The 266,397-nt window shown below is 41.6% G+C and overlaps 15 protein-coding genes, 1 long non-coding RNA gene and 1 pseudogene across 19 annotated transcripts; 4 read left to right on the top strand and 13 right to left on the bottom strand.

Annotated features, from left to right (window-relative positions):
* Positions 1 to 5,864: 5,864 nt before the first annotated feature.
* Positions 5,865 to 7,897, bottom strand: creld1a (cysteine-rich with EGF-like domains 1a; the record flags this gene model as incomplete). Its single annotated transcript, XM_084542389.1, has 5 exons — positions 7,565 to 7,897; positions 7,358 to 7,441; positions 6,422 to 6,517; positions 6,196 to 6,336; positions 5,865 to 6,085 (listed from the first exon to the last, which is right to left on the bottom strand). Exons 1-5 carry the CDS (start codon positions 7,755 to 7,757, stop codon positions 5,865 to 5,867), a joined length of 735 nt encoding a protein of 244 aa, XP_084398515.1. The 5' UTR covers positions 7,758 to 7,897.
* A 155-nt stretch (positions 7,898 to 8,052) lies between these two features.
* il17rc (interleukin 17 receptor C) lies at positions 8,053 to 14,226 on the bottom strand. 2 transcript variants are annotated; one of them, XM_084542344.1, is made up of 15 exons: positions 14,170 to 14,226; positions 13,564 to 13,907; positions 13,007 to 13,238; positions 12,253 to 12,356; positions 12,060 to 12,174; positions 11,918 to 11,959; positions 11,696 to 11,814; positions 11,522 to 11,578; positions 11,373 to 11,433; positions 11,067 to 11,284; positions 10,795 to 10,848; positions 10,650 to 10,701; positions 10,431 to 10,526; positions 10,079 to 10,117; positions 8,053 to 9,988 (listed from the first exon to the last, which is right to left on the bottom strand). In XM_084542344.1, the coding sequence occupies exons 2-15, from the start codon at positions 13,654 to 13,656 to the stop codon at positions 9,378 to 9,380; spliced, it is 1,893 nt and encodes a 630-aa protein (XP_084398470.1). In that variant the 5' UTR covers positions 13,657 to 13,907; positions 14,170 to 14,226; the 3' UTR covers positions 8,053 to 9,377. The 2 variants fall into 2 exon arrangements, with proteins under 2 accessions (XP_084398470.1, XP_084398471.1); XM_084542345.1 differs by lacking the exon at positions 14,170 to 14,226 and having other exon boundaries at positions 13,564 to 14,099.
* Positions 14,227 to 15,814: 1,588 nt separating this feature from the next.
* LOC311486899 (inter-alpha-trypsin inhibitor heavy chain H3-like) lies at positions 15,815 to 27,720 on the bottom strand (the record flags this gene model as incomplete). The annotated part of the gene is made up of 18 exons (XM_084542922.1): positions 15,815 to 15,929; positions 16,045 to 16,129; positions 16,251 to 16,399; positions 17,074 to 17,242; positions 17,444 to 17,600; positions 21,852 to 22,089; positions 23,405 to 23,523; positions 23,627 to 23,806; positions 23,907 to 24,088; positions 24,203 to 24,313; positions 24,402 to 24,570; positions 24,691 to 24,807; positions 25,441 to 25,569; positions 25,685 to 25,795; positions 25,884 to 26,046; positions 26,184 to 26,288; positions 26,430 to 26,590; positions 27,649 to 27,720. The coding sequence occupies 18 exons, from the start codon at positions 27,718 to 27,720 to the stop codon at positions 15,815 to 15,817; spliced, it is 2,532 nt and encodes an 843-aa protein (XP_084399048.1).
* An 11,563-nt stretch (positions 27,721 to 39,283) lies between these two features.
* Positions 39,284 to 46,390, bottom strand: LOC311487036 (inter-alpha-trypsin inhibitor heavy chain H3-like). Its single transcript, XM_084543130.1, has 13 exons — positions 46,112 to 46,390; positions 44,834 to 44,994; positions 43,129 to 43,233; positions 42,709 to 42,871; positions 42,512 to 42,622; positions 42,213 to 42,341; positions 41,442 to 41,558; positions 41,153 to 41,321; positions 40,957 to 41,067; positions 40,660 to 40,841; positions 40,380 to 40,559; positions 40,158 to 40,276; positions 39,284 to 39,583 (listed from the first exon to the last, which is right to left on the bottom strand). Exons 1-13 carry the CDS (start codon positions 46,181 to 46,183, stop codon positions 39,307 to 39,309), a joined length of 1,896 nt encoding a protein of 631 aa, XP_084399256.1. The 5' UTR covers positions 46,184 to 46,390; the 3' UTR covers positions 39,284 to 39,306.
* A 1-nt stretch (position 46,391) lies between these two features.
* On the bottom strand, positions 46,392 to 66,657 carry LOC311486898 (inter-alpha-trypsin inhibitor heavy chain H3-like). The gene is made up of 18 exons (XM_084542921.1): positions 66,375 to 66,657; positions 65,109 to 65,269; positions 64,853 to 64,957; positions 64,555 to 64,717; positions 64,356 to 64,466; positions 64,112 to 64,240; positions 63,327 to 63,443; positions 63,034 to 63,202; positions 62,835 to 62,945; positions 62,537 to 62,718; positions 62,257 to 62,436; positions 62,035 to 62,153; positions 60,524 to 60,757; positions 49,504 to 49,739; positions 49,124 to 49,292; positions 47,204 to 47,352; positions 47,003 to 47,087; positions 46,392 to 46,876 (listed from the first exon to the last, which is right to left on the bottom strand). Exons 1-18 carry the CDS (start codon positions 66,528 to 66,530, stop codon positions 46,762 to 46,764), a joined length of 2,691 nt encoding a protein of 896 aa, XP_084399047.1. The 5' UTR covers positions 66,531 to 66,657; the 3' UTR covers positions 46,392 to 46,761.
* Positions 66,658 to 70,736: 4,079 nt separating this feature from the next.
* LOC311487037 (inter-alpha-trypsin inhibitor heavy chain H3-like) lies at positions 70,737 to 81,273 on the bottom strand. Its single transcript, XM_084543131.1, has 13 exons — positions 81,051 to 81,273; positions 74,930 to 75,090; positions 74,690 to 74,794; positions 74,266 to 74,428; positions 74,066 to 74,176; positions 73,821 to 73,949; positions 73,221 to 73,337; positions 72,930 to 73,098; positions 72,734 to 72,844; positions 72,438 to 72,619; positions 72,158 to 72,337; positions 71,936 to 72,054; positions 70,737 to 71,095 (listed from the first exon to the last, which is right to left on the bottom strand). The coding sequence occupies exons 1-13, from the start codon at positions 81,120 to 81,122 to the stop codon at positions 70,819 to 70,821; spliced, it is 1,896 nt and encodes a 631-aa protein (XP_084399257.1). The 5' UTR covers positions 81,123 to 81,273; the 3' UTR covers positions 70,737 to 70,818.
* Positions 81,274 to 81,355: 82 nt separating this feature from the next.
* Positions 81,356 to 93,601, bottom strand: LOC311486896 (inter-alpha-trypsin inhibitor heavy chain H3-like; annotated as a pseudogene). Its single transcript, XR_014699924.1, has 20 exons — positions 93,530 to 93,601; positions 92,275 to 92,435; positions 92,019 to 92,123; positions 91,600 to 91,762; positions 91,401 to 91,511; positions 91,103 to 91,231; positions 90,535 to 90,651; positions 90,246 to 90,414; positions 90,052 to 90,162; positions 89,756 to 89,937; positions 89,476 to 89,655; positions 89,254 to 89,372; positions 87,734 to 87,985; positions 85,228 to 85,241; positions 85,071 to 85,145; positions 83,646 to 83,753; positions 83,268 to 83,436; positions 82,167 to 82,315; positions 81,966 to 82,050; positions 81,356 to 81,839 (listed from the first exon to the last, which is right to left on the bottom strand). The product of XR_014699924.1 is annotated as an inter-alpha-trypsin inhibitor heavy chain H3-like (transcript).
* A 157-nt stretch (positions 93,602 to 93,758) lies between these two features.
* LOC311486895 (inter-alpha-trypsin inhibitor heavy chain H3-like) lies at positions 93,759 to 110,826 on the bottom strand. The gene is made up of 19 exons (XM_084542912.1): positions 110,446 to 110,826; positions 109,174 to 109,334; positions 108,940 to 109,044; positions 108,521 to 108,683; positions 108,321 to 108,431; positions 108,022 to 108,150; positions 107,440 to 107,556; positions 107,149 to 107,317; positions 106,955 to 107,065; positions 106,674 to 106,855; positions 106,394 to 106,573; positions 106,172 to 106,290; positions 105,411 to 105,654; positions 100,325 to 100,357; positions 97,166 to 97,337; positions 96,786 to 96,954; positions 94,555 to 94,703; positions 94,351 to 94,435; positions 93,759 to 94,226 (listed from the first exon to the last, which is right to left on the bottom strand). Exons 1-19 carry the CDS (start codon positions 110,515 to 110,517, stop codon positions 94,112 to 94,114), a joined length of 2,586 nt encoding a protein of 861 aa, XP_084399038.1. The 5' UTR covers positions 110,518 to 110,826; the 3' UTR covers positions 93,759 to 94,111.
* A 106-nt stretch (positions 110,827 to 110,932) lies between these two features.
* LOC311486894 (inter-alpha-trypsin inhibitor heavy chain H3-like) lies at positions 110,933 to 135,248 on the bottom strand. The gene is made up of 18 exons (XM_084542911.1): positions 134,892 to 135,248; positions 130,426 to 130,586; positions 130,199 to 130,303; positions 129,780 to 129,942; positions 129,580 to 129,690; positions 129,347 to 129,475; positions 128,753 to 128,869; positions 128,464 to 128,632; positions 128,265 to 128,375; positions 127,969 to 128,150; positions 127,689 to 127,868; positions 127,467 to 127,585; positions 124,356 to 124,543; positions 114,971 to 115,147; positions 114,588 to 114,756; positions 111,488 to 111,636; positions 111,296 to 111,374; positions 110,933 to 111,171 (listed from the first exon to the last, which is right to left on the bottom strand). Exons 1-18 carry the CDS (start codon positions 134,961 to 134,963, stop codon positions 111,057 to 111,059), a joined length of 2,496 nt encoding a protein of 831 aa, XP_084399037.1. The 5' UTR covers positions 134,964 to 135,248; the 3' UTR covers positions 110,933 to 111,056.
* A 163-nt stretch (positions 135,249 to 135,411) lies between these two features.
* On the bottom strand, positions 135,412 to 159,273 carry wnk2 (WNK lysine deficient protein kinase 2). Its single transcript, XM_084542538.1, has 29 exons — positions 157,461 to 159,273; positions 153,219 to 153,391; positions 152,522 to 152,742; positions 151,715 to 151,872; positions 150,681 to 150,769; positions 150,250 to 150,469; positions 149,187 to 149,457; positions 148,365 to 148,672; positions 146,804 to 146,926; positions 146,279 to 146,311; positions 145,986 to 146,102; positions 145,390 to 145,812; positions 144,492 to 145,202; positions 144,170 to 144,219; positions 143,930 to 144,092; positions 143,721 to 143,837; positions 143,468 to 143,638; positions 143,266 to 143,308; positions 143,000 to 143,155; positions 141,630 to 142,501; positions 141,406 to 141,463; positions 141,204 to 141,268; positions 140,536 to 141,125; positions 140,188 to 140,420; positions 139,853 to 140,089; positions 139,580 to 139,678; positions 138,671 to 138,715; positions 138,224 to 138,549; positions 135,412 to 137,930 (listed from the first exon to the last, which is right to left on the bottom strand). The coding sequence occupies exons 1-29, from the start codon at positions 158,130 to 158,132 to the stop codon at positions 137,628 to 137,630; spliced, it is 7,047 nt and encodes a 2,348-aa protein (XP_084398664.1). The 5' UTR covers positions 158,133 to 159,273; the 3' UTR covers positions 135,412 to 137,627.
* A 3,321-nt stretch (positions 159,274 to 162,594) lies between these two features.
* LOC311486717 (ninjurin-1-like) lies at positions 162,595 to 169,908 on the top strand. Its single transcript, XM_084542679.1, has 3 exons — positions 162,595 to 162,730; positions 167,868 to 168,105; positions 169,734 to 169,908. The coding sequence occupies exons 1-3, from the start codon at positions 162,674 to 162,676 to the stop codon at positions 169,892 to 169,894; spliced, it is 456 nt and encodes a 151-aa protein (XP_084398805.1). The 5' UTR covers positions 162,595 to 162,673; the 3' UTR covers positions 169,895 to 169,908.
* Positions 169,909 to 169,912: 4 nt separating this feature from the next.
* Positions 169,913 to 175,219, bottom strand: card19 (caspase recruitment domain family, member 19). Its single transcript, XM_084542678.1, has 6 exons — positions 175,057 to 175,219; positions 174,462 to 174,601; positions 173,221 to 173,377; positions 173,063 to 173,125; positions 172,821 to 172,886; positions 169,913 to 172,677 (listed from the first exon to the last, which is right to left on the bottom strand). Exons 1-6 carry the CDS (start codon positions 175,061 to 175,063, stop codon positions 172,568 to 172,570), a joined length of 543 nt encoding a protein of 180 aa, XP_084398804.1. The 5' UTR covers positions 175,064 to 175,219; the 3' UTR covers positions 169,913 to 172,567.
* Positions 175,220 to 176,899: 1,680 nt separating this feature from the next.
* Positions 176,900 to 186,426, bottom strand: LOC311486715 (protein bicaudal D homolog 2-like). Its single transcript, XM_084542677.1, has 8 exons — positions 185,832 to 186,426; positions 182,545 to 182,757; positions 181,751 to 181,903; positions 180,944 to 181,405; positions 179,867 to 180,844; positions 179,516 to 179,667; positions 178,915 to 179,146; positions 176,900 to 178,308 (listed from the first exon to the last, which is right to left on the bottom strand). The coding sequence occupies exons 1-8, from the start codon at positions 186,069 to 186,071 to the stop codon at positions 178,306 to 178,308; spliced, it is 2,433 nt and encodes an 810-aa protein (XP_084398803.1). The 5' UTR covers positions 186,072 to 186,426; the 3' UTR covers positions 176,900 to 178,305.
* Positions 186,427 to 186,433: 7 nt separating this feature from the next.
* Positions 186,434 to 188,422, top strand: LOC311486718. Of its 2 annotated transcripts, XR_014699007.1 has the most exons (6): positions 186,434 to 186,515; positions 187,291 to 187,539; positions 187,652 to 187,702; positions 187,789 to 187,851; positions 187,941 to 188,016; positions 188,136 to 188,422. It is a non-coding gene; the product is annotated as an uncharacterized lncRNA (long non-coding RNA). The 2 variants fall into 2 exon arrangements; XR_014699008.1 differs by lacking the exon at positions 186,434 to 186,515 and having other exon boundaries at positions 186,851 to 187,362.
* Positions 188,423 to 189,103: 681 nt separating this feature from the next.
* LOC311487507 (uncharacterized protein) lies at positions 189,104 to 191,632 on the top strand. Its single transcript, XM_084543805.1, has 7 exons — positions 189,104 to 189,995; positions 190,127 to 190,164; positions 190,263 to 190,334; positions 190,479 to 190,547; positions 190,714 to 190,764; positions 191,138 to 191,213; positions 191,316 to 191,632. Exons 2-7 carry the CDS (start codon positions 190,131 to 190,133, stop codon positions 191,347 to 191,349), a joined length of 336 nt encoding a protein of 111 aa, XP_084399931.1. The 5' UTR covers positions 189,104 to 189,995; positions 190,127 to 190,130; the 3' UTR covers positions 191,350 to 191,632.
* A 964-nt stretch (positions 191,633 to 192,596) lies between these two features.
* On the bottom strand, positions 192,597 to 199,662 carry LOC311486257 (transketolase-like; the record flags this gene model as incomplete). The annotated part of the gene is made up of 14 exons (XM_084542049.1): positions 192,597 to 192,784; positions 193,382 to 193,504; positions 193,880 to 193,973; positions 194,081 to 194,164; positions 194,262 to 194,392; positions 194,864 to 195,020; positions 195,992 to 196,156; positions 196,287 to 196,483; positions 196,586 to 196,704; positions 196,845 to 197,036; positions 197,651 to 197,748; positions 197,861 to 197,974; positions 198,109 to 198,226; positions 199,556 to 199,662. The coding sequence occupies 14 exons, from the start codon at positions 199,660 to 199,662 to the stop codon at positions 192,597 to 192,599; spliced, it is 1,887 nt and encodes a 628-aa protein (XP_084398175.1).
* Positions 199,663 to 210,696: 11,034 nt separating this feature from the next.
* Positions 210,697 to 264,394, top strand: cacna1da (calcium channel, voltage-dependent, L type, alpha 1D subunit, a; the record flags this gene model as incomplete). Its single annotated transcript, XM_084543231.1, has 47 exons — positions 210,697 to 211,001; positions 212,518 to 212,623; positions 226,023 to 226,162; positions 229,301 to 229,473; positions 230,581 to 230,733; positions 231,289 to 231,485; positions 231,842 to 231,945; positions 233,232 to 233,401; positions 235,237 to 235,311; positions 236,462 to 236,549; positions 236,871 to 236,897; positions 237,366 to 237,526; positions 238,036 to 238,261; positions 238,360 to 238,567; positions 239,587 to 239,707; positions 240,232 to 240,319; positions 240,427 to 240,457; positions 240,556 to 240,713; positions 240,809 to 240,938; positions 243,449 to 243,508; positions 243,587 to 243,646; positions 244,993 to 245,099; positions 245,614 to 245,701; positions 245,793 to 245,900; positions 246,012 to 246,064; positions 246,156 to 246,302; positions 246,474 to 246,675; positions 246,899 to 247,057; positions 248,095 to 248,205; positions 250,020 to 250,103; positions 254,553 to 254,585; positions 255,498 to 255,626; positions 255,722 to 255,787; positions 255,865 to 256,206; positions 256,452 to 256,579; positions 256,688 to 256,784; positions 256,902 to 257,004; positions 257,139 to 257,240; positions 258,768 to 258,901; positions 259,753 to 259,869; positions 260,271 to 260,659; positions 261,723 to 261,749; positions 262,392 to 262,520; positions 262,693 to 262,832; positions 263,053 to 263,159; positions 263,420 to 263,737; positions 263,889 to 264,394. 47 exons carry the CDS (start codon positions 210,697 to 210,699, stop codon positions 264,192 to 264,194), a joined length of 6,507 nt encoding a protein of 2,168 aa, XP_084399357.1. The 3' UTR covers positions 264,195 to 264,394.
* Between the last annotated feature and the right edge of the window lie 2,003 nt (positions 264,395 to 266,397).

The raw sequence follows: 266,397 nt of genomic DNA, 5'->3' as shown, positions 1-266,397 counted from the left end.
AGAATAAACATTTATTACCTCCACTCAATCAGTACTCAGCAATGGGACCTTTGATTTTTGTTGTTTTTCGGGAAGGAGGGAGGGAGGGAGGGAGGGAGGAGGGGCCACTCAGGTGTGCAGGTCACGCATGGAGACTGACAGCTAAGCAGGTAATTTCACCTAGTGCAATGAGTAACACCGCACAAAAAGAGATTATGAAGTGATCTGAAGCTTACTGTCTTCTTCTTCGTTTTCCGCTAAAGGTGATGTGGGACCTCTTCTTTGTATGAGCTGGAAAAGACGATCCTCCGCTCCCTTCACACACGCGATTTACAGACACTGAAGTGGCAGAACAGAGACAGATGTTGATGTCGATGGAGAGACACATGTTCCGTGTGTGTTAAATGGTTCCTATTGGACAGACCTGTGATCAACACTTCAGCCCTGTGTCAGAGGTCTCATAGAGGTCACCTCACCTGTCCGTCACCTGCTGAAAGTCAGGCCACCCTGTCAGGCCAACGACGCCCTCTTGAGCCGAGTATTTGTTTTTTCCTCCTCCGTACTCCCTCCTTTGACTGGTTCAAGATCATGGTTGTCGTGCTGTCTGCTTCACCTTCCCGACTGACTCCCCCGGCTCGGGTTGGCTCTTCTGCCTGACTCTGTCACGGTTTTCTCGATCCTCACTGCCCTTCTGACCCACTTGGTGACGTCTGACCCCTCTGCCTGGCTGTCACAACCCTGCACGAATCATTTTTTTCAAATCATCGGATTGTGTTGATGATCTGCTGTATCTCTACTCCTTGTGGCACACAGTGACCTCTTATTCTTTGCCTAAATTCTCCGCCCCCTCCATCCATTCCTAGAGAGTGTCATGTTCGGCATTTTCAAACATGCTGTTGTGTCCCTTTACTAGCATGTTCGACGCGCGCACAAAAGTTTTAGGTTTTCTGTCGTCATCTCTGGTTGGCAAAAGGAAGAGCTTCGAGCTGACGGATAGTACACCTTCAGCCTTGTCTGCAGCATCGGGGGTTTCCATGGCTGCATGAGCAGGGCCCTCCAGTTCTTGGGCTTGTTAGAGGCTGTGGCTGCCATCGATGTTTCTCTTCATGTTACCTCATTTTGATCAGAAGTAGTAAAGAAAAAAAAAGAGAAAAGAATCAATCTATGCAGATGTCAACATAGTGTGAATGCATTTTTATTTTTATTTTACACCCTTACTTCGATCAGACTGTAACTAAACCATCCAATCAGAGCGGCCAAGAGAGTGGTCAGAAAATATTCATCAGATTATTTCGATTTTCTGAGACTATGCGCCTATGCACCCCCTCTGTGTTGCAGGAATTTCTACTAATGGTGCTTCTGCTGGTGCTCAAACTAAACGGTGTCAGAAGACTTGGTCAAGAGCATCTTTTAGTCCTTTTACAGTAGAGGGACTTGATCCCACAATGGGCTTCATAAACAACTGTAAAAGACTACTTTGTACATACGGTTTGACAATGGGGGCTTTGTGAGCAGTGGCCTACACACAGAGGCGATTTCCCTCAAGAAATACTGCGACTATACGCATCATCATAGACTATGAAGTGAAGGCAATGGCCGATAGATGTTTTCCCTGCAGGTCTATCTATTTGTACCACTGACACTCTAGTTCTCTGACCTACAGTATGCCCCTGGTCCCCTCTTCCTTGTACTCTTCCAGCAGTAGTCTGTGTAACCCCCCCCTCCCCTCTTTCCTCCCCAAACATAGTGACTTGTTTTCTCCTTCTCAACAAGGTGGCCTGTGCCTCGTAAAAAAAAAAAACTGTACACATATGATAGATATGCATATATTATACATATAGAGAGAAATCTATAGAGTGTGTCTATACGTGGTCAGAAAATCGTTTCAAACTGACAAGATACTATATGTTTTTTTTCTTCATGGTTATTTTTCTAACTGGCTGGAGGTCAGAGAGATGTCTTATATAAGAGCGTTGAGCGGTGTGATTTTCCTCTGATTTGTGAGAAAACCCCTCAGCAGCGAGCTAACATTCCCTGTCTGAAAATACAGGACAGCCCAAAAGAGAAACAAAATAAGAGCTTTAGAGCGGTTTACGGGAAATACAGAAGTGTATCCAAATCTATCTAGGCGTCTAGAAAAGATGACATTACTACATTCCTTTCTTAAATGTGAAAGCAACTCAGTTGAAGACCACTCGGCCTGTGGTGACAACTATTTATTTATTTTTAGATTTTTGCAGCTCACACAGGTGGCAATGAGATTATGTCTGCTGCACTCGGCGGTTCAGAAACTTGCACTTGTGAGTGAGGACTATCACGGTTAACATCCGAGTGGAGGCTTGGGCGACTCTGTCTGGATGCATTTCTTTCGCGTGTTTGTTGTCGTCTTGTGAACAGAAGTGGTGACGTACGTGACTGCTGTGATGGCGGATTTAAGTCAAAAACAGAACCAAAAAAAAAAATAAATAAATATGACAAAAAAAAAACACACATTTTGTTACAGTATAGCGTGGAAAAATGAAGTAGACTGTTACTATCTCCACTTCCTCCCCTCATGGTGCCTGTGTGTCTCCCTTTCAAGGCCAAGTGTTAGTTGCTGTATATAAATGTCTTTCCATCTGCCCATCTTTCACGAGATGATCCATGCGTCATCTTTTCACATGTCCGTTTCCCCACGCGAACCTTCACAGCTTCCGTCTCTGTCCAAGAATCAACAGATTGCGCGAGACTCCGGTGTTTGTGTTTACAAATGTTATGGCAAAGGTCCTGCTTTTAGAGTGAATGAAACGGAAGACAATGCAGACAGACAGAGTAGCAAAAATCCTCTCACTTCACCATCAGGGGGATGGAGTACGAATCCTCCATTTTCAGGTCCTTATCTGCTGAATACTTGAAGTAGGGAGTTCTCCTACCATGAGATAGCATATATGATTTACGTGGTAGACAACATGGAACATTTCAATCGTGCCCATGCATGCTGATTTTTACATATTGTGCCAACTGCAAGCGGTGATGTAAGGATAATCTCCTGTTCTCTATGCAGAGCGTCCTCTCTACTGTTGTGTCAAAAAAGGTTTAGGAGACACCGACGCTTAGAGGCTGGGGCTGGTTTCCTGGGCTTAGACTACAGACTAATCCCGGCCGTGAAGGACTGACATATTGCGCTCAGTCGAGAAGGCAAGGCTTCATCTGTGCCTAGAAGCAGCAGCTGTGTAGGAAGACTTGAAAAAGCCTGTAGATTCACCAGTAATTTATGAAAGGCCTTCAAAAAAAGAAAAGAAAAAAAAAGTATGAAAAGCCTAGCATACATTTTCACTTTATTGCAGGTTGTTTTTCTTTTACTGTATGTCGCTGAAAACTTTGGATTAAACAGATCACTGTGACCAATGCCAGAAACATTGTTTGACAGAACAAATGTTGAGTTTACTTTTTTATTATTATTCTTATTCATTTTTGTATTTAAGTTAGCTTTATTTTTTCTATCGTTTCAGCTTATTGAATATGCCAGTTTGAGACTGTACTATTTGTATAAGTAAATGTTTTGAGCTGTACAGTAAAGACCTAGGAACAAATTAAATGTGCGTCCAGCATGCTGAATGATTATCTGTGTGTGAACGTGAGCTAATCTCCCATGAAGCGTCATACCTCATACATTAATTGCATCTGCATCGTGCATTGTGACGGTGTGATGTTGTGTTTGAGAGTGATGTGTGTGTCTCACTTACTGTGTCCCCTTAGTAGACAGCCTGTGCAGTTTTGTGAGAGTGCAGCATGTTTTAGGGGTTGCTGGTGTAAATGTATTCAAAAAAAGAGAGAGATGTGCGTGCGTGTGTGTGTGTGTGCAACTGCAATTTATTGTTTAAGAGTGAGTGACTGTGTATGTGTGTGTGTGTTATGAATGCACAAGAGAAAAATCTATTTAAAAAAAAAAAACAAAACTTTATCAGAGAAAGTCCCCAGAGAGAAAATAAAAAAGTGAGACTGAGTTTCAAATGAAGCATGGATACTGTGTGGTTTTTTGTTTTTTAAACTATAGGAGGCTGTCCTCAGTGCCCCAGTTTGCTATTGTATGTGCTGTATCAGAATATTACTATTGAGTGTTGGCCAGCTTGTTTATATCCATCAAATAAAGGTGACTTTCTTTCTGTCTTTGTTTGTGATTTTCTGCTCAGTGTTGCTGTCGGTGCAAACTGTGTAGCTTTCTATGAATGCAAACTAAATACTTATAATGTATAGTATAGTATAGTATAGTATAGTACAATATAGTATAGTATAGTATAGTATAGTACAGTATAGCATAGTATAGTATAGTGTAGTACAGTTCAATACAGTATAGTACTGTATAGTATCGTATAGTATAGTACAGTACAATATAGTATAGTACAGTACAGTATAGTATAGCATAGTATAGTATAGAACAGTATAGTATAGTATAGTATAGTACAGTACAATATGGAACAGTTCAGTATAGCATAGTGTAGTATAGTTCAGTACAATATAGTATAGTATAGTATAATATCATAAAGTATAGTATTGTATAGTGTTTATAGTGTAACCCTGATTTCCTGTTTGAAAGCATTCTCCACACTTCCTAAGCTGCGGTTAATCTGCTCTCAGCACACGGGGAGACTGTGACACTCTCACTTGTCCCACAGTAAACAATGACGGGTAGGAACCAAAATCTGGTTCCTACCTGACAGACATAAGCAGTAGGTAGTAGTAGGTAGTAGATGTGCATATGAAGTAATGTATCAATAATGAAGTATGAAGGATGCTAAACACAAAACAAAGGTATTTATTTCAGCATTTAAACTTTGAAAATGTGAACATTGAGAAGAGTGTCGGTGTAATACAGAGTGATTGTTAATGTGTATGAAGCCAATACTATAGTACATGGTTTATAAGATAAATTAATACATCCCACAGTGGGATATAGGCATCAATTTGTTATTGTTATTAAATCTACAGCTTGACCCATTTCTAACACAGTGCACACACATAACAATGGCATATGTGACAAAAGGGATACCACAACCAGATTATTATATAATCTCCATTCCTTCTTTGTATGTGCTAAACTACGTTTGTTCTGCGGAGTGAGCCAAACGACACTGTGTCATGATGTCTCCTGTTGCTTTCATGAGTAGAAATCTGCTTGAGACCCTGAAAGCTGTTTTTGACCTAGAGCTCATGGCAAGAATTTTTAATTCTTACATTTGACCAATTAAGACCACAATGTGCACGATCAAGATATCAGCCGGAGGAAACAGATGAAAGAAACAAACATTGTTATAATAACCCCTCAATTCTACTGTATGCTCTTACAACCTTTAAATTTCTATTAAACATCCGTATTAAAAAATAATAACTAAAATCACCTTATACTTGTATAAATTATGACATAACAGAGAAACTGACCTTTGACCCTTTGGATATAAAATACTATCACCTTATCATTTCATCCTGTTAGGCGCTTGTGTGAAATGAATGAAGAATTTCTCTTCAGTGCATTCATGAGATATCAGGTTCACAATACTGGCACGGACTGACAGACGGCCTGAAACATAACGCCACCGGCCACGGCTGTCATAAGTGGGAAGGCATAAAAGCTGACCTCGCAGCTGGGGATGGCCCGTCAACTGCACGCATCTCTTTTGTGATGGGAAAAGCGCTTTATGGGACACTGAAGATTTTTTCTACAGTTATACAACAAGTGACCACTGGCTTCAAGAAGGAAAGGTGCTAATACAGAAGCACAGGAAAGGCAAACATGGGCAAAGGTTTTTCAGTGCAGACTTAATTAAACCATTTCACCGCACGAAATGGAGTGCATTTTTAAATGCAGCATCCATTTCCAAGGACGTACTTATTGTTGTTTTGCAGCTTTAACGTCCCTTAAGGAAGCTGTCCAGCAAACGGTCCCCTCTATCAGAAAGCCAGTAGCCCGCCATGGCTGCCAGGGCTCCCATGAACACAGATGTGTAGACCAAATCTCCCTTGGCTGCAAGTGTGGCCAGAGCACAAAGCACGACGACAAAAAACATCTGCTTCAACACCTCCACCTCCTCATCCTGGATATCATCAAACAGACCTTTTTCATGAACACCTGCCGGAGGAAACAGACGAGAGAAACAAAGCAGTGAGTTTTCTTTTCTCCGAGTAAGTTTGGTTGCTCATGTAAATAAGCAAACAGGATCAACATGAGGTGGCACGCACCGGGTAGCTGCTTCTTTATGCAAACACTGTTCTTGCGAATGAACCCTTCAGCACAGTCGCAGCGAAAAGAGCCTTCTGTGTTGGTGCAAATCTCATCCAGACCTTGACAGGCGAGTACCCGGTCACTACATTCATCTATATCTATATATAGCAGGAGAAAGACACGAGATTAAATCTCTTCTGCAGATTATTGCTGCACATAACGCCACAATGAATTAGTGATTACCCAAACATTTGGACCCTGTCAGTCTGAAGCCAGAAGCACATTTCCTGCAGCGAGCTGGTCCACTGCCCATACAGCCCACACAGGCCACATCACAGCCTGAGGAAAGAAGGACCATTGACAGATTGCACTGTATTCTCATACATGAATAAACAGGATAAAGATAAAGTGACCAAATTCATCATCTGCAAGTGACATCTGTTTAAGGTGTGCAGCTGCAAGCATGATTTCACCACAACTAGTATCCTCATCTAACTTATAAAGTGCCATGAGTAAATATATAATCTACATGAGATATACAATAAGAATGAATTCATTTTTCAGTTGCAGCATCCTGTGTTAAGCACGTAGACCTTTGAAATATTTGCATGATTCAATTTTTTTTATTTATTTGCAACAAGTGAGGAGGCATAGACACATATTGTTATTCAAAGCAGATTCTTTTATTTGATCTTCAAAGAGCTTAGAGCTGATCTTTAAGTCCACCGGTTGCTCTGCTTAGCCGTGCACAGTGCAGAAGGTGTAGATCTCCGTATGGATCCCAAAAGATTGTCCTTTATTGTGATATGTTCAACATTTTACGTACACGTGTGTTTTTTTTAATCTCACACAAATCTTAAAATCAAGAGTAAGGGGAAACACAAGAGTTAAAAAAGTAAAATGAATCATTTAACAACTCTTTTTTTGTTTTACAAAACTGGAAAGACATTTCTCAGTTAGCTAATTACAATCTTCCAAAAAGAGTATTTATTTGTATAGTCATACATATTTTTGTCTTGTCTGATAACAATTTACCGTTCTTTGTCTATATCCCGGATTATAATGAAACTATAAGTCAGTGGTTACAAAATTAATCGGAGGCAGTCATATTGAGTATTTATTTACTTCGTTTCTCGTGGCACAATATTAGCCAGCATCAGCAAAACCTAAAGCACTGACCTCTGCACTCATAGGATCCTTCTGTATTAAAGCAGTAACTGTTGCCCAAACAGTTCCCCAGCTCAGTGCCACACTCATCAATGTCTGAAACAGATAAAAACACACACGTATGCATTTACTGTTTTATATCATACACACCTTATATATATATATATATATATTAAGTGATGTCTTCCAGGCTGATGAACAAAGCTTTGTATACACTACCTACACAGGTGTTATTATGGAGTGTCCATCCAGTTTTGCATTCCTCGCACTTGTCGTTTGCTGGCCCTAAACACTTGCTGCAGCTGTCGGGACAGCTGTGCACCTGAACGGCCAACAGACTCCACAGCCAAGCGGCCTGCAGCAGGTGTCTGTGAAGCGTCTTGGCGCCCATCTGGCCGGATGATAAAGCCATCTATCTCCTCCAAAATATCCCACCGCTGTTAGATGATGCTTGGAAGTTGGGTTCAGTATGAACTACAAACTGATGCCAAAACAACTGAATACATGATGGATTTAAAAGAATAAATGTTGTATAGTTTAGCAAACATCATCCCATAGTATCATAGTGTATTTGAGAAAACAGCTGATTACTGTGAACTTAATTAGTGCTATTTCAACATAGGAAGCCATTAAACATCCAACTCCACTGGTTAATAATAGTTTAACAGTTTAATAATAACATGCATTGATAAATTTGCATCTTTAGAGATTATATTAGAAGATAATACTATCAAAAAATACAGTATATATACATGGTTAAAATTCTGCATATTACAGTATTCAAAATTTTTCATAGTGTATTTTTTATCACTATTTTTAAGAAAATTTAAGTAACTTATAGGCTTAAAAAGGTCAATTTTGATAATAATACTATCTCACATTTTTAAATTGTTGCACCTTTTACTTGATACACTAATATATATATAAGAAAATATAAAATCTCGACCGACCGGAGTTTTAACCTGCTGCTACTCTCGGTCTTTCTGTGTGGTTGTCACACGAGCGTTCAGATTTCACACTGAAAAAATATCAGCTCAGAGTTAAACCACGAGTAAACCAACATCAAATAAAATCTAGAAATTAATTTTGATTACCCTTTACCTCCGCGTTGTTTGACCGCAAACTGTCTCGTCTTTCGTAAAGTTTAAACGCAGTTTGGATTCAACCGAGACGCACCTCAAGCGTTTCCAGACTCCGTGTTTGTTTGATTAAAGTCACCCAAACATCCCGAGCGAGTGGGGAGCGTGTGCATGTCCGAGCACCGCCCCTCCGGAGTGCACTTACACATTTCACAGGCGCTCCAGTGTGTCCTTAAACTGACGCTAGACCGCACCAATAATATCCACCTCCTTCCATTGACACACGGCCAATCACAAGGCGACATCCACCGTGTAAGTACAAATGTATTTATAGACTGCCGTGAAAAGACTTACAGCGCATGGGCACAATGTGTCAATATATTCTAAGTGTTGCTGCTTAAATCATATATTATCTATATATTTTCTGGTAAACAAATCCCATGAAAATACCAAAATAAGTAATGAATGATTCCCGTAGTTGCTGCCATAGACTTCCATTATTGTTTAAACTTCCATTGTTGTTTCTTCATTGCAATTATTCACTTCCCTGCTGCCGTGTAATTAATATTCAGCAACGGAAGACAGGAATATTAAAAGCCTGTGTACTCCTGGTCAGTGATGTTTGCTAAAACTACAATTCCCAGCAGCTTCAGGAAGTGATTTAACACCTGTTATACAGAAATAAAAGGGCTGGAAAGTATTGAGAGCTGGGACATTACTGATTTAGATCTGTTTACGAAGTGTATCCACTCTAACAATATTAATATATTACAATATATTATTATTGGGAGACTTGTCCTTCATACTGTCTCATCTTCATCACGTTCCAGTGAGCATGTTCCTCCTGAGTTTATTAGTCCATTTATTGGTGATTCAGTCTTTGTTCCCAAGTTTTTTCTTCCGACTCCAAGATATTCACATGATGATATCAGAGTCTAATAGTCTATAATAGTCTATACTCTCCATGCGTTGGCGGTCCCCCACCTCCACCCTGTCCATGTCTTTTTTATATCCGATCCGCTCTCTGTCTCTGTGACAGTCAGTTCAGTGAGGAGAGATTGAGTCTGAGAGGGAAGCCGGAAAAGAGGCAGCCCCCGAACGAGCTCTGGTAGACTCCTGTCACTGCTCTGAGTCTGTGTTGGGTGGGAGTCAAATTTCACCAGGAGAAAACGCTCACCAGCTCTGCCCATCTGCTTCTCCCCTAGAATTAATAACAGGGAGGCTGTGAACATGTCAGAGTAAGGGGACCGGATCTGTGTTTGAGGCCTGTCTTCCCCCGTCCTCATGATAAGGTCTTTGTTGCAGTGGGACCATTCCTCTATTCTCGACAGTGCGTCGTGGGTCAAGACGAGCAAAACTCGGCCGCCCATGCTGTTTATCTTCAGCAGCTGCGAGTGGAGCCACGGCAGAGGCCCCAAATTGCACTGCTCCGTCCTGCTCCACTGGTCAACACAAACGCTGAAGCCCTGGCTGCAGAGGAGTGACCCGAGCTGACATATCGACTGTGAAACAAGAACATCCACATCCGGGGGGCTCAGCAGCACCACGTGACCCTTTCTGCCAACTTTAGAGAGGGGAAAAAAAAAAAATTGTCAAGGATGTCTTGTGTCATTGTGATTTTATGCACTTTTCAGGAAAAGTGGCAACAACTCACCTTTCACGAATCCGCCGTGGTTCCAGCTCCACACCCATTCTACAAAAGCCCAAAAATTCACAAGTAAATATACTTGAAGGCTTAACAGATTCACCACAGGGATAGTTTCTGTCCCACAAATAATTGATTCCTCAAACTGCATGACGCAAATGAATCAGTTTCTACATAGCAAACAAGACGTGGTCTTTGGGAGGAATGAAAGGAGCCTTTGTGGGAAGTAGCTGAGGAGATTCTTCCAAGTGGACAATGCATATTTCATCATGAACTGGATACAAATTAGACGCTGCTCTGTGTTTCCTGCATTTTCATGCACATAGATTGCAGGGAAAGAAAAAAAAGAAGTAAAACTTACTCTTGACAAAGTCGCGAAGGAGGCAAAAGATAAGCACAGTCAAGCAGACCAGCAGCATGAAAAAGACAAGTAGGAGACTCCAGCGCCACCTGCCAGCTGCAAGTAGCACAAAACAAAACCCCTTTTACAAAAAATTCAAGTAACGTAATTTAGCAAAATGTGTCTCGTCCTAACCAGCATCAGTTTCTGTAGTTGCTATGTGAACTGTGGCAGACTTACGCCCATCAGTGCAGAATGGACCCAGCTTCTGCTTCATTCCCTTGACTTGCACCTGCACACATGTACAAAAATAAATGAGTTATTCGTCTTCAGTAATGGCTGCGTATGTGTATATATGACATGAGATTAGTGGTGAATCATTTACCATCACACATGGTGGGAGCTTTAGAGTGATGTTTTCAAACACCCCTGTTGTCTCCTATTGGGGACACAATTATGAATCACATTACATTTGCAACTTTTGCAAAAAATAACAAATATCTCAATAAAATGTGTATAAAATGATGAAACAAGACACTTTCTATTTAATATCACGACAGCTATATGGAAAATACAGATATTCCACTTAGCATCTGGCTGTATCATAATACATATACATATCTATTCTAAAAGGCTGAAAATGTATGCTGTTATTACCCAGAGTCCCTGATGGTTTTGCCTCCATGTTCCGTTTGCCAGCTGCTGCCTAAAAGTAATTATCTCCTTGCACATGATCTCATTTTGACAGAGACGAACTTCACCCTCCAGCCTGCAGGGGGCAGTCAGGTTCCACGACAGCATTGCGCCGTTGTTGTTCATCACACCATGGCGCACAGACACTGACACATTTTCCCATATGTTGTTTTGCAGAAGATCTGGAACAGACACAAAGGGTGTCATGGCGTTGGAACATCGTGGGAAAACCAACCATCCCGAAACCTTGTGCTTTTAAATTGAGCTCACTTTCATTTCTGAAGGGGCAGTTTTTAGAGCGTCTAGACCTCTGGCCATCCTCATGCCACACCTATAGCACATATAATCACACAGACGTGGTCATATAAGTCTGGATAACAAACAGGGCCATTGCCAAAATGACTCGTGAGTGATGTTACCTGTAGACATGTGCAGGGCGTCACAGAATACAGTGGGATGGTCGTCTTGTTCCAGAGCTATAAAGCAAAAATTACACCACACCTTTAAGTTAAAATATTATTCCTTCCAGCGTGGCTCTCGGCACATATGACAAACGTCAACTGCCATCAAATTAAAGCCCTGATAGCACTGACCTGACAAAGTCCATTCTCCTCATATTGGACACACACAGAGGGGCGGGACTTATTGCCGGCCTTAAACTTCAGTTCAACCTGGTTCATTTTTGGGTTTATCACACCACTGACTGTGGGCACTGAAAGGAGGAAAAGAATATTATGTTTAGTTCCTTAAAGACGCATACCGATGTCAAATAGGACAATGGGGAAAAACGAAGTTTTTTTTGTTTTGTTTTTTACCTTGACATTGTGGTATGTATTCTTTCAGCTTCCCGGAACACACTGTGTACAAACAGGGTCATGTGTCACTATTGATACATACAGGTGGTAACTTGTTGAATAGAAGATTTGTCATCCAAACAAAAAAATAAACAAACTTTACCTTTAACAAGAGAAGGAGCAACAACTGTTTGCCTTAAGTGTGATTGAGAACAGGGATAAACGAGCATTTGACTGTTGAAGGGAAACCCATTGGGCTCGGTAATCACCATGGAGATCTAGAGAAATCACACAGAGTTTAAGAGACAAGGTGTCTGGAAGTGAGCACAGTGCAGAGTATGTGTAATCTACTGTACCTTTGCCTGGTTTTGATGAGTAAGAGCTTTGCGATTAACTGTAAACTCCACCTTCTTGCATTCGGGCATGAAAGGTGTAGTGCTGTAACACACCGCCACTGACGCTGTTGCAACAGAGAAAGCACAACAGAGGAGAAGCTAAGAATGGACTGAAAAAGTCAACCTTTTTCAAGTTTCTCTGTAGCATAGCAAACATTATAACTGTGGCTATCCGAGTTCTTAACAGCCTCTGATTTTCTTTGCATGAGTGTATTTATAAGTATTCATATCTGAGCTCACCAAGTTCACTAATTAAAGCCAAATATCTAATTTCCACCGTGGCCTGTGAGTTTCATTGTTCTTTGTGCTTTTAGCCAAATGTTGACACTGGAAGTAAAGCAATCATTTACACTGTCAGCTTCACTTTATCCTCTTCGCAAGGTCCGTGTTTGCTTATTCACTGTTCCAGCATTGATTTCCAACAATCCTAAAACACGCTTGTCACCAGCCAGCTTTCAAAACTGTCCCTGCAGCTCGCAACCACACAGCAGTGTGTACCGAGGGAAGAAGAGTTCTTGTTTGCCCTGTCGTGGTTTGCCTGAGTGCAAGTTTCGTCCATTTCCGTATCCAGAATGTCGACTTTTCACGCGTTACTGAAATTTAATTAAACAAGTGGCTGCTCAGATGACACGGGACGGCCGTTTTCCTTGGGAGACAGTCCATTGTAATGCAAAGACTAATGAATGGATTGATTTTTTTTTTAAATTTAATTTACCTTTGGAATTGTTGGTGCCCTCGCTGTAATCCTCCTCATCAGACCCAGAGTTATCTTCTTCCTCCATGTCTTTATGTGGATGGATGTCGAGCTCTATGTCCACCGCCAGGCATAATGTACATGTTGTGCTGTCCTCTCTGCAGTACTTGAACTCTGACTTTAGCTTCTTAATCTTCAGGTGGTTCTCTTCTCCTATGGGTACCTCATCAGTCACGGTGCATTCAGAGAGACCCTTGAAAGAGACAAAATTTAAGAAGGAAAACTACATTACATTTTTTTTCTTTCACTCAGCATGTGTAAATATTTGTTGTTCTGTAGGCCTCACATTAATAATGTACACACGACACTCTGTGCAGTGACAAGCTGACAGGTGGCTATAACCCACCATCTTTTTTTCCTTATTTGTTTGAGAATAACACATTGCATAAATGAGACAGGAAATTAAAATGTCACGGCGGGCCGCGGCAACACTGAGAGCAAATTAAAAGTGTACTTCATCCATAACATTGCACCGCAGCACAGGAAACGTCTGCTTCAGTGTATCCAAGCTACCGTACCTGTGAGCAAGTGACTTCAGATGTCTCCAGATCACAAGCCGCCGCGCACAGGGTCAGTAAAACGCACCAGCAGGGCCATCCAGAGGGAAACATGGTGCTTCGGAGCAAAGTCTGAGTCCTACACCATTTCTCTACACGTATTTCTTCTCCAGGGGCGCCATGAAAACCTTGTTAAGCGAGTCAGCAGTCTTCCTCCAGATCGTTGTCATCAACATAGCTCTGCTTGGAGATTAAGTTGACTTTATCCTGACTGAAACTCTATGCTGTCATGGAAGTCGCTGAACTGAAACCAACCGTGACAGCTCTGCCGTGAACGTTACCTGGGCTTCACCTTTATTTGTGGCCTGTTGAGGAAGAAATACATTTTTTTTTTATTTGCCTTGAATAAAATTTAGCCGATCAGATTGAAAGACTAACTTTGTTCACAAATCGTAGGCCCTTCGCAGGCATACGCTGTTAACTGGCAACTAGGTAGTTCTTTCTATAACCTATTCAGTCATTAAACAGGCAAACAGTGCTATGACATGAGATAAGATAAGAAGTATGATCAAGTAACATTAGGAATTGTATCAAATTAGACAGAGAAATCTCAAGTAGGTTACTTACTGTGAGCAGTTTAAGGTCTCTTTCCACTGGACTTTGTTAAAGGAGACAACAAGTGCCTGAATCATGTGAAAGTTGCACCACACACACACACACGTCACTGGTCTGACTCAGGAGACGTCCCTCCCTCCCTCTCTCTCCCTCCCTCTCTCTATCTCCGTCTCTCTCTATCTCTTTTAGTGTGCCTGTCTCTGATTGAGTCTCCACAAATGCACAAAATCCTATAACTTCCCGCCCCGAATTGCTCATTACTGTGTAACCAACCTGAGCTACAAGGGCCAAAGTCCACAACAACTACTTATAATCGAAGCAAGTCCCCATGTTGAACACCTGATTCGAGTACTTCTACACAGTGGCCCGCATACAACAGCAGGTTCATCATTAATTCGTTACAACTGGTTTGCGGGCAAACAATTTGTCTGTCAGCGTGCTGATTTGTCTCCACCCCTTGCAGTTCGCAGTAAGCTGCGCCTTGAAAAACAAGTTTACTGCCGCTGATCGTAAGAATGCACATACCTTTGACCCACGCTAATAACGCAATCACCGGGTTTGGGAGCTCCAAGAAGTAACACAATGACACCCGCCTCGCAGCAGCTCAACAGGTTTGACAACATAATGAACTGAACACAAAGCCCTGGGAGCCTCTCCAGAAATGTGTCGAGACGAAGAACAAAAACTCCTCTTGTGTGCTTTACCAATTGGTGTGACAGAATCATTTCAAGGTGAATAGTATGTTTACTTAATCCATGCCTGCTCTGTAAATGAGGCACTGGCACTGAAGTTTTAGATAAGGCCTCATAATTTAATTCACTCTAATAAACTTTACTGCGCACAACATTTAACCTGTTGGTGTAAATTCCAGATTCAGATAAGATCTTGCATTTGTTTAAACAGCCTGCAAATAAACAGCAAGTGAAGCAGAACTTGCACCACCTATTTAATCGAGCCCCGCTGCTTACTCGCCATGCAAATTTCACCTAAATGTAAAAATTTGAACACAAGGCCGCTTTTATTTTTTTTTTACCTACACTGTGACACAACCAGTAAATAATTTGAATGGCCCTGTTTATTCCTCAGAAACTGGCCGTACGCATGCCATTAATCAGGCTGAAGATGTCAACAGAACAAAACCTTCAAAGCATGTCTGTACAAACATTACATTGTGTAAACAGTGGAGAAACGTCCTGTTGCTTTCGATTTTGTCCGTCGGTGTGTACAACTGATGAAAGTTAAAGGTTAATTTTGATGCATTCTTCAGCTAGAGGTGTATGACGCTATTCCACAGAAATCCAGGCAAGATAAAGAAAAGACTGTAGGAGTCCAAATAATGATCCCATCTTTAAGGCCAAAGGGTGATGTGATGATTCACCATGAGTTGATGTTATTTTATGCGGTGGTTAATCAGCAAGCATCGTACAGTACATACAGTAGATTGGTCTCTTTTAGGTAAATCAGGGAGCAATGTATTCCACCTGAAATTCCTGATTTATTATTTCCTTTAAACAAAAAATGAATGAATAATCTTAACAAACTCTGACAATCAAAGATCTGTGATTTTTTTTTATTTGTTCATCTTCATAATAAATGGAAAGAGTTTTCCATAATGTCTAATCATTTGCCTTGTTTTTCATTGAGGTGACATCTTGAGTTAAAGACGCTGAACTAAGAAATCATCCAGTCTTTTCTGCAGGACAGACTCAGAAGACATGAGCCAGCAGTCCAGTGTCACGGGCACAGTAATGCTATAGTCAGCAGCCGTGGTTCTACAAAAGGAGGACAAACAGGGTCACACAGCTTATCCTTGTATGTTGCAGTACTAGCCACACTCTCATTTTTATGCTAATAACAAAAACATGAATACAAAAGAATAAAATGTACCTCTTAGCGTCATACTCCTGGCCTTTGAATACCAGTTTTGTGCCGGAAACGTCCCGTTTCTCCGCATAAACTGCTGGGTCTAGAGCTGGACACATAATAACAATAAAAAAAACATGATGCTAAAATGTTGGCTCTTACAAACAATTGATGCAATTTTTTATTTAATGCAGAGGTATATGCACAGACACACTCTGCCCTCCACCCACCTAGAATTCCTTCTGTGTCGATGGCCGATGGCCTCTGTCTTATGACCGGCCAAAGGAATTCTTTTCCATCCTTGTGATGAAGCAAGATGACTATGCGCATGTCTCCAGCTGTAACATCTGTTTCCTTGTCCCGTCTGATCACTGTCATACTAGAAAAAAAAAAATAATTTCACAAACACTACATACATGTGTGTATGACCTAAGCTTAGTCTATAGTCCCTTCTCTTCTGTCAGGAGGGATATTTTCAGTTTTATCTGGAGCATCAGAAACAGTTCTCTTTTGTTTCTGACCAGTGAAAATATATTCAGAAAGGTATAAATTGTACTTTAATACAATCCTAACATTCTCAGACTGACAAGACATTTTATCAATCCAGACTGATTTAAATAAGTTAAATTGGTTGTACCTTCAGTGTGCAGGACCTTAAATGTAATCGTCAAAACAAATTTCACATTATAAATCCTTCACATTTCATTCATTAGTTTATTTTCTTTTATTTGTGCCTTAACTGGATACTTCAATACTTCATCTGTGGTCTAAGGAAGGCAAAGGTCCAATAATGTAGAAAATACATGATGTTGATTTCTTATACCACTGATTGATAGAAGCAGGTACAAAAATATAACCTGCAACCACATACTTTAGTTTAACATAAAGAGTGGAAACAAGACAGCTAGTCTGGGTTGATGTCCCAAATGATTTCTGCATGTTGAGCTAAGTTGAAAGAAAATAAATACCAATATGTTAAGCTATTCCTTTAGGAGTTGCTCTCATGTGAGTCACTGCTGAGAGTGCCTCCTGAGCATTACACTGCAAAGTTACCTTCCAGCTGTGATGGGATCTTGTCCAGTGTGGTGTGTCACTGTCTGTCCCAGTGTAACAGAGACTCCGCTGGGGTAAACTTCAACATGGTGATCGGTTTTGAAGTGAATGACAATCCTTCTGAAGCCTCCATTTTGTATCGACTCAAGCTGGCCGTTCACGTACAGCTCTGGTGCAAAAGAAACCAAATGCAATTCAACACAACACGGCAAACTGGGGAATAGACATGGATAAGATGGATAACAAAGAAGAAAGATCTTGGGGGGAAAAAAGTACATAATAGAGTTTAAGACAGCTAAACCATGATATTATACTTCTTTTTTTTCCCCAAGATCTTTTTTGTAAGAATGAAAATAGGAACATTACTGACCGCTGCTGGGAAGGTGATATAGTTTAAGGGACAGATTTCCATCTAAGTCATAGCACAGTGGAATCGACTGACTCTCAGTTTTTAGCAAAAACCTGTGGACAGGAGGAGCTGAAGACACAGACATGCACTGAGTTACCAGCAGATGGAAACATGTCAACTGAAACAAACAAAGCTTTTATGGTGATGACAGTCCCATCCCGTCTCAACTTCCATGCTGTGCTGGGGAGATCAGTAGATACGTACATCATCAAACTGTGTATTAGCTGTAGATTTACATTTGCAACACGCCTGCGTGGACCATCTTATACAGTAGATGTCTTTGTTGAGGTGTGCGTCACGTCCCTCTGCACCCCCCACTGGCCGTGCTGTGGCAGTACAAGTGTCTTTGGTTCAAGGGCTTGAGTGTAATAAGTGTGGATAAAAGGGTATGGATGGAAAGGCGGAAAGAAGACGTCTCACTTTGGCTGCAGAAGCTCAAAAACTGTCACCCAAGGCGTTTTTGTCCTTTTTTTTTATGTAGTTTGTTAAAATAAATATATCTTGTAAGCCTGTCTGTCTCCACTTTATGTTCCAGCCCTCAAGCCAGGTTGTAACATGTAGGAAAGGTTTGTGATACGACAGAAAAAATCTTGATGGGACATTTAAACAAAATATTGTTTCGACCCAATTTGCTGTAATTAATAAGACTTACTAAGTGTAACTTACTACGTAAAGGAGCTGGCTTTTTTTAAGATGAATACAGCATCTTGTTATGCTTCATCAGATTATAATGTAGTGAAGATGTATGCAAATGACATACCAGGAGGGACAACCCACTCACCAGTAGCAGCAGTAAAGGAGGATCAAATTAAATTAAAAAAAACAGTATTTATAACAAATAAATACTCCCGCCATGTAAAATAACCTCCGATAATGGAGGTTTGTCTTTGAGAGATGTGTCGCTGATCTGAACAAAGATCCATCTTTCGGGTTCTAAAACACTTTTTTAACACTGCTAAAAACGAGGAATAAATATGAATGGCCTAAATGTGCTTGCTGTGTCTTATAATTAATAAGTAATTAACAAACTTAACAGGAGCGGGAGAAGACAAAAGCAGCTCAGTATGTTTGTTATCTTACTGCTGGGTTTTTAAGATGAATACAGCATGGTGGTTACTCTGTGGTACCCTTTTCTGCACCACAACAAAATATGTATACCGATCAGACATAACATTATGAACACCTTCCTAATATTGTGTAGGTCTCTCTTGTGCCTCTAAAACAGTTGTGACTCATCAGAGAATGGACATGGGCCTTATGAGGGTGTCCTGTGGTGTCTGGTAATAGGATGTTGTTAGTGGGGGCCTTTGGGTCCCATGGGTTGAGGGGAGGGGCCTCTGTGGATCATCCCACAGATACTTGATCAGTTTGGGATCTAGTGTATTTGGAGGCCAGGTCAACACCTTGTGCTATTTTTCACATTTTTTGAGATGCTCCTAAACCGTTTTTGTGTGTCATATTGTTGAGGTCTACTCTATACACATAGAAGTGAAGGTAGCTGATTTTAGATTTTTTTTTTTTTTTTTTGAAAACACATTTTTATAAAACAGATACAGATTTTATGAATAAAATCTACGTTATACTCTACCAGCAGTTATTGTTGGAGCTTCGGTCCCCAGGACTCCTGATGTTGTACGATGGCTATCTGTTTAAAGAGAGAATACATTTACAATCAGATAGTCACATACATTAATATTACAAAGCATTTTCACCACCCGCTTGGACCATCTCTGTGGACTTCCTGTTTTATTTACCCTCAAACGTATTTTTATTTCAAATTTTGTTTTTAAGATGGATGTGTAAATGTTGTTTAACCTTGTTTCTATAACAACATTATCTATATTTTTGAATATGAAATGCACAGGTATGTAAATATAGACTATAACCATGGAGAAGTCAGGTTAAAGATGAGTAAAGTGAGGAAAACACATAATAAGCTATGTCAAGGAGATTAGTGAGGAAAAAGTCACCAGTAGCGCCCCCTATAGACCGTATTGCATGAAAGTTGTTGGACTTGTAAGGAGTCATCCACAGATTATCATTGTCAAATGTCAAGCAGTTTACTGTGGTGGTTTGTGAGATATAAACATGTAGTCGTTGTGGCGCCCCCTACTGCCCGAATTTCACGAAACTTGTCATTATTGTAAGCAAGCATATTATAATGACAGTTGCTAAGTTTCATAAGGGTTGGGTGAATACTTCAAAAGTTATAGGCCTTAAAGTCATATGAAATGTGTCCATGTCACCTGTAGCGCCCCCTGTACACGTAATGTCACGCAACTTGATGGGCGTCTACACAATATGTTACAGATTGTGTATGTCAAATTGCATGAAGGTATATATTGCAGTTTTTGAGATATTGAAATGTTGCTTGTATAGCGCCCCCTAGAGACCGAGGGTCACAAAATTTGGGGTGCTTGTACAGAATTATGTTATTATCAATAAAATTAAGTTTGATTAAGTTTGGGTATATACTTCACAAAATATTAGCTTTGGAGTTACACTGTGCCACGCCGTAAAAATTAATTAGCCAATAACTTGTAATCAATAACCCTGCTAAAGTTCTTTTGAGAACTTTTCATTATCTTTGTCCATAAAGGATACATGCCAAGCTTGGTGAACGTAAGGAGCTCTTAACTACTCTGCTGTACACCAGCTTTACTCATTGAGTGATTACCACACTGTTAGTGGCATGTGCTGGAAGAAGTCTGAACACAAACCACATCCACTTCAAGACTGCTTCTCACATTACTAACATCTCGATGCCAGAAATCTTAGGTCTACTTCAGGGGAGTTGCAGAGTCCATGCTTTGATAGGTGGACTAGAAGAATATTTGTGGAGGAAGTCATAATGTTATTCTTCATCAGAGTATAATGTAGTGAAGATGTGTATCCGTGACATACCAGGAATGGCAGCAGATCCCTTAAGTTTCCCTGTGAAGGAGGATAAAATTAAATTTAAATATACAGTATCTACAACAAATAAATACTCATGCTACGTAAATTAGCGTCTGATCATAAAGGTTTGTCTCTTAGAGGTTTATTTCTGATCAAACGGGATTCAATGATTGTACCTACGACATGTAATCAGAAACTCTTTGAAAGTCCTCTGTTGATGCACTGTATATGGTCAAAGGCTAAAGACACATGTGAAATTCTGTAATCTTTATATTAGAAACAACAGTAACATAAAAACAATGTTTTCAGTGCGCAAGAATACATTTCAGCATGTAGCATTAAATGGTTGGTTCGGTTTTGGTTGTTCTAGAGGACACGATTACTGATTTAACCAAATTTGGCCTTGAAGGGAGTGAAATAACACTCCTTGGATATAACATGACCTCAGGTTACATGTCTGGCATACATACGTCGATGAGTAGGTCTCCTTTGGAAAAGACGCTCTGTGAAGGAGGATAAATGTTATTTCAATATACAGTATCTATAACAAATAAATACTCATGCTACGTAAATAGCCTCTGATCACAGAGGTTTGTCTCTTAGAGGTTTATCCCTGATCTGAACAAAGATCCATCCTTCAGGTTTCTGTTAAAACACATTAAACTACAAATGTTCTTTAGCATTTAATTATGTAACTGTGTAGGATATATGTTGATACTTTTTGTTTTCTGATTTAACCAAATCTGATGGCCTTGAAGGTAGTGATATAACACTCCTTGTAATATAACATGACCTCAGGTTACTTTTCTGTCATACGTACCTAAAGGAGAGCCACTGAATGAGCCACCCCCTGTGGAGGAGGAAAAAAACGTTATTTCAATGTACAGTATCTATAACAAATAAATACTCATGCTACGTAAATTAACCTCTGATCACAGAGGTTTGTCTCTTAGAGGTTTATCCCTGATCTGAACAAAGATCCATCCTTCAGGTTTCTGTTAAAACACATTAAACTACAAATGTCCTTTAGCATTTAATTATGTAACTGTGTAGGATATATGTTGATAATTTTGGCTGTTTTTGTTATAGATATTGCAAAGATGCTCTGGATTTGTCTGTGAACACACATTAGAGAGTTTCCTCATATTTAGTGCAACATTCACTGGGACTGAGATATGAACTGATTATAATTTGGTGGTCAAATGGGATTCAATGATTGTACCTACAACATGTCATCAGAAACTCTTTGAAAGTCCTCTGTTGATGCACAGTATATGGTCAAAGGCTAAAGACACATGTGAAATTACATCTCAACATGTAAAATAAAAAAGTCCTTTAGCATATATATATATATACATATATATATATTCCATGCCCTCTCCGTAAACTAGAGATTCTTTGTGATGTTGCTTACCTGGAACAAGTCTTGTCCGTCCTGTTAAGGAAGAATGTGGATAATGAGATGCTGCACACACTTATACATTTCCATTTCCACTTGTGTTATGCATTTGTGTTGCTCACCAGCTGATCCCCCCCTTCCCCCATGTCCTGCAGATCCACCTTCTTTTGGTTTATGGAGTACATCTGTGCTCTCGCCTGGAGGCTTGGTGACCACCATAGATGTGAGTGGGGTCACAAAGCTGTACTTCAGTGACAGCTCCAAAGCCTGTGTCTTCACTTTCTCTTTCTCTGGTCCGGATAACTGCAGCCTGTGTCACAAATTGTAATTTGAACATAGCAGTTCATCTGGCAGTAAAGTACAATAGAAGTATCTACTGCTCTCCTCGGTTAAGGCTTTGAAAAACATTCCTGGGCAGATGATATTTTTGGAAACCAAACATTAAAAAAACATTTTCAACTTGTTCCCAAAGTTGCGACTCTGCCCATGTTATATCCACCTGGGTTTCAATTCAGAAGTATGGGCACAACTTGGAAAGTGGATTAAAATTCTCTTACGATCAAGTGGACAAAATACACTGATCAGCCACAATATTAAAACCTGACAGGAGAAATTAATAACATTGACCATCTTGTGACAATTCAATGTTCTGCTGGGAAATGTTTGGACCTGGCATTCATGTGGATGTAACTTAGACATGTACCACCCACCTAGACCAGACCAGCTACCCCCACCCCATAGCAATGACACTCCTTGATGGCAGCAGCCATCCCCAGCAGGATGCAGGCTGACACAGGCACACACACAAAAACAGTTTAGGAACAACTCAAAAAACATGAAGAACAGCACAATGTGTTGACCTGGCCTCCAAACTCACTAGATCCCAAACTGATCAAGTGTCTGTGGGATGATCCACAGAGGCCCATCCCCTCAACCCATAGGACTCAAAGGCCCCCACGAACAACATCCTGTTGCCAGACACCACAGGACACCATCAGAAGGCCCATGTCCATTCTCTGATGAGTCACAACTGTTTTGGAGGCACAAGGGAGACCTACACAATATTAGGAAGGTGGTCATAATGTTATGCCTGATCGGTCTATATACTGTATGTATTCGATTAAAAGAGTCTTCAGGGGGTTCTGTCCTTTGAGGTCTTTCAAACATAGCCAGATAATTGTCGTTCAGAAAAATAAAACCCCAAAGAGAAGCCTAAAGCTCGGCTTACTTTACTGTGAATTAGTACGTTTAAAGATGAAATGTGAGTGATCATATCAGCGTAAGCAAACTACCAATGACAGATAGAAACTGGACAGTCATCCTTTTTTGTAAGAAGCCAGCTATCATGTACTTCAGTGTTTAACTGAAGACCCGACACACTCTGAGTGGTAAATCTTCAGCCATTAATAGTGGAAATTACATATTCCCTGCAGAAGTTGTACAGCAAATTGAAATTGTTTGGATTTTTAACATGTTACTTTTGGCTTATGGAAAATGTGGTCATCTTTTTTCAATATTCTGACATATTTGTGTGCGATTGAACTATGAAAATATCAATGTGTGATACTCATAAATAATTAATTACACACATGAAGGAAAAACATGAAGACAGGTATCACACTCACTCTTTGTCCAGGAGCTGTTTAACTGTGAGGTAGGCCCAGACTCTCTGGATTATGCCGTCAGATGGTTCAGTGGACTCCGGGAAGGGCCTTGTATCAGAAAATGTCAAGTTTTGTCTCCTCTGTCACAATCCAGATGAAACGTAATGTCAGTACACAGGGATGCTGACAGAGACAGACAGATGTTCATACTACAGCTGATGCGCAATGTGGATTCAGCCTTACCGAAATGCCCACAACTTGTGGAATAAAGGTTTCAATGTTGTTGTCAGTGATCTGGCCGGCCACCACAATCTCAGAGCCATTATAGTACTGACTAAATTCAGTCTGGGTTAGATTGGTCCCACCAGGGTAGGTCATTGTCACATCCATCAACAGAGGAGTGGCCACTTCCTCATAGAAACCCTGTGGACAATAGAGGATGGACACCATATGAACGCTGAAACACTCTACGGCCAACAAAACCACACGGTAAACAGAGTACTGATGATGTGGAAGAAAATACCTTCAGCTGTAAATCAGCGTCGGAGTCTTCATAAATCCTTCGTGCCACACCGTTGTTCTGCAGCGACATTTTCTCAAGGAACTCAAAATTGACATCGAAACCGAAACCAAGACAGTAGAGCGGGAATTTGCTCGCAATGGCCCTTTTAACATTTGACTGTATAGTCTCAGGATTCGTCACCCCTGTGAGGACACAATACACTTAACTTCAGGAAATGTCAGACCAGTGAATAGTTCCAAACATAGCTATAATGGTCGTTTTGTGCATGTTTGTGTGCAGGTATGTTTCATTGTAACCTGAGGTTGGGTCTCCGTCTGTGAGAAGTATAAGGATAGGCGCTGAACCTTCTCTGGGATGTGCATTGAGCATTTGTGCTCCTTGCAACACTGCGTCATTAATGTTTGTGGCTGAAATGCAACAACAACAAGTTTTATTGCTACCATTATGGCCAAATGATTATATTTTATAAGAAATGGATCTTTAGAAAAGACTCACCTCCTGAACTATCAATGCGTTGTACAAAGACCTTGGCACTATCCAGGTTTTCTTTGGTGGCCTGAACAAGTTCTCGTTTCCAGTAAAAAATTCTGCTATCAAATGTGATTAGGCCAAAGTAGTCATCTTCTGACAGGTCATTCAAGATATGCAAGAGTGCTGTCCGGGTCTAGTAACAAAAACATCATTCACACACGTTATTACATTTGTTTTCTGTGTGTTTATGAATTTTCTACTCGTCTGTAACACAGGCAATTTGTGACAAGCTCACACTCTTTAAGCACTGTACCTGTTGTATTTTTCTGCCATGCATCGAGCCACTTTGATCAGCAACAAAGACAAAATTCTTTGGTATTTTGGGAAGACTAGATGGAGCAAAATGATGTACAAAGTACCCGTCTGATGTCTTATGGGGAGTGAGAAGAAAGTTAAAAGATTAGATGAGACTTAGAAAGACAAAAATTCTGAATAGTCACTGATCAGGCATAACATTATGACCATCTTCCTAATATTGTGTATTGTGTCTCCCTTGTGCTTCCAAAACAGTTGTGACTCATCAGAGAATGTGATGTCTGGCAACAGAATGTTGTTAGTGGGGGCCTTTGGGTTGAGGGGAGGGGTCTCTATGGATCATGCCACAGACACTTGATCAGTTTGGGATCTAGTGAATTTGGAAGTCAGGTCAACACCTTGTGCTGTTCTTCATGTTTTTTTGAGTTGTTTCTAAAGCTTCCTGCTGGGGATGGCTGCTGCCATCAAGGAGTGTCATTGCTATGGGGTGGGGGTGCCTGGTCTGGTCTCGGTGGGTGGTACATGTCTAAGTAACATCCACATAAATGAATACCAGATCCAAAAGTTTTCCAGGAGAACATTGTATTGTCACAAGATGGTCAGTGTTATTCACGTCTCCTGTTAGTGGTTTTAATGTTGTGGCTGATCGGTGTTAACAATATTGACCTAAATGTTTAATATATTCATGTACGTATAATGACCATATAAAGCTGCAGTTTTGATGAAATTAACTTCATTCTTCATTTACCTGGAGTTCTCCAAATGGGATGCCCCTGTCGACGTCATAAACAATCACCAGATCTCCATTCATACCCTGCTCTGAACAGCTGTCACATGTTTTCTGGTGCTCCTCTGTCGGATAGAAATGAACCCACGCCTAAAAAGACAAATCAAGACAAATTGATTAGATTTTAGATTTCAGGATTTTTTTTCTTGCCACCATTGCATTATTTCAACCGAAATAATTAAAACTGCATTTCAGCATGCCATACCTGTTTGTCTGTGTGTGTTTTGGTGATGGCATTCGCCATGGCTTTGGTGCTTAGTCCTCCTTTCACATCGATGAAACTGATGCCGGCTTTCTCATGGATGTACACATCAACCTATACACAATAAAATAAACAGTTAGAAGACACTGGGACAATTAAACTTACCGGTTGATCTCTGAGTAGATAGCAACAAGAAAGACACCTTGAAGTCTTTGACAGGCTGCATGGGTCGAGCGTGGATTTGCAGCTCGTACTTGCCATGCGTGCGTTTCATCAGTTCCTCATAGGTGAGCTCAAAGGTGACCTTTTTGTGAGCAGCCACATTTACAGAGGTCTTAAATTCCTCCAGGGTCCTCCCTACAGAACTACAACAGAGACAATAATCATTGTTTTAAATTGCGATAGGCAGCCAGATAGTGTGGACATGAGTTATGTGAGGTTTGTAAGAACCAAGAATTCAAATATAATAATAATCAGTTATATAATTATAATTCATTGATACCTTACAATTCCAGCACTTTGGCCTCGAGATACAGCCTCAGTGTACTGTTGCTGAGCTTGCTCCTTAGCTTTCACAAGACCATCATACACCTGGCCATCAATAAACCTGAAGAGGACCAAGAAAAGCTTTTGATTACACCTGTATAAGCTTGCAATTGATTTGTTAATGTAATGTGTATATATATGTATGTATATATATATATATTTATTTGCAAATATTCACAGATCATCTGTACTTCACACACACATTCTGAATCGACTGATGAAGGCATTCTTGGGAATCCGGACGTGGAATTCAATTTCCTTTGACGCGTTCATGCGATTGGCCACGCGGCTGGAGATGATGGTGGTGGCATAGCGACTGGTCACCGTGGAGTTGATGTGAAAGCTGTAGATGTCCCAGTCATCCTGAGCAAACAGAGGAGGTCACATTTCACAAGAAAATGGCTGATTTAACTCACTGGCTGACGACCAGCTGACCAAAGATTAAACGAGGTGGGTGACTTTGGTGAAATGTTATTGGTGTAACTATAGAAACACCCCCGTTCTCATGCTTTTTCAACCCATGTTTCAAGTTCACAATGGCTGTGCCCGTCCACATTGATGGCACGCACACAGAGGACATGGTGTAGACTCAGATCCACTCTCTGAAACCTTTCTCCCTGATTCGTCTTGTATCCCAAACGCATAACAAGATCAATTAAAACACATTAAATAACCCTTAACTTGAACCTTACCCCATTGTTTTAACCATAAAATGTATTGAATCAGTTATGTGTAACTATGATCACACAGAAAGGAGAAAGTGCATTACACTGACCTATAATCAGTGCCCTGAGACTCTCTCTAACCATAACCCAAACTTAAATGTAACCTACCCTAGTTTATTTTGGATAACCTACCCTAATCTTATACCAGGTCTTCAACCGTATTTGCAATTACATACATGCATTTACATCACAAATGTTCTCAGTCTCCAGGACTAGGTGTGGTCCTCACACAACCAGATGTATAAGAGCACATACACGGTCATGATCCCATTGCTCCATTTTAAATGAACCAGCATTACTACTTGGCCAAGCCTGATATTAACCTTAACTTAAACTTACATCAAATTTAAACCAAACATTGTGGTGTCCAAATAGATGAGAGTACATTGGTGTGTAAACAGATTTATGTCTCCAAAACAAGGGTAATGCACACACACACACACACAAAATAACCCTGAGGCAAGAGAGCTATGAGGTCCCTAAACCTGCTCTTTCTGATGTCTGAGGCAGAGGCAGAGTTCAGTGTGCTGCAACTGACAGAAAGCTGCACAGACAAAATGAAGAAATAAATAAACTGAGCACACATATTATGTGAAATATCTATCAAATTTAGCAGAGGTAGTAAAATTTAAATATATTCAATAAACTTTTTTCCTTGCACTGCAGTGCTCTCCCCTTCATATTTTGTGAGCTTACCTTGTCTGGTAGTGTGATAGCCAAACCCAGCAGCAGCCCAAGGAGGGTCACTTGCACCACAGCTCTCTCCATGGTGCACACCACTATTCTGCAACCCAGACAGCTGAAGCTGTCTTTTAAACTCAAACAAACAAGGACAGCACAAATGTGCACAGATTTTTTTGCTCCCTCAACAACTTTCACTTGGATACGTGACATAAACTAAACACACACCCACACACAAAGAAAACACACACTCGCCCCCATGATTTATCAGAAATTCTGCTGTTTATGTGAGCTCTACTGTTGACACTGAGAGTCCACTGAGAGTGAACTTTGTCAGGACTTGGTTTTTGGACATTTTATGCAGCGACAGGCAACGCAGGCTCAGAAGTCCTGTATGCACCGCTAATGAAAGTATGCCACTAACATTTGTGTCGAGCAAAAATGACTTTATTGTTTATGTCTTCAAGTATGTACATTTTTTTGAGAGAGTACCGATCTGACAAAGTCAGGAAAGTGCTAGGAAAACAGGTGATACAGCAGGCAAAAAGCAATCATACACCTAGCTTTCATTATAAGCATTAAAGAGATTAAAGACAGAGGTTAGGGCGTAAAGCACAAACAGAACAAACGACAAGAAAAATGTTTTTCATTGAGGTGACATCTTGACTTAAAGACGTTGAACTAAGAAATCATCCAGTCTTTTCTGCAGGACAGACTCAGAAGACATGAGCCAGCAGTCCAGTGTCACGGGCGCAGTAACGCTATAGTCAGCAGCCGTGCTTCTACAAAAGAAGGACAAACAGGGTCACACAGCTTATCCTTGTATGTTGCAGTAACAGCCGCACTCTGAAAAAGCTTTAATTTTTATGCTTATAACAAACATTTATACAAAAGAATAAAATGTACCTCTTAGCGTCATACTCCTGGCCTTTGAATACCAGTTTTGTGCTGGAATCGACCTGTTTCTCCACATAAACTGCTGGGTCTAGAGCTGGACACAATAAAAAAAAGCATGATGCTAAAATGGACACACAATAAAATAAAAAAAAAAGCATGATGCTAAAATGTTGGCTCATGCAAACAAATTATGCAATTTTTCATTTAATGCAGAGGTATGCACAGACACACTCTGCCTTCCACCGACCTAGAATTCCTTCTGCGTCGATGGCCGATGGCCTCTGTCTTATGACCGGCCAAAGGAATTCTTCTCCATCCTTGTGATGAAGCAAGATGACTATGCGCATGTCTCCAGCTGTAACATCTGTTTCCTTGTCCCGTCTGATCACTGTCATACTAGAAAAAAAAGATAATAGCTTCACAAATACTGTCAACATGTATGTATGACCTAAGCTTACAGTCTATAGTCCCTTCTCTTCTGTCAGGTAGGAGATTTTCAGTTTTATCTGCAGCATCAGAAACAGTTCTCTGTTGTTTCTGACCAGTGACAATATATTCATGGAGGCATAGTTACTTTTGTTACTCTTGTTTTTCCGCCAGAGAGTCCGCCATGCTCCTAGTCTCTGTAGGCTACTCCATCTCTCTCCATATAGTTTCTCTGGTCTTCAGCTATTGCAAACCAGTAATTGCTGGCTGACATATAACCATAGACTGTATAAAGATGGACAATGGAACAGCTCCTCAAAAGTAGAGCGAGTAAAGCAAGTAGAGCTCCCCCTGTTGGTTGGCTGCAGTATAGGTCATAAGCTCCACCCCCTCCATTTTAGTGGATGGGACTTGCGCTAAACTAAAACACTAGAATACACCTCAGATCATTTTTTTTAAGGATGGTTTACTTAATGGCGACTACCAGTTGCCATGCCAACCGCTCAAATTCGCAAGATGCCGCTGCCTGTATCCCCAGGAAAATAATGTCAGTTTGGCCAAAGCAATGAAGTGGCGACAGTCTATGATACAGATAGCTTATAATTTTCATGACCTTTCCTGTTATTTCTCTGTTTCTTCGTCAAATTTGCCAATTTAAATATAAGAAGAACAAGAAGTTTTTTATTGTCATTGTCCGGTGAAAACCAACGAAATACAGTTTGGCAGCTCTTTGGTTCGGGAGCAATAAAAATAGAATCTATAGCAGCAAACTATAGCAGCTGTACACAATAAAATACAATATATACAGTAAAAGCTCAGAGTAGCAAGGAAATTAATATAATTGGTACAATGAGGGAAAAATTTTTAAAGCATTTAAAGCAGTAAACAATATGCAAATGGTGTCCATGTTCGTGCAAATATGCCTGTTGAGGTAGGTGGCCTGGGGAATAAATATGGGGGTTATTGCACAGCAGTCTATGAAGGAGAGGTTGAAGGTGTGAGGGATATTGACAGCTTGAAGGTTACAGCTTTTATAAGCCATCAAACACGTGAGGGGAATAATGTTTTTTTTATTTTTCTTTGTAAAACAAATCTCTCTCTCTTGCTCCATTACTCTTTAAATCACTTTCAAATGCAAATAAAATCAGAAAGTCCAGAGGTTCAAACCACCATCGCACAAAAACAAACACAAGTGGCTAAGGTTGCTAGACAACAATAGCTTGTCAACCTTGTCGTACAGAGGGGATAGTAACAGAAGAACTCGTGGCACACACCTATCTGTTTGTGCAAGATGAATCTTAACAACCTAATAGGTCTAATGGATATGGTAGGAAAACACAGACACAGTGCATGTGACGACAGATTGATTTCGTTATCAGTGGCATGCAAGCATTTTATTTTGACCGCGCACAGAAGCGTGAACGCACCTGAGGGATGAGACCAGAAATATGGCACACGAGCCAAATTGATTCAGCACAGCAACCTGTTATGTGTTCTCGAGAAGTACAGCCGCACAAAGAGGTTATAGCGGCCAACTCCCAGATCTAACCGACGGGCAGCATGAGGGGAGGAAAGGGGGAATTGCATTTTTAATATGCATAGTCTGACTTGAGTTTGCCAGAGGTAACCTCGCTCTGCTGCAACTTTTGGCTTCAAGTCAGGCAGAAAACTGAGGATCAATTTTGGCATGCGGGGAAAATGATTTTAGATTTTCACGTGTTTTGAAGTCACATCCTGGGTTATAATGCTTTTTGACACTTTGTTGTGCTTGTCAATAGCTTTGCCACGGGTTTAAAATTTGGGTTTAAAGTAAGTGTGATACAGTGAAAAGAGTCTAAACTTTGTATACCGAAAACAGCAATTATCAGTTTAACTCAGTAAATCATGTGTTCTCACTCTCTTTGTCTCCTCTCCCTCTTTCGTCCCTTACAGTTCTCTTTCGGACATCTTTGGTCCGGAGTCTGTCATAAACCTTGAGTAAGTGATTTCTTTAGTATTTTGTTTGCCTAGAAAAAAGATTTTAGTTTTTTTTCTACATGCTACATCCCTTTTCATGACTGTCATTATATTACAAATTAAAACAGTTTTTTCAAGGATTGTTTCTGTCATTTTAGGTAGTTAATATAATACTGGCAAAGTATTAAATTTACTGAAAGTTAATTTGAACTATAACTTTAACTTTCCTTTAAATTCCCTTTAAAAGTCTGACACACGGTCACAGATCACTTTCATTTATCTTGCCCTGTTTAAGGAGAAGAGGAGCAAAGCTTTTCTGGCCTTCACATGAGGTTATGAGTCCATGGATCAGGTTTAAAAATGTAACTGGGCACGTGCACCTAATGTAAGAAGAGAGTCAGAAAGGTATAAATTGTACTTCAATACAATCCTAACATTCTCAGGCTGAGAAGACATTTTATCAATCCAGACTGATTTAAATATGTTGCGTGGTTGTACCTTCAGTGTGCAGGACCTTAAATATAATCGTCAAAACAAATTTCACATTATAAATCCCTCACATTTTATTCGTTAGTTTATTTTCTTTTATTTGTGCCTTAACTGGATACTTCAATACTTCATCTGTGGTCTAAGGAAGGAAAGGTCCAATAATGTAGAAAATACCTGATGTTGATTTCTTATACCACTGATTGATAGAAGCAGATACAAAAATATAACCTGCAACCACATACTTTAGCTTAACATAAAGAGTGGAAACAAGACAGCTAGTCTGGGTTGCTGTCCCAAATTATTTCTGCATGTTGAGCTAAGATGAAAGAAAATAAACACCAATATGTTAAGCTATTCCTTTAGGAGTTGCTCTCATGTGAGTCACTGCTGAGAGTGCCTCCTGAGCATTACAATGCAAAGTTACCTTCCAGCTGTGATGGGATCTTGTCCAGTGTGGTGTGTCACTGTCTGTCCCAGTGTAACAGAGACTCCACTGGGGTAAACTTCAACATGGTGATCGGTTTTGAAGTGAATGACAATCCTTCTGAAGCCTCCATTTTGTATCGACTCAAGCTGGCCGTTCACGTACAGCTCTGGTGCAAAAGAAACCAAATGCAATTCAACACAACACGGCAAACTGGAGAATAGACATGGATAAGATGGATAACAAAGAAGAAAGATCTTGGGGGAAAAAAAGAAGTATAATAATAGAGTTTAAGAGAGCTAAACCCTAATATTATACTCATGTTTTTTCCCCAAGATCTTTTTTGTGAGCTAAATTAAGAATGAAAATAGGAACATTACTGACCGCTGCTGGGGAGGTGATATAGTTTAAGGGACAGACTTCCATCTAAGTCATAGCACAGTGGAATCGACTGACTCTCAGTTTTTAGCAAAAACCTGTGGACAGGAGGAGCTGAAGACACAGACATGCACATGAGTTACCAGCAGATGGAAACATGTCAAACAAACAAAGCTTTTATGGTGATGACAGTCCCATCCCGTCTCAACTTCCATGCTGTGCTGGGGAGATCAGTAGATACGTACATCATCAAACTGTGTATTAGCTGTAGATTTACATTTGCAACACGCCTGCGTGGACCATCTTATACAGTAGATGTCTTTGTTGAGGTGTGCGTCACGTCCCTCTGCACCCCCCACTGGCCGTGCTGTGGCAGTACAAGTGTCTTTGGTTCATGGGCTTGAGTGTAATAAGTGTGGATAAAAGGGTATGGATGGAAAGGCGGAAAGAAGACGTCTCACTTTGGCTGCAGAAGCTCAAAAACTGTCACCCAAGGCGTTTTTGTCCTTTTTTTTATGTAGTTTGTTAAAATAAATATATCTTGTAAGCCTGTCTGTCTCCACTTTATGTTCCAGCCCTCAAGCCAGGTTGTAACATGTAGGAAAGGTTTGTGATACGACAGAAAAAATCTTGATGGGACATTTAAACAAAATATTGTTTCGACCCAATTTGCTGTAATTAATAAGACTTACTAAGTGTAACTTACTACGTAAAGGAGCTGGCTTTTTTTAAGATGAATACAGCATCTTGTTATGCTTCATCAGATTATAATGTAGTGAAGATGTATGCAAATGACATACCAGGAGGGACAACCCACTCACCAGTAGCAGCAGTAAAGGAGGATCAAATTAAATTAAAAAAAACAGTATTTATAACAAATAAATACTCCCGCCATGTAAAATAACCTCCGATAATGGAGGTTTGTCTTTGAGAGATGTGTCGCTGATCTGAACAAAGATCCATCTTTCGGGTTCTAAAACACTTTTTTAACACTGCTAAAAACGAGGAATAAATATGAATGGCCTAAATGTGCTTGCTGTGTCTTATAATTAATAAGTAATTAACAAACTTAACAGGAGCGGGAGAAGACAAAAGCAGCTCAGTATGTTTGTTATCTTACTGCTGGGTTTTTAAGATGAATACAGCATGGTGGTTACTCTGTGGTACCCTTTTCTGCACCACAACAAAATATGTATACCGATCAGACATAACATTATGAACACCTTCCTAATATTGTGTAGGTCTCTCTTGTGCCTCTAAAACAGTTGTGACTCATCAGAGAATGGACATGGGCCTTCTGAGGGTGTCCTGTGGTGTCTGGTAATAGGATGTTGTTAGTGGGGGCCTTTGGGTCCCATGGGTTGAGGGGAGGGGCCTCTGTGGATCATCCCACAGATACTTGATCAGTTTGGGATCTAGTGTATTTGGAGGCCAGGTCAACACCTTGTGCTATTTTTCACATTTTTTGAGATGCTCCTAAACCGTTTTTGTGTGTCATATTGTTGAGGTCTACTCTATACACATAGAAGTGAAGGTAGCTGATTTTAGATTTATTTATTTTTTTTTTGAAAACACATTTTTATAAAACAGATACAGATTTTATGAATAAAATCTACGTTATACTCTACCAGCAGTTATTGTTGGAGCTTCGGTCCCCAGGACTCCTGATGTTGTACGATGGCTATCTGTTTAAAGAGAGAATACATTTACAATCAGATAGTCACATACATTAATATTACAAAGCATTTTCACCACCCGCTTGGACTATCTCTGTGGACTTCCTGTTTTATTTACCCTCAAACGTATTTTTATTTCAAATTTTGTTTTTAAGATGGATGTGTAAATGTTGTTTAACCTTGTTTCTATAACAACATTATCTATATTTTTGAATATGAAATGCACAGGTATGTAAATATAGACTATAACCATGGAGAAGTCAGGTTAAAGATGAGTAAAGTGAGGAAAACACATAATAAGCTATGTCAAGGAGATTAGTGAGGAAAAAGTCACCAGTAGCGCCCCCTATAGACCGTATTGCATGAAAGTTGTTGGACTTGTAAGGAGTCATCCACAGATTATCATTGTCAAATGTCAAGCAGTTTACTGTGGTGGTTTGTGAGATATAAACATGTAGTCGTTGTGGCGCCCCCTACTGCCCGAATTTCACGAAACTTGTCATTATTGTAAGCAAGCATATTATAATGACAGTTGCTAAGTTTCATAAGGGTTGGGTGAATACTTCAAAAGTTATAGGCCTTAAAGTCATATGAAATGTGTCCATGTCACCTGTAGCGCCCCCTGTACACGTAATGTCACGCAACTTGATGGGCGTCTACACAATATGTTACAGATTGTGTATGTCAAATTGCATGAAGGTATATATTGCAGTTTTTGAGATATTGAAATGTTGCTTGTATAGCGCCCCCTAGAGACCGAGGGTCACAAAATTTGGGGTGCTTGTACAGAATTATGTTATTATCAATAAAATTAAGTTTGATTAAGTTTGGGTATATACTTCACAAAATATTAGCTTTGGAGTTACACTGTGCCACGCCGTAAAAATTAATTAGCCAATAACTTGTAATCAATAACCCTGCTAAAGTTCTTTTGAGAACTTTTCATTATCTTTGTCCATAAAGGATACATGCCAAGCTTGGTGAGAACTGGATGAACGGGCTAGCGCCACCTAGCAGTAGGCATGTGTATTGACACCTTGCCAAAGTGAAATGCCAGGACTTCTACCAAGTTACCAGGTTTGATGCCTTTAGCCCTTGCAGTTTGTCCTGGGCAGAAACTTTTAGCTAAGCAGAAAATTAAGGCGAAGAAGAAGAATAAAAATCGTAAGGAAAACAATACGGATCCGGCAACATTGTCGCATGGACCCCTAATAACAACGTAAGGAGCTCTTAACTACTCTGCTGTACACCAGCTTTACTCATTGAGTGATTACCACACTGTTAGTGGCATGTGCTGGAAGAAGTCTGAACACAAACCACATCCACTTCAAGACTGCTTCTCACATTACTAACATCTCGATGCCAGAAATCTTAGGTCTACTTCAGGGGAGTTGCAGAGTCCATGCTTTGATAGGTGGACTAGAAGAATATTTGTGGAGGAAGTCATAATGTTATTCTTCATCAGAGTATAATGTAGTGAAGATGTGTATCCGTGACATACCAGGAATGGGAGCAAATCCCTTAAGTTTCCCTGTGAAGGAGGATAAAATTAAATTTAAATATACAGTATCTACAACAAATAAATACTCATGCTACGTAAATTAGCGTCTGATCATAAAGGTTTGTCTCTTAGAGGTTTATTTCTGATCAAACGGGATTCAATGATTGTACCTACGACATGTAATCAGAAACTCTTTGAAAGTCCTCTGTTGATGCACTGTATATGGTCAAAGGCTAAAGACACATGTGAAATTCTGTAATCTTTATATTAGAAACAACAGTAACATAAAAACAATGTTTTCAGTGCGCAAGAATACATTTCAGCATGTAGCATTAAATGGTTGGTTCGGTTTTGGTTGTTCTAGAGGACACGATTACTGATTTAACCAAATTTGGCCTTGAAGGGAGTGAAATAACACTCCTTGGATATAACATGACCTCAGGTTACATGTCTGGCATACATACGTCGATGAGCGGGTCTCCTTTTGCCTCCACGCCCTGTGAAGGAGGATAAATTTTATTTAAATATACAGTATCTATAACAAATAAATACTCGTGCTACGTAAATTAGCCTCTGATCACAGAGGTTTGTCTCTTAGAGGTTTATCTCCGGTCTGAACAAAGATCCATCCTTCAGGTTTCTGTTAAAAGACATTAAAATACAAATGTCCTTTAGGATTTAAATTAGTAATTGCGTAGGATATATGTTGATACTTTTTGTTTTGTGATTTCACCAAATCTGATGGCCTTGCAGGTAGTGATATAACACTCCCTGTGATATAACATGACCTCAGGTTACGTTTCTGGCATACATACCTATAGGAGCGCCACTCAAATCGTGATAAGCATTCACTGTGAAGGAGAAAAAAATATTATTTCAATATACAGTATCTATAACAAATAAATACTCTTGCTACATAAATTTGCCTCTGATCACAGAGGTTTGTCTCTTAGAGGTTTATCCCTGATCTGAACAAACATCCATCCTTCAGGTTTCTGTTATAAGACATTAAAATACAAAGGTCCTTTAGGATTTAAATTAGTTATTGTGTAGGATATATGTTGATACTTTTTGTTTTCTGATTTAACCAAATCTGATGGCCTTGAAGGTAGTGATATAACACTCCTTGTGATATAACATGACCTCAGGTTACTTTTCTGGAGCTGAGCAGGTTTTTGGTAGAAGTTGGAATCTTACAAATGGACAAATCTCACAAATTTTAGATTAGGCATCTATAACTGGAATAATGCTGTGATCTGTCATGTTACTTTGCAGTTGTAAAGTAATTTTATGTAAAAAATAAATAAATAACAACACAAATAGCTCTTCACTACTCTCCTGAACACCAGCTTTACTCATTGAGTGATTACCACATTGTTAGTGGCATGTGCTGGAAGAAGCCTGATCACAAACCACATCCACTTCATGACTGCTTCTCACATCACTAACATCTCAATGCCAGAAATCTTAGGTCTACTTCAGGGGTGTTGCAGAGTCCATGCTTTGATAGATGGACTAGAAGAATATTTGTGGAGGAAGTGATAATATTATTCTTCATCAGAGTATAATGTAGTGAAGATGTGTACTAATGACATACCACCAATGTTAGAAGACCCCATGTTGACAATACTACCACCAGCCCCTGTTAAGGAGGATAAAATTAAATTTAAATATATAGTATTTATAACAAATAAATACTCATGCTACATAAATTAAACTCTAATCACAGAGGTTTGTCTCTTAGAGGTTTATCTCTGATCTGAACAAAGATCCATCCTTCAGGTTTCTGTTAAAACACATTAAACTACAAATGTTCTTTAGCATTTAAATTAGTAATTGTGTAGGATATATGCTGATACTTTTTGTTTTCTGATTTAACCAAGTCTGATGGCCTTGAAGGTAGTGATATAACACTCCTTGTGATATAACATGACCTCAGGTTACTTGTCATACATACCTAAAGGATAGCCACCGAATGGGCGACTCCCTGTGGAGGAGGAAAAAACGTTATTTCAATGTACAGTATCTATAACAAATAAATACTCATGCCTTGAACATTAACCTCTGATCACAGAGGTTTGTCTCTTAGAGGTTTATCCCTGATCTGAACAAAGATCCATCCTTCAGGTTTCTGTTAAAACACATTAAAATACAAATGTCCTTTAGGATTTAATTATGCAACTGTGTAGGATATATGTTGATAATTTTGGCTGTTTTTTTTTTTTTTATAGATATTGCAAAGATGCTCTGGAGTTGTCTGCAAACACACATTAGAGAGTTTCTTCATATTCAGTGCAAACATTCACTGGGACTCAAAGATGAACTGGTTATAATTTGATGATCAAACGGGATTCAATGATTGTACCTACGACATGTAATCAGAAACTCTTTGAAAGTCCTCTGTTGATGCACAGTATATGGTCAAAGGCTAAAGACACATGTGAAATTCTGTAATCTTTATATTACATCTCAACATGTAGCATTAAATGGTTGTTTTGGTTTTGGTTCAAGAGGAAAAGCAGCTGCTCTCCTGTTCTGGGGGACATGTTTACTGATTTCACCAAATCTGATGGCCTTGAAGGTAGTGATATAACACTCCTTGTGATATAACATGACCTCAGGTTACTTTTCTGGAGCTGAGCAGGTTTTTGGTAGAACACAATAAAAAATCACAAATTTTAGATTAGGCATCTATAACTTGAATAATGCTGTGATCTGTCATGTTACTTTTCAGTTGTATTTGACGCATCTTTGTGTATCTGACATGTCTTTGGCCAAAATATCTAGATCGGTCTGTAAGATAAAGAGTAAAAAAAATGGGAAAAAAAATAACAACAATAGGAGCTCTTCACTACTCTGTTGTACTCTGCTTTACTCATTGAGTGATGGTCACACTGTTAGTGGCATGTGCTGGAAGAAGCCTGATCACAAACCACATCTACTTCATGACTAGGTCTTCTTCAGAGTTTTTTCAGAGTTCATGCTTAGATAGGTGGACCAGAAGAATATTTGTGGGGGAAGTCATAATATTATTCTTCATCAGAGTACAATGTAGTGAAGATGTGTACCCATGACATACCACGAGGAGAGAGAGACCACCTGCTGCCACTACTACCAGCAAGACCTGTGAAGGAGGATCAAATTACATTTAAATATACAGTGTTTATAAAAAAATAAATACTCATGCCTTCAACATTAGCCTCTGATCACAGAGGTTTGTCTCTTAGAGGTTTATCCCTGATCTGAACAAAGATCCATCCTTCAGGTTTCTGTTAAAACACATTAAAATACAAAAGTCCTTTAGCATTTAATTATGTAACTGTGTATGATATATGTTGATACTTTTGTTATAGATATTACTGCAAATATGCTCTGGAGTTGTCTGTAAACCCACATTAGAGAGTTTCCTCATATTTAGTGCAAACATTCACTGGGATTCAAAGATGAACTGATTATAATTTGGTGGTAAAACGGGATTGTACCTACGACATGTAATCTGTTTATGGACAGTATATGGTCAAAGGCTAAAACCACATGTTCAATTCTGTAATCTTCATATTAGAAACAACAATAACATAAAAAAAAAAAAAATCAATTTTTACTGATGATTACCATTACCATTTTCACCAAATGTCATGGTTTTGACAGGAGTGATAGCACTCCCTAACGGGTTACTTTTGTGATATGTATAGCTGTATGATCGTTAAGTGTGAAGGATGATAAAATTAATTGTAATACAGACCATTTATAACAAATAAATATGAATAAAAAAAGACTGTGCATACATATATATATATATATATATATATATATATATATATATATATATATATATATATATATATAGATAGATATATTCCATGCCCTCTCCATAAACTTGAGATATTTGTGGTGTTGCTTACCTGGAACAAGTCTTGTCTGTCCAATTAAGGAAGAATGTGGATAATGAGATGCTGCACACACTTACACATTTCCATTTCCATTTCCACTTGTGTTATGCATTTGTGTTGCTCACCAGTTGATCCTCTCCTTCCCCCCTCTCCTACAGATCCACCTTCTTTTGGTTTATGGAGTACATCTGCGCTCTCGCCTGGAGGCTTGGTGACCACCATAGATGTGAGTGGGGTCACAAAGCTGTACTTCAGTGACAGCTCCAAAGCCTGTGTCTTCACTTTCTCTTTCTCTGGTCCGGATAACTGCAGCCTGTGTCACAAATTATAATTTGAACATAGCAGTTCACCTGGCAGTAAAGTACAATAGAAGTATCTACTGCTCTCCTCGGTTAAGGCTTAGAAAAACATTCCTGGCCAGATGGGCGACTCTACCCATGTTACATCCACCTGTGTTTCAATTCAGAAGTATGGGCACAACGTGGAAAGTGGATTAAAATTCTCTTACCATCAAGTGGACAAGATACACTGATCAGCCACAACATTAAAACCTGACAGGAGAAATTAATAACACTGACCATCTTGTGACAATTCAATGTTCTGCTGGGAAACTTTTGGACCTGGCATTCATGTGGATGTTACTTAGACATGTAACACCCACCTAGAGCAGACCAGGCACAGAAGCCAGCTATCATGTACTTCAGTGTTTAACTGAAGACCCAACACACTGTGAGTGGTAAATCTTGAACCATTAATACTGGAAATGACATATTCCCTGCAGAAGTTGCGCTGTAAATTGAAATTGTTTGCATTTTTAACATGTTATGTTACAATGTGTGATAATTAATTACACACATGAAGGAAAAACAAGAAGACAGGTATCTCACTCTTTGTCCAGGAGCTGTTTAACTGTGAGGTAGGCCCAGACTCTCTGGATTATGCCGTCAGATGGTTCATTGGACTCCAGGAAGGGCCTTGTATCAGAAAATGTCAAGTTTTGTCTCCTCTGTCACAATCCAGATGAAACGTAATGTCAGTACACAGGGATGCTGACAGAGACAGACAGATGTTCACACTACAGTTGATGCGCAATGTGGATTCAGTCTTACCGAAATGCCCACAACTTGTGGAACAAAGGTTTCAATGTTGTTGTCAGTGATCTGGCCGGCCACCACAATCTCAGAGCCATTATAGTACTGACTAAATTCAGTCTGGGTTAGATTGGTCCCACCAGGGTAGGTCATTGTCACATCTGTCAGCAGAGGAGTGGCCACTTCTTCATAGAAACCCTGTGGACAATAGAGGATGGACACCATATGAACGTTGAAACACTCTACGGCCAACAAAACCACATGGTAAACAATGTACTGATGATGTGGAAGAAAATACCTTCAGCTGTAAATCAGCGTCAGAGTCTTCATAAATCCTTCGTGCCACACCGTTGTTCTGCAGCGACATTTTCTCAAGGAACTCGAAATTGACATCAAAACCGAAACCAAGACAGTAGAGCGGGAATTTGCCCCCAATGGCCTTTTTAGCATTTGACTGTATAGTCTTGGGGTTCGTCTCCCCTGCGAGGACACAGTTACAGTTAACCTCAGGAAATGTCAGACCAGTGAATAGCTCCAAACATAGCTATGATGGTCATTTTGTGCATGTCTGTGTGCAGGTATGTTTCATTGTAACCTGAGGTTGGGTCTCCATCTGTGAGAAGTATAAGGATAGGTGCTGAACCTTCTCTGGGATGTGCATTGAGCATTTGTGCTCCTTGCAACACTGCGTCATTAATGTTTGTGCCTGAAATGCAACAACAAGTTTTATTGCTACCATTATGGCCAAATGACTATATTTTATAAGAAATGGATCTTTAGATAAGACTCACCTCCTGAACTATCAATGTCTTGTACAAAGACCTTGGCACTATCCAGGTTTTCTTTGGTGGCCTGAACAAGTTCTCTTTTCCAGTAAAAAATTCTGCTATCAAATGTGATTAGGCCAAAGTAGTCATCTTCTGACAAGTCATTCAAAATATGCAAGAGTGCTGTCCGGGTCTGGGCACAAAAACATTATTTACACACGTTATTACATTTGTTTTGTGTGTGTTTATGAATTTTCTACTTGTCTGTAACACAGGCAATGTATGACAAGCTCACACTCTTTAAGCACTGTACCTGTTGTATTTTTCTGCCATGCATCGAGCCACTTTGATCAGCAACAAAGACAAAATTCTTTGGTATTTTCGGAAGACTAGATGGAGCAAAATGATGTACAAAGTACCCGTCTGATGTCTTATAGGGAGTGAGAAGAAAGTTTAAGGATTACAAATGAGACTTAGAAAGACAGAAATTATGAATAGACACCGATCAGGCATAACATTATAACCATATTCCTAATATTGTGTACGTCTCCTTTGTGCCTCCAAAACAGTTGTGACTCATCAGAGAATGGACATGGACCTTCTAAGGGTGTCTGGCAACAGGATGTTGTTAGTGGTGGACTTTGGGTCCTATGGGTTGAGGTGAGGGTCCTCTGTGTATCATCCCACAGACACTTAATCTGTTTGGGATCTAGTTAATTTGGAGGCCAGGTCAACACCTTGTGCGGTTCTTCATGTTTTTTAAGTTGTTCCTAAAGTGTCCTGCTGGGCATGGCTGCTGCCATCAAGGAGTGTCATTGCTATGGGATGGGGGTGCCTGGTCTGGTCTAGGTGGGTGGTACATGTCTAAGTAACATCCACTCAAATGAATGCCAGATCCAAGTTTCCCAGGAGAATATTGTATTGTCAAAAGATGGTCAGTGTTATCCACTTCTCCTGCTAGCGGTTTTTATGTTGTGGCTGATCGGTGTTAATAATCTTGAACTACACAATTAATATATTCATGTACGTATAATGACCATATAAAGCTGCAGTTTTGATGAAATTAACTTCATTCTTCATTTACCTGGAGTTCTCCAAATGGGATGCCCCTGTTGACGTCATAAACAATCACCAGATCTCCATTCATACCCTGCTCTGAACAGCTGTCACACATTTTCTGGTGCTCCTCTGTTGGATAGAAATGAACCCACGCCTAGAAAGACAAATTGATTAGATTATAGATTTCAAGGTTTTTTTCTTGCCACCATTGCATTATTTCAACCCAAATAATTTGATAAGAACCGTGAATAGAATAAATCAACATGAGCCAGAATAAAAATAGCGACTGAGCTATAATTAAAACTGCATTTCAGCATGCCATACCTGTTTGTCTGTGTGTGTTTTGGTGATGGCATTCGCCATGGCTTTGGTGCTTAGTCCTCCTTTCACATCAATGAAACTGATGCCGGCTTTCTCATGGATGTACACATCAACCTATACACAATAAAAAACAGTTAGAAGACACTGGGACAATTAAACTTCCTGGTTGATCTCTGAGTAGATAGCAACAAGAAAGACACCTTGAAGTCTTTGACAGGCTGCATGGGTCGAGCGTGGATTTGCAGCTCGTACTTGCCATGCGTGCGTTTCATCAGTTCCTCATAGGTGAGCTCAAAGGTGACCTTTTTGTGAGCAGCCACATTTACAGAGGTCTTAAATTCCTCCAGGGTCCTCCCTACAGAACTACAACAGAGACAATAATCATTGTTTTAAATTGCATTACACAACCAGTTAGTGTGGACATGTGTTATGTGAGATTTTCCTACTCAGATGATTTCAGTTGCCATTGTTTTAGAGACAATGAGATACTCAAGAAGAGGACAGTATGTTGCAAAAAAGAACAAAAGAACCCATTCTGATCATCTGAAAATACACATGTATAAAGAACCAAGAAATCAAATATAATAATAATCAGTTATACAATTATAATTCATTTATACCTTACAATTCCAGCACTTTGGCCTCGAGATACAGCCTCAGTGTACTGTTGCTGAGCTTGCTCCTTAGCTTTCACAAGACCATCATACACCTGGCCATCAATAAACCTGAAGAGGACCAAGAAAAGTTTTTTTTAAAAAAAAACCTGTGTAAGCTTGCAATTGATTCGTTAATGTACTGTATACACTACCGGTCAAAAGTTTTATAACACCTCACTTTTTCCAGTTTTTTACTGAAAATTATTCAGTTTAGTGTTTCATTGCACTCTGAAATGAAAGCATAGAACAAATAAGCAATTTGAGTTGAAAAAGAAATCATGGAATCAATTTATAGACCAAAATGTATTCTAAACTATTGACTCATCAAAGTAGCCACCTTTGGCAGATATAACAGCTGAACACACTCGTGGCCTTCTTCCTACAATAGAAATCAAATATTTTTCAGAAAGTTCTTCCCAAGTCTCTTGCAGAAGATCCCATAAATGTGTGGCACTTGTAGGTTGCTTGACTTTCACTCTTCTGTCCAGTTTAAGTCTGGAGACTGTGCAGGCCACTCTATGTTTTCAAGCTTACCATCTTGTTCTTTTTTCCTTAGGGAGTTCTGGCATAGCTTGGAGTTGTATGCAAGAGCCGCATATTCTTTAAGAGGGTTGTTTTCCTCCGAGCCACCAGGGGGCAGTGAAGTGTCATGCTTGGCTGAGTGTCATGCGGCCGAAGGTGGCTACAGGTGATTTAAGTTTGTATTAATTTTGCGTTTTGTTTGCTGAAGTGGAGGAGACCAACAGTTTTTCGACTGATGACCTTTTTGTTTTTCACTATAATCAAAGGCACCGTCATAGGAAATAAAAAGGACATTTAAGTAAATAACGGAAAACGGACTATTGCTTATTATTTTATTTTAAACCAAGTACACGTCCCAACAATGCCTCAATCCACTATCAGCCTGTAGCAGCTAAATAAGGACTAGCCACTACATTGTTTTGGGTCATTATCTTGCTGTAGGATGAACCTCTGACGAACTAGGCGCATACCAGAGGGTATTGCATGGGACTGCAGAATGCTGTGGTAGCTGTTTTGGTTCAGGGTGCCTCTCACTCTGTACAAGTCACCGACCCTGGATCCAGCAAAGCAGCCTCAGATCATCACACTTCCTCCTCCATGTTTGACAGTTGATGTCACACACTGTGGAACCATCCTCGCCTACTCGAAGCCGTACAAAGATCCTCTGTGATGAATTCTTGCCATTTTTGTAGCAACACAATACTTTCTGCAGTACAATACTGTTCACCTGATGCTCAGGAGGGTCTGGTACCACAGTGTGTTCCAACACTGCTTTTATGCAGACAGAGGGGGTTGTAAGTAACCAAGAAAAGTTGAAACGCCTGTAGGAATTAGTAGCACCAGCTTTCAAGGCTGATTCAACTTTTATTGCTGCAGAACAGCTTTAAATTATTACATTTATTTTGTATAATTCTGACATGTACATTATTTTTCAGTTTTGGGTAACCAAACTTTTTTTTTAACCTCTGGCTGTTCAGTACTTACCTTTGTACCATTTCAGGATATTCACTGGACTTGCACGACATGAAGTGCAATAAATAATTGGAAAATTTAGGGTGTTCTAAAATTTTTGACCGGTAGTGTACATATACATATATGTTTTTTTTTATTTGCAAATATTCACAGATCATCTTTGCGTCACACACACATTCTGAATCGACTAATGAAGGCATTCTTGGGAATCCGGACGTGGAATTCAATTTCCTTTGACACGTTCATGCGATTGGCCACGCGGCTGGAGATGGTGGTGGTGGCATAGCGACTGGTCACCGTGGAGTTGATGTGAAAGCTGTAGATGTCCCAGTCATCCTGAGCAAACAGAGGAGGTCACATTTCACAAGAAAATGGCAGATTTAACTCACTGGCTGACGACCAGCTGACCAAAGATTAAATGAGGTGGGTGACTTTGTTGAAATGTCACTGGTGTAGCTACAGAAACACCTCCGTTCTCATGGTTTTTCAACTCATGTTTCAAGCTCACAATAGCTGTGCCCATCCACATTCATGCAAGCGCACAGAGGACATGGTGTAGACTCAGATGCACTCTCTGAAACCTTTCTCCCTGATTCGTCTTGTATCCCAACCGTAAACAAGATCATTTAAAACACATTAAATAACCCTTAACTTAAACCATAAACCTTAACCACATGAGACTTTCCATTCTTAACTTGACTCAGTTTGCCTTAACCCCCTGCAAACCTTACCACGTAGCTGTAACTATGATCACACAGAAAGGAGAAAGTGCGTTACACTGACCTATCCCTGCCCTGAGACTCTCTCTAACCATAACCTAAACTTAAATGTAACCTACCCCAGTTTATTTTGGATAAACCTACCTTAATCTTATACTAGGTCTTCAACCTTTTTTGCAATCACATACATGCATTTACATCACAAATGTCCTCAGTCTCCAGGACTAGGTGTGGTAATCACACAAACAGACATATAAGAGCATATACATGGTCATGATCCTGTACTCCATTTTAAATTATTTTCCTAAAGACTTGCTTCAACAAAGAACCACCATTACTACTTGCCCAAGCCTGATATTAACCTAAACTTAACCTTACATCACATTTAAACCAAACATTGTAGTGTCCAAATAGATGAGGGTACATCAGCGTGTAAACAGATTTATGTCTCCAAAACAAGGGTAATGCACGCACACACACAAAAGAACCCTGAGGCTAGAGAGCCATGAGGTCCTTAAACCTGCTTTTTCTGATGTCTGAGGCAGTGGCAGAGTTCAGTGTGCTGCAGCTGACAGAAAGCTGCACGGCCAAAATGAAGAAATAAATAAACCGAGCACACCTATTATGTGAAATATCTATCAAAATTAACAGAGGTGGTAAAATTTAAATACATTCAATAGACTTTTTTTTTCCTTGCGCTTCAGTGCTCTCCCCTTCATCTTTTGTGACCTTACCTTGTCTGGTAGTGTGGTCGCCAAACCCAGCAGCAGCCCAAGGAGGGTCACTTGCACCACAGCTCTCTCCATGGTGCACGCCACTATTCTGCAACCCAGACAGCTGAAGCTGTCTTTTGAACTCAGACAAACAAGGACAGTACAAATGTGCACAGACTGTTTTCTCCCTGAACAACTCTCACTTGGATACGTGACATAAACTAAATACAAACACACAAAAAACACACACTCGCCCCCATGATTTATCAGAAATTCTGCTGTTTATGTGAGCTCTACTGTTGACACTGAGAGTCCACTGAGAATGAACTTTGCCAGGACTGGGGTTCTTGACTTTTCATGCAGCAACAGGCAACGCAGGCTCGAAGGCTCAGAAGTCCTGCATGCACCGCTAATGAAAGTATGCCACTAACATTTGTGTTGAGCAAAAATGACTTTATTGTTTATGTCTTCAAGTATGTAATGTTTTTTAGAGTACCGATCTGACAATGTCAGGAAAGCGCTAGGAAATCAGGTGATACAGCAGACAAAAGGCAATCGTACACCTAGCTTTCATTACAAGCATTAAAGAGATTAAAGACAGAGGTTACGGCGTAAAGCACAAACAGAACAAGCGACAAGAAGAATGTTTTTCATTGAGGTGACACCTTGGCTTAAAGTTGTTGAACTAAGAAATCATCCAGTCCTTTCTGCAGGACAGACTCAGAAGACATGAGCCAGCAGTCCAGTGTCACGGGCGCAGTAACGCTATAGTCAGCAGCCGTGGTTCTACAAAAGGAGGACAAACAGGGTCACACAGCTTATCCTTGTATGTTGCAGTAATAGCTGCACTCTGAAAAAGCTTTAATTTGTATGCTAATAACAAAAACATGAATACAACAGAATAAAATGTACCTCTTAGCGTCATACTCCTGTTCTTTGAATACCAGTTTTGTGCCAGAATCGCCCTGTTTCTCCTCATAAACTGCTGGGTCTAGAGCTGGACACACAATAAAAAAAAGCATGATGCTAAAATGTTGGCTCTTACAAACAAATATGATAATTTTTCATTAAATCCAGAGGTATATCCATAGACACACTCTGCCTTTCACCCACTTAGAATTCCTTCTGCGTCGATGGCCGATGGCCTCTGTCTTATGACTGGCCAAAGGAATTCTTCTCCATCCTTGTGATGAAGCAAGATGACTATGCGCATGTCTCCAGCTGTAACATCTGTTTCCTTGTCCCGTCTGATCACTGTCACACTAGAAAAAAAAAGATAATAGCTTCAAAAACACTGTCAACATGTGTGTATGACCTAAGCTTACAGTCTATAGTCCATTGTCTTTTATCAGGAAGGAGATTTTCAGTTTTATCTGCAGCATCAGAAACAGTTCTCTTTTGTTTCTGACCAGTGACAATATATTCATGGAACCATAGTTACTTTTGTTACTCTTGTTTTTCCACCAGAGAGTCCGCCATGCTCCTAGTCTCTGTAGGCTACTCCATCTCTGTCCGTATATCTTCTCTGGTCTTCAGCTATTGCAAACCAGTAATTGTTGGCCGACATAAAACCATAGACTGTATAAAGATGGACGATGGAACAGCTCCTCAAAAGTAGAGCGAGCAGAGTAAGTAGAGCTCCCCCTGTTGGTTGGCTGCAGTATAGGTCATAAGCTCCACCCCCTCCATGTTAGTGGATGGGACTTGGGACAAATTCTAACACTTTTTTTTTAAGGATTGTTTCTGTCATTTTAAGTAGTTAAAATACTTATGTATACTCGAGTGTCCAATTTTCTGGCAACTTTTGTTTTAGTTCGTTATTTGATGCTATAGAAACAGGATGTGATGTCATGATGACTACAAGTTGCCATGCCAACGGCTCCACGAAGTGGACCATAGGGCCGTGATTAAAAATTAAGAATACTTATAATATATAATCCAACATTTCCTTGTAACTAGTGGAGGCAGGGCAGAGCGCAGTATTATTTTAACGAAAAAGTGAGTGAGTCTGGAGGAAGTATGTGCGGGTCATCAATAACGGGGCTCCAGACTCCGGCTCCAGACTCGCAAGATAGCGCCACCCATATCAGTGGGAAAATAGCGTCAGTTTGGCAAATGTAAGGAAGTGGGGATGCGTTGTCCATATTTATATACAGTCTATGCGTAAAAAACTGAATAGCTGGTGAGCCAGGTCCAGGACGCCTGCCTCAGACAACAGACGTAAAACACTGAAATACTGCAAGCCAGATTTAACTGCCACTAAATACCCAGTTAGTAGTGTGTTAAAAAGTTGGGGAAGGTGTTAAATTTACTGAAAGTTAATTTGAACCACAGCTTTAACTTTCCTTTAAATTCCCTTTAAAAGTCTGACACACGGTCACAGATCACTTTCATTTACCTTGCCCTGTTTAAGGAGACGAGGAGCAAAGCTTTTCTGGCCTTCACCTGAGGTTATGAGTCCATGGATCAGGTTTAAAAATGTAATGTGGGCACGTGCACCAAATGTAAAAAGACAGTCAGAAAGGTATAAATTGTACTTTAATACAATCCTAACATTCTCAGGATGAGAAGACATGTTATGAATCCAGACTGATTTAAATAAGTTGCGTGGTTGTACCTTCAGTGTGCAGGATCTTAAATGTAATTGTCGAGACAAATTTCACATTATAAATCCTACACATTTTATTCATTAGTTTATTTTCTTTTATTTGTGCCTTAACTGGATACTTTAATACTTCATCTGTGGTCTAAGGAAGGCAAAGGTCCAATAATGTAGAAAATACATGATGTTGATTTCTTATACCACTGATTGATAGAAGCAGGTACAAAAATATAACCTGCAACCACATACTTTAGTTTAACATAAAGAGTGGAAACAAGACAGCTAGTCTGGGTTGATGTCCCAAATTATTTCTGCATGTTGAGCTAAGTTGAAAGAAAATAAATACCAATACGTTAAGCTATTCCTTTAGGAGTTGCTCTCATGTGAGTCACCGCTGAGAGTGCCTCCTGAGCATTACACTGCAAAGTTACCTTCCAGCTGTGATGGGATCTTGTCCAGTGTGGTGTGTCACTGTCTGTCCCAGTGTAACAGAGACTCCGCTGGGGTAAACTTCAACATGGTGATCGGTTTTGAAGTGAATGACAATCCTTCTGAAGCCCCCATTTTCTATCGAATCAAGCTGGCTGTTCACGTACAGCTCTGGTGCAAAAGAAACCAAATGCAATTAAACACAACACTGCAAACTGGAGAATAGACATGGATAAGATGGATAATGTAGAAAAAAGATCTTGGGGGAAAAAAGTACATAATAGAGTTTAAGACAGCTAAACCCTAATATTATACTTATGTTTTTCCCCCAAGATCTTTTTTTGTGAGGTAAATTAAGAATGAAAATAGGAACATTACTGACCGCTGCTGGGGAGGTGATATAGTTTAAGGGACAGACTTCCATCTAAGTCATAGCACAGTGGAATCGACTGACTCTCCGTTTTTAGCAAAAACCTGTGGACAGGAGGAGCTGAAGACACAGATGTTAGATATGTGGGTGGGAAAGAAACAGAAAGAAATGTTCTTCTTTCTATCGTACCAGATAGGGGCTTATTTACTGCTTTGCTTCTCCTTGCACGCTTGATAAGATGCCCCACACTCGTATTTCACTTTGTACCAGTTAGGGCCGGCCTCAGCCACACATAGAAGACCACTGATACACGAAAGGGCGCACTCCTCCTATTTTACTCAGGAGGAGCCCAGATAGAATATAACCTGTGTGTACACTTAGTTCGGGGCTTCTCTTCTCCTACCCTTAAGGTGGTTAAGCTGAAGTCTCAGCGCTGACACTGTACCTATTATCTGCGTGCCAAATAAATTGTTAACTGGAGAGACGTTTTCCGGTGATCTATTCATAGTCGGACTAACCTTTCCAATAGGTATAAAGAACCTGGACAGAAGGAGAGGGATTTATTCCTCCTTCGACACACACATGCACTGAGTTACCAGCAGATGGAAACATGTAAACTGAGTCAAACAAAGCTTTTATGATGATGACAGTCCCATCCCGTCTCAACTTCCATGCTGTGCTGAGGTGATACGTACATCATCAAACTGTGTATTAGCTGTAGATTTACATTTGCAACACGCCTACGTGAACCATCTTATACAGTAGATGTCTTTGTTAAGGTGTGCGTCGTGTCCCTCTGAACCCCCCACTGACCGTTCTGTGGCAGTACGTAAGTGTCTTTGGGTGGTTCATGGTCTTAAAGGGGAACTACTGTTTTTTACAACCTGGACCTTATTTATAGCATAAAATACAATCATTTACTCATCCATATAACTTTTGTGTCATTTGCCCTCATTCAGATAATTAGATTTGCAGCATATATCCATATAGCAGGAGTGACTTGGGCACGGAGACTCAGCCTATAAATAACACATTATCTGCCGCGGTCGGCTTGTTTACCTGTAATTTGTTACTGCTACGGTTTGTCCACAACCTCAGAATCGGAAAAAATATTCAGCCATGTTGCAAAAAACTAGCAGTAGCAAATTACAGGTAAACAAGCCGACCGTCGCAGGTGCGCGTGGAGCTTTCAGAGATGACATCATCCAGGTCAGAAGACATCATCCAGGGTCTGTAGGTCAATCTACAGACCCTGGATGATGATAACAGGTAACCTTGACTCAACGGGAAATAGCACTAGCGTATCATAACAAAATATTGGCGAAATGAACGAGTTTTGAGGCAGATAACGTGTTATTAAGAGGGTGCATCTCGGTGCCCTGTCACTCCTGCTATATGCATATACACTGATCTAATTATCTCCTGAACGAGGGCAAATGACACAAAAGTTATATGGGTGAGTAAGTATTTTACGCTAGAAATAAGATTGTAAAAAACAGTAGTTCAACTTTAAGTGTAATAAGCCACACATGGCAAAGTGTGGATAAAAGGGTATGGATGGAAAGGCGGAAAGAAGACATCTCACTTTGGCTGCAGAGGCTCAACACCCAAGGATTGCTTGTCTTGTTTTTTTTTTTTTATGTTGTTTGTTAAAGTAAATACATCTTCTAACCCTGTCTGTCTCCACTTTATGTTCCAGCCCTCAAGCCAGGTTGTAACATGTCAAAAAGGTTTGGGATATGACAGAAAAAGTCTTGATGGAACATTTAAATAAAATATTGTTTTGACCCAATTTGCTTGATATGTAATTAATAAGTAATTAACAAACTTACTAAGTGTACTGACTATGTAAAGGAGCGGAACAAAAGACAAAAGCAGCATTCTGTATTTGTCTGTATTACCGGTTGTCTTACTTCTGGCTTTTTTAAGATGAATACAGCATCCTGTTATGCTTCATCAGATTATAATGTAGTGAAGATGTGTGCAAATGACATACCAGGAGGGACAACCCACTCACCCATAGCAGCAGTGAAGGAGGATCAAATTAAACGTAAATTTATAACAAATAAATACCACTGCCCCACCATGTAAAATAGCCTCTGATAACAAGGCTGAGGTTTGTCTTTGAGAGATGTGTCCCCGATCTGAACAAACATCCATCTTTCGGGTCCTTGCTAAAACATTTGAAAAAATATGAATGGCCCCAATTTTCTTGCTATGTCTTAATAAGTAATTAACAAACTTAACAAACTAAGTGTAACTGATGGAAAGGAGGCCAGGTCAACACCTTGTGCTATTTTTCATGTTTTTTTAGTTGCTCCTAAAGTTTTTGTGTGTCATATTGTTGAGGTCTACTCTATACACATGGAGGTGAAGGTAGCTGATATTTATCACCACACCTTTTTAATAAAACAGATACAGATTTTATGATTTTATTACCAGCAATCATTGTTGGAGCTTCGGTCCCCGCGACTCCTGATGCTGTAGGATGGAAATCTGTTTAAAGAGGGAATAAATTTAGATAGTCACATACATTAATATTACGAAGCATTTTCACTACCCGCTTGGACTATCACTGTGGACTTCCTATTTTATTTATCCTCAAATGTGTTTTTATTTTAAATTTTGTCTTTAAGATGCATGCGTAAATGTTGTATAAACTTGTTGGCATAATTATCTATATTTTTTAATATGAAATGCACAGGTATTTAAATATAGACTGTAATCATGGAGAAGTCAGGTTAAAGATGAGTAAAGTGAGGAAAACAATTTAGGAAAACACATTATGCGCTCTGTCAAGGAGGTTAGTGAAATTATTTTACGAGGACAGATTTAGAGGGTTTTCCAGTTGCTTATTAGTTGAACAAATATAACTCGTGCTATAATCACAGTATTAGAAGGACAGTTCAGAGATAGCACAGAAAAAGACATTTACCGTGTGGCATCAAAAATGCAACTCCTGGTTGTCCTTGGGGTCCATTTATATGATCTGGAATACAAACAGTCACATAAATAGACGTGCACAGGAATTTTGAGGGGCAGTTGCTCTGACCTGAAAAAAGGGCTATATGAAGGACTGAGAATAACAGGGTCTTTATTAAAATATATATACACAAAGCCTATTTTGCCACTCTGTCCTGATGTCATCTGGGATTGGCTCTGGCTCTGGCTCTCTGAATGCAGCTGATGCACTGGGGTCATCATCTGTCAAATTACATATTATTGTTATTGCCATTATCATTATTATTTTAATGCCCACTAGTGGTATTTATGTTCTGCTCAGGCAAGATCTTTGAAATTACTTCTAAAATAGCCTATGTTTTTATAGATTACAATTATTTAGCATGCAGCTTTTTAACCCTGTACTTTCTAGCATGGTCCTCTCATCTCATATTTGGTGATCATCACTTAGGCGTACCTGCCCTATGTGCCTCGTCCTCCTGGTGGTCCACATTTTCCTCACATAGTTGTGACTGCTCCTCATCTTAAATGTAATGTAATTCAAATCAAATCAAATCAAGTTTATTTATATGGCACTTTTCATACCTATTAAAAGCAATACAAAGTGCCTCACAGAGGCTAAAAACAGCAAAAACAGAACAAAAAATCCAACCCTCCCACCCCATAAGAACACAGAGACATGAGACACACACATACCCCCCCCCCCACACACACACACACCCCACCCCCACCCCCACCCCCAACACACATACACACACACACCCACACACACACCCCACACACACCCCGCACAAGAGAGACATGGCTAGACACCGAGACCTGGAGCAAGGAAAGAGCCACCTTTGGGGCCCAACCACACCAAGAGGGCCTCCAGCCCACGACTACAGGGAGCACTGCCATAGAGAGACAGCCCCGACCCGGGTCGACAGGAGGCCCCACACCAAGGTGCAAAGCCCTCCAGCCACCAGGGCCAGAGCCGCCCATAGGACAGCACCCCCGTGAGTAGACCAGCAGCAACTCCCAGTGTGGTCGGCCCCCATGAGGAAACACTGGGGCTAAAAGCCAAGGACTAAAACTGTAAAATAGGACAAAATGACCAATGTAGATAAAATGCTTTTCAGCTCATAAAATTAAAACATGTATTTGTAACATATAAATTAAAAATTATGAAACATTGCCATTAGTAGGCTAAAATATGAGTCTGATTAATTAATCAATTCGCCTACACAGTGTCATGTCATCTTTATCACAGTGCAAATTCTCTGTGTCTCACCTGCTGGTTGGCTTTCTCTCTCCCTCTCCTGAATCCGCCTTTTTTCGGTGGGCATCTTGGCTTTAAACAATACCAAAAGTAGTGATAGGATTTAGGCATTTAACCATTTTGAATAAAATAATTAATGTGATGCATTACTTCCATCATTCATTCTTCTTGCTAAAACGAAATGTGAGAAACTAACTATCAGACATGTAGCTTAGTTTGCCTGTGTGATAACGGGCTGCTTGTCTGCAAGCTATCTGTCTGCTAAATGTGACAAACTCAGCCTGGATTTATGAAGATTTTAATTAATTTAATAAAACTTGATGATGATGATCGTTCGTTTGTTATACATCACAAACTCACCTTCTCCGACAAGGTTGAGTCGTCTCACCCGACAACCCTATCTTTTACTGTCTATGCGACAACCTCCACGTGCTCCTACTAGAGCCGCTGCCGGTCGCGTGCAGCGCTACAGCCACGTAAACAGAGTTTGCCCCTACTGACTTTCACTTTCGGTGCCCGAATGGAAGTGAATGAGGCTTTGCGATTATTTTTTTTTTATCTAGGCCTACGTGAAATTCTGCATCCATTGTACAATTTTTTTTCCCCCTCAGAAGGGCAACGTGAGTCGAGAAGGACATGTGGGCAGTTGCCCGAGCAACCTGAGCAACCCCCCTGTGCACGTCCCTGCTTAGCAGTAGGCATGTGTATTGACACCTTGGCAAAGTGAAATGCCAGGACTTCCACCAAGTTACCAGGTTTGATGCCTTTCACCCTTGCAGTTTGTTCTGGGCAGACACTTTTAGCTAAGCAGAAGGAACAGAAACAGTACAAGAATAAAAATCGGAAGGAAAACAATAGGTATCCTGCAACGTTGTTGCATGGACCCCTAATAACAACAGAAGGAGCGCTTCACTACTCTGCTGTACAGCGGATTTATTCATTGAGTGATTACGACACTGTTAGTGGCATGTGCTGGAAGAAGTCTGAACACAAACCACATCCACTTCATTACTACACTCCTGATCAAAATTTTAAGACCAGTTGAAAAATTGCAAGAATTTACATTTTGCACTGTTGGATCTTAAGAAGGTTCTAAGTAGTGCTTCAAAATGCAAAAAGAAGAAATGGGAGTGAGACAAGAAAAAAATTTGAGTAAGCAATTTATTGCAAACAACCATTAAACTGAAATAGGCTGTTCATCAGCTGATCAAAAGTTTAAGACCACAGCCTTTAAAAGCCCAAATCTTTGCAAAAATGTGGATTCAGTGTCATTTTCTGTCAGGTACCCACACTGTCATGACCTCCTGATGGCAAAGGCAAAAAAGCTTTCTCTCTTTGAACGCGGTCGAATTGTTGAGCTGCATCAGCAAGGCCTCTCGCAGCGTGCCATTGCTGCTGAGATTGGACGCAGTAAGAGTCATTTTAAACTTCTTAAAAGATCCTGAGGGTTATGGGGGAAAAAAAGTCAAGTGGTAGACCCAAAAAAATTTCACCAGCCCTGAGCCGGAGGATCCAACTGGCTGTCCATCAAGACACGGGACGATCCTCGGCCCAAATTAAGCTTGTCACTGGTGCCAACTGCAGTCCCATAACCATTAGAAGCCATCTGTGAGAGAAGGGTTTTAAGAACAAAAAACGTCTTCAAAGACCTCGTCTCCTTCAACGGCACAAAATTGCCCGTTTGGAGTTTGCACGAGAGCACCAAACATGGGACATTGAAAGGTGGAAGAAAGTTTTATTCTCTGATGAGAAAAAATTTAACCTTGACGGTCCTGATGGCTTCCAGCGTTACTGGCATGACAAGGAGATCCCACCTGAGATGTTTTCTACACGGCACAGTGGAGGGGGCGCCATCATGATCTGGGGGGCTTTTTCCTTCAATGGAACAATGGAGCTTCAGGTTGTGCAGAGGCGTCAAACGGCAGCTGGCTATGTGGAGATGTTGCAGGGGGCATCCCTCATGACTGAAGGCCATCGTCTGTGTGGTAATGACTGGGTTTTTCAACAGGACAACGCTGCAGTTCACAATGCCCACTTGACAAAGGACTTCTTCCAGAGAAATAACATCACTCTTTTGAACCATCCTGCATGTTCCCCTGATCTAAATCCAATTGAGAACATTTGCGGTTGGATGGCAAGGGAAGTTTACAAAAATGGACACCAGTTCCAGACAGTGGATGCCCTCCGTGAAGCCATCTTCACCACTTGGAGCAACATTCCCACTAGCCTCCTGGAAACACAAGCATCAAGCATGCCGAAACGCATTTTTGAGGTGATTAACACGAATGGCACAGCTACTTATTACTGAGTCCTTGTTTTTGAAAATTCTATTTCTGTTTTAAGGGTTTTTTTTTTTTTTTTTTGAGATGTGGTCTTAAACTTTTGATCAGCTGATGAACAGCCTATTTCAGTTTAATGGTTGTTTGCAATAAATTGCTTACTCAATTTTTTTTTCTTGTCTCACTCCCATTTCTTCTTTTTGCATTTTGAAGCACTACTTAGAACCTTCTTAAGATCCAACAGTGCAAAATGTAAATTCTTGCAATTTTTCAACTGGTCTTAAAATTTTGATCAGGAATGTACTTCTCACATCTCAATGCCAGAAATCTAAGGTCTACTTCAGGGGTGTTGCAGAGTCCATGCTTTGATAGATGGACTACAGGAATATTTGTGGAGGAAGTCATAATATTATTCTTCATCAGAGTATAATGTAGTGAAGATGTGTACCCATGACATACCAAGAATGGCAGCAGATCCCTTATGAAGTTTCCCTGTGAAGGAGGATAAAATTAAGTTTAAATATACAGTATGTATAACAAATAAATACTCATGCTACGTAAATTAACCTCTGATCACAGAGGTTTGTCTCTTATAGGTTTATCCCTGATCTGAACAAAGATCCATCCTTCAGGTTTCTGTTAAAACACATTAAACTACAAATGTTCTTTAGCATTTAATTATGTAACTTTGTAGGATATATGTTGATACTTTTTGTTTTCTGATTTAACCAAATCTGATGGCCTTGAAGGTAGTGATATAACACTCCTTGTGATATAACATGACCTCAGGTTACGTTTCTGGAATACATACCTATAAGAGCGCTAGTCCAAACGTGAGAAGAAGACGCTGTTAAGGAGGATAAAATTTTGTTTAAATGTACAGTATCAGTGTCAACGGTTAAAGACACATGTGAAATTCTGTGATCTTTATATTAGAAACAACAGTAACATAAAAACAATGTTTTTAGTGAGCAAGAATACATCTCAACATGTATTAAATGGTTGGTTTGGTTTTGGTTCAAGGGGAAAAGCAGCTGCTCCCATGGGGGAAACGATTACTGATTTCACCAAATCTGATGGCCTTGAAGGTAGTGATATAACACTCCTTGTGATATAACATGACCTCAGGTTACTTTTCTGGAGCTGATCAGGTTTTTGGTAGAAGCTGTAAATTTTAGATTAGGCACTATAACTTGAATAATGCTGTAATCTGTCATGTTACTTTTCAGTTGTATTTGAAGCATCTTTATGTATCTGACACAGCTTAGGTGAAAATATCCAGATAGGTCTGTAGGATAAAGTATTTTTATGTAAAAAAAATAAATAAATAACAGCACATGGAGCTCTTCACTACTCTGCTCTACACCAGCTTTACTCATTGAGTAATTGAATGTCAGATCACATTTCTGTGCAACTGATCCATGCATACAGATCTCTGATCTGCAGGACCAAACCCACCATCAGAACCATCCAGGGTTGGACTGAGGAGGCTTCCTCAGCCTTACAGGACTGCTTTGAGCACACAGACTGGGAGTGTTCAAAGTAGACGCCAATCTAGAGGAATACACGTCATCTGTGCTGTCCTATATTAATTTCTGTACTGATGCTGTCCTACGCACAAAGACAATCATGGTCTTTCCTAACCCGAAGCCATGGGTGGACAGCACAGTGAGGCCCCTGCTAAAAGCCCAGGATGCAGCCTATAGATCAGGAGACAGGCTGGCTTACAGCAGGGCAAGGAAAGAACTGAAAAAGGGCATCCAGCAGAAGGACTGTACACCTTCCTGAGCCAGAGGTGCAACATCAGCCTCTTGTCCTGCAGCGGCACCAAGTGACCTCCACCTTGAGGAGGATTAACACCAATAAGGCTGCAGGTCCAGATAAGGTGTCGGGTTGGACCCTGATATCATGTGCTGATCAACTGGCAGAAGTTTTTCTGGACATCTTCAACCTGTCCATGCAGCTTTCCTCGGTCCCTGTCTGCCTGAAGTCCTCCATCATTGTGCCTGTGCCCAAAAAAAACACCACCACCTACCTCAATGACTACCGTCCCGTCGCTCTGACCCCAGTCATCATGAAGTGCTTCGAGAGGATCCTCCTAAAGTACATCAAGGACGCCATCCCAGCTGGACTGGACAGCCTACAGTTTGCCTACAGGGAGAACCGTTCTACGGAGGATGCTGTCTTGCTAGCACTTCACACGGCCCTGACTCACCTGCAGCATCCTAACATCTATGTTAGCATGTTATTTGTGGACTTCAGTTCAGCCTTCAACACTGTTCTCCCAGACGTGTTGGCCCTGAAGCTCCACAATCTGGGTTTGTCAGCATTGCTCTGCTCCTGGATCAGGGATTTCCTCACCAACAGACCCCAGGTGGTGAGGATGGGGGAGTCCACATCAGCCTCACTGATCCTCAACACAGGCACGCCACAAGGTTGTGTGCCTGCCCTCTTCACCCTCTTCACTCACGACTGCTCTGCCACCCACCCCACAAATATGGTTGTGAAGTTTGCGGATGACACCACCGTGGTAGGTCTCATATCCAACAACGATGAGACCCACTACAGAGGAGGGGTCCAGAATTTGACTCAGTGGTGCTCCAGGAATAATCTCATCCTGAACATCAGCGAGACCAAGGAGGTCATAGTGGACTACAGGAGGACCAGAAAGACTGAACACGCTCCTCTCTGCTTACATGCGGAGGAAGTGGAGCGTGTGGACAGGATCAAGTTCCTGGGCATCCACATTTCCTCCGACCTCTCCTGGACCGTGAACACTTCACACCTGGTGAAGAAGGCTCAGCAACGGCTCTTCTTTCTCAGGAAGTTGAAGCGGAGTGGACTGTCTTCACAGCTGCTCATTAACTTCTACAGAGCAACCATCGAAAGCATCCTGTGCCTCAGTGTGACAGTGTGGTACGGCAGCTGCACAGCACAGAACAGGAAGGACTTAGCTCGGGTGGTGAGGACAGCACGGGGGATTGTGGGCTGTCGTCTACCAGATCTGGACTCTGTGTATGCTGCCCGAGTCCAGAAGAGGGCCAGACGCATCGCAACAGACCCCACCCACCCGGGCCATGGACTGTTTGTACCTCTTCCTTCACGGAAAAGGTACAGAAACATCAAAACCACAACCAACAGACTGAGAGACAGCTTCTTCCCCAGAGCTGTGAAGTCAATCACCCCCCCCCCCCCCCCCCGCCCTGCACACACACACACTCAACCCTCCCCCCTGACCCCGCCATGGACACTTTACAATCATTGCAATGTTTGCACTGTATGTTTACAAGGTTTACTGCTAACTATTCATTCCTATGTATATGTTTGTACAGCTGTATTTTTACTTTTTTATCTTATTTTATTGTTAGAGTTAAAAAATTTTGCCTATTCCATGTCTTTTGTATTGCACTATTTAAGCCAGGAGCTGCCGCACAAAATTTCGTTATGTTCTCACATAATGATAATAAAGGATTCTTGAGTCTTGATTACCACACTGTTAGTGGCATGTGCTGGAAGAAGCCTGATCACAAACCACATCCAGAGTCCATGCTTTGATAGGTGGACTAGAAGAATATTTGTGAAGGAAGTCATAATATTATTCTTCATCAGAGTATAATGTAGTGAAGATGTGTATCCATGACATACCAAGAAGGGTAGGAGACCAGTGTTTCCCTGAGGAGGATAAAATTAAATTTAAATATACAGTATCTATAACAAATATAGTAATAATAATAATACTCATGCTACGTAAATTAACCTCTGATCACAGAGGTTTGTCTCTTAGAGGTTTATCTCTGATCTGAACAAAGATCCATCCTTCAGGTTTCTGTTAAAACACATTAAAATACAAATGACCTTTAACATTTAAATTAGTAACTGTGTAGGATATACATTGATACTTTTGGCTGTTTTTGTTATACATGTTACTGCAGAGATGCTCTGGAGTTGTCTGTAAACACACGTTAGAGAGTTTCTTCATATTTAGTGCAAACATTCACCGGGACTCAAAGATGAACTGATTATAATTTGGTGGTCAAACGGGATTCAATGATTGTACCTACGACATGTAATCTGTTTATGCACAGTATATGGTCAGAGGCTCCACCACATGTTAAACTCTGTAATCTTTATATTTAGAAACAACAGTAACATGAAAAAAAAATAATAATAATAATTACTGAGCAAGAATACATCTCAAAATTTAGCATTAAATGGTTGGTTTGGTTACTTGTGATTACCGTTTCACCAAACGTCATGGTTTTGACAGGAGTGATAGCACTCCCTACTTACTTTTGTGATATGTATAGTTGTAGGATCGTTAAGTGTGAAGGAGGATAAAATTAAATTTAATACAGACCATTTATAACAAATAAATATGAATAAAATAAGACTGTGCATACATATACATATATATATATTCCATGCCCTCTCCGTAAACTAGAGATACTTTGTGATGTTGCTTACCTTTAACAAGTCTTGTCCGTCCTGTTAAGGAAGAATGTGGATAATGAGATGCTGCACACACTTATACATTTCCATTTCCATTTCCACTTGTGTTATGCATTTGTGTTGCTCACCAGTTGATCCTCTCCTTCCCCCCTGTCCTACAGATCCACCTTCTTTTGGTTTATGGAGTACATCTGCGCTCTCGCCTGGAGGCTTGGTGACCACCATAGATGTGAGTGGGGTCACAAAGCTGTACTTCAGTGACAGCTCCAAAGCCTGTGTCTTCACTTTCTCTTTCTCTGGTCCGGATAACTGCAGCCTGTGTCACAAATTATAATTTGAACATAGCAGTTCATCTGGCAGTAAAGTACGATAGAGGTATCTACTGCTCTCCTCGGTTAAGGCTTAGAAAAAAAATTCTGGCCAGATGGCCGACTCTGACCATGTTACATCCACCTGGGTTTCAATTCAGAAGTATGGGCACAACTTGTAAAGTGGATTAAAATTCTCTTACCATCAAGTGGACAAAATACACCGATCAGCCACAACATTAAAACCTGACAGGAGAAATTAATAACATTGACCATCTTGTGACAATTCAGTGTTCTGCTGGGAAACGTTTGGACCTGGCATTCATGTGGATGTTACTTAGACATGTAACATAGCAGTTCATCTGCACATAGAATAGACCAGGCACCCCCACCCCATAGCAATGACACCACTTGATGACAGCAGCCATCCCCAGCAGGATGCAGCCTGACACAGGCACACACACCTAAAAACAGTTTAGGAACAACTAAAAAACAAACATGAAGAATAGCAGAAGGTGTTGACCTGGCCTCCAAATTCACTAGATCCCAAACTGATCAAGTATCTGTGGGATGATCCACAGAGGCCCCTCCCCTCAACCCAAAGAACCCAAAGGCCCCCACGAACAACATTCTGTTACCAGACACCACAGGACACCCTCAGAAGGCCCATGTCCATTCTCTGATGAGTCACAACTGTTTTGAAGGCACAAGGGAGACCTACACAATATTAGGAAGGTGGTCATAATGCCTGATCAGTGTATATGCAGTATGTATTCGATTAAAAGAGTCCTTTGAGGTCTTTCAAACATAGCCAGATAATTGTCTTTCAGAAAAACAAAGCCCCAAAGAGAAGCCCAAAGCTCGGCTTCCTTCACTGTGAATTAGCACGTTTAAAGCTGAAATGTTCGTGATAATATCAGCTTAAGCAAACTACCAGACAGATACTACATGACAGATAGAAAAAGGACAGTCTTTTTACAGTTTTTTGTAAGAAGCCAGCTATCATGTACTTCAGTGTTTAACTGAACACCCGACACACTCTGAGTGGTAAATCTTCAAACATTAATGCTGGAAATTAGATATTCCCTGCAGAAGTTGTGCTGCAAATTGAAATTGTCTGGATTTTTAACATGTTACCTTTGGCTTATGGAAAATGTGGTGATCTTTTTCCAATATTCTGACTTATTTGTGTGTGCTTGAACTATGAAAAAAACAAAAACAATGTGTGATAATTAATTACACACAAGAAGAAAAAACAAGAAGACAGGTATCTCATCACACTCACTCTTTGTCCAGGAGCTGTTTAACTGTGAGGTAGGCCCAGACTCTCTGGATTATGCCGTCAGATGGTTCAGTGGTCTCCAGGAAGGGCCTTGTGTCAGAAAATGTCAAGTTTTGCCTCCTCTGTCACAATCCAGATGAAACGTAATGTCAGTACACAGGGATGCTGACAGAGACAGACAGATGTTCACACTACAGCTGATGCGCAGTGTGGATTCAGCCTTACCGAAATGCCCACAACTTGTGGAATAAAGGTTTCAATGTTGTTGTCAGTGATCTGGCCGGCCACCACAATCTCAGAGCCATTATAGTACTGACTAAATTCAGTCTGGGTTAGATTGGTCCCACCAGGGTAGGTCATTGTCACATCCGTCAACAGAGGAGTGGCCACTTCCTCATAGAAACCCTGTGGACAATAGAGGATGGACACCATATGAACATTGAAACACTCTACGGCCAACAAAACCACACGGTAAACAGAGTACTGATGATGTGGAAGAAAATACCTTCAGCTGTAAATCAGCGTCGGAGTCTTCATAAATCCTTCGTGCCACACCGTTGTTCTGCAATGACATTTTCTCAAGGAACTCGAAATTGACATTGAAACCGAAGCCAAGACAGTAGAGCGGGAATTTGCCAGCAATGGCCCTTTTAACATTTGACTGTATAGTCTCGGGATTCCTCTCCCCTGCGAGGACACAATACAGTTAACCTCAGGAAATGTCAGACCACTGAATAGTTCCAAACATAGCTACAACGGGGTTATTTTATGCATGTTTGTGTGCAGGTATGTTTCATTATAACCTGTGGTTGGCTTTCCGTCTGTGAGAAGTATAAGGATAGGTGCTGAACCTTCTCTGGGATGTACATTGAGCATTTGTGCTCCTCGCAACACTGCATCGTTAATGTTTGTGCCTGAAATGCAACAACAACAAGTTTCATTGCTACCATTATGGCCAAAAGATTATATTTTATAAGAAATAGATCTTTAGAAAAGACTCACGTCCTGAACTACCAATGCCTTGTACAAAGACCTTGGCACTATCCAGGTTTTCTTTGGTGGCCTGAACAAGTTCTCGTTTCCAATAAAAAATTCTGCTATTAAATGTGATTAGGCCAAAGTAGTCATCTTCTGACAGGTCATTCAAAATATGCAAGAGTGCTGTCCGGGTCTAGGAACAAAAACATCATTCACACACATTATTACATTTGTTTTCTGTGTGTGTGTTTATGAATTTTCTACTTGTCTGTTACACAGGCAATTTGTGACAAGCTCACACTCTTTAAGCACTGTACCTGTTGTATTTTTCTGCCATGCATCGAGCCACTTCGATCAGCAACAAAGACAAAATTCTTTGGTATTTTGGGAAGACTAGATGGAGCAAAATGATGTACAAAGTACCCGTCTGATGTCTTATGGGGAGTGAGAAGAAAGTTTAAATGTTAAAAGATTACAAATGAGACTTGAACATAACAGAAATTATGAATAGACAATGATCAGGCATAACATTATCACCACCTTCCTAATATTGTGTAGGTCTCTAACCCTAACCCTAACCCTAACCCGAGAATGGACATGGGCCTTCTGAGTGGGTCCTGTGGTGTCTGGCAGCAGAATGTTATTAGTGGGGGCCTTTGGGTCCTGTGGGTTGAGGGGAGGGGCCTCTGTGGATCATCCTACAGACACTTAATCAGTTTGGGATCTAGTGAATTTGGAAGCCAGGTCAACACCTTGTGCTGTTCTTCATGTTTTTTTGAGTTGTTTCTAACGCTTCCTGCTGGGGATGGCTGCTGCCATCAAGGAGTGTCATTGCTATGGGGTGGGGGTGCCTGGTCTGGTCTGGGTGGGTGGTACATGTCTAAGTAACATCCACACAAATGAATGCCAAATCCAAAAGTTTCCCAGCTGAACACTGTATTGTCACAAGATGGTCAGTGTTATTCACATCTCCTATTAGTGGTTTTAATGTTGCGGCTGATCGGTGTTAATAATATTGAACTACATAATTAATATATTCATGTACGTATAATGACCATATAAAGCTGCAGTTTTGATGAAATTAACTTCAATCTTCATTTACCTGGAGTTCTCCAAATGGGATGCCCCTGTTGACGTCATAAACAATCACCAGATCTCCATTCATACCCTGCTCTGAACAGCTGTCACATGTTTTCTGGTGCTCCTCTGTCGGATAGAAATGAACCCACGCCTAAAAAGACAAATCGAGACAAATTGATTAGATTTTAGATTTCAGAATTTTTTTTCTTGCCACCATTGCATTATTTCAACTGAAATAATTAAAACTGCATTTCAGCATGCCATACCTGTTTGTCTGTGTGTGTTTTGGTGATGGCATTCGCCATGGCTTTGGTGCTTAGTCCTCCTTTCACATCGATGAAACTGATGCCGGCTTTCTCGTGGATGTACACATCAGCCTATACACAATAAAATAAACAGTTAGAAGACACTGGGACAATTAAACTTACCGGTTGATCTCTGAGTAGATAGCAACAAGAAAGACACCTTGAAGTCTTTGACAGGCTGCATGGGTCGAACGTGGATTTGCAGCTCGTACTTGCCATGCGTGCGTTTCATCAGTTCCTCATAGGTGAGCTCAAAGGTGACCTTTTTGTGAGCAGCCACATTTACAGAGGTCTTAAATTCCTCCAGGGTCCTCCCTACAGAACTACAACAGAGACAATAATCATTGTTTAAATTGCGATGGCAGCCAGATAGTGTGGACATGAGTTGTGTGAGGTTTGTAAGAACCAAGAATTCAAATATAATAATAATCAGTTATATAATTATAATTCATTGATACCTTACAATTCCAGCACTTTGGCCTCGAGATACAGCCTCAGTGTACTGTTGCTGAGCTTGCTCCTTAGTTTTCACAAGACCATCATACACCTGGCCATCAATTAACCTGAAGAGGACCAAGAAAAGCTTTTGATTACACCTGTATAAGCTTGCAATTGATTTGTTAATGTAATGTGTATATATATGTATGTATATATTTTATATATATATATTTTTTATTTGCAAATATTCACAGATCATCTTTGTGTCACACACACATTCTGAATCGACTGATGAAGGCATTCTTGGGAATCCGGACGTGGAATTCAATTTCCTTTGACACGTTCATGCGATTGGCCACGCGGCTGGAGATGATGGTGGTGGCATAGCGACTGGTCACTGTGGAATTGATGTGAAAGCTGTAGATGTCCCAGTCATCCTGAGCAAACAGAGGAGGTCACATTTCACAAGAAAATGCTTGATTTAACTCACTGGCTGACGACCAGCTGACCAAAGATTAAATGAGGTGGGTGACTTTGGTGAAATGTCACTGGTGTAGCTACAGAAACACCTCCGTTCTCATGGTTTTTCAACTCATGTTTCAAGTTCACATTGGCTGTGCCCATCCACATCCATGCACGCGCACAGAGGACATGGTGTAGACTCAGATCCACTCTCTGAAACCTTTCTCCCTGATTCGTCTTATATCCCAACCGTAAACAAGATCATTTAAAACACATTAAATAACCCTTAACTTAAACCATAAACCTTAACCACATGAGACTTTCCATTCTTAACTTGACTCAGTTTGCCTTAACCCCCTGCAAACCTTACCACGTAGCTGTAACTATGATCACACAGAAAGGAAAAAGTGCATTACACTGACCTATCCCTGCCCTGAGACTCTCTCTAACCATAACCCAAACTTAAATGTAACCTACCCCAGTTTATTTTCGATAAACCTACCCTAATCTTATACTAGGTCTTCAACCTTTTTTGCAATCACATACATGCATTTACATCACAAATGTCCTCAGTCTCCAGGACTAGGTGTGATACTCACATATACATGCATATACATGGTCATGATCCTGTACTCCATTTTAAAATATTTTCCTAAAGACTTGCTTTAACAAAGAACCACCATTACTACTTGCCCAAGCCTGATATTAAGCTAAAACTTAACCTTACATCACATTTAAACCAAACATTGTAGTGTCCAAATAGATGAGGGTACATTGGCGTGTAAACAGATTTATGTCGCCAAAACAAGGGTAATGCACGCACACACACAAAATAACCCTGAGGCTAGAGAGCCATGAGGTCCCTAAACCTGCTTTTTCTGATGTCTGAGGCAGAGGCAGAGTTCAGTGTGCTGCAACTGACAGAAATCTGCACATCCAAAATGAAGAAATAAATAAACCGAGCACACCTATTATGTGAAATATCTATCAAAATTAACAGAGGTGGTAAAATTTAAATACATTCAATAGATTTTTTTCCTTGCGCTGCAGTGCCCTCCCCTTTGTCTTTTGTGAGCTTACCTTGTCTGGTAGTGTGGTCGCCAAACCCAGCAGCAGCCCAAGGAGGGTCACTTGCACCACAGCTCTCTCCATGGTGCACACCACTATTCTGCAACCCAGACAGCTGAAGCTGTCTTTTAAACTCAGACAAACAAGGGCACTCTCACTTGGATACATGACATAAACTAAATACAAACACACAAAAAACACACACTCGCCCCCATGATTTATCAGAAATTCTGCTGTTTATGTGAGCTCTACTGTTGACACTGAGAGTTCACTGAGAATGAACTTTGCCAGGACTGGGGTTCTTGACTTTTCATGCAGCAACAGGCAACGCAGGCTCGAAGGCTCAGAAGTCCTGCATGCACCGCTAATGAAAGTATGCGACTAACATTTGTGTTGAGCAAAAATGACTTCATTGTTTATGTCTTCAAGTATGTATTTTTTATTTTTTTTTTAGAGTACCAATCTGACAAGGTCAGGAAAGTGCTGGGAAATCAGGTGATACAGCAGACAAAAGGCAATCATACACCTTGCTTTCACTACAAGCATTAAAGAGATTAAAGACAGAGGTTATGGCGTAAAGTACAAACAGAACAAGCGACAAGAAGAATGTTTTTCACTGAGGTGACATCTTGAGTTAAAGACGTTGAACTAAGAAATCATCCAGTCTTTTCTGCAGGACAGACTCAGAAGACATGAGCCAGCAGTCCAGTGTCACGGGTGCAATAACGCTATAGTCAGCAGCCGTGGTTCTACAACAGAAGGACAAACAAGGTCATACAGCTTATCCTTGTATGTTGCAGTAATAGCAGCACTCTGAAAAGGCTTTAATTTGTATGCTAATAACAAAAACATGAATACAAAAGAATAAAATGTACCCTTGGCCTTTGAATACCAGTTTTGTGCCGGAATCGCCCTGTTTCTCCTCATAAACTGCTGGGTCTAGAGCTGGACACACAATAAAAAAAACCATGATGCTAAAATGTTGGTTCTTACAAACAAATGATGCAATATATATATTTATATATATTTATATCTATATCTATATCTATATATATATAATAATAATAATAATGCATTTTATTTAAAGGCGCCTTTCTTGGCACTCAAGGACACTGTACATACATTCATACAGGATATATATATATATATATATATATATATATATCAAGCAGTTTACTGCGGTGGTTTGGGAAATATAAACATGTAGTCGTTGTAGCGCAAAACTTGCCTTGTAAAACTTGCCTTGATTGTATGCAAGCACATTATAATGACGGTTGCTAAGTTTCATAAGGATTGGGTGAATACGTCAAAAGTTATAGGCCTTAAAGTTATATGAAATGTGTCCGTGTCACCTGTAGCACCCCCTGTAGAAGTAATGTCACGTAACTTGATGGGCGTCTAGTCTTCATGAAGGTAGCTATTGCAGTTTTTGAGATATTGAAGTGTTGCTTTTGTAGCGCCCCCTGGAGACCAAGATTCACAGAATTTGGGGTGCCTGTACAGAATCAGGTTATTATCAATGATATGAAGTTTGATTAAGTTTGGGTATATACTTCACAAAATATTTGCTTCGGAGTTACACTGTGCCACGCTGTAAAACCTAATTAGCCATTAACTTTGTTATCAATAACACTGCTAAAGTTCTTTTGAGAACTTTTCATTATCTTTGTCCATAAATGATACATGCCAAGTTTGGTGAGAATTGAATGAATGGGCTGGCGCCACCTAGCAGTAGGCATGTGTACTGACACCTTGACAAAGTGATGCCTTTGTTGCCTTTCACCTTTGCAGTTTGTCCTGGCTAGAAGAAGCCTAATCACAAACCACATCCATTTCAAGACTGTTTCTCACATCACTTACATCTCAATGCCAGAAAACTTAGGTCTGTTGCAGAGTCCATGCTTTGATAGGTGGACTAGAAGAATATTTGTGGAGGAAGTCATAATGTTATTCTTCATCAGAGTATAATGTAGTGAAGATGTGTATCCATGACATACCAAGAATGGCAGCAGATCCCTTATGAAGTTTCCCTGTGAAGGAGGATAAAATTCAGTTTAAATATACAGTATCTATGACAAATAAATACTCATGCTACGTAAATTAGCCTCTGATCCCAGAGGTTTGTCTCCGAGAGGTTTATCTCTGATCTGAACAAAGATCCATCGTTCAGGTTTCTGTTAAAACACATTAAACTATAAATGTCCTTTAGCATTTAATTATGTAACTGTGTAGAATATATGTTGACAGTTTTTGTATTCTGATTTAACCAAATCTGATGGCCTTGAAGGTAGTGATATAACACTCCTTGTGATATAACACGACCCCAGGTTACGTTTCTGGAATACATACCTATAGGAGCAATATTCCAAACGTGAGAAGCTGTGAAGGAGGATAAAATTTTGTTTCAATACACAGTATCAGTATCAGTGTCAACGGTTAAAGACACATGTGAAATCCTGCAATCTTTATATCAGAAACAACAGTAACATAAAAACAACATTTTTAGTGAGCAAGAATACATTTTAACATGTAGCATTAAATGGTTGGTTTGGTTTTGGTTCAAGGGGAAAAGTAGCTGCTTCCCTGTTCTGGGGGGACACAATTACTGATTTCACCAAATCTGATGGCCTTGAAGGTAGTGATATAACACTCCTTGTGATATAACATGACCTCAGGTTACTTTTCTGGAGCTGAGTAGTTTTTTGGTAGAAGTTGTGATCTTACAAATGGACAAATCTCACAAATTTTAGATTAGGCATCTATAACTAGAATAATGCTGTGATCTGTCATGTTACTTTTCACTTGTATTTGAAGAATCTTTATATATCTGACACATCTTAGGTGAAAATATCCAGATAGATCTGAAATATAAAGTAATTTTATGTAAAATTTTAAATAAATAACAACACAAGGAGCTCTTCACTACTCTCCTGTACACCAGCTTTGCTCACTGAGTGATAGTGGCATGTGCTAGAAGAAGCCTGATGACAAACCACATCTACTTCATGACTAGGTCTACTTGAGGGGTCTTTCAGAGTCCATGCTTTGATAGGTGGGACAGAAGAATATTTGTGCGGAAAGTCATAATGTTATTCCTCATCAGAGTATAATGTAGTGAAGATGTGTATCCATGACATACCAAGAAGGGTAGTCATGAGACCACCTGCCACCACTAACACCAGCAAGACCTGTGAAGGAGGATCAAATAACATTTAAATATACAGTATCTATAACAAATAAATACTTGTGCTACGTAAATTAACCTCGTATCACAGAGGTTTATCTCTGATCTGAACAAAGATCCAGCCTTCAGGTTTCTGTTAAAACACATTAAAATACATGTGCAATAATGTGTAGACACAGTTGATGATTTTGGCTGTTTTTATTACAGATATTGCAAAGATGCCCTGGAGTCATCTGTTAACACACATGAGAGGATTACAAATTTAGTGCAAACATTCACTGGGACTCAAAGATGAACTGATTATAATTTGATGGTTAAACAGGATTCAATGATTGTACCTACAACATGTAATCTGTTGATGCACAGTATATGGTCAACGGTTAAAGAAACATTTGAAATACTGCAATTTTTATATCAGAAACAACAGTAACATAAATACAATGTTTTTGGTGAGCAAGAAAACATCTCAAGATGTAGCATTAAATGGTTGGTTTGGTTACTTACAATTACTGTTTTCACCAAATGTCATGGTTTTAACAGGAGTGATAGCACTCTTCAGTGGGTTACTTTTGTGATATGTATAGTTGTATAGTTGTATATTGTTATGCCCCATCTAGGGGTGTTCTAGGACACAACATGATTTAAGGCCCCCATCTTCCCCAAGTCCCAAGTAGCCACCAAAACACTACTGAATGCAATATAAAGAAAGAATTTATTTTCAGAAAATAAAACTATTTAACAGTGAGTGGATGGTATCTTCGGGGTGGACCAAGGCCAAAATAACAAACAAAACAACCCTACCTAGAAATAAATCAGATAACCTAACAAATGCAAACAAAAGACAAAACACTTACCTCCCTACCTAAATAAACAGGAGAAAATAAGGTAACAAAACTGGCAGTCCACCCGTACTACTCAAAGTAAACGAACAAACAAAACTCATGAACAACAAAGAAGCAAAAGCCGTGGCCGACTGGGAGATGAGGAGGATGAGGGAAATCCTGTTGCCGGGGCAGACCCGCCATCTTGGCCGCTTAAATACGAGGGAGCTCCGTGCTGCAGCCAATCAGGAGCCAGGACCGGGACCTTCCCACCAATCACCTCAGAGACATCACACACGCCTTCTCAACGTAAAGAAAAGCAAACAACAACAACCAATAAATACTGCGACAACAGGCGGAACAATATATATATATATATATTCCATGCCCCCAGCACGAAGATAAGCTACTTCGTGATGTTGCGTGTCTGGAACAAATCTTGTCCGTCCTGTTAAGTAAGAATGTGGATAATGAGATGGTGCAAACACTTATACATTTCCATTTCCACTTGTGTTGCGCATTTGTGTTGCTCACCAATTGTATGTTGGTGTTGCTCACCAGATCCGCCTTCAGATCCGCCTTCTTTTGGTTTATGGAGTACATTTGCGCTCTCGCCTGGAGGCTTGGTGACCACCATAGATGTGAGTGGGGTCACAAAGCTGTACTTCAGTGACAGCTCCAAAGCCTGTGTCTTCACTTTCTCTTTCTCTGGTCCGGATAACTGCAGCCTGTGTCACAAATTGGAATTTGAACATAGCGGTTCATCTGGCAGTAAAGTACAATAGAAGTATATACTGGTCTCCTTGGTTAAGGCTTAGAAAAACATTCCTGGGCAGATGGGCGACTCTGCCCATGTTACATCCACCTGTGTTTCAAATCAGAAGTATGGGCACAAATTGGAAAGTGGATTAAAATTCTCTTACCATCAAGTGGACAAAATACACTGATTAGCCACAATATTAAAACGTGACAGGAGAAATTAATAACACTGACCATCTTGTGACAATTCAATGTTTTGCTGGGAAACATTTGGACCTGGCACTCATGCGGATGTTACTTAGACATGTAGCACCCACCTAGACCAGACCAGGCACCCACACCCCATAGCAATGACACTCCTTGATGGCAGCAGCCATCCCCAGCAGGATGCAGTGTTGACCTGGCCTCCAAATACCCTGTGGAATGATACACAGGTGCCCCTCCCCTCAAACCATAGGACCCAAGGCCCCCCCACTAACAACATCCTATTCACACCACAGGACAACCTCAGAAGGACCAAGTCCATTCTCTGATGAGCCATAACTGTTTTGGAGGCACAAGAGAGACCTACACAATATTAGGTCATAATGTTATGCCTGATCAGTGTATATGAAGTATGTAGTCGATTAAAAGAGTCTTCAGGGGGTTCTGCCCTTTGAGGTCTTTCAAACATAGCCAGATAATTGTCTTTCAGAAAAACAAAGCCCCAAAGAGGAGCCCAAAGGTCAGCTTACTTTACTGTGAATTAGCACGTTTAAAGATGAAATGTTAGTGATAATATCTGCTTAAGCAAACTACCAATGACTCACTCTTTGTCCAGGAGCTGTTTAACTGTGAGGTAGGCCCAGACTCTCTGGATTATGCCGTCAGATGGTTCAGTGGACTCCAGGAAGGGCCTTGTGTCAGAAAATGTCAAGTTTTGTCTCCTCTGTCACAATCCAGATGAAACGTAATGTCAGTACACAGGGATGCTGACAGAGACAGACAGATGTTCATACTACAGCTGATGCGCAGTGTGGATTCAGCCTTACCGAAATGCCCACAACTTGTGGAATAAAGGTTTCAATGTTGTTGTCAGTGATCTGGCCGGCCACCACAATCTCAGAGCCATTATAGTACTGACTAAATTCAGTCTGGGTTAGATTGGTCCCACCAGGGTAGGTCATCGTCACATCCGTCAACAGAGGAGTGGCCACTTCCTCATAGAAACCCTGTGGACAATAGAGGATGGACACCATATGAACGTTGAAACACTCTACGGCCAACAAAACCACACGGTAAACAGAGTACTGATGATGTGGAAGAAAATACCTTCAGCTGTAAATCAGCGTCAGAGTCTTCATAAATCCTTCGTGCCACACCGTTGTTCTGCAGCGACATTTTCTTAAGGAACTTGAAACTGACATCGAAACCGAAACCAAGACAGTAGAGCGGGAATTTGCCCGCAATGGCCCTTTTAACATTTGACTGTATAGTCTTGGGGTTCGTCTCCCCTGCGAGGACACAATACAGTTAACCTCAGGAAATGTCAGACCAATGAATAGCTCCAAACATAGCTATAATGGTCATTTTGTGCATGTCTGTGTGCAGGTATGTTTCATTGTAACCTGAGGTTGGGTCTCCATCTGTGAGAAGTATAAGGATAGGTGCTGAACCTTCTCTGGGATGTGCATTGAGCATTTGTGCTCCTTGCAACACTGCATCATTAATGTCTGTGCCTGAAATGCAACAACAAGTTTCATTGCTACCATTCTGGCCAAATGATTATATTTTGTAAGAAATGGATCTTTAGATAAGACTCACCTCCTGAACTATCAATGTCTTGTACAAAGACCTTGGCACAATCCAGGTTTTCTTTGGTGGCCTGAACAAGTTCTCGTTTCCAGTAAAAAATCCTGTTATCAAATGTGATTAGGCCAAAGTAGTCATCTTCTGACAGGTCATTCAAAATATGCAAGAGTGCTGTCCGGGTCTGGGCACAAAAACATCATTCACACACGTTATTACATTTGTTTTGTGTGTGTGTTTATGAATTTTCTACTCGTCTGTAACACAGGCAATGTATGACAAACTCACACTCTATAAGCACTGTACCTGTTGTATTTTTCTGCCATGCATCGAGCCACTTTGATCAGCAACAAAGACAAAATTCTTTGGTATTTTCGGAAGACTAGATGGAGCAAAATGATGTACAAAGTACCCGTCTGATGTCTTATAGGGAGTGAGAAGAAAGTTTAATTGTTAAAAGATTACAGATGAGACTTTCAGGAAACAGAAATTATGAATAGACACCAATCAGGCATAACATTATGACCACCTTCCTACTGGTCGTCTGTCATTTTTTTTTTGAGTTGTTCCTAAACCATTTTTGTATGTCCACCTGTGTCAGGCTGCATCCCACTGGAGAAGGCTGTTGCCATCAAGGAGTGTCATTGCTATGGGGTAGGGGTTTGTCTGGTCTGGACCAGGTGGGTGGTACATATCCACACAAATGAATGCAAGATCCAAACGTTTTCCAGCAGAACAATGTATTGTCACAAGATGGTCAGTGTTATCCACGTCTCCTGTTAGTGGTTTTAATGTTGTGGCTGATCGGTGTTAATAATATTGAACTACATGATTAATATATTCATGTACGTATAATGACCATATAAAGCTGCAGTTTTGATGAAATTAACTTCATTCTTCATTTACCTGGAGTTCTCCAAATGGGATGCCCCTGTTGACGTCATAAACAATCACCAGATCTCCATTCATACCCTGCTCTGAACAGCTGTCACATGTTCTCTGGTGCTCCTCCGTTGGATAGAAATGAACCCACGCCTAGAAAGACAAACTGATTAGATTATAGATTTCAAAGTTTTTTTCTTGCCACTGTCGCATTATTTATATAAATAGCGACTGAGCTATAACTAAAACTGCATTTCAGCATGCCATACCTGTTTGTCTGTGTGTGTTTTGGTGATGGCATTCGCCATGGCTTTGGTGCTTAGTCCTCCTTTCACATCAATGAAACTGATGCCGGCTTTCTCGTGGATGTACACATCAACCTATACACAATGAAATAAAACAGTTAGAAGACACTGAGACTGTTGAATTACCTGGTTGATCTCTGAGTAGATAGCAACAAGAAAGACACCTTGAAGTCTTTGACAGGCTGCATGGGTCGAGCGTGGATTTGCAGCTTGTACTTGCCATGCGTGCGTTTCATCAGTTCCTCATAGGTGAGCTCAAAGGTGACCTTTTTGTGAGCAGCCACATTTACAGAGGTCTTAAATTCCTCCAGGGTCCTCCCTACAGAACTACAACAATAATCAGACAATAATCATTGTTTTAAATTGCGTTTGGAAGCCAGTTAATGTGGACATGTGTTATGTGAGGTTTTCCTACTCGGATGATTTCAGTTGTCATATTTTAGAGACAAGGAGATACTCAAGAAGAGGACAGTATGTTGCAAAAAAGAACAAAAGAACCCATTCTGTTCATCTGAAAATACACATGTATAAAGAACCAAGAAATCAAATATAATAATAATCAGTTATATAATTATAATTCATTTGTACCTTACAATTCCAGCGCTTTGGCCTCGAGATACAGCCTCAGTGTACTGTTGCTGAGCTTGCTCCTTAGCTTTCACAAGACCATCATACACCTGGCCATCAATAAACCTGAAGAGGACCAAGAAAAGTCTTTGTTTTCACCTGTGTAAGCCTGCAATTGATTCCTTAATGTGCTATATATATACAAATATATATTTTTTTATATTTGCAAATATTCACAGTTCATCTTTGCTTCACACACACATTCTGAATCGACTGATGAAGGCATTCTTGGGAATCTGGACGTGGAATTCAATTTCCTTTGACACGTTCATGCGATTGGCCACGCGGCTGGAGATGATGTTGGTGGCATAGCGACTGGTCACCGTGGAGTTGATGTGAAAGCTGTAGATGTCCCAGTCATCCTGAGTAAACAGAGGAGGTCACATTTCACAAGAAAATGGCTTGATTTAACTCGCTGGCTGACGACCAGCTGACCAAGGATTAAATGAGGTGGGTGACTTCGGTGAAATGTCACTGGTGTAGCTACAGAAACCCCCCCTCCCCCGTTCTCATGGTTTTTCAACTCATGTTTCAAGTTCACATTGGCTGTGCCCATCCACATTCATGGCATGCACACAGAGGACATGGTGTAGACTCAGATGCACTCTCTGGAACCTTTCTCCCTGATTCGTATTATACCCAACCGTAAACAAGATCATCTAAAACACATTAAATAACCCTTAACTTGAACCATAAACCTTAACCACATGAGACTTTCCATTCTTAATTTGACTCAGTTTGCCTTAACCTCCTGCAAACCTTACCACATAGTTTTAACCATAAAATGTATTGAATCAGCTATGTGTATCTATGATCACACAAAAAGGAGAAAGTGCATTACACTGACCTATAATCAGTGCCCTGACACTCTCTCTAACCATGACCCAAATTTAAATGTAACCTACCCCAGTTTATTTTGGATAAACCTGTTAACATGTACTTCCCCTTTATTTTGGTCTTTACGGTAAAAGAAGTTCTGCCTTTGACCTGTGTTACGCTGAGCACGCTCGGTAGGGGGCGTTGTCGTTTACGGTGCTGTTGATGGCGGACGACTTGTGTGGATGTCGAAGAGCAATAAAGCAGTAAAAGTGATATAAACAGCGTGTTTATTGGAGTTAACATTGGTAGCAGAGGATGGTTAGCAATTATAAAGTTCCGCCGAAGTTCGACGAGAGCAGACCGTATGAGTGTTGGAAAAATGAAGTCAACGTCTGGACGCGAGTTACAGAGCTCGACAAAAAGAAACAGGCCCTCGCGGTTGCTTTGGGGCTTGAAGGAAGAGCAAGAGAAACGGCAATGGAAATACCTGCAGAAGATTTGGACAGCGATAACGGTATGAGAACTTTGTTAACGAAACTGGACAGTGTGTTCCTGAAGGAGGAAAAAGGCCGTGCTTATGAAGAATACTCTCACTTTGATGGCATTACGAAAGACAGTTCCGTGTCCATGTCGGACTGCATTATTGACTTTGAGCAGCGATATAATCGAATGAAAAAGTATAATATGACACTCCCGGACGCTGTGTTAGCCTTCAAACTGCTGGACACTGCTTGTCTAGACGAAAAGGACAGACAAATGGCATTAACAGCGTGTGCGGACCTGACATTCACCGGCATGAAGTCGGCGCTGAAACGGATTTTCGGAGGAAAAACGCCGGGCGCGGCTAATGGAATACAAGTGCACCAGGACGTGGCGTTCTTCACAGAGCAAAGACCACTAGGAAGAGGTAAACGATATACAGCGAGTCAGAGTGGACAACAAAGACAGCCATTACCAGGTACTAATCCATTGGATAAATTCGGTAGAAGATCAAAATGTGTCGTTTATCAAAGTACATTTCATTGGGCTAAAGACTGTCCCCACAAAAGGAGGGAGGATGTTAAACTTGCTGAAGATGCAACTGTAGAGGAATGTAACATCACACTGTTTACAGAGGCCTCCATGTCTGCCTCAGAGATCTTCCTGGCTGAATCCATGGGGTCAGCCATTATTGACACTGCTTGCACACGTACAGTATGTGGGGGGAAATGGCTAGAGAACTACATGATGGACCTTAGCCAAGATCAAGCTGATCAGGTACTGCGAACAGAAGTCCCCAGTTGTACACCGTTTAGGTTTGGAGATGGAAATCTAGTTTATTCCAACAGAAAAGTGAGACTGCCTGCTAAAATAGGACAGACAAAATGTCATGTTGAAGCCGAAGTAGTAGAAGTTGATATCCCACTACTGCTGAGCAAAACATCCCTGAAAAGGGCAGGAACTGTTTTGGACATGGAGAATGACAGAGCTGTTATGTTCAAGCAACCTGTTCCTCTTGAATTTACTAGTTCTGGACACTACTGTGTAGACATCAGAGACAAAGACCCTGAGAAGAACAAGGCTGAGGATGAAGTTCTCTTAGTCACTGAAAACATGTCGTTAGGTGAAAAACGCAAAGTTCTGCTGAAGCTTCATAAACAGTTTGGCCATGCGTCCGCAGAAAGGCTACAGAGGCTCAATCAGAGCTCAGGAAACAAAGACAAAGACTGCATAACTATCTTACAACAAATAGTACAGGACTGCGACATATGCCGGAGGTACAGCAAGACAAAGCCGAAGCCTGCTGTGGATTTGCCTCTAGCTTCGGAGTACAATGAGACAGTAGCAGTAGATTTACACGAGCTGGAGTCAGGTGTGTGGTACCTCCACATCATTGATCATTTCACACGTTTCAGTGCAGGAGACATTGTGAGAACAAAGAAGTCCTCTGAAATAGTCAACTCCTTCATTCACGCATGGATAAGTGTCCACGGTCCCCCACGGAGATTATACAGTGATAATGGTAGAGAATTCAACAATGAAGAGGTTCGAGACATGGCAGAAAACTTCAATATTGAGACAAGGACAACAGCAGGATACAGCCCCTGGAGCAACGGACTGCTGGAGAGACATAATCAGACACTCACCGAAGTCATCCAGAAAGTGAAACGGGAGAATGGATGTGACTGGCACACGGCCCTTGACTGGGCCCTCATGGCCAAGAACAGTATGCTTAATGTTCATGGTTACAGCCCATACCAACTGGTATTTGGACAGAATCCTAACCTTTCCTCTGTACTAGTCGATAAGTTACCTGCTCTTGAGGGTACCACTATAAGTGCTAAGGTAGGAGAACACATATCAGCTCTACATGCTTCCAGGAGAGCTTTCACAGAGGCAGAATGTTCAGAGAGGATTAGGAGGGCTCTACGCAAACAGCTCAGACCCACAGATGACAAATATGAGACAGGAGATAAAATCTATTACAAACGAGCAGACTGCACAGAGTGGAAGGGGCCAGGAACAGTCATTGGTCAGGATGGAGCTGTTGTATTTGTACGACATGGTGAGCTTGTTGTTAGAGTACATCGCTCTAGGCTTTGTAAGGTGCACACACAGGATCAGGATGAGCAAGTACTGCATGGTGAGCCCAACAAGAGAACAGAAAGTGAGAACGAGATCACAGACAACAGAACAGTTTGGACAGTTTGGACAGTGAGCAGAGCACTGACGATGAACAAGACAGCATCTGTGACAGGGAGGTGAATACAGGAGTTTTACATTCACCCATGACACGTGCGAATGTGACACAAACTGAGACAGAGCACAATGTTTGTCATCCAATCTCTGTAACAAACTGTAACATTTATGGACAAAGATGACAATGTTCCACGCAAGGCAAGAGTGTTAGGTAGAGCAGGCAAAGCCACAGGGAAGAACCAAAACTGGTATAATCTGCAACACCTTCAGCCAGATGGGAGTGATGGGCAAAAAGAGTCAGTTGATATGTCACGTGTTGATAGTCTCAACATTCAAACAGAGGACAGGGATGCAGATGTGCTTATAACGAAAGATATCTCATTTGATGCAGCTAAACAGGATGAGATAAAGAACTGGCACAGTAATGGTGTTTTTGATGAAGTCAAAGATTCAGGTCAGAAATGTGTCTCCACCAGATGGGTCTGCAGTCTTAAGGAAACTGTCAAGGGTATTGTGCCCAAAGCTCGGCTTGTAGCCAGAGTTTTTGAAGATCTTAATATCCAAGGGTTACAGAAAGATTCCCCAACCTGTGCCTCAGAATCTCTTAAGCTAGTGTTAGCTGTAATCTGTCAGAAACATTGGACAGTCCATTCCATGGACATCAAATCAGCATTTTTACAGGGCATGGAACTATCCAGGGACATTTACATTCGTCCCCCTCCAGAGGCAGGCAGTAAAGGGGTTTTATGGAAACTAAAGAAATGTGTATATGGTCTTGCTGATGCATCACTATATTGGTATAACAAAGTCAAAGAAATCATGCTGAACACAGGTGGTAAAATGTCTCAGGTGGATCCAGCCATCTTTTACTGGTTAGATGATGAGCTTGAAGTTACTGGAGTACTTGCATGCCATGTAGATGATTTTCTTTGGGCAGGTTCACAAAACTTCTCAAGAAGTGTTATTCCTTATCTCAAGTCTGCGTTCCATGTGGGACGTGAGGAGCATGAAAACTTCTGCTTTGTGGGGATGAATTTTGCTACTGTTGATGGTGCAGTTCAGGTACATCAGCACAGTTACATAAATAATCTACAACCTCTTCACATGCAAGCAGCACGAGCCATGCAGAGGGATGCCCCCCTCAATGAAACAGAGAAAGAGCAGCTCAGGTCAAAAATAGGACAGATTCTTTGGGTTGCTAAGCAGACCAGGCCAGATATCATGTTTAACTCCTGCAGTTTAGCATCCAATGTGAAACATGCCACAGTGCAGTCCATTCATGAGGTAAATAAAGTCATTTGTAAGCTGAAATCAGAACAGGTGAGCCTCAAGTTTCAACATTTGGGAGAGAATGATGCTCTGAACTTGGTAGTTTTCAGTGATGCCTCTCTTGGCAACCTTCCAGATGGAGGTACTCAGGGTGGAACTTTAATTGTCCTTATGGGAAAAGAAGGAAAATTCTCCCCTCTCTGTTGGCAGTCCAAAAGAATCAGACGTGTGGTGCGGAGCACCCTTGCAGGGGAAACTCTTGCTATGGCAGAAGGGATAGACAATGCCATTTTTCTGGCAACCCTTTTTTTCTGAGCTCACTACTGGGAATGTTGAAGCAAATACTCCTCCGTTGATCTGTGTGACTGATAATCACTCTTTGTTTGATGCTCTTAAATCGACAAAACAGGTCACAGAGAAAAGACTGCGATTGGAGATCAGCAGCATTAGAGAGCTCATACAAAGTGAGAAAATCAAGGAGATGCTCTGGTCGGACAGTAAAGCACAGCTCGCTGACTGTCTTACCAAAAAGGGAGCGTCTGCTCTGTGCCTATTGAAAGCACCTATTGAAGGTTTTTGGAAACTGTGATCATTTAAAAGAAAGAACTTTGTGTGTAACTCTGTGGAAACCTAAAAACTGGTTAATATGTGAATATGTTCAGTTTTTGTTGAATTCACACCAAATTCTTCTGCAAAGTCATCTGAGCTTTGAGTTCTGTTAATAGTAATAAGATCGCTTTATTTTGTTATATTTGGTACAGTCAATTTATTTTATTTGTTATTTGTTATTCTGGTCATTACGGTAAAAGAAGTTCTGCCTTTGACCTGTGTTACGCTGAGCACGCTCGGTAGGGGGGCGTTGTCGTTTACGGTGCTGTTGATGGCGGACGACTTGTGTGGATGTCGAAGAGCAATAAAGCAGTAAAAGCGATATAAACAGCGTGTTTATTGGAGTTAACAAAACCTACCCTAATCTTGTACTAAGCCTTCAACCTCATTTGCAATCACATACATGCATTTACATCACAAATGTCCTCAGTCTCCAGGACTAGGTGTGGTACTCACACAAACAGACATATAAGAGCACATACACGGTCATGATCCCGTACTCCATTTTAAATTATGTTCCTAAAGACTTGCTTTAACAAAGAACCACCATTACTACTTGCCCAAGCCTGACATTAACCTAAACTTAACCTTACATCAAAATTAAACCAAACATTGTAGTGTCCAAATAAATGAGGGTACATCTGCGTGTAAACAGATTTATGTCTCCAAAACAAGGGTAATGCACGCACACACACAAAATAACCCTGAGGCTAGAGAGCCATGAGGTCCCTAAACCTGCTTTTTCTGATGTCTGAGGCAGAGGCAGAGTTCAGTGTGCTGCAGCTGACAGAAAGCTGCACAGCCGTAATGAAGAAATAAATAAACTGAGCACACGCATTATGTGAAATATCTATCAAAATTAGCAGAGGTGGTAAAATTTAAATATATTCAATAGACATTTTTCCTTGCGCTGCAGTGCTCTCCCCTTCGTATTTTGTGACCTTACCTTGACTGTTAGTGTGGTCGCCAAACCCAGCAGCAGCCCAAGGAGGGTCACTTGCACCACAGCTCTCTCCATGGTGCACACCACTACTCTGCAACCCAGACAGCTGAAGTTGTCTTTTAAACTCAGACAAACAAGGACAGTCCAAAGTGCACAGATTGTTTTCTCCCTCAACAACTTTCACTTTGATACGTGACATAAACTAAACACACACACACACACACACACACACACACACACACACACACACACACACTCGCCCCCATGATTTATCAGAAATTCTGCTGTTTATGCGAGCTCTACTGTTGACACTGAGAGTCCACTGAGAGTGAACTTTGCCAGGACTTGGGTTCTTGACTTTTCATGCAGCAACAGGCAACACAGGCTCGAAGGCTCAGAAGTCCTGCATGCACCGCTAATGAAAGTATGCGACTAACATTTGTGTTGAGCAAAAATGACTTTATTGTTTATGTCTTCAAGTATGTAATGTTTTTTAGAGTACCGATCTGACAATGTCAGGAAAGCGCTAGGAAATCAGGTGATACAGCAGACAAAAGGCAATCGTACACCTAGCTCTCACTACAAGCATTAAAGAGATTAAAGACAGAGGTTATGGTGTAAAGCACAAACAGAACAAGCGACAAGAAGAATGTTTTTCATTGAGGTGATATCTTGAGTTAAAGACGTTGAACTAAGAAATCATCCAGTCTTTTCTGCAGGACAGACTCAGAAGACATGAGCCAGCAGTCCAGTGTCACGGGCGCAGTAACGCTATAGTCAGCAGCCGTGGTTCTACAAAAGAAGGACAGACAGGGTCACACAGCTTATCCTTGTATGTTGCAGTAATAGCTGCACTCTGAAAAAGCTTTAATTTGTATGCTAATAACAAAAACATGAATACAACAGAACAAAATATACCTCTTAGCGTCATACTCCTGGCCTTTGAATACCAGTTTTGTGCCAGAATCGCCCTGTTTCTCCTCATAAACTGCTGGGTCTAGAGCTGGACACACAATAAAAAAAAGCATGATGCAAAAATGTTGGCTCTTACAAACAAATAATGTAATTTCTCATTTAATGCAGAGGTATATGCACAGACACGCTCTGCCTTTCACCCACTTAGAATTCCTTCTGCGTCGATGGCCGATGGCCTCTGTCTTATGACCGGCCAAAGGAATTCTTCTCCATCCTTGTGATGAAGCAAGATGACTATGCGCATGTCTCCAGCTGTAACATCTGTTTCCTTGTCCCGTCTGATCACTGTCACACTAGAAAAAAAAAGATAATAGCTTCACAAACACTGTCAACATGTATGTATGACCTAAGCTCACAGTCTATAGTCCCTTCTCTTCTGTCAGGAAGGAGATTTTCAGTTTTATCTGAAGCATCAGAAACATTTCTCTTTTGTTTCTGACCAGTGACAATATATTCATGGAACCATAGTTACTTTTGTTACTCTTGTTTTTCCGCCAGAGAGTCCGCCATGCTCCTAGTCTCTGTAGGCTACTCCATCTCTGTCCGTACAGTTTCTCTGGTCTTCAGCTATTGCAAACCAGTAATTGCTGGCTGACATATAACCATAGACTGTATAAAGGCATCAGTTTGGCCAATGCAAGGAAGCGGGGATGCGGGGATGCGTTGTCCATATTTATATACAGTCTATGCGTAAAACACTGAACAGCTGGTGAGCCAGGTCCGGGAAGGCTGCCTCAGACAACAGATGTAAGGCTCTGAAATACTGTGAGCCAGATTTCACTGCCACTAATTTCCCAGTTAGCAATGTGTTAACAAGTTGGGCAAGGTACTGACTTTACTGAAAGTTAATTTGAACTATAGCTTTAACTTTCCTTTAATTTCCCTTTAAAAGTCTGACACACGGTCACAGATCACTTTCATTTATCTTGCTCTGCTCAGGTAGAAGAGGAGTAAAGCTTTCCTGGCCTTCACATGAGGTTATGAGTCCATGGATCAGGTTTAAATATGTAATTGGGCACGTGCACCAAATGTAAGAAGAGAGTCAGAAAGCCAACCACATAATTTAGCTTAACATAAAGAGTGGACACAAGGACAGCTAGTCTGGGTTGGTGTCCCATATTATTTCTGCATGTTGAGCTAAGTTGAAAGAAAATAAATACCAATATGTTATGTTATTCCTTTAGGAGTTGCTCTCATGTGAGTCACTGCTGAGAGTGCCTCCTGAGCATTACACTGCAAAGTTACCTTCCAGCTGTGATGGAATCTTGTCCAGTGTGGTGTGTCACTGTCTGTCCCAGTGTAACAGAGACTCCCGTGGGGTAAACTTCAACATGGTGATCGGTTTTGAAGTGAATGACAATCCTTCTGAAGCCCCCATTTTCTAGCGAATCAAGCTAGCCGTTCACGTACAGCTCTGGTGAAAAAAAAAACAAATGCAATTCAACACAACACGGCAAACTGGAGAATAGACATGGATAAGATGGATAACAAAGAAGAAAGATCTTGGGGGGAAAAAAGTACATAATAGAGTTTAAGACAGCTAAACCCTAATATTATACTTCTCCCCCCCCCCAAGATCTTTTTGTGAGGTAAATTAAGAATGAAAATAGGAACATTACTGACCGCTGCTGGGGAGGTGATATAGTTTAAGGGACAGACTTCCATTTAAGTCACAGCACAGTGGAATCGACTGATTCTCAGTTTTTAGCAAAAACCTGTGGACAAGAGGAGCTGAAGACACAGACATGTACATGAGTTACCAGCAGATGGAAACATGTAAACTGAAACAAACAAAGCTTTTATGATGATGACAGTCCCATCCCGTCTCAACTTCCATGCTGTGCTGGGGTGATCAGTAGATACGTACATCATCAAACTGTGTATTAGCTGTAGATTTACATTTGCAACACACTTGTGTGGACCATCTTATAGATGTCTTTGTTAAGGTGTGCGTCACGTCCCTCTGCACCCCAGGTTTTTGTTAACAGGTAAACAAGCCAACCGTCACGGGTGCGCGTGGAGCTCTCAGAGATGACATGTAAAATAGCCTCTGATAACGAGGCTGAGGTTTGTCTTTGAGAGATGTGTCCCCAATCTGAACAAAGATCCATCTTTCGGGTTCTTGCTAAAACACTTAGGAAAAAATATGAACGGCCTAAATTTTCTTGCTATGTCTTATAATTAATAAGTAATTAACAAACTTAACAAACTAAGTGTAACTGATGTAAAGGAGCAGGAGAAGACAACAGCAGCTCCGTACGTTTGCCATTAACTGTTATCTTACTGCTGGGTTTTTAAGATGAATACAGCATGGTGGTTACTCTGTGGTACCCTTTTATGCACCACAACAAAATATGTATACCGATCAGACATAACATTATGACCACCTTCCTAATATTGTGTATGTCTCCCTTGTGCCTCCTAAACAGTTGTCCTAAACCCTAACTCATCAGAGAATAGACATGGGCCTTCTGAGGGTGTCCTGTGGTGTCTGGTAACAGAATATTGTTAGTGGGGGTCTTTGGGTCCTATGGGTTGAGGGGAGGGGCCTCTGTGGATCAGACTTGAATTTATGAATTTGGAGGCCAGGTCAACACCTTGTGCAATTTTTCATGTTTCTTGAGTTGTGTGTCATATTGTTGAGGTCTACTCTATACATAGAGGTGAAGGTAGCTGATATTTATCACCACACATTTTTTAAAAACAAGATTTAAAAACAAAAACATTTTTATAAAACAGATACAGATTTTATGAATAAAATCTATGTGATACTCTACCAGCAGTTATTGTTGGAGCTTCGGTTACCGGGCCAACTGATACACGAGTCACAGGTATAGGTTGGATATCTGTTTCAAGAGGGAATAAATTTACACAAAGATATTCACAAACATTAATATTACAAAGTATTTTCACCACCCGCTTGGACTATCTCTGTGGACTTCCTGTTTTATTTATCCTCAAATGTATTGTTATTTTAAATTTTGTTTTTAAGATGCATGCGCAAATGTTGTTTAACCTTGCCAATCAGTGTCTTCATCACTCACTCACCATAAGAATGACCATATTCCATGTAGAAGTCTACTCCTGATTCAAAGTCAGGCGAAGCGGCCACTGCTCCTGATTCTGGAGCAGAAGAGCATAAAGTTTTATATCTCCATTACATATTGCTTTTTTGTATTTATTATAAATAAATATTAAATGTTACGTTTCATGGGAAAACTGAATAAGAATACACAAAATCTAAATGGGCTTACTCAGTAGGCTACCATAGCGCTAGGCAGACAGCGTTACTTTTCCATTGTATGTGGAGGGCAAGCACTTTTGAGTAAAGTCACCCTTGTCAGGCAAAAAATATTTTTAAACCATCCAAAAGTCAGTGTAAACTGTCCAAAATTCTAAATTGTCTTTTTGTTATTGTCAGCCATGGTGTATTTTATTTTAAATCGCTGTGAAAACAGTTTAACTTTTTTGTATAGCTAACACGTTTTTACAAGACCACATTTGAACACATCAAGATAACGTTATTGACCTTCGCCTAATGCTCATGATTACTGAGTAGAACTTGAATGCGTCATAATACAATTCATTGTAGCCTCGTAACTGAGCGGGTGCTTGGTGTTTACTGGAGCACTGTCCGACAGTAATAATATGTGTGAAACACACAGTCCGCTGTAGATAGCCTCCAAATTAGTAACGTTCACTGTCGTTCAGTTATTTTCACTCGGAATCGCTGCTCTACAATGAACTGGCGACTTGCCCAGTGTAGCCCGCCTCTCACCCGATGATTGACAGCTAACGTAAGCTACAGGCCTTGTACGCGTTACAGACAATAAATTAACGAATGCAGGGGCGGAGTGGCAATCGGGGGCGCGGTGCGGTCAGAATTTTCCCCACTCCACCCCTGAATGAATGAATGAACAAGGAGGCGCCCTCGGTAGTTTTACTCTCACCATTCCTAGAAAAAAAAATTGATGTCCTGGGCCCCTGCTCTGTTGCTCCTAGCCCTGGCCTCCCTAGGCCTGGAATATGAAGTAGCGTTTGAGTCGTGTTGAGACAGATCCGTGTGTAGCTACGCAAATATTCTTGAAACGATGCCAGGGAAAACAGAGGGGGAAAAGATCTTTTTTTTTTTTTTTTTTTTACCAAAAGTCCCTACTGCCACTCACACCCCCCTGACCCCACTATTTGAGAAGTAGGCCTACTGGAAAAACAAATTTCGGTATGGTGTGGTTTTGCTATCATCAGCTTTTTGAAGATTTTTTTGGAAGCCAGATTACCACGTTAGCAATGATATGGGAACACATCATTTTGGCAATAGCTAACGCTAGCTAGCTCTCGGTTTAAAAACAACGACCCAATAACCCTCAATTTATTACTAAAAATTATCCAGATGCTCATGCAGGACCTCTGGTCAGTTCAGTCTAGATTATTATGCTAGAACCTTTTTTAATTTTTTTTTTTTTTTTTTTATTTTATTTTTTATTTTTTGTCCTGTCCAGCATCGAAGCAAGCAGAATAATGATCTGTTCTTTATATTGTGCTGAGCAGATTTTGATTTGCCAAGGGGAGCTTTATGAATGATAAGGCTCCTCTTGATAATCTCAGTTAAACTTTATTTTATTTTTTATACATGTTGGTGGATGGACCTTTACATAATATTGCTGAACCTGACACGGAGAGAGAAAGAGAAGGAAAGATAGAGTGGACAGGAGTTGAGAGAAAAAGGGGGGGGGGGGGGGGGATGGAGAGAAAAAGAGGGATACACCAAGCAGCAACTGCTACACCTGTTGAGAAACACAACAAAGAACATCACCCGGTCTCGGCCGGAGAGCAAGCTGACAATCCTAAAAGGCACACAAAAGAGAAAGATTACGCTGGGGTAGACAACAACCATGGCACAAAAGTTTCATACACTCGTGTTTAAGTCTACACATACATGTTTGTATAACACAGCAGATAACTAAACCACAGTAGTCCTTAATGTTCACGGTTTGTATACACGGTTTAAATGTTCACCAGAGGATGCAGTGACTGTGTCACCATGCAGAATGAGGATGAAGAGTGTTTAAAGATGGCTGTGATGGTGCAACCGTTCCCCCAAGGAGAGCAAACAATGGACAGGAAGTCCCAGGACCCCAACCACCAGCAGCAACCCCAGGGTGCGTGTCCCCACCACCACACCACAGAGGGACATGCCTCCATCCAGCCGGTGGCATAGGAGGCCCCCGGCCAGAACCCCCCCCCCCCAGCTGCGGCGAGCAGGCCCCGGCGGCCCAAGATAGGCAGCCACCAACCTCGCCAGGCAACCAGCCACCCGGGACAGGCACGGAGTAGGGTCCACGGCCCCACGAGCCCGAGGGCAGCACCCCCCACCCCCACCAGACACGCGGCCCAGCCGACGCCCACAAGGACCAGGCCGCCCCAGACGGCCGCCCGGGACGGGCCAGCACCCGCCCCCACGCCCAAGCCACGCGCCCAGGGACCCCGGCAGCACCCACCCCCGCCCCCCCCTCCCTTCCACCTTTTTTAATTTTTAAAAGGATAAATTGTTTCATTAATGGCCACCATTGTCCACCGCGAGGGCAGTTGCTGACGCGAAACTTCAGGCGTGGGAGGAGTTCAGTGAGACTATGGAAGACTATCGATCGGCTCCGAAGAGGTTCTGGTAAACCATCCAGCGCCTCACGGGGGGTAGGCGGCAACTCGCTCACACTGTTTTCAGTGGGGGCGATGAGCTGCTGACGTCAACCATTTCTACTTGTGTTATGCATTTGTGTTGCTCACCAAATGAAAATTCCCATTCCTCATGTCCGCCTTCTTTTGGTTTATGGAGTACATCTGCGCTCTCGCCTGGAGGCTTGGTGACCACCATAGATGTGAGTGGGGTCACAAAGCTGTACTTCAGTGACAGCTCCAAAGCCTGTGTCTTTACTTTCTCTTTCTCTGGTCCGGATAACTGCAGCCTGTGTCACAAATTGTAATTTGAACATAGCGGTTCATCTGGCAGTAAAGTACGATAGCAGTATCTACTGCTCTCCTCGGTTAAGGCTTAGAAAAACATTCCTGGGCAGATGGTATTTTTGGAAACCAATATAAAAGAACATTTTCAACTTGTTCCCAAAGTTGCGACTCTGCCCATGTTACATCCACCTGGGTTTCAATTCAGAAGTACAGGCACAACTTGTAAAGTGGATTAAAATTCTCTTACCATCAAGCGGACAAAATACACTGATCAGCCACAATATTAAAACCTGACAGGAGAAATTAATAACATTGACCATCTTGTGACAATTAAATGTTCTGCTGGGAAACTTTTGGACCTGGCATTCATTCGTGTGGATATGTAGCACCCACCTAGACCAGACCGGGCACCCCCACCCCATAGCAATGACACTCCTTGATGGCAGCAGCCATCCCCAGCAGGATGCAGCCTGACACAGGCACACACGCAAAAACGGTTTAAAAAAAAAAAAGGAAGAACAGCACAAGGTGTTGACCTGGCCTCCAAATTCACTAGATCCCAAACTGATCAAGTATCTGTTTGGATGATCCACAGAGGCCCATCCCCTCAACCCACTGGACCCAAAGGCCCCCACTAAACAACATCCTGTTGCCAGACACCACAGGACACCCTCAGAAGGCCCATGTTCATTCTCTGATGAGTCACAACTGTTTTGAAGACACAAGGGAGACCTACACAATATTAGGAAGGTGGTCATAATGTTATGCCTGATCGGTGTATATGCATTATTTATTCGATTAAAAGAGTCTTCAGGGGTTCTGTCCTTTGAGGTCTTTCAAACATAGCCAGATAATAGTCTTTCAGAAAAACAAAGCCTCAAAGAGGAGCCCAAAGCTCGGCTTCCTTTACTGTGAATTAGCACGTTTAAAGCTGAAATGTTCGTGATAATATCAGCTTAAGCAAACTACCATTAAACAGATAGAAACTGCTTACAGAAAAGGACAGTCATCCATCAGCTATCATGGACCCGACACACTCTGAGTGGTAAATCTTCAACCATTAATGCTGGAAATTACATATTCCCTGCAGAAGTTGTGCTGTAAATTTAAATTGTTTGGATTTTTAACATGTTGCTTTTGGCTTATGGAAAATGTGGTGATCTTTTTCCAATATTCTGACATATTTGTGTGCAATTGAACTATGAAAAAAAACGTGTGATAATTAATTACACACATGAAGAAAAAACAAGAAGACAGGTATCACACTCACTCTTTGTCCAGGAGCTGTTTAACTGTGAGGTAGGCCCAGACTCTCTGGATTATGCCGTCAGATGGTTCAGTGGACTCCAGGAAGGGCCTTGTGTCAGAAAATGTCAAATTTTGTCTCCTCTGTCACAATCCAGATGAAACGTAATGTCAGTACACAGGGATGCTGACAGAGACAGACAGATGTTCATACTACAGCTGATGCGCAGTGTGGATTCAGCCTTACCGAAATGCCCACAACTTGTGGAACAAACGTTTCTATGTTGTTGTCAGTGATCTGACCGGCCACCACAATCTCAGAGCCATTATAGTACTGACTAAATTCAGTCTGGGTTAGATTGGTCCCACCAGGGTAGGTCATTGTCACATCCATCAACAGAGGAGTGGCCACTTCCTCATAGAAACCCTGTGGACAATAGAGGATGGACACCATATGAACATTGAAACACTCTACAGCCAATAAAACCACACGGTAAACAGAGTACTAATGATGTGGAAGAAAATACCTTCAGCTGTAAATCAGCGTCAGAGTCTTCATAAATCCTTCGTGCCACACCGTTGTTCTGCAGCGACATTTTCTCGAGGAACTCGAAACTGACATCGAAACCGAAACCAAGACAGTAGAGTGGGAATTTGCCTGCAATGGCCCTTTTAACATTTGACTGTATAGTCTCAGGATTCGTCTCCCCTGCGAGGACACAATACAGTTAACCTCAGGAAATGTCAGACCAGTGAATAGCTCCAAACATAGCTATAATGGTCATTTTGTGAATGTCTATGTGCAGTTATGTTTCATTGTAACCTGAGGTTGGGTCTCCATCTGTGAGAAGTATAAGGATAGGTGCTGAACCTTCTCTGGGATGTGCATTGAGCATTTGTGCTCCTTGCAACACTGCGTCATTAATGTCTGTGCCTGAAATGCAACAACAACAAGTTTCATGGCTACCATTCTGGCCAAATGATTATATTTTATAAGGATTTTTAGAAAAGACTCACCTCCTGAACTATCAATGCGTTGTACAAAGACCTTGGCACTATCCAGGTTTTTTTTGGTAGCCTGAACAAGTTCTCGTTTCCAGTAAAAAATTGTGCTATCAAATGTGATTAGGCCAAAGTAGTCATCTTCTGACAGGTCATTCAAAATATGCAAGAGTGCTGTCCGGGTCTAGGAACAAAAACATCATTCACACACGTCATTACATTAGTTTTGTGTGTGTTTATGAATTTTCTACTCGTCTGTAACACAGGCAATGTGTGACAAGCTCACACTCTTTAAGCACTGTACCTGTTGTATTTTTCTGCCATGCATCGAGCCACTTTGATCAGCAACAAAGACAAAATTCTTTGGTATTTTGGGAAGACTAGATGGAGCAAAATGATGTACAAAGTACCCGTCTGATTTCTTATGGGGAGTGAGAAGAAAGTTAAAAGATTACAGATGAGACTTAGAAAGACAGAAATTATGAATAGACACCGATCAGGCATAACATTATGACCACCTTCCTGCCTTTCGTCTTTAATGTTTTTTGAGTTGTTCCTAAACTGTTTTTGCATGTGTACGTGTGTCAGGCTGCTGCATCCTACTAGGAATGGCTGCTGCCATCAAGGATTATCATTGGGATGGGTGCTCCTGGTTTGGTCTAGGTGGGTGGTACATATCCACAGATCCAAAAGTTTCCCAGCAGAATATTGTATTGTCACAAGATGGTCAGTGTTATTCACGTCTCCTGTGGTTTTAATGTTGTGGCTGATCGGTGTTAATAATATTGAGCTACATGATTAATATATTCATATACATATAATGACCATATAAAGGTGGAGTTTTGATGAAATTAACTTCACTCTTCATTTACCTGGAGTTCTCCAAATGGGATGCCCCTGTTGACGTCATAAACAATCACCAGATCTCCATTCATACCCTGCTCTGAACAGCTGTCACATGTTTTCTGGTTCTCCTCTGTTGGATAGAAATGAACCCACGCCTAGAAACCAAATTAATTAGATTTTAGATTTCAACGTTTTTTTACTGCCACTGTCGCATTATTTCAACAGAAATAATTTGATAAGAACCGTGAATAGAATAAATCAACATGAGCCAGAATAAAAATAGTGATTGAGCTATAATTAAAACTGCATTTCAGCATGCCATACCTGTTTGTCTGTGTGTGTTTTGGTGATGGCATTTGCCATGGCTTTGGTGCTTAGTCCTCCTTTCACGTCAATGAAACTGATGCCGGCTTTCTCATGGATGTACACATCAACCTATACACAATAAAATAAACAGTTAGAAGACACTGGGACAATTAAACCTCCCGGTTGATCTCTGAGTAGATAGCAACAAGAAAGACACCTTGAAGTCTTTGACAGGCTGCATGGGTTGAGCGTGGATTTTCAGCTCGTACTTGCCATGCGTGCGTTTCATCAGTTCCTCATAGGTGAGCTCAAAGGTGACCTTTTTGTGAGCAGCCACATTTACAGAGGTCTTAAATTCCTCCAGGGTCCTCCCTACAGAACTACAACAGAAATAATAATCATTGTTTTAAATTGCGCGAGGCAGCCAGTTAGTGTGGACATGAGTTGTGTGAGGTTTTCCTACTCGGATGATTTCAGTTGTCATATTTTAGAGACAAGGAGATACTCAAGAAGAGGACAGTATGTTGCAAAAAAGAACAAAAGAACCCATTCTGTTCATCTGAAAATACACATGTACATAGAACCAAGAAATCAAATATAATAATAATCAGTTATATAATTATAATTCATTGATACCTTACAATTCCAGCACTTTGGCCTCGAGATACAGCCTCAGTGTACTGTTGCTGAGCTTGCTCCTTAGCTTTCACAAGACCATCATACACCTGGCCATCAATAAACCTGAAGAGGACCAAGAAAAGCTTTTGTTTACACCTGTGTAAGCTTGCAATTGATTTGTTAATTTACTATATATATATATATATATATATATATACATATATGTTTTTTGTTATTTGCAAATATTCACAGATCATCTTTGCGTCACACACACATTCTGAATCGACTGATGAAGGCATTCTTGGGAATCCGGACATGGAATCCAATTTCCTTTGACACGTTCATGCGATTGGCCACGCGGCTGGAGATGGTGGTGGTGGCATAGCGACTGGTCACCGTGGAGTTGATGTGAAAGCTGTAGATGTCCCAGTCATCCTGAGCAAACAGAGGAGGTCACATTTCACAAGAAAATGGCTTGATTTAACTCACTGGCTGACGACCAGCTGACCAAAGATTAAACAAGGTGGGTGACTTCGGTGAAATGTTATTGGTGTAACTATAGAAACACCCCCGTTCTCATGGTTTTTCAACTCATGTTTCAAGTTCACAATGGCTGTGCCCGTCCACATTGATGGCACGCACACAGAGGACATGGTGTAGACTCAGATCCACTCTCTGAAACCTTTCTCCCTGATTTGTCTTGTATCCCAACCACATAACAAGATCATTTAAAACACATTAAATAACCCTTAACTTGAACCTTAAACCTTAACCACATAAGACTTTCCATTCTTAACTTGACTCAGTTTGCTTTAACCTCCTGCAAACCTTACCAGGTAGTTTTAACCATAAAATGTATTGAATCAGGTATGTGTAACTATGATCACTCGGAAAGGAGAAAGTGCATTACACTGACCTATAATCAGTGCCCCGAGACTCTCTCTAACCATAACCCAAACTTGAATGTAACCTACCCCAGTACCCCATATCACAAATGTCCTCTAGGACTAGGTGTGGTCCTCACACAAACAGGCGTATAAGAGCACATACACAGGCCTGATCTCAACGCTCCATCTTAAATTATTTTCCTAAAGACTTGCTTTAACAATGAACCACCATTACTACTTTCCCAAGTCTGACATTAACCTAAACTTAACCTTACATCAGATTTAAACCAAACATTGTGTGGTCCAAATAGATGAAAGTACATCGGTGTGTAAACAGATTTATGTCTCCAAAACAAGGGTAATACACACACACACACACACACACACACACAAAATAGCCCTGAGGCTAGAGAGCCATGAGGTCCTTAAACCTGCTTTTTCTGATGTCTGAGGCAGAGGCAGAGTTCAGTGTGCTGCAACTGACAGAAAGCTGCACAGCCAAAATGAAGAAATAAATAAACTGAGCACACGTATTATGAGAAATATCTATCAAATTTAGCAGAGGTGGTAAAATTTAAATATATTAAATAGTTTTTTTTCCTTGCACTGCAGTGCTCTACCTTTTGTCTTTTGTGACCTTACCTTGTCTGGTAGTGTGATCACCAAACCCAGCAGCAGCCCAAGGAGGGTCACTTGCACCACAGCTCTCTCCATGGTGCACACCACTATTCTGCAACCCAGACAGCTGAAGCTGTCTTTTAAACTCAAACAAGGACAGTACAAACGTGCACAGATTGTTTTCTCCCTCAACAACTTTCATTTGGATACGTGACATAAACTAAACACACACACACACACACACAAAACACACACTCGCCCCCATGATTTAGCAAGCTCTACTGTTTACACTGAGAGTCCACTGAGAGTGAACTTTGCCAGGACTTGGTTTTTTGACTTTTCATGCAGCGACAGGCTCGAAAGTTCAGAAGTCCTGCATGCACCGCTAATGAAAGTATGCGATGAACATTTGCGTCGAGCAAAAATGGCTTTATTGTTTATGTCAAGTATGTAAATTGTAAAAAACAGGTGATACAGCAGGCAAAAAGCAATCATACACCTAGCTTTCATTACAAGCATTAAAGAGATTAAAGACAGAGGTTACGGCGTAAAGCACAAACAGAACAAACAACAAGAAAAATTTTTACATTGAGGTGACATCTTGACTTAAAGACGTTGAACTAAGAAATCATCCACTCTTTTCTGCAGGACAGACTCAGAAGACATGAGCCAGCAGTCCAGTGTCACGGGCGCAGTAACGCTATAGTCAGCAGCCGTGGTTCTACAAAAGAAGGACAAACAGGGTCACACAGCTTATCCTTGTATGTTGCAGTAATAGCTGCACTCTGAAAAAGCTTTAATTTGTATGCTAATAACAAATATTTATACAACAGAATAAAATGTACCTCTTAGCGTCATACTCCTGGCCTTTGAATACCAGTTTTGTGCCAGAATCGCCCTGTTTCTCCTCATAAACTGCTGGGTCTAGAGCTGGACACACAATAAAAAAAAAAAGCATGATGCTAAAATGTTGGCTCTTACAAACAAATGATGCAATCTTTCATTTAATTCAGAGGTATATGCACAGACACGCTCTGCCTTCCACCCACCTAAAATTCCTTCAGTGTCGATGGCCGATGGCCTCTGTGTTATGACCGGCCAAAGGAATTCTTCTCCATCCTTGTGATGAAGCAAGATGACTATGCGCATGTCTCCAGCTGTAACATCTGTTTCCTTGTCCCGTCTGATCACTGTCATACTAGAAAAAAAATAATAATAATTTCACAAACACTGTGAACATGTGTGTATGTCTAAGCTTACAGTCTATAGTCCCTTCTCTTCTGTCAGGAAGGAGATTTTCAGTTTTATCTGCAGCATCAGAAACAGTTCTCTTTTGTTTCTGACCAGTGACAATATATTCATGGAACTATAGTTACTTTTGTTACTCTTGTTTTTCTGCCAGACAGTCCGCCATGCTCCTAGTCTCTGTAGGCTACTCCATCTCTGTCAAGTGTAAATTTTTCTGTTAAGCTTCATTTTAGTTCATTATTCGACGCTATAGAAACAGGATGTGATGTCACGATGACTACAAGTTGCCATGCCAATGGCTCCATGAAGTGGACCTCTGGGACCGTGATTAAAAATAAAAAATACATAAGCTATATACACTACTCACGATAAGTTAGGGATATTGTGAGATTTTTGGGATAGGGAGGCAACTGTATTGGGGTGATAGACACACCTCATTTTGTGTTTTCCACGTAATGGTCTCACTGTGTACAGTGTGCCTTACATATTGGGGCCAATACCAAAAAATACTAAAAGACAACCCTTTTCAATGTGGCATCAATTTCAACATTCTGTGGGTATAAAAAGCTGGTATTGTCAGTAAGTCATTCCAAGTTCATCATTCAAACAGCCATGAACACACGACGTCACTTAACGGATGAGCAGCGCCACCTGGCCATAGCGCGCCTTCGGGTCGGTGGCAGGCAGTCAGATATTGCTCGTGAACTTGGTGTGTCTCAGAGTGTCATCAGCAGACTTGCATCAAGACACAGAACTACTGGCAGAGTTTGTGACAGACCCAGGAGTGGAGGCCCACGAGTGACAGACCGCAACGATGACCAGTACCTGGAGACCTATGCACTCAGACATCGTTATGCAACTGCCACACAGCTGCAGGCCCGTTTATGAGATGTGAGGGGTACTAGGGTTTCCAGACAAACCATTCGCAACCGACTCTACCACTTTGGCTTGAATGCCAGACGACCGTTGCAGGTGATTCCACTGACACCAAGACACCGCCGTGAACGTTTGCAGTGGGCACAAGATCATATGACCTGGACAATGCAGCAGTGGTCTACCCGCTACTGACATTGTCAATTTTTGTTATTTGGGGCTATCCTTGTTAATGTCTAAATTTTGGGGGTAATAAATATTAAACTAATGAAAATGGTATTTCTTCTCATTCATTATTAGTAATATCAGAGGGAACTTTTACTTATTTCATTAAAATTCAGACCAAATAGGAAAAGCACTCATGTAAATAACAATATCCCTAACTTATTGTGAGTAGTGTATAATTCAGCATTTCCTTGTAACTGGTGGAGGTAGAGCAGAGAGCAGTATTAATTAAACAAAAAAGTGAGTGAGGTCAGAGGAAGTGGGTGCGGGTCATCAGTGACAGTGCTCCAGACTCTGGCATCAGTTTGGGCAATGCAAGGAAGTGGGGATGTTTTGTCCATATTTATATACAGTCTATGCGTAACACACTGAACAGCTGGTGAGCTCAGGGAGAAGAGGAGCAAAGCTTTTCTGGCCTTCACATGAGGTTATGAGTCCATGGATAAGGTTTAAATATGTTATTGGGCACGTGCACCAAATGTAAGAAGACAGCCAGAAAGGTATAAATTGTACTTCAATTCAGTGTGCAGGACCTTAAATGTAATCGTCAAAATAAATTTCACATTATAAATCCCTCACATTTTATTCATTAGTTTATTTTTTTTAATTTGTGCCTTAACTGGATACTTCAATACTTCATCTGTGGTCTAAGGAAGGAAAGGTCCAATAATGTAGAAAATACATGATGTTGATTTCTTATACCACTGATTGATAGAAGTAGATACAAAAATATAACCTGCAACCACATACTTTAGCTTAACATAAAGAGTGAAAGCAAGACAGCTAGTCTGGGTTGCTGTCCCAAATTATTATTATGCATGTTGAGCTAAGTTGAAAGAAAATAAATGCCAATATGTTATGTTATTCCTTTAGGAGTTGCTCTCATGTGAGTCACTGCTGAGAGTGCCTCCTGAGCATTACACTGCAAAGTTACCTTCCAGCTGTGATGGGATCTTGTCCAGTGTGGTGTGTCACTGTCTGTCCCAGTGTAACAGAGACTCCCGTGGGGTAAACTTCAACATGGTGATCGGTTTTGAAGTGGATGACAATCCTTCTGAAGCCCCCATTTTCTATCGAATCAAGCTGGCCGTTCACGTACAGCTCTGGTGCAAAAGAAACCAAATGCAATTCAACACAACACGGCAAACTGGAGAATAGACATGGATAAGATGGATAACAAAGAAGAAAGATCTTGGGGGGAAAAAAGTACATAATAGAGTTTAAGACAGCTAAACCCTAATATTATACTTATTTTTTTACCCCAAGATCTTTTTTGTGAGCTAAATTAAGAATGAAAATAGGAACATTACTGACCGCTGCTGGGGAGGTGATATAGTTTAAGGGACAGACTTCCATCTAAGTCATAGCACAGTGGAATCGACTGACTCTCAGTTTTTAGCAAAAACCTGTGGACAGGAGGAGCTGAAGACACAGACATGCACTGAGTTACCAGCAGATGGAAACATGTAAACTGAAACAAACAAAGCTTTTATGATGATGACAGTCCCATCCTGTCTCAACTTCCATGCTGTGCTGGGGTGATCAGTAGATACATACATCATCAAACTGTGTATTAGCTGTAGATTTACATTTCGTCACACTGTTAAAATAATCGCCTAAGTCATTTTTTGTCAAAATTGTTTTTTTGTTTTTTTTTGCCGAAATCATCTCCTCATGATGCCGGCCACCTGTGGTAAAATCGCCAACATCCTCTGTTGATCAGTTCATGTGATTTTACCCCTTTAAGATGATGGCCTATGGCAAGTGTGTGAGACTTCTGGTGAAGTTTTTTGTGTTTCCTGAAAAACTGTGTTTTTTTTTTTTCTAAAGACACGTGTGAAAAAATGTGTTAGGCGATTATTTTAACAGGGTGACGATTTGCAACACGCCTGCGTGGACCATCTTATAGGTGTCTCGTCCCTCTGCACCCCCCACTGGCCGTGCAGTGACAGTACAAGTGTCTTTGGGTGGTTCATGGGCTTAAAGGGGAACTACTGTATTTTACAACCTGGACCTTATTTGTAGCATAAAATATGATCATACTCGCCCATATAACTTTTGTGTCATTTGCACTCGTTCAGATAATTAGATCAGCGTATACCCATATAGCAGGAGTGACTTGGGCACGGAGACTCTAAATAACTCTAAATAACGCATTATCTGCCGCGGTTGGCTTGTTTACCTGTAATTTGCAACTGCTATGGTTCGTCCACAACCTTAGAATCGGAAAAAGTATTCAGCCATGTTGCAAAAAAATAGCAGTAGCAAATTACAGGTAAACAAGCCGACCGTCGCGGGTGCGCATGGAGCTTTTAGAGATGACATCATCCAGGTCAGAAGACATCATCCGGGGTCTGTAGGTCAATCTACAGACCCCTGATAACAGGTAACTCTGGACTCATAACTCTGTACATAATATACTTGTCTGCCGTATTCTATTCTATTGTTTTTTTTGTTTTTTTGTTTTTTTTTGTATCTTCTGCATCTTGCATTGTTGTTTCCTGCCGCTTTATCACCCTAATTTCCCCACGGGAATGAATAAAGTCTTATCTTATCTTATCTCCTGAACGAGTGCAAACGACACAAAAGTTATATGGGCGAGTAAACGATCATAGAAGTTCCCCTTTAAATGTAATAAGCCACACATGGCAAAGTGTGGATAAAAGGGTATGGCTGGAAAGGCGGAAAGAAGACATCTCACTTTGGCTGCAGAAACTCAACACCCAAAGATTGTTTGTCTTGTTTGTTTTTTTATGTAGTTTGTTAAAATAAATACATCTTGTAACCCTGTCTATCTCCACTTTATGTTCCAGATCTCAAGCATTGTAACATGTAACAATTGTAACATGTAGAAAAGGTTTGGGATATGACAGAAAAAGTCTTAATGGAACGTTTAAATAAAATATTGTTTCGACCCAATTTGCTTGATATGTAATTAATAAGTAATTAACAAACTTACTAAGTGTAACTGCTGTAAAGGGGCGGCACAAAAGACAAAAGCAGCATGGTGTATTTGTCAATAAGTGTTGTCTTACTTCTAGCTTTTTTAAGATGAATACAGCATCTTGTTATGCTTCATCAGATTATAATGTAGTGATGATGTGTGCAAATGACACACCAGGAGGGAGAACCCACTCACCCATAGGAGCAGTGAAGAAGGATCAAATTAAACGTAAATATACAGTATTTATAACAAATAAATACCACTGCCCCCACCATGTAAAATAGCCTCTGATAACAAGGCTGAGGTTTGTCTTTGAGAGATGTGTCCCCGATCTGAACAAAGATCCATCTTTCGGGTCCTTGCTAAAACACTTAGGAAAAAATATGAATTTTCTTGCTCTGTCTTATAATTAATAAGTAATTAACAAACTAAGTGTAATTGATGTAAAGGAGGCCAGGTCAACACCTTGTGCTATTTTTCATGTTTTTTTAGTTGCTCCTAAATAGTTTTTGTGCGTCATATTGTTGAGGTCTACTCTATACACATGGAGGTGAAGGTAGCTGATATTTATCACCACACCTTTTTAATAAAACAGATACAGATTTTATGATTTTATTACCAGCAGTCATTGTTGGAGCTTTGGTCGCCGGGACTCCTGATGCTGTAGGATGGAAATCTGTTTAAAGAGGGAATAAATTTAGATAGTCACATACATTAATATTACAAAGTATTTTCACCACCTGCTTGGACTATCTCTCTTTTTTTTTTTTTTTAATTGGTTTATTTGATAGGGACCATGCATATTAATGAACATTGCATGTTCCTGTTTTATTTATCCTCAAATGTATTTTTATTTTAAATTTTGTATTTAAGATGTATGCGTAAATGTTGTTTAACCCTGTTGGCATAATTATCTATATTTTTTAATATGAAATGCACAGGTATTTAAATATAGACTGTATGGAGAAGTCAATTAAAGATGAGTAAAGTGAGGAAAACAATTTAGGAAAACACATTATGCGCTCTATCAAGAAGTTTAGTGAAATTATTTAACAAGGACAGATTTAGAGGGTTGTCCAGTTGCTTCTTAGTTGAACAAATACAACTCGTGCCATAATCACAGCATTAGAAGGGCAGTTCAGAGATAGCACAGAAAAAGACATTTACCGTGTGGCATCAAAAATGCAACTCCTGGTTGTCTGGGGAGTCCAGGGGAGTTCATAGTATCTGGAATACAAACAGTCACATTTCAGAATTAAATATCTGTTATATTGTGTGAAGAAATGTATTTATTTATTTTTATAGATTTACATATGGCTACCACTACCACGATACTTGTCAGTTTCACAGCCCATCTCAGTATGGCAGGACACCTCCATCTAAAAACTATGAGTTTGCAGGTGGTGCTGAATGACACATGAAGCAACACGTGCCCCCATCTGACCAATAGCCTTACAAAAGTCTTATAGTCATGTCTTTGACTACACCTGCTGCCCAAGTCCCAGTGCAATGGACCACTGCATACATACCCTTATGAAGGTGAAACGACTGGCCACTACCAACTGTGAAAGAGAACACAATTAAATTTAAATTTACAGTGTTTATAACAAATAAATATTGATGCCATGTAAATTAGCCCCTGATCTTCTTAAGATATAAAGGAAAAGTGGGAACTGGAAATGAATGTTGTTATTGAGGATGAGGAGTGGGAGGTGGTGTGTGAACAAAGCACTCATAGTCCAGCGTGGAAGGAGTTAAATTGGAAATTACAAATGAGATATTTCAAGAAACCCTCCAGCACATCAAAATTTGACAAATATAATACAAATTTATGCTGGAGGAAATGTATCTTTTGGGATTGCCCAATACTGATTCCATTTTGGCAGGGCATCCAAGCAGAAATTCACAACATTCTGAAAATGAATTGGTAACAGTTGGTCGTGAGAGTTTTTTTTTTTTGTTTGTTTGTTTTGTGGAGGTCTCCTGTCAGGTACTTTCTCCCTCCATGTGGGGCTGCATTTGGTGGGATGTTTATTTGTGAAGCAGATCATGTTTTGGGTTTATATGTTTGCTGAGACACTGTTTGTTCTTTGGTTGTTATTTTTTGTCTTTAGTTTATTGTTTTGTGTTGTTTTTTTCATATCCATAATTTTAAATAAAGAATGTTTACAAAAAAAATTAAAAATTAGCCCCTGATCAGAGGTTTGTCGAGAGACGAATCCTTCAGGTTTTTGTTAAAACACAATAAACTACAAATGGCATTTAATTTAATAATTGTGTAGTACGTACTTTGATGCTTTTAGCTGTTTTTTTTTTTTATTATTATAGATGTTAATGCAAAGATGTGATCTTTGCAACTCTTACTTTGTGCCTCTGCTCTGGAGTTTCTTCATATTTAGTGCAAACATTCACTGGAGCTCAAAGATGAACTGATTATACAGTAATTTGATCCCTACGACCTGTAACCAGAACACCTTTGAAAGTCCTCTGTTTATGCACAGTATATGGATAAAGGCTAAAGACACGTGTGACATTTTGTAATATTTACAGTATGTTAAAAACAACAGTAACATAAAAAATTATATTTTTAGTGAGCAAGAATACATCTCAACGTGTAGCATTAAATGGTTGCTTTGGTTTTGGTTGTTCTGGGGGACAAAATTACTGATTTCACCAAAACCGATGGCCTTGAAGGTGGTGATATAACACTCCTTGCGATATAACATGACCTCAGGCTTGCTTCTCACAACGCTAACATCTCGATGCCAGAAAACTTAGGTCTACTTCAGGGGTGTTGCAGAGTCCATGCTTTGATAGATGGACTAGAGGAATATATGTGGAGGAAGTCATAATATGTTTTTCATCAGAGTATAATGTAGTGAACATGTTTACCCATGACATACCACGATCGGGAGAAGCATGACTCCACCTGCCGTCAATAGTACCAGCACGCCCTGTGAAGGAGGATCAAATTAAATTTAAATATACAGTATTTATAACAACTAAATACTCATGCTAAGTAAATTAGCCTCTGAACAAAGAGGTTTGTCTCTTAGAGGTTTATCTCTGATCTGAACAAAGATCCATCCTTCAGGTTTTTGTTAAAGCACATTAAACTACAAATGTCCTTTAGCATTTAAATTAATAATTGTGTAGGATATATGCTGATACATTTGGCTGTTTTTATTATAAATATTACTGCAAAGATGCTCTGGATTTGTCTGTAAACCCACATTAGAGAGTTTCCTCATATTTAGTGCAAACATTCACTGGGACTGAAAGATGAACTGATTATAATTTGATGGTCAAACGAAATTCAATGATTGTACCTACGACATGTAATCTGAAACTCCTCTGAAAGTCCTCTGTTGATGCACTGTATATGGTCAAAGGCTAAACACATGTGAAATTCTGTAATCTTTATATTAGAATCAACAGTAATGTTTTTAGTGAGCAAGAATACATCTCAACGTGTAGCATTAAATGGTTGGTTTGGTTTTGGTTGTTCTGGGGGACATTATTACTGTTTTAACCAATTCTGATGGCCTTGAAGGTAGTGCTATAACACTCCTTGTGATATAACATGACCTCAAGTTACCTTTCTGGCATACATACCTAAAGGAGTGGTACTCCCTCGACTACTCCCTGTGAAGGAGAATAAAATTTTATTTCAATATACAGTATCAGTATCAGTGTCAACAGTTAAAGACACATGTGAAATTCTGTAATCTTTATATCAGAAACAACAGTAGCATAAAAACTATGTTTTTAGTGAGCAAGAATACATCTCAAGTAGGGGTGTACAATATTTGTATTAGTCCTGCGGTGTCACGGTACGGGTGTCACGGTTCGGTGCACGCAGTCATAGGGCGAATAAGTCTGAGTGAATAGTCTATTAAATAAAAAGAAAAAGTCGAGTCCTCACTTCAATCCAGGTGGCGGTAATGAGCCTAAAAGCTGCCAGCCACACAAGAATAAAAGTAGACGAAGAAGAAAAGTAATTTTTGCTTGTGGACTCGTAAAACGTGCAGAGTTAGAATAGCCGCTGGGGACTTTATTAAAATCACCAGTGTGGGAACACTTTGGTTTACCGGTGCAACATAACGGCGATGGCACGCGAGTGGTGTACCGGACAAAGACTGTCTGCCGACGATTTTTCGCGGAGGTGCAGTACGTCGCTGGAAACACATAAAACATGCTAAAGCTCTTAAGACGGCATCGCCCCGATATGTCTGTCACTGGTGGGTGGAAAAAACAAAACGTGTGTGCAACAAGTTAGTTTAGTTAGTTTCTTATAATGAATTTACCAAAGTTGCCAGTTGCTACCTGACTAGCCTCCGTTTATCCCTACAAGAAATTGTAGAAGCCTGATCACAAACCACATCCACTTAATGACTTTTTTTCACAACGCTAACATCTCTGTGCCAGAAATCTTAGGTCTACTTCAGGGGTCTTTCAGAGTCCATGCTTTGATAGGTGGACTAGAAGAATATTTGTGGAGGAAGTCATAATATTCTTCTTCATCAGAGTATAATGTAGTGAAGCTGTGTACCCATGACATACCACGATGAAAGAAAGACAACCTGCCGCCAAGAATAAGTGGATCTGTGAAGGAGGATAAAATTCAATTTAAATATACAGTATCTATAACAAATAAATACTCAAGCTACGTAAATTGAGGTTTGTCTCTTAGAGGTTTATCCCTGATCTGAACAAAGATCCATCCTTTAGGTTTCTGTTAAAACACATTAAACTACAAATGTTCTTTAACATTTAATTATGTGACTGTGTAGGATATACATTGATACTTTTGGCTGTTTTCATTATAGATATTACTGCAAAGATGCTCTGGAGTTGTCTGTAAACACACATTAGAGAGTTTCTCCATATTTAGTGCAAACACTCACTTGGACTCAAAGATGAACTGATTATAATTTGGTGATCAAATGGGATTCAATGATTGTACCTACAACATGAAATCTGTTGATGCACAGTATATGGTCAAAGGCTAAAGACACATGTGAAATTCTGTAATCTTTATATTAGAAACAACAGTAACATAAAAAAAAAATGTTTTTAGTGAGCAAGAATACATCTCAACATGTAGCATTAAATGGTTGGTTTGGTTTTGGTTCAAGAGGAAAAGCAGCTGCTCCCCTGTTCTGGGGGACACGATTACTCATTTCACCAAATCTGATTGCCTTGAAGGTAGTGATATAACACTCCTTGTGATATAACGTGACCTCAGGTTAATTTTCCGGAGCTGATCAGGTTTTTGGTAAAACACACTAAAAACAAAATCACAAATTTTAGATTAGGCATCTATAACTTGAATAATGCTGTGATCTGTCATGTTACTTTTCAGTTGTATTTGACGCATCTTTATTTATCTGACACATCTTTGGTGAAAATATCCAGATGGGTCTGTAGGATGAAGTATTTTTATGTAAAAACATAAATAACAACACAGGGAGTTTTTCATTACTCTTCTCTACACTGGCTTTACTCATTGAGTGATTACCACACTGTTAGTGGCATGTGCTGGAAGAAGCCTGATCACAAACCACATCCACTTCATGACTGCTTCTCACAACGCTAACATCTCAGTGCCAGAAATCTTAGGTCTACTTCAGGGGTGTTGCAGAGTCCATGTTTTGATAGATGGACTAGAAGAATATTTGTGGAGGAAGTCATAATGTTATTCTTCATCCGAGTATAATGTAGTGAAGATGTGTACCCATGACATACCAGAGTTGGGAGACCAACTGCCAACACCACTACTACCAAGACCTGTGAAGGAGGAAAAATTAAATTTAAATATACAGTATCTATAACAAATAAATTCTCGTGCTACGTAAATTAGCCTCATATCACAGAGGTTTGTCTCTTAGAGGTTTATCCCTGATCTGAACAAAGATCCATCCTTCAGGTTTCTGTTAAAAGACATTAAACTACAAATATCCTTTAGCATTTAAATTATGTGACTGTGTAGGATATACATTGATACTTTTGGCTGTTTTTATTATAGATATTACTGCAAAGATGCTCTGGAGTTGTCTGTAAACACACATTAGAGAGTTTCCTCATATTTAGTGCAAACATTCACTGGGACTCAAAGATGAACTGATTATAATTTGGTGGTCAAATGGGATTCAATGACTGTACCTACAACATGAAATCTGTTTATGCATATATATGGTCAGAGGCTCCACCACATGTTAAATTCTGTAATCTTTATATTAGAAACAACAGTAAAAAACAACTATTTTTAGTGAGCAAGAATACATCTTAAGATGTAGCGTTAAATGGTTGGTTTTGTTACTTACAATTACCGTTTTCGGCAAACGTCATGGTTTTGACAGGAGTGATAGCACTCCCTACTTACTTTTGTGATATGTATAGTTGTAGGATCGTTAAGTGTGAAGGAGGATAAAATGAAATGTAATACATACCATTTATAACAAATAAATACGAATAAAATAAGACTGTGCGTACATATACATATATATATATTCCATGCCCTCTCCATAAACGTGAGATATTTGTGATGTTGCTTACCTGGAACAAGTCTTGCCTGTCCTATTAAGGGAGAATGTGGATAATGAGATGCTGCACACACTTATACATTTCCATTTCCATTTCCACTTGTGTTATGCATTTGTGTTGCTCACCAGCTGATCCCCCCCTTCCTCCATGTCCTGCAGATCCACCTTCTTTTGGTTTATGGAGTACATCTGCGCTCTCGCCTGGAGGCTTGGTGACCACCATAGATGTGAGTGGGGTCACAAAGCTGTACTTCAGTGACAGCTCCAAAGCCTGTGTCTTCACTTTCTCTTTCTCTGGTCCGGATAACTGCAGCCTGTGTCACAAATTGTAATTTGAACTGAAAGGTTCTGTCCTTTGAGGTCTTTCAAACATAGCCAGATAATTGTCTTTCAGAAAAACAAAGCCCCAAAGAGAAGCCCAAAGCTCGGCTTCCTTTTCTGTGAATTAGCACGTTTAAAGCTGAAATGTTCGTGATAATATCAGCTTAAGCAAACTACCAATGATAGATAGAAACTGGACAGTCATCCTTTTTTGTAAGAAGCCAGCTATCATGTACTTCAGTGTTTAACTAAAGACCCGACACACTCTGAGTGGTAAATCTTCAGCCATTAATAGTGGAAATTACATATTCCCTGCAGAAGTTGTACAGCAAATTGAAATTGTTTGGATTTTTAACATGTTGCTTTTGGCTTATGGAAAATGTGGTGATCTTTTTCCAATATTCTGACATATTTGTGTGCGATTGAACTATGAAAATATCAATGTGTGATACTCATAAATAATAAATTACACACATGAAGGAAAAACATGAAGACAGGTATCACACTCACTCTTTGTCCAGGAGCTGTTTAACTGTGAGGTAGGCCCAGACTCTCTGGATTATGCCGTCAGACGGTTCACTGGTCTCCAGGAAGGGCCTTGTATCAGAAAATGTCAAGTTTTGTCTCCTCTGTCACAATCCAGATGAAACGTAATGTCATTACACAGGGATGCTGACAGAGACAGACAGATGTTCATACTACAGCTGATGCGCAGTGTGGATTCAGCCTTACCGAAATGCCCACAACTTGTGGAACAAAGGTTTCAATGTTGTTGTCAGTGATCTGACCGGCCACCACAATCTCAGAGCCATTATAGTACTGACTAAATTCAGTCTGGGTTAGATTGGTCCCACCAGGGTAGGTCATTGTCACATCCGTCAACAGAGGAGTGGCCACTTCCTCATAGAAACCCTGTGGACAATAGAGGATGGACACCATATGAACGTTGAAACACTCTACGGCCAACAAAACCACACGGTAAACAGAGTACTGATGATGTGGAAGAAAATACCTTCAGCTGTAAATCAGCGTCAGAGTCTTCATAAATCCTTCGTGCCACACCGTTGTTCTGCAGCGACATTTTCTCAAGGAACTCGAAATTGACATCGAAACCGAAACCAAGACAGTAGAGTGGGAATTTGTCCGCAATGGCCTTTTTAACATTTGACTGTATAGTCTCGGGATTCGTCTCCCCTGCGAGGACACAGTACAGTTAACCTCAGGAAATGTCAGACCAATGAATAGCTCCAAACATAGCTACAACGGGGTTGTTTTGGTATGTTTCATTATAACCTGAGGTTGGGTCTCCATCTGTGAGAAGTATAAGGATAGGTGCTGAACCTTCTCTGGGATGTGCATTGAGCATTTGTGCTCCCTTCAACAGTGCGTCATTAATGTTTGTGGCTGAAATGCAACAACAACAAGTTTCATTGCTACCATTCTGCCCAAATGATTATATTTTATAAGTATTTTTAGAAAAGACTCACCTCCTGAACTATCAATGCGTTCTACAAAGACCTTGGCACTATCCAGGTTTTCTTGGGTGGCCTGAACAAGTTCTCGTTTCCAGTAAAAAATCCTGTTATCAAATGTGATTAGGCCAAAGTAGTCATCTTCTGACAGGTCATTCAAAATATGCAAGAGTGCTGTCCGGGTCTGGGCACAAAAACATTATTCACACACGTTATTACATTCATTTTTTTTGTGTGTTCATGAATTTTCTACTCGTCTGTAACACAGGCAAGGTGTGACAAACTCACACTCTATAAGCACTGTACCTGTTGTATTTTTCTGCCATGCATCGAGCCACTTCGATCAGCAACAAAGACAAAATTCTTTGGTATTTTGGGAAGACTAGATGGAGCAAAATGATGTACAAAGTACCCGTCTGATTTCTTATGGGGAGTGAGAAGAAAGTTAAAAGATTACAGATGAGATTTAGAAAGACAGAAATTATGAATAGACACCGATCAGGCATAACATTATGACCACCTTCCTGCCTTTCGTCTTTAATGTTTTTTGAGTTGTTCCTAAACCGTTTTTGTATGTGTATCTGTGTCAGGCTGCATCCTACTGGGGACGGTTGCTGCCATCAAGGAGTATCATTGGGGTGGGGGCGTCTGGTCTGGACCAGGTGGGTGGTACATATCCACAGAAATGAATGCCAGGTCCAAAAGTTTCCCAGCTGAACATTGTATTGTCAAAAGATGGTCAGTGTTATTCACTTCTCCTGTCAGTGGTTTTAATGTTCTGGCTGATCGGTGTTAATAACATTGAGCTACATGATTAATATATTCATGTACGTATAATGACCATATAAAACTGCAGTTTTGATGAAATTAACTTCACTCTTCATTTACCTGGAGTTCTCCAAATGGGATGCCCCTGTTGACGTCATAAACAATCACCAGATCTCCATTCATACCCTGCTCTGAACAGCTGTCACATGTTTTCTGGTTGTCCTCCGTTGGATAGAAATGAACCCACGCCTAGAAAGACAAATTGATTAGATTATAGATTTCAAGGGTTTTTTATTGCCACTGTCGCATTATTTCAACAGAAATAATTTGATAAGAACCGTGAATAGAATAAATCAACATGAACCAGAATAAAAATAGCGATTGAGCTATAATTAAAACTGCATTTCAACATGCCATACCTGTTTGTCTGTGTGTGTTTTGGTGATGGCATTCGCCATGGCTTTGGTGCTTAGTCCTCCTTTCACGTCGATGAAACTGATTCCGGCTTTCTCGTGGATGTACACATCAACCTATACACAATAAAATAAAACAGTTAGAAGACACTGAGACAGTTGAATTACCTGGTTGATCTCTGAGTAGATAGCAACAAGAAAGACACCTTGAAGTCTTTGACAGGCTGCATGGGTCGAGCGTGGATTTGCAGCTCGTACTTGCCATGCGTGCGTTTCATCAGTTCCTCATAGGTGAGCTCAAAGGTGACCTTTTTGTGAGCAGCCACATTTACAGAGGTCTTAAATTCCTCCAGGGTCCTCCCTACAGAACTACAACAGAGATAATAATCATTGTTTTAAATTGCGTTAGGCAGCCAGTTAGTGTGGACATGAGTTGTGTGAGGTTTTCCTACTCGGATGATTTCAGTTGTCATATTTTAGAGACAAGGAGATACTCAAGAAGAGGACAGTATGTTGCAAAAAAGAACAAAAGAACCCATTCTGTTCATCTGAAAATACACATGTATAAAGAACCAAGAAATCAAATATAATAATAATCAGTTATATAATTATAATTCATTGATACCTTACAATTCCAGCACTTTGGCCTCGAGATACAGCCTCAGTGTACTGTTGCTGAGCTTGCTCCTTAGCTTTCACAAGACCATCATACACCTGGCCATCAATAAACCTGAAGAGGACCACGAAAAGCTTTTGTTTACACCTGTGTAAGCTTCCAATTGATTTGTTAACATACATACATATATGCTTTTCTTTTATTTGCAAATATTCACACACACAAATATTGCGTCACACACACATTCTGAATCGACTGATGAAGGCATTCTTGGGAATCCGGACTTGGAATTCAATTTCCTTTGGCTCGTCCATGCGATTGGCCACGCGGCTGGAGATGGTGGTGGTGGCATAGCGACTGGTCACCGTGGAGTTGATGTGAAAGCTGTAGATGTCCCAGTCATCCTGAGCAAACAGAAGAGGTCACATTTCACAAGAAAATGGCTTGATTTAACTCACTGGCTGACGACCAGCTGACCAAAGATTAAACAAGGTGGGTGACTTCAGTGAAATGTTATTGGTGTAGCTATAGAAACACCCCCGTTCTCATGGTTTTTCAACTCATGTTTCAAGTTCACAATGGCTGTGCCCGTCCACATTGATGGCACGCACACAGAGGACATGGTGTAGACTCAGATGCACTCTCTGAAACCTTTCTCCCTGATTCGTCTTATATCCCGACCGTATAACAAGATCATTTAAAACACATTAAATAACCCTTAACTTGAACCATAAACCTTAACCACATAAGGCTTTCCATTCTTAACTTGACTCAGTTTGCCTTAACCTCCTGCAAACCTTACCACATAGTTTTAACCATAAAATGTACTGAATCAGCTATGTGTAACTATGATCACACAGAAAGGAGAAAGTGCATTACACTGACCTATAATCAGTGCCCCGAGACTCTCTCTAACCATAACCCGAACTTAAATGTAACCTACCCTAGTTTATTTTGGATAAACCTACCCTAATCTTATACCAGGTCTTCAACCGTATTTGCAATTACATACACGCATTTACATTACAAATGTCCTCAGTCTCCAGGACAAGGTGTGGTCCTCACACAAACAGACGTATAAGATCACATACACGGTCATGATCCCATCGCTCCATTTTAAATTATTTTCCTAAAGACTTGCTTTAACAATGAACCAGCATTACTACTTGCCCAAGCCTGATATTAACTTAACCTTACATAAACTTTAAACCAAACATTGTGGTGTCCAAATAGATGAGAGTACATTGGTGTGTAAACAGATTTATGTCTCCAAAACAAGGGTAATGCACACACACACACAAAATAACCCTGAGGCAAGAGAGCCATGAGGTCCCTAAACCTGCTTTTTCTGATGTCTGAGGCAGAGGGAGAGTTCAGTGTGCTGCAGCTAAAACTGAGCCCATGTATTATGTGAAATATCTATCAAAATTGGCAGAGGTGGTAAAATTTAAATATATTCAATAGATTTTTTTCCTTGCGCTGCAGTGCTCTCCCCTTTGTCTTTTGTGACCTTACCTTGTCTGGTAGTGCGGTCGCCAAACCCAGCAGCAGCCCAAAGAGGGTCACTTGCACCACAGTTCTCTCCATGGTGCACACCACTACTCTGCAACCCAGACAGCTGAAGCTGTCTTTTAAACTCAAACAAACAAGGACAGTACAAATGTGCACAGATTTTTTTCTCCCTCAACAACTCTCACTTGGATACGTGACATGAACTAAACACACACACACACACACACACACACACACACATAAAAACACACACACTCGCCCCAATGATTTATCAGAAATTCTGCTGTTTATGCAACCTCTGGTATTGACACTGAGAGTCCACTGAGAGTGAACTTTGCCAGGACTTGGCTTTTGGACTTTTCATGCAGCAACGCAGGCTCAGAAGTCCTGCATGCACTGCTAATGAAAGTATGCGAATAACATTTGTGTCGAGCAAAAATGGCTTTATTGTTTATGTCTTCAAGTATGTAAACAGGTGATACAGCAGGCAAAAAGCAATCATACACATTGCTTTCATTACAAGCATTAAAGAGATTAAAGACAGAGGTTAGGGCGTAAAGCACAAACAGAATGAACGACAAGAAAAATGTTTTTCATTGAGGTGACATCTTGACTTAAAGACGTTGAACTAAGAAATCATCCAGTCTTTTCTGCAGGACAGACTCAGAAGACATGAGCCAGCAGTCCAGTGTCACGGTCGCAGTAACGCTATAGTCAGCAGCCGTGCTTCTACAAAAGAAGGACAAACAGGGTCACACAGCTTATCCTTGTATGTTGCAGTAACAGCCACACTCTGAAAAAGCTTTAATTTTTATGCTAATAACAAATATTTATACAACAGAATAAAATGTACCTCTTAGCGTCATACTCCTGGCCTTTGAATACCAGTTTTGTGCCGGAATCACCCTGTTTCTCCTCATAAACTGCTGGGTCTAGAGATGGACAAAAAAGCATGATGCTAAAATGTTGGCTCTTAGAAACAAATTTTGCAATCTTTCATTTAATTCAGAGGTATATGCACAGACACACTCTGCCTTCCACCCACCTAGAATTCCTTCAGCGTCGATGGCAGATGGCCTCTGTCTTATGACCGGCCAAAGGAATTCTTCTCCATCCTTGTGATGAAGCAAGATGACTATGCGCATGTCTCCAGCTGTAACATCTGTTTCCTTGTCCCGTCTGATCACTGTCATACTAGAAAAAAAAAAATAATAATTTCACAAACACTGTGAACATGTGTGTATGACCTAAGCTCACAGTCTATAGTCCCTTCTCTTCTGTCAGGAGGGAGATTTTCAGTTTTATCTGCAGCATCAGAAACAGTTCTCTTTTGTTTCTGACCAGTGACAATATATTCTTGGAACCACAGTTACTTTTGTTACTCTTGTTTTTCCGCCAGAGAGTCCGCCATGCTCCTAGTCTCTGTAGGCTACTCCATCTCTGTCAAGTGTAAATTTTTCTGTTAAGTTTCATTTTAGTTCATTATTCGACGCTATAGAAACAGGATGTGATGTCACGATGACTACAAGTTGCCATGCCAATGGCTCCATGAAGTGGACCTCTGGGACCGTGATTAAAAATAAAAAATACATAAGCTATATACACTACTCACGATAAGTTAGGGATATTGTGAGATTTTTGGGATAGGGAGGCAACTGTATTGGGGTGATAGACACACCTCATTTTGTGTTTTCCACGTAATGGTCTCACTGTGCACAGTGTGCCTTACATATTGGGGCCAATACCAAAAAATACTAAAAGGCAACCCTTTTCAATGTGGCATCAATTTCAACATTCTGTGGGTATAAAAAGCTGGTATTGTCAGTAAGTCATTCCAAGTTCATCATTCAAACAGCCATGAACACACGACGTCACTTAACGGATGAGCAGCGCCACCTGGCCATAGCGCACCTTCGGGTCGGTGGCAGGCAGTCAGATGTTGCTCGTGAACTTGGTGTGTCTCAGAGTGTCATCAGCAGACTTGCATCAAGACACAGAACTACTGGCAGAGTTTGTGACAGACCCAGGAGTGGAGGCCCACGAGTGACAGACCGCAACGATGACCAGTACCTGGAGACCTATGCACTCAGACATCGTTATGCAACAGCCACACAGCCGCAGGCCCGTTTATGAGATGTGAGGGGTACTAGGGTTTCCAGACAAACCATTCGCAACCGACTCTACCACTTTGGCTTGAATGCCAGACGACCGTTGCAGGTGATTCCACTGACACCAAGACACCGCCGTGAACGTTTGCAGTGGGCACAAGATCATATGACCTGGACAATGCAGCAGTGGTCTACCGTCCTGTTCACTGATGAGTGTCGGGTCACCTTGCACAGAAATGATGGTCGTCAGCGTTGCTGGAGAAGGCGAGGTGAGCGATACGCCGAGGTCAGCATGGTCCCCAGGGTTCGCTTTGGTGGAGGAGGTGCAACAGTCTGGGCAGGCATCACCAGTCAGTGCAAAACAGATTTGGTTATTGTAGATGGCTCAGTCACTGCACATTCCTACATCAGAGACATCATAGAACCCATCATCATTCCCCAATTCCGCCAGCACACCCCCAACTTTCTGTTCATGGATGATAACGCTCCACCACATCGTGCCAGAATTGTCACAGCTCGACTTCAGGAAGTCGGAGTGCCTCACATGGTATGGCCAGCAATGTCCCCTGACCTGAACCCCATAGAGCACGTCTGGGACCAGCTGAAGCAGAGACTGGATGATTGTACCCCACCCCCACGTGACCTGGGAGAACTGCGTGTAGCACTTTGCCTTGCCTCAGAACAACATCATGAGGCTAGTGAGGAGCATGAGACGTCGCTGTCAAGCTGTCATTGCGGCAAATGGTGGAAACACCCGCTTATAAATATTAAACTAATGAAAATGGTGTTTCTTCTCATTCATTATTAGTAATATCAGAGGGAACTTTTACTTATTTTATTAAAATTCAGACCAAATAGGAAAAGCACTCATGTAAATAACAATATCCCTAACTTATTTCCTTGTAACTGGTGGAGGTAGAGCAGAGAGCAGTATTAATTAAACAAAAAAGTGAGTGAGGCCAGAGGAAGTGGGTGCGGGTCATCAGTAACAGTGCTCCAGACTTTGGCATCAGTTTGGCCAATGCAAGGAAGTGGGGAAACTGAGCCCATGTATTATGTGAAATATCTATCAAAATTGGCAGAGGTGGTAAAATTTAAATATATTCAACAGATTTTTTTCCTTGCGCTGCAGTGCTCTCCCCTTTGTCTTTTGTGACCTTACCTTGTCTGGTAGTGCGGTCGCCAAACCCAGCAGCAGCCCAAGGAGGGTCACTTGCCCAAGGAGGTACGTAAGGCTCTGAAATACTGCAAGCCAGATTTAACTGCCACTAAATACCCAATTAGCAGTGTGTAACAAGTTGGGCAAGTTATTAAATTTACTGAAAGTTAATTTGAACTACAGCTTTAACTTTCCTTTAAATTTCCTTTAAAAGTCTGACACACGGTCACAGATCACTTTCATTTATCTTGCTCTGCTCATGGAGAAGAGGAGCAAAGCTTTTCTGGCCTTCACATGAGGTTATGAGTCCATGGATCAGGTTTAAAAATGTAATTGGGCACGTGCACCTAATGTAAGAAGAGAGTCAGAAAGGTATAAATTGTACTTCAATACAATCCTAACATTCTCAGGATGAGAAGACATTTTATCAATCCAGACTGATTTAAATAAGTTGCGTGGTTGTACCTTCAGTGTGCAGGACCTTAAATGTAATCGTCAAGACAAATTTCACATTATAAATCCCCCCACATTTTATTCACTAGTTTATTTTCTTTTATTTGTGCCTTAACTGGATACTTCAATATTTCATCTGTGCTCTAAGGAAGGAAAGGTCCAATAATGTAGAAAATACATGATGTTGATTTCTTATACCACTGATTGATAGAAGCAGATACAAAAATAAAACCTGCAACCACATTCTTTAGCCCAGTAAGAGTGGAAACAAGACATCTAGTCTGGGTTGCTGTCCCAAATTATTTCTGCATGTTGAGCTAAGTTGAAAGAAAATAAATACCAATGTGTTAAGCTATTCCTTTAGGAGTTGCTCTCATGTGAGTCACTGCTGAGAGTGCCTCCTGAGCATAACATTGCAAAGTTACCTTCCAGCTGTGATGGGATCTTGTCCAGTGTGGTGTGTCACTGTCTGTCCCAGTGTAACAGAGACTCCACTGGGGTAAACTTCAACTTGCTGATCGGTTTTGAAGTGGATGACAATCCTTCTGAAGCCCCCATTTTCTATCGAATCAAGCTGGCCGTTCACGTACAGCTCTGGTGCAAAAAAAAACAAATGCAATTAAACACAACACGGCAAACTGGAGAATAGACATGGATAAGATGGATAATGAAGAAAAAAGATCTTGGGGATAAAAAAAGTACATAATAGAGTTTAAGAGAGCTAAACCCTAATATTATACTTATGTTTTTTATCTCCAAGATCTTTTTTGTGAAGTAAATTAAGAATGAAAATAGGAACATTACTGACCGCTGCTGGGGAGGTGATATAGTTTAAGGGACAGACTTCCATCTAAGTCATAGCACAGTGGAATCGACTGACTCTCAGTTTTTAGCAAAAACCTGTGGACAGGAGGAGCTGAAGACACAGACATGCACTGAGTTACCAGCAGATGGAAACATGTCGACTGAAACAAACAAAGCTTTTATGATGATGACAGTCCCATCCTGTCTCAACTCCCATGCTGTGCTGGGGTGATCAGTAGATACATACATCATCAAACTGTGTATTAGCTGTAGATTTACATTTATAATACGCCTGTGTGGACCATCTTATAGATGTGTTTGTTAAGGTGTGTGTCACGTCCCTCTGCACCCCCCACTGGCTGTGCTGTGACAGTACAAGTGTCTTTGGGTGGTTCATGGGCTTAAATGTAAGTGTGGATAAAAGGGCTGGAAAGGCAGAAAGAGGGCGACTCACTTTGCCTGCAGAAGCTCAACACATGTCACTCATGGCTTGTTTGTCTTTTTTTATGTAGTTTGTTCAACTAAATGAATTTCGTAACCCTGTCTGTCTTCACTTTATGTTCCAGCCCTCAAGCTTGGTTGTAACATGTAGAAAAGGTTTGGGATATGACAGAAAAGGTCTTGATGGAACATTTAAATAAAATATTGTTTTCGACCCAATTTGCTTGATATGTAATTAACAAGTAATTAGCAAACTTGTGTATGTATATATATATAATCACATCACAACTACATCATTGGCAAAACAGGGATCTCTGCTCAGTGCTCCACGACTCTAGACTCTACCCAAGAAACCCACAAAATCTGTATGGCAGGACATAAAACTGCGTTTGTAGGTTGTGCTAAATGACACATGAAGCAACGCTTGCTCCTTCAGAATGCTTTCAACCAGACGTCCCCCGTGATCTGTCCAATATCCTCACAAAAGTTTTATAGTCATGTCTTTGACTGCGTCCACTGCCCAGGTCCCAAGGCACTAGACCACTGCATCTAAATCTTACGTGGTGTGAGAACAACCACTGCATCTAAGATTTTCTGGCATACATACCTATATGATGGTGAATCGACCAGCCACTACCAGCTGTGAAAGAGGACACAATTAAATTTTAATATACAGTATTTATAACAAAGTAATATCCATGCCATGTAAATTAGCCCCTGATAACAGAGGTTTGTCTCTGAGAGATGAATCCTTCAGGTTTTTGTTAAAACACATCAAACTACGAACAGCAATTCATTTAATAATTGTGTAGGATGTACTTTGATGCTTTTAGCTGTTTTTTTTTAATTATAGATGATAATGCAAAGATGTGATCTTTGCAGCTGTTATTTTGTGCCTCTGCTCTGGAGATTCTTCATATTTAGTGCAAACATTCACTGGGACTATATATATATATTTGTTAAGTTTTTATTTGCAGGCTGTTATGTGCTACTGAATCATGGCAAGGCATAGTAATGTTATAAGCAAAGGGGCAGAATAGAAATGTTTATTTTTTAAAAAAGTTATTTTAGACTCCCTGGATGCATTGGTATCCCACATTGTCCCACACAAACGTAGTCTTTGTCCCACATCTGGTGAATTGGGATCTGGTCACCCTACTCATGTGACTTATCACACCGCTAACATCTCAGTGCCAGAAATCTTAGGTCTACCTCAGGGGTGTTGCAGACCCATGCTTTGATAGGTGGACTAGAAGAATAATTGTGGAGGAAGTCATAATGTTATTCTTCATCAGAGTGTAATGTAGTGAAGATGTGTATCCATGACATACCACCCTGAGGGTCAGACCAGCTGACGCCACTTCCGCGATCGGCATCTGTGATGGAGAATAAAATTAAGTTTATACAGCTAGCGTAAATTAGCCTCTGATCACAGAGGTTTGTCTCTTAGAGGTTGTTTGCTGATCTGAACAAAGATCCATTCTTCAGGTTTCTTACACATTAAAACACAAATGTTCTTTAGCATTTAAATTAGTAATTGTGTAGGATATACATTGATATATTTGGCTGTTTTTATTATAGATATTACTGCAAAGATGCTCTGGAGTTGTCTGTAAACCCACATTAGAGAGTTTCTTCATATTTAGTGCAACATTCACTTGGACTCAAAGATGAACTGATTATAATTTGGTGGTCAAACGGGATTCAATGATTGTACCTACAACATGAAATCTGTTGATGCACAGTATATGGTCAAAGGCTAAAGACGGTTTTGGTTGTTCTGGAAGAAACGATTACTGATTACACCAAATCTGACGGCCTTGAAGGTAGTGATATAACACTCCTTGTAATAAAACATGACCTCAGGTTACTTTTCTGGCATACATACCTCTAGGAGAGCTACTCCCTCGGCCAGCCCCTGTGAAGGAGGATACAATTTTATTTAAATGTACAGTATCTATACATCTCAGTGCCAGAAATCTTAGGTCTACTTCAGGGGTGTTGCAGAGTCCATGCTTTGATAGGTGGACTAGAAGAGTATTTGTGGAGGAAGTCATAATGTTATTCTTCATCAGAGTATAATGTAGTGAAGATGTGTATCCGTGACATACCAGGAATGGGAGGAGACCACCTGCCGCCACTACTACCAGGAGCCCCTGTGAAGGAGAGTAAGATTCAATATAAATATACAGTATCTATAACAAATAAATACTCTTGCTACCACCCGTTTGGACTATCTCTGTGGATTTCCTGTTTTTAAATGTATTTTTATTTTAAATTTTGTATTTAAGATGCATGCGTAAATGTTGCTTAACCTTGTTGGCATAACAAAATATATTATCTATATATTTTTAATATGAAATGAACAGGTATGTAACTATCATGGAGAAGTCAGGTTAAAGATGAGTAAAGTGAGGAAAACAATTTAGAAAAACACATTATGCACTCTATCAAGGAGGTTAGTGAAATTATTTAACGAGGACAGATTTAGAGGGTTGTCCAGTTGCTTATTAGTTGAACAAATACAACTCGTGCCATAATCACAGCATTAGAAGGACAGTTCAGAGATAGCACAGAAAAAGACATTTACTACGTGACATCAAAAATGCAACTCCACCTGGTTGTCTGCAGGGTCCACTCATACCATCAGGAATACAGTCACATTTTAGAATTGAATATCTGTTATATTGTGTGAAGAAATGTATTTAGTTTTATAGATTTAGATATGGCTACCACTACCACGATACTTGTCAGTTTCACAGCTCGTCTCTGTTGCACAAGTAAACCAAAGCATGTCCATTGAAGAACAAAACTACATCAATGGCAAAACAGGGATCTCTGCTCAGTGCTCCGCGGCTCTAGACTCTACCCAAGAAATCCACAAAATCAGTATGGCAGGACATAAAACTGTGCGTTTGTAGGTTGTGCTAAATGACACATGAAGCAACGCTTGCTCCTTCAGAATGCTTTCATAACCAGACGTCCCCCGTGATCTGTCCAATATCCTCACAAAAGTTTTATAGTCATGTCTTTGACTGCGTCCACTGCCCAGGTCCCAATGCACTAGACCACTGCATCTAAGATTTTCTGGCATGCATAGGAATACGACGGTGAATCGACCAGCCACTACCAGCTGTGAAAGAGGACACAATTAAATTTAAATATACAGTATTTATAACAAATTAATATCCATGCCATGTAAATTAGCCCCTGATGACAGAGGTTTGACTCTGAGAGATGAATCCTTCAAGTTTTTGTTAAAACACATTAAACTACAAATGGCAATTCATTTAATAATTGTGTAGGATGTACTTTGATGCTTTTAGCAGTTTTTTTTAATGATAGATGTTAATGCAAAGATGTGATCTTTGCAGCTGTTATTTTGTGCCTCTGCTCTGGAGATTCTTCATATTTAGTGCAAACATTCACTGGGACTCAAAGATGAACTGATTATAATTTGGTGGTCAAACTGGATTCAATGATTGTCCCTACGACATGTAATCTGTTTATGCACAGTGTATGGTCAAAGGCTAGACACGGTTTTGGTTCTGGAAGAAACGATTACTGATTAAACCAAATCTGACGGCCTTGAAGGTAGTGATATAACACTCCTTGTAATAAAACATGACCTCAGGTTACTTTTCTGGCATACATACCTCTAGGAGAGCTACTCCCTCGGCCAGCCCCTGTGAAGGAGGATACAATTTTATTTAAATGTACAGTATCTATACATCTCAGTGCCAGAAATCTTAGGTCTACTTCAGGGGTGTTGCAGAGTCCATGCTTTGATAGGTGGACTAGAAGAGTATTTGTGGAGGAAGTCATAATGTTATTCTTCATCAGAGTATAATGTAGTGAAGATGTGTATCCGTGACATACCAGGAATGGGAGGAGACCACCTGCCGCCACTACTACCAGGAGCCCCTGTGAAGGAGAGTAAGATTCAATATAAATATACAGTATCTATAACAAATAAATACTCTTGCTACCACCCGTTTGGACTATCTCTGTGGACTTCCTGTTTTTAAATGTATTTTTATTTTAAATTTTGCATTTAAGATGCATGCGTAAATGTTGCTTAACCTTGTTGGCATAACAACATATATTATCTATATTTTTTTAATATAAAATGAACAGGTATGTAACTATCATGGAGAAGACAGGTTAAAGATGAGTAAAGTGAGGAAAACAATTTAGAAAAACACATTATGCGCTCTATCAAGGAGGTTAGTGAAATTATTTAACGAGGACAGATTTAGAGGGTTGTCCAGTTGCTTATTAGTTGAACAAATACAACTCGTGCCATAATCACAGCATTAGAAGGGCAGTTCAGAGATAGCACAGAAAAAGACATTTACCGTGTGGCATCAAAAATGCAACTCCACCTGGTTGTCCTTGGGGTCCACTCATACCATCAGGAATACAGTCACATTTTAGAATTGAATATCTGTTATATTGTGTGAAGAAATGTATTTATTTTTATAGATTTAGATATGGCTACCACTACCACGATACTTGTCAGTTTCACAGCCCGTCTCTTTTGCACAAGTAAACCAAAGCATGTCCATTGAAGAACAAAACTACATCAATGGCAAAACAGGGATCTCTGCTCAGTGCTCCGCGGCTCTAGACTCTACCCAAGAAATCCACAAAATCAGTATGGCAGGACATAAAACTGTGCGTTTGTAGGTTGTGCTAAATGACACATGAAGCAACGCTTGCTCCTTCAGAATGCTTTCATAACCAGACGTCCCCCGTGATCTGTCCAATATCCTCACAAAAGTTTTATAGTCATGTCTTTGACTGCGTCCACTGCCCAGGTCCCAATGCACTAGACCACTGCATCTAAGATTTTCTGGCATGCATAGGAATACGACGGTGAATCGACCAGCCACTACCAGCTGTGAAAGAGGACACAATTAAATTTAAATATACAGTATTTATAACAAATTAATATCCATGCCATGTAAATTAGCCCCTGATGACAGAGGTTTGTCTCTGAGAGATGAATCCTTCAGGATTTTGTTAAAACACATTAAACTACAAATGGCAATTCATTTAATAATTGTGTAGGATGTACTTTGATGCTTTTAGCAGTTTTTTTTAATGAAGGATGTTATCTTTGCAGCTTTTATTTTGTGCCTCTGCTCTGGAGATTCTTCATATTTAGTGCAAACATTCACTGGGACTCAAAGATGAACTGATTATAATTTGGTGGTCAAACTGGATTCAATGATTGTCCCTACGACATGTAATCTGTTTATGCACAGTGTATGGTCAAAGGCTAGAGACTAGAGAAGATCCATCCTTTAGGTTTCTGTTAAAACACATTAAACTACAAATGTCCTTTAGCATTTAATTATGTAACTGTGTAGGACATATGTTGATACTTTCGGCTGTTTTTATTATAGATATTACTGCAAAGATGAATTTCTTCATATTTAGTGCAAACATTCACTGGGACTCAAAGATGAACTGATTATAATTTGGTGGTCAAACGGGATTCAATGGTCAGGGGCTCCACCACATGTTAAATTCTGTAATCTAAATATTAGAAACAACAATAACATTAAAAAAAAAAAACTTTTAGTGAGCAAGAATACATTTCAAGATGTAGCATTAAATGGTTGGTTTGGTTACTCACTTTTACCTTTTTCACCAAATGTCATGGTTTTGACAGGAGTGGTGGCACTCCCTGTGGTATAACGGGTCAGGTTCATAAAAATTGGGACATCGACACAATTCTAATCTTTTTGGCTCTATACACCACCACAATGGATTTGAAATGAAACGAATAAGTTGTGCTTCAACGGCAGACTTTCAGCTTTAATTTGAGGGTATTTATATCCAAATCAGGTGAACAGTGTAGGAATTACAACAGTTTGTATATGTGCCTCCCACATTTTATTTCAAATCCATTGTGGTGGTGTATAGAGCCAAAAAGATTAGAATTGTGTCGATGTCCCAATATTTATGAACCTGACTGTAGTTGTAGGATCGTTAAGTGTGAAGGAGGATAAAATTAAATTTAATACAGACCATTTATAACAAATAAATACTTTGATAATTTGATGCTTGTTTTCAGGTGGAGCTGGGAGGGGTCTGCTGTAAGTACCTCCCCATGTGGGCTCGGTTTCTTAGAAGGGCATAAAGGATGGCCCTTCTCAGTGTCTTGTCTCTCTCCCAGCCAGGCCTGCTGCATTCTCGTCATCATGATCCTTTTGTTTGGTTTGTTGTACCCTCCAATGTTATACTAATTTTCTGAGTATTACCGTTTGAGTTGAATTAAATAAACAAATTTGACGGTTACTTCTGTGTGTGGCCTCCCTCTTTGTTGCTGGTTTTGAGCCTAGCAGTAACAAATGGGGGCTACAATATATACCAGAGATTGCGCTAGACTTTTTCGTTGTCTGTCATTTTGACAGACAGGGTCATAAAAATCCTGTCATAATCTATTTTTACCCGTCACTTTAATTTTTTAAAATGATAATGCAATTCAATAGCATTTATTTTTATTTTTTATTTTTTTTAATTTTTATTAAAATTTCATTAACTTTAAGTACTTTTTCAGTATTGACAGTATTGACTTTAAATGGTAGCAAAAAAAATAGTTTGGGCTGCCGACACATCGTGTCCGTACTTGGACCGAGACTGCTAGCGCTAACAGCTCTTAGATGGCACCGTAGGGTTGAAGCGTTTCGGCGGTATGCAACGTCTTTTATTTTGCACAATTTGCACAAAAACTCATCAGTCCTAGCAACGTGTTTTCATCCAATTCCTCCATTTTGGTAGCGGTTAGCCGCATAGACATAGCCAATTAATAACTTCACTCGCCACCAAGTGGTCAGGGGTGTGAATTGTAATATGTCAAAATGACGGAAGGCCTTCAGATTTTTCCGCCACATTTTTTAAAACATGGTCAATGACGGAAAATATTTGGTTAACGCAACCCCTGATGGGCGTCTACACAATATGTTACATACATATATACATATATACACACACACACACACACATATATATGTACACATATACACATATACACACACACACACACACACACACATATATATACACATATATATACACACACACATATATATATATCTATATATATATATATAGATATACAGAGACATAGAAATACATACATCCAAAATTATTCATACCCTTCTCAATAATGAATAGAAAAGCCTTTTAGGCTATTACAGCAATCAAATGCTTCGTATAATTGCTGACCAGCTTTTTGCATGTCTCCACTGGTATTTTTGCCCATTCATCTTTAGACATGAGCTCCTACTCTTTCAGGTTGGAGGGTCTCCTTGCCATCACCCTGATCTTTAGCTCCCTCCACAGATTCCCAATTGGATTCAAGTCTGGACTCTGGCTGGGCCACTGCAAAACATTATGTTTTTGTCCGCTAAGCATTTCTTAATCACTTTTGCTGTGTATTTTGGGTCGTTGTCATGATGAAATGTCCACTGGTGCCCAAGGCCAAGTTTCTCTGCAGACTGCTTGATGTTGTTGTTGAGAATCTTGATGTGTTGCCATTTACTGTGATTAGGTTCCCTGGTCCATTGGCTGAAAAACACCCACCAAAACATTCGGTTCCCACCACCATGTTTGACAGTGGGGATGGTGTTTTTAGGGTTGAAGGCTTCTCCTTTTTTACGCCAAATGAAGGATACATCATTGTGGCCAAACAATTAAATTTTTGTTTCATCTGGCCATAAAACAGAAGACCAGAAGTCTTCTTTGTCCAGATGAGCACTTGCAAAGGCCAAGCAGGCTTTTGTGTGCCTTATCTGAAAAAGGGGTGTCCTCTTTGGTCTATATCTGTGGAACCCATCAGTATGCAGTGTCCGTTGTCTGCCTTCAGACTGTCTGCCATGAGACATAGCCACCAGCAGAGCCCAGATTCACCAGGATGGCCTTGGTGGTGATCCACTATCCTCCTGGCCAGCACAGGTGTCACTTTTGACTTCCAACCATGTCCTCTGAGATTTTCCACAGTGCAGAACATCTTGTATTTTTTAATAATACCTTGCACTGTAGCCACTGGAACTTGAAAACATTTGGATATGGCTATATAGCCCTTTCCTGACTTGTGAGCGGCCACAATGCATAGCCGCAGGTACTCAGTGAGCTCCTTTGTCTTAGCCTAGACTGTCCACAAACCAACTGCAGAGAGCTGTTGTTTTTCACAAGCTGAGTTGATTAAAATGGCTGTTTCCAATGAATTAGGGCAGTGGTTCCCAAACTTTTTCTGCTGGGACCGCCTTTGGTACATAAGAAAATCTTCACTGATTTTTTATTTGCTCTATCCCGTCCCTATCACGTTACCAACAGTGAAATTGACACCCGTACCGCGGGACTTCTGCGGGAATACCGTGACTCGCGGGAGTCCCCAAAAATTGTCACCCTCTAATTCGATCAGCGCAATGCACCCCACCTGCAATGGCTCTGCGACCCCCCTAGGGAGCGTGCCCCCCACTTTGGGAACCACTGAATTAGGGTAATTAGGATGCTTTAGACTAGCTTGGACTATTTGGAATGGCAAAGAACTTTGGATTTTCCCATAGACTGTGACAGTTTGCAAAGGGTATGAATAATTTTGGACATGCCACTTTTTGTTCAAATGTAAATAAAAGCTGAGAAATATTATTTTCCACAATGATGCCTCTTGTACATCGTCTTATTATCTTCTGGGAGATGCTTGTGTCATTTCCAGTCAAGAAAAACCTTGCTGGTTGAATAAAAGTAACTTTAAGTCAAAATTTGGGCTATGAATAATATCAGGCATGACTGTACATACTTGAGATACTTTGTGATGTCCCTTACCTGGATTTGGAACAAGTTTTTCCTGTCCTGTTAAGGAAGAGTGTGGATAATGAGGTGCTGCACACACTTATACATTTCCATTTGTGTTATGCAGTCGTGTTGCTCACTAGTTGATCCTCCCCTTCTCTTATGTCCAGCAGATCCGCATTCTTTTGGTTTATGGAGTACATCTGCACTCTCGCCTGGAGGCTTGGTGACCACCATAGATGTGAGTGGGGTCACAAAGCTGTACTTCAGTGACAGCTCCAAAGCCTGTGTCTTCACTTTCTCTTTCTCTGGTCCGGATAACTGCAGCCTGTGTCACAAATTGTAATTTGAACAGCGGTTCATCTGGCAAAAAAGTACAATAGAGCATGACTGGGCAGATCATAAAGGGGTCAGTGCTGTGGCAAAGTTGTCCCCGAGTGGGACGAGGAGGCATAAGCCACCATTACCGCCCCCTATAGACCGTATTGCACCAAACTTGGTGGGCTTGTAAGGAGTCATCCACAGATTATTATTGTCAAATGTCAGGCAGGTGACTGTGGTGGTTTGTGAGATATAAACATGTAGTCGTAGTAGCACCCCCTACTTGCCATGATTGTACCCAAACATAATGACGGTTGCTACGTTTCATGAGGATTGGATGAATACCTCAAAAGTTATAGGCCTTACAGTCAAATGAAATGTTTCTGTGTCACCTGTAGCGCCCCCTGTTGACATAATATCATGCAACTTGGTGGCCATCTACACAATATCTTACAGATTGTGTATGTCAAATTTCATGAAGTTAGCTATTGCAGTTTTTGAGATATTGAAATGTTGCTTATGTAGCGCCCCCTAGAAACCAAGGGTCACAAAAGTAGGGGTGCTTGTACAGAATCATATTATTATCAATGATCTGAAGTTTGATTAGTTAGTTATACTGTTGCATGCCATAAAATTTAAGTAGCCATTAACTTTGTAATCAATAACCCTACTAAAGTTATTTTGAGAACTTTTCATTATCTTTGTCCATAAATGATACAGTCCAAGTTTGGTGAGAATTGGATGAACAGGCTAGGAGGAGTTGATTTTGCTTCGAGGTGAATTTTTTTCAAAATGGCGGCCAAAAATGGCAGGCGGAAATGGGCGTGGCCTAGTCCATTAGAACCAGGGCTATATAAGGAATCAGAGGGAGAAAGAATGTTGTTTCTAGGGCACACGGTTCTCGAGATATGAGACAAAACGTAAATTGGCTTATTATAGCGCCACCTAGCTGTATGCATGTGTATTGACACCTTGGCAAAGTGACATGGTAGGACTTCTTCCAAGTTACCAGGTTTGATGCCTTTCACCCTTGAAGAGAAATTATTATAACTAGATCATCGCATGCGATCATAAAGGGGTCCATGCCGTGGCGAAATTGTCCCGGAGTGGGACGCAGACGCATAATCAAATATTTACATGTCACCAGTAGCGCCCCTATAGACCGTATTGCACCAAACTCGGTGGGCTTGTAAGGAGTCATCCACAGGTAATATTAATTCACATTATAGTTATTAATTTGAAGCAGTTTACTGTGGTGGTTTATGAGATATAAACATATAATGGTAGTAGCACCCCCCACAGCACGCATTTCACGAAACTTCCCATGATTGTAATGAGGGTGGGTAAGTTTCATAAGGATTGGGTAAATACTTCAAAAGTTCTAGGCCTTAAAGCCATAAGAAAGTTTCTGTGTCAGCTGTAGCACCCCCTGTAGATGCGTAATGTCAAGCAACTTGATGGGCGTCTACACAATATTGTACAGACTGTGTATGCCAAATTTCATGAAGTTAGCTATTGCCCCTAGAGACCAAGAGTCACAAGAGTTGCGGTGCTTGTAAGGAATCGGAGGGAGGAAGAATTTTGTTTCTAGGGCACACCATTCTTGAGATATGAGGCAAAATGTACATTACTATATCGCCGCCTAGCTGCAGCCATGTGTATTGACACCTTGGCAAAGTGAAATGCTAGACCTTCTACCAAGTTACCAGGTTTGATGCCTTTCGCCCTTGCAGTTTGTCCTGGGCAGACACTTTAGCTATGCATAGGCAGAAAAAGAGAAATCATTATTATTATAATAATAAGGAGAAGAAGAAGAAAAAGAAGAATAAAAATCGCAACAAAATCAATAGGTTCATGCCCAAAGGTGAAACTCAGCCCATGTTACATCCATCTGGGTTTCAATTCTGAAGTACAGGCACAACTTAGAAAGTGGATTAAAATTCTCTTACCATCAAGTGGACAAAATACACTGATCAGCCACAATATTAAAACCTGACAGGAGAAATTAAAAACATTGACCATCTTGTGACAATTCAATGTTCTGCTGGGAAATGTTTGGACCTGGCATTCATATGGATGATGTTACTTAGACATGTACCACCCAACCTAGACCAGACCAGGCACCCCCACCCCATAGCAATGACACTCCTTGATGGCAGCAGCCATCCCCAGCAGGATGCGGCCTGACACAGGAACACACACAAAAACGGTTTAGGAACAACTAAAAAACATGAAGAACAGCACAAGGTGTTGACCTGGCCTCCAAATTCACTAGATTCTAAACTGATCAAGTATCTGTGGGATGATCCACAGAGGCCCCTTCCCTCAACCCATAGGACCCAAAGGCCCCTCTAACAACATCCTGTTCACACCACAGGACACCTTCAGATGGCCCATGTCCATAATCTGATGAGTCACAACCATTTGAGGCACAAGGGAGACTTCGGGGGGTTCTGTCCTTTTAGGTTTTTCATACATAGCCAGATAATTGTCTTTCAGAAAAACAAAGCCCCAAAGAGAATCCCAAACCTCAGTTTCCTTTACTGTGAATTAGCACGTTTAAAGCTGAAATGTTAGTTACGCAAACTACCAATGACAGATAGAAACTGCTTGCAAAAAAGGACAGTCATGCTTTTTTGTAAGAAGCCAGCAATCATGTACTTTAGTTTTTAACCGACACACACTGAGTTATAAATCTTCAGCCATTAATACTGGAAATTACATATTCCCTGCAGAAGTTGTGCTGCAAATTGAAATTGTTTGGATTTTTAACATGTTACTTTGAGTTTATGGAAAATATGGTGATCTTTTTCCAATATTCTGGCATATTTGTGTGCAACTGAACTTTCAAAAAACAATGTGTAATACTCTTGTAATAAATAATTAATTACACACATGAAGAAAAACAAGAAGACAGGTATCACACTCACTCTTTGTCCAGGAGCTGTTTAACTGTGAGGTAGGCCCAGACTCTCTGGATTATGCCGTCAGATGGTTCAGTGGACTCCAGGAAGGGCCTTGTATCAGAAAATGTCAAGTTGTGTCTCCTCTGTCACAATCCAGATGAAACGTAATGTCAGTACACAGGGATGCTGACAGAGACAGACAAATGTTCATACTACAGCTGATGCGCAGTGTGGATTCAGCCTTACCCAAATGCCCACAACTCGTATAACAAAGGTTTCTATGTTGTTGTCAGTGATCTGGCCGGCCACCACAATCTCAGAGCCATTATAGTACTGACTAAATTCAGTCTGGGTTAGATTGGTCCCACCAGGGTAGGTCATTGTCACATCCATCAACAGAGGAGTGGCCACTTCCTCATAGAAACCCTGTGGACAATAGAGGATGGACACCATGTGAATATTGAAACACTCTACAGCCAACAAAATCATACGGTAAACAGAGTACTGATGATGAGGAAGAAAATACCTTCAGCTGTAAATCAGCGTCAGAGTCTTCATAAATCCTTCGTGCCACACCATTGTTCTGCAGCGACATTTTCTCAAGGAACTCGAAACTGACATCGAAACCAAAACCAAGACAGTAGAGCGGGAATTTTCCCCCAATGGCCCTTTTAACATTTGACTGTATAGTCTCGGGATTCGTCTCCCCTGCGAGGACACAATACAGTTAACCTCAGGAAATGTCAGACCAGTGAATAGCTCCAAACATAGCTATGATGGTCATTTTGTGCATGTTTGTGTGCAGGTATGTTTCATTGTAACCTGAGGTTGGGTCTCCATCTGTGAGAAGTATAAGGATAGGTGCTGAACCTTCTCTGGGATGTGCATTGAGCATTGTTGCTCCTTGCAACACTGCGTCATTAATGTTTGTGCCTGAAATGCAACAACAACAAGTTTTATTGCTACCATTCTGGCCAAATGATTATATTTTATAAAAAATGGATCTTTAGAAAAGACTCACCTCCTGAACTATCAATGCGTTGTACAAAGACCTTGGCACAATCCAGGTTTTCTTTGGTGGCCTGAACAAGTTCTCGTTTCCAGTAAAAAACTCTGCTCTTAAATGTGATTAGGCCAAAGTAGTCATCTTCTGACAGGTCATTCAAGATATGCAAGAGTGCTGTCCGGGTCTGGGCACAAAAACATCATTCACACACGTTATTACATTAGTTTTGTGTGTGTTTTTGAATTTTGTACTCGTCTGTAACACAGGCAATGTGTGACAAGCTCACACTCTTTAAGCACTGTACCTGTTGTGTTTTTCTGCCATGCATCGAGCCACTTTGATCAGCAACAAAGACAAAATTCTTTGGTATTTTGCCAAGATTACATGGAGCAAAATGATGTACAAAGTACCCGCCTGATATCTTAAGTGGAGTGAGAAGAAAGTTTAATTGTTAAAAGATTACAGATAAGACTTAGAAAGACAGAAATTATGAATAGTCACTGATCAGGCATAACATAATGACCACCTTCCTACCTATCGTCTTTCATGTTTTTCATGTTGTTCCTAAATTGTTATTGTATGTGTGTCTGTGTCAGGCTGCATCCTGTGTGGACGGCTGCTGCCATCAGGGAGTGTCATTGCTATCGGGTGGGGGCGACTGGTTTGGTCTAGGTGGGTGGTACATATCCACACAAATGAATGCCAGGTCCAAAAGTTTCACAGCAGAATATTGTATTGTCACAAGATGGTCAGTGTTATTCACGTCTCCTGTTGGTGGTTTTAATGTTGTGGCTGATCGGTGTTAATAATATTGAGCTAAATGATTAATATATTCATGTACGTATAATGACCATATAAAACTGCAGTTTTGATGAAATTAACTTCAATCTTCATTTACCTGGAGTTCTCCAAATGGGATGTCCCTGTTGACGTCATAAACAATCACCAGATCTCCATTCATACCCTGCTCTGAACAGCTGTCACATGTTTTCTGGTGCTCCTCCGTTGGATAGAAATGAACCCACGCCTAGAAAGACAAATTGATTAGATTTTAGATTTCAAGGTTTTTTTATTGCCACCATTGCATTATTTCAACCGAAATAATTAAAACTGCATTTCAGCATGCCATACCTGTTTGTCTGTGTGTGTTTTGGTGATGGCATTCGCCATGGCTTTGGTGCTTAGTCCTCCTTTCACATCAATGAAACTGATGCCGGCTTTCTCGTGGATGTACACATCAACCTATACACAATAAAATAAAACAGTTAGAAGACACTGGGACAATTAAACTTCCTGGTTGATCTCTGAGTAGATAACATCAAGAAAAACACCTTGAAGTCTTTGACAGGCTGCATGGGTCGAGCGTGGATTTGCAGCTCGTACTTGCCATGCGTGCGTTTCATCAGTTCCTCATAGGTGAGCTCAAAGGTGACCTTTTTGTGAGCAGCCACATTTACAGAGGTCTTAAATTCCTCCAGGGTCCTCCCTACAGAACTACAACAGAGACAATAATCATTGTTTTAAATTGCGTTAGGCAGCCAGTTAGTGTGGACATGAGTTGTGTGAGGTTTTCCTGCTCAGATGATTTCAGTTGTCATATTTTAGAGACAAGGAGATACTCAAGAAGAGGACAGTATGTTGCAAAAAAGAACAAAAGAACCCATTCTGTTCATCTGAAAATACACATGTATAAAGAACCAAGAAATCAAATATAATAATAATCAGTTATATAATTATAATTCATTGATACCTTACAATTCCAGCACTTTGGCCTCGAGATACAGCCTCAGTGTACTGTTGCTGAGCTTGCTCCTTAGCTTTCACAAGACCATCATACACCTGGCCATCAATAAACCTGAAGAGGACCAAGAAAAGTTTTTGTTTACACCTGTGTAAGCTTCCAGTTGATTCGTTAATGTGCTATATATATATATTATATTTGCAAATATTCATAGATCATCTTTGCGTCACACACACATTCTGAATCGACTGATGAAGGCATGCTTGGGAATCTGGACGTGGAATTCAATTTCCTTTGGCTCGTCCATGCGATTGGCCACGCGGCTGGAGATGGTGGTGGTGGCATAGCGACTGGTCACCGTGGAGTTGATGTGAAAGCTGTGGATGTCCCAGTCATCCTGAGCAAACAGAGGAGGTCACATTTCACAAGAAAATGGCTGATTTAACTCACTGGCTGACGACCAGCTGACCAAAGATTAAATAAGGTGGGTAACTTTGGTGAAATGTTACTGGTGTAACTACAGAAACATCCCCGTTCTCATGGTTTTTCAACTCATGTTTCAAGTTCACAGTGGCTGTGCCCATCCACATTCAACTATGTGGTAAGGTTTGCAGGAGGTTAAGGCAAACTGAGTCAAGTTAAGAATTGAAAGTCTTAGAATATTAATGTGTTTGATCTTGTTATGCTGTCAGGACTAATCAGACAAATCAGGGAGAAAGGTTTCTACGCCATGTCCCAAATGTAATGAATCAGCTCTGTGTAACTATGATCTCACAGAAAGGAGAAAGGAGACTCTCTCTAACCATAACCCAAACTTAAATGTAACCTACCCCAGTTTATTTTGGATAAACCTACCCTAATCTTATACTAGGTCTTCAACCTTATTTGCAATTACATACACGCATTTACATCACAAATGTCATCAGTCTCCAGGACTAGATGTGGTCCTCACACAAACAGACATATAAGAGCACATACACAGTCATAACCCCATCACTGCATTTTAAATTATCTTCCTGAAGACTTGCTTTAACAATGAACCACCATTACTACTTGCCCAAGCCTGACATTAACCTAAACTTAACCTTACATCAAATTTAAACCAAACATTGTGGTGTCCAAATAGATTCAATTCAATTCAATTCAATTCTATTTATATAGCGTCAATAACAATACAAATCGTCTCAAGACGCTTTACAAAAACCCGGCCTGAAACCCCCAGAGCAAGCCTGAAGGCAACGGTGGCAAGGAAAAACTCCCTTTTAACAGGAAGAAACCTCGAGCAGAACCCAGCTCATATGGAGGGACCCATCTGCCTAAGGCCAGCCGGGTACAGACAGAAGAAAGAGAGAAGAGAACAGCAAAGAGAGAAGAGAAGAGAACAGCAAGATAAACATACATCTGTCATAGATACACATATCTGACTAAAGTGTACATGTGGAATCTTATGATACAAACTGATGATGTTACATGACAGTTTGAAAATGTAAGAGGAATCATAGGCAGGTTGGAGAATTGTTCATTCAGGTAGGAGTGGATAACTGCAGGATTCCATGAAGACAGGGCAGGCTGATGAGACCACGACAACAGATGTAGTATAGAGCTCCACAGGAAACACACCACTCCAGGCCAGAGATACTCACAAGAAGAGGGGGGAAGGTGGGGAAGGGGGGGGGAAGGGGGGTGGGACACACACAGCAGTAAACATTCTACATAGTAATAGCACAGAATTGTATGACTAGTAGTATATAGGAAATTAGAGGGCAAGAGCTCTGTGCCAGAGAAAAGAAAGTGGAGGATGCGAGAGAGGAGAGAGAAGAAAGAAGGAGGACATGTGTTTGGTGCATCGTCCCCCAGCAGCCTAGGCCTATAGCAGCATAACTAAGGGATGGTTTAGTCCAGCCCTAACTATAAGCCTGATCAAAAAGGAAAGTCTTAAGCCTGACCTTAAAAATAGAGAGAGTGTCTGCCTCCCGAACCCAAACTGGGAGCTGGTTCCATAGGAGAGGAGCCTGATAGCTGAAAGCTCTACCTCCCATTCTACTTTTTGAAATTCTAGGAACCACAAGTAGGCCTGCACTTTCAGACCGAAGTGATCTGCTGGGATGATATGGTACAATAAGGTCTTTAAGATACGATGGAGCTAGGCCTTTAAGGGCCTTGTATGTAAGGAGGAGGATTTTAAATTCTATTCTAGACTTTAAAGGGAGCCAGTGAAGAGAAGCTAAAACTGGAGTAATATGATCTCTCTTGCTAATTCCTGTCAATGCTCTTGCTGCGGCATTTTGAATCAACTGGAGGCTTTTTAAAGAGCTATTTGGACAGCCAGACAGTAATGAATTACAATAATCCAGTCTGGACGACACAAATGCATGAACTAGTTTTTCAGCATCACTCTGAGACAGGATGTTCCTAATTTTGACGATATTACGCAGGTGAAAGAAGGCAGTCCTGGTCACTTGCTTTATGTGACATTTAAAGGACATATCCTCATCAAATATAACACCAAGGTTTTTTACAGTAGTACTGGAGGCCAAGGTAATGCCATCCAAAGACACCATGTGATTAGATAATGAATCTCTGAGATGCTTAGGACCGAATACAATAACTTCTGTTTTGTCTGAGTTTAAGAGTAGGAAATTACAGGTCATCCAAGCCTTTATGTCTTTAAGGCATGCTTGGAGTTTAACCAACTGATTAGTTTCATCTGGTTTCATAGATAAATATAGCTGGGTGTCGTCTGCATAGCAATGAAAGTTTATGCCATGTTTTCTAATAATCTTGCCTAATGGCAACATGTATAACGTGAAGAGTATTGGTCCTAGCACAGAACCCTGAGGAACTCCATAACTTACTTTTGTATAAGTAGAGGAATCATTATTGACATGAACAAACTGGAATCTGTCGGATAGATAGGATTCAAACCAGTCTAATGCAGTTCTTTTAATCTTGACCTCACTTTCAAGTCTCTGTAGTAAAATATTATGATCAATAGTGTCAAATGCAGCACTAAGATCTAGCAGAACAAGTATAGAGACAAGTCCACTGTCTGAAGCCATGAGGAGATCGTTGGTAACTTTAACCAGAGCTGTTTCTGTACTATGATGAACTCTAAAACCTGACTGAAACTCTTCAAACAGACCATTCTTGTTTAAGTGGTCACACAACTGATTGGCAACAACTTTTTCTAGAATTTTGGAAATAAAGGGAAGGTTGGAGATTGGTCTATAGTTGGCTAAAACATCTGGATCTAGAGTGGCTTTCTTGAGTAAGGGCTTAATTACAGCAATCTTAAAAGACTGAGGCACATATCCTGTTAATAAAGATAAATTTATCTGGTTCAATATGGAGATGTTAATTAATGGAAAAACTTCTTTGAGCAATTTAGTTGGGATTGGATCTAGAAGACAGGTTGATGGTTTAGATGCTGTAATTGTTGAAGAGAGCTCAAGAAGATCTACTGGGGAGAAGGATTCCAGATATTGATAAGGTCGTACAAAAGTTTCTAATGTCGCTGTACTTGCATCTTTAACAGCTGTTGGAAGGATGCCTTGAATATTTTCTCTAATGCCGACAATTTTATTAGTAAAGAAGCTCATGAAGTCATTACTACTGAGGGCTAAAGGAATAGATGGCTCAACAGAGCTGTGGCTCTTTGTCAGCCTGGCTACAGTGCTGAAAAGAAATCTGGGGTTGTTCTTGTTTTCTTCTATTAATGATGAATAATATGCTGTTCTAATACTACTGAGAGCTTTTTTATAAGTTGTTAAACTATCTTTCCAGGCTATGCGAGCTTCTTCAGAATTAGTGGAATGCCAAATTCTTTCTAGCTTTCGGACTGCCTGTTTTAAACGGCGCAACTGTGAATTATACCATGGAGCTAGCCTCCTCCTATTTATGACCTTCTTTTTCAGAGGAGCAACTAAGTTTAAAGTTGAACTAAGCGATGCTGCAGTGCCATCGACAAAATAATCTATTAGTGCAGGGGTTAAATTGTTGTTGCTGTCGTCCACAACATTGGTACATGGCACTGAGGTAAATAAAGAAGGAATTAATTCTTTATATCTAGTTACAGCATTGTCAGACAAACATCTACTGTAATGAAATGTCTTTTCAGTTCCTGTGTAATCCATTATTGTAAATTCAAAGGTTATGAGGAAATGATCAGACAAAAGAGGGTTATGAGTAAATACTGTTAAACCTTCAGTTTCTATGCCATATGTTAGGACAAGATCTAAGGTGTGATTAAAACTGTGAGTTGATCCGTTTACATTCTGAGAAAAGCCAATTGAATCTAATAATGATGTAAATGAGGAGCTAAGGCTGTCACTGACAACATCAACATGGATGTTAAAGTCACCTACTATAATGACTTTATCTGTTCTAAGAACTAAATCACATAAAATAGATGAGGGTATGTAAACAGATTTATGTCTCCAAAACAAGGGTAATGCACACACACACACACACACACACACACACACACACACACAAAATAACCCTGATGTCTGAGGCAGAGGCAGAGTTCAGTGTGTTGCAGCTGACAGAAATCTGCACAGCCAAGATGAAGAAATAAATAAACTGAGCACACGCATTATGTGAAATATCTATCAAAATTAGCAGAGGTGGTAAAATTTAAATATATTCAATCGATTTTCTTCCTTGCACTGCAGTGCTCTCCCTTCATCTTTTGTGACCTTACCTTGTCTGGTAGTGCGATCGCCAAACCCAGCAGCAGCCCAAGGAGGGTCACTTGCACCACAGCTCTCTCCATGGTGCACACCACTACTCTGCAACCCAGACAGCTGAAGCTGTCTTTTAAACTCAGACAAACAAGGGCAGCACAAATGTGCACAGATTTTTTTCTCCCTCAAAAACTCTCATTTGGATACATGACATAAACGCACACACACAAAAAAAAATAAACACACTCGCATTACTCGAATTACCAGAAATTCTGCTGAATTTCTGGTGAATCAACAGGGCGAGTGTGTTTATTTTTTTAGTGTGTTTGTGTTTAGTTTATGTCATAAAATTCTGCTGAATTTCTGGTAAATCCTCTGAGAGTGAAGTTTGCCAGGACTGGGTTTTTGGACTTTTCATGCAGCGACAGGCAACACAGGCTCGAAGGCTCAGAAGTCCTGTATGCACCGCTAATGAAAGTATGCGACTAACATTTGTGTCGAGCAAAAATGACTTTATTGTTTATGTCTTCAAGTATGTACATCTTTTTTTTTGAGAGAGAGTACCGATCTGACAAGGTCAGGAAAGTGCTAGGAAAACAGGTGATACAGCAGGCAAAAAGCAATCATACACCTAGCTTTCACTACAAGCATTAAAGAGATTAAAGACAGAGGTTAGGGCGTAAAGCACAAACAGAACAAACGACAAGAAAAAACTGCATAGGAGATGTCCTAAGAAGACATCTGTCTTTACTGAAGAAATTCTGCCTGAAATACAACAGTTTCAACGTATTTTCAAACTGTGCAAACATAGGAGGGATTATAAAGGGGCACTCTACTGATTTAACGCTTAAAGTTCAGATTGCTCATCACATCAAGGGATACCACTTATTCCGCAAAAACTGTTGAGCGATGTCCTCTGTGGCTCTGGAAATATTTTTGTTTTAAAAGTTTGAAAAAAGAATCCCGATGAGATATTGTCGGCGATATTGTGGAAATTTTGCTTTCTTCTAAATTTCTTTAGAAATATTCTTTGCTAATCTGTCTCCTGTGGCTTCTAACACTCTTTCACTAAATAGCGTGTTAGAAGTAAACCGACTACTGTATACACTCAAAAACAGAGAAACCATAGAGAGATCAAAAGCAATTTTGTTGAGTTCAGTCTGCAGTCATCACAAACTGGACTGAGCAAACAATGCATTCAACAAATTATTCTGAGGGCGTTATATACGTTATGCAAGAAATATACGTGTCGAAAGTGATTTCTTTTTTTTTTTGAGGCTGTAAATAGCAGTGAAAGCATAATATTTGTTGGAGATCTTTGATTTAACTCAGCCTTAATACATATAATTTGTCATATGAGGCAGAAGATGTTATGAGGGCAGCATCTAATAAACATGATTTTAAAAAACCTATGCATCGCACATAGACATGTTGTGGCTTCTCAGTAACTCACAATCTTAATACGCCTCTAGCGTCCTCGCACCGTCAGCGTGTATCAAACAACAACCAACCTCACAGTAATCTCTTAAAAACCACAAAGGCAACAATATGTAAAGCTACAGACTGCATTGTTAGAGGTATGGGATGATTATGATTTCGAGTCGTACGCCGAGTCCTTCAGCCCTCCTTGTCACATTGTGTCAGCTCCACTTCCTCTTAACAATATCCTCCTGTAGGTCACTACATCAACCTGTGCACATTCAGAATATCAGAGTATTCATGCAGGCTGCGGTGCAGGTGGAAGAGCAATCCCACGAGAACAGTGAACAGGTAAAAACCTACAGGATATATATCATATTATCTAATTCAGTTTTTGATAATTTCTGTTTTTTTTTTTTTACAATCTCTGATATTTAGTGAACAGTAACACCAGATTATAGTGTTTATTTGTGTTTTCTTGCTAAATTAAATATGTTTTAATCCACATTCATTATTCAAATCACATAATTTACCTGTGAAAGTGAACGCATATTTATGTATATATAGAATATCTTTGTGTCAGTTTTGAATCTAAATGCTTGTCTTCAGAAAACTGCAGTTCAAGGCACTCTCACAGGTGTTTTCTTCACCTGAAGGTAAAGTTCAAGTTCATTCAAATCTCTTAAGGATATTTCAAGCGCTTGTGCTGGAAGCATTTCATCGATGAAGAATGAAACCTATCCTTGGACTGAGAGAGCAGAGTAAAGCAACTGGTCCTAGTGACCAGGATGTCAAGTCTTCACAGTGATGGCATGATGGTGGCTAATAAGGTGTTGCATTAAGACAAATAGCTGCAGCACCAACCTATGTATTGTCTAATGGTAACTGTACAAACACAATAGCTATGTACAGACCAATCAGAATTCATATATACACTCGGCAGCTTATATATATGTATAGGGGTGATATGAGCAACACAACTATTCATGTATATGAACACATCATGAATGAACAGTACATTATGTACCTTCAGTGAGTGAAAATGTTCATACATAAACAATGGCAAAATATCTGCACTTTCAAGCCTGATTGGGCTAAGTATACATCATTAAACTAAGATTAGACCACAATCAAGGATTAGGTACTGTAAATGAACATGAGGTATGTTGATGCAAATTAAACAAATAACGTAAAACTCAAGAATGGAGATGAGTATGTACATATGGTCACAGACATGCTGGTTAAATATATACACTATATGCACATAGGACTGGCTAGAACTATAATGAGATATATTTTTGGTAACAGAGTTGGAAGACGCAATGCTACTCAGATTACAGAGTCCTCGCTTTGGGGTCGGTCGGCTGATGCGATGAAGCTGGGATGTGGTTGTGGGCATCCTGGGCCGAGGGCACAGCAGGAAAGGTGAAGACTGCTGAAGGAAGGGGGAAGAAAAACCCAGGCCACTGGCTAATAGAGAGAGGAGAGGACAAGGCCCTGAACGAAGTAGGAGAGTGTAGCTGATAACCAGGATGGGGCCCTGTGGAGGGGCTGGTCAGCATTGTTGACCCTGGGCTGTCAGGCCATGACTGCGCCAGGCTGCAGGCCTCTGGACCTTGGGTTGTCCACGATGATACCTAAAAGGATTACGTAATGCCAGGTAAATATTTCACAGAATGCTTTTGCTAGTGAGGTGCTAAAACAATGTTAGCTAGACTTGTGCCGACATCCACTGATAATCTTGTAGAATATGCTAAAATGTATTATGAAGCAACTTACAGAATTAATACTATTTTGTTTGTTGTCATATGGTCCGTCTCTAATAATTGAGTATATTAGTCACATGTTTAGTTTTCTTCAATTCAAGCTGCATGTTTATCTGTAAATCTTTCATTGGCTATATTTGCTACATTGCAACCATGAAACTCACATCTGAAGCGCCAGCAAGCTGCTCCTGTGCTTGAGGCCCAACCTGATCCCAAAGCTGCTGTCCACTGATACGCAGAGAGTTCGTGCGCGGCCGTTGGGTGACAATGAGAACCTCCCTTGCCCAGTCGTCCATGAGCCGTTGCAAGTCCTCAGGCAGGTTGTTATCATTGGCACTCACTGACGCGCCATTGTATGTGCCTGTTTTGTTGTTGCTGTTATTGGCCTGAGCTTGCGCCAGGCCCATCACTGGCTGATGGGGAGGAGGTGTGACACCGGGGGGCATCTGCTGTGGTTGATTGTAGGGTCCTGACGCTGAAGCTCCAGCCCCTGAGAGCACACACACACACACATATATATATATCTTCTATGATACCATGTTTAATGAGCTTACTGGATTGATATAAGTGACGTGATTCCATTTTCAGTGAGGTGCTGTAAATCTACGTACTGCTGCCACGCTCTTTGCCAAGACACAGTCGCTTCAGTGTTGACCCTACGAGATGAAAAAAAAAGACTTAATACCAAATGCTTTTTCCCATTCACACGTGATAACGTTCAGTGCAAAAGATGCAGAGCAAAACAAATCTACCGAACACTGCCACAAAACAAAGGAACAAACCATATTAACAAATGGGGAAAGCAATCAGTCCCCTGATACAGAGCAGTCCATATATCAAAGAAAACCATGCATGTGGTCCAGACGAGAGCCATATCAAAGTGCAGCGTATGGGAGAGTATTGGAGAGACAGAGATAAAAGACGAAATTAAAAAGAGATGAACGGTAACACGACTTATTGTTGACTGGGGTGCATGTGGCATGCAGAAACCCATTTCCCACTAATGCAAGTCAGATAAGTCGTGACATTGTCTGTGATATAAGGTGGACAAAGAGCGCAAGTATCAGTCAGAGACACTTGAAATGTAAGGCAATGCCCATTACTATTAATATGAACCTTGATTATCCAAACCTTGATTGTCTGAAAGACGACAAGTGGCCCAATAAAGAGGAAATAATGAGCAAAACTGACTGATAGCTGCTGTATTAGGGGGAATTGTGCAAAGCTGAAATACTCTTCAATGTGTGCATTTATTGAGCCAAAAGTTGATATTCTTAATAACAAGCTTTACTCCTCATGGTTTGAATAAGCAATACATTTCTGTTAACGCAAGAATACAATAAGAGGGTAAGAAGTGATAACAGTGAAGCAAAGCAAAAGAAAACCCGGCTGTGTCACAGAGTAGTTTGGCAAAAAGAAGGAAAAGAAAAAGACAATAAATCCGTGAGCTAAATGTCAATAAATTGAAAATATGGGAAAATAAAAATGTGAAGCTATGCGGGAAGAGAAGAGATACAAACAGATAGATAAAGACACAGGCCCACTGAGAAATCTAGCTCGTGGCTTGCTACTCGATTTATAGGTCACTCTCTCAGATGGTTGAGGGTAATTAGACCAGCCTGTAGAGGAGCATAATCAAGGAGACGACAGGTAAGAGCACATGTTAAAATACCCAATATTACTGAACAAAACACCACCATTATTGCTTCTCCGGGGAATCTAGCAGTTTACGAGCTGATATTAGCGGAAAGATGGTTTGGCTAGGATGTTCTGTTGTGTGTTGTGGACGGTACCTTGTCCCGGTGGTGCTTGTGTGCCAGTGCCATGTCCGTGTAGTCCAGCTCCGGCGTAAATATTGTCAGAAGACAAAGAGCCCTTAAGGGAACAGGGCTGCTGAGTCTGCACCGGCTCTGAGGTCGAGCTCGGGAGGTGGCTGGTGCAGGACCGCGCCCTGCTATGAGTGGGGAAAGAGCCTTTGGCCGGAGAGCCATTCAAGCTCACTGTTGGCTCACCTGCGCCTGTAGCAGCACCTGGTTACACACACAAACAGGAAAACGATGTTTGATTTCTCATAATCTTGCTGAAAATATTTAACTTCGAACACAGAAGCCTTTGAAAAGGTACCCACCGGATCTGCTGGAGTCACTAGTTTTGGTTGTGACATTTCGAAACTGCTGAACCAGGGGGCTGAGAAGTTTGCCTGGCTTCAGTCTGTGTTTGCTGGATCTCTTCCGACGGCTGGCATGTGGCGCAGAGTGGGAGAGGCCCAGGCCAGGAGGGGGGGCTTTACCAAGTCTGCGATAAAGCAGCTCCACTTCCCCCCGCTGATGGGCCTGCAGCTCTGAGATCTCCCTCAGATGTCTGAGGAGATGGAGGAAGGAACACCTATCACTGATCACTTCCAAGTTAAATCACAAAATATTTTTTATAAACAGAAACTACACGAGTTAGAAAGTAAGCCTCAAGATGTGCTTACTTCTCCCTGAGTCTCTGCAGCTCCTTCTTTATGTCCGAGTCCTCCATCTCGGAGTCGTTATCGCTGCTGGCATAGGCTGAGCCGTGCACACCCCCATGCCTACTGGGTGAGTCAGAGCTCTGCACACTGCTGCTACGACCGGAACGGCGGAGAAAGGCCACTGCCCTCTTCATAAGGTCACTTCCTCTGCGCTCAGAGCGAGGGTGATGAGACGGCGTGGCAGAAGCCAGCTTTGCGGGGCTGCTCTCGGCCCCAGAATCTGAGGAGAGGAAGCGCGCATGGACCGTGACATCCACGGGGACAGAGGTGGAGGTCAGAGCGCGGGGCAGGGAGCCCCGCTTGGCCATAGAAGGAGGTGTGTCTAGGTAGAAATCAGGTGGGGCAGAGTAGCGGCTGCAACGTGTCCTCTGTGTAATGTCATCTTCGGTGCTCACCACAGAGAAGCGGCCGATGGTAGTGGAGGTAACCATGGCCTCGGCTTGAACATGCTCCCCACTGTATCCTACAGGGTGCGCCGGTGAGGCAGCGCTGCTCCAGCTCCTTTGCTTCACGTCTCGCCTGTTGGCCACTTCAGGAGGAACGGATATTATCTGCCAAGTAAAAAAAAAAAAAGGAGTGAGCATTCTGCGACACTAATGCGCTTGAATCAATTTGGAAGAAAGTACTACCTTGAATCGTCCTCTCGTTCCAGAACAGGAAGCAGAGTGAGGGAACTGTCTTCTCGATAGGGAAGCTGCAGGAAAATTTACACAACACTGAATACTGTGCCACTCCAGAAATGAACTTAAGTGTAAAGTAAATTAGTCAGAAGCTAGTTAAATAATTAATAATGCCCGTTGTATAAGACTGATTGGTGTATGTTGTACGTACCACACACGGCTGAGTCACTCAGTGTGCTCAAACTATCCATTCTCTCTGGAATTTGAGGCTGAGGTGAGAAAAGGAGAGTTGAAGAAAAACAACACACAAATAAAATGAATAAATATTTCCTAATAAAATCTATGTAAAATCTAACATCTGATACATCAAAATGATGTATCGTATCTGACGATGTATCGTGCAAAGTCTTACCACCTGCAATGAATTATTCTTACCAGCTGTTCTCCTGCCCTGTATCGTCCCTCCGCTATCGGCCCCGGCGTGCTGTTTCCCGACCCTCCTGCGGCGCTGTCTGGACCAGGAGGAGACTGGATGTACTCCGTGCAGGACCCTGGCGTCTCTGCCGCACTGCCTGATGGATACATGGGAGCATATTCCTGGTAGAGTAAATTCCTTAGTTTTTCATCTAGAGTTTTTATAGTGCTGTCCACGAAGCCCCCGCGTCCCAGTCGACCTTCACCATCGGACTCACTGGGCCCCGTGCCGTGCTGGGACGGCGCGGGGCTTTGGGGTAGTGAGGACACTTTGGTCCCTCCCACAGTGGGAAAAGGCTGGTGGAGCACCACGGGCTGCTGTGGCCGCTCGCTCCGGGCTGCAGCGGCGTAGGACACAGGTGGCGGCTCTTTGGCTGAACCTGGCTCCTGGAGGGGGAGAGGAGTGAGAGGAGATCCAGCCTGTGACGTACTCACATCCAGAGACAGGGGCATGACCAGAGGGCAGCAGGGCACCTCGTCAGCAATAGAAACGGGGCGTGTCATATCGGGGATCTGCTGAGCTGCGTGGACAGGGGAGACGGAGCCAAGAGGGGATCCCTGTGGATCTTCCACTGGAAAAGACGTATGTGGGGATGATGGGGGTAAGGTTTGGGCTTTGGCCGGCTGAGCCTGATGCACGCTGGGCTGCACCGAACCGCCCGCAGGCTCCACTGATGGCACTGACTGGAGAGTCGGGGGTGCAGACACAGGAGGTGACAGTGTCGCCAAGAGGAGCGGGTCTGTGTTGGACATTATTGGAGGACTACAGAATCCATACACGTCATAGGAAAAGCCTCCACTTCCACCAGACATTGTGGAGGATGAACCTTCTTCTGTAAGAAAAAAAAAATATGAAGATGAGCAAAAACATCATGAGGTCCCAAAATATGACAACTTTTAAATTTAATCTGACGCAGTATTTATTATTTATTTGAAAGTTGAAAACTGTTTTTTCATTAAGCTGCCACAAGGTAGTGCTACTGCTCCACCATTCATTCATTCATTGATTTTCTGTAACCGCTTGTTCCTGTGAAGGGTTGCAGGGGGGGCTGGAGCCTGTCCCAGCTGTCATCGGGCCAGAGGCGGGGTACACCCTGGACAGGTTGGCAGTCTATCACAGGGCTAACACAGAGAAACAGACAACCATTCACACTCACATGCACACCTACGGCCAGTTTGGATTCACCAATTAACCTAATGAGCGTGTCTTTGGACGGCGGGAGGAAGCTGGAGCAACCGGAGAGAACCCACGCAGACACAGGGAGAACATGCAAACTCCACACCAATCTGCCAGAAATTATGCTGAAACTGCTCTGCAGAAGCAAAGTCACCTCTGGAGGGCCTTGCAGTGCCACCGTCAGCAGGCTGGGTAGTGCCTGAGCTCCCAGGTGACTGCGTAGCTGTCCCTTCAGAAGGGGTCTCCTGACTGGATGTGGGCGTCTCCTCCACAGGGCAGATTATGAACCACCTCTTTCCTGTGTGAAGAACTGCAGTCCAAGAGTTGTGTCACCAAGGTTCAAACAAGTCCAAGGACATTTTAAAGGGTTTTACCAGACATGCATGTAGATAGATTTTTTAAAAGGAGACATTACTTTACCGTTCTGCTGATAGACAGGCTGCGGTGCTCCAGGCTGCTGACTCTACAGAGAGATGTACAGATGCGAGCAAGATAAATATGCAAACTGCTCATTCTATATTTAATTGCCTCTATCAATGTTCACAAATAGGCCTCTGTTTTTTTCTCAATCTATGTATAAACACATACAATGTATTCGTACAGATATCTCAGTGCTTCCTACCTCCCCTGCTAGCCCTTCAGACGTCTGGCATTTAAGAGGACTACAGCTCAACCCTGTGTCCCTTTCACCCTCCATGTCTTCATGCAGCATGTCTTCAGCTTTATCCACGATGTCCTTTAGCTGATCAATGAAGATCTCCTTCTCTAACAGCAGGATGAAGCCATTCTCGACCTGTTTCGAAGATGTTAGACCGCGTCAGAAACGCAACCGACAGATGAGACGGTAAAGGAAAACTGCGAAAGGCCGAACTAACCATGTAAGTGGCAATTTCCTCTGGAGCATCCCCGTCCAGATCAAATTTAAATGTCACCATTTTGTGGTTGTGAGTCTCCAGCTGACATTCGACCATTTTATCGCCGGTGTTGCAAACCTGTGGAGGCAGCATTGACGCCTTACAATCAGAAACGCGAAAGATTTGAAGAAGGTGCGAGTTTTATTGCCACCGAACACAACGGGACTCACGTTGAGCATGCTCAGTTTGGGTTTGCTGGTCTTTTCTTGCCTGGAACGTGTACGGGCAGACTTGCGGTGGTGTTTTCTGGGTTTTCCATCGCCCTTGCCCCCACTGGCCAAGCTGTCATAGCCATCACTTGTTTCCTTACCAGATGCTACATCAGAGTTGAGGCTATGAAGGGAAAAGTTGTAAACACATTATCACCACTTGGTTTGTTGCACTAAAGAGCTGAAAAGGCAGACACGCACCTGTCATAAGCATAACTGGGTAGAGATACTGGTTTGTCCCGAAACACATCCTGTCAACAGACAAAATGGGCAAGTGAAAAGTATTTAGAGGACCGTGGTAAAGGTTTTATTTTATACAGAATTAATTAGTGCAAGTAACACAAGTTTGAATGTTTTTGCTCTTAGTTTTTGAAACTAAAGACTTACAGTAAGTTAAACTAAGAAGATGGAAGTACACCACTTATGCGAATGTGATTTGAAAAGCAAACAGTGTGAATTTGGTTATGTGTATAAATACATGTCACCATTGAAATATTACCCTGAGATCTGGCTTCACTCCTACCTCTAAACAGGGCTCTTGTTGAAGGGTGCTAGATGCAGATGTCGTCTCCAAGTTTTGCTGAGTTGTGGCCAGGCTGGCACACTCAGGCACTGAGACTGTTGTCTGGATGCCAGCAGGCTGCAGAACTGGAGCTGGGACTGAAACTGCGACAGGAGCTGGGGCAGGGGCTGCAGGATGAAGAGGTGCTGGCAGACTGACAGGAATCAGGCCTGAGGCCAAACTTTGGACTGAGAGATGGGGTTTACCCATAGCTGAGGGTGTGTCTGAGCTTACAGAGGACACTTTTGTTTGTTCTAAAGTGGGACCTGATGCAGACACTGGTGCTTGAATTTGGGCAGCAGATGGAGCCTGCACTGCTGTTGGAACCTGTACTGGGATTGAAGCTGGAGCTGTAAGAACGGTTGAGGGCGGGGTTTGAGGCATGGGTGCAGATGTACCTGGTCCGGCGACCGGAGGTTGGTTTTGTGCTCGCAACAAAGCTGGAGTTTGTACTGGGGCTTGACTTTCAACTTGGACTGTGGTTGGGACTGAGATTGAGGCTGGGGCTGGGAGTGGAGCTGAAACTGTGGGAGCTACTGTTATGTCTGGACCAGCTGCAGTAATTTCTGTATCTGCGCCACTTCCCCAGACAGATGTCTGAAGAGCAGGCAGGACGGGGTGGACCGAAGCCAAAAGCTGGACATCTTCTGAAGTCCCATGTGGAGCAATCGCCTGTGTGGGGAAAACAAGCACATTTAAGGATTCGTTCATCAGTTACTACAAGTTGTGTGTACCTCTAAATCCCCAAATGAATGCCCTGCATGCATCCATTATACCAAAGGTTAAGATACAATGCCACCTTAGTATAACACATTTCCTTGACCCAACCATTACAGTGAGAACTGAGTCAAATATTCACCTGGACAGGCTGCTCAGCCAGTTCCTGCTCAGGGTTGGGGGCGGGGTATGGGGTGGGTTGTACCTGAGAGAGAGGTAAGGGATGGGTGGAATGGAAACTACAGAGGTTTGGCTGAGATGTGGGAGGGCCAGCCTGCTGCTGTAGCATTGCAGGGGACATGGCCATGGTAAGAAGAGGAATAGGGTGTGCCACACAGGGCACGGGTTGAGGTGTGGACAGTGGAGTCTGAGGGCTGCCAAGAGTAGGTACAGAAGGCAACGGAGCATGGGGTGTCAGGGTGAGGGAGTAATGTTGAGGTGAAGGTGAGAAGTAGGAGCTAGATATAGGAGGGTCAGTGCTGCTGTAGGCAGACGGCAAGGGAGCTGGGGAGAAGGGGGAGGGCTTGTGGCCCCCTGTTTGAAAAACAGGATATGGTGAGGAAAACTGGGAAAGAAAAGGGGAAAATGATAGAAAATGAACAAAGACGACCACAGGGAAGAAATAATATTCACACAGGCCCCTTATCTACAACTTAACCCTGTAAATTTTACATTTTGCAGGATGTTTGCACCATAGGTCTTCAGTTTGTTCTTGTTCTTAATGTTATCTCAACACACCTGTGTGGTGATCTGCAGGGGCAGGAGAGGGGGAGGAGCACTGGAGACTGACTGTGGAAAACTGGTAGATGGATCAGGAGGGCTCAGGTGAGATGCAGGCTGGTCAGCAGATACCAGCTAAGGAGGGAAATCAGACAAATGTGTTTTTTATTTTATTTTGAGAGAATCAATTTTGAATTGGAAAAACAAACTTCTTCTTAAATGGATGTTCATTTATAAAAATCTCCACTTTGATAAGAGTGAGTTCTACTTAAGGTTCAGTTATTCTGTGGTTTTACAGTGTACTGCACTACCTGGGGCATGGTAGCAGCTGGTTGGAGATGGCACTAAAGGGAGGAGAGACAAATGGGAAAGAAACACAAACCACATAAATAGGCATTCCCATACGCACACATACACAGTACATAGACATGAAATACAGTACACATATAGTGCAAAAGGGGGAATCAGACACACTGTGAACACACCTCACACACAACACTACAACTGGCATGCTTTCAAATAGCCGATGCGACTAAATAAGATGTACATTAACTTCCTGTGTGCTGCATTATCTTCTTGATAATAGTTAATTTGACACTGAATGCCCACTAAATAATTTCTGTTTCTGCAGGTCAAAGAGTTAAAGTAGAGTAGCCTGCAAGCATACAACTACTCAACATCCCAAATGTGCTAAGTCATCTGCTATTTTGTTCAGATCAGGCAGCGTTCCAAACACTCCTGCATGTATGTAACCTAGCCACCTAGCCAAGCAGTACTTTTTTTGTGTCTCATTACAGAGGTTTCCAGAGCCTGCCACTGTTAAATGCATGCAGTACCTGCTCCTGGCTGGGTTGGGCAGTAAGCTGTGTCTGCAGAGTGGGGGCTGCAGCTGGGAAGCTCTGTGCTGTCTGTCTACTCTGGTGCACGGTAGGGGCTGGAGTAGGTGGAGCAGAAACTGTCTGTCAAGAGGCACATAGGAGATATTGTTGAAGCCTGTTTTCTAGACTTTTAAACTGAATATCCGTTTCAGAAAATGAAGCTCAAGGTTTAGTGTGTCGAAGCAAGGGTAGTGACTAATAAGGAAGTGCGGAGGGGTGGTTCTAGCAGTAGGAAATTGCTAGTATTACATGAGGGAAGTTAAAATGGAAATGGGAAGTTGCAGCGGCCCCCTGCCCATTCATTGCAGTTCATACAGCAGAAGCACATGGGGATTGAAACTGAACCCTGTTATGGATTAAGCAGCAGCAAGATCTTGTTGTTAACATGTGAAAGGACAAACGATTAATGCAGCCGGCGGAATCATGAAAGATACAGCAAGCTGCAGCTACGGCGGTATTTAGCCTACATGAGTTCTCCTTCTCTAACCTACCAGTGGATCTTGTCTGGCTTCGTTGTAATGTGAGGATAACAGCAGGTTCCTGTCCAGATTTGGAGCACAGCAGAGTGGGACATCCAGGCTCTGACTCTTGTACATATGCTCAGCTACAGAGGAACTAATACCCCCAGCATCCCCATGGCTGTTCATTGGATGACTAGCGCCCACTCTATCAGAGAGGGTGGGGGAACTGGTCCTGCGACCGACAATGTGATGGAGACAGTAGTTGAGAAGTGTGAGATCTCCACCTTCATACAAACTCCGTGGGAGCCCAACTTGTGAGGGTGGGGAGCGACGTGCCGGTGACGTCACCGGTGTCGGCGATTTGTTCAATGGTGGGGTAGGGGGTGAGGCCAAAAGAGGAGCTAGAGTGCTCGGAGGAGACCGTGACGAATGAGGAGATGTGGGTGAGGTGGCCTTTGAGGCGGGAGGAAACCGCGTGGATGTGGCGAAAGTGCGTTTGTGTGTGTGTCCTAGGGATCCGCCTCCCTTTGTCCTGTCCTTGAGGATAAGAGACATGCAAGCCTTGCAGTGGTGACGGGGCTGTGGGCTGCGTGGGGCGCTCAGGCGATGCTCTGAGGGAGGTTGTAAATTTAGGGGAAGGTGAGGTGAATCGAAATGACTTGCTGAGTCATGATGAGAGTGTTGATGCGGGGGCAAGAAAGGAGGTAATGATGACTGATTCTGAGCCGAGTTAGAGCAAAGACATGGGCTCTCTGTGCCATTTGTTGATGCCAGATCCTGTAACGGACACAGGCAGGAACTTGGAGTCATTGTCTTAGTGACAGAGTGCGTCCTACACTGTAACATCTCAACCAAGGAGGCGCTGCCACGCCTAAGACACACTGTGCTCTCAGTGATGAGCAGGTTCTCTTGGCATACAAAGGGTTCACTGTAGTGACGCTGATCAGGCATCATTCCAAAAAAAAGAAAATAAAAACGTAATTATTTCAGAAAACAAAATTAAAGATTTAGAAAAGAAAACCTAAGCTAATATGGAAACGACGGATGCATGTACTCACTGTTTGACATTGATAAGGCCCCTGGTGCAGTGGTGCTGCAGGTTGTTGAAAGGCTCCAGGATGCAGCTGACCTGCGGCTTGCTGGTAGGCGCCCTGGTGTAACTGCATGGAGGCTTGTGTGTAGTTTTCATGTGAGGCCTGTGCTGAAGGTTGCTGGTAGGGTCGCTGGTGCAGCTGAGGGTCAGCCTGTGCCGGAGGACTGTAGACCGTTTGAGCTGCGGAAACGGTCTCCGGAAGTGACTGGTACGTGCCATTCTGCTGATTGTTTAGGTCATCTAATTGCATGGTAGAGCTCACTCCACTGTCAGCTGTAATAACAGTAAATAAAACATTGTAATGCATCATAATGCCATCTGCAGGAAGGACAGGTGATAAGGAAGGACAGGGAAGAAGGAGACATTGGAGTAGCATTTTATAAAAAGACACAAGTGTGATTGTTTTAATTTGGTGTCATCCAGACACTGCAGTCACCTTTTATCTACACTGATGAGCCACAACATTATGACCACCGACAGGAGAAGTAAATGACCATCTTGTAACAATTCAATGTTCTGCTGGGAAACTTTTGGACCTGGCATTCGTGTGGATGTTACTTAGACACGTAGCAAGGGACAAGGGAGACCTATACAATATTAGGAAGGTGGTCATAATGTTATGTCTGATCGGTGTACTTCTCTCTTACATTTTAATTTCTAGTCTGTGCCATTTCCCTGGAGCTGACAGTGTTCTGAAGTGTTTTAATAGTGGTTAGATTAATCCCCAGACGCTAAGGCTGAGGGATATTCCATATATTTTTGACTTCTTAAAGCTGCAGTTTCTTACATGTGGTAGACGTGGTAGCAGGCACAGTGCAGATCAGAGTCTGCTGTTCCGCCTCTTGGTCCTCATAATCTGTAGCGGCTGCTGTGATTCCCTGTGGTACACCGGCACTGGGCACCTGTAATAGGTTCTGCTGCCTCTTCTTCACAACTGCCTCACCGTTTCCAGTCGGCGAGACAGTCCGCTCCCTCCTCCATTTGATCAGAGCCACGCGGTCTCGGATGGACTTCCCGACTATTTTCACATCACAGTCCAGGAAAAAACCTGATTCCACCTACGAGACACAGCAAAGATACCCGCTTTGGTTCAGAACCAGAAAAAAGTCAAGGTTGTCACTCAGCACCTCGTGTGATAAATACACATTTTCTTCTCGTGAAGCACGAAGAACAGCCTTGTCTTGCCTTTCCATACGTTTGCATTGAAGAGTAAAGATGAACCATTCAGTTGCTCTAGTTTCAATCAATACAGAACATGCCTCAAGCCTCATTACAAGGAAGACCACTAACCAACTCCAATTGTGATCAGGCCTAATTAAAAGAGCCCAAGATTGTGTTCCAGAGTAGACATGGCTGCATTATTACTTAGACTACACAGCCTTCAGGACCTTACTATGTAATGGAATGACAGTACAGCAATAATAAAGGCATCTCATTTCCCGCATCACTGCGTGTTATTATGCTGAGCACAGCCACAGAAGAATAGAGAATCTGTCTTTAAATCACCAGCCGCGAAAGTTAACTGATAACTATTGTTGCTATGGTTACCGCCAGCTTAAGACTCCTTACAGACTAAAGTCTAGTTATTTTCGTAGTGCTCATTTTAACAGACACTTGCCACACTTGCAAGAAATAAGACAGATGTGACAAAAGATCCTTAGAGCTGAGACAACTCAAGCAGTCTGAAGAAAAGCGGATACATCCTGTGCTGCAGCATCTAGCTTCAGGCCTCTAATTGCCTGCCACTCGGTAAAATTAACATCTCGCAGTGTGAAGACAGTGTAAATTCCACAAATATTGTCTGTTTTTTATATTCACAAAATACAAAGATCATTTCAGAAAACATTTACCATTTCTTGGGCTACAACTTCTGGGACCTCGTTCACCAAGTCAAAGCTAAACTCAATGGCACCAGTGTCTTTGTATTTCCCTTTCAGCTTTTTAGGATCTTCAACCCACAGCTTTAGAGCGATCGATGACTTCTTGCCATCGTCTTCCTCGTTAAGCTCCACCCTCACGCCCGTGTCCTCTGCAAAGAAGGCGTGATTCAGGAGGTCCTTGATGGAGTACCTGCAGGGGAATACACAAAACGTCAGCTACTGTACTAACCTGCGCAGCGAGTCACTGTGACAGTTAGACGTGATGATGCACAACACAGAGGAACAACTGTGTCAAAGCCAAACAAAGGCATTAACGTCACACAGCGGGAGCAAAACTGTAAGATCAGAGTCAGTGTCTACCACCATGAAAAAGACTGTGTCAAATATCCTGGTCCACTTACCTTTCTTCCCACCTGTGACAGATACACTCCCCTATTATTTCCTTGATTTCTGGGTCACTGACTTTTCCGTAGCTGGCAGGTTTTACCCCCTGAAAAACAAACCAGCACGGACACGTCTCAGCTCAAGTGACACTTTAAAACAGAAGTAGGGCATGACTGCATAACAGAGGTAACAATTCTGTCTACAGTGTTGAAGACCATTAATTACAGACTGTCCAAAAACACATTTTCTACCAGACACCTCAGCTCTGGGGATTAGGGAGTTGCTGCTGTTGCTGTGCTAGTGAAATTTTGGAGATCTGGAAAAGGCTGAGACTGTTGAAATTAAACGTTTAAATCAGAAGCAATAAAATGCACCCCTGCTGTATGTTGTTGTTAATGCCAAGTTCTGTAGCATAGCATTGTGGCTAATGTTAGCTAAAGATAGCAAACATGCCATGTGCTGTAGCATAGCATTGTGGCTAATGTTAGCTAAAGCTGTAGCATAGCATTGTGGCTAATGTTAGCTAAAGATATCAAACATGCCACGTGCTGTAGCATAGCATTGTGGCTAATGCTAGCTAAAGATAGCAAACACTGAATTTAAACTGTATAATGTTGAGTTAGTTTGCTAAATTTGCCTGACGTACTGTTACTTTTAGCATTTTAGTTAGCGATTATAATTTTTTTTTTACAGTATTTTAATAGTCATTTAGTGTTTAGCTGATTTGTAGTCTAATGTGAACACAATATGTTATTTTGTTGTCATTTTTATCACTCTAAATTGAATAGTGGTAACTATATAAGTAGGCCTATGAATTTTAAGACTTACATAATCTAATTATTAATAATTAGTTGCAAACCCTTTTTTCCCAGTCCAACAATCCAAACTGGGACCGGGAAACAATGTGTTCATTGTAATTTATCTCATATCAAAAAGAATAAGAACTAGCAAGAAATACATTTTGTGTTACACAAGCTTGGTTTGTTTCAAACACTGACTTGAAGAGCATAATAAGAACGGCGGGGTTTAAGAGCTTTAAACATGAACTCACGCTGGTGACTTTGCGGTAGATCTGAGCAGCATTTTGACACTCCGAGTAAGGGTACTCTGAGGTGGCCATCTCTAACATGCACATCCCAAAGGCATAGACGTCCACGGCCTCGTCATAGTGCTCCTCGTACATCTCCGGGGCCATGAACTCCGGAGTGCCTGGAGGGTGATAAATTACAAACTCAACGTGGTTATCGGTGTCTCTCTCCATTTCAGTGGGATCAGTATCAGAAATTCAATATGCCTGGGCAAGTCACGATTCCAAGAGTTTTGTAATTACTCACATGAAAAATAATATGAGGTTAGGTGTGTTTTATGACTTAAAATGAGAAAATAAGAATAATAGCAGATGCAATGAGGGTTTTTATTAGATATTCCTATAGCACAAAGCTGTGATAAAATGGAGCACCTGGAAGGAACAAGTCACTGTCTGTAACATATGGGACTGAGCCAGGAATATTACAAATAATCTACAATTATTTTTAAATGTCTACATTTATCATATTTTATCAAGTTAACTGAAGTAGATATAAGCCATATTTGTATATGGATCACATGACTGCTTGTATGTATCATGATGAACCCATTTATATCTACTGGCTGCCCTCAAGTTCAAGGAGCATTTTATTGCCTTTCAGTTCATTGTTTTGGTTATCTGACCGTTGGTATAAGATAATATAAGATAGTATATTGGCCTTAATGGCTCCATATAAACGCCAGTGTTGCACTATCTACGTTTATATTGTATAATGTTGTAAGGCAACGCAATAAAACTGTGTCATGCCAACTGCGGTAGAAGACGACTAACCAATAACACTTTTGGCAAAAGAGGCCCTCTTCAGTGTTGCCAGGCCCAGGTCTCCAATTTTGACAGAGCCTGTAGGACCAGTAATGAAGATGTTGTCACATTTGAGGTCTCTGTGGATGATCGGAGGAGCCCTTGTGTGGAGGAAGTGGAGGCCTTTGAGAATCTGTCTGCACCAGCTCCTAAGAACTTTAGGCTTCATGACCTTAAAGCGCTTCAGATACCTGCAGGAAGATTACAAGATGCAATGATGGAGATGTTCAAGTTGACACTGTTGATTATCTAAACACACTAGAATGACAAATTCATGTCAAGTAACTTCTGGGTTGATAAAATGTTTCTAATTAGCTGTTTATTCGTTGCTGATTATGGCTGCTTTCATACATCAGCATCATAAACACATATAATATTTAATATACAGTATATCTCTAGTTACAGTTATGTTTTCAAACCAATTTTGCTTTGAGAACTTTTTCTCATTAAGTTGCCTTCACTCATTTTGTATTCATTTGTTTTCTTAATTACATTTTGAGACAGGAAATAAACTTTTTAACAACAGAGACAAATATCTCAGAGTTTCAGTCTCCATCAGACCGACTTAAATGATCTCTCTGAACTGGTACAAGATGGTCAGCACACCGTAACATGAGAAAAAACAGAAAGGTTATTTTAGAAAATTAATTTTAGTATTGACACTCACGTTTTCAGTGTCCCTGAGGTCATTAGCTCTGTCACCAGAACGATACACTTCTTCCCTTTCACCGGTGATTCCCAGAAGTCATAAAATCGAACGATGTTGGGATGCTGGAGAGCCTTTAACATCTCCGCCTCCTCTTTGAACCTCTGTCTCTCCGCTTTGGAGAGTTTTCGTTCCTGCGGAAACAAGATAAGACAGTTTATTTTTTAAGTCCTTCTGTTCCTTATTTTTCTGTATTCGAGAGTTTTATCAACGGTCATTGTATACAATTTTAACATGTCTGAGGGGTGGTAGAGGATGAAGGAGGGGCTTGATCATCACCAGATTAAGTGTTTCTTTAATTTCTTTTCTTTAAATAGTCTGGTTGCTGGTTTTCTTTGGGTACTCCGGCTTCCTCCCACCGTCCAAAGACATCCGTGTTGGTTTAATTGGTGATTCTAAATTGGCCGTAGGTGTGAATGTGAGTGTGAATGGTTGTCTGTCTCTCCGTGTTAGCCCTGCGATAGACTGGCGACCTGTCCAGGGTGTACCCCGCCTCTCGCCCCCGATGACAGCTGGGATAAACTCCAGCAGACCCCGCGACCCTTCACAGGAACAAGTGGTTACAGAAGAAGATGAAGTCTGGTTGCTTCCGGAATGAAGCTCTGTTAGGATTGCCCGTGGCCGATGTTTAGAGTGGACACAGGCTTGGTATTTTGAATGGCTGAACATAAGGGTCTGAACCATTCACTCCTTTTAACACCCCCATGCATGAAACACATACCACCAAAACACACGCGACCACAAGCGGAATCTGTTCCACATTTTCAGAAGACAGATTAAGATATAAAAGCCTTATTTAATCGGCCGTACAGAGACAGACACATCTGCCATGAGAGATAAACGAGAGCTTTAATCACATTTTTAATCTGTAAATATCAAATGTGCTACTGCAGAATAAATACTCATAACAGCAGGCTGGGGATATTGTTTTTTTTTTTTTTTTGCAATCACACAGCATTAAGACAAAACTCTAACCTTTGATGCAGCTACTCCGTACAGTTTTTAAGAAGTTTAAATCTTCCATCTTTGGTTATACAGGCCTGAGTAAGTCTGTGTATACTGGATCAATATTTTGGCCCCTGCCTTCCCTGAGCTGTTGTATAAATAGTAAAACAGCTGACTACAAACATCTTCTACATTTCTGTTTCTCTTCAGTCAGCGTAGCGGATACATACAACCCAGTGGCTATGGTCACGACAAACGCTACATGACCTCCAGGTTTCCTCTCCTGTTGTCTTCATAGTTACATTCGAGTTGGCAGAATTAGTCTGCATTTTGGTGTTTTAAATGTCTGGGATGCACGGTAACCCACTGCACAACTCAGGGCATTGATTATCGACTGATGCCGGGGGGTATCAGATTTCATTCACAGCCCTTATTGACCTATGCAGTGTGCAGTCTGATGCGTCTTACATTACGCGCAACATTACGAAGCATACTCCTCCCACTTCCACTAACCCTCATAATGCCGATTCTTATTGAAGACAAATATATCTCAGTTTGCCTTATCGCTCCAGTTTTCTGTGCACAAAGATTAATGAAGATGCCTCACAGTGAGAAGATCTAAGCAGGGTGTGGCCACACACAGTCTGCTTTACTGAGACATCAATGAAGCAGTTTTAAGTAAAGCACTGATATTTGTATCAAACCTAGCGTGTTGAGCGTACAACGCTGCAATTAGCATAAATATATGGCTCTTGTTTCCTCTCTCCTTCCTGTTTCTCTTGGTGCAGAGGCCTGAATCAGCAAGATTCGCTTTCCAGACGAATCTATGTGGTAACACCACAAGGTATAAATATGTGTTTAATATTCATTACTAAGCCGTCAGATGAGATAAACACTGATAATTCAACAGTGAGACACAGATCTCAAAGTGGTAAAGTGTTTTGGCTTAATCATGTCGGAAGTTAAGCAAACAGCGTTCTCCGCAAGATAGCCGGTCATCATTTATGAGAAACAATATGAAACAAGACCGTCAGTCTGTTCTCAGCACCAGGCACCATCTCCTCTCCTCTTACGATCTGATTCATAAATCTTTCTATGAGCATCTCTGTTTTCTGCTGTCTCACGCTCAAGTCTTACCCCTGAACACACACACTTACAGAGACGGCAGAGGCTCAGAGTGTGAGGTACAGGAGCTTTCGTGAGCGAGCCACACCGGCACAGAAGCTTTGAAGGGCACGGCCTCATCTCCGGGGACGCAATGGTTGAATCATCATTAGATCTCCCTTAAGAACCTGAGGCAGCCACGCTGATACAGATATACGCACACATGCTGTAAATATGCACTTAATGAAGAGGTCTGCATGCGCCATGAGAAAATCATACACCTCCTCTTTAAAATTTGGTTGATAATGTAGAAAGGTTTAAAAATATCCCCAGTGAATGGTTATCCTTATGACACATAACAAAAATAATGAAGAACAAGTAGGTGTATGTGTTTTTCAACCCCTTCAAATCTCTGATGAAGAGCGGAAACCTCAATTTACAATAATATGAGCAAAACGTTGTACTCTTCAATACAACTGTAGCGAGGCTTAAGCATGGGATTTCACCAGACGTCGATACGTGACCCAGAGCCCTGGTCAGGACTGTCTTTTTCCACTGAGTGTGAGACATGCAGCTGTTGAAGGGCTACATCAATAAGAGTCTGACTTTGACGACTTCTGGAAGGACTGATTGAGCTTTCGTATGTAGATATACTTTATTCCGTGATGCTAACACTTACCAAACACAGAACTTGCCCCCACTGGAAACTATTTGCTGCCAATAGAAGCTGTGAGATAAGCACAATGTAATAGTGATTTAATTCTACGTCTGAACCTGATTGAGGTTGGGCTGAGATTGTGATTAGTTAATCCCCGGGGGCCGACATGGTAAACCTGGATTCTGCAAGAGCATGAACACAAAAAAAGAGCATCAGCTCTCTTCCCCTGTTGAGCGGCACTAAATCTATAAAATAAGGCTGCCTGCCTTGCAAGGGTTATTTTCGTTATAATTTAATGATCAAATGAAAGGTTACGAAAATTATGCCGACTAACCACACTGACTCAGCCTGAGCTGGCTTGGATCTGGTAAGATGATTTGCTCTAAACATAAAGTAGCTGTTAGACAGGAGCAATCCTTACATCAGTATCACAGATCATCTTTCAAATGTAATATCTGGGCTAATTTGAGTCTAGTCTGTCCAGACATCATCTGTGGACAAAGTGAAAAAAAGCTTAGCACATTTTGAGCCCCGAAAGGGCAGCCACTGTCTGCAAGTCTGTCTGCAGGATAATCTGTATATCACATGGACAGCATCTACACTAATCATTAGATTATCACATACACCGATGAGTCATACAGCAAGCTGCCACTGCTATAAAGCTTTGAGTTCACTTTAAAGTCTTGTACTAAAATGCCTTTTAAAAAAAGAAAAAAGTCTTGTGAATTCAAAACTAATTAAAGTGTCATTCGGTTCATCTGCTGACGGTGCTGAATACTGGTGAGCTGCAACATCAGGAAGGCCTTCATTCAATTCACTTATGGGTCAATAATGTATAAAGAGGACACTGAGAATATCCAGACTTCCTTCACATGACATCTTTGTAAATAATCCTGCACTTACATCTCTGAACCATCATATTTCAACCACGTTTAGAAATGACAGCATTCAGGCTAAGAATTATGAGAGAGAAAGGTAGTGCAAACAAATGCTGTTCTTTTGAGTAAAAAAACAAAATCCTGTAAGTGGTGATTTCTTTAACTGCTGATTGATTGATCAATTTTACCCTGAAGCTGAGCTGTTTCTTATTCATTATCAAAGAATAACTCTAACAGAGGCATGGCTGAACCTTTGACGGATGATCAAAATAAGACAAAATAACTATAGACCCTGGTCTGAGAGTTTGCTACACACAAGTCTGTAAATAAGGATCTTGGCATGTGTTTATGTGGAATCATTTCCTCACTCTTTTCATTTCAAATAGAGTTACTGTTGAATGAATGAGCCCTGTGTTTGTGGGGACACACGGCCTCAGCAAAGATCCCCGTTTGCCCCCTAGACCAAATGTTAGACAGTGCCCCGGGCTGCAGACTTACTCAAGGCCTTTTTGGGATGATGACCTTTTTGGGGAAGAACAAATGTTTATGGAGCCCTAATAGGCGTGTATAGACAAAATAATGTGACTGCTGTCGGACTTGAATGATCAGTAAACCCACCTGGAGTTCACACCAAGCCACTTCGACCCAGGTGTCGGTGTCCAGACCTTTATAGACGGTCTTGAAGGACCCTCTCCCCAGCTCAATGTCAAACTTGAGGAAACGCCCCCCAGGTGAGGTGGACACCGCCTTCATCCCGGGCTCCTCTTCGTTCTCATCACTTCCGGCTTTACCTGTGACATCCGAGGGCACAGCCTGTGCCTTGGGCTCGGTTTCGCTCCTTTCCCCCTTCTCCTCGTCTGCGCTCACGCTCTCTGTGGCGCTGTCTTTCAGGCCCACCTGGCTCTCGGTGCTGGAAGTCTCCTGAAGGCGGGCACCCTGTAGCGCCCGGGTCCGAGTCCTATCAACGATGGTCCGCAGGTCAATGTTGAGCACCGGGCTGCTGCTGACAAACTCCGATGCGTCCACATGCTGCTCCTCGGAGTCCGACACCCACAGACTACGCCGGATGAACCTCTGGCGGATCATTCCCTGGTAGTCTGTGGAGGGGTACGTGCTGGGGTCGCTCGATCCTCGCAGGGCTGCGATTTGGATGTTAACATTGTGGTCTGTGCCATTCTCATACACGGCCCTACAGGCATTGGCATTAATGTCCGAGTCTAAACTAGGTGCCGAGGAAAATGTGGATCCCAGAGGCGGATCTTTGCTACTCGAATCGTCCACCGAATCCATCCCCGTTAAACTGTTTCACACTTACTTACCGGCGACATTGTGTAGGGAGGATGATGAGCGCATGCTCCTCTCCCCGGTGGTGGGAGAGTTTGCTGCCTACCTGCAACACTCACATGCAGTGACGCAGTTCGCCAGCTCAGGATGTATGGCCTGATGTCTTGAATTTCTTTACGACATACAGCATGTTCTCACAATGTCCAGCTCGGAGGTTGCGTGCACTGCTCCTTGCCGCCTCACTCCCCGGTCCACCTTGCTGCAATACAGCGCAGAGCTATTCGAGTTAAGCCTGATGTCATTGCCAGTTCCACCTATGAGCTCACGCAATCAGTTCCCTCCATATTGCATAAGAGCCGAGATCCAGCGCAAACTATGAAAAACGGGATGTGTAGCGCAGGCAAATCACTGGCCTGCAGTGGACAGGCAGGGATGTTTAAGCCGAGCCACGCACCAGCCCCCTCCACAGACACATCACGGGACGACCAAGTGCGCAGCAGCCACCCCCTGTAAACACACATCCACCCGTGCTGTCTCTGATGGGAATGAATAGCAGGTGTTCCGGGTGAAAATCTGAATCAGCTCCGAGAAGTGTGACCTCAGCATAATGTCGCTATAACTATCCGCGTGTACTTTTCTTCTTTTCGTGTGTTGTCCTGGCGCAGAGTGCAGGATGGATAGACGCGCTTATCAGATTATGCTCTCACTGCGGCACAGTTTTGCCCCAGGTTGGAGAGAGCAGGCGGCTCTCAGTGCATCTCCCGTCCAACTGATAATACTCTTGTCTTCCTCAATTCCATCTCTCGGAGGTTTGAGGAAACTGGAATATTTCACGGCGCTACCCACGCCCCTAGCAACAACACGTATCCAATAACTCGGCACGCTTTTAGGCGGCACCCTTGCCATCCCCTGACACAGGCTGTGTGGACCACACCACTGTCCGCCCTCATCGTGACGCGCTAAGCCTCCAATGGGAAGATGACTTAAAGGCTACCAACCAAAAGGGACGCTTTGGACTTCCGGATAAGACGCACCGGAGCCCATCTTAATATTGCACTGCACATGGATCCTGGAGGGAGACTCAGGGATGACAGCATTAGAAATATAAACATCATGCTCCGGTGAGTCCCTCTGTGTTTTAGAAGTATACTCCAGAGTTATTACAGGATTGTTTACCCTCTCAGCAGAGGTTAAGGGCTGTCTTTACTTCAGATCCTGCAAGAAAAACATTGAACAATAAAGTTAAAATTGGTTTAATTCTTTAAAAAGAAAATAAAAAAAAGACATGTGTATGTATTATCCATTCATTGCTTGAAAGCAACCTACAAACCCTTAAAGAGTTCAGTTTGTCTTAAAGGTATTGTCATTGTACCAGATCATAAGCCCTGATAGGGACAAAGGTGTCCTTTTCAAGTTTTATTTTATTTTATTTTTTTGATTACTTAGTGTTGGTTATGGTTGCTGCTGTGATATTTGGCAAAGGTGTGCATTTTTTTTGTTGATATTTCTAAAACAAATCCCACAGTACTCAATGTTTACACTGTGTAACCTAAATTGTTACGTGGTTACTGTTAAGGGACAAAAGTGTCCTCTTCAAAAATGCCATAAAAAATGGCACATTTTTTTCTGCCTTTTTTTTTTTTTTTTACATAAATCTTTTAATCAACTTCAGCCCTAATCATAGAATAGTTGATTAATTTCAGAATTTTGACTCTTTATATCCCAGTGTTTGTGATGACATCAAAAATTTCTCTTAAAGAAAAACACACAAAAAATGAAATATTCTCAATAATCTGAATGCAAAGTGGATTTTTCTTGGGGGGATTATTTAGAGCCTTGGATATGTCAATGATTAGTAGCAACACTGAGACTGATCTATTTTTTTTTTATAGTGTCAGATTTACAAAAATAGTTTTACTGTTACCATTAAGGCACAAACATATCCATCACAAAACTGCCATAGAAATAGCACATGTTAATATTTTTTTCAACTTTTTTTTTTAACATAAATCTTTTAATGAACTTCAGTCCTATTCATGAATACCAAATATTTGATTAATTTCTGACTTTTTACTCTTTATATTCCAGTGGTTGTGATGGCTTCACAAATTTTTCAATAAAAAAACAAAAAACAAAAACAAAAAAACACACACAAAAATATAAATATTCTTAATAATCTAAATGCAAAGTGGGGGGATTGTTAGAGCCTTGGATATGTCAATGATTAGTAGAAACATTGAGTCTGATGTTTTTTTTTATTATTATTTTGTAATAATATATTTATAGTATAATAATAATATTTTAGTATAAAATATTATATTAAAATATTAAAATATTATAGTATAAAATAATATTTGTAGCTCTCATATTTATAAAAAAAAAAAAAACTACTTCTACTGGTCACTTTATATTTCTAACAGGTCACTTTATATTTATATTTTCTAACAGGTCACTTTATATTTTTAACATAGTTTATAGTTGTATAAACATTTTATTTCTAGTCACTTTCTATTTTTTATATAGCTTTTGTATTTTATGTTCAATGTTTGTAACTGCTACTGGATGCTTGAATTTCCCTCGGGATTAATAAAGTATCTATCTCTCTATCTATCTAGTGTCAAATTCAAAAAACAACTCTCATTAAAATCCATTAAAACTGCAATTGCAAGCTGATTTGCAGCTCCAAAGTTTGTTATGATGCAGAGATGATATTATAAGGTCATGGGGACAAGTGGGTTCATAGTGATCTCTGCACTGACCTGTGTGTGTGTTTGTCCACCATACCTTTTATTCTGTTACTTCAAAGACGCATGAATAACAGTGAATGTGAAAAAGCCGAAGTGCAGCTTGAACATTTCCTCTCAGCAGAACTAATACAATGAAAAATGTTAACTTTGGCAGAGTAGTTTTCTCTCCTCAGCGTCTCCCATGCCTTGCCTCAAGGATGGATTTAGTTACCAAGGTAAAGAAACACATTTCTTTCAAAGCAGTTCCCTTTTGTCCACAATGAGCGACTTAGAAGGACAGCTTTAAGTTTTATGGGGTCAACTTTGAGGGACAGACCTGCCCCTGGTCGCTGAGGAAACAGTGGAAATAATGGGAATCAGTTGATGGGAGGGCTCGGACCATGCAGGGTCATTTTACAACCTGAACCCTTGAATGTGGCAGTTAAAGTGTCTAGCCGTCCTGTTCACTGGATCTTATTTAGGAGGCACATGTGGCTGCAGGCGTCTGCTGAAATATCCAAACTGATGTTAATTGCAGAACCATTACTGCTCACCCATGATTCACAGAGCACTTCTCTTTTTTATTTTTTTCCTTCTTCAGTGTTTTCATGTGCCTATTGCTTGTCACTGTCTTTGTGTCCTGAATCTCCTCTACCTTTCTGAGGGTAGTGATGACAAATAATAGGGCTCTGCTTAAACTGAACATTGACATGTTATAGGCTGACAGGTGAAGATCATGACATTGTAACTGAAATAATGTGTGCAGTAGTCACCGTTGCAACCAAAATATGCTAGTTTGTTTAACAATAGTTGACCAGAGATTTAATTATGTATTTATTTACCCTTACACTTTGGAAAGCAGAGACCTGCTCTTATTAGACCACTGTAAAAAAAAAAAAAAAAAAAGGCAGGCTGAATGAAAAATATTATTTAGTTCATTCATTCCAAGGCAAATTATTATTATTATTTTGTATGTCTGCGACCTATGCCTTTACATGTTTTATATACACCAATCAGGCATAACATTATGACTTCCTAATATTGTGTAGGTCTCCCTTGTGCCTCTTGTTCCAGTGCATCTCACAGACACTTGATCAGTTTGGGATCTAGTGAATTTGGAGGCCAGGTCAACACCTTGTGCCGTTTTCCATGTTTTTTTGATTTGTTCCTAAACCATTTTTGTGTTCCTGCTGGGGATGGCCGCTTCCATCAAGGAGTGTCATTGCTATGGGGTGGGGGTGTCTGGTCTGGTCTAGGTGGGTGATACATGTCTAAGTAACATCCACATGAATGTCAAGTCCAAAAGTTTCCCAGCAGAACTCTGTATCGTCACAGGATATTCAATGTTATTTACTTCTCCTGTCAGTGGTCATAATGTTGTGGATGATCGGTGTATCTCGTCATTCCAAAGGGTTGTGGTTCAAGCACGTAGTGCTGCATTAATCCTCTAGGCGGCAGCAAAGTCACGCTCCGTGTTCAGTCAGTTAATGAGTATGGATGTCAAAGAGTAAAGTCTAATGGAAATAGACGCTCGACCTTCTATTTAAAGTTTAACATTTTAGATCACGTGTCGTAAAATAGCCATACAAAAAGTGTCGCCAGTGAGTTAGCTGCCCTCCTTCTACTTCTAATGATAGTCCACTGCTCTGACCGGACAGCCTCCCCCATGAAAGGGCGGTAGGCTGGAGCTATTCTCCCCTCTTCCTCACTGCTGCCTTCACTCGCAGTCCGCGCCTGTACCCGCCGACCGTCACTCTCTGAAAACCCCACAGCAGAGCTACATGACCAGCCTCTTTTGGGGGAAAGAGAAACTAAAGGAAGATGGCCACTGAAAACTTGGAAATGAACGGTGATGCTGACCGAAACGGCGAGGCTGAGGTAAGGCAGCAGCGTTACAAAGGGGGCAGCGAATAGCTCCCGGTTCACAAATGTTAAGCCGACGCTAATATCCTGCTTAAGGTTCAGCCAGGCGTCGAGCCAGCACCGAGGGGACCTCCCGGTTTAAGTACCGCACGGAAAGAATTACGCGACCCTCCCGTTTGTTTGTTTCATCCATCTCTCTCCTCCACTGAGTCACCGCCGGGTCGTGTGATGTTAGCCGAGGCAGCTCAAGTTTCATTCCCATTGGTTTGAAGTCACTCAGATAATGTAACAATGTAACTCCTAATTTCAAGGCTAATTGAAACAAGCTGCCAGTTTACAGGAGTTTCCCTGCGTCTCTCTGTCAAGACTCTGTTTACATGTAGTGAGACGCGGTACAGGAGGTCCCATGTGTATTATGGTCGATCCATAATGGGATCTGCCGGTCACACGAGACAGGGATATGGACGAGCCCAAACAATACGTCTTTGTATTAAAAGCCTGCAAGTATCCACACTGTGGTTTGCTCAGAGCACCTGCATTAGCTAAAGAGAACCTCTGTATAGAACAGGTTGTCCGTGCTTGGATGTTGGGCTATTTTGCTTCCATATCAAGTTTATGGTAATACATTTAGTCTGTTGTAAATGTATGCAAATCACTTGTTACATGATATCTAATTTGTATATCATTACTAAAAAATTTTTTTTTAAAAATACCAAAAAAAACGTCTTAATGTAAGTAATTAAAAGTAACTTAATCTCAATTAAATGTCTCCAATAATCTATAGAATTAGAAAAGAAAAAAAAAAAAAAAAAAAACTTTAGTTTCACTTTGCAGTTTTATTCTTATCTATATTCTGAAGGTCCTTACAGTAGGATTTGTTTATATTTAATTGATTAGAATTACATGTAATTCCAAAAATAGTTATTTCCTGTTTTGACTGACACACACACACACACACACACACACACACACACACACACATATATATATATCTATATATCCGAATTCCCCCATATGTCGTCAAATTGAAACCAGATTTGTTTTTCAGTTTTTCTTGTGTAAATTTTCAGAAAAATGCTTATATTTTGCCAAATGCCTCATTTGCGTAGAAACATTGAATTTCAAAAAACTTGTGATACAAAAAAATAAATAAATAAATAATTGTCTGACTATAACTAATGGACTGACGAAGTTTGACATGTTAGACACCTGTAGCGTATCCTCTAATATAAATAGCAATCATTTAAAAATACAAATAAAAGTCCTGCAAAATAAAAGCATGTAAGTATTCACAGCAAAATAAAATGTGCATGTATTTATTACACATTTAACACTGTCAGTTTTTTTAATACTCTGTATTGTTGCTGACTGACGTGGAGCTGATTTTACGTATTTTATATACAGTCGTCAGGCTTGATTTAGTGTATAACAAGCAGAGAAATGTAATGGAGACTAAAAAGAGCCAGGACATGAGAATTGCCCTTTTCTTTATACAGTACTTAAAACTGCTAATATAATATTAGTAGTATAATAGTATATGCTTTGTGTTAATTTTATCAAAACTTCTGCATAGGAGTGCAATGAAAAGTTATAATGATTTTTAAAAAAGGGACTGATGCTGAAGTTCCAGTTACTGCTGAAATGCACAGACACACACAACTAGCCACAATGTAAGAGTTTGAACAGACAACAATTGGTAATCTATGTAATGAAGTGAAACCTGCTCAGTAATGATTAACAGGGTCTGTTGAAAGGTTGAAATTTATTTAAGTTTTCTGTAACCGCCTCTCGCCTGATGTCCTGTGAAGGGTCGCGGGGGGGCTGGAGCTTATCCCAGCTGTCATCGGGCGAGGGGCGGGGTACATCCTGGACAAGTCTCCAGTCTATCGCAGGGCTAACACAGAGGGACAGACAACCATTCACACTCACACTCACACTCACACCTATGGCCAATTTAGAATCACCAATTAACCTAACGAGCATGTATCCAACAAAGGTTCAAAAAGGCAACTGGACTTGTAGACGAGCATGTCTTTGGACAGTGGGAGGAAGCTGGAGTACCCGGAGAGAACCCACACAGACACAGGGAGAACATGCAAACTCCACACAGAAAGGCCCAGTCGGCCCATGGATTCGAACCCGGAATCTTCTTGCTCTGAGGCGTCAATGATAACTACCACGATAATTAATTTGTTTAATTTTATTACATCATGTTTAAATGGTCACTTATGAACACTGAAATGGTTTATCTTTGGACTAAGTAATTTGAAGATCTGGGCCTCTAGGAACCTGTGATGGACCTTTTTCTTTATTTTAGGAGACTATGCAGTTAACAGCGACATACACTGCCTGGCCAAAAAAAACGGTCACACACTCTAATATTTTGTTGGACCGCCTTTAGCTTTGATTACAGCACGCATTCGCTGTGGCATTGTTTCGACAAGCTTCTGCAATGTCACAAGATTTATTTCCGTCCAGTGTTGCATTCATTTTTCACCAAGATCTTGTATTGATGATGGGAGAGTCTGACCACTGTGCAAAGCCTTCTCCAGCACATCCCAAAGATTCTCAATGGGGTTAAGGTCTGGACTCTGTGGTGGCCAATCCATGTGTGAAAATGATGTCTCATGCTTCTCATTTTTTTTCCAGTTAGCCTCACTGATTAGTGGTTTTCTTAAGGCCACACAGCTGTTCAGTCCCAATCCCTTGAGTTCCCTTTGCATTGTATTTGTGGAAATACACAAATAAAAAATCTCTTACTTTCACTATTAAACATAGCCCTGAGTTCTACTGTTGTTTTTCTGCAATTTTAAGTGATCGCCCATCACGACCAATCAGGATTTTTTTCCGACCACATTTCTTCCTGGAAGACGATGGTTCTCCACTATCCTTCCAGTTTTTAATAATGCGTTGGACAGTTCTTAACCCAATTTTAGTAGTTTCTTCAATCTCCTTAGATGTTTTCTCAGCTTGATGCATGCCAATGATTTGACCCTTCTCAAACAGACTAACATCTTTTCCATGAACACAGGATGTGTCTTTCAACATGGTTGTTTAAGAAATGAGAAGCTACTCATTGCATCAGTTGGGGTTGTTGCCAGCTGAAAGATAATCACCCATGCCGTAATTATCCAATAGGATGCTTAGTTAAAGCTTAGTTAGGTGGCGACTTTTTCTTTTGGCCAGGCAGTGTGTTATATGATGATTTGTTTCAGTGCTTGGAAAAATGATAGAAGTGGGATTTTATAAAATTCTCCAAGAGAAGAGAAGCCAAAGATTGGCCAGGAAAACTCAGCACTTAAGGGGAGAAAAAAAGTGATTACTTTGAAAAATTAAGTCGCAACAACTCAAAACAGTTAGACAAGTGTTAGCGGTCGTAGTGGGTGAAATAGTGTCAGCTTTACAGTCCATGGTCTACCACGAGAGCATCTTTCTGCTCTGCGGCCTGGCAGGTTGTCACAGCTGCTGAACTGTTCAGCGTATGATGTTGCCAACCAGGGCACAAAGTTGACACTGTTGGTCAGCCAAGCTCCCCCCAGGTGAAATCCAGAGCCCTATACTTAGCCAAGCACAAAGTGAAACCCACAGCCTCAGCAATAACCTCGTTCTCCTGTGAACTACTGTCATGAGTTGCTTTCGATGAAATCAAGTAACTTTGTTTTGCAGTTCCTCAAAGAGGAAGGAAACTGAGTCCGCATGACCTTGTACTGGTTGGTACAGTCTTTTCATCATCAGTGTTAATGGAACATAAAACTAGTAATAAATTATATTCAGTAATATCCAATTCTATCTGTAAATATCAATTGTTTTTTTTTGGTATGGTTTAATCAAGGCGTAATCTTCACATGTTCATGACCATCTTCATCCTCACTTTTTCCGCTGTATTTGGGCGGAGGCCATTCATTCGTGACGTGGTTTGTTAAAAAAAAAAAGGAAGTGGCTTCTTGACATGGTATTTTTAACCACTCAACTGAGGCCAGCCAAGTGACCTTCTGTGTGATGCAAGCTACACTTTCACTTCTTAAGATCTTCCACAGAAAAGATTAAAAAAAAAAAAAAAAGTATTGGGATTGCACAATTCTGGCATCATACCCGTTTTCTTAATGTATAAATGAAATCAAATAAAACTGTGATTAAAACATTAAAAAAAAAAAAAAATTCTAAATCGGATACATCGGAGACAGAGTATGACGGTACAGGGAACTCCACCCTGGAATTCCCTTCCCTGTACCAGGAGCAGTGTGTTATAAAAACACAACTGCTGCCATTTTTCAAAAGGTTTTCCAGCGTTTACTGAAGAAGCCGCTCTGTGGGGTTGTTGGGCATTATATCTGTCAGATTTGACAGCGTTATCGTTGAGAGTTTTTAGAGCACGCTCAGTAGATTTGGTGCTTACCGACTCATTCTTCAACAGCATCCAGTCAAACCTCTGATAAGGTGGAAGTAAAATTTTCCTTTTTTTGTTCGGAGTGTGTCCAAGTCTAATCCTGGACTGGTGATAAGGATAAAGAGACTTATTGTATTTGAAAAAGGGTTCCTTGTCTATAGAGCCTGAGGTTGTTCATTTTGGTCTTACAGCTGTTACTGACTAAATTTGGGATGTTTTTTTTTGTTGTTGTTTTTTTTTTCTCCAGGTGGAAATGTCAATAAATGGCTAATTTTCTTGTTTTCAATTCCGTTTTCTTTATGATGGACTATAAGGGAAACTTCTGTGATCACAGGCTTGCAAAATATAAAGAAATCCCCAGTGTAAAACTGAAACAGCACTTTCCATATTACCCATTATTATGACATTCAGATCTGTTTTTCTTCTCCTCCCTGATGTATAAGCTTTGTATTTAAAAAGTCCCAGGACATGAAAGCTGCTGATTTTTCCATGTGAGGAACTGGAAGTGATGCCAAAGTATCACATCAGCACTGTATTTTTATTTAGAACAGAAAAAAAAACAACAAGGGATGCCTGAGATTTCATTATGGAGTCAGTAACTGACACATGATAACCTTTTATATTCATGTTAAGGGAATCTACCATAGCGGAGCCGTAAAATCTGAAATCCTTCGCTGACTGAGCGGATAATTGATTTTCAAGATCCTCCTATGTGCCGCACTCTCCGAGTCACCCTGATGTCACGGTTTGTTTGTCTGCTTTCAGGTGCCGCTGCGGAGAAACTGGAGGAGGCAGCAGGGGCCCCTGAACATGAACCATTACGCCAACAAGAAGAGCGCAGCAGAAAGCATGCTGGACGTGGCTCTGCTGATGGCTAACGCCTCGCAGCTGAAGGCTGTGATGGAGCAGGGGCCGGACTTCACCTTCTATGCGGCCCTCATCACTCTCATCAGCATCTCTCTCATCCTGCAAATCTTGGTGGGAGTTATGCTCATCTTCATAGGTAAGTTGTTGTTATTGGCACGTCTCGAATCCATTTATGAGATTCTTATATTTCAGTTTAAAATCAAGGAAAACTAAAAACCAAAGCAGTACTTCTCATTTGTTCTTAGTCTTTATCTGACCAAACTGATAGACACTACCAGTCAAAAGTCTGGACGCACCCTCTCATTTAATGGTTTTTCTTTATTTTCATTATTATTTACATTGTAGATTCTCATTAAAGGCATCGAAACTATGAATGAACGCACATGGAATTATGTAGTAAACAAAAAAAGTGTGAAATAACTCCAAATATGATTCATTATTTAGATTCTTCAAAGTAGCCACCCTTTGCTTTGATTACTGCTTTGCACACTCCTGGCATTCTCTGGATGAGCTTCATGAGGTAGTCACCTGAAATGGTTTTCCAACAGTCTTGAAGAAGTTCCCAGAGATGCTGAGCACTTGTTGGCCCTTTTGACCTTCACTCTGCGGCCCATCTCATCCCAAACCATCTCGATTGGGTTTAGGTCAGGTGACTGTGGAGGCCAGGTCATCTGGCGCGGCACTCCATCACTCTCCTTCTTGGTCAAATACACAGCCTGGAGGTGTGTTTGGGGTCAGTGCCCTGTTAAAAAAATAAATGCACAACACAACCGATGGTCCCAACCCCATTAGGAAGGCAAGAAATTCCACAAATGGACCCCGACAAGGCACACCTGTGAAGTGAAAACCATTTCAGGTGGCTACATCATGAACGCACATTGAGAAAAGTCCATGGGTTTGCAGCGCTGTCAACAAAGCAAAGGGTGGCTACTTTGAGGACTCTGAAATGTGATATATATCGTATTTGGAGTTATTTCACACTTTTGTGTTTACTACACAATTCCATATGTGTTCATTCATAGTTTTGATGTCTTCAGTGAGAAGCTACAACGTAAATAATCATGAAAATAAAGAAAAAACATTAAATGAGAGGGTGTGTCCAGACTTTTGACTGGTAGTGTACATGCACAAAATGTATTTAGATACTGTCAATGGTCTTTTCTAGATGATTTTTTTTGTCCTCAGATGATTTTTTTTTATTTACTTACAGAAGTCACAACACAGGCTCGTGTATACAACCATTGTCACTGAATTGCAAATAACTTCAATTCAGAGCTAAGGCTCAGGATACATCCCATAGTTTGGAGTGTTTGCTCCTCCCCATCCTGGGCCATATGCTTATCTTACCCTAACAGAGAATACTATTGTGATGGAGAGCTGAGTTTAGAGAGCCACAGCAGGAAGAAACGCGTGCGAGTCTCCTCTGCTGTCAGCTGTTTCCAATTTTAAAGAACTCTCTTCGCTGTTTGGGAAAATAGTCACCGGAGATTTGACAATACCATGATGGCATGCAAAAAAAAAAAAAAAACAGGCTGATCTTCTGTTTAGAAACAGACCAACACAGGCTTCTTTCTCAGACTGATGAAGCACGTAATGTCCTGCCGGATGAAGAAGCCAATTATTCGCCCGAGGGCAGTGCTGTCAGTTTTTGTCATAACCTTCAGTGACTATTCCTTGACAGCTTCGGGGGACGCCTGCGCTGCCCTCTTGTGGCGACTGGCTGAATTTAGTAACGCTTTCATGTTTCTCTGTCTCTTTTGCCAGTTAAGTGGAATCTAAATGATGAACGCACGCATTACAAGCTGAACATCTTGGAGAACTTAGCCACGGCCTTCGTCTTCGTCATAGTCGTGGTCAACGTCTTCATCACGGCCTTCGGCGTCCAGCGGCCCGCCACAAGTTCCGGCGGTTCATCACCTCAGTAAATACGGACCTACATTTTGTCTTCCACAGACGAACATCACACGCACTCACCAAACTAAAAGGCATGCAGGTGCCTTTTCTTCTTCCGTAATTCCAACTTCCAGGCTTGGAGAGAACCAAAAAGCTCCGAAGATCAAATTATGTTGACGGCTCTGTGTATATGTGTGTGCATGAGTGAGGGTATGTGTGTGTGTGTTAGATGAGTCCCCTGCTTTGTGGTCAACCAACTTAAGGTGGTTAGCTCTTATAGCAGGTGGAAATTCAACAGTCTGTGACCTCTTATCATGCTCAGGTTACCGTTACGAATAAGTTACTCCTTGATTTTAAACAACCATCAGTAGCGTAACTATTGTGAATGCTTCCTGACTCCCCCAAAAAAAAGACTCTGTTATTTTGAAGTTTTTAAACGCGTTACTGTAGCCTACAAATTGTATATGGTTTAAAGAAATTACCACAGCGTAATCCAAATGAGATTCATAAACAGTGAGTGTATTAGGATTCATCTTCTTCTGTTACTACACAAGGCATCATATGTTATGAATATGTTTATGTGTTTACAACGTTTCAAACCTCCACCGACTGAAGACCTTACAAGCTTTGTTTTAAAGTGCTATGCAATATAAGTTTGTGATATTTAAACTGATTCATATTAGTCAACGTCTGTGTTTTGTTGTTTGAATTAAACATGTCAATACTTTTTTTAAATCACATTTTTAATGCAAGGATTTTCTACGCTTTAAATTCTGTAATCTTGTATTACACACTGTGACTGCTATTTCAAATGAGATTTGTAATAAAACTACAAAAGTGACAAATGAGTGTCAGCCAAATGCATAGTTTTTATTTTACGGTGCACAAAGCGAAACGTCTCAGTCTTACAAACGCTGGCACTTGTGAATGTAAGGCGTGGTTGTACGACACAGTACACACAAAATACAACAAACTCAGTGTTTTGTTACATCAATAAATGAAAAATACTTATGTTATAAAATTGCTGAGCAAGAGGCACAAACAGCAAAAGCCACGCAAGCTGCACAATGTCTCACAATGATGTTGGCCTCTGAAATTCTGGGGATTAACCTCCACAAGCACAAAGCTGCTTTTACATTTCAACACAATTGTTCACCAGCAAATTTGATCTGCTTAAAATGCCGGTGCAAATAAATTGCTACCAGACTTTTTATAAAAATGGACTTATTGCCAAGCAACTTCAAAATATAGTTTGCATAGAGGCACAGTGTGAACAAATATATATTTATATGTGTTTATCACTCTTACAAATTAAGTTTAAATTCTGTGTGAGAGACTGAAGACCGTTAAAGGCTAAACGTTAAGCATGCCAACAGGAAAAATGAAAATTCCCATCCTGCCCGACCCATGCAGCGGAAACAAAGACACGGGAAAAATGACTTCCGTTCCTAACTACATGGTGGAAACTTGAGACCCGGTTTGAGACAAGCAAACAAGCACTTAAAAAGTAAGGCAGTACTCGCGATCCGGAAACGCATCCTCTAATATTAATAAACGTTAAGAATAAATAAAAGAAAAAAAAACTTGGTTAGAGATGCCACGAAGTAGGTGGCAATGCCTTAACCGTATATGTGTTGCAGGCCACAGGGGCCAATTCCATCCTTGTCAAGGGGAGTGCTAACCTTCTCTCCTTTCATACAACACAACTACGAAAACACGACACGTCACCTTATATATGCGCAAATATGCACCGGCGCTTAACTCATGGTGCAACTTCCGGTTTACAAGTATACAACCGCAAAATCACCGTGTTGTATATTTTGTTGAAATCAACTGGTGTTCTTTGCGCTTATAACCACAATCCTTGATTTTATGCAGTATTTATGTTTTGGTTTTGGTCATACATCTACCCAGAATTCACTGCGCCTGGAGAACGGAATATCATTGGTGGAGGCAATCACGTGATTACAGAAAGCCGCATAAACTCGTCTAAAACGTTACATTTTGAAATGTACACGCTCCATATAGTTTTCGGTTGTGCGACGGTTTAATGTCTTTTTTTATTCGTTTAACGGCGAGCGGTAGAATTTGCGTTAGGTCCTAAGAAAACAAAATAAGTTTGATGATGCAACCCCTCTCTTCGGCCGCAAGATGGGGGTCATGTTTCAGGTTGACAGGACTGTCTCTGACTCAGTTTGGGGAGTACACTGAAGAGTTTAGGCTTATTTTTTATTGTCTAATTTAAGTCGCAACACTAAAATGTAGTGTAAAATAGCTGAATTTTTACTTTCTATGGACGGTTTTCATCTCGAAGAGTGCATCTCCCCATTATTCATTAGGAAAGCCTCATTGTGTCACTACTGCAATATGTACATACAAACAAAAACAAAAAGCTGCTTTACGCTGTGTCAGTGGAATCTTGCTAAGATAAATAGTTTAATGTCGTTGCACCTGTTTTTAGCCTCGGCTGTATTCATCCCTTTAACCTATTTCAACAGATGTGACACAAAGAGGAGCAAAGGCGCTAAAAGTAGTTCCAGACGCGTCTCATCTTTCTCGTTTCTTTCTCTTCGTCGACCACAGGAAAAATAATATCTCAAAACGTACACTATGTAGAAAATTAGTATCAAACCCTTGAGTTATAGTGTGCTGTGCTTTGGTACAAGTAGCATTCAAGAGCAGTGTTGGTGAGAAGTAATCACACGTTATTTCAGAAGGCTTTCTTCAGCGTACCATATAAGAACCTCATGAGCATTTCTTTTCAGACCAAGACCAGCCATCCCGAGGGCCCGGCTACCTCCAGTCACCTTAGCTTCTACAGAATAAAAGGCACCTTCTTAGTAACACAGGCCTAACAGTATGAAATAACATGACATTTTGTTTTCTTCACATTTACTACTAAAATACTATTATCACAATTGAATGTAATTTGAAAAAAAAAATTGGAGAGCTATTTACCACTGTAGTAGTAGAGTAAAGCCATTCCCACTGCAATGCTGAAACAACCCAGAAAGAAGAGGGGACCTGGAAATGCGTCCACGCATAAAAATGAAATGTTTGTGGGACTTGTCAATGGAGTTGTCACACCACTTTTGCCTCGCACAGTATTTGTCAGTGTTTCATGTCCTCACTAAACCACCCGCTGATTTCCTTCTTTAAAAACAAACACTGACACGTGTTCTCTGACCTTCACATCTTACCTCTGTCGTTCAGAACTTGTTTCTGGTGGGGGACACGTGGAATGGAGAGCGGATCCGCAGAATCTGGAGGCGGGACGGAATAATGCGTAAAATAAACTGCGGTACGTGATGACAAATAATCAGTTCTATGACGTAGTGAAGTCGTTTTAGGGACTAACCTCTTAGGCGGAGCCGTGTGGGCAAACTGTAGTATACCTCCTCTACATGCAGGTGAAGAGCTCTGTAAAACTCCCTGCATGCTTCCTCGCCTTTGTCCTGCAGGTGCGTCAGGAGCTCACCCAGGCGGACACTTGTGGGGACGTCCAAGTTTCTGAACTGGAAAACAGTCAACAGCAGTTATATACATTTCATTGCAAACTGAGGAGCTCGTTTATACAGCTAGTGTGAATATTCTCTGGTGCTGACATTTTTAAAAATAAATTATTTTGAATATCAATGAGCACTTACATTGCTCAGTGCGCACTCAATGTGCATTGTGCAATTTCTACTAATTATTTGATCATTTAAATTATGCTGGACCATATTTTACTATGCCAGAGTGTTTTTTATTATACTTAAGCTCAAGTACTATTCTCAAGTTTACTTAATACTTATATGTACTTATTCATACATTTTAAACTTTGTACTTTACATATGTGCATTTTTTATTAACTGGTCCTGTGTGTTGCTGTAACAGATTTCCCCACTGTGGGATCAACAAAGCATTATCTTATCTTAGTTATTTTTTAATTATATTTTCATACAATTGCTGCATCTTTCCTTTTCGTTTGCTTTACGCAGTGTCTGAATCACTACTATTCAACATTATCTGACTAACACACGGCCTTAAAAGCGGATCCACCACTTCCCCGTGTAAAAATGATTTTACAAGCAGCGATGGAAAGTGTTTATACATGTACTCAAGTACTGTATGGAATCACAATTTTGTTTAGGTACCCGTCCTGTACGTAAGTGTTTTCATTTTGTGCTACTTTAACTCCATCGGCAGCAAGAGCATTACAGTTACCGCGACTGAAGCTAAACTAAAAGCTAAAACTACTAGTAGTAAAGTGCATTTTAAGACTTAAATTAAATGTCTGTGGTTTTAGTCTTCATTTCAAATTTGTCAACATGACAAACTTGAAGAGGCATCGGTGAATATGTTTATAGAGAGGTTATACATTGTGTTGTATGTTATTTGTGCTGCTATTTTGAGTTTCTTAAATCTTGCCTCTGACAAATACCCTCCAGTAGTATGACTCGAAAACAACATACTACAACTACTAAAACAGTGAAGAGGAATCCCACTCTGGAAACTAAACTGAACTGAAAACAGATTAAAATAAATAAATAAAGCTCTGCAGTAAATGTAGTCTCTCTTGCACCACAAACACAGTGAACAACTGAGTTTAGGACCCACTCTGGTGGCCTCCTTGTCTGTGAGGATCTGCGGGTAGATTCTGTTGAGCTGCAGGATGAGTTTGTCTACCAGCTCTGTGTCCAGTCTGCCCTCAGCTTTGAGGAAGGCGCTGTCTTCTATCAGCTGCTCATGGAAACTGTCTGTGCATGTGTAATGAAGAGAAACAGAAAAAAAGAAACACTTAGTGCATCGGCAAGTTTGACAACATGCCAGCTGTTTCACTGGAGGGAGCGTTGAGTTTGCAGTAGCCAGGACAGAACAGACATTATCGCCACAGTTTTTTTTTTCGTAACTGTTGCAGGAGTGGAAGATAAAGAGGCAGGAAAAAAGGTCGCTAAAACACACACGTTGACAGTAAACCGGCTGCAAGACTCTTTCTCCTGTCAAACTAGCTGCTAAGAAACTTCTCAGAGTTGGAATGAGTCATTTGACTGTCTTTGGGAAAGCGAAGCAACCTCCCAGCTCGTTAGTGCAGCGATAATGCCGTGACTTGGACCTAACTTGAATACATTAGGGCGAAACGGAGGGCTACATAGCACGGTAAAATAAAAAGAAACAGCGTTAGAAACTGTTAAAGTTAAATAAAGACACGAACCTCCCATTGTAGAGTCCCCTCTGTCCTCTGTTTGGACCCGCCCTCTGACGTCAGCGCGCCGGCAGCGTCAAACCGGAAGCGGAAACAGAAATAAATGTAGCAAAGGCTAGGCTAGGTATTTAAATTCTACCAGTGTCAACTACACTACCTGGCCAAAAATAAAGTCGCCACCTGGAATTAACTAAGCAAATAGGTACGAGCCTCCTATTGGATAATTACTGCACGTGTGATTATCTTTCAGCTGGCAACAAGTTATTTAACCCCAACTTGATGCAATGCCTTTCTTAAATAAGCATGTCTAAAGCTAAAGACACATCCCGTGGTCGTGGAAAAGATGTTGATCTGTTTGAGAAGGGTCAAATCATTGGCATGCATCAGGCAGAGAAAACATCTAAGGAGATTGCAGAAATAACTCAAATTGGAGTAAGAACTGTCCAACGCATTATTAAAAACTGGAAGGACAGTGGGGAACCAACGACTTCGAGGAAGAAATGTGGTCGGAAAAAAATCCTGCTTGATCGTGATCGGCGATCACTAAAACGTTTGGTGAAGTCAAATCGAAGAAAAACAACAGCAGAGCTCAGAGCAATGTTTAACAGTGAAAGTAAGAGCATTTCCACACGTACAATGAGAAGGGAACTCAAGCGATTGGGACTGAACAGCTGTGTAGCCTTAAGAAAACCACCAATCAGTGAGGATAACAGGGGAAAACGGCTTCAGTTTGCTAGGGAGCATAAAGATTGGACTCTGGAGCAATGGAAGAAGGTCATGTGGTCTGATGAGTCCAGATTTACCCTGTTCCAGAGTGATGGGGGCATCGGGGTAAGAAGAGAGGCAGATGAAGTGATGCACCCATCATCCCTAGTGCCTACTCTACAAGCCTGTGGGGGCAGTGCTATGATCTGGGGTTGCTGCAGCTGGTCAGGTCTAGGTTCAGCAATATTATGTGTCCATAGAATGAGTTCAGCTGACTACCTGAATATACTCAATGACCAGGTTGTTCCATCAATGGATTTTTTCTTCCCTGATGGCACGGGCATATTCCAAGATGACAATGCCAGGATTCATCGGGCTCAAACTGTGAAAGAGTGGTTCAGGGAGCACGAGACATCATTTTCACACATGGACTGGCCACCACAGAGTCCAGACCTTAACCCCATGAAGAATCTTTGGGATGTGCTGGAGAAGGCTTTGCTCAGTGGTCAGACTCTCCCATCATCAGTACAAGATCTTGGTGACAAATTAATGCAACACTGGATGGAAGTAAATCTGGTGACGTTGCAGAAGCTTATCGAAACAATGCCACAGAGAATGCGTGCTGTAATCAAAGCTAAAGGCGGTCCAACGAATTATTAGTGACCTTTTTTTTTCTGTTTTTACTGTCTATCTTTTGTATTCCCAGCTGCTGCCGTTTTCATATTAGTACAGTATTATTACTTCGCTGTCTTACTATTATTGCTTTGACCTACTTCACTTTCGTTATGCTTTTATTTAATCTGCTCTTTCTGTGCTGCTTATCTGAGAGCCACTAAACTTAAATTCCTTTTATGCCTACGATGACAATCAAGTGTCTTAAGATTCATTCATTCGTTTTCTGTAACCGCTTGTCCTCTGGAGGGTCCGGGGGGGCTATCCCAGCTGTCATAGGGCGAGAGGCAGGGTACACCATGGACAGGTCGCCAGTCTATCGCAGGGCTGTGTCTTAAGATGGTATCACTAAATTATTCATTCATTCATCTTCTGTAACCGCTTGTTCCTGTTAAGGGTCACAGGGTCTGCTGGAGCCTATATCCATTTTGGTGAATTAATATTCTAAAACTCTAGTGAGAAGGAAGATACGTTATGTTTCACTGACAATAAACAAAGACCAAAAACCTCAGAGTTGTAAAAGTTAGATTTATTTCTTCACCAGTCGTTACTGGAAACAGAGACAAGAACCCACAGTCATGACTTTTGCTAGTGTTGTGTAACTACAGTTCAGTCTTCTTGAAATGTTGACCACGCAGTCAAATTCAAACTCCCTTATGAAACCAAAAGGATTATGAATCCTGTAGTCTGAACAAAGTCAAATAAATACAATTGCAGTTATAGTAAAAAAAACAAAAACAAAAAAAAAACATGTAACATGAATTAGGACCATGAATGTGAGCAATAATATGTAAAATGTATTTTTACATCGTTAAAACTTTCTTTTTTTTTGCAATTTTGTTGCAAATTGCACGTGTATAAAGAAAACGGCACTGCAGACATATTATTTTAGGACTTAAAAAGGTTTACAAAACGTATTAAAACAACTGCTTTAAAGACTCTCCTTCATGAATAAAGTTTATGAATACTATTAACATCTGACCATAACTTATAAATCTTTAAATAAGATTTGCATTACAATACTTTTCCTCTGTCATAACAAGCACACTTGAGTTTGTAACAGCGTTGCCACATCTACTTTGGAGCACAATTTTTACAACATCTAGTTAAAGACCCTGAATTTGAAGCTCCGTGTTTCCAGGATCATAAAGTTACAACAGTACATCACGCAATTTATTCATTTTTTGTTTTTGTTAAACTGGCAAAACACGAGACATGGTAATTGAAAGTCTTGCTCGTTTTTACTGGCTGTCTAAAAGGCAAAGCTGAACCAAAGGCTAAACAGGACCACAAAAGCAGAGGAGCTCATTTGTTTCTTTTGTTTGTTTTCTGCCAGTGAGTTGAAAGTTCTGGCTCTTAAAAAAGGTAACAATCTGACTCTTTAGCTTGAATAAATAAGGTTAAAGATACGTTTAGACACTTGAAAATGGCACAAAGACAGCGTCAGATAAGCGTGCACATCCAGTGCAACTAACAGCATATTGTCAGAGGCAAACAGGAATCACCTAAGAGCAAAATAAACTAAAAGAAAAAGTGCTCAGTCAGGGTAACAGGCAATGGTAGTCCGCACAAACATCAACCTTGAGTCTTTCTCTGGTTTGGCAATCATAGTGGTGCATATTGTTGGAAGACTGTTGGACTGCAACGGGCAACGGATGAGTGGCATCTTGTTTGCAGTTGCGCTATTCCATAGAACTTTAAGAAACCTTACATATAATTGTTTTGGCACTTTAAAACACAGCTCTTGGCAAATACTGTTGGGTATATTCTTGTCTTAGTGATGATATGATTTGGACCATGATTAGAGTGAAGAAACGGGAGCGCAGGTGGCTGTCACACACACTCTGACGGACCTCCTTAAGGACACTTGGCTTGATGGGTTTACTGCAAAATGAAAGACAGAACAGGATAAAATCACACTGATTTAGAGTAAGATGAAGCTTATTAATAACGGAAGCAGATAGGACAGGTAATGCATAGTACATGCAGGCTATAATAGAGTTAACTATTAACTTTATGTTGAAACAGCAAGATAAAGGTGGTGATTCAACTGAATGATCATTTGTGAGGGTGTAGTTTGTGGTGCTGTTCAACTGGATTAAAATACTTTGCCCAGCCCACTGACTAAAATGGGGGAGGCAAAATAAGAAAAGCATGTGCATACTGCAACAAACCACAGCCTCCAAAACGAAAACACAGACTCATTTCACCATCACAACCACTCAGATGACAGATAATTGTTTAAAAGGGTGGGAAATGACCAAGATGCACAAAAGAGAGGAAAAGTTCAGCTCAAACACTTTTACACTGTAATATTTGTCAAGTCTGTAATATAATGTGTGACTTACAAAGGCTATAAAACATATGGCTTAGTGCTGGAAATGATGAGTGTATGCAAAGCTTAAGGTGGAGCAATGCAGAGGAAACCCAGACCCCTCTCTGATGCTTCGTGGCTTCAGAGTTTGTTGTGCAGAACAGATTCTGACTTACGTGATGGCTGGAAGAGGCTCCCTTGCCCTTTGTTTTGGCCTTGCCTCCCACCGCCGTGGCACTGCTGCGGCGCGCCTGCTCGTGGTCGAACTCTAAATCTTCCAGGCGCTGGGTTAATGCCAGTTTCTGCTGAATGGCCATTCGCAACAGAGAATTCAGCGTCTTCTTCTCGTCCTCCGCAGCGGCCAGCTGCCTCTGCATGTCGTCCAGCTGCATCACGTATTCGTCGCACCTGAGAGAAAGAGGCGGAGAAAAAGGAGCAGGAAAAGAGAGAAAAGCAGAGGTTCGCATTGTTACCAGCAGGCGGAGCCATTTGCATTAAACTGCTGCAGCGGTCCTGTTTTCTCCATTCCCCAGACAGCAATTTCCAGATGGGAGGATGAAGTTCCTGCCAGCTGACTCGCACAAGTATTACATCAGACTGTTCCCACAATGCTTTGTGTCTTCCTCATAAACTTACACAGACACAAAATAGCTGTTTAGAATTAGCCAGTGAAATGCTGAAAAGATGTAGAATTAGGATATATTATTAAGTTCCTCTGCCATTTAAATCCTTGTCAAGAAAGATGACTGCATTACGTATACGAAGTTTGTATTATACCTTGTAGCAAACATGGCCCGAAGAGAGGAGAACGTAGCAGCATCTTCTTTCAGAGCCTTCAGTTCATTTCGGAGCTTCGTCATTGTCTCAGACACCATGCCCTTCTCGCTGTCGTACTTACTCTTGAGGTTGGCCAAAGCAACCTCGGCTGTCTAAAGGGAATAAGACAGAATTATTATTATTCGTTCTCTTCTGACAACTTTAACCTCTGTGTTTATCTTTAGCTACAGATTATCTCTTTCTCTTGTACTTGTCAGTCTGAGAAACAATGAACTTCCTTCCTTTGTCACAGCAGGCAAGCATACACACAGAGAGCACATGCATACAGCACACTCAGAGCTGTCTTCTGACCTGTTTGTTGGCCTTGAGCACGGCTCTGAGAGTGGCGATCTGTTCCCTTTTGGTGCTGAGCAGCGACTTCAGTTTGAGGATCTCCTCCATGCAAGCCTCTTTGTCTTTGTCCGCCACTGTGCTCAGCTCCAGGTTGGCAAGTCTCTGGCGTGACAGCTCGGTGGTCCGGTCTACGGCCTGCTGCAGGTGGCGTATCTGGTCCCTGATGATGGCTACGAGGTTATAGATGTTCATGGGTTCTGGACGGTGCTCTGGGGCTGCAGCGCTGGAGTCTGACTTTCCGGATTCGGCAATCAACCCATTGGTGAGGAGCACAGACTGGTTATCCTTCCCTTCTTGCCCCCTTCTTACCAACGCCTTGCCTTCCTTGTAGTAGTCAAGCATGACACGGTTAGGAGTTTCATTGTTGCACATGCACACATGGTTGTAGAGGTTGGCAAGCTCTTCACTGAACATTATAAGCTCATCCTGTGCCACATTAAGGCTGCCAAGTGACTCTCCTGCGGCCTCGGTGACCAGACGAAGCTCCTTCTCCAGGCGAGCCACCTCCGCTTTATCTGCCTGGCTAATCTTCTCCAGCGCCAACAACTTTGACGTCAAGTCTTGGACGCTGCTCTCCAGCTGCACCCGCTCATCTTCATATCGGGTTCGGCACTCGTCATACTGCGCCCTCAGCGTCTTCAGCTCTTGCCTCAGTTCCCCGGCTTCGGACACCGCCACGGTGTATTTACACTGCAGGATCTCGGGTCCATTGATGTCCAGCTCGTAGTAGTCTCCGTCGTCATGGCTGTCCCTGTCTTTCTCGGTGTCGAGGGCAGACTGGCGCTCCTTGCTAGCCTGGAGCTTCCTCATTGCGCTGAGGTTTTCAGTCAGTTTGTTGACCGCTTCCTTTTGCTCGGACACAGTGCCATAGGCCTGCTCCAGCTGCTTCTGGCTCTCCTGCAGAGAGTTGATGAGGGACACTTTTTCCCGCTCAACCTAAAGTAAATACAGACATGAAATATTAGTAAAACATTGTGAAAATACCACAAATGTTCAGTGGATTTTGGCTGATGGGGTCTTTCATTGATCTTATACCTGCGCAAGCTGCTGTTTAAGTTTCTGTATCTCCGAGATGTTCAGCTCACTCAGGAGGTCGTCCACGAGGCTGGGAGCCGGCTTGACGGCCTCTCCTCTCTTGTTCGATGCAGTTTTGTTGTCTTCACCACTCTCACCCGTCTTGACCAAGCCGTTCTCAAAGCCTCTGATTAAATCATCGTTGTCAGGTTCGGCGACGGAGGGATCCTCGTGGAGTTTGGGGTTATCGATGGAGATATTGAAAGAGCTGTTGTACACGGAGCCGCCAATGGTCATGTAGTGGGAGAGCTCTTTGCGCAGAGCGGCCTTCTGCTCACGCTCCGTCTTGATGGTCTCTAAAGCTTCTGTCAGTTGTCGCTCTGCAATTTCTCTCAGACGCATGGCCTCTTCCAGCTGGCTGTGCAGACACTCAGAGTCCTCCTCCAGACGCCGGATCTCATGCTTTAGACCTTCAAATTCCACCTTTACAGATGATAAATAGGACAGAAAGTGATTTTAAGTAAGCAGTGTCTGCTGTAATTCTGCTAATAGGCCGGAGCTCTCCAACTTAAATTCAGGTTGCAAAATAGAAAAAAGGGAACATTTTTGTTGATTCATATTTTAAAGCATGACAACCACCAAAAAGTACTGGTACGACGTGATTTCAATTTAGGCCTTGTGACATTTTTACATTGGAAGCACATGACACAATGACTATGGGAACCAAAAAGTGGGCAGTTTGAGTGACACAAGATGAATAACATTCCTCGCCATGCACTTCAACAAGTGTAACAAAGTGAGTGTTCTGCTTATTGTTGTTCATCTCACCTGGCTCTGTCTCAGCACAGACACTTGTTTCTGAAGAGAGATGTTCTCCTCCTCCAGCTCACTGTAGTCCTGCAGCAGTCGAGTCTCCCGGACCTTGTACTCTCGGATGTCATCTCGGAGCTGGCCGCGCTGCAGCTCTGCCAGCTCTGAATTCTGCGCACAACAAGAAGGGGACACGGCAGTGCCGCATGAGCGTTAACGCCAATCTGGGTTCGCTGTCCATGGGTGTAGTGTAGTATAGGCTGCAACCCGGAAGTGCAAGGTACATCTTTGCAACATTTCGGTCAGTGTAAGAGTAATGAGGATCAGCAAGTCAGCGTGTTTCACCTACCACCGGGGAAAGATCTTGGCAGTCAAACGTAACGACAGAAGGAGGACATGGTCTACTTACCAATCAATGCCAGAGAGCGCCCCGGTGGAGGACATCCTTTGTGTCTCTTGCTGTGGACCATTACATCATCTTTCCTGCCGGGCTCAGTGAAAACTTGCGAACTGACCCTCCCCCATTAAAAACACCAGCTTTCTCACAACTTGTGTTTAAATCATTAACCAACAGCACAACTGCACTTACCTTTACAAGCTTTAATCCCAGTTTCCCATTTTAATATCCGACTACACAATACAGCAACAAAAAGACTTTGACACATACTGCATAAAAGCCGTCTCAGAATTTCAGTTAATCATATGTTAATAAAATGGTCGACTGGGGTAAAAGGACGATTTGAGTGTGGAAAGGTCTAGAAACGATTTTCTAAGTGTTCAGAAATTCACATTGCAGCACTTATAATAATTACCTCTCTCATCTCCAGAGCAATGGATGAGAGGCGATCATTTTCAGCTTGTGCGCTGGAGAGGGAAGCTTTGGCCTGTCGGAGCTCATTCTGCAAGTCCAGGACCTTCTGCTGGTAGAGAGCCTCCTTACTGGCGGACTCCAGGATCAGTGACTCTTCCCTGCTTTCCCCATCTGCTGCCACCTTCCTGTGGGTTGAGTGAGCTTGTCCAAAAGCCTACGGACAGACAGAGAGGACAAACGTCTCTGGTCAAAAAATAACAGCAAACACATCGCGCACACACACAAATCCAAAAATATCCACCGGTGACTGGAACGTTTCCTCAAAAATACACTGGGCCTCTATTAACGTTTGCCAAATTTATTCCCGAACGTCTGTTCACCACTTGTGTCAGAGGATCCTTCCAGATTTTCACGAGCACAGACCGATTACATTTGAATTGCATATGTTGAGCATATATATATGAATAAAATGACGGCAGCTGTTTTCTTTCCACATTTTAGGAACAAAAAGCCCTCGTTTGTGTTTGAAATCTGACAACAGAAACACCAACTAGTAATGTGGTAAGATAAGATCAGATCAGATAAGATAAGATAAGATAATCCTACCCCACAGTGGAGGATAAATAAAATAAATACTACATAAATACTTTTTCATTTTGCAAGGTCCCGTTTCTGGAAACAAAAATCTAATTACAGACACGGTTCCAAGTCCGGCCTGTCCACCTACAAAATACTACAGAACTCACTCTCTGGCAGCACCCTCAACCAGTTCAGGTCTTTGCTGTGAGCCCCAACCTCCCCCTAACATACCATTTTGTGGTTCTGACCTTCAGTGGGCGAGTTCACGACTTGAAATGTCATTAACCTCAAAATACTGCAAAATAAAGCAAAACTTTTGGGATATTTTGAGACCTTTTTTGACCAATTGTAACACATGTGCTGGGTGTAACAACAGATGGAGATCAAGCAAAAAAGCAGGTTTGAAAAAACAAAAGGACCAAGGTGATGTCAGATCCCAACAGCTAACTGACTTGAAGACACTGTGCCAACATTCAGTGATACTGAGCCAAACTGGTGAGGTAACAGTTGCTGTCCAAGAAAGCCCTGAATCCCACCACAAAGAATGCGTAGCTCTCTTTCCCATCAGCATCTAATGACATCTTTGCTTTCTAAACAGTCATAAAGATCGATCTCTTTAACAATCGGTGAGACACGAAGGGAACCGATCAGGAGTCTGAATACTGATCAATGACTCCTTTTTCAGGCCGTGCTGAAGACAGGAACAACAGTCAGACTCATGAGATACCAAGAGAATAACCACAACGATGAGTCACTTGGTGATCTACGTCGTGAGCAACGTACTGCCGGCATGCAACTGAGGAGAAGTCGTTCAAAGGTTCAAGGAGTTCCACATTTGGACTTAACATCAAGTAACACACATTATAACCTTATGTCACAATGAATGCGTTAATTGTGTCTGATACCTAATTGTTTTTACAGCTATCAAAGAAACGGACATCGATCGGAGCACACTTGTTTGCAATATTTTACATCTGTGGCCTTCTGGCTGCCAGTAATAACACCACAAAATCAACAGCAATCTCAAGTGAAAGACTAAGAGCCCTAGCTGAGCTGAAGCACAGTAAAACAGCCATTACACTAAATTATTTAGGAGTGAGCAATGAAGGGAATGCAGTTAGGAGACAGCAAGTAGGGGCTACGACTAATGAAGAAGCCAATGTGGAAGTGTCCTTGGACGCAGTTCCTCTAATTATTCATAAACTGGCTACAAGAAAGACGACTCTACTGCACAGAAGGGAAAACCCAACTTCTCTCTTAAAATAACACCAGTGTTCTCGGTGGCAAATGTGGCTTCCTGTACGTTGTTGTGGGAAGTTTGATGGTTTCTTGCGAGAGCTGACAGATGATAGATGCCTCGGGCTCTGTCGACATTTAGCTGTCGTAGTTGTTGATCTTCTCTTCCCACGTTAGTTTTGCCTACGCTCTTCCTCTTTTTCCCAGTTTTGCAAAATGTTCACTCCGACTACCGTCAGAGATGGCAGCTGTTGATGAGCCAATACATCATTTACACAGCTAACGTTTATAGCGTTTAGAGTGAGGAGTGAGTCGACTGAACTCATCCCTGAACAGGTGAATTTATTGATCACAGATTAAAACTTTTTTTTTTTAATTACTAGTGCAGTGCCCGTCGGAAGTATGTATTCCTATAGTGGGAGCCTACAGGTGCTGTGTATGAGGATTAGTGGAAATATTAGAGCGGAGAAAACCTATTTTACCGATATATTTTACATTTCTTATCCAAACAACGTCAGACACACAGACGCTTCTTGATTTATAGATAGATGTGAACTATTATTTACAAAGTATTATTATTTTTTCAGCCATGTATATATATTAAGCCAGACTTATTCTTGACACTTCTGTCAGTGTGAAAAGAGCTGAATCCAGTTTGATTGAAGTGTAGGACAATGCCCTTTTAGCCTATGGTGTGAACATCACATACACTAATCAGGCATAACATTATGACCACCTTCCTAATATTGTGTAGGTCTCCCTTGTGCCTCCAAAACAGTTGTGACTCATCAGAGAATGGACATGGACCTTCTGAGGGTGCCCTGTGGTGTCTGGCTACAGGATGTTGTTAGTGGGGGGGCCTTTGGGTCCTATGGGTTGATGGGAGGATCCTCTGTGGATCATCCCACAGATACTTGATCAGTTTGGGATCTAGTGAATTTGGATGATTTGACTAGACTAGAATACAAGTCTGCTACAACCTTCCTGTTATTTTCAAACCCAACACACTGACAGCCAGTTGGCCACACGGGCGTATAAATCTGACATGATCTTCTGCAGCTACAGAAGTCTTATTTGAAGGCCTCCGCTTCTACATACCAAGAGCAAGTATGGGCAAGTGACCAAAACTGATGCCATTTTTTTTTCTTTTCAATCCTGCAATGTGAAGAAAAAATAAGCCACAGGCAATAGTTCTGGTTACAAGCCAATAAATAGCATCTAGTTATTCATATGGCATATATTTCCTCCTAAGAGACGAGTAAGTTTAAACTTTCTGGCAGGTTGTGGTTCTTGCAGGCTTAAATGGAGGTGTAATGGCTGAGCTTCAGAGGGAACTAAACCCAGCTGGTTATATCATTATCACGGTTCTGACTAATGGACTGGATTTTGAACTATTAAAACAAAGTTAAATGTATTATATATCAGCTCCCACATTTAAAACTATCTGGTTGCGTGGCTGTGACCTCGGGTTACCTCCTTCAGCTGATCCAGCTCGTGTCGGACCGTCTCGTACTCCGTCTCCAACTCATCAAATCGCTGCTTCAGCTGCTGTTTCTCCTCCAGCACCGCCAGCCCGTACTCAGCCGCCTGGATCTTCTCGTGGGTCGTTTCCCGGAGCTCCCGGGTCAGACGCTCGACTTCCACCCGGAGCCACTGCGGCCCGGCTTCTGTCACCAGGACCGCTTCGGGATACTCCTGCTCCTCCATAGACATCTTGGCGAGACGCCGACTCACAACTGTAACGGGACCCAGCCCTGGCTAGCAGGAGCAAGACAGAAAACCGCCGCGACCGCAAATCACTGCCTTCTTTGTTTGAGCCGCATTATAGTTTTCTTTTCTTTTTTCCGCCGCAGACTTCGACAAAGCTCAGGCCGGACGATAGTTTTGTCATTCTCTTTGAGTTTTTTCCAGTGCCTACATGGGGCTGACAGAGGAAACTTCAGTTGAGATCATCGATTGGAAAAGGCTACCCCTGCTGCACGGCATTCAAATCGGTGTGAATGCGAAGGGAAGTGTAGTTTTTGCCGGGACGTCGGAATCGCTAAGACTGTGGACTTCAGCCGCCATGTTGACATCAAGTACCAGAATGCATTGCGCGCACTTGGACAGGCTCCCTTAAAGTCACTGAAGATATTGATGCAGCGCCGCCATCTTGAGGTTTGTTAGTGAAACTACAACTACGTCCAATTTTTAAGAGCCAGATTTTATGGGTATTATGTGTAGACTATTTTATTATCTCTCCAGTGTTGTCAAATTAAATGATTACAGTTTTTAATTAACTAAGTGTCCGCATTTTGCGTAACAATACTAAATCCGTAAATAATAATTCTAATGGTATGAAATTGTGCTGTTTCTATATAAAAAAGTTAATACAGGGAATGACACTAGACTTTACACCTACAGACTTTACTACTACTAACAACAAATATGCAAATTTCCACTCCATGTCTGACTGCTTCCCATGAATGTGAAAGCATTTGGACTTTCCTTTTGTGACCTGACAGAGTGGTTTGACAGGTTTCGTGAAGTTTTAATCTTGAAGCTGTTGTGTCTACGCGAGCCTGAAGGATACGTTAACTTAAAATGGTGTGTACACACATTTTTCGGTGATTGTAGGGGGGGGTCTTCCACCTGTGGTAATGTTAATCCAGACTCTGTTTGTGCAGCATGTAAATAGATGTTATAGTATTGCTCTCTCTCTCTCCATTTCTTTCTCTCTCTCTCTGCAGTTTGTGTTTGTCCCTCAGACAATCTGCACCGTTTCTTTTTCAGGAATATGGAAGGACGCTTGTTAACTTTGTTCAACACTTTATGTAAACTGAGGCCTGGGTGGTGGCACACACAGATGAATTACTGTACTTGTTATTAAGAAAAAGACTAGACTAGTAGACTAATTTTTCATTTTAACGCGCTATTTTCACATTTTCTTCAGACAAATATTTCCATTTCTATTCCATTTGTCTTGGTCTGGGGTTTGGAACAGCATTCTACAGGCCTTTTTATTGTAAGTACACATCCAGGTTGAAACATGTCTAACTATGCTTGCTATGTTAAGTGTATAAACGTGCATAGATTCTGTGATTGTTTACAAGTGTATGTGTTTCATTTCCAGCTCTTAGGGTTCCATCAGGCCTCGCCGTATTTTGCACTATAGCTTTTGAGATTGTGGGCTTTTGTTTGGGTGAGCTGTTAATGCAGACTCCACATGTTTTAGTGTCTTTTCAACATTATGCTCTGTGGGTTTTGAATGACAATGACAGTAGCAGTGCTGACTTTTTTATGTTCTGTCTCAGGTGCACCAGCCGATACAAGAAGATATTACGGCCCTTTGTATCATAAAAGAGGTACTAAGCCTTATATTACTAAAACTAAAACCTGAATTATGTCATGGTGATTTATTAGTAACGTGATTCTTCTTGATTCTCTTTAGACGTTTACTGGGGATTGTGTTTTGCAGTTTTTGCGGCCCTCTGGAACCTCAACTCACATCGTGGTAAAACCTCATAACTTTATAACATGTGACATATCCACATAACATGGGGGCAGTGATTTTCTCTGGTTAAATATTGTACTTTGTTTCAGTCTACACACTGTCGTGTGGATGTGGACTCATTGTCTTTGCTCTGATAGGAACAATACGCAAGTGCATTTCTCTGACGTAAGTAGACGCGCACAAACTGATTGTTACTAGATTTACAACCCTTCTTTTAATTTCTTTATGAATGTTTGATATGATATTTGTATGATCTGAAAAGTTTATATGTCTCTTTTGGACAGGGAACAGAGAGAGAGGGAGAGAGCCTGGAGATAATTTAGAGCCACAGAAGACGCACTTACTGGCAGTGACTCCGGTGATATCATAAAACCCCAGTAAGCAGAGTTGTGAGTGATAAAATGAACTTTAGTCTCTGAGATGCCAGGAAGCTGCGCATGTTATTATGGAAACAGAATCTTTTATGGTCATTTAATGTGCTGATTTGTAAAGAAAATGTATTTGTGAGATCGGGGCCATAAATAATATATGACTCAAATAATTCTGGCTTATATTTCATTGTTCACTGTAATATGGCATCAGTCTTGGTGGTTTATTATTAATAGATCAAATAATGTGTATGTATACTGCTTAGATTACACACACTGACCTGCGTGTAAGTGTGTGTAATCCAGCTAACAAAGCTAACGAAGCCAAACGCAGAGAACAAATTCAAAAAACGTGTTTGTTCTAATCTCATAATAGATGTGACTAGCTACTGAGGTACTTTCCACGGCCCAAATGATCTTCAAAAATCCAAATCGCACTTTAAACCAACCAACATTTCAGAGAAGGAAGTAAAAGTAAAGCACGCAGAACGACCTAACTGCACATCCTTTTACAGTTGGGTTTGTGGCTGAGTTCATGATCTAATTCTCATCAAGCTCATGTGAAATAGCACACATCTGTCTCTGCCTGAAGTGAGTCGTTTCGAACATGTCTGATATCCTTGTCGCAGCAAGAGCCAGGGGCCACAGAGAGCTTAAAAAGGGCATCAGGTAAAAGTTACCAAAAATAAATAAATAAATAAAAATCCGAGGCTTTAGATTTACCATGGAACCCACTGAAGACAATCATCAACAAGAGGAGACTGACGGCCAGTTAAGGATGCTGACAACAGCATTAAAGGAGCTGCAACTCAAATACTTGTGACAACTACCCTTTCTGTTCCTTTTTCTATTCTATGTATCTCTGGGCTATGGGGCAAGGTGGCAAGCTGCGAGGTTTTTATCCTGAATATCACATCCATCCAATGGTCGTCCAATAAAAATTAATATCCAGTCTCCCAGGACCGTGTGGAAAAATGTGCTAACAGGGGTCCTATTTGTATATTTTTTCTCTCTCTCTGAAATGCGTTGATTTTCATGGTCATATGTTGTATTTTTCAAAATAATATTCAAAAGCTCCTGTATGATTTATCTTCGTTTGTTTTTTTCGTTTTTTTGTTTTTTCATTTAAAAAGGTGTCCACTGTACTTTTAAAACGTTCTGTATATGACCGCGGTCACACTTAATGACTATTTGTATCAATATTGTCTGATTAACATTTTAATCTATGAGATGTCAAAAATAGCCCAGGGCCCACATGTTGGTTTTATATAAAGTATGTATTTATGTTGATTATATTTTTTATTTGACAGCTTTCACAATTAATTATCCAAATTAAATACAGATTACTTAATTAATTAGTTAATTATCAAATTCTGTGTATGTGACTCCATCTGTATAATCCAACTGTTCTCCTTCCCTGACTGTCTCGTCTTCTTTTCATTTAAATGTGTGAACTGACCCTACACAGCTGCAGTGTCTTAAATACTGTGCAGACTCCATATATGGATTTGAACTCCGGATGTCAAAGTCTTCCAGCGGCTGAATGAATGATATTTACCTAACAGAAACGAAACCAAAACCATCTCTCGTGTTTGCTGCGGCTTGACACCCTTTGTAGGTTCAACTGTGAGTGCCCTCGTGGGACTTTCCTTTTGGTGACAGCTCCCGGCAGAGTCGTTTGACCAGGTTCAGGAAGTTGTCTGGAGTCTGGATAAGTAGCCTGCAGCTCAACGCGTACACCTGCTTTTTGGTGTTCCTAGGCGCCTTCCTCCCAAGGTAAAGTGGCTCCAAAATCACTCTGTGTATGTATTTACAGACCTTAAGTTGTTGGGTTTGCTCTCTTTCGCTTTCTCTCTCTCTCTAGCTTGTGTTTATCCATCAAACAGTTTGGGTTGTTTCTTTTTCAGAAATATGGAATGGACCCCTTATGACTTTTTCCACCACTGTATGTAAATTATAATCTGTATTTTAAAATTGCGCCACACACACAAATCTCATTCATTTAGAAGACAACTGTTAATGTTATTATGTCCCATTTTTCAGGCAAGTATTACCATTTCTTTGCACTTTGCTTCGGTCTGGGATGTGGAACAGCCCTGTACAGTCCATTTCGTCGTGAGTACACATACACTAAGAAGTGATCGTGTGAAATAGTTTGCAGTGCGTATTGTCTGTGACCTTGTGTGTCACAGCATAATTATGTTAAATGTGTTGCATAGATCCTGTAATTATTTAAGGGTGTTTCTGTTTCATTTCCAGCGCTTATACTCCCGTCAATCTTTGGCGTATTTTTCACTGCAGCTTTTGAGATTGTGGGCTTGAGTTTGGGTAAGTTGTTATAACAGACACTAGATTTTCATTTATTCATTCATTTGTTAATTTATTTAATGCAGCCTTTCTTTTTTTTTTTAACTGTTGGCGTCCCCCGTTTTTGAAAAGTGATCTGTCATTTTACTTTGCTTGAAAGTGACATTTTTTTTGTGTTCCCCCTCAGATGCACCCCCCCATACTAGAAGATGTAAAGGTCCTCCATATGATAAAAGAGGTACTTAACTCATAGTAAACCAAATCCTCATCTGTGTGTAAGCTAAATAATTGTTCTGGTTATGATTTGTTCCAGTGTTTTATTGTCATACATTTCAGGTAAATGATTCACAGCTTTTACTCTTAGCTGTTCTAATCTATTAATCATTCATAATAATCTCGGACCAATTCGTTTCAATCTGAATCCACATTATCCAGCTCTGTGTTAAAGCTAACGACACCCTCCAACTCTCTTTAGATGTGTACTGGGGATTTTGTTTTGCACTTTTTGTCGCCATCTTGCACCTCCACTCATATCATGGTAAAGCCACATGACTTTATGTGAGGTATTCAAATGCCCTTGTTCTCTGGTTTAATGTTGTTCTTTGTTTCAGTCTACACACTGTCTTATGGATGCGGTATCATTGTGTTCGCTCTCAGGGGTGCAAAACGCAAATACAGCTATCTGAGGTACACAGAAAAGTTTGAATTCGACTCAGTCGACGCGATGAATTCAGTGTCTTTTAAAAATAATGGAACTCGTGTGATCTAAAAAATGTCTCTCTTGGACAGGAAGCTGAGAGAGAGGAAGAGAGCCTGGTGGTAGTTTACGACCACAGACTCATGGGAAGTGACTTCTGTGCTATCATAAAACTTAAAGAAGAGATGTGAGATGTCGGAATGTCATGCATGTGCACGTTTATTTTTTTATGGAAATGCAGTCTGCCTAAATGTGTAAAGAAATGTATTTATGAACTCAGGGATGTACAGTGAAGAAATAAATAATATATGACTCAAAGAATGCGTTCAAATATTGAGTGTCATTAAAAACAAAATAAAAGGTGATATTAATGGTTTAGTATGAAAGGAACAAACAGCTGTGTACTGCTTGGATTACACACACTGACAGAAGGGAACACAGCTTTCAAAGTCAAATGCAGAGGGCTTTATTACATGAAAGTATGGTACATACAAAATTTCAAGTAACAAAGAAAGTGTTCTAATCTCACAAGTCAGATGTATTTAGCAACCAATCCATCTTCATAAGCACAGCCAACTGCATTTTCTATCAGCCCCTGATCAACCGTAAGTCCTGCACCTTATGTAAAAGAGAGATACTACTGCTGGCACGGTCCAAATGTACAGCTAGAGCACAGATGAACACTGAGGTGTGTTGGTTTATGTTTAACATGAATAACAAAAGACAGTGCTGAAGAGAGAGGATTTTGGAAACCACCAAAAATTTCTTATGTGAGTTGTGGCTTTGCGTGACTCCTCTTTATGACCTGCACACATTTGATTTTTTTTTTTCTCCCCCACTAACCTTCTACAACCTACAACTAACTTTGCTTCTTTCTGACGCCGTTGTCATGAGAAAACACCTACTTTTAAAAAGTTTGCCCCACCCGGTATTAAGAGCTACATCAGAACAATATAAAACCATCTGAATGGAAGTTGATCAAAGAGCATTTAAAAACACATGATGGTATCACACAGTTTTGTCGAACATGTAATGATGGACAGTTTTGCAGTGGGAGCGTCCACCACGTGGCAAAAATCGGTCATGGCCATGTTTTTATTACAGAGCTGGATCCGTGACAGTTAGATTAAGAGTGAGGATATGTGTGTTTGAGTTGGTTTCTGTGTGTGATGTGATGAATGCACGAAAGGAAGGTAAACGTGGAACTCTACTTCAAAGTGTACAGCACAAAACCACACTACTTTAGTACACACTTAGGGGCTTTGACAGTGAATGAATTAAAGGGTGTCGTGTGAATCAAAAACATACTGGACTGCTTGACTTCACCTGCGGGGTGTAATCAGACACTGTATGCGGGCGGGGCGGGGAGGAGGTTACTTGGCGTTGGTAGAGCTGCTGAGCATCTTGCGGGCGGCCTGGGCGATGGCGTCACGGTCGATGCCGTAGATCTTGAGCAGCTCGTGTGGCTTGCCGCTGCGGGGGACGTGGGACACGGCCAGGCGGTGCAAGTTGATACCAGACTCATTGACCATTGCAGAGGACACCGCCTCCCCAAGACCGCCTGTGGAATAACAGTTGATCGTGTGAATTAACAAAACAAAAAAAATAATCTGTCAGGAACAAAATTAGCTTTTGTGCACAATGGGTGTAAAAAATATCCTCTTAACCAATAAACTGCATCTGAACCAGATGTTAAATTAAGTAATGAATGACTAAGATACCCAGATGCATTTGTACATATTCACATTTCCTTTGTCCAGTCTGGTCCATGCCATCACCCATCCCCTTTCTCTTATCCGACAGGGGGCACGGCTGTCTGTGCTATCTAGGTCACAGTCAGCCCCATGGGCACATGCTCAGTTAAGGAAATCTGACAGCACTCTGCCTATCTGGCTCTCGCACTCACAAAATGCACCACAGTACCAATACCTTGCCTGCACTGAGGGCACAGACGGCCTCGCCTCCACCAATAAGACAACGCCACCACAATGCGTCTACATCAGAAAAACCAATGGGAACACGCCACCACAGCACGCCCGAGGATGTGGACCAATGACAGGGGCCTAGCCGCATTATGCTAAGGAGCTTGTTGCTGCCAGATTGGTAGTGGTCATGCAATATGCAAAAAGATGGGCAGTAATTTTGTATGGAAGCTTACCTTCGTAGTAGTGGTCCTCCACGGTGATGATTCGGCCCCTGGTGGAACGCGTGTGGTCGATGATGGTTTTGAAATCCAGAGGTTTGATTGTGAAGGGGTCAATGACCCTGACGGAGATCCTCTCTGAATTTCATTACGCGAAAAGGAATATTCAAAAAATAATTCACCGTTAGCAGATCTGCTTAATGTTAGCCACTGACTTTATAGTATGCTGTGGTTATAAGGTCAGATTTCTTTTAGAAAAACCTTCCTCCAGTGATTAATATTACATAGCAACTTTAACGTAAATGCGCTGAGTAATCTGTTCTAAATCTGGATAAAAGCATTGTCCATGCAAGCAAATGTAATTAAAAAAAGACCTGGATAACATTTATTTATTATTATAACAGCAGATCAAACTTAAAGGACAAAAAAAAAAATGTATTAAAGACTGCAAAAAAGACTGTGCGTAGCATTTGTGAAATAACCTTGTCTTTTTATTACACAACTGTCCTGTACCTTTCTTTAGATGTTCAGCCGCGGCGAGAGCCTCATGCAAGGTCACTCCGGCAGCCACCACAGTCACCTGGTCGTCCTTGCTCTGGAACACCACCTGGCAAGAAAACGATATCCTCAGTTTTAAGTTGTATTAAGAGTATCACATTTCAGTTTTCTTAATTTCTTCACAGTCCCTCATTAGCCGCACGAAAAGCCTTTCACCTTTGCCTGTCCAACGTGGAAGTCCTCGTTGCTGTTATAGATGATGCCGCTGTCTTGGCGGCTGGTGCGGATGTAGCAAACACCCTTTAAATGAAGAGAAATGGAGGGGATCACCACAACGGCCGTATTTGCGATAGGCAAAGGTGCAACTGCTCTTGTTAAGGAAGCCGTTTTCAAATACCCTTGTGGTTGCAGCCAGTTCCACGGCCTTCTCTGTGGACACGCCGTCACAGGGATAGAAGACGGTCGCTGTGGGGAGGGCCCTGAACATAGCCATGTCCTCCAGACCCATCAGAGAGGGGCCTTCCTCTCCTGTAATATACACATTTACAGTTTATTCTGTGCGTTTAACTCGGAGGAAGTGCTCAATAGTCATCCATTGGCTAGGTGAGTTGATGCATGCAGATGCACAGACGTAAAGGGCAGACTGCATGCTGTGTACCTGCACTAACAGAGGGACACCTGGTTCCCTGCTGACAGCTTCCAGGGTAGACACGAAGGGAGAAAAGGGGGAGGGTTGGATAATAGCTGTAAGGCCAAGGGGGTAAACAGTAAGGAAAATACAGCATTAGAAGGAAAGAGAGAAAGAACTGCAACAACTGCACACTCACACTTTCATCGCACACTTTCTTCACACTTTCATCATACATCTATTTAAGGTGGAGAAACTGGGTGCCGTGAAGTGGTTGGATTCAGTGTGAGGGGATAAAGGTGAACTCTGTGAAGGTGAGTCGTGTGACAGGAGCTGTGTTGCGCGCGGCCCATTAGCGGCAGCCTACTAACCAGTGGACAGGCCGCAGTGGGAGCCACACAGGTTGATGTTGCTCTCCGAGATCGCTGCCATGCGAAGCTGGTCGTAGGCGCGGGTGAAAAAGGAAGCGAGAGTGCTGGCAAACACCACGTTCCTCTCACGGGCGGCGCATCCCATGGCAACACTGACCTGGGAATGGAAATGATTATTTCTCAGCGCGGAAGGAAATGCGACCCGTCTTTGCCAAAGCAGACAGACACCGGGTCACATGAAACTTAATCAAAAGAAGATCATCCAGAGGGTCAAATATCTGCAGCGCAATATTGGAAAACGTCTTTGAACAGAAGACCACTTTAAGTAGACGGTCAGTGAGAAATCTCTGCAGCTTATTTCACCATATGGGTAGAATCAGTGGCATAGCTCCTCTTACAAATAATTTCCTTTGTCTTTTATGTCTCCACAGTCCCACAGCTTCCTCGCTTTGTCAAAAGCAACATCTGATGACAGATAAATTTCATGGAAGTAAAAGGAAATAATCGATTCCTTGTACGCATTTAACAAAACCTAATTTATTTGTGTAAGCAAATGTTGAAATGTTTGAATTTCTCTGAGGCGCCCTTCGACTTTTCACTTTTATTTTCTCATGCATCCAGCCAGATGGTCCCGCCCTCAACACTGATTAATATTTCACTTGTGAATACACTTGTCATGACTGCTTATCATCATGCACACGCCTGACCTACATCTGAGCGGGCTGCTGCTGAAAGCCTCTGCAAGGCAAGGAATTAGCGTCCGATTGGCTCTCCCCAAATTAAAATCCCGTAAAATAATGATGGAGATTGAAAGGTTTCTAATCATGGGTGTCCGCAGCTGCCGCGCTGACCATAAGGAGGCAAGCGGGCCGCGCCTTTGCTAAGTTTCGCATCACGAATTGAGAGGCCATGTATAATTTAATAACGCAGGCTCGGGCTTGCAGCTGTGACATGTGAGGCTGGGCTGCAGCCAAGACAGAACTAACCGACGGCAGTTTGTTCAGGAAATTAACTACTCTAAAGCAAACGTTTAAACAAATAAGGCTTAAGAAAATAGAGCGGTTTTGATCGTAAATGTTTGTCTTGAAAAAATAGAGGCTTAAACGTAGAGATTTCCTCGGCTCATACCATGTTCTGCTGAGCGATGTAGCACTCAACAAAGCGGTTGGGATGCTCGTTCTTGAAGATCTCTGAGTAGGTGAGGTTGTTGGTGTCTCCGTCGAGGGCCACGACTCGCTCGTTGTAGCGGCCCAGCTTGGCCAACGCCATCCCGTATGCCTTCCGTGTGGCAATCTATAAAAGAAGAAAGGCCAAACAAATCATCAAATACCCTAAGCTTTGTCTGTAAACCCACGTGTAGCGTTGCACCAGTGGCTTGTGTGAAACACTGAATGAAGTCTGTGCTTGTGTACGGTCGACAAACCTTCTCTCCAGGCTTGTAGCTGGGCGCGCTCGGCATCCTGATGTTTCTCAGGCTGACAGGTGGGGAGTCCTCGACGGGGGCGGGAGGGTACAGGTGCTTGCTGCTGTTCGTGATACGGCTCTGGAGATCCTTCATAACCATCTCAGCCATGTCTTTGGGCAGAGTTTTGGCATGCCAGCCCAGCTTATCCTCCGCAGCTGAAGCCACATAAAACAGGCCATTACGTCTTATGATATAAACAGACTACAGTTTGCCCTAAAGCGATGGCGATCCATTTGCAGATGAAGAGTGACAGTTACCTGGAATGCCTTTGCCCTTGATGGTTTTAGCAATGATGGCGGTGGGTTGATGGCGTGGCTGGCTCAGAGCCTTGCAAAGCTCTTCCACGCTGTGTCCGTCCACAATGATGGCATGCCAGCTAAGCACATACAAAGGCACACATTGATTTAATGTAATCAATAAACTCATATGGTAGATGACTCGGGCACACAACAGGAGCATTACAGTATATACAGTACATTTACACTAATCAGCTTCTGCTTGAGTGTGAACTGTTACCCGAAAGCTTCACAGCGCTTCTGGTACTTCTCCACATGATGCTGCAGGGGCGCGGGGTCACTTTGGCCCAGGCGGTTGATGTCCATGATGGCCACCAGGTTGTCAAGCTGGTAGTAGGAAGCGAACGACATGGCCTCCCAGACAGCACCCTCCGACATCTCGCCGTCCCCTATCAGGCAGTACACGCGGTAGCTGAGGTATAGAACAAGACAAGATCAGCGCGTGTTTGCGTGGTGCACATTTGGATGAGGGTGGGGTATTGTGGCCGCGAGAAGAGGCATATCTTGGGAAAGCACCGCTCGGAGTCGGACTGATTCTCTTTCTGTTATCTGACAGTTGACAGGATAAAAGCCTCCGGGGATCTCTGGAGCTGTGGCTGCTGAATTTAACACCTCCTCCCCCTTAAACGTGTCTGGTCCCAAATTTTTCCAGATGAGCCAAAGTGTGTTCAGACGGCGTGGACGTTTAACGTAACGTGACATTATTGCGATTTATAACAACAGACTTAAAACCAGTGCACGGTTGAAAGCACAATATCCAAATTTGACTCTGAGATGAGACGAAATCTGGTGGGATGGTAAAAATAACTGAGATACGACTGCCGCGCCCCTGATTATTAGAGCAGAAGAATCGTGAGAGCAGAGCATGCAGCCACAGTACACACCCACAGAACGAGGAAAATCCCAGTCGAGACACTAGAAAGGAGCATGATGCAAACGTAAAATGCATTGGCGACCAAAAGAATTAAGCTATTGTTCATTAGATAACCAGAATATGAAATTCGTGTGGTCATTTTCAGGGGTTACCTGGACTTGTCAAAGTATTTCCCAGTGTAAGCCATGCCACAGGCCACACCAAGACCTTGCCCCAGGGATCCAGTGGCCACATCCACAAATTGCTGCTTCTGAAATGCACACAAACCAAATCAGTTAAACTTTATTAGGGATTTTTTTTTTTTTTTTTTTTTTTTTGTGCTCAGTGAAGTGATTCCTGAAGTGTGGTATGTGACAGCTTACAGGGGTTGGGTGGCCCTCCAGGTTAGAGTCGACGTGACACATACTGAGCATCTCGTTCTCCTTCAGGAAACCTGTTTCCACCCACATGGAATACAAGGCAGGGGCAGCATGACCCTGAGAGAGAGAGAGAGAGAGAGAAAAAAGACTCATCATTAATTATAATCATAATTCAGTCAGTCAGTTAGATACACACACACACGAGATGAGAAGCCCTCGTGTAGAGATCAGTAGGGCTGACTGATTCTCACCTTGGACAGGACGAAGCGGTCGTTGTTGAAGTTCCTCGGGTCTTCCGGGCGGTACTTCATGGTGTGGAAGAAAAGCACCGACATGATCTCCGCCACGCTGCAGCATGATGTGGGGTGTCTGAACAATAGAGAGAGGGTATCCATGATATGAGTAAACACACAGACTGCTGCATGAAACGAATAATATCCTTCCAAGTAATATAACAAGCGGAACATGTGCTGTTTTTTTATATATTTTTTTAATTTTTAGATTTCAGAGTGCAGCTCTAAATATACGGGCAGATGAAGATCCATGAACTGTTAGAAATGCATTTACAAAATCTGGTTAAGGGAAATTTGTGATTCTAGCAAAAAAAAAACGCATCACATTCATTCAAAAGAAAATCGACTGCTTTTATAAAAAGCAACATTAAAACAGAAATTTAACTTTATTCTTCAAGTGATACGGAACATGAATATTAATGTATTTGCAACTGACATTTAGTATTAGTGCGCTGGTTATTGCCCTTTCCCACATGTTCTGCTGACTGTTTCACTCATATGGAAAAGGGCAATGTAACATGGAGGCATCTGAGACTGCAGACTTGGTATTGTTGCTCAACGAGGAATCCAAAATGATAACATGATGCACATCTGCACTGATTAAATGCGTAAGCAACCCTACAGAGGAAAAAAAACATTAGAAATTTTCAGCTCATTGAAAATTTGGTATTCTTGTCCTGCTGAAAAGGATTGGTATGATGGCTACCGTGCAATTTACTCACCGTACCACATGGTAGTCTAGTGTGTCGAGAACTGCACTGGGGCATATTATTTTTTAAATTAATATTAAAAGTCAAATAGAAAATACAATAAAATGTGACCTATAATACTGTAATCAAAGTACATTTTGACCCTATGACTATAAATATATATATATATCCTCCAGAATATGAAAATCTAATCATGTGAAAAAATACAATAATTCACTTTCACGTTTCAACTGTTACGTACTGAATGTTGACCACACTACTATAAAAAAAATAGATATTTTCCTGCAATATGGTGTATGTTAAAAACACCATAAATGCTCTATAAATCAGAAAAATGCACAAATTGTGGTACTTTCTGTTCATTCAGTTAATTGATAAAGGACCCAGCGCACAGTTTATCAGAATGTATTAATAATAATTTTGCATCTTTAAGTTATTCTGTCAGCAGACAAAAGGAGGGGCACAAAGGCAGGACACTTTGTTCCTTTGGCTCTTCACTTCTATGTGTGTCTGAGTCTGTGCATGCACAGTTCAGTAGGTGTGTCTGATGGTGTGCATCTGTGCAAGCTGCAAAGAAATATTAAGTTTGCAATCCACATATGTTTATTATTATTATTATTATTTGGTTTATATATGCAGAGCATTCACAGATTTACTCTAAAGCTTGTGCATGAGAGTCAGTGGGGGCGACTCACCCGCTGCCCGCTGCAGTCGTAGCCTTGATGGAGTTGATTCGGAGGCGGTTGGCGATGTTCCTCAGCGCCTGCACTGTCTGCTGGTCGGGTTTGTGGTAATCCTCCATGAAGGCAAAGTGTCAAGTTCTACAGCACCAGAAAAGTGGACCAGCAGAGATCCTCTTTTTGTTGAGTTTGTGTGTGTGTGAGTGAGAGAGAGAGGGAGAGAGAGAGAGGGTTGCAGAAGAGCAGCACCTGTTTGTGTGTGTGTGTGAGAGAGTGACAGAGACAGAGAGAAAGAGAGAGAGAGAATGGAAGGGAAGCTGGATTTATCCTGCCAGGCATGCAGACACATAGATGCACAAGGACACACACACACACACACACACACACACATGGCCAGAGGAGGGGGAACCCAGTGACGTGGACAGGGTGTTACTGCTAAAATATAACGGCACTCATCCTATTGGCTACTGTTTGACTGGGATGTTGGAGGTTTGTCACAGTTATCGGCGTGCCATAGTGTGTGTGGAAGGAGTGTCTGAATAACTGGGGGGAGGGGGCACATCTGAAGCACCTCACCTCATTCACTGTGGCTTCACTGTCCAAACTAATAACTGTAACACGGTAGTTGATGGTTCTTTGTTATTTACCCTTACCAAGAAGCCTACTGCCAAAAACCCATGTGAAATTTGGCAACCAAACAACAACGGTAAAATCTTATCTTATAAGAAAAAGATTAAAGTAATGAAAGAAAGTAAGATGGGAAGAGCAAGAAAGAGTTTCTTATAAAACCAAAGAGAAAAACAAGAAAACACAAAAGACCAGCTCACTTTCGTTCAACATAACAACACAAAGCAACACACGATATTCAAAGTAGATTTTCCTTTAATGGTCATTTTTATTAATGGTTTGTTTTGTGGTCATTTTGGTAGTTTACAATATATAATATATGTACTTTGAGCAAGCTACTTTTGAAGTAGCCTGCTCAAAGTAGTGAACTGGAATTTCTATTTGACGTGGAGAGACAAGAAAGCAAAAAGGAAAAGAAGAGGAATAGAAGGGAAGGAGTTTTTTTTTTTTATGGGCTTGTCTTCAAACATTCAGAAAAAGTCAAAAGCTTCCAAACAGGAACTTGTCCTCAGTCTGGACCTGCTCATCACTGCCTCTGTTTCCTTCCTATCATCTGTCCAACATCATGGTGTGTACTGATCCTTGTTGAGAGACTGAGGACATGGTGTTCTCTTCTCAAAATCCTTCTTCACCAACAGACCTCGTCAACCTGATGTACTGCATGTCTGGGCCACGCTGCTCGAAAGCTTATTCAGAATTACCTGAAGGGTAAAACGGCAACGGTGCAACGCTGAACCGCTTCCAATCTCTTAACTCTGAGAGCTGCTGCCATGAATATAACTTTTTCCCTTGTTAAAAAATGAACATAATCTCTTGATATAATGTAAAAACTGAGTTTGTAATTGCAGTTATACAGGACAATAGCGTCATGCTATAAGCAATATGCAGGACATACATTCAAATGACCAAATCCAAAATCTAAGGCCTTGTTTTTTCTCACAATAGCTGCAATTAGCATAAAAATTACTTGATGAACAATAACATATTTGAAAGGGGGGCTCATACGTTACATATTTAGATTATACAGCTGGAATTATTATTATTATTATGGGGGAAGGTTGGCCTGCCATCTAGAGGATAATCATTGATATTACATTTGACCTGTTTCCATTGGTTGCAAGCTGCATCCAGTGTGAGACCTCATGAGCATCATGGAAGCATGAGACGAATGACAAGTGCAGACCTTCTGTCTGGGAGACTTTGACATAAAAAAAAAAAAAAATAATAATAATAAATGTGACAACTTTAAGACATAAATCTACACTCTGGCTTGCTGATTGGACTATTTAAAAAGAAGACTACACTACGTGGTATTACAAAATAGGTTAGTCCTATGGAGAGACATTTGAGTATTAATATTAGATGAGTGTGTGTGTGCAGTTTGCTTTAAGACCTCAGAAATAAAGCGTGCTTTATAAAGTAACAATGTAAAGTGATAATGAGTGGTGCATACTGCTAACATGCTAGAGTCATATCAGGCTACGACATGTGATGAGATAACAGAGGTGACAGTCCATTGCACAGACGATAGATGTATCAGAATTATTGTGTAATGTAATGTGGATGTCATACTAAACCATTTAAATGAATGAATGTATTTCGGGGCAACACTGACAAAAAGATGCATCAAAAATTCCAACACAATAGACCGGTAAGGCCTTCACTATTTTTCATTGCTCCATTTTGAACGTCCTTTCTGCACGGGCCAAATGTATTTCAAACTTAAAACACCAGAGGACACTGTCTCCCCATAAATGTTGCCATAAAAGCTGCCATAAAGATGGTTTATTAGACAGTTTAGCCCAGTAGCCAATACCTGTGGTAAAAAAAAAAACATTATTAACTGTGACATTTATCCAACAAGTCTGGGGTTTGTAATCGATTGAATTATAAAGTCATCGGCATGAACTGCAACTATCTGGTAAAACTGGCGACTAACTTAAGTGTCAGCCGTACTAGGATGATCACAACACGTGCTCGCTGAGTGTCATTGCTGCAAAACATCGCCCTCTCCGCTCTCCTGATTCATTCTCCTCTGAACCTCTTCAGCCATGTGATCATCTCTGTGGATTCCTGCCCTTTGCTGTAGGTCACGTCACAGCACCTCTGCATTCACAGTCATGTCGATGCCATCTCTTGAGCCCCCCTACCGCTACCCTGGTTCCACCGACATTGTCCTTCTCCCAGTTTCCAGCAACTCCTCTGGGCTCCTGGGCCCTGTCAGAAAAGCTTTTCTTCACAGAGCCCCACAGGTGCCAGCCAATGGTAGCCTGGGAAGACGGACCACATGACGGTGTTCGGCCAATGTCTGACACCGACAACTGCACACTTCCTGGAGGGAAAGTACATTCAGAGAGCATGAATGTTTCTATTTTTAATCTCTCTGGCAGAAAAAGAGGAGCAAAGCCACCATTTTTGAAACAAAGCCTTAATATAACACACAATGTGTGTTTTGAGGTGCCAACACAACACAGAGCTCAGGTAAACAAAAACATGCTCAGCATTGTTCGGCCTTGGATGATTAATTGGATTTCAGAGGTAGCACAGATGCACACACACACACACACAAACACACACCCACCCACACACAAGCCTACATATATGCATATGTATTCAGGCATGCTGACATGTGCACACAAAAATGAACACAGGAATATTTTCACATTCCTATGCATGGACTCTCTCTCTCTCTCTCTCTCTGTGTGTCTCTCTCTCACACACATCCGTGGGTCTTGGTACATTGCTTTAATGCCAGCTGCTCCTTCAGGCTTGAGCCTTTTCCGCTCTGTTCTTATCACTCCATTTCCTTAAATCGCTCTGCAGTCACCATGATGACACGGTGCTTGCCCTTCTATTTGAGAGCTGTCTGTCTCTCAAAGGCCCTGCCCACTGAGACAAAAGCAAAGGGCTTGTGGTCAAATTATCAACAGAGCACTCAGATATGCAGATGTTCACAGCAGGATTGGGTGTTCGTCCAGAGAGTGGGGGTGTGCGTTGGGGTGAGGGGACACACGCTCGAGAAAATAAGTGGAAAGGAGGTGGAGCTGTCAACACGGCCATGGCGTTGAGGTGGAATCACTGATTAAGTGAGATGGTTAGAGCAAAGAGGATTAAACGAACTATCGGAAAATGGAAGATATAGAGAATCAGATGGAGAGCTTTGGATAAGCAGAGGAAGTGGATGAAAAGGAAAAATGGGAGGCAAACAAAGAGGGAGGAAGACTCAGAGCGAAGAGGAGAGTGTGTGAGCAGGGGTTAAGGCTGAGCGTGTGTTGTGGGCTCAGCAGTGAAGTTGACGATGCACTGGGAGAACAGCTGCGCTGCAGGGCTTTCAGGCTCCATCACTACTGCTCTCCTTCAAGCAGCTCCACCAACACACTTCCTCTCTCGCACACTCACAAATGTACACACCGCTCTCATAAACATGCAAAAGCACTGATTGTTGCATCGGTGCACATGAATGTGCTGCAGTAATAACCGGGGCTTCATACGCGAGTTCAGACCCGGATATCAGGGGATGGGTTGGTATTTAAAACAGTTTTCAGATGTCCCAAATCTTTTAGCCCCAGTGTGGGAGCAACTCATAATAGCCAACAAACTGAAATACTGAATGAGCCTAAAATTAGTAGAGTGGTACTTGGAAGAAGATGTCAGTTTTGCAGCTTATGACCATGAGTGAAGGGCTCATGTAGATTTATTGCAATCTGATTTCAAAAGAGCTGCAGAAAGTGAGGAAGGGAGGGAGGGAGCGGGTGAGGGTGAGGGTGAAACTGGGGGATAAAGGATACAGAGCAAAAGCTAAGTGCATTTACAGAGCAATAGAAAAAATACAACAGCTGTTCACCGTGAGCTGCATATGTAAACTAAACACATTGTGGATTTTTACTGAGTCAACACAACATAATCCCTTTAGGGGTTGGCCAAACACAAGATCTTCACTACGGCAGTGATAAGAACCAAAGATAGGCTTTGCGCCTAATTATATTTGCCTGTTTTTCTTATGCAGGGACTAATAACTGTTCGTCTTTATGGGGACATTTAGAAAAATAACACAGAATTACCATGATAATTGTCATTTGTCTGATGCTGTCAAACTCCTGTTCTCAAGGGATTTATGGATATTATTTAAAATGAATCGCCGTATCTGAATAAAATACATTTCCGTTGGGAGACTTTGCAGGAACAGGGAGCAGAGAAGCAGACCAACTCAGAGGTGGGGCCAGATTGCTGTACTGAGCCAAATGGCAACTGTGGTCCCCGAGGGCCACTGCACCCTCTGTCTATGTTTTTACTCCATTCTCGGTGATTTTGAACTGCACTGCACTCTGCTCCTGGGGACTTCTGGCTGGGCATGAAAGCGAGGGGAGCTGCAGACTTTGAAGACAATCTCGGCTGAAAAACACAAATGCGCAGATACTGCACGTTCCAGGTGAGTGAACAATGAAACATATAACTGTTACTTCCACCATCTTCACTACCATATGGCGGTGTTTGAGGGGGAAGTAATCAGTGCAGAGGAATCAAGTCAAGAACAACAGGAGAAAAGAGTGAACAAAAGATAAATGTTTATCCGTCCATCCATTATCTACAACCGCAAGAGGCAAAGTATCTGTTGGACAGGTCGCCAGGCCATCATGTAGAGCTAACACAAAGTGACAAACATTCACACTCAAATGCACACCAATTTAGAATCACCATTTAACCTAACGTGCACATCTTTGGACTGTAGGAGGGAGCTAGAGAACCCAAAGTTAAAGCCAGGCTGGCACAGGGACAACATGCAAACTCCACAAAGAAAGGCCTCACCTCTTATAAAATAGTGCACAATACTGCCTCCTGGGTTGGGAAGTTCTATGTTTAAATCATTAGGCGAAAGGTAAAGTAGAAATGAACCTGAAATGCCCTGGGAGGGGTCGGTTGTCAGTGTACAATCTTACAAACCATAGTTTGGGTACAGCAAACATAATGTTAGAGCGGGAAAACTGTTAAGCTAGCTTAGTAAGGTTTGAAGCAAAGAGCCAACCTAGATATCTCCAAAGGTGAAAAATGCCCAACAACTTTTTCTAAACTCACAAATTAATGTTTGTATTTGTTTAAGTTCGCTGTTGGAACTAGTAGTTTTTTTTAAAACTATGGAGACGTACCAAGCTAGCTGTTGTCCATCTTCTTGCAATATATTAATGTCACACCAAACTGCTGTCTTTAACTTGCCATTGACAGTCTATGGTCTATGACAGGGGTATCAAACTCATTTTAGTTTGGGGACCACGTACAGCCCAGTTTGATCTCAAGCGGTCAGTGACATACCAGAATAATGACCTATAAGTAACGACAACTTCAGACTTTTTCCATTTGTTTTAGTGCAAAGAAGAAAAGGAAAATTAGGAGAATGTTTTCATTTAATAAACTATCCTTTAAATAAAATGAAATGTCTTGAGAAAAATGAGTGCAAATTGGGGGCCCGTTGCTGTCGGCTGTTTAATCCTGGGTCCCAGTGTTGTGTTCTGTCTACTTCTCCTTATAAAACAGTGGTCAAATTAGGAATAGCAGTTATTAAATTCATGCTACGGGCCAGATTAGACCCTCTGGCGGGCCGCTTTTTGCCCACGTGCCGTATGTTTGACACCTGTGATCTATGATAGTCAATCTTCTCATCGCAAAAAAGATCACAAAAGTATTTGCCAAAATGTCTGATCATTTCTTTAATACGACAGGCTCAAATCTGAGTTGGTGAGGGGTTCAACTGTGTCATCCTTACTTTTTCGTTCTAAGGTGGTGCCCATTTGCCCACTTTTAAATAACATAACTAACAGGCGTTAAATAAGTAACTTACAAGTGTCTCTTAAATAGAAAAAGGCACAAACATTCTCATCAAACCATCTCCTGATATTTAACACATACAACCATACCATCAGCAGCAACAAACTCACACACAGGCATACTGTACACACACGCTACTCCATCCGTAGGTGAATAATTCAAGGCGATTCTAGAAGAAACCATTATCCTTGGCAGACAGGTAAGCTGATATGTTGAACCCCGTCCCTGTCTCCACCTCTCACCAAACGCTGCTGCAGTTCAGTCACTGACCAGCCCACCGAGGAAGAAGACGAGTGTTTTCTGCTCTTTGTTGTCAACTGAGACATGTAGGTGAAGCAGCTGCCCCGCTCAGCTGTTCTACTTTAGCAGGTAGGATTTTACACACCACTGACTATAATGGCTCAGTTGCCCTGGACTGTGGTGTTTGTTTTCATGTGATAGTTGATATTAATGTTTTATTTTGGGAGAAGGGAGAATGGAAGGAAATATGCCTGGGGTTATACCTTCAATTGAAATGCCTATACTCTTATATTTTAATGCGATTTAATCCAGGCCTTGGTAAGCTGTTTCATTGGGGCTTATGTTAAAGGACACCGGCAGAACGTGACTGAAAATAAAATCCGGACAAAAGTTTTTAAAGGGTCTTTCGTGGGTCAAAGCTATCATTTCATCATTAGTTTTTTATAAGTGGGAGTAGCTGTATGCACGGCAGATGCGCTATTGGTTTCTGATGCCAGCCGCGTGTGCTAGCCTTGTGCTTCACTTGTCAGACTTTTTACTTGCAAATAAAGATGTTTTACTGAATGACTCAGAGGAAATTTAGAAAAGTGACTGCACAAATTGAAAGTTGAGATCAGAGGTTAATGAGCCAGACTGATATGGTCCTCTTTCACAGAACTGAAGAGCTTTCTAGTGACAGTATATCTTCTCCAGTTTTGTCAAAAAAAGATATTTCATCGCAGTCAGTTGCTGCCGTAAAATGAGATGACGTGGAATATTCCAGAAATAGTTTGTTTATAAGGAACGGGCACCTGTTTGTCATGAGAGACAGGTATACATTACAACTAGACCAGGTTAAGTGGTGTTGACTTACTCTTTTGTCAAGAGCAACATACTGTCAGTGGAAAGGCCATGTTTTCACTGACTTTTTGCAAGAAAGCCCTGACTACCTTTACAGCAGCGAAACAATAGTCCCGGCTTCAATTGCACAACATATATATTTATAAGCACCATAGACAGTATATACAAGAAATGGTGGACATGACTTGCTTGTAGGTGTGTGTGTTCTGAATTTCTGGTTTGATAGTATTTATTGGAATATACAGGCTGCTATGTACACATAAATTATTTAGTTGTAAGGAAACAACGTTTTGGTCTTTTCCAGCTACTTTCTCTTAAATGTGTCACTGGTTTGTTAAAGTTATTTATTTATCAGAAGATTTCGTTGATATTATTCGCTGTAACAATATTAGCCATTTTTGAGGCAAAACCATAGACTGTATATAAATATGGACAACACGTCCCTGCTTCCTTGCATTGGCCAAACTAACGCTATTTTCCCGGGGATACAGGCGTGGTTGGCGTGGCAACTGGTAGTCATAATGATGTCACATCCTGTTTCTATAGCGTCAGTTTGGCACAAGTCCCATCCGCTAACATGGAGGGGGTGGAGCTTATGGCCTATACTGCAGCCAGTCACCAGGGGGCGCTCTACTTGCTTTGGGTTCACTTTTGAGGAGCTGTTCCGTTGTCCATCTTTATACTGTCTGTGGGCAAAACAAGCCTGTGGGGCTTTCAGTGAATATTTGAGAATTTATGAAAAGAAATAATCATAACGTAACTCACGATGAGTTTTCCGACGGTCGCCGTTGTCGATGCTAGGTTTTGTTGCTCAGAAAGAAACAATCTTCCAAGAAAGGAAGAGAATAAGTCGTTTTCAATAAAAGTAGTATAAGCAATTTAATTTTTATTTGAAAAATGAGTTTGGGAATTGACCACCTGTTATACGCGAACACCGAGAACATGTTGCTGTCCTGCAAGATTAGATTATGTCTGGATATCTGGTAACAAGGAAAGCTTTGTGGGTTATAATTAACAATTAGATAAATAATGTACCCAAGCAACTGAACATTTTTATCAAGACTTTGCGGATTATTAAACTGAGAAACCTGTGTAGCTTTAAGATAATAATGAAAAAGATCTAATGGTTGGACTTGGATTTATTAACCAAACCTACAAGCCTGACTTTTTCCAACAACTGTAACCTGGTGGGCATAAAAATATGCTCAGAAGGTTTCACAGTGACCTTTGAGTGGACACTGGATGTGATATTGTATTTGAAAGGTGTCACTTTTTATTAAGGAACCATGAGCAGGTGACAGTGGGCACCTATCTGGTGTCTGCGGGAGCAGCAGAGTCGGGGCCAGAAGGAGGAGAGCTTGCTCTCTGATGTGCACTCGTTTCACTGTTCACTGGCGCTGTGACGATAAGCAGGATGCTCTGTTGTCTGGTGCGCACTCTCCTGTCTCCAGCTCTCCACAATCACCATGGAAGAGCTTAATTAATGCACAGGCTTTATGTGTCTCTCCTGCTCCGGGAGCCGATGAATTTTAAACCGCCGTTTGAGACCGGACCTGCGTCTATCGCCCTCCGAAGCTCTGGACCCGTGTTACCGAGCGGAGAGCAACGCGGCTGAATTATAAAGTCTCCAGAAAAAAAAGGTACAGCATGGTGCGGTTTCTGCTCCACAAAACTGAAGTTAGCCTCTTAGCATAGCTGCGTTTCCCTGCATGCAGGCAACGATTGTGCTTTTTTTTTTTTTCCTTCCTCCCCATTATTGTCAGAGGACAGCAGTTATTAATGGCCACTTTCCTCTCGGCGCTGTCGTGTTCGGTGGATTTAGAGGAGATTCATCGCCTTGTCATAAACAGATCAAATTAGAATTGAGCACAGATCAGGGCTGATACCTTCCCCACAAGCTGGGGCTGGCTCTGGTCATGTGGACTGTCCACTATATTAGCCCTGAGTGTAAGAGCATCACTGATTGAGGTTCGTTGTAATAACCCTGCCAGCTGTTTCTGCTCAGCAGCGAGGAACCATCTGACGCCTGTGCGTTGCTCAGTTTTCACCATGAGCGCCCGGAGTCAGGCTGTCGTTTCACAGCGTTTTTGGGGGAAATATTTAACCACGTCTTACCTTGGTGGGGTCCAAGGAGAAACATAAGGACCCTTGATGATGATTATTTTGTCACGAATCGCTCATGGAAATGTCTTTTTTCTTTTTTCTTTTCCTATCTCGGCCGAGGTCGACGATGCTGTCGATGCAGCACTAGTGAAATTAAAAAGGCATTAAATACGCATTGTTCATATATTGAGGTTGCTCTAGCCTTGGCTACATTAAGGCAGGCGCGTAGCACAAAGGGAGATGCAAAGCTGACAGTCTGCATTCACCCAAGATGTGGAGTCACACGTTACAATAACGCTCACATCACGTTTTTTTTCCCTGTGCAATAAGAAGATTAATTCTTCTTGGAGCATCACTGCAATGTGACCTTTTCTGTTTCTTCCTCTGCGGGGCCTGCTCGCAGTTCAAGGACTTTACACAGCTGATGTGACCAAGTGATGCCTGAGAGTGGCAGCTCTGAATTTACACGCATTACACTGGCTGTGTTTTATGTTACCCGATTTTATTTTTTTTCCCTTCTGAAGTATGTTCAGTTTCAGGCTATTTATGGATTGTTTACTAAAACCAGACTGGTGGAAACAACAAAGACAAAGCAAGCTGCCATGTTTGTTGCCATTCATCTTACTTGAGCGATGTATGTTTCCATCTATCTTTCAGCGGCGGAGTCTGTTGTCCAGGACTTCATTCCGCTTTGACCTGGTGGCGGCTGTGTTTGATTTAATATCCTCCTGTGTATAATGTTGATGTCAAATAATGATTGGCTGAATTGAAATCTTGATATATATATAACCCCTGCCCATTTTAGTGAACTCTAATTGCATTTGGAGCAGCCAGTGTGCCGTGCACATCTACCTCACAGGCACACTTTGATTTATTTATTCCATCTTTACGTACAAATATTAGTTTCAACTTCATTGTGAGTACCCTACTTGAACAAAGAAAATTCATTTTAGGAAATGTGAGCGTTATTTGTATGATGGAGAAGACAAAGAAGAAAACTGATGAAAAAAGATGACTAATCACACAGAAAGACTCACTAGGGGCTACATTGTTCAGATACAAATAACATATTGCACATTACTCAGGTCAGGGAGGCTATTAAAACATCTAGGGCGAAAAATTCAAAGTCTTTTTTGTTCCATTTGGACACAGTCCTGGTACAACTGGAATATAAGAGCAAGATGATCCAGCTAACCTTTATGTAGGTTTAACATATATGCCACATATGACAGAGCGAGGTCATAGGAGAGTTTAATAGACCGGTGAAGAATCTAATGCACAATAGAAGGCTTTGCAGCAATTTGAGAGCATCACCAATTTATTGTTGGAAAAATTGTAAAACGCACTGATGCCATGCCTTCTCACCTTTTTCTCTTTCAGAGGCAAATTATGCCAGCAGCGTCAGAGTCGCTCGCCCTGGTGACGTGCCAGCTCATTGGTCAGACTGCTCTGCCCTCCTCTAGCCTCCCTGTCTACCCTGGCAGATCCATGCTGCTGGATGCTCCTCACAGAGCCACGCCCGCACCATGAGCGCCAACGGGCCTGCCCCAGACCCAGCCCCCGCAGCCCCAGAAGCCCCTCCCGCCACAACCCCTGCCCCAGCCCCGGCGCCTGCCCCAGCCCCCGCGCCACCGCCCGCTCAACCCGCCCCACCTGCCCCGACGACCAGCACTACCATCCCGGTAGGTGCGTTGGCACAGAAGAAGCGGCAGCAGTATGCCAAAAGCAAAAAGCAAGGCAGTAACGCCAATACCAGGCCACAAAGGGCGTTGTTCTGCCTCAAACTCAACAACCCCATACGCAGGGCCTGCATCAGCCTGGTGGAGTGGAAGTATCCTTTACAGTGGCTGCTTTTGGTGTGTGCATGTCTGAGTGCTGAGATCCGTCTTTGTTTATAGTGCTGTGTTTTGCCAAAGCCAGATTATCTAAAGGGAGAAAGAAAAATTTTTCGTTTACACGTTTTCTGCCTTTTTTGAACATATCTTGGCTTAGATAAGCTTTCCAGCATTGCATCTGTATTAGATGCAGTTTTACATAGGACAATCACATAAACAGAGTCGTAGGACCATCAGTTTATTGCTCTTAAAGCGTATGTTGCTGTTGTTTATAATGTTGGCAAGAAATTGTCAAGATGAGCACAACATTAAAACATGTTTCTCCCATAAAGACAAACCCTAAAATTATCATGGACAACGTTCATCAGGTGAAACGTTTGCTTCCCAGACACCACTGGAATACCTGTTCACTTTTACTTTCTGGGATGGGGTTGTCTCTAGGCTAAAAATTGCTACTTCAGTTCAAAATGAAAATGGAGGCGCTCTGTTTCCGGCTTGTCTATCTGATTCTCATGAAAGTGATATCTCTAGCTCTCCTGCAGGGAAATCCTTTGATTTTGGCACAAATACTCCCTTGAACTGACGGATGAACTGATTAGAATTAAGTGGTGAAAGGTCAAAGGTCACCGTGTTCTTATAAGGCATGTTTTCGGCCAGAACTCTCGAATTCATACACGTACTAGTAAATTCTGGTGACGCACAATTTGTATTTCACTATGTCGTGTGTTTCAACCGATACAGAGAAGAAACAACCAGTCAGAGCAATGAATTACGTGACGTATACTTCTCCAGGAAGGCCTTAATCGCTGTTAGCTGTTTGTCCTTCATTATTATTTTGCTGTCAATATCTTTTACAACAAACTTAAACATCTCAGCTCAGACGGCAGCCATTTTGTTCCAAACAAAATCAACAGTGCCCACATAATGTGTGTATGGTGTATGAGAAGGCTTATGAGAACGCTTCTGTCCATAGCGGCATAAAGCCCACATGAACGAGCTGATCTTCGCCGGGCATAATGAATCCTGAACGGAGCGGCTCCAGATTGAAATTCTACCATAAAAATTTTGTAGGTGGGGGTACAAGTAACGACAAAATTTTACACTTCTAGGATAAAATGCTGCTTCGGTTAAATTCCAAGTATTCCCTATAAATTCTGAACGTAAGCTCTGTGTACGTACATTAAGAAGATCTGAACAACTACAAGGAAAGTTACGTACTTGTATGTGTACACATGCTTGGCCAACAAGGCTGATCACGGATGTTAACACCAGTCTTGTTGTGAAACTAGTCCAAACAAAACCATGCATCCTGCACGGCTCTGCTCTGCTGTTAAAAGTCAAGTAATTCAAAATATCCTCCCATTCCCAGTACTTCAAATGCTTTATTAGATACACCCTCATGAATAGTGGATGCGGATGGACAATGCTGTAATGTCACAGCTTTTTTAACCTGTATCCACATTATTTATCATTGTTATATGTTATGTCATTTTCCTTAACTCTGTTCCTCAGGCCATTTGATATCTTTATATTAATTGCTATTTTTGCCAACTGTATGGCCTTAGCTGTCTATGTCCCTTTCCCTGAAGATGATTCCAACTCCACAAACCATGACCTGGTGAGTACTATGTACTATTTCATCATAATCTGATTGTTTATTTGTATCGGTGCTGTTACAGTATCACTCGAGTATATCAAAACCCACTGCTGTCTGCTTTGATTTAAGCTTAGATGACTATCTGGCCGTGTGCCTGTTGTTATCTCCTTGTTTGTGTAGCCTTTATCTGCCTTTATTGTTATTAAATATGATACATTAAGACGTATTCCTACTTCCTAATCCTCTTTCAGTGCACAGTGTGATGATATCTCCCTTCTGAGAAGAAGATGTAGTCAGAGGTTTTGCAGCAATGGCAAGGCATTGTGCACACACCGTCTTCAGTATCCGGCTTCATTATGCAGATGTGAAATATTTGCTTTGCCTGCAGAGACAAACTTTGACACGCATTCTCGCAGTGCTTTATCATGTCGAGAGTTTTCCTCCACAGAGTTTTTATCCAGCTTTCTATTTTTAGGATTTTTCCTCGTCATTGCACCACTCTGTGCACCTTGTGCATTTATGTCTGTGTGATGAATTATGGGTGATGTAGTGTTGTAAGCATTGTTCCACAGCTGAAGATAAGTGCCCTCTCCAGCAGCGAGGCAGACACACAGAATGTAGTGCTTACGTGAACAGAATTTAGCCGCGGCGTTCAATGATTCATGAGCGGCGTATACGGCGCGTCTGCAGACATGTGAATGTTTCTGGAAGATTAGTCAAAGAGCCGGGATGTGTTGGGGAATGGTTAGCGGGCTGCACCACTGTCTGTGCCGCAGAACCTTTCTTTGAAAAGATAAACTGCAGCTCTGGCTAAAAGTGTGTCTGAAACGGTGGTCTACTTTCGCGAAGTAATGTGTGCTGCTTCCCAGTTTGACCTCCTGGAGGGTGACCGGAGAGTGTTTGTTTACGCAGCACCGGTACATCAGGGAAAAGTGGGCCATCTGGGACATTACACTCTCTGGTACAGTATTATATGCTGGACGCAGTCAGGTTTAGTTTGATATGAAGTTTGAAAAGGGTCAGTCGTCCTTTATTGACACCTCAAAGACAGTATTCATACTTTCTTAAGACTCACAGATCAGGTGGTGTAAGTGGGACAGGTATAATATAAATGTACAGAGCCGCTACTAATACAAAATCGCACAGTTTTATTTCTGAAAAGAATAAATAAACATGATATTATAATGTAATGTAATTTTGTTTTATTTCATATATTTGAGGTTTATTGATTTGATTGAACTTGATTAGTATATGGGCGGAAAAAATTATATCTATATTCTACCTTTATACGGATAAATGTTTCTATGTATTCCACATGTTTTTCTAAAGGACACTAAGAGGTTTATGTGGTGTGAGGTGATTTTCTATTTATTTTTTCTGACTGTTGAGAGATACTACTTTCAGCCAAATAGCGGCTCCATTGTGTTCAAATGACTCTTAAGCCTCACAACTCTTACTGACAGATGCCACTCGCTGCCCTGCTTCAGACTGAAAATGGGTTGTGTGTATATTTGTTGACAGGCGCCTACTTATTTTACACTGGTAACTTTTTACAGAGCCTCCAAACCTCAGGTCTTTTTTTTTTTACAGCTTTGCACTGTAAGCATCACGGTAAGATGCTGATAAAAATTAGTGTTGTCAGAATTTACATTCCTGTTTCTGAGCTTTACCTTTTCACGAGTTCGGAGCCAAGGCTGTTTGGCAGAGGCTGCGGCCTATGAGTGTTTTACAATCGACTTTGGAAATGATTGAGTAGCATCGTCTAATTTCGATGGAAAGGAAGCGGCCTTCCCTCATCTCAGGTTTTACTCTAAAGAGCTGCTTGTGTAATTTGGCACCGTTTAACGATGAACATTCATTATATTTGTTGTCTGAATTCGGAATGGTGCTGCCAGAGTAATAATTGTCACTCTGTTTTAATGCAGCTGGTATAGCTATCCTCTAAAATCAGTTTGATCTCAAACATTGTTACTGGCGGTAACAGCTAAGTTAAAAGTTTAAAACTATAGATAACTGCAGCAAAACAAACCATCCCTTTAATAAAAGAAGTTGGTATGTAGTGTATTTGCCCTTTTCCCATCAAGTAAGCTACTGTGATCGGATTTTATCTTGCACCCTAACAGCAGGTAACAGTAGCACCTGCAGCTCCTCATCTAACAGCTCACTGTGGCTGCTGCTTCCTCGTCCGTTACTCCCTACAATATTTCAAACCGATTCAGAAAATTACCTTAAGGCTCATTTAAAGTACTTTGGGATGCAGACGGTGTAACCTACGCACGTAGCCTACGCCAGTGCGAGCCATTTATACTTTTGCGCTCGTCAGTCTGGCTCGCTCTGCAAAAAGCCAAATGCTTGTTGGCGCTGTGTCTTTTTTCACCAGTCGGGTTCATTTTTGTTTCTACTTCCTGCTTCACTTTCAACAATGGCAACTGAAACTTTCGCCAAAATTTTGCCAAAGACAAGTCGTGCAAATGTTTGTATCTCCTAGCCTCCTCAGTTAACCTTTCCTCGATGTGTGTGCGGACGCGAAGTTACATTTCTGGGGAGGTGCACATCAGGCTACGGCGTGAGGGTCTGTGTAGGGTTGTAGCTACGGTGCCAAATTGTCGTGGAGGTATAAAACCGCTCATGAGTCACCAATGTCTTACTTAACCAGACAATAGACTTAACAGTGACTTAAATTAAAATGTCAACGAACTAAATCTAAAAAGCCACCTATCTCTCAGTGACCAGTGCTGTATTAGATCATTGCAGGCTTCATAATTAAGACAAGCCAATGTGTAAATATGGAATTATTTGTTGTGTATTGTCCTTCTTTTAGTAATCCTTATAGGAGATAGCTTCACTACTTAAATGCGTAAGAGCCTCTTTTGTGCTGATATGGAGTCTCCTTTATCCGGATTGTATATGTTGTTTTTTTTCTATTATACTCCTTATTTCCAGTGCTACAACTTTCCATAGCTTGTGCAGAACTTTGGTTTAATTTCGCTGCGTCAACACTAAATCAGATACTAGCGGGTGAATAATGCAATCCTTCCTTTTTCAGCAGAGGTTGAACAATAGAGCTTTTTATAGGGCAGGTGTGCCAGCTTGGCTTTAGTTGTTCTACAGAACTCGCGCTGTAGTCACAGAAGGAGCACTAGAGAGAAAAACGCTGAGCTGGTTTTGCTAAAGCAGCCAGCAGGTAAGGCTGTATTGTGGATCGCTATTTCACACTACCCTGCTCTGCAGCCTCACAGGTTGACCGAGGACAGATATGAAACCTGAGTTGGGGCGCTGCGAGACCTGATGTGTAAAGCAAGGATCGAATTATACGACAAGGCTGCTAAAACAAATACATATGCGGTGTAGCTTTCGACACACAGAGACACTGAAACCCTGCAGTAAGCCGACTTCTACATCTGTGGACGCTGTAAATCATGAGATGAAAGACTGTGTCTGTTCCTTTGGTAGTGCTACCTTGTGTACACAGTGGCTAGGTGCTGCAGAGCTGCTTGAGTTAGAACAGTACATTGCTGCAAAGTCATAGAGGCCTTAATAGCCTGCGCGTGCCCGTCTTGTTAGTAAGGCTTGGTTAAATGCAGCAGCTCATTATAAATAGAAAGCAATTTCCTCCTCAGGCTGAACAGAGGGCAAAAGATTGGGGTCTTGCTACCACCAGGAGGCACAAGTGAGTAACAGGATGTAGCCAGCACGGAAATACACACACGCACGTGCACAACGAGACAAGAAACCCTGTCAGGATCTCACACTTATATTTTCATTCCTCTTCTTGCTGAACTCACTCATTTATTGCTCTTCCTTTGTTTAGTCATTTCCTTTGTTGCATCCACGACCCACCCTGCGTGTGACTGTGTCTCCTCCACATGCACCTTGTCTAGGGGACAGACAAACGGTCTGCAACCGTCCTGCCTTTGCTTTAAGGTCATTTCTGACTTATCTATCTGAGACTCAAAACCCCAGGCAGCTCCTGCTGAAGGTAGCAGAGCAAAACAGTGACCTTTTCATGGTGAATGTGATTCATACGTCTCAGCCTTCGTAAGGCAACATGCAGTGTCTGGTATCAGGTAGTGTCCTTTCCCGTATCACTGTTATTGCATAACTCTGGAGCCGCAGAGCTATTTATTTTACTGGGGGACAAAAGGACACGAACATGCGAAGACGGAGATGTCCATGCTCAAACCCACAAAGAGGTCGTTTGGATGTCAGCGGAGAACTCGAGCCTCGGATCTGGCTCACATTTAGGCGTCGTTGCAATTAAATATGTCAGCATTTTTATCACATGAATAGGTTTACCGCGCATTTTTAATTGAACAAATACAATACAGTAATGGCTGTTCAGATTTGTTGGAATTTGTGCATGCAGGACAGAAAGACTGATGATACAAATGGATCTGATCTCGCATCAGTGACGTCCTGTTTGTGTTTTGTGCAAAGAGATGTGAATGGGATGGAGATACTTACGGTGAACAGCTGTCCTTCTAGTTTAAGATTAACACGTGAAACTTGCTTTCGTTTCATGGTTGTCATCTCTCGGTAATGTGATGTAATGTTGCAGTGTTTTTTTTAACTGTGACACACAATCAGAGAGATCATGTAGCGGCGTCTTTTACCGACCTGACATATATGTTTTCTTTTTTGTGGAAGCGCGTTACATTCATTTTAGTTTTGCAGCAAAAATTATCCTATTTTTGAACTTCCCTTTTGTCCTGAAATAAGGCAGTTGTCCTGTTATGGTAACGTGGTACACTCACGTGCCAGTTCATTAGGTGCACTAGTGGAAACTAATTCTAATATAACATCCCCCTATATGACTGTTACATTGTTCAAAAAGGTGGTAACTGCAATATATGGTCATTTTGGAGGATGTAGTTTGTGGTGCTGTTAAACTGGATTGAATTAAAGTCAAAATAATAGAAACATCTGTCGGTAGAACACAATACAGTTAAATAGTAATACAAACCTCACCCTCTAAAATGAAAATACAGTTGAATCAACAGCTCTCTCAGTTATTTTAAACAAATGCTGAATACCATAACCTTCATTAAGCTAAGATTTAGTTCAGGACTGTCATATTAGGATGCATTTGATTTCACCTAATGAACTGGCAAGTGAGAGCAAGTTATTGTTTGTGGCGAGATCTGAAATTGAACTAAAGACAATAGCTCTGTAGCACACTACCATGTTTCAGCTTATACCGATGGGTTCAGATAAACCACAGACTAAACAAAGAGACTCATTTATCATCAGTCAGTCCATTAATCTTGACACTGACAGTCTTTCCAGCACAACTGAAAACTCTCATAGAAGTTAGACAACAAAGCAACACGCGTCAAGAAAGCAACTCTGTTACAGACGTGAAAAATGCGTAGTACAAAATGAGCAACTGTTAACAAAGAAGGAGTACTTTTTGATGTAAATACGTACCAGCAACAATCATAGTGCCAAACTTGTGAAGTGAGTCAATGCATGTTGACTTATCAGTTATTAATTAAGCGCTTTAGTGTGATGACAATCCCCTGAGAGGGAGTGATATTACAGACACTTGCACGTTATTCATCTTGCCTTTTCAACTTGTTTTAAGGCTGTTGTAGCCACATTTGCGAAATTACATAAGCTGTAATCATGCTACTCAGTCCACAATCCTTGAAGTAGCATTGGACAGTGTGTTAAAAGATAACATACAGCACAAGAAAGCTTGCCGATGCACAGTTTGCTGTTGTTATTCCCTCGTTTTTATTATCTTCCTCTTAAAGTGCTTGACAGTCACTCCTGGACAGGCCAAGGTAATTAAGACAGTAAATGGAGACTATATAGGGGCATATAGCTTCCATCTTCTGCTGAGCTGCTTAAACCCCCATTTACTTTATGTACTGCTTTGTAGTCTATGCATCAGTGATAAGAAAAACCAGGTCTTCCGCCCTTATTTTCCCTCTTTGTGTCTTATATCGTTATAGTTTATGTATGGTTTGATGAGTGCCTGTACATTGCTGCTGCAACAGTAAAATTTCCCAAATTTCCTAATTGTAGACCTTATCTAAAATTATAATTAAACACAAAGTGCAAGTATAGGATCTGAATCAGTAATAATCATATTGCGTAGTTCCAGCCTATGCTGAGGGAACAGATCATGTATCGCGTGAGAAGTGTCGCTAACGTTAATATGTCAGTGTTTTGGCTTCGCATGTTGTGTTGCGGAAGAGTGTAAATGTGTAAACGTGCGTTGAATTAAGCTGTTGGCTGCACCAGTGTGTGTGCGTGTCGGGGTGTGTGTGTGTGTGTGTTTGTAATGGCTGGCACAAGCAGCCACGTCTGGACTGTGGACTCCCATAGAGATGATGGTAGAAGTATGTGTTTAGTCACTTAACGTAACTGCTCATTTGGGGCTCACACTAGCACTGTCCCTGCTTGTTATCTTGAATGTGTATTTCTGCATGTGTGTGCAAGTGTGAGACTGTGTTTGTGTGTGTGTGAGGCTGAGTGAGAGAAAGCGGTAAAGAGAGCACAGAGAGAGTCATTGCGGATACTGTGTGAATGTGCAGCCGCGATATCGTACAACATCAGAGCATGTGCACAGAGTGTGCATTAAATGGGCCTTCTTAAAGGGGAAGACCACATAAATTCTCAGGCTCTGCACATAACATATACTTTCTCATAATTAAACAATGAATGAAACAAAATATTCTATCTATCTAGGTTTCCTTCTCTAATTTTGTCATGCTAATTTCGTAGTAATGTCACATCTGCACAATTTTATGTTATGTTTTTGTAAAAGTATGTGACTTGCTAATACATTTCTGGTCCTTTTTTAAGTCTCCACACAATAGACTGTTCAAAGATAGACAGCGGAACAGCTCTTCAAAAGTGAAGACAAAGCAAGTAGAGCGCCCCCTGGTGGCTAGCTGCCGTATAGGTCATAAGCTCCACCCCCTCCATGTTAGTGGATGGGACTTGGGCCAAACTAAAACACTAAAATACATGTCAGATATATATATTTTTTTCCTGTCATTTGAGATAGTTAATATAATACTGATGCATATTCAAATGTCTATTTTTCTGAGACGTTTTATGTAAGTTATTTGATGCTGTAGAAATAGGATGTAACTTCATGATCACTACAAGTTGCCATGGCAACCGCTCTGTGAAGCGGTCCTGTCAGACCGCGAGAGTTGGAAAAAATAAATAACTCAATAATTACAGTGTATAACCCGACCTTTCCTTGTAACTGGTGGAGGTAGAGCAGAGCGCAGTATTAATCAAACGAATACGCCAGTGAGTCTGGAAGAATTATGGGCGGTTCATCGATATTGTGGCTCCGTGTGGCTCCACTCTCGGAACGCACTGCGCAGACTCTGGCTGCAAACTCGCAAAACAGCATGATCCGTATCCCCGGAAATATAGCGTCAGTTTAGCCAATGCAGGGAAGCGGGGATGCGTTGTCCATATTTATATACAGTCTATGCTCCACACAGTCAGCCCAGCAGAAGTCAATCTACTTCACTTTTAAATGTTTTGACACAAGATGCATTCATGGACCTCCGTCTTTCAAAATCCATGAACTTTTGACTCACTCAAACTCTTCCAGCACCAACACTCTGAGCCTCTCGGTGGATTGTTGTCACACCAGAGCGCTCAGTGACTGTGATCAGTCAACAGGCACTGGCTTTAGGTCGCAAGTTCTGCAGTGTGATAATTGTTGTTATGTATCTGTATAACGCTCATAATTTGGACATAAAACACACACATAAAAGCCCCCATTTCCGCTCTATAAGGGGCTGAAAAAATAGGAATGAAACTGTTTTGATTCTTTTCCACATGTAAACTGACAAGTACATTTGGTTCTTTTATTACAAAAAGACAAAACTCATTCTTCATTGCTCCAGAAGTGGGATGCATTCAAGGCCACCATTGTTTGTGTTTTTGTTACATCACTTGACTGAAGCAGTGCCTACATGAAACAGTATTCTGGTTTCTTTTGAAGTTCTCCACCTAACACACTGTAACTCTGTCTCTCAAAACTGGGGGTATGGGCTTATCCACTTTAGGATGTGATGCTCACATGTGATATTCACACTCACTTTAGTCATGCGGGTATGCTTAAGGTGTTGTAGTGTTTTTCTTTGCAGAGTGACATCTGCATCCTCACACAATTCCTGCCCGCCCCCACAATACTTCACACACACACACACTCATGAATATGTGTGCACATGCTACACAAACACAAACTACTGTATACGGCTCATACAAACACACGAACAGAGTGGTAAAGAACAGAGCACAAGAACTGATGTGCTGTGTATTGTGTGGTCAGATTCCAGCGTGTTGCATTCAAGGTGCAGGATGCAGTCGGTAATACAGAATTGTACAACAACCTGCAACAGTGTTAATGTTGCTTGCAAAAAGCATTGTAGCTGTTATCTGATGAGAAGAAAAAAAAAGAGGAAATAAACGGTGCAAAAATGTGAAATTACTCATTAATCCCTGAACATATGATCAGCTGTAACAGGCCTTGTGCACAGAATAAACACAAACCCCTTGCATGCCGCACACTTGAACAGCCATCCCAATATAGACTGCACACTCAAGCACACTTATTTATTACTGTGCAAACCTGCAGGAGTGGGCGGTGAAGAAGCACTAAATGCTGGCTGCCCTCACCCCCCCTGGCTTGGCTTGATGGCACTGACTGATCTATACAGACAGGGGAAGGGAGGGGGTGTTGGCGAGAGCGTGGGGGAGGGCGATAGCAGGGGAGTGAGAATGTATGCATGCTCGCTGTGTGCAGATTCCGATCCAAAATGACACTGTTATGTTTCTGTAACACTCTGGAGATGTTTGCTCTCAAACTGTCCCATGGCTTGGTAACTGCAGAATGTGTGTGTCTGCCATATATTGTCCTACACATGGCTTGTTCCGACTGTGGTATTATGGCTTGCGGTTCGCTGTGTTTGCCCTGCTCGTAAGCGCTCTGGTCACACGGATATCAAACATGCGTGATGTCACGGTGACTCATGTGACTCTGGGCTTGCTGCCACATGCTCAGATGTTCATACACGCACATACAGAGACATTCAGGTGGTGATGGAATCAGGAAAAAAAAAACATGAACTCATTCTGGATGGCATATTCATCCAGAATGAGTTTGTTAGAGAGTTCACACACATGTCACATCTTCAGGAAGATATTTGCCTTTATTGTGAAACTTTTCATCACAAGTAAAGAATGAAGATTAAGTCCATATCAAAGTTTAATCTTATAATATTGATATATATACCAAAATTCACAGGGGAGAGAAATAATCATTAGGCAAAACCTTTTTGCAGAGTTTAGAGGTTTGTAATATATCTCATAATCCAAAGGAAGATGCATAACATTATGACCATCTTCCTAATGTTGTGTAGGTCTCCCTTGTGTCTCCAAAACAGTTGTGACTCATCAGAGAATGGACATGTTCCTTCTGAGGGTGTCCTGTTGTGTCTGGTAACAAAATGTTAGGTTGAGGGGAGGGGCCTCTGTGGATCATCCCACAGATACCTGATCAGTTTGGGATCTAGTGAATTTGGAGGCCAGGTCAACACCTTGGGCGTGTTTTTTTTAGTTGTTCCTAAACCGTTTTTGTGTGTGTGCCTGTGTCAGGCTGCATCCTGCTGCCATCAAGGAGTGTCATTGCTATGGGGTGGGGGTGCCTGGTCTGGTCTAGGTGGGTGCTACATGTCTAAGTAACATTCACACGAATGCCAGGTCCAAAAGTTTCCGAAACATCGAATTGTCACAGGATGGGCAATGTAATATACTTCTCCTGTCAGTGGTCATAATGTTATGCCTGATCGGTGTAAATTAAGCCCTCTTCATGTAATATTTATGTGAAACAGTCCAGTGTATAATGTTTACTTCACACTGATAATGACGGATCCTGACGTGAGTTTCTATAGGTTTAGGGTTTAATTTATATTTTAACATATAAAAACCAAAATGTAAAAATAGGTTATTATTGGTCTCTTCAAGTTAAACAACTACTATATGACATTTTAAATTAGATAGATAGATAGATAGTTTCTTTATTAATCCCAAACTGGGAAATTAGGGAGTGTTTGAGGTGTTGTTAGCAGACCCTGTCTAGCAGTCTTTATCTTAAGCTAAGGTAACAGTCTCTTGGGCTTTATCTTCATACAGACTGCATGTTGGTCATATTATTTTTGCTATCTCTCAGCAAAAGAAAAAATTAACAATTGTATTTAAAAAAAATGCCGAATTGATTCTTTAAACTTTGTATTCTGTTTGATATTAATGCTTACTGGATAGGATCAGCCTGGTAGTGTAGTTACATTTGCTATTCACATTCACAAACTGGCTTTATTTCAATAATAAAACACAGTGCATGAACAACAATGCTGTAATTGCAAGACAAGCTGCTTTATTGTCTCTTTATGCCTTCCGTTCCACTTGTTATAAGCATGCACAAAATTAAATTAGTGATATCTGCGTGTGGGAAGATGAATTGAGGCCTGGTCTGAACCGTCGATACGCTCACATTACCGCCGTTTGCCTTGCTCGGCCATATGGCGAGTCGTGTATAGGAATGCAAGGTTCAGTGGATGAGCATCCATCAGTCATATGGTGAACTGAGCTCCGCTGGATGAACTGAGTTGTGCCTGCAGACATGAACGCTCGGCCCGCGGCGCAGGAGGGCCAGCCAGGGGGGGTAGAGGAAGCACTTGTGTTTTAATCTGTGGTATTACTTTGCAATTATCACCCATTTAAGGACCTAAACGTGTTCGGTGCATGCGTGAGTGCGTTATGTATCGCGTCGGGGTGTAAGCCTGAGACAGCAGCAGCAAGTGGAGTGAACAGCTGATAACGTGTCCACTGTAAGAGACAAGGAAACATACAACAGTGAGTCTCTTTACAGCATAAATAAACTAAGATGAGTCAGAGATATTTATGGTCATCCCAGCAGGCCTCTTTTCCTCGCTCTCTTCCTCACGTTGTCGCTCTCCCACTTTCTATTTCTGCTCACACTTCGACGTGCTGATGAATGAATAAATTGCTGGTTAATTGAGAGGGAATGGTTATCATTTCCTGTTATATTGAACATGCTCTCCCGAACCAGGAAGTGGCAATTTACATACATTAGCTGTAGCTTGTGAGGCTAAAATTATTCTGATAATGTTTCACAGGCTGATTTTAACATCTTTACAATTACATTCAATCGCTGCTGTAGACCATGCAGGAGAAAATATTTTAAATTCACGCAGAAAATGTGTCCACATCACGGTGGACATTGTTACTGGTACATAAAAAAAATGCTGATTTGTTCTTATTAACCACCGACAGATACTTACTGTCTGTATTTTCCCGTCTGTAAATGCCTCTAAAATCGTGCACTTGTCCCTCTGTCACTTTCCTTCCATCCCCGTATGATTCGCTCTGTTCTCTCAGCTCCCTGCGGCCCGAGCGTGCTCTGTCATAGAGGCCGCAGCCGTGAGCTCAGCTCAACCTTTTACTTCAGTTAACAAAGAGGTCCATGTCTCTTATTCTGGGCTAAGTGCTTCTCACAATCGGCGGTAAACTGTTGGGAAAACGAGCCCTGCAGCCCAAAGTGCTCCTGTCTGCAGAGAACACAGAGCACTGGATTTAGGACCCCCTAAGGCGGGAGAGTTTATTGTGCACAGTATATATTTATACACATGTGCCCATGCATTGGTCCGCATTGTGCTTGCCATGTTAAACGTTAAATTCCTGCATTTAGTGTACTTTTGTGCCAAGAGACTTTTTGAATAGACTTTACGTTGACCTGCTTCATGCATAAAGGATGAAAGAGGCCGCTCTCTAGTTTCACATCGCAGAGGAGGTCCCGGGACTGTCCTAGAGAAGCTGAGTCACCTTAGGTGTGTTGCGACGCACAGTTTCTCACCGCACTAAAAAGCACATACCACCTTCGTCCGGCTGTGTGTGTCCCTGCTGTCAGCTTTTCTCCCATCCGACCTCAACCTGATGGCTTAATGTTCCTGTGTGTTCTCTCTGCCTTTGAAACAACGGGGGGAAAGGCGCACTGCTGAGTTACATCACTGGTCCTAATCTCTCCATACCCTCTAAAAACAGCCATTTTGTTCAAAGTGGGTTTGTCCCTTCTTTAACCTCTGCTTCTCTCTGACACGCCGATGCCTTGAGAGCTCTCCACTTGGCTGTTCAGTTTTCATAACTGTAGCGTTGTTGTGTTCACCCTTTCTTCTACCACAAAGTCAAGAGTTTAACATACTCAATCCACATTCAAAGGATATAACAAGAGGGCTATTTGTATGTATGGGAGTTTAGAAAGTGCATGCAAGTTAAACAACAAAACATTCTTGCTCTCTGAGGTCGGTTTGGTGGTGTAGCACTTAAATCGCACATCCAAACCATAACTTCTGTAAATAAATTATCCAGACTGAATGTCCAAATGTTCGTGAGCGCCTTGTCAACGTTTCTCATGTCATGTCGTGAATATGTGAAGAGACAAGCGTTGGAGCGCCGGTGAGAACCAAATCAGATTAGAATGAGGTCAGGGCATTTGGTTCAATACTTTAGAAAGACACTACTGGATAATTTACTTTTGGGATCTTTTTTTTTAATTATCTGTAAAGGAAGTCGACACTTGACACTGATAAGACATGTTGTGTGACTACGAGCCAGTCCAGAAATACTGTATGAGATTTTGTGCACGTGTAAGTACACTATATGCGTGTTTGTTGACGCTTTCCTCGACAAAGTAATCTCTCACTGGCAGTTTTGTAACACCCTTTTTAGGTAATAGGTAAACTACTGACAGCAACGCACATTGTTATTTTTCTAAATCAATTCTTACGGTATAATAAGGCGGCAGGGAATGAGACATGGATTTTGGGAATAACGGAGAATAAGGGGTGTTTAAAAGCCGACTTATACTACAGGTATTTCTTAACTAACTGGTGCCTATTATAACCGGCAGCTCTGCATGAGCTACTAAGCTGCAATGTGATAAATTAGGATTTAGTGACAGTGCTGCACAGAACAATACATTTTTTAAATCATTTATTATGCTGCATATGAAGCAAAGCGTTTCCTAGTAAGGTCCTACACTTGTTCTCATCACTGTCTTATGTGTTATCACGCATGTCTATTACATCCTATTATATTTTACTGTGTTTATTTCATTATTTTTATTTTTTACACCTATTTTTATTTGACTAGTGTCCTTCAAGAGTGTTTTATTTATGTGCTATTGAGCTACTGTGACTGAACAATTTCCCTTGTGGATGTCTAAGTCTAAAGTCTACCATAGCCAAAATGCAGTGCTGCATTAACGTCATTCTCATGATTTTTTATGATAACGCATTGTTGTTCCCGTTATGTTTTTTTTTAAAAAATGTGTATTTTTTTTTTTTCCCGTGTGTGTCTGCAGGAAACAGTTGAGTATGCCTTCCTCATCATTTTCACAATTGAGACCTTCCTGAAGATTATCGCCTATGGTTTGGTGATGCACCAGAATGCGTACGTGAGAAACGGCTGGAACATGCTGGATTTCGTCATTGTTGTGATAGGGTAAGTCCTCAAGTTATCGCTTGTGCTGCTTTGGTGGGCGTTGCGCTGCGTTTGCACACCGGCTCGCGAGGTTTAGTTATTTTTAGTCTGATTTTTTTACTATTTGTGCTCGGCCTCAGTTGGACAGTTATACTTTACAGTTCTGAGAGAAGTTAGTGTTAAAGTTGCTTAAGCCCTTTTCTCCATGTGGCCAAGTGCTAATAGAGACCCTCGTACACCCACGGTATATGACCCAGAAAAGACAGAGAGAATAAATCAGAGCTTTACCACCACTGAAGTGAGTCACCATTTCTCCATACTTCATCTCTTCTCCAACACTCCCTCCCCATCTTTCCCTCTCCTCTCCTCTCCTCTCCTCTCCTCTCCCTGTCTTTCGCTCACACACTCTCCATTCCTGCTCTGCTTTGTCTCTGCAGCTCGTGTTTATTACTGCCCCCTTCCATTTCCATATCTCAAATGGTTCATGCTTTACACCTCCCCACCTGACTCTGCCCTCATTCGCTATCTCCTGCACAACACTCTCCTCTTATTATCTTCATCCTTATCTCAACTTCTCTCTCTCTCTTTTTTCCCCCCTCCTCTATCTGCCTACCTCGCTCCCCTCCCTCTATCTCTCCTCTAATACGCACAGTCCAGTGGGTAGCTGGGTCAGATCTCTGTCTGTATGCTGCATGCGGTGTTGATCTGCCAGCCAGTCAAATGCAAAGACGGCTGCCTCATCTATAGAGAGTGGCTGTTGCGGCTAAATCGCTGCAGTAATAATCCGGCCAGTGTCTGATGTCAAAGCGGTCGAAGTTCAGTCCTGTTTTCAAAAGCCTTCAATATGTTTGTGTCTGTTGTATTTATAGATCGTCAAAGGTCGTGTTCTGGTTTTAATATATCGTGCGTTAAGAAAAAATAATATAATAGGCAGTCAAAGGTTCAGCTTTGCTTTATGTGTGTCTCGAAAAAGAGGAAAAAGCTTGACAAAAAGGCTTTCAATGTGAATTGAAAAAGTGTCTTTGGTTGATTTGTTTAATAAAAAATGTACAAAAGAAGTAAAAAAAAAAAAATAATCTATTTGACCTTTATGAAAAATGGGTGTTTTTCAGAACTGTAATTTCGATTTGCAACAAAGGAAAAGGTAACGTGAGTCCTTGTAAAAGAACATTTATTGAATTTGTTAGATTAAATGTGGACTTTAATTGTATTGAAGACTGCTACGTAACGTATTCTTAAAACTGCGTTTTACTTTGACAATAGATAGCAGGAATATATTTGCAAGGAAAACTATTGCACTTTTACACTTCACTCCAGCTGTATGGAACAACTACCTCATTTTATTTATATAGCGTCAATAACAATACAAATTGTCTCAAGGCGCTTTACAAATCCTGGCCTGAAACCCTCTGAGCAAGTACGAAGGCGACAGTGGCAAGGAAAAACTCCCTATTAATAGGAAGAAACCTTGAGAAACCTTATTCTTATAATTTATTGATTTGGTTTTACAAAGCACATTTTACTGTTTTGGTACACACAGTCTGCTCCGAGCTCGGTTTTTGCCGCAGACAGAAAAAATTTGCCATTAGCTGGTGAACGTAGCGAAGAATTCTTCCAGCAAAGGGATAAATTTTTCCTTTCCGAAGATGGCAAGAATCAAAACATAGTGTAGCCGCAAAGAGGTAGATGCAACTCCAACTGAATGCTAACGCTGTTCTGTAGCTGGTGGATATACTGTAAAAGAAAATAGGCTCGGCAACAGTTTCAGTACATGTGCATTTTTCTAAATGTTCCTGACAGTTATTGTTTTCTGTGCAGAATGAAAATCAATCCGCAAACCCATGAAAGTTGCTTAATATTGTTGCATATATTCACTGTGTGAAAATGTAAGTTTCTAAAACACAGCATGTTTCTCACAGTGTCTCAGTGTCTATACAACTAAATTGCAACGACAGATATATTTAGAGTTAAACGTAACTGCGACCAGATTATGTTTCAGACATTTGCCATGATCACCTGATGCCAACTCTAATGCAGTTTAGAAATTTTGCATAAATAAACAGTAAGAAAAAACTTGAGAATGAGGTTTAGTTGCTAAGTCATGTGTTAGAGGACAGGGCTGTGTTTGATTTGTTGCAAATTGGCTTAAATCTGTGAAGCCATCGGGAAAAACACCTACCTCATATGATTCACCGGGAAAGAAACCTGCTGAATTACTTTCATTAAAGCGGCTCTTCTGAGGTCTGTTCAGTGAAAAGGTGTCGATATGTGAGATAGGGTTTTCTTTTGAGCATGACTGTGTGACTAATAGAAACCCCCAGTGGCAGACGGTCAGCCTTCCAGCTGTGACTCAGTATAACATAAGTCGAAGCAGACTGTGCTTAAAGGCCATCAGAACTTCTTCCAGCCGCTATCGGCATCTTCATTCACTGCTTTTAGTGCCTTGATGTGATGCGTTGAGATGATTTTTCCCTCCTGGCTAGGTGAGGAATGTCTAACTGGCTGTAATGAAGTGTCCTCTTTTCATGGTGAGGGACTCCTTCGCTGCTGATTGCATTTTGTGGCCAGTTTCTTGTGGTGCATTTTGTCCACTGTATACATAGGTTCAGTTTGCATGCTTGAACTGGGCATAGAGCCAGGGAGATTGAGGTTCTGCTTTATTATGCTGCTGTTTCAGCACCGTCCCTGGCTTTGCACTGCAATTACTTTATGTAGCACGGGTACTGAGCTGGGATTTTTTTAACAGGTCGTAAAACTGAATATATAAAGTTCCATTTAAGTAATGAATAGGCAGCTTTTACGCCGTATAATCAATTAACAGTGGATTGTATTTAATGAAAGTATGGGAACGCTCCGACTGTATCCTGGTGATTTCAGTATGGTTTGTGGGTGGCTGCTAAGTAAACTGATGACACTACTCTTTAGACTCACAGCTAAATGAAATGTATTAACTTATCTGGAAAATACAGGAATGCATTCAATATATTTTTAAAATGTTAATGTTTGGCTATTTGGTTTATTGAATAATAATTTAATCCGTATTACTATTCCATAAGGATTCTCTGGAATATGTGCAGGTCAGATGCATATTTGTTGTGTTTTCCTTTGAAAACTGGTCATTTTTGTTTTTTTCCTTATGTTTTTTTTTTTCTTCAACAGACTCTTCAGTGTTGTCTTGGAGCTTTTGACCAAAGAAGATAAGGCAGAAGCCGAAGGAGAAAGTGAGCATCCGTCGATGCATGGGCATGGGGGTAAATCAGGTGGATTTGATGTTAAAGCCCTTCGAGCCTTCCGTGTGCTGCGACCCCTGCGGCTGGTCTCAGGAGTACCCAGTAAGTAATGAGAACACAGGCAACTGTTGAAAGTTTCCACATTTTATTCTGCACATATTGTATGATAATATTAGTCCTTCCCAGTGAATTGTAGGGTGAGGGATTTCTATTTTCTAAAAGCATCTATGTACTCATGTTGCAACGATAACAAATTTCTAAAATACATGCGGTTCTAGATGAGATGTGTCGTGAATATGGTGTCAAATTGATATAAAAGTGTTTTCCTTCTTATAGGAAAGACATAATGCTGTGTGTTTGCATAGATAGTGAAAACCATCAAGACTTAAACGATTGTGAGCTTTGTCCAGTGTCCCGTACTCTTGACTATGTTTAAACAATTGATTGTAAATAAAGATGGCTGGTGGAACTGCTCCTCAAAAGTGAAGCCAAAGCAAGTAGAGCTCCCCCTGGTGACTGGCTGCAGTATAGGCCATAAGCTCCACCTCCTCCGTGTTAGTGGGTGGGACCAAACTAAAACACTGAAACACACGTCCAAAAATAATTTTTTCAAGGATAGTTTCTTTCGTTTCAGTTGGTTATTATAATGCTAATGCATGTTTGAGTGTCAATTCATCTGATAAATTCCGTTTTAGTTAGTTATTTGACGTTATAGAAACCGGATGTGACATCATGATGACTACCAGTTGCCGTGCCAACCGCTCCGTTAAACAGTCCCGTAGGACCGTGAGAGTAGGAATAAATTAATTAATAAATAAAAAAGTACAGTGTATAATCCAACATTTCTTTGTAACTGGTGGAGGTAGAGTGTAGTATTAATTAAAACAAAAATGTGAGTAAGTCTGGCGGAAGTGTGGATGGCTCAGGCTCCAAACTTGCGAGGTAGTGGCACCCGTATCCCCAGGAAAGTAGTGTCAGTTTGTCCAATACAAGGGAGTGGGAATGCTGCGTCCATATTTTTATACAGTCTATGGTTTAAACAGAGCAGGGTGACCTCTTTACCGTTCAGGGCCAAAAGTGTTATTATATTTGTATTAAAACGGGGACAGAGAAAATTGATAGAAGCGGTATTTTCTAACTATATTTTACTATTGATTCATATAAAGGGCAGAAAGTTCATTTAATGTGTTTGTTTTCATCTCTGCCTAGGTTTACAGGTTGTGTTGAACTCCATCATTAAAGCCATGGTTCCTCTCCTGCACATTGCCCTCCTGGTCTTGTTTGTCATTATCATCTACGCTATTATCGGCCTGGAACTTTTCATCGGTAAAATGCATGCAACCTGCTACTTACCTGGCTCAGGTAAGCACTCTTTACTAATAAAATCAAATTAACCTTGTAGTCCAGGATAATAGTTAGTATGACAAATGTGTTTTCCCAGGTAATCAAGGCATGTTGATATATTAGCTTAGTGTGCATTACACACTGGACAAAATGAGACACGCAGAAGGGCCATAAAATGTATTATTATTATTACTACTATTATTATGCTACTCAGAAATGCATGTGAGTAGACTGCAGGAGTACATTAACGCTCACTCCCTACTACTTTCCAGATTTAATAGAGTCATTTATTCATTCCTCGGGAAGGGAGGCTTTCTCCTTGTAAATAAAATGGGAGAAAATCACTTGAAAATGAAATTATAAAAATTATAAGATATATTTCGTAGGGGATATTTTGGTAAAATTGGAAAATTAAATGAGGGTTCTGTTTACCATAGCTGGTGTTTATGCCTAACAACGTCTGCAGTTGAGACTGGTTTGCTGGATGCTAAATGTAAAGCAAAACACTCTTCATTTAAAGACAGTAACATGCAGCAATTATAAATGAGTTTAAACTCCTTTTTTTTTCTGTAGATGCAATAGCAGAAGAGGAACCAGCTCCATGTGCGATCTCAGGGCATGGGCGCCAATGCCCCATCAACGGCACAGAGTGCAGGGAAGGCTGGCAAGGTCCCAATGGGGGCATTACCAACTTTGACAACTTTCTGTTTGCCATGCTGACTGTGTTTCAGTGCATCACCATGGAGGGCTGGACGGACGTGCTGTACTGGGTGAGTCTCTCGCTCCCCCTGCCCAGTTCAATAACCTGGGTCTGTCACATGCCTTCATATTAAACGTCTCCTCACAAAACAATAATGTGACTCACATCCTGGTGATGGAGCTGCTGGTAGTTTCCCGAGGCAGCTCTGATCTGATTGATTACCTAAATGATTGGATGCATTCAATAATCTAGAAAATTACACTATCCTAGCACTGTCAATATTTCTACAAGATCTCTAAAACACTTTAGTTCTGTTTAGTTTAGTTCTGTTCTTCACTTTCTGCCTTTAACAGCTTATTTCACTGCTTTCTTCATTCTTCTTTTCTTTTCCTCTCCTTCCTCCGTGGTGATTGCTTGCTCCTCCAGATGAACGATGCTATGGGCTTTGAGCTTCCATGGGTGTACTTTGTCAGTCTTGTGATCTTCGGCTCCTTTTTCGTTCTTAACCTGGTTTTGGGTGTGTTGAGCGGGTAAGCACCTCCTTCTCATTGCAGACAGAGACCTTCTGCTTGCTTGCAGGTGGGAGGTTCTCTGTTTTTCCAAGTGTTGTCGTCTGTTAACCCGCTAAATTTTGACCCCCGTAGGTCAACGACGCCATCGGATGGGAAACGCCGTGGATTTATTTTGTCAGCCTGATTATATTGGGCTCCTTTTTCGTGTTAAACCTTGTGTTGGGTGTGCTCAGTGGGTAAGAGACAAGTTGTGCAGTGGTTTTGGTCTGCAGTGTGGGCTTGTTGTGCACTCTGCCACTACTTTCTCTATTGGAGTGTGCTCTATGCAGTCTCTATGCATTCTGGGATAACTAACTAGTGGCTAGTCTACATAAGGTCCACAAGATATTCTCTCAAACGTTCTTCTCTGACCTCTGTTGATGTCAAACTATTACGTCCTTTCCACGGCGACTGCAAAGTGAGCATTTCCTCCCCCATCCCGTCTCCAGCCCACCCAACCTCCTGAGAGAGAAATTAATCTTATTCCTCGCCCTTCACTCCCTCTGCGCTCCTAAGCTCTCTCAAACCCCACTTTGCTTTCCCAGCTCTGTGGAGTGGGGGTGGGGTATTACAGTAGAATTAACTCTGGATGGTTGACCAGCCAGGAAAGCCTGATTTTTGAAATAGCCAACAAGGTTAACATAATCATCACGCCAGGCCGCTGCAGTCCCCGCTTTAGACTTTTATCTGCATCAACCGTCTAAACGCGGATTCACCGATTCTACTTTGTGTCGTTACTTTTTTGTCACAAGTATTTTTTTAATCCCAAGAAAGTGAAATGATGCATCTTCTGATGCTGTTACCATCTCAGTTTGCGCTCTCGCTTTCTTATATAATGTATAATTTGAGATGCCGTGCTAATGGATGTCTCTTGAAACCATCTGTCTACCTAAATTGCCTTTTCTATATGATTAAGATGCCCTCCTAAAGAATACTGTACTGCCGGGCTCTAAATATAGTACCGTGTTGTTTCTCAAAGGTGTACATCTCCCTCCAGTGGCTAGAGCACTGAAAAACACACAAGACATTGAAACGTTGCAAGTGTAGTATGTAAATATGTAGAATACATTTGGAGTAGAGAGAATAGCCATGAAATCAAACAGAGGATCTTCATTCAGTTAGAAAATGTTGAACCCGAGAGACAGATGTGTTTCTTGTTTGCTGTGAAAGTTACCTTTGTGTGTGTCATTGGTAATTCATGCACTTGTGCGTATTTTTGTGTGTTTTCTTTTTTTTTTTGTCTATGTGTGCTTCTTCAAACCCAGAGAGTTCTCCAAGGAGAGAGAAAAGGCCAAAGCTCGCGGAGACTTCCAGAAGCTGCGCGAGAAGCAGCAGCTGGAGGAGGATCTGAAGGGTTACCTGGACTGGATCACTCAGGCCGAGGACATCGACCCCGACAACGAGGACGAGGCCGATGAGGAGAGCAAGCGCAACCGTAAGCGCCGTCTCCCACGCGCTTCTTTCATGTGGTTAGGAGTAACGCTTCGCAGCCATCGCAAGAGCCCTTCTCTACTGAGAAAAACGGTTGTTGCCATGTCAAGGAAAAATTCCAGCAGCGGGTATCATTGTCGGTTTGAGAGCATTGTGATTTCACCACTTATGATTAAGCCATTTTTTATATAATCACCAAATAATAGAGTTTGCACCCCAGACGACAATAATATCTTGCAGCAGGAGTTTTGTAAAAAAATAAAAAATAAAATGCTTAAAGGGGAACTACTGTTTTTTACAACCTGGACCTTATTTCTGGCATAAAATACGATCGTTTACTCACCCATATGACTTATGTAATTTGTATTGGTTCGGGAGATATTTAGATCTACGTATATCCATATAGCGGGAGTGACTGGGGCACCGAAATGCAGCCTCTAAATATACCTAAACAGACCCCGGATGATGTCTTCTGACCTGGATGATGTCATCTCTGAGCGCCGCGCGCACCCACGACGGTCGGCTTGTTTACCTGTAATTTGCTACTGCTATGGTTCGTCATGTTGCAAAAAACTAGCAGTAGCAAATTACAGGTAAACAAGCCGACAGCCACGGGTGCGCACGGCGCATCATCCGGAGTCTGTAGGTCAATCAGATGATGATAACAGGTAACTCCGGACTCAACGGGGAATATCACTAGTGTACGATAACAAAATATTGGTGAAATGAACGAGTTTTGCAGCAGATAATGTGTTATTTAGAGGCTGCGTTTCGGTGCCCCAGTCACTCCCACTATATGGATATACGCTGATCTAATTATCTCCTGAATTAAATCTCAGCTGGGTCCTGCAATACTCAGTTTTCTAGTGCAGAAGCCATCATGGTAGGAAATCAGCTATTGAAGTGGATAAGCGGACAAGTCAGTAACACCAGAGTGACTGCAAAATAACTCTGAACATTACAGTGCATGTAGTGTAACAAGCAGTATAAAGACAAGACTGGCAAGCATGCATATTTACACATACATACATATATGTATGTGTGTACATAAAGGCATATGCTGACAAAAAGCAGTCGCTATAGGTGTTCGAAGCCAAATGCACACATTGGGTTTATCTCCGCCCTCAGTGTATGTTACTGATGGAAGTGGAGCACGTCGTAAGTACCACTGGAGTTTATCTGAGTAGGGGAAAAAAAAAAAAAAGGAAAAACTAACATATTACTTGAGCAGTAGCAAAACTCCTAATCCAAATCCTCTTTATATAAGCAGCACACATGATACGGAACCTGCAACTGCCTCACCTTATAGCCATGCACTCCGTCTGCTCATTATGGTCTCCACCACATCTCCATATGTACGCCGCCCGTTCACATGCCGCCTCTCCCGTTTGTCTTTTCCTCTGGTTATTTTTCAATCCTCCAGTTTCCATCAGCAACATTGCGCCCGTGTATTTTAATTTGAAAGTGAAAAAAATCCCAGTTAAAGGTTCTGTGTTTTCTTCGGCATCCATCCCGGCTTAGTACATGAGCCCCTACTAACATGTTCACATGTAAACGCTTTAATGTGCACCGTGACATGTTAGTACAGGCCTCGTCGCCTGCAGACGCTTCCTTTGACTAACAGCTCTCCGTGTTGTTCCTCTGCCCTCCTCAGTGTCTACAGCCCATGCGGCTCCTGCTGCTCCTGTCATTGTTGGATATTGATATTTTGAATACTGTTGTTGTCCTGTGGTGCTTGTCTGCTCTGACCCATTTTGATAGCAGCCCATTCTCGCCCCCATGTCCCTCTGCTGTGCCGTTGTGTCTGAATGCACGGGCTTGCATGCATTACACATGAAGGGGTGACTCTGGCTGACCTTACTGAGAAGAAGAAAGGAAGGTTTGGGTGGTTCAGCCAGTCGTCCGACACTCATGGTAAATCCTGTGGTTTCCCTTCAGTGTTCTCTAGCTTTTGTGAGTTTGTATGGATCTGTGTGGATTTTATAATTAAATTGATTAGATGTACAGTTTTTTTTAACGAAGTCATATTTGATGAACATAAGTGAAAAATCACTATTGGGGATATATTATTAGAAAATGATAAAAGGTATGTGTGCGTATGTGAGTGTGTTTGTATGTCATCACTTTGTGCTTTTCTATTGTGTTTTACCTGTTGTGTCCAAACATCACAGCTTTTTTGAGTCCGTCCTTTTTTCCCCTCCCCGGTTTTTCTTCCGCAAATCTCCATAGAAAAAAAAAACAATCACATCTTTTACCCGTTAAACAAGTCTGTTGTGAAATAGAAATACAGCTGCGTTTGATAGCCGCCACACCCCCCGTTTCCTTCCCGTGTCCCATTTGAAAAGCAGAGGCTCAGTCTGAATACAGGAAACAGGGCTAAACCCAGATCACTACTCCAGCAGTCAGCACTATTTTCAGCACTGAGAGCTGTCCGACCACTCAGGAATCAAAGCCAACACGTCTTCGTAAGCTAAGCAGCGGCGCACACTATGCTCCCTCACACGAGTTAAAGCAGTGAGACATTTCACACAGTTAATCATCATCTGTCTGCACAGACAGTCTTTCCGAAGTGCTGGCAGTACTTTGAGGGTAGCATTTCGGAGACAGTTTTGAGAGCTCTGTCCTCCTGACTCGGCTCCCTTCTTCTTCTGCATCAGTCAGCCCTCGTAGAGCAGCTGTCCACTCGCCTGTCCCGTGTCAGCTCCCTTTCACCACTTGGTAAATGATACTGATGACTGATGAATAGTGATGCACGGCTGCGACACTTAGCTCCTTTACTCCTTCACGGTAGTTTTGTCGTTGCAACGTGGCTTTGGAGGTTAAAATCACTATCAAACAACACAGACTCCCTTGAATATAGTCTTGATGTGTAATTATCTTCAGCATTGCTGATTCGTACCCTTCTTTCGGTGTATCTGTGATGCAGGCAGGCTCTATTTTATTTCTTTTCACACTTCTACTCCCTGGGGGTCGTATAACACCATGTCTTTCATAAGAATCTTCTACAGCTGCAAAGTGCTTGTGATTATGTTTTTGTAAATGTCCGCTTTATGTGCTGCTGCAGCGAGCGTTCCTGCCAGTGAAACGGAATCTGTGAACACAGAGAATCAGAACGGGGAGGATGAGAAGACACCATGCTGCGGACCTCTGTGGTGAGAACGCACAGCACTTTGCAAGGACCAGGGGCCCTGTTGTAACATTAGATTAAAGACTGCTGTCAAATTTGGTGCAACTGTTACAGATTCATTTTGAGGATATCAGTCGCTTCACATATTCTCAGCACATGGCTTTTCATTTATAGTTAAAGGAAACTGGTGAACTGGTTAAAGCATTGCATCCCTCTTACTACTGGCTTTCACAGCTGCACAGTTCTTAGGCTAGTGTTGTTAACCCTACTAATCATTTAATGCTTCTTACAAGGTTCGGCTACAACCTAAATTTGTAAACTTTGCCTTTTTTTCCCCTCCTTTCAGTCAGAAAATTTCAAAGTCAAAGTTCAGGTCAGTACATTTGTGTGTTTCTCTATAATGCATGTAGCTGTTACTATAAGGTTTGTGCCTGCATTAGAGAATACAGACTTTTGTGTGCTTGGCTTTCATTTTACTGCATTTTAATGAGACTTTACCGGGAATAATAAATCAACATTTTTTAAAAAGTCAGCATGTACCATAAGGTATTTTTAGAGAATAGCCTTACGCAGTATTTTTCAGCTCATTTACTGTACAGTATGACTTGCAAAAATGTATTGATGCAGTTCCCCTGTGGCTCCTCTCCCATACTTCACTGCATTATTAATGGATTCAAACTTTAGAGATTTCTCTCAAGAGGCACTGAGGTTATGTTTTTATTCCATTGTTTAGACATTACAATCAGTGTAGAAAGATATTGATTTTATTTTTTTTTTCTCAGATCAATTTGAAGTCACACTCATGTCATTCTTCTTAATGAAATTTCTCTCTCACCTGAAGTCGGCGCTGGCGCCGCTGGAACAGATTCTGCCGCAGGAAGTGCCGGTTGGCTGTCAAGTCGGTGCCTTTCTATTGGCTGGTCATCATCCTGGTGTTCCTCAACACCCTCACCATATCATCGGAGCATTATAACCAGCCTATGTGGCTGACACAAGTTCAGGGTATGAATTGCACCGCAGTACACATAGAGGTCCAGTTCTGAAATGGCAAAATGTGCATACAGTTTTAAGTATTACCATGTTTTTGCACGTTTGTAATTTAGATATCTCAGAAAAAAGTATTGGAGGTTAATGAGAATGTATATTGTTTAATTTTTTTTCTTAATTTTATATATTTTCTCATTAAATAAATGCATTTATTTGAATAGAAAAATACCATATATATATATATATATATATATATGACTTGGACTCAAAACTAAACATTGCATTTTTCATATAAATGTACTGTATGCAAACTGTTTTTTTTTTTTTGCATCCTATTTTCCAGTGAGGTAACGGTGTACGTCATGCAATAATTGTGTGTAATTGCTTGAGTATTTGAAAAGCAGTGGTGACTGTGTGCTGCCAAACCATTTACAGTGTATAGCTAAACTAATCTCAGCACTCTCTAACGTTCTAATTCTATCTATTCGTATGTCGTCTTGTTTTTTTTTTCCTGTGCCTTTCAGATGTGGCCAACAAGGTGCTGCTAGCCCTTTTCACATGTGAAATGTTGGTGAAGATGTACAGTCTCGGGCTGCAGGCCTATTTCGTTTCACTGTTCAACCGCTTCGACTGCTTCGTGGTGTGTGGAGGAATCACTGAAACCATTCTGGTCGAGCTGGAAATCATGTCCCCCCTTGGTATCTCCGTGTTCCGCTGCGTCCGCCTGCTGAGGATCTTCAAGGTCACGCGGTAAGATCGCTGTCGTGCTGTGTGCGCTCGTGTGCGCGTGTTCACAGCGCAACGTGTGTGGTATTCAATTATTCTCCTGTCTCTACCTTCCTTTGCAGACACTGGCAGTCTCTGAGCAACCTGGTGGCGTCTCTGCTCAACTCCATGAAGTCCATTGCTTCCCTGCTGCTGCTGCTCTTCCTCTTCATCATCATCTTCTCCCTGCTGGGCATGCAGGTGTTTGGCGGAAAGTTCAACTTTGACGAAACCCAGACAAAGAGGAGCACCTTTGACAACTTTCCCCAAGCTCTTCTCACCGTGTTTCAGGCATGATCCGTGTCTTTTACATTTCAGATGCTAATATAACGGCACAAAGCTGCTACTAGCAGCACATGCTTCTTGGTCTATTCAGTGGAAAATATGCTAAACAAGGTTGTTTGTAACCTACTGTAGATACAGAAGCATTCTGGTGATTTTATGTAACCAATATATGGCTACAAATGATCTTTGACATTTCCAAGTATTGGTACTAGGACCAGCATTTGAAGATGCTGTGCTTGTGCCAAAACATCGGCATTTAGTTGAAATTTATGTGTTACCTTTGTTTGATTCTTTTGTGTTTTTTCTCTATAACCAAGTTCTCCTGAGGTTTGAATTTTTCTGAAAGTTCCCAAATAACTAAATGAGATGCACACAAACGTCAGTAAATTAGATTTTTAGGCCGTACTGCAACATGCTCCAACATATGTGTCCCTAAAGCTTGTTACATACTCCGCAAGAAGCGAGAAGTTTGTTCTCCTTCCTAGGGCTGCGAGAACAAGAAAAAATTTTATTCTGGCCAGGTAATTTATACTTCACGAGAAGTGCTAAACTCGGGGGAAGTCCTTATAGGCCCCTCCCATTGCAGCATCCGTCACACGCGCTAAGCATTATGGGAGATGCGGGAGACGGACGACGAGAGGCACTTTTCTTATTATTTACGGATATCAACCAGTCGTTTTGATGGCCGTGTCCGTCGGGTCACGCTGTTCATTTAGCGGTCACAAATACTAGCATCAGGGAGCTCGCAGAGCATTTCCGCTAGCCGCTAGCATCTCCGACCAGTCACAGAACAGTAACCGGACACCACACAAGAAAAAAGTTCTGGCTGGTTGATATGTCGAGAACAAGTTCCAAAACGAGGGCTGCAAGAAAAAATTTCTCGATTCTCGCAAGTATGTAACAACCTTTACCTTGTAACAGTTTTTTTGTGGCCACCTTTTACACTATTTTTAAATAAATGCGGTTATGCTACGGTGCTCAGCAAATATTGAATCTCCCACCAAATAACACTATGGTTTATTCAGATCCTTACGGGAGAAGACTGGAACGCTGTTATGTACGATGGGATCATGGCGTATGGAGGACCCTCCTCCTCTGGGATGATCGTGTGCTTTTACTTCATCATCCTCTTCATCTGTGGAAACTGTATCCTCACTTACACTGACATAATTATTTTTATATAATGGCGTGTTGTTTTGCACATATACATAATATACACTGATAAGGCATAACATTACGACCACCTTCCTAATATTGTGTAGGTCTACCTCCAAAACAGTTGTGACTCATCAGAGAATGGACATGGGCCTTCTGAGGGTGTCCTGTGGTGTCTGGTAACAGACTCTTGTTAGTGGGGGGGCCTTTGGGTCTTATGGGTTGAGGGGAGGGGATCAGGCTTGTTCCAGTGCATACTTGATCAGTTTGGGATCTAGTGAGTTTGGAGGCCAGGTCAACACCTTGTGCTGTTCTTCATGTTTTTTTGAGTTGTTCCTAGTTGTTTCCCAGCAGAACATTGTATTGTCATAAGATGGTCAATGTTATTTACTTCTCCTGTCAGTGGTCATAATGTTGTGGCTGATCAGTGTAGATCATAAGCATGTGATGTTAACTAGTAGAGTAGTATTACACTTTTAGTGAGACCATCTTTCTTGACTGAACACTTTGCTCAGATATCCTTCTGAATGTCTTCTTGGCTATCGCTGTGGACAACTTGGCCGATGCGGAGTCTCTCAACACAGACGAATCAGACAAAAAAGGGTGACTACGTGATCTTCCACAAAGTCTTATCCAAAATAACTTTAAACATTAGTGCGATTGCTCTAACTTTGCCCCAGAGTTCATAAAAATATCTCTCTTCATTGCAGGGACAAAAAGGATGATGACAAAGACGAGAAGGTATTACTTTATTTATTTCAAGCCACTTAACCGTGTCTGGACAGTCTGAGAAGTTTCGTACACTGACACACATTTCACATATTCTGCTTTGCTTCAAGGAGGAGGAGGAGGAAGACATTGAAGACACCGCAGCAGAGGAGGAAGACCCAGAAGTTCCATCAGGTCCTCGCCCGGTCATCTCTGAGCTGGTAAAGAAGGAGAAGATCACTCCGATCCCAGAGGGAAGTGCCTTCTTCATCTTCAGCAACACAAACCCGTAAGAGACAGCAGCACCGCATACTGCACACGCGCACCGACAGGTCGCGTCTCACTTCTCACCGAGGTCTGTGTTGCGTTTCCTTTTTCCCGCAGGTTTCGCGTGTTTTGCCACAGACTCATCAATCATCACATATTCACCAACCTCATCCTGGTCTTCATCATGCTCAGCTCTGTCTCGCTCGCCGCTGAGGACCCGATCCGAAACTTCTCAGCTCGCAATATTGTAAGTCTATGAACGCTCCACAGAAATGTATTCTAAATTTAAAACAAACTATGTAGTGAAGATAATTTCTGGTAGGAATGTTTGTCATTCGGAGAAGTCTTTCAATGACCATACTCTTGGTTTTGCATGTTTTAGCCCATTAACTGTGACTTGTATTCTTTATATAACTTCTATTTTTCCAAAGCATTCACTGCCTGAGTTTACCAGATATCTGACTTTTTAATGATGTTTCAGTAACGCTAAAATGGATGAAAAAATATTTGATGTGCATGACAAAAACTGCAACTCCTCGAAACCTGTTCTTAAAGCCCTGTTACGCAAGAATCTGTATTTTTTTTGCGACTGCACAGGCCTATGGTTTGGGAGTGGAATTCACTACTGTCGTAAGTGGAAATAGCTTATGATAAAAAAAATTTTAAAAAAAACCTAAACAAGCTACAACAACCAGACATCGCAACATCACGAGAGATAGCAAGCAAGCTAATATTAGGGTGATGTTGATGTCTTCTTGCAGAGATTGAGATTAGCTCCTTCGGTGTCCTTACAGTCGTTCTGTAGATCACAAGTTAATTTCGTGCCGGTGACTGTGCCCCATCACCCCAACGCAGTGGAGTAGTGGGAATAAAAGACGCGCCATTCTCCCGATTATAAGTCAGTGGACTATCAAAATGATTTTGCAGCTACTGTTTAAAGGTGAAATAGTTGAATGATGCTGCTTTAGCTAACAAACTGTTTAAAGCATGTTTTCAGTATAAAGAATGCGTTATGATTTTTGTTAGGATGTCTGGTAAAAAAACCAAACATGTGTATTAAAGGGGAATTACCATTTTTTTGCAACCTGGACCTTATTTCTGGCATAAAATACGATCGTTTACTCACCCATATAACTTTGGTGTCATTTGGAGTTGTTCAGACGATATTTAGATCCGTGTATATCCATATAGTGGGAGTGACTGGGGCACCGAAACGCAGCCTCTAAATAACGCATTATCTGCCGCGAAACTCGTTCATTTCACCAATATGTTTTATGATACACTAGTGCTATTCCCCGTTGAGTCCGGAGTTACCCGCTATCTATTCGCGGACGTGCAGCGGTTTGTTGTTCTTTGGCCAGCTGTTCCTCTCTCTGTCTCCGCATCCTCCTTTCAACGTGCTCCTCATCCATACACTCTGGCTCAAAACGGTGAGGACGTCCATCATAAACAAAGTCGTCGTCCACAACCTCAGAATTGGAAAAATATTCAGCCATGTTGCAAAAAACCAGCAGTAGCAAATTACAGGTAAACAAGCCGCGTGGGGTGCGCATGGCACTCAGAGATGACATCATCCAGGTCAGAGGTTAGTAGGTCAATCTACAGACCCCGGATGTTGATAACAGGTACCTTCAGACTCAACGGGGAATAGCACTAGCGTATCATAACAAAAACATTGGTGAAATGAACGAGTTTCGCGGCAGATAATGCGTTATTTAGAGGCTGCGTTTCGGTGCCCCAGTCACTCCCACTATATGGATATATGCAGGTCTAAATATCGCCCGAACGACTCCAAATGACATCAAAGTTACATGGGTGAGTAAACGATCGTATTTTATGCAAGAAATAAGGTCCAGGTTTTATAAAAAGGTAATTCCCCTTTGAGCTTGTGCCTGAGAGTCTTATGTTGCAAGAAGAATATATAGGGAAAAAGAGATAGAACAAATGATTGAGGAAGAAAAAATGTTTCTTTTTCACATGATCTGTTTTCTTCTTAGCGTTAAATTGACCATGGCAGATCAAGATGAGTTGCATTACTTGCAATTGTAAGGGAAGAGATTGGAGAATATAGGATGTGATGTCCAACTTTAACCTTTGAACGTCCCATGACTCTGCTCCTTCTGATTGGTTCCAGTATTTATGATTTAGAAATGAATTAGCAAACTTTTAAATCTGAAACACTGCTAAATTCATATTTTCTCAGTGCTTTTTGCCTCTCCACCAACTTCCCTGTGTACCCTGTGCGCTGTTTTAAGAAGTGTTGACGTCGCCGCTGTGAAGGAGGGTGTTTAAAAATAGTATTTGCTTAAACTTATTGGAGATGCATATGTTTTACAAAAAAAAGAAAAAGAACGCATCGAGTAGTTCACATTGATGAACAGCTTCGGTGTCTCAAGATAGTGTTAGGTTCCAGCTTGTGAGTGATTTCCATACGCACTCGAGTTAATTAAACTCCCCGGCTCCTGTAAGGCGGAAATAAAATATCTCATGAGCTAAAACAGGCAAAAACACCAGTAAGGTCCTGTAAGTAAACCCTCATGAGGGAAGTTTCCATGCATTATAATAATAACAATGAATGAATTCGAAATGCATTAAGATCGGTGTCTCAAAAGTTCATTAAACGAGTGAATTAACTTTTTGTAAGTGGTTAGAAATTAGAGTGTGATGGAAATACTTTCCTTTTCATCATGTTGACATATGATGTATGAAGCTACACGATGAACTGTCTTTGTTAAACATCTACATTGCTTTTTGCAGATACTTGGTTACTTTGACTATGCTTTCACGGCTATCTTTACTGTTGAGATCGTGTTGAAGGTAAATGCTCTGTGTCCCCTGTCCGTGCTGTGACTAACCTCACCCCAGTAACACTCCAAACGTCTCGTTGCCTTCCAGGTCCTAGGCTATGCAGATTATGTCTTCACTAGTATGTTTACATTTGAGATCGTATTGAAGGTAACCCCTTAAATGACAACGAGAGCCTTGCTGCATTCTCTCCTTGTGTGTCACCTGCCACTCAGTACAACCTGGCTTGTTTGTTTCCTTTCTCTTATTTACTTTTTTTCTTCACGGCACCTCTTTTAAAAAAAAAAAAAAGCAAAAATACTCATATTGGAGTCATTACCTTCCACACACTAACACAAGCACAAGATTTGTTCAAATTACACTAATCAACGAACTCCTGCTGGGGGAAGGAAACATCATATCAACATTACATTACACTCGCATCGGTGTCACGTCATCGCTGAAATGATTTTGATGATGCAGATATTGTAAAACATGATGCAACCCTCTGCGCGATGCAACAAAATTTTTAACGGGCTGTTCAGACATTGTAAAGGCATTGGCTGAAGTTGAGTTTGAGGTCATCTTTAGGGTGTTCCGTTCGGACATGTAAAAAAAGCCAACTCCAGTCAAAGCTGTCACCATGCCTCTCGTACTGACTGCTCTTCAGATTACTCATAAAAGAGGGGGCAAAACCAACCATGTTCCTGCAGAGCATGGTTCAGTCTGCTTTCCCTGGCTGAGTGCATAGAAATGTGGAGCCGGTCCTGCAGCTGTTTGGGCAAAAGCTCTGCCAGGTCGGGTCTAAATTCTCCAGTGCTCTTAGTTAGCAATCTCCTCTCTTCATTACTCTGCGGGGCTCCACATTTACATGCACTCGGAAAATGAATCCTTTACTTTTACTATTATTTGAAGAAGAGTTATTTTGGCTGGTTTTTCTTCTCTGCCTGCTGAGCTCTGAAGTTTTAATTGGGAGCTGCTTCCCTTTATTCTGAACTATTAAAGAACATAATGGAATGTGCTTTAAGACGACGGCCCACATGAATGTGACAGTAAGGCCAGTTCTACTTTCCAATCACTATAACTAGAGCTCTTGCGGGTAGTAAATATCCCTGACATCGCGGCAAAAAAATGCATGTTTTATTGCCTCATCCCATAGTGGATTGTGAAATGAATGACTTACTACTACATTCATGTAGATAAGGGCTGTGGGGGTGGCGACTGTAGACTTAGCCTCCTGTTTCACTGCTCTGAGCTCGCCACCCCGAATCAGAGTGATCTACAAGAGTGTGGAGACGTGTGAGCGTGCGTTTGACTGCAAGGTGTTGAGTGCTGAGAATCTGTTTTTCCTATTTGACATGTTTGTACGGTATGTCTGTTTCCTCTGATGTGTGAAGTGTAACGCTGTATCTGTGTGTGTGTATGTGTGTGTATGGGGTGCATTGGATGAAATGTGTGTTGTTGTTGTTGTTTTTCTTTGCCATTTGCTCCTTTAACTTTCTCTGTCCTGTCCTCAGATGACGACATATGGAGCTTTTCTCCATAAAGGAGCGTTCTGTAGGAATTACTTCAACCTCCTGGATCTGCTGGTGGTGGGAGTTTCCCTTGTTTCTTTTGGCATCCAGTGAGTACAGAAAAACACATATGATCAAATACTACTACAAGTGAATGAAGCCAACCTCAAGAAATAAACTAGGATCTAAGAGTCTCCTTTGGGCATTCGTGGTTTCATTACCTATGCGTCCGTAAACCATACAAATTAGACAAACTTACCCAGTAACAAATGAGGAAACGAATGTGGCGTTTGAGAAAGAAGAACTCAGTGTTTGCACATATTGACTGGATGCAATGGATGAATGAAACATCCATCCTTCTCCTTTGAAAACTTCTATTTTCAAAGGAGATGATCTCTGAGTTTTTGTATGTCACAGCAGAAGTTTTATTTTCTCTCCCATGCAGTATCTTTTTCATTAACTTGTAATTTCAACTTTTTATACAGTACGTCGCCCTGTTTGTGCTTTTCAAACACGTTACAACAGATGTCTTGACCTCATCCAGTAACTGTTTTAGTGGTTCTGTGAATTAAGGTGGAAAAGTCTATGTGCCCTTTTTTATACCAATCTGTTCACGCTGCTCAGGTCCTCAGCCATCTCCGTGGTGAAGATTCTTAGGGTCCTCCGTGTTCTCCGACCCCTGAGGGCTATTAATAGAGCCAAAGGCCTAAAGGTTAGCACTCTAGAGTGTCTGCATCTTTGTCTACAATAATCACCACAGCCTGAGACTACCTGCAAACATTGTGATCTCTTGTGTCTTGCAGCACGTCGTGCAGTGTGTGTTTGTGGCCATCAGGACTATCGGTAACATCATGATCGTCACCACCCTGCTTCAGTTCATGTTCGCCTGTATAGGGGTGCAGCTGTTTAAGGTCAGAAGCACTGAGCTTGAAAAGATACGATCACAGTAACACAGGAAGCCAAACGACAAAATGCACAATCATATCGTAATCATAAAAAAAATGTTTTGTTTTCCTGCACAGGGGAAATTCTATCGCTGCACAGATGAAGCTAAGTCCAGCCCAGAGGAGTGCAAGTTAGTTTCACTTATCTTGTTCCACAAATTACTCACATTTATCCTTGCAAGCTGAAGTTTACCCTCCATGCAACTTCTCATTTTCTTATAGAGGCACCTATATCCTATATAAGGATGGAGATGTGAACCAGCCAACCATGCACAAACGAGTGTGGCACAACAGTGACTTCAACTTTGACAATGTCCTCATGGCCATGATGGCTTTGTTCACCGTGTCCACTTTTGAAGGCTGGCCATCGTAAGATTCAAGCCATTTACTTTCCCGTATTAAAGCATTTGAAACAAGTTACAGCTCACAGTGTGCTCAGCGCGCACTGAGAGAGACGAGACAACACAACACAGACGGCAGCTGTGGAGTGTTTTCTGTCCATCTGAATCACATGCCGTCTTTGTTCACGCGTCCCCTCAGGTTGCTGTACAAGGCCATCGACTCAAACAGGGAGAACCTCGGCCCCATCTACAACTACCGTGTGGAAATCTCCATCTTCTTCATCATCTACATCATCATCATCGCTTTCTTTATGATGAACATCTTTGTAGGTTTTGTGATCGTCACGTTTCAGGAACAGGGAGAGAAAGAGTACAAAAACTGTGAACTCGACAAGAACCAGGTCAGTGTCATCAGGTTCAAAACGTATTGATATAAACCGCTTGGAAATAATAGATTGTGCACTGACTTACTTATCCATAGTTATTGCAGTTCAGAAATGTTCAGTCCGAATCCTAATGATTTCCTCCATTACATTGTGGCTTATTAGAGCAGTCTGTGGTGGATTCAAATGACAGCATTTTCTTAACTGAGCACAAAAACCTCCTCTGTATATTTCTGTACAGCGTCAGTGCGTGGAGTACGCCCTGAAGGCACGTCCACTGAGGAGGTACATCCCTAAGAACCCATACCAGTACAAGTTCTGGTATGTGGTGAACTCCACCGGGTTTGAGTACATCATGTTCGTGCTCATCATGCTCAACACACTCTGCCTGGCCGTACAGGTAAGACATCTTTACACGACAGAAACCAAGCTACGGAATAAGTTTCTGTTTGAAAGAATGATATCTCACTTGAGACAAGTCATGCTTAAGTAATGACTGACGCAAAAGTGAATATCACAATTGTTCATATCATTAAGGACTAAGTATTAAAGAAAATATATATAAATGTAAATGTAAAATGTAAATAAATATTTTCATTAATATACACAAATCAGCCACAACATTATGACCACTGACAGGAGAAGTAAATAACCATCTTGTGACAATCCAGTGTTCTGCTGGAAAACCTTTGGACCTGGCATTCGTGTACATGTTACTTAGACATGCAGCACTCACCTAGACCAGACCAGGCACCCCCACCCCATAGCAATGACACTCCTTGATGGCAGCAGCCATCCCCAGCAGGCTGGCACACACACAAAAAACGGTTTAGGAACAACTCAAAAGACATGAAGAACAGCACAAGGCGTTGACCTGGCCACTAGATCCCAGACTGATCAAGTATCTGTGGGATGATCCACAGAGGCCCCTCTCCTCAACCCATAGGACCTAAAGGCCCCCACTAACAGCATTCTGTTACCAGACACCGCAGGACATCTTCAGAAGGACCATGTCCATTCTCTAATGAGTCACAACTGCTGGGGAGGCACAAGTGAGACCTACACAATATTAAGGAGGTGGTCATAATGTTATGTCTGATCGGTGTTGATGCAAGTTAGTTTCTTTACCACTAGCTCTCCATCTGCCTCGCTAACACAATAACGCTGTCATGCTATGTTGGAATTTTGAATTTAGCATCCCCTGTTGGCAGTTATCATAAAAGACACTCTGCTTCACGACGATAGAAACAGAAGGAGGATGTTATAATCACAGAGCAACATAAACATAAAAGCCCCAACATTGCTCTGTAGAGATTTCTTGTTCTGACATGTTTTGCTCTTTGAGCATTCCAGCCCGCATCTTTGTCTTGTGCCTAAACATTTGAACATAATAGCAGATCATATTTTCTGACCGTCCCTTTTCTCACCTCTGTGCAGCACTACGGCCAGTCAGCGCTTTTTAACTATGTCATGGACATTCTCAACATGGTCTTCACTACTGTGTTCACTGTGGAAATGGTTCTCAAACTCATCGCTTTCAAACCCAGGGTGAGTCAACGGCGTTTGTCTTTGCACACAAACACAACGTTACATCTAGTTGATACGCAGAGGTTTGACATCAATCAGACATTTGTTTTATTTGTTCAAAGAGCAGTTTGAAATTATATATTATATTTTAATGAATTTTCATTATGCGTCAGCACTTTGCTGACTGTGTGCTTTATATGGCGCTAAAGTCAATTAGTTTTAGCTTAGGTCAGCAAAAAAAGCTGGGAAAATATATCAAAACAGTCACCTACCAGCACCTCAAAAGACCATTATGTTTTATCTTTTGTTTACTCAAGACTCCAGGAAGTCACTAGCCCAGCTTGGCACGCAATTGGATAGTCCTACAGCCAATCCACACAACAACACTCAGATGACATGTTTGACTGAGTGACTGTTACTCTAAAAGGTCGCACAAACAATGTGATTGGGTGGCAGGTCTTTTCCGGGGCATAATGAGTTCAGAACGGAATGACTCCAGACTGAAATCCCCCACAAAAACTTTGTCGGCATGGGTCCTTTGGGCTGGTTTCCAGGCTTGGACGTCACAACAGTTTTTTAATAATCAGATTTAGAGCACAGATGTGAGCTTACCTCCTCTCATGCTGCTTTCAGAAGGAACATGTGCGCTTGTGGTTATGGCAAAATGGATAACATTCAATGACAAAATCCACCTTAAGTTGTGAAAACACAGGAAACTGTCGCCAGCTGAGGTCACAATTTAGCAAGCTAATGATTGAGGAAAATGTAGGAGATGCGAAGGCATAATGGGAGTACAAGGCTGTTGGGAACATCGACATGTTTTGAAGTTGAACTGAATTATAATATATTAATTTACCATCCGTGGGAAAAAATAAAAAGACTCCTCCGTTTCTGAAGATGTGAGCAAACACATCCCAACTTGTGAAATTCAGTCAAGTCAAAGGTCAACTTTTGTTTTTCCATGTGAACTCTAATATGCACGTAATAAACACGACAGCATTTGAAGGCACCATAACTCTTAAATGGATTTCCCAAGCTGTCAAAATATTCTTTTAATGTTTATTAAAGGGCAGCTTACAGGGCGTGAACGTGTGAATACTGATGAGTCAGTGAATGTTTTTTTCATTTTCTCCTCAATCCGACGGCCTGCCTGACAGCTCTTTGTCCAGAAGAAGGACAGGATGCTAGTAAGAGAACAAGTGTGGGGTGCAGTGCTGGCTTTTGTTTTTAATCATTAAAATACGTTTTGTAAAGTTCACGGCGGATGTGTTTTCGTGTGTAATTTTAGTAACAACATGAGTCATGTAGTCATGAAACCCTTTAGTCGGGGCAGTCAGCAGGTGTCTCCGTGTGTTTTTAAAAGAGCTGCATTTAAATTTCAGTTTAAGAGTGAAGCCTTTTTTGTTTTTGCTGACGCCACGTTCAACTTGCTCAACCTCGCTCAGGGATATTTTGGGGATGCCTGGAATGTGTTCGACGCCCTGGTTGTGATTGGCAGCATAGTAGACATTGTTCTCAGTGAGATTGATGTAAGTAAGCTCAGCTACAACCGGCCTCACTGCTCTTTGACACCTTTTTCCTTTTCGCGCCACCCTTGGCAGCAGGTTTTCTATGGCAGGGCTCAGATTTCTGGCTTCCTTCTAATCTGATGTCTCTTAATACTTTTTCTCTCTCTCTCTCTCTCCCCCTCACTCATTGTCCTCCCCTGACCCTGCCATTTCATCGCAACTTTTGTCTCTTTCTTTTATTCTCTTCTCTCATCACCTGTCCGGCTGTCTTTCCCACTCCACTGCCTTTCCCTTTACCCTCACATGTAACTTCATGAACATTAACAGCACTATTTCACTGATGCTTGGAACACATTTGATGCCTTAATTGTTGTGGGTAGCGTCGTCGATATTGCTATCACCGAAGTTAACGTAAGTACTGCTTTTTTTCTGACTCGCAAGTTGAACTGAAGCCTTACAAGAAAGCCATATGACACGTTATACACACATTATATTCAATATCCCAAAGTGAAATATGACCTTTAAGGCTGTTTATCATAACACTTAACATAGTAAAAGGTTTTAAGGGTTTTAAAGTGCCCTTGGCTTTTTTTTTGTAAAGTTTCAGTTCGACTTTCATGTATATCTCCTTCTTTATTAGCGCTGCATTGACACTGATTTAATCTGGAATATTGCTTCTTCAACTCAACATGCGCTACTGTCACTGTGCCTTTGCCCTCGTCGAGATTTCTTGCCAATTTCTTTGCTGAACCGTGCTCTGATTGTTTATCCTTGGACGTAGCAGTGTGAAGTGAGGCCTGTATTTGGTTTTCACAGCAGGACGGTTTATGACGTGGTGTTCTAACTCTTGCTCTTGTTCATTTTGTTTCCATAGAAACTTGTAGAGGCAAGTATGGCAATGAACGAAAATTGTTGTTTGTGTGTAACCTGTCGTTGATTGCAACTTTATCTTTGGGACCCCTTTTTACAGTAGATTAAAAAACTGAATTACGCCACGTTTCATTGATTAGGGCAAAATAGAATAACAGAATTATTTTTTTAAGTTTTTTTCATCCTGAAAAAAACAAACAAACAAACAAAAAAAAACTGTCACTTTGAAAGTTCATGTCAAGGCTTTCTAAAATAACCAAATACTCCTGTCTATGTAGCTTTTTTACAATCTGGACATTATTTCTGGACACCCATATAACTTTTTGTGTAATTCGTATTCCTTCGGGAGATAATTAGATCAGCGTATATCCATGTAATGGGAGTGACTGGGGCACCGAAACACAGCCTCTAAATAATGCATTATTTGCCGTGAAACTCGTTCATTTCATCAATATTTTGTTATCGTACTGTAATGCTATTCCCCATTGAGTCCGGAGTTAGCTGTCTTGTCCAGATGATGTCTTCTGTCCTGGATGATGTCGCCTCTGAGCGCCGCGTGCACCTGCGACAGTCGGCTTGTTTACCTGTAATTTGCTACTGCTATGGTTCGTCCACAACCTCAGAATCAGAAAAAAATTTCAGCCATGTTGCAAAAAAATAGCAGTAGAAAATTACAGGTAAACAAGCCGACCGTCACGGGTGTGCGTGGCGCTCGGAGACGACATCATCCAGGTCAGAAGACATCATCCGGGGTCTGTAGGTCAATCTCCAGACTCAACGGGGAATAGCACTTGCGTACGATAACAAAGTATTGGTGAAATGAGCGATTTTTACGGCAGATAATGTGTTATTTAGAGGCTACGTTTCGGTGCCCCAGTCACTCCCACTACATGGATATACGCTGATCTAATTATCTCCCGAAGGAATACAAATTACACAACAATTATATGGGTGAGTAAACAACCGTATTTTATGCCAGAAATAAGGTCCAGGTTGTAACAAAACAATAGTTCCCCTTTAAATCTGCACAAAACACCTAAAACAGAGGCATAATGTTTACTTTGCTGTTTGGTGCTTTTGGTTTACCTAGTACAAAAATAGCAAAATGACACTTTAAGTTAATATGGCAGTCGACAGGAATACTGAGACACCAAATTTTACATTTATGCGCAGTCAATGGTGCTTGCTGTAGGGGGCAGTGTATCAAAGACTTATCACTCGACCTGACCTTCCTTCCCCCCTCCTGAGTAGTGCTCTCATGTCTGAGCTGCAGTGCTGTTTTTCTGGAGTATGATTTCTCGTTTTCAGTGTTTGTGCTCCAAACTGTGTGTCTGCATGAGTGTATACAAGCAAGCCCAAACTTTGTCTGAGACATAAGGCAGTGGTGTGTTTTTGGGTTATTTATCGTGATGCATGTGTGTTTTATGTGCGTGTACGGCTCGTGACGTTCGTGCGTCTGAGCGGAAGAGAGAGTGTGTGTTGCGGACGCCGGGGACGTGATGTTGAATTCACAAGGGCTGTCACTGTGGTTCTCTGACTCACCTTTCATGACATTTGTTTGTGATTTGCATCGCATGTGTGTGGTTGTTCAGATAGTAAATGTTAGTCTGTTTCATGGACTCATAACACCTGATCTGTTATGAGTTAGAATTTTTTTTTTTGGCTACTTGCTCGTCGTTTCTAGTCATGAGTTGTGTGATTGCGTGGACTCTCACCTGACCACCTTTCCAAATGCATGCTGGGATGTCGGGTCAGCCATTCAACCTCTTCCCCTAACATCCTCTCCATGTCCCGCATCTCACAGATGGCGCTTGGCCACCCGGTCCATGCCCCTCCGGTCAGTTTATTCCATAGAGCCTTGTGAAGTTTGCTCTTTTTTTTTTATTTGTTTTTTTTTGTTTTTGCTTGCTGCACCCCTCAATCTTTACTTCCAGACAGAATGGCCCTGGAGCTCAGAGCTTGGATAATCTACACAACATTAAGGGCAATATTTAAAGAAAGAAAAAAATGTACGGAGCTGAAGCGTGAAGTTGTGAATTCTGGATAGAAATTGAGATTTATTTTCCTTAAAGTTGTGTAGGCCACTGTGGCTTCTCATACAGCTGATGTAATGCATTTATAATTAGGGAACAGATCAAGGCTTTTTCAATAACTAAAAATATCAGCAGCAGTTTAGTTAGTTAGAAATAAAGTACATTTTTAAACATCCTGTGTCCAGTAACAATGGACAGTAATCAGGTAAGATTTAAAAAAAACTGGTTGTCAGATCAGAAGACACTAAACTAGTCTGGATTTTGTACATTTTACACTGATGGTGGTTTAATGCAGCTGAGTCTGAGGTTCTTTGATGATCTTGTGTTTGTGTCTCTGTGAGTGATTGTCTCTGTGTTTTGTTCTGTCTTCCTGTAGTGAGCTCTTAAAGCTCAAAATGGAGCTCATGTGTAGCGCAGGTGTGTAGACTCCAGTCAGGTGCATGAGCACTGCCACTCTTCTCTCTCCCCTCTCCACACCTCTCTGCCTCTCTGCTCTCCTCTTCCTCCTAACAGCGACTCCCGCTGGTTTCTTTTTCTGTCCCAGCATCGGCCTCTGTCGCTCGCTTTCACCGTCTTTCTCTCTTTTTACCCCTCTCTGTCCTGTCCATTCTTTCTGCACCGGACTGTGAGAGCGCACTCCTATGGCAGTTCTGTTGCAGGCCACCACTGACTTGCATGAGTTGCTGCACTGCTATGAGTCCACCACTGACTCCACATCATTCTCATGTCTTGCGTGTGTGTGCAGTGCTTCCCCCCCAGCCAACGTGGCGATGCTGAACGCATGCTCCATCAGCGCTGTGGCCAGGATTACCTAAAGAACCTCCTCAAGCTAATTCTACATTTTCATTTATGCACCATCCTGCACCTCATACTGATGGTTTGCGAAGTATTGTGCTGAGGGATTTGAATGAAGCCGTATCTGTCTGGAGTATCTCTGTATGTTTTCAGTGCTGAGCTGAGCCTTCTATTACTCTTCCCAGCTTTCAGTTAAGCTCTTTCTTTTGCTTTAAAATGACATGATTATGATGCAGGCTCAGTCTAACCACCATCACTATGACTGATGTGCCTCTTTTTATTTTGCACTTGGTCTTCATGTGTGTACAAATGCTCGCTGAATATGACATATGATATATTTTTTTACTGTTAATGACATCAATTGCAAACGACAAATGTGTATGAGTGTGGATCTGTGTGAACGACTGCTTATATTAAAATTCTGGTCATCAACCATTTGATTTTCAGAACAAAAGGTTTTCAAAATATTTGGTTTGAATTGAGCCAGAGGAGCGTGAAGCATTACGCACCCAACGTATGATCTTGGGTCCAGTCAAGTCATATGTTGATGTGCATTCGCCTGAATCTGAAGCCTACAGGGTACATGATGACATACAGCAAGAGTCGAGCTCTGTAAGAACAGCAGATGGTGCTTTTATCGTGTCATGAATTCATAACATTCGTTACGTCAGTTAGTCAGCTGCCCATTAACGTCGTCTAAATCTCGCCAAAGACATCTCACCATGAAATCCATTCAGCCTCATTACTAGTCACCATTACACCGGGGGAGTGATAAAGTTGTGTCTTACGTGTTGATTAACATTTAAGTAATTTAATGTTGTCCGTGAGTCTGACATGCTATTGTTAAGTCCTACGTAGGAATGTTAAGCTGTAAACTTTGTTGTGTGGCAGTCTCCTAAAGTATTTAGATAATCTGTCTGTCACTACATTACGTGTACATAGGCAGTGGTAAATGAATGTCTGTCTTTGTCATCATAGTAAAACTATAAGACAGTTTTGTCCCGTCAATGAGAGGAGTAGTGACTCTGTTCTGTCTGCGTCTCGACTGACTGGCGTTGTGTGACAAAACAAATTTCAAATGTCATGTGTATGTGTTTGGCCCAATGTGTGTGACGCCTGTGGGCTCTGTGCAAGTCATTAATGCAGGTCTTTGATTTTAAAGCCAACGGAGACTCCTCAGGTGGATGAGATGGGGGTAAGATGCTCCGCCCCCCCTCCCCCTGTCAGGGCCATGCCATGTTTGGATTTGCATTTCTTTGTTTAGTATTCTGTTCTCTACCACCCCTTGTGTTACCTGTATTGCTTATTTCTGTTTCATTTACGTTCTCATGTTAAGGTTTCCATTCTCTTTACTTTCCTCCTTTATTTTTTCCTTTGCATTTCTTTTCTTTTCATTTGCATATATCCTCAGAAGCATTTGCTTTTCATTTTCCTAAACGTTTGGAGTTATTTCGAAAGGAGAGTGTGTCACTCAAACGTGACGCTTGTATCCTGTTAGGTGGGAGCGGTCCTGAGCCGCTCTTCACGTTTGTACTGTTGACACTGTTACATGGTCTCTGCCACCATTGTTGCGTGGGGTAGTGACCCATGGATGGCCCCTGGGGTCAGGTCGCCCAGCTCTGACCTGCGAACCTCGTGGCCGACCCGTTCGGGTTGGTCCCACTGTGACTCCGCATGCAGTGACTCTGGACTGAGGGTGCCATGCTTGTGCAGATGTGTCCTGTCAAGTATGGCAAGGTTTTTTTTTCCAGCATGCTTGCCTCCTCGCTTCCCTGTAGGTCTGTTCAGTGACAGGGGACCTGACGGTGCTTTGGACACAGACCAACAGAAACATATCAGCTGCAGCTACACTGCATTAGAGATTTGACTCGATAATTTATTTTCAGAAAAATGACTTGTTGTCATCAGACTAGAAATCTCATCAGCGCTCACATTCGGAACTAGCCTCCAAAAAGTTGCAGTGCTGCCTTCTCAGCCCATATGTATCTGGCATCGAGGTCTCAGTTCAGACTTCATCATCCCATAAAGCACAGCCAGGTGCTCTGAGTTCACTGTGTACGTTCGCTACCGCTCTGCTGTCATCTGACTCTGGGCATTCTCTCGACAGAACACGGAGGACAGTGCTCGCATCTCCATCACCTTCTTTCGTCTGTTTCGAGTCATGCGGCTGGTCAAACTCCTCAGCAGAGGGGAGGGCATTCGCACCCTGTTGTGGACTTTCATCAAATCCTTCCAGGTGAGGCGTCGGGAAATGATCTGATCAGTGACTACAGTAAGGGAAACATTTATCATATTAATCTTGCTTTACTTCTGTCCCGTCTCTGCCTGAAGGCTCTGCCATATGTCGCTCTTCTGATTGCCATGCTGTTCTTCATCTACGCCGTCATTGGCATGCAGGTTGGTAAATAAATAGCCTTACTGAGTTTGGTGAGGTTACAGTTGCAGTACTCACGCGGGCAATGCTTCTGCTGCAGGTGTTTGGAAAAGTTGCCATGGTGGACGGCTCGCAGATTAACAGAAACAACAACTTCCAGACCTTCCCGCAGGCTGTTCTCCTCCTCTTTAGGTCCGTAGAAAATCTTTCGTCACGAGTCATTAGAACATCTCATCATTTTTTTCGGCTGATTCATTCGTGCCTGTTATCTTTTCTCCCTAGGTGTGCCACTGGTGAGGCGTGGCAAGACATCATGTTGGCCTGTATGCCGGGAAAACTGTGCGACCCGGAGTCCGACTACAACCCCGGGGAGGAGATGACGTGCGGCAGCGGCTTTGCAATAATTTACTTCATCACCTTCTACATGCTCTGCGCTTTCTTGGTACACTTAAAATAAACGAGTCACTTTTTGTGCTTACTATGGCGTCGCCATATCTGGCCATATTTTAAATTGTCATTTGTACAATCCATCTGCATCACTGTAGATATCGTAGGGATTTTCTTCTTCTACAATACAATGCAGGCACCACTATATCCAAAATACATGTCTGTTCTTATCTTGCTCATGGTAATTCTTCTTATCTTAAGTAAATGTGTAACATACTTATATTTCTTGTGCTTCTCCAGATTATCAATTTGTTTGTTGCCGTCATCATGGACAACTTTGACTATCTGACTCGTGATTGGTCGATCCTTGGTCCTCACCACCTCGATGAATTCAAGAGAATTTGGTCAGAGTACGACCCTGAGGCGAAGTATGTGCTTTATTAGCAATCCGAAAAGAATTAAAAATCATGTTTGTGCACCGTCGCTTGACAGTCAAAGACTTACATGTGTTTTTTTTCTCTCTCTCTCTCATTCAGAGGCAGAATTAAACATCTAGATGTTGTGACCCTTCTTCGTCGTATCCAGCCTCCACTTGGTTTCGGCAAACTGTGTCCTCACAGAGTGGCTTGCAAGGTCTCTTCTCCTGCTTTTCTAATATTATCTCATTGACAAATGTCAGACAGAAAGGATCATTATTTATCTGGGCTGCACTGCCGCGTTAAAAAATCTGCAACTGCTCTCTTCTTTCAGAGACTGGTAGCCATGAACATGCCCCTGAACAGCGACGGCACCGTCATGTTTAATGCCACTCTGTTTGCGTTGGTTCGCACGGCCCTAAAGATCAAAACAGAAGGTATTAACTGAAGATGAATCGTGCTGTGCATTCTCCTAAGATGAAAATACTTGAAATATTCCGCTGGAGGATTTAAAATGGCTGTGTACTGCAGAGCCGGGTTCTCAGGGATGTTTGTTTCCCCTGTGGTGCAGGAAATCTAGAGCAGGCCAACGAAGAGCTGCGAGCCGTCATCAAGAAAATCTGGAAGAGAACCAGCATGAAGCTGCTGGATCAAGTGGTGCCTCCTGCTGGTGGTTAGTGGAATCGGCCTCTCTCTCTCGATAGAGTCACATACACCTCCTAGTCCTTCTGTTATAGTTTGGCACACATTCTGAGCTAAAGCAGCCTGCACAGAATATCTCTTCACACGCACACCATATGCTGCCATGCTGTTCATATATAATTACTCCAAACTTCTCTTTCATAACTTAGTGCTTAAATAAATACACGCTCAGCCAACGTCTCACACACAAGTAAAGCTGTATTGTGCTGTTTCTGCTCTGCTCATGTTCTCCCGGTTGACCCCCTCAGCAGTCGTGTCTCTTTATCTGTGTGTATTTGGTCCACGCTCCTCCCTCCGGCCCTGGATACCGATGGAGGCCTCCGACTATCTGCTGGGCTTTGGGCTTGCATGGCCTTGTAGACCACAGTGCAAGTGCATGCTCTGTCTTTCTCACTAACATGTCTGTCTTTCCTTCTCCAGCTGTCTCCTTTCTTTCTCTTCTTCTCTGTTGTCTCAGTCTCCGTCTCATCTCACCGCTTGAGCTTTTTTACGGCTTATTCTCCTCGCACTTTTATATCTCTGTATCCAAAAAAAAAATAATAAAAAAAAAAAAACTCTGAAGCACTTCAGAATATTCTGAAGCAGTTCTGTTTTAGGGTGGTGGCATGGAACTAGTGTTGCCTCTCTCTCTCCGATATCTGTCCCCAGCGTGCTTGTTCAAAGTGACTCAGACCCCTGCTTCAGAATGATTCTCACTCACTCTCGCACACACTCTTCAAAACAAAAAAAATGTATACATGCAAGAACATTTGCGGTTTAAGGTGTTTCCAGATTAGCCCACGTCGTGTTTAAAAAAACAGCATACATGATCTGGTAGAAACTCAAGCGTACACACATGTATGACGCAAAGTGTAGCTCTGCTTGCTTGCATGTGCTTGCAGTTTTGAACATTTAAGGAAGGATTTGGTTCAAACACCCTCTTGCCTCCCGATAAATATATTTTCAAAATCTAAAAAAGGTAGTCTAAAATGGGGAAAATATTAAGTTATTCTAAATCTAATGAAAAGGGCCTCTGTTTTGCAGCTGTGATTTAAATAATCAGTATTTTGAGGAAGAAGGAAAGAGCATATTACAATTGGTTATTGCTCTTTCAGCAGCTTTATATGAATGCTGTAGGTGTTTGAACGTTAATTCCTCAAACTAAATCTACAAATTTTAAAATAAGACATTATATACAGTACATAATCAAGTAGGCACACTCTTCACATAAACAAACACAAAGCATACATTTATGTTCTGTCCTTTTGAAACACAGCAAAGGATCCTAAGTGGTGCAGGCTGAGGTACAGTATATACACCATCAGGATGGATGTATATCATTTGTATACAGATCATTTGAGGTGAACGAGCGCCTCGCGTGTCTGCGGTCCTAAACTGATGGGCATTTGTTTAAGGAGGACGGACGAGGGAGGAGAAGCGTCTCTCCTTCTCTCTCCCGGCGTACTTGTGTGTGGTGACCTGCTGACATAGGAAGCATTTGTGTGGTCTGTTCACTCAGATGATGAGGTAACCGTGGGGAAGTTCTATGCCACCTTCCTGATACAGGACTACTTTAGGAAATTCAAGAAACGTAAAGAGGAAGGCCTGGTGGGTGCACACCCTTCCCAGAACAACACGGCCATCGCTTTACAGGTGAGTCCCCCTGGCGCTAGCCTCTGAGAGCGTGTCGTGTGTACGAGAGCGGCTGTAGAATACGTTGTGAAAATTGTACGTTCTGTGCATTATATATTAACGTCCGTAACACGTCTCTGTGCATTCCATTCAAATATCATCAAGTGTGCTAATGTTGTGGTTTATGATCCAGCAGGACGTTCATGATCTTGGTGTACAGTATGAATCTGTTACTGTGATTTCTGTGTTTACAATGTGTGGGACTTTGGTATTTGTGTGTCTGCCTTCAGTTGCCATAGACGTTGATGTTAAGCATGGGTCATTGTCTCCAGCCTCCATTTCATGTGTTTTTCTGTGCATTACACAATTCATGAAACTCATATGCAAAGCTTGTTGCAGTTTCTGTTACCTTATAACGTTTGATATATGGCTTCAGTTTATCTCCATATATCTCAGTCAGACAATAAACATGCATCTACTTTCTTTGTAATTAAGTCTTTTTATATATTGTGCTAATACGTGCAAAGGAAATGACAGGAAGAAAACAGATTTATTTCTATTTTTTTATTGCAAAGCAGCAGCAACTTGTATTGTATGTGACAGAGAGCACAGCTGGACTCTACAGAAGACGTTTCAGCTAAGCAATGCTCACAGCAGGTTGCATTCAGGAGAGCACATCTGTCTGTCTCCGCGTTCTCATCTCTCACAGTCTGTCAGCGCCGTAAATGTCAGGTGTCGCATAGCACAGGTGCGCGTATGTCGAGTGCGTGTGGTGGTGGTTGTGACTGCGTGATGCCGGATCTCGTACTGTAAGCTGTAAACGATGAAGGCCCCAGCCGTAGCGCTTAGCCCTCTTGTTGTCATGGTTACAGGCTGGCCTTCGCACGCTGCATGATATTGGGCCCGAAATTCGCCGAGCCATATCATGTGATCTGCAGGATGACGAACTAGTAGACTTTATTCCAGAGGAAGACGAGGAAATTTATAGGGTAACTGATTTAAATTTACATGAAGGGAAATGTTAAATTTGTGCTTGTAATGAATATATCTTTTTTTTATGGTTATGTTCATATGTGTATATATATAGTATATATATAGAAGGGAATGAAAACACTTAAAATGAGCTAAATATGTATTAGCTTTAAATCTTACAGTTTCAATATTCATGGTTTTCTTTTCATCTTTTAAATTTTGTTTTTCCACCATTTCAACAAACTAAATAGCGCTCTCATTTTGCTCACATATGCCATGGCATGAACCAGCTTCTGAACTTACTTTTGCTCATCTAATTTCCAAAACTATATCCGTTCTGAGTCTTAACATCAATAGCTCTTGTGTGTCCACTGTGCCGCAAGCTCTGGTGGTTTTACTTCCTCGCGTTCCTCCACAGCGCAACGGCGGACTCTTCGGCAACCACCTCATGAACGGCGGTCACCGGCGATCCAACGGGCATCAGACCAATGCCACCCAGCGGCCCCTGCAGGTGCAGCCTCCGCCTCACTACGCTCACATGGAGCAGCCGGTGGGGCGCCTGTCCCGAGCCAACGCCATGTCCCATCCCAACCACCATCACCACCACCACCACCACCACCACCGCCACCACAACTCCTACGGCAAGTCGCCCAAATCCACCAACATCAACCTCAACAATGCCAACGTGTCCAGTCTGCCCAATGGAGGACACCACCGCTACTATGAACACGCGCCTCCCAACGGCTACCCGGGTCTACGCAGCAACTACTATGACTACGACAAACCCCGGACACCCCAGGGTCAAAGGTACACACACTTTGATCACACTGCTCTGCTAGAGAAATAATGTAGGGTGAGGTCTGTCTGCTAAAATGTACACTCCCGCCTGAAGCCCTATTAAGCACCCATTGGTTTCCCATTTGCCTCTGAGCACATTGTGTTTGGTTGTGCGTTCTCACTTCCATAACATCACTTTAGGATATTTTTAACATAGAGCTCCACCAGGACTTACATTAAACACAAATTAAAGAAAAACTGTTCTGTCACCACCACTTAATAACTCGTATCTGAACATTTATACAGAGAGCAGCAATTTAGGGATGCAATGACAAATGGGCCAAAATCAGGAGTTGCCAAGATGAAACTTCTTTTAGAAAATTGTATCAATTAAAAAGATAATGTTTACCTTTTTACTTTTTATATAATTATTTAGACATTCGGAGAAATCACTGCAGAGCGTAGACGAGAATATTAACATAGATAGTGGAAAACAACAGCTGCAGCAGTTTTAAATTTTCTTCCTCTCTCTGTTGCACGCCTTCTTATTTATTCCGTCCCAATATCTTAGTATCTCCACTTAACCGGGGACATGTAGGTGGTGACACTGTGCGTGTGCCTCAGCCACACTGCTGTGTCGTCATCTTCCCCGCCGGCCGATTCTTATCGGACTTTTACTGTAAACCATTAATCCCACGATGACTCCCAAACCTACACTCGTACTGACAGCTACTTTCATAACAGGCTAATAGTGCACTTATCTCCTGATTTCCCTTGCTCTGTTTAGTCAGCTGCTCCGGTGTTGGGGCTCTTTCACGGAAGAAAAAACGATTCTCAGCTCGTTTCTTATCTTAAGAATAGAAAATGGAACTGTCAACCAGTGCTGGAGTCGTCGTCTTCCATCACCCTCTCTCCTCCTCATGCACATACACACATATATATATATATATCTATGAATGCTGTATATGTTTCATATACTGTATGATATATATATGTCACACTTTCTCCACCCTGTTCTGTGTTTTCTCCTTTCCCTTTCTCCCTTCCTAACTAAAATGCTTTCTCTCAACCATCCCTCTGCTTTCTTGGACAGAAGGCGCTACTATGAGACCTATGTTAGGTATGTTGTTTTGCTAGGTTTGGTACCAGCAACATGTCTCAGCAACAAATGAAGGAGTTTATTTTTTGACTTGACTGGTGAATGGTTGCATCCTCGCCGGGCTGTGTGCTGCTACAATGCTGGCCAGTCATCTGTCTGGCTGGAGTCTGCTTTTGTTACGACACCGCTGTGTCAGTGCTTTAGAGTAAAACAGATCGTTTAAATGTGAGTGGCCAGCATACTGCTGAGAGCAGCCCCACCTTGTGCATGTGTCAAAGTGACGCGCTTGCTTTGGACGCGGACCCAGATGCTTGAAAACAAAGAAGTGTATGAAAAAACGTAACACTACCCGTGACTACTGCTTATGTCCCCCCCTATGCTGCACTTAATTTACTTCATAATTCCTCCCCAGAAAGAGATCTGTGTTTTAGTTAATCTAATGATGTATGTCAAAGAGAATGGGATGTTTAGATGACAGAGTGGTACTCCTCGGCCCGCAACGTCTGCCTGTTGTCTTGGTTTGGCCTGCAGTAAATATTAACAGGGTTGTTCGGTTGCATTGCTGCCCCCTGGAGGCTTGTGTCTGCATGGCAGTGCATGGCCCTAGCCCAGCCACCAACATTGAACAGCAGTGTGCACTCCCTAACCCTGGTTCTCCTTCAGGTCCCACAGAGGGGACGGCCGCCACCCCACCATCCGGAGGGAAGAGGAGTTTGACGAGGACCGCTTCTCTGGGGAGTATTACAGCGGAGAGGAGTTTTATGAAGACGACAGTATGCTGTCAGGGGACAGGTAATATTCTACAGTTGTGCCCTGATCGCAATAGGAAATGTTTTGTCCACATATAATAGATTTCTTCACTAGCTTTAGTGAGAGCGTAGAAATTTTACTGAAGGGGTTTTGGGATGAAGTGTGTGCCAAACCACTGATTTCAGACAAGCCCTTTGTTCAAAATGCCCCACAGGTATCAGAATAGCGATGCAGAGTATGAGACTCCCAAAGGCTACCATCACCCGGACAGCTACTATGACGATGACGAACAGCCTCTCTACCGAGACTCACGGAGGTCACCAAAGAGAAGGCTGCTTCCTGCCACACCTCAAGGTATCTCCTCACATTGATGCATATCTTCAAAAATCAGCTGAGCTAAATGAAGAGATTTAAATCAATCTATTATCCAACGAAAACCAGCTGTTGCTTACGTTTAAATCCACACTCTTCTACGCCACTTCACTCATTTTTGTTTTGCTTCGAGCGTTTGCATCTTGCTGCTGCTAAAGATTCGTGCATGACGTCACTCACTGGTCCGCTCCTGCCCGTTCAGGTCACAGAAGGCCTTCCTTCAACTTTGAGTGTCTGCGCAGGCAAAGTAGCCAGGATGAGCTTCCACATCAGCGTACTGCTCTGCCACTGCACCTTATGCAGCACCAGGTAACACAGGCGCATGCACTCTTTACTCACTGTGTTTTGATCATGTGTCACATCCTGGTCTTGGCTACTCTCATGTTACTGGTGTCATCAGTGTCGTCATAACCTTTTTCTTTTTTTCCTTTTAATAGCTTATATTTCTGGTTGAAGTACATATTGATATGCCCCATATGAGTGGAGTTGCAATAGGGTAGAACAATTTCATTATAATTCCTCCTAAGCTGCACCGTGTAAGGTTTGTATGTCTTGCTCTAACCCACCAGGTCATGGCTGTAGCAGGCCTGGACTCCAGCAGAGCCCACCGCCTCTCCCCGACCCGCTCCACCCGCTCCTGGGCCACACCTCCTGCCACCCCGGCCAGCAAGGACCAGTCACCATACTACACCCCTCTCATCCGTGTGGACCACCCACACAGGGACAGTGTTGTTAGCAGCCAAGTGTCTGTGCGTAAGAGCTCCTGGTACACCGACGATCCAGAGTTCTCCCAGAGGACGTACTCACCGGTCCACCTGCAGGTTCCACCGGAGTACCACAACCAGTACCACCAGAAGAGAGGCAGTGCAACCAGCCTTGTGGAAGCGGTGAGTCAAACTATTTGGTAACATACTACAGTATTCAGACAGGTGTTCCTGACTAGATACTTTAATCTTGGTAACACATTTTATATTTATTGTCAGATTGATGCAAGCAAGATAAGCAAAACACTCCACACTAACACTTCTTTCCTCGCAGGTTTTGATATCAGAAGGTCTTGGGAGATATGCCAAGGATCCCAAGTTTGTTGCTGCCACGAAGCATGAGATAGCAGATGCATGCGAGATGACGATAGATGAAATGGAGAGCGCAGCCAGTCACCTTCTGAATGGAGGAATAGCCCCAGGAATAAATGGGGTCAACGTGTTTCCCCTTCTGACCCCAAGGGACTATGAACTGCAGGACACCGGAGCCAGCTACAGTGACGAGGAGCCGGAGACAGAACCCAGAGCTCCTTACGAGGAGGACCTGGCAGACGAGATGATCTGCATCACGACTTTATAGCAGTGGCTGGAGAAACCTTCAAATTGTGAACCTTGATGGACTCTTAATTGTGAAAATTACAAAAAACAAATGCATCTGTTGGCTCTGACCAAAAGAAGTGCCTTTTACATTGAAGAGAAAAGGCATATAGAAGAGAGACACACAAGCCCCGTTCATTTAATTGTTCTCCACCTGCCAGCAAAGGAGGTACCATCCCTGCTGAACACAGAGGGACTGACTGGACCCTCCTTTCAAAGGCCTTGACCGGGAGGTAATATACAGCCAATCAGCGACGAGGATCCATTGATCCACATGAGAAAGATGGACCAATTGGCAAAGGTGTGAGATACTCTATAGGGCGGGTCTTTATGGGTGATGACAATCAGATGTACGATGTCATTACCTCAGTCACTTTATTAAGGTTTGGCATATCATGCAAGTTGTCAATGCAAGCATAGAAAGGCATATCTTGTCGTGTAGTTGTTAGATTAACTTGATCCCTTTGTTGTTTAAAGATCGCTAAAGCTGAGTGAAAACGTGAAGAGCACGAGTAGAGTTGCACCAGATTATGCAGGAACTAAGCGTCCTACTTATAGCATCATTCAACTTGAGATATGTACTTTTGAAGCAACAAAAGCATTTGTGATAAATGCACTAGCAGGCAGGTTATTTTAAAATTTTAGAATAGCCTGGTTAACATTTCATAGTTGATATGCTGTAAATTGTATTATATAACAAAAGAAACTTTGTAAAGAGATATTCTATATTTTGTAATTATGTATCATTTAAAAGATCAGCAATATGGACCCTTGTGACTCCTGTTATAAATGCAGACATGCATTATTTTATTATTAGACACACTGTTCTGATATTTATTTGCCTTTTTTTTTTTTTTTTTTTGCTAATAAGCACCCTTTACTTTGCCTACGACAACAGCATTTTTAGAGGTTCTGCTTACGTGGCAATACCACTGCACAACATATGCAAATGGATTTGATTTCTTAGCAGAGATGTGTTACTTCGTCAAACCAACACCAGTTGCACAAGGTTATGCCCCGTTTAGGCAAGCCCCAAGTATCCAGAGTTGAAATTTTACGCAGGTGTGACAAACACAATTGTTTGCATATTTTGTGCAGGGCATGCACAAGATAACAAAATGTGTACCGCATTAGCAATGCTGCTTTTTTTTTTTAAGTTGGTTTCAGAGTCAAACCTAGGTTTCGTCAGCCCCTACTGAAATGCCTTTATGCTGCTGAAAGAACGAAAAGTGATAGATGGTTATAACAGGGATAAATTTCTCAAAGCTTGTGCTGGGATTTGTTGATCGTGGCGTGATTCCATTAAACCTTTGTACTGAATCTTCAATCGCAATCACATCTTAGCCTTCATGTAGTGTGTGAGGGCTTGGAGCCTGTGGTGGCGGGAGACACATGCACACATCCAAAGGTCCCGAAACAGCCCGACGTGTGTCCTAGGCGGAAGGGCAGAGGGTGTCCTGGTGTCAGGATGCTGGAGAGAGGCAAAGCAATACTTAACCCCGACCCCCTTCTCTCTCAGCCTGCCTGGTTCCCGCATACAGTATACCTCGTTAGGCAACAGTGACAACATATCATTGTCTCAACTTATCTGTTCGTCACGGTGTCCCACAGTGGAGTCTTCGGAAGAGATTAAAGAAGGTTGATCTTGGACTAAACGAATAAAAATTAATAGATCTCAGCGGGAAAAAAGAAAAAAATAGTCCCCCTGGATGCATAACAAAAAGGAGCATCATCAGTTATCATTCAATTGATCTTACTAAACTGAAGTGGGCTTTTCCAGGCATCACCACAGAGAGTTTAAATAACCACCGCGGGTGTTTTAGGTTAACGTGATCTGTTGTTCATGAGTGTTTGACTTGTAGGCGAGTGCATACTGTACTCTAATTCAACCGAATACTGTCATGAAAAATGTAGGTTTTCCATTTTGTGTGCACATTGAAAGGGCTCTTTGAAATGTTTGTGAGTAAAAAAAAAAAAACATGTGTTCTAGTCCTTTTTGTTGACGACCGTCATATAAAAGGACCGATGCACATAAAAGGCACATTGTACTATTCGTAGCAATTACAGTACTGATGAACTGAAGATATGCATTTTTTTGTAAACACTTTTAAAAGTTGTGTTAAACTAAAGATGAAAAGAACTTACTTTTACCTCATGTCAGGGATTCCTGAGAAGAAAAAAAAAAA

This window comes from Chelon labrosus (assembly GCF_963514085.1).
Source record: "Chelon labrosus genome assembly, chromosome: 4".
NCBI lineage: Eukaryota > Metazoa > Chordata > Actinopteri > Mugiliformes > Mugilidae > Chelon > Chelon labrosus.
Note: the sequence above shows the minus strand (reverse complement) of the source record. Positions and strands in the feature narration are given on the sequence as shown.

Excerpts from the sequence above, each read along its gene's own strand:
- il17rc (XM_084542344.1), bottom strand. The coding sequence starts at position 13,656 with ATGTTTCCCTCTGGATGGCCCTGCTGGTGCGTTTTACTGACCCTGTGC. Across the intron at positions 11,579-11,695 it reads AGGAGAATGGACTTTGTCAG|CTCTGGAACAAGACGACCAT; the intron begins GTCAGTGCTATC and ends TTTGCTTTATAG. Across the intron at positions 10,527-10,649 it reads TCCATTCTGCACTGATGGGC|CTGGCAGGTGGCGCTGGAGT; the intron begins GTAAGTCTGCCA and ends TGCTACTTGCAG.
- LOC311487036 (XM_084543130.1), bottom strand. The coding sequence starts at position 46,183 with ATGGAGAGAGCTGTGGTGCAAGTGACCCTCCTTGGGCTGCTGCTGGGT. Across the intron at positions 42,872-43,128 it reads CAAAGTGCTGGAATTGTAAG|TTCTGTAGGGAGGACCCTGG; the intron begins GTATAAATGAAT and ends TCTCTGTTGTAG. Across the intron at positions 39,584-40,157 it reads AAACAGCTCCTGGACAAAGA|GCTGCAGTTATCCGGACCAG; the intron begins GTGAGATACCTG and ends TTTGTGACACAG.
- LOC311486898 (XM_084542921.1), bottom strand. The coding sequence starts at position 66,530 with ATGTATCCAAGTGAGAGTGCCCTTGTTTGTCTGAGTTTAAAAGACAGC. Across the intron at positions 64,718-64,852 it reads CAAAGTGCTGGAATTGTAAG|TTCTGTAGGGAGGACCCTGG; the intron begins GTATCAATGAAT and ends TCTCTGTTGTAG. Across the intron at positions 49,740-60,523 it reads GTGGAAATGGAAATGGAAAT|TGTGGGGCATCTTATCAAGC; the intron begins GTATAAGTGTGT and ends GTGAAATACGAG.
- LOC311487037 (XM_084543131.1), bottom strand. The coding sequence starts at position 81,122 with ATGGAGAGAGCTGTGGTGCAAGTGACCCTCCTTGGGCTGCTGCTGGGT. Across the intron at positions 73,950-74,065 it reads AAACACACACAGACAAACAG|GCGTGGGTTCATTTCTATCC; the intron begins GTATGGCATGCT and ends TTGTCTTTCTAG. Across the intron at positions 72,620-72,733 it reads AGATGGAGACCCAACCTCAG|GGGAGACGAACCCCAAGACT; the intron begins GTTACAATGAAA and ends GTGTCCTCGCAG.
- LOC311486895 (XM_084542912.1), bottom strand. The coding sequence starts at position 110,517 with ATGGAGAGAACTGTGGTGCAAGTGACCCTCTTTGGGCTGCTGCTGGGT. Across the intron at positions 109,335-110,445 it reads CGACCGCACTACCAGACAAG|GATGACTGGGACATCTACAG; the intron begins GTAAGGTCACAA and ends CTGTTTGCTCAG. Across the intron at positions 106,856-106,954 it reads AGATGGAGACCCAACCTCAG|GGGAGACGAATCCCGAGACT; the intron begins GTTATAATGAAA and ends GTGTCCTCGCAG.
- LOC311486894 (XM_084542911.1), bottom strand. The coding sequence starts at position 134,963 with ATGGAGAGAGCTGTGGTGCAAGTGACCCTCCTTGGGCTGCTGCTGGGT. Across the intron at positions 130,304-130,425 it reads TTCATCAGTCGATTCAGAAT|GTTTATTGATGGCCAGGTGT; the intron begins GTGTGTGTGACG and ends GGTCCTCTTCAG. Across the intron at positions 114,757-114,970 it reads ATATCACCTCCCCAGCAGCG|AGCTGTACGTGAACGGCCAG; the intron begins GTCAGTAATGTT and ends TTTTTGCACCAG.
- wnk2 (XM_084542538.1), bottom strand. The coding sequence starts at position 158,132 with ATGGATTCGGTGGACGATTCGAGTAGCAAAGATCCGCCTCTGGGATCC. Across the intron at positions 145,203-145,389 it reads TGGCTGAGCAGCCTGTCCAG|GCGATTGCTCCACATGGGAC; the intron begins GTGAATATTTGA and ends TTCCCCACACAG. Across the intron at positions 143,309-143,467 it reads CTGAAGGGCTAGCAGGGGAG|AGTCAGCAGCCTGGAGCACC; the intron begins GTAGGAAGCACT and ends ATCTCTCTGTAG.
- LOC311486717 (XM_084542679.1), top strand. The coding sequence starts at position 162,674 with ATGGCCACTGAAAACTTGGAAATGAACGGTGATGCTGACCGAAACGGC. Across the intron at positions 162,731-167,867 it reads ACCGAAACGGCGAGGCTGAG|GTGCCGCTGCGGAGAAACTG; the intron begins GTAAGGCAGCAG and ends GTCTGCTTTCAG. Across the intron at positions 168,106-169,733 it reads AGTTATGCTCATCTTCATAG|TTAAGTGGAATCTAAATGAT; the intron begins GTAAGTTGTTGT and ends CTCTTTTGCCAG.
- card19 (XM_084542678.1), bottom strand. Across the intron at positions 173,126-173,220 it reads CACACGGCTCCGCCTAAGAG|ATTCTGCGGATCCGCTCTCC; the intron begins GTTAGTCCCTAA and ends TCCCGCCTCCAG. Across the intron at positions 172,678-172,820 it reads TTTACTCTACTACTACAGTG|AAGCTAAGGTGACTGGAGGT; the intron begins GTAAATAGCTCT and ends TTTATTCTGTAG.
- LOC311486715 (XM_084542677.1), bottom strand. The coding sequence starts at position 186,071 with ATGTCTATGGAGGAGCAGGAGTATCCCGAAGCGGTCCTGGTGACAGAA. Across the intron at positions 181,406-181,750 it reads CTGTGCTGAGACAGAGCCAG|GTGGAATTTGAAGGTCTAAA; the intron begins GTGAGATGAACA and ends TCATCTGTAAAG. Across the intron at positions 179,147-179,515 it reads CGGGCCATGTTTGCTACAAG|GTGCGACGAATACGTGATGC; the intron begins GTATAATACAAA and ends TCTTTCTCTCAG.
- LOC311487507 (XM_084543805.1), top strand. The coding sequence starts at position 190,131 with ATGGAATGGACCCCTTATGACTTTTTCCACCACT. Across the intron at positions 190,165-190,262 it reads TTATGACTTTTTCCACCACT|GCAAGTATTACCATTTCTTT; the intron begins GTATGTAAATTA and ends CCCATTTTTCAG. Across the intron at positions 190,765-191,137 it reads TCCTCCATATGATAAAAGAG|TCTACACACTGTCTTATGGA; the intron begins GTACTTAACTCA and ends TCTTTGTTTCAG.